This window comes from Crotalus tigris, unplaced genomic scaffold (assembly GCF_016545835.1).
Source record: "Crotalus tigris isolate CLP2741 ecotype Arizona unplaced genomic scaffold, ASM1654583v1 scf7180000020795.235405, whole genome shotgun sequence".
Lineage (NCBI taxonomy): Eukaryota > Metazoa > Chordata > Lepidosauria > Squamata > Viperidae > Crotalus > Crotalus tigris.
In genome coordinates, this window is record NW_024098185.1 from 1 (window position 1) to 235,405 (window position 235,405).

Genomic DNA, 235,405 nt, shown 5'->3' on the forward strand with positions numbered 1-235,405 from the left:
CTGGGAAACTAAAAATTGGGAAAAAATCAATAACAGGACATTGATTGTTTATAAAGATTGAATGTAAAAGTAATTAAGATATGTATAAGCTAAAAATTTATTGATAAATGTAATAATGATGTTTTTACTTAGTTGATATAATAAGAACTATATTAGCTTAAATACAAGATAGTAAATATTAAGGGGAAAAAGAGAGGAAATGTAACTTGAGATTTGTACTAAAGATTTTTCTATTTTATTTAACTATTGATTTACCCAGCCACTACGCTGCTTTTTAAATACCTAAATGTAAAATTAGAAAATTAATACAATATTATTTTAAAAAAAGAACTTGTTCTGTTCCCTAATTCTGTCTTTCATCCAAATTTGCATTTAAGTCACAACTCACACTGACAAACAGTCTGCCTATTAGTAAAAATGATGGACAACATTGTCCTTTCTCAAACCTACTAAGCACTGAAGCAACACATTGCTTTTAGGAACCACTGGAAATGATTGAAATTAGGCTGTATATTAAAAACAACGTCCAAATATTCCTGAAACCTGCATGGGTTCAGTGGTTAAACAACTCAAGGAAGGAGAATTATGTCTGCCATTTTTAGTAATAGGTAGCCTATTCATATCTAGAGGTTGTTCTGAAATTGGACATTCTTAATCTGGGGACAGCAAGTCTTTGGATTACTGCAACACACTATATACAGGGCTACCCTTGAAAAACATTCAGAAGCTTCAGCTGGTATAGAATGCAGGAGCATCAGTAGTAAATGGTGCCAGCAGTTTGACATCCATAACATCAGTGCTTTGGGGGCTTCATTGGTTGCCAATGTGTTCCAGGTGCAATTCAAGTTGCTTGTTGTCACCTTTAAAGCCCTTCATGACTTGGGACCTTTCTATTTGTCCAATCTAGTCTGGCAATATGGGCATGCTTTGGGTCCCATGAGCCAAGGAATGGAGACCAAGAGATGTTCCTTTTCTGCCATGATGCCCTCAGGGACAACCTATCTCCTGATAAGACCCTGCTGGTCTTTTGAAGGCCTTGAAGACCTGGCTATATTCCCAGCCTGAGGTCTCAGCTGCATCAAGGGGCCACATTTCCTGGTGATATTGATACCTATATAATTATAATAGCCTTGGCTACTATTTGTACTTCATTTTTCTTTTTAATTTATTAATATTGTGTTTTAACTGGTTAACTTTTTTGTTATTGTTCACCATCCAGAATCACTGGTTTGAGATGGATAGATGTTCAAAATGAAGAAGAAGAAGAAGAAGAAGAAGAAGAAGAAGAAGAAGAAGACGAAGAAGAAGAAGAAGAAGAAGAAGAAGAAGAAGAAGAAGAAGAAGAAGAAGAAGAAGAAGAAGAAGAAGTTGGAAGGTACCTTGGAGATCATCTAGTCCAACCCCCTGCTCAGGAAGGATACCCTATACCATTTCAGACAAATCACTGTCCAGTCTCTTCTTAAAAACTTCCAGTGTTGGAGCATTCACCGCTTCTGGAGGCAGGTTGTTCCACTGGTTAATTGTTCTAATTATCAGGAAGTTTCTCCTTAGTTCTAGGTTGCTTCTCTCCTTGATTAGTTTCCATCCGTTGCTTCTTGTCCTGCCTTCAGGCACCTTGGAAAATAGCTTGACTCCCTCTTCTTTGTGGCAGCCTCTGAGATATTGGAAAACTGCTATCATGTCCCCCCTCGTCCTTCTCTTCATTAAACTAGACATACCCAATTCCAGCAGCCTTTCTTTATATGTTTTAGCTCCAGTCCCCTAATCATCTTTGTTGCTCTTCTCTGTACTCTTTCTAGAGTCTCAACATCTTTTTTACATCGTGGTGACCAAAACTGGACGCAGTATTCCAAGTGTGGCCTTACCAAGGCATTGAAGAGTGGTATTAATACTTCACGTGATCTTGATTCTATCCCTCTGTTAATGCAGCCTAGCACTGTGTTGGCCTTTTTGGCAGCTGCAGCACACTGCTGGCTCATATTTAAGTGATTGTCCACTAGGACTCCGAGGTCCCTCTCACAGTTACTACTGTTGAGCAAGGTACCCCCTATACTATACCTGTACATTTGGTTTTTCTTGCCTAAATGTAGAATGAATGAATGAATGAATGAATGAATGAATGAATATGAAACAAGGGTAATATTTTTTTAAATATATTTTATTGGTTTTTTAATTTTAACAAAAAGTACTTAAAACACACCGTGGTGTTTGGGTAAACAAGCATTCCAAAATACAAGCATAGACAAACAGCTCAACTTAGTACATTCACTGTCATCTCTCTATCTCCTTCAAATAACATAATACATTTAATATATTCCATTTCTAAATTAAATTTCTATTACTACTAAACCTGTTTTACAACTTTGTCAGTTTAGAATTACCATGATCAGCTATAGTTTTACATCAACAAATTGTCACTTCGAATATCTCTTCCAGATACATTCAAACTCTTAATCAACTTAGTTTAAAAAAAAGTGTTAAACCTTAATTATCAATTCATTATACATACTTCAACCTCCATCCAATTAATTATCATACCTTATCAAATCTATACTAATATAGAAGAAAAACAACTAATTAATTTAAAGACTTCAAAGTCCCATGCTAAAAAAAAACTCAACATTTTTTCAATTCCAATACTTGATTTCCATCAAAGTCAATCTATTATTCCCAAAAATGCATTCTTAGTCTAATTAAACATATATGTCAGTTTAAAATTACCATACTCAAGTATAGTTTTACATCAACAAATTGTCACTTCGAATATCTCTTCCAGATATATTCAAACTCTTAATCAACTTAGTTAGAAAAAAAACATGTTAAACCTTAATTATCAATTCATTACACGAACTTCAACTTCCATCTTATCAAGTCTATACTAATATACAAAAAAATCATCTAATTAATTTAAACATTTCAAAATCCCACTCTAAAAAACTCAACATTTTTTTCAATTCCAGTACATGATTTCCATCAAAGTCAATCTATTATTCCAAAAAATATATTCTTAATCTAATTATATATATATATATATATATATATATATATATATATATATATATATATATATGTGTGTGTGTAGGTCTTTGGTTGTTCGGGTTTTCTCCCGCGTAAAATTGGAAGTGTCTTGGCGACGTTTCGACGAAGTCCCATTCGTCATCTTCAGGCTGGTGTTTTCAGCTTCGTGCTTCGAGCAGCAATGTGTGGTCTTAGCTGTTTCTTCCTTTTAACTGCCAGTGGGGGTATGAACTGATTGGGTGGGAGCTTGGCTGTGTTCTGATTGGGTGGAGGTGTGTTCTGATTGGTTAGGGGCGTGGCTGTGCTCTGATTGGCTGGGGGTTGGCTGTGCTCTGATTGGCTGGGGGGTTGGCTGTGCTCTGATTGGCTGGGGGAGTGTTCTGTTTGGTTGTGCTCAGGTTAGTCTGAGTTGCAGGGAGGTTTAAGATTTTGGGCTGCCTTGCTATTTTTTGGCTTCGCGTTTGTGATCGTGCCTCATCTTCATGGAGGGTGTCAGTTTGCTTCATGTATGGATTGGAAGGGTTTAAAGTGGCTAATGATGCAGCTGTAGTCTGGCTTCTGGTTTGTGGTCGTGCCTCATCATCAGTGTGGCTTTGGGTTTGCTTTTTGCGTGGATATGTGGTGGTGACATCCTGTGTGGTTTTTGTGAGTGTGGATCTGGTATCATTTTTTGTGTTAGGGAGTCGTTTGTCAATAAGGGCGGGTTTCCAAATGGCTGGTAGGCAGGAGGTATCATCTTGCTTGTTCATGCTGTGTGGGCGTTTTTCTATCTTGATGGCTTCTCTGATTATTCTGTTATTAAAATGTTCACTTTTGGCAATGGTTCTGGTATTTTTAAAGTCAATTTTATGTCCTGTGGCTTTAAGGTGTTGGACCAGGGAAGATGTTGGTTCCTCTTTTTTGACTGAGTTCTTATGTTCTTCAATGCGTGCACGCTTTTTTTCTATGCCAAACAGGTTTCCATAAAGATGCTTCCCTTTCAGCCAGTGGATCCATTTTTATTGCTTGCAATAGCCTTTGAGAAAGTATAAATCCTTTCCTCTGCAATAGAGATCTTTTTCTCTTCTCCTTGCAGCATCGTTGCTTTGTAGTTTGAAATCTTAGTTTTTGCTTCTTCTGTTTCTCTAAATTACAGAAGCGAGGATTGTCAGGTGAAATAAGTTCCTCTTTTATCTCTGTAGATTCCACTTCTGGTATGTTTTGATTTATACCATAAAGTCAAATGTAACCTGGACTTTCATTTGAACATATGTAGTAGAATCTCTGAATCTTAACTCTAAAGTAGAGTTTTTAATTATGGCACATATTTCTGCAGTGACCTCATAAATCTTTTCCAGTATGAGCGCATAGTTTAATTGTAGCTGAGGTTTCTCCATTTTGATACTAATAGTTAAAGCAAGGTCTCTTTTTCTTTTTGTGGAGGCTATTTTTGATGTAAACAATATCCACCCCCACATTTCCCACAACTGCACAACTTATCTTTCCCCCTCCAAGGTCTTTTGAAGTTCAGTGTTCCATCTTTTAAAGAAAATAGGCAGAAGCTGCAGTATTAAATTTTTGCCACTAGATGCCCTCAGTCAAAAAAAGTCTTTTCCAAAGATAAATTCCTTTTTTCTATTTTTGATGTATAATATAAAAAAAAGAAATAATCTTCCCATATAGAATGATAGTACAGTTCTTTTTTCCTTTTTTGTATCCAAAAGAAAAATAACTATAGAAGTGAAATATAGTCTTTTTATATATTTGTAAAACACCTTTCTTCCCCAAAAAAGTAGAAGCTGCCTTTCCAAGCCAGGTAAATAGTTCCAAAAAGGTCTTGTACCAAATAGGTACCAAAAAAAAAGTAGAATAGAGAGTATTACAAAAGAAAGTTCTCACCCGGGTTCACCACAGGGGCACTCATAGCTTAGGTGTTCTCTGACTTGCGGTCTGAAGCGGCAGGGCGATTGGCCATTTTACTGGCCGATCTTCTTCTTCGTCGGACCTCGGACATCGTCCTGACAGCTGGAGGAGCTCCCGCTCCTCCACAGCCAAACAGCAGCCTCCTCGATGGAAATTGCACCCTCCAGGGCGACTTTGGACCCATATAAGGGTCCACCGACGGAGGGAAATCTAGCCGGAGAGGAGAGACGTCTCCCTGCACGACTAGCGATGCCGCAAACTGGAACCGGAAGTCGAAACAAGGGTAATATTTGATCTGGCGTATGATTCCAGAGGACAGTTCTTTTTTTTCATCCATGCTGTTATTTTAATTAAAAAAAAACCCAATTCCCATTAAAATTGTTATTTCCTTTAAGGGATAAAGCATGCAGGCATTATGTTAGCCAGAGGATAACATGATAAATATTTAAAGTTAGTCTCTTAACAAGGTCTTGCTAAGCTTTAACGGGCAGAAATTTGAGCCCAATGTTAGATTTCATAAGAAAATTTGCAAATGAATCGCCATGATTATGAGTGAACCAACCTGGAAGTAGGACACTGAATGATGCCACTAAAAATAGAAGCCACTAATAAAAGAAAATAATAATTACTGAAAAGATGTATCATTTTTTTCCTCACTTTGATTCTGGGTTTCTGCTTTCATACCTTCTAAGAGATATGCTAAGCTTCATATTCTAGCTGAAAATTGTATATTAGGACTCCCAGCACATCATTTCATTGCTATCATATCCTAAGAAGAACAGAAGCTAACAACAGATACAGATACAGATACAACCATATCTTGGTTGATTTTGTAGGAAGTTGATTTTCAACTGTCTGTAACTCTGCTTCTTTTGAGAAACAACTAATGTACTACTTTCAAGCAGCATATTTTGTTTTACCGGTCCAATTATTTTAATATGGAAAAAGTATATTTCCATATTTCATATTGAAAAAGTGTGTGTACATATTTAGTACAGAAAAGTATACATTTATATCCTGAAATACTGTACATCATGTTAACCATTAATATACTATAGTTATTAAATTAGGATAACTTAGGTTTTAATAACTGAGAATCAATATTAAGTAGCAGTTTCTGGTTTAACCTTGGTTGTTCTTGCCTTTGTCTTTAATGGGTGTTATAATTTACTGATATAATTTACTAATTTATATAAACATATATATGACAATCAGTACATTAGACAGAGGACTAATCCTGAATATATGTTGGTATATTATATATAGGTCTGAACTGATAGAATGTGGCCTTCTACATTCATAGCTTTCACAGTTTAGCATGAATATGCTTGAGATAAAACTGGTTCGCAAATTAGTCATAGCTGCATGGTATGCTCCAGTGACTGTTTATATAGAAAGAACTGTGCCCCACCCTCCCTGTTTCTGAGGTCTATATATCTGAGAATATGTTATCAGCATATATTATTCCATTCTTTATGGAAATCTCTTCTAAACAAATGGCTCCAAAGTGAAGCTATATCACAGCCAAATAATTTTACAAGCCAATATTTCTTTCACCCAAAACGTTCTTTTAAAATCAATCAGATTGAAAACGTTCTCACTAAAATTATGCTTCAAATTTGGAATGGGAATCCCAGAACATCTCTTTGTCCTCATGAGAAATGTATATACAGGTTAGGAAACCATAGGAAAACACAACATGGCAAAAGAGACTGGCTCCAGATTCACGGTTCTAAAACTGAAGGAAGAATATGAATAACCTGAGCTTTACTAATGACACAACTTCAATAGTTGAAAATGTAAAGGCTCTGCAAAATCTAGTAATAAAAGTCAAGGACCATACTGAAAACAGGACTAAAATTATATACAGTATATATAAAAAGATCAAAATAATGAAAACAGGGACGACAGTCAGCTTTAGAATTTACAATGAAATTGCAGTGTAGATAGCTTCTGCCTCTTAGGATTAACCATCAGCAGTAAAGAGACACCATGATCAAACACCATGATGTGTCTGTATTGTACCTACAAAGATCAGAATAATGAAGGCAGTAGTATTCCTTATGAAAGTGAATGGAAGCAAAAGTGGACAGTGAAAAAGCAGGTTATTGAAGAAATGGGAGCACTGCTGCTTTTGGAATGTGGTGTTGAAGGAGACTCCTGAGAGTACCATGGAAAACAAACAAATGAACGATCAAACAAATTAACCCATAGTTCTCATTCAAGGCACAAATGACCAGGCTCAAGCTATCACATTTTTGGACCCATTATGTGAAATCAGTGGTGGGATTCAAATATGTGAACAACAGGTTCTCTGTGTGGATGCCGCTTCCGGAAGTCCATTCTGGGCCTGGGCAACAAAAAATTAGTTACAGGTTCTGCCGAAGTGGTGCAAACCAACTGAATCCCACCACTGGGTGAAACCCAGCTCCTTGAGAACTCATAATGCTGAGAATATTTACAATAAAGAGAAGAGGACAATCAGCAGCAGAGTGCATAGATTTGATTATAGTAGTGATGGGTACACAACTGAAAGGCCTGAAAGATCAGATGGGGATACCATCACTGTGAAGTAGTCTATGTATGTGGTCCCTAAGAATCAACATCAAATGTCAATTACAATTAAATCGGGTGAGTTATGGACCATTTTTTCTGTTTGTATTAAGAAATCCCTCAATATTTTAACCTGCTCATTTTCAATTACTTTTCAACTATATGTTCCCACCAATTTTGGGTTATTGGCACATGATGACTTTTACAGATGTTCCAGTGAATCAACAGTTCATAATGAACTTTCTTATCAACAGTTGTTAGGTCTGGAGTAGCATTACACCTATTAAATTATATTTATTGAATTATTTTCTTATAAGAAATGTTTGGTGGTTGATGAACAATCTGAAATTTATAAAGGGGTCAATGAGCTGAAGTGTTTTCAATCTGCCTCCCAGATTGGAAACAGGACAGCTTGCAGCCACAAAAATAATAATCCATCCTTGCGTTATAAACCTGATTATTACTTTTGCAAGCCTCCATTCTTCAGAATTATTATTACTATAAGAACCCTCTGGGATATTCACTTCTCCTTTGTTGGTAAAATATCCAATTCCTTACCTACACATTAAAATGTTCCTTTTTATTCTGGGATTCCCTTTCCACTTAACTATCACTGGGGGATTAGGGCAGGAGGGAATAATTTGTTATAATACTATGAATTGAATAGGTCAGTTAAGCTCCAGATGGGTTAAATTTAATCCCAAACAGATCCAGTCGTGGGCAGGGTTAAACTAACTTCAGTTCATTCCATCTTTTGTGAGAATATCTATACAGAGATATCAATTCACTTTGCCTCTTTAATCTTCCAAGAAATAGCTGGAAAAAAATTGCCCCAAAAAGCAAGACTCTGCAATACATTTTTCATTGTTGCTAAGGTCAGACAGCACAGAAACACTTCTCAGTCACTGATTGGCTGCACTGTCAAGACCTAACCACTTTTATCTGCCTGACCAATAGGAAAGAATTGAATGAGGAAGCTTTGCCAGGACTTCAGTGATGCATGGATTCATCTGACGCTAGACATTCCCTGGATGAAGTTTTATTCTATATTCCCCAAATGATTGCTTTTGACTCCATTATGATGCTTGTATGTTTTTGTTCTCTTCTGCTACCTCCAGGTACTGTAACATTCATTGTCCAGATTTTTTTTTGTCTTATCAACAGCTGTTAAGTCTGGGGTATTATTATAATGGTCTCCAACCTGTCCAGGTTGGTGGCCTGGCACGGCACAGCATGAGGGCAAGAGGTGTGTGAATGGCAGGCGCACACATGTGTATGCTGCTCCATTTGTGTGAGCAGCACACATCCTCTCTTTGCATGAATGAAGCTTCGTGCACGAGTGGAGGGTGCTTGAACTTGTGCACAAAGCTCCACTTGTGCAAGCGGCAGGCACTAGTGCTCATGCACAAAGCTCCCCTCGTGCAAGCAGAGGGCGCTTGAGTAGAGGGCATTTGTGCTTGCACACGAAGCTTTACTTGTGGAGGAGCTTCATGGTACACACTCGCCCATTTCTTTCACAGCCCGGTTTCTAACAGTGGGCTGTGACCTAGGGTTGAGGACCCCTGTATTATTATTATATACAGTACACAGAAATGTGAAATCACAGCTGCCAGTTCTTTAGCTAGTATTGGACTTCATATGCATTCAGTTCTTCCCAAGAATCTAGGATGTTGTAGCATATTGACATAGTATATAGAGATCCAAGCAGCGTGGACTTTTGTAATTGTCAGATAGAAATTTTGTCAATGTCCATATTTTCTAAGTATCATCCAATATTTTTTTTGGTATGGCATCTAGCGTGCTGATAACAACTGGGATCACCATGGCCAGTGTATGACCTAATGAATCACAACTGGCTATGGTTATCTAACATACTATACTACGAATGTTGATAAAAAACAATCAGTGAGGTCATAGATGATATGCCAAAATGAAACAAACCAAATTATGGCGTGCTGTGAATGAATTTGACTGGTTGGACTGCATCTCCTATATTAGATTCAGTGGTGGGATTCAAATATGTAAACAACCGGTTCTCTGTGTGGATGCAGGTTCCTGAAGTCCATTCTGGGCCCAGGCAACAAAAAATTAGCTACCGGTTCTGCTGAACTGGTGCAAACTGGCTGAATCCCACTACTGGTTAGATTCCAAACTTTTCTCACTAAAGATGATTACACTTTATCAGTTTTTCAAGACTGTATTTCCATCCATCCTACAAATTCTCAATCAAGGTAAAAATCAAACTCTTTACCCTTCTGCTTGAGGAGACAAAAATTGGAAAATAAAGTTAACTCACAGCTGAATCTTTGAATTTGTGATGAAATGTGCATAAATGCAAAAGGTCATTTTTGTATTTAATGCATTGATGGAACATGTCAGAACTTTAGAAGCTGTCATTGCTAAGTAGTGCCAGCTTTATTGCAGTGCTAGATTGTGTGATTTAAAAAAATCATTTAAATTCTAGACATGCTGTTAGGAAAATGGAGAATCTCATAGCCATATACTGTATGCTATAACTCCCAACAGTAAAACTCTTTTATGAAACTGTTCTTTTCAGAATATCCTTGGTTCAGAGCAGCATCCTTTTTAACATCTACAGGCTGCAGGTGATCAATTGTCCATAAAGAGCCATTCAGAAATGATTAAAATAGCTTGATGTGAAGAGCCTACTTCTGTTCTAGTCTAGGATGGGGTTTGTTCCTTCCTTTCTTTATATATTGTTGCTACAGCAACTGTGCACCAAGAAGAACAAGGATGACAGAAAGTTATTAAATTTTGTAGGAATTTAATTTACTTTGGAAGGGTCTCTTTTGCCTCCTAGAGGTGACTTCTACTCAAATAATAACATTACAGATTTTATGAGGAAAATATAAGACATGACTTCTTTATGTTAAGCTTTCTTTCCTTAAAAATAAGCAGGATCAAACACATCAAACACATTTCTGAACTTTTCCTCATACCTAGTTTCAAATATCTTGAGAATTCTAACTCTGATCACATGTTACCAAAGCTAGAGCATTCCTACAAGTGGAGAAGCCCTATGCCTCACCAACATTGTATTAGCATCAGTACTGCTTTATAAAACCCTAGTAAGACTCCACTTGGAATACTGCAACCAATTTTGGTCACCATGTCACAAAAAAGATGTTGAGAGTCTAGAAAAAATTCAGAGAAGAGCAACTAAGATGATCAAAGGCCTGGAGACTAAAACATATGAAGAATGGTTGCAGGACTTGGGTTTGGCTAGACTAAAGAAAAGAAGAAATAGGGGCGACATTATAGCAGTATTCCAGTATTTGAAAGGCTGCCACAAAGAAGAGGGGTCAAATTATTCTCCAAAGCACCAAAGGGCAGGACAAGAAATAATGGTTGGAAACTGACCAAAGAGAGAAGCAACCTGGAATTAAGGAGAAACTTCCTAACAGTGAGGACAATTAACCACTGGAACAGTTTGCCCCCAGAAATCATGGGCATTCCATCACTGGAGATTTTTAAGAGAGATTAGACAGTCACTTGTCTGAAATGATATAGGTTCTCCTGCTCGAGCAAGGGGCTGGACTATAAGACCTCCAAGGTCCCTTCCAGCTCCTATTCTATTCTATTCTATTTTATTCTATTCTATTCTATTCTACTCTACTCTACTCTACTCTACTCTACTCTACTCTACTCTACTCTACTCTACTCTACTCTACTCTACTCTATTGTTCCAGTCATGGCTACCAGGAAAAAAAACCTCCATTATGAGGTACTGGTTCACATGAAAGCTGATGCTTTACTTGCAAAGGTTTTCTTCTTCTGTCATTTGCAGTGAATGCATTCATATCTTCAGGAAAAAGACATATTTTGAATAATGTCATCAAGAGAAAGGGTTTTTCATAGCACTTGCACAATGAATGCTCCAATTTTGAGAAAGTCTGAATGGGGATTGTTGTAAATTCTTATGCCTCTACAATCTAATTTTTAGTCAAGATTTGTATTTAGTGCAGGAAAACAGACTTAGAACAAATTACATTTCCGTGCACTTTAGTTTGTTCTAATGGAACCATAATGCAACAGAATGACTGCTATAAAAGACAAATGTATGGATTTATACTATAGGGAAAAGCAAACCTCTTCTTAGCATAGTGGGATGTGCAAATCCTGTTCAAATTATCAGGGCTAAGTAGAATTTCAGATTCAAAGGGGAAAAGATACTAAGTATGTGTCAGCAACCCTTTTAAAGCAGCCATGTTATCTTATTATGAAATTGTGTACTTCCTTTCAGACCTGGCATGCATGCTCAGGAAAAAAAATACATTTGGTTTATGAAGCTGTTAACAGATGCTATCTAAACATAAACTACCAAGCATCTTTTTCCTTTTGAATTTGAAGAGCTACTCAAAAGTACAAATTATAACCTTAGTTATAAAATCTGCTCCGTGTCTGCAAAATGAATTATTTGCATTTCAAGCTTCTTGTGAAGTAAATTATAAAGTGCATTAAAAATTAAAGGTGTGATATCCTTATAATCAATTCTGTTAAATATTTGCATTTTAGGAGAAAGTGTAAAATATTATAGAGAGAAAGGCAAGGTGACACTATTCTCAGCTGTAAAAATCACAGAAATACTCATGGCAACTTTTGGGACAAGTGTGGCAGAATGGCAGAAATGTGACAAAATGGAAAACCAGATTAAGTAAGTAAACACTGTACACAAATCTGAATTCATAGGACAAGATGGATCCAGAGTTTGCTTGAGTATGTATAGTTGGTTTAAGATGTTCTTGACAAGTATCACATGCACACCACAGCATGTTCCAAATCACATTTTTCCTTCAAATCCAGATATATGCACCTCTCTAATGCCAAATCTCTGTCCCTCTTGGGCGTTGAAAAAAATGAATGTTAAGAATAACCAGATAATCAGTGGAAGTGGATAATCAGTTTTAATTAGTGGAACAAGTTGCCTCCTTAATCAGTGGAACAACCTGCCTCCAGAAGTTGTGAATGCTCCAGCACTGAATTTTTTTAAAGAGATTGAACAACCATTTGTCTGAAATGGTACAGGGCTCCCTGCCTGTGGAGTAGGTTGGACTAGAAGACCTCCAAGGTCCCTTCCAAGTCTGTCATTCTGTTATTCTGTAATCTTATCTTTATAACCATGTTTCCCTATAGGCTTAGGAACAAAGAAGTAAAATAAAACAGCTAAGAAAAATTTGGAATAAGAAAACTCTTTATTTATTTATTTATTTATTTACAAATATTTATATGCCGCCCAATCCCAAAGGACTCAGGGCGGCGTGCAAAGTTAAAAACAGTCATAAAACAATAAAATAAAATAATCCAGTCATACCGCGAGTTCGATCATATCCCGGCCCGCCGAGGACATCAGCCCCAGGCCTGCCGGAACAGGAGAGTTTTAATGGCTTTCTTAAAGGCCGGCAGGGTGGGAGTAGTTCGAACCTCGGGGGAAAGTTGATTCCACCAGGTTGGAGCCACCACAGAAAAGGCCCTTCCCCGAGGGCCCGCCAGCCGACATTGTCTGGCCGACGGGACCTGAAGGAGGCCCAATCTATGGGACCTCACCGGTCTCTGGGAGCTGTGCGGCAGAATGCGGTCCTGTAAGTAACCTGGCCCTATGCCATGAAGGGCTTTGAAGGTGATAACCGACACCTTGAATTGCGTCCGGAGACCCACAGGAAGCCGGTGCAGCTCGCGGAGGATAGGTGACACGTGGGCATACCTTGGCGCGCCCACAATCGCTCTCGCGGCTGCATTCTGAACCAACTGCAGCCTCCGAACGCCCTTCAAGGGTAGCCCCATGTAGAGCGCATTACAGTAATCCAGTCTTGAGGTGAACAAGGGCATGAGTGACTGTGAGTAAAGCCTCCCGGTCCAAATAAGGCCGCAACTGGTGCACTAGGCAAACCTGTGCAAAGGTCCCCCTGGCCACAGCCGATAGATGTTGTTCCAAATTTAGCTGTGAGTCCAGGAGGACACCCAAGTTGCATGCCTGCACTGAGGGAGGTAAATTTGCCCCCCCCAGGACTAAAGATGGACCATCCAGTTGGCCTTTGGGAGGCAAGACCCAGAGCCACTTGGTCTTGTCAGGGTTGAGTCTAAGCCTGTTCCCCCCCATCCAGACCCTCACATCTTCCAGGCACCGGCACATCACGTCGACTGCTTCACTGAAAGGACACGGGGTGGAGATATACAATTGGGTATCATCAGCGTACTGATGATACCTCACCCCGTGTTGCCGAATGATCTCACCCAGCGGTTTCATATAGATGTTAAAAAGGAGGGGGGACAGGACCGAGCCCTGAGGCACCCCATAATCGAGGCGCCTAGGGGTCGATCTCTGTCCACCCGCCAACACCGACTGTGACCTGTCAGAGAGGTAGGAGGAGAACCACCGCAGTACGGTGCCGCCCACCCCCACCTCTCCGAGACGACGCAGAAGGATACCATGGTCGATGATATTGAAAGCCGCTGAGAGGTCAAGAAGCACCAGGATAGAGGAATAACCCCTATCCCGGGCTCGCCAGAGGTCATCGGTCAGTGCGACCAAAGCAGTCTCAGTGCTGTAGCCGGGCCTGAAACCAGATTGAAAAGGGTCCAGATAATTGGTTTCATCCCAGGATCGCAAGAGTTGAGACGCCACCACCTTCTCTACAACCTTCCCCACAAAGGGGAGGTTGGAGACGGGACGAAAGTTCTTCAAAACAGCTGGGTCCAGGGAAAGCTTCTTGAGGAGGGGCCTCACCACCAGTTCCTTTAAAGGTTGCGGGAAAGACCCCTCCATCAAGGAGGCGTTGATTATCGCCTGGAGCCAGCCTCGTGTCACCTCCCTACTGGCAGAAACCAGCCAGGAGGGGCACGGGTCCAATAAACAGGTGGCGGCATTCATTGCCCTCACGGCCTTGTCCACTTCATCAGGGGTCACAGGCTCAAACTCGCTCCAGATAACATGACTAAGACCAGCCTCTTAAGATTCAAGATTAATTTGAAAGATTATTAGCAATTAACAACCTTGCTGCATCATAAAAATATGCAAGTCTAAGGCTGTGTAGCTTTGACAAACTGCATATTACTATTTCCTCTAATACAGTAAAATTATTTGTTAGACTTTTCAAGTTCCAATAGACCTTTTTTCTTTCTTGCTAATGCTAGTAGATCAGGGGGTCCTTGATGCTCTCTAAGTTTGCTTCCTTCGTTGCAGACATTTTATTACCAAACTTGGTAACGACATCACTGATGTTATCTACTGCAGTTTGGTAAGGAAACTTCTGCAAGATAACAATCAAGGTCAGAGGGCCCCAAAAAACCCTCATTTCAAACCTGAACTACAAATATTGTCCTCTAACAATTCAGTTCCTGTCTGGGAACCATTATACACAAATATAAATATAAAAGTGTGCTTAATGATGAAGGTAGTCTATACAGTAGTTTTTTTTTCTCCTGGCATTGGCATTTTTTAAATTAAACAATAGCTTTAAATTACCCTTCACAGGCCAGCAATATAAGTTTATGGGTATTTATATAAGAAATTAATTTCCGCCACACATCAGTTGATTACGATCTTTAATGAAATCAGTGTTGCATATTTTTTTTTTAGGTCAGATCTCAAAAGATCTGTGCTTAATGCTTATAATTCCAAAATCTTTGCATTGCAACTACAGATTCCAATAGCCACATAAATAGCCATTATTTCCCAAACTTGTTACTTAGAAAGTCTAAACACTTTGGGCAATTTTATACCAATTTACCAGGGAATTCATTTGAGCTTTTTTTTAAAAAAAATATGCATCCATAGAACTGGAATGTCTGTGTGGTTTCAAAGCTCTTTGCTCTGTAATTGCCCAGAATTATTCCTCCAGATGTGTACATGCTAACAATGGCCACATGTGTGACTGTAAACTCCACCAAGAGAAGTCTGGTTTTGTTTTCATGATCAAATAATGTTTGATTAATGATGAAATATGCCTTCCAAAGACCTGCAACAAAAGCCAGCTGCTTTGGAGAGAGAGTTGCATCTGAAACACTAGGAAGATCTCTCTTCTTTGTCCAGTAGTAAGTCCCTCCCATCCACTCCCTCATTGCCTTCATTATTAGGCATCCAGGGGGAAAAAGAGAGAGTGGGAAGGCAGCAGCCTGGGAAACTGTGACTTCACTGTTTTTCTTGTACAAAGCTCCATTGTTAGGGGCTTCAGTCATTTATTTTAGTAGGCCACGGTGTACCCTTTGCTCGTTGCTGCCAATCGGCTGCATACAAATCAAAAGGAAGCCATAGGCAGGGGTCTTCTGTTACAGTGACAGCAATTGAAAGTGGAAAAGGGGGCCGAATGGGGGACATGGTTTTCAAAGGGAATTGAGCCCTCTCGTTAGGTCTGAATCAAACTGGCAAACAGCCACCTTCCCTTAACAAAACCTTTCATGCTGCTACCCGGTCCTTCCCAACTTCATTGTAAACCCAGGCATGGCGTGTCATTCCCTAAAATATAAGAGGGCAAGTTTTTATTGCTCTTAGCAAAACATGCCTGTTTAGGGACAGAGAAGAGAAATAGGTACAGTTTTGACACTTCTTTTTTTCCAGTATAGCTAGGACATCTACTGTATATTTTACTTCAACTGGAAGAGAGAAGTGGAGCTTTTGCCAAAGACCCCAGGGACATCTGCTTAGAAATCTTTGAGAAATCCACGTTACTTCATTCCTCGCCACTTTGACGATTATAATATGTCAGCCCAAAGTAGTTTGCTTCCCTGCCAACCTCTTTTCTGTGTTCCCAAATCCCCAAATATACATTAGTAGTTGGGGTGCTTTACATATTTACTAGCCCTCCATGAGATGGGGAATTTACTAACTCCTATGTGGATTTTTACACATGCAAACACACGGGGCCCATTCTCACTGATGCAATGCACAAAAATGTTGGGAAGAGTGGTTGGGCAATATGGCAACATGCCAACAATTAGCCACTGACACAAATCCATTTAGTGTTGGAAAATTGAATACTCCTATCAAATAAGTAGGAGAGGAGCAAAAGCAGTCACCAGGAGTGTTCATAGAGTATGGTCAAAAAAAATCAAGATGGTGGCCACACTAGTACAATTGAAGCGTCATTTGTTTTTATGTGCATCACATTAAAAATCAGGGAGAGCTTTGATCATACTATTGCAACCACCATTTTGACTTGGAAAGAATTTCTTCAAGCTAGTTCTGGTTATCATTACCAAGAAATTGAAACCCACAATTATTTCATGAGAGGTCATATGAATTAATGTACTGTATGGTTTTAGTTTGAAAATCATGTTTGAAAACCCTGGGATTAAAACTAAACATTGCTTGAACTCAGCCAGCTCTAATTTATTCAGTAAACCATGGAAAAGCTAATGGTGGCTTGGTATAGTAGCTCTTTTTGAAAGAGCCTTCCACCAGTATCAATTTCCAGCTGAGGAAAAAGGAGAATTTGTGGGGAACACTTTCACTCTTCTACCCCAAAAGTGCTTCAAAGATCCAGCATCCTTTGTTGTATTTCCTCAGTTATTATAAATAAAAAATACATTTGAGGAAGAGGGGAAAAAGAAATACACAAGAAGTAGTCCACATGAACAGTAGCTACTTTCCATAATCCTCTCAGAAAAATCTCATTTTTCTTGTACATGTACATTGCAGATAGTCCGATACTTACAACCACAGTTGGGATCAGAATTTATTGCTGAACAAAATGGTTGAGTTGTGCCCTCTTTTGCCATAATTAGTAAATGAATCACTGTAACTGTTAAGTGAATCCTACAGTTGTTAAGCAAATCAGACTTTCCCCATTGACTTTGCTTATCAAAAGCAATCTGGGAAGATCAGATATGGTGATAATGTGACCTTGGGATGTTGCAACTGTCATAAATACATGCCAGTTGCCAAGTGCCTGAATTTTATTTATTTATTTATTTATGAGACTTATATACCGCTTTAAGTGCAAGCACTCTCTAAGCGGTGTACACCAGTAAGCAATGTATATATATATTTACATTGCCCCCAACAATCTGGGTCCTCATTTTACCTACCCCGGAAGGATGGAAGGCTGAGTCAACCATGAGCCGGTGAGATTTGAACCGCTGACCTGCTGAACACAGTCAGCTAAAGTGGCCTGCAGTACTGCACTCTAACTGCTGCGCCACCTCGGCTCATTTTTTGGTCATGTGATCATCAGGATGCTGCAACAGTCGTGTAAAGCCCAGTTGTAAGTTATTTTTTTCATTGCCATTGTAACTTTGAATAGTCACTAAATGAATGGTTGTAAATCCAGGACTATCTGTACATGTTTCAGAAAGAGCATATTTTAATTGAGAGTCAGATGCTGACCTACTTGCCAGAATAAAAGCAGCCATGGTTTTAGGCACAGTTAGGAATTAGTCAGAGGAGAGGAGAAAAGAAATGCTGAATGGGGAGGAAGGAAGAAAAGATGTGATGTTGATGAGAAGCAAGGTAGAGGCAGGCCTTGGCCTCTCTAAGGTCTATGGCCTGTAGGAAATCTGTTCTGCTGAAACATCAAAGGTGCAGTGCAAGTTTTGCTAACCAGTTCCCGCAAAGATTTGCATTTAATAAAAAGCGCACACTGTCACTGAAAGAACAGGAAGTTGCTTTAGTCTTAGTTAGATCATGGCATCTGTGCCTCCCTTCCCCATCATTTTCTTTAATGAAGAAAAGCCATTTTAGTTTTGGAAATTTACTACATTACTGATGTTGTTATTACATCAGGAGCTTCTGCTGCCTTTCTACAGCTCATGGAGATGATCTGTTTTCCATCAGAGAGATTTCTCACCATGCCTAACTCCTAGATTCAGTTCAGCCATGTAATTTCTGTCTGATGCAGCAGCTGCAATTCATCTCTTCCCCTCATCCTTTCCTTCTAAATTTTACTATCTTGTTCATGAGACTACCATATCCTGATGATCCTATGCAGTTCTATAGCTGATCTCCCTTTATTTTCTCTTGCGTGGATGTGTCCCTATATCCTTATTTTTAAAAAATGGAAATACAGCCATGTCACTTAAAAGCATTGCTATAAGCCAATGCTTCTCAACCTCAACAGCTTTAAGAGGGTGTAGCCTTCAATTCCCAGTGTGGGAAGTCAGCCCACCCCCACAGAAGGAAATATTTAAAAGGCAGAATATTGTATTTCCTCAAAGGATCTTAAAAGGCAGAAAAGCATGCCCAGTTTTTCTTAATAGCCCCAAGTCTCCCTCCCCCAAGTAGAAACCAGGCAGAGGCCAGCTCTATAGAAATGCAGATTTGGTGATTCATTCAGAAAGACTTGAGCCAGGAAGCTTGGAGCTGATGAGATTAGAAAGACAAAGACCCCTAAAATCTACATTCCCCCACCCAAACTTTAAAAACATGACTATTAGGACACAATAGGATTAACCCACCAATATCAAAAAGGAACACACTGAGCCTCAGGTCAAAGTTCATGCCACAGGAACAGGAAACAACCTCAAGAAGGTATAAAAACCCACCACTCCCAGCTACATGTGGTCAGCTTTCCCAGAGCCCTCTGTCTAGCTCTATTCTTCAATAAACTACAACCTTCTTTCTAAAGCAGTCTCCATTTTGTTTATTCCTGGCTTGGACTGGACGCTGATGAAGATTTTTCTTTCTACACCAGAATTCTCCATAATGGCTGGAGAATTCTGGGAGTTGAAGTCCGTTTCTCTTAAAGCTGTTGAGGTTGAAAAACACTGCTATAGACACTTGGGATTTCTGCTTGTAGATTTATTTTCCCATCTCTCCATCAACAGATTCTCAAAACAAACATATGAAGACATGCTACCAAGTTATTTTTTATGTAGTAAATGAAGTGATGTGTTTGTTGTGGTGGTGATTGTTCTTGATGTTCAAGAGGTAAAACATTTGGGTGTTGGCCAATTGGGAGATAGGAAGACTATGTGCTAATCAGTTGATGTTCTTTGCAAACTGTACCTGTAGAATATAGACATATCCACAATTATAACACTGTGAATCTTGATATAGATCTAAAAATGGTAAAGGCAACTTGGAAATATTCTTTTTCCATTTAAAGAGGGATTGTGAACAGAAAGGCTAGAGACCTCAAAACGTTTGAACAAAGTGTTTCTAAGTAAGCATGTAGAGATTATATTCTACATCTTGGAGTGCTGCATGATTAATGGAACTGTATTTTCAGCCCCTCGATAGCCAATCAAAGCAGTATTTTCAGCTCTGGAGAAATTTATATTTTAATGGTACATAAAACAAAGTATATGCTTGAAGTGGAAAAAAGAAAAGTCAATTATTGTATCTATATCATGATTCTGGGAGAAAATGCCATCATATTTTGGAATTTTAAAAGACAGTGATTCCCATCAGACTGGTGATATTGCTGTTAAATTATTTAAAAAGATGTGCATGCAAACAATGCAACAAGAAATCTGGTATGTATGTTTAATGGGCTAAGATTGTCAATAGCATCAAAATGAAAGATAATGAACCAGCTGCAACTTACGATGGTTTAAAAAAAGACCTGGCAGATCATAGAAATGGTAAAGTAATTATGTTAGAATAAGAAATGACAGGAATATAAATTTCCTTAAATTGGATAATGCCTACTTAGTACTAAGATAATAGAATGATTTGTACAAATTTTCTTTTTTTTAATAGCATCATATGATTTCTGATGGGGCATTGTAACAATGTTCAAACATGTATTTCTTAATGTTGTATTTTTTTTAAAAAAAAAGCTTTTATTCCTTAATGAAAATAATGGAGAATAGTTTTAATTAGCCCAGAAATTAGCAGAAAGAAAAATAATATTAACATAAATACTATAAAAAATATGCTACTGCATCTTCATACAGCATATACTGTATGTAAGTAAGATATCCTATTAGATGTCCAAACCATTGGTCTTTTCTGTTTTGGTATATGGTTACTCAGGGGGCTGGACTAGAAGACCTCCAAGGTCCCTTCCAACTCTACTCTACTCTACTCTACTCTACTCTACTCCAGTATTCTGATGGAAAAACAAACCAACAGCAACAATCCTAACAGTTTCTGAGAAGAAATGACAGAATAACATCAATTGTATTTAGAAAGGAAAAAAAATAAACATTTAAAACAATTAAAATATAACCATCTGTCTCAGTCATCCAGGTCATGGTTGTCCCAAAGGTGCTTTCTCAAAAGGCAATTAGACTTTCTTTGTTTTTGCTTGAAGATGTTTTTCTTCTTATCCAAGAAGCTTCTTCACTTCTGAACTGAACTTGAGAACTGAAGAAGCTTCTTGGATGAGAAGTGAAACGTCCATTTGCCTTTTGAAAAAACACCTTCGGGACAATTAAGATAACCACAGACATCAGGGCTGAAAGTAGAGTATGTTAGAACTATCGAGATTTAACCTGTTTGCAAATGCAGGTACAGTTGGTGCCATTCATACCTCTGGAGAAAGGGTCTTCTACCAAATAGAAGGCAAGTCTTCTTTCAGAAAGGCTAGTTAACACCAAACCAATGAGTTGTCTTGCTTCTTTGGGGGTCTCTCTATGTTGTCTTCATTATTCAAAAACAGCATTTAATTTCTTTCCCAGACACAGGTTCTATGTGAGATTTGCTACTTCCTATATTCCAATAGCATCTTCTTTTCTTGGTTATGAGATTATGTGTCATTCATTAATGCAGATCTATTATGATGTCACTATCTCCTTTTGCCTCCAATTCCCATTTAAAAAAGGGTGGAAAATGGATGCATTTCAGGTCCCGCCTTTTTAATTTCTGCCCTGACAAAATCTAGGCCTCACTCCCCCAAAATTAGTTAACAGACCTGTTTCAGTTCCCTTTAGGCAGGCATCCTATCAACACTCGTGAGGTCCCTGAGCCCTGGCCCACAAGAGTAAAGAGAAAAGATGGATAATCAGCTATGATTCAACAGAAATGGTTGTTTTTTTTTTTTCAAAAGTCTTTTATCCACTGTCACTCTGGGAAAACTAATGGCTTCTCTATTGAACAAATTAAGGTTTTAAAACCCTAAGCCTTTCAATCTTCAGCAATCTGGAAAGAACAAATAAAGGCCATTTCAGCCAGGCCCACAGATTTTTCAAACGTCATTTTGCGTTATACAACAGTAATGCCAGTAATTATGCAGCCACCACAATATTAAAAAAAAGGTTTTCAAAGCATGCATATTTGTACTCACCATGAGTCAAGTCTTCTAGAAGTACAATACTCCAGTACAAATTTGTAAGGATCTTGTTGACAGTTTCAGGTATATTTCTAACTTTTTATTGTATCTGGTGACTGGACTAATTACAAATGGAGGTTTGTATGCAGACCTGCCGTCTCAGATTCTGACTTAATGTTTACTCATAACTCTTTGGCTTTCCTGATCTTACAGGATAATTATACATTAATATATACAGAGGCATAATTTTGGAATTAACATTTTAGGAGATATATGTTTAATGTTTGACCTCTCTCAGCCTTAGACCATATTGAGGCTACAATATGATCTCCAATATGTATTTCCTTTTATAGAATGGGCCTGAGTGGAAGACAGCAGTTCCCTATACTAATTATTTAATTGACTGGGAGAAAAGCTCTGGATTCAAAGGTTTGCTCTATAAGGAAAATTCTGTAATGCTTCTGTGCTGAAATCTTTAGTCTCTTGCCCAGAAATAGTGACCGTTTCACATGTTTTTGAGTTGCTCTTTTCATTCATTCATTCATTCATTCCATTTCTATAGCCACCTGTCTCAATCAATGACTCTGGGTGGCTTACAATTCAAAAAATATATTACAGTTATAAATTCTAAAAATATTTTAAAACAATAAAAATATTCAGATTAAATATACGTAGGAGCATGATACTTTGGGCCAGTTAGCAATACAGCCAGGCAATGGGGCTCTTAATGCATTCAGATATTAGACAGGAGGAAATCTAATAACACTAGCCCCCCTTTAACCAAAAGCCATGGTTGATCAGAAGAAGGGAATGCTGTCCTCTGTTAAGTTGATTTTTTTTTCTTCCATTTAATCAGGTCAAATTCTAAAACCACACCCACCCCATTGCTGGCAATAGAAAAAAGTTGCACTACGTCATGACATGTCACGTGATGTTGCAAGTTTAACACCCTGGACTACCTAGACAGGTTTCTGCAGTTTTCTTGGCCAGGTTTTTCAGAAATGATTTGCTATTGCAGGTAGTCCTTGACATACAACCATTAGTTTAGTGACTGTTCAAAGTTATGACGACACTAGATAAAGTGATTTATGACTGTTTTTCATGCTTACGACTGCTGCAGCATCCCCAAGGCCGTGATCAAAATTTGGATGCTTGGCCACTAGCATGTATTTATGATGATTGCAGTGTCCCAGGGTCATGTGATCATCTTTTGTGACTTTCTGATCAGCAAAGTCAGTGGGGAAGCCAGGTTCATTTATCAACCATGTTGCTATTTTAACAACTGCACTGATTCACTTAACATATGTAGCAAGAAATATCATAAAATGGGGCAAACTCACCTAACAATTGTCTTGCTTAGCAATAAAAAATTTGGGCTGAAGTGTGGTTGTAAGTCTGTACCATCTGTACCTCCTTCCTAAGGCTGGGAGAGAGTGACTGGCCGAATGTCAACCAGCTGGCTTTATGCCCAAGGCAGGATTAGACTTCACAAACTCGCACTTTCTAATCTGATGCCTTCACCAGTACACCAAACTGATACATCTCCTCTAATTACTAGAAAGATGAAAGCAAAATTTTGTTCAATGATCAGTTATTTGTCATTTGTTATTGTAGTTATTTTGATATAACTACAGGTTTTCGTGGGTGTTTGTATGTAGGTCTTTGATTGTTCGGGTTTTCTCCCGCATAAAATTGGACATGTCTTGGCGACGTTTTGACGAAGTCCCATTCGTCATTCTCAGCTGGTGTTTTCAGCTTCATGCTTTGAGGAGCAATGTGTGGTCTTAGCTGTTTCTTCCTTTTAACTGCCAGTGGGGGTATGAACTGATTGGGTGGGAGCTTGGCTGTGTTCTGTTTGTTTTCTGAGGTTTTCGCAAGTGTTTGTATGTAGGTCTTTGGTTATTCGGGTTTTCTCCCACGTAAAATTGGAAGTGTCTTCTTTTATATATATATAAAAGAAGATAATCAAACACCAGGATAAAATACAAACAAAATTGTTTTAATACCCTTAGCTTTCGTCAGCTAACTCCCAACGTTGTCAGAGTAAAATGCAGGTGTTTTGGGGAGCTTGCTTATAAAGCCGGCCATTTTTGCACTCTGCTCATGATCCCTGAGTTTAAGAACACACAGACTGATGTGGGACAGTTAGAAACAATACAGCCAATTGGGGCAGGCAGACCGGTAACTCACTCCACGAGCAGAGCACAAAAATGGCCAGCTTTATACGCAAGATCCCCAAAACATCGGCATTTTACTCTGACGACGGCAGTTAGCCAACGAAAGCTAAGTATATTAAAAACAGCTTTGTTTATATTTTATCCTGGTGTTCAATTATCTTCTTGAATATGAGTATACCCGGGATTTGTATTTTTAACGTAATTAAGGAATACACACACACACACACATATACATACATACAGTTGCATTTTTTCATTCAGTTTTTATCATTATGTATATGTGTAACTGTTCTTGGTCTTTTACTGCAAATAAAAATAATGATTCAATGAAACAAGACTTGTTGAATAGAAATGGGTCAGCCTATATGTTATCCACGGTGTCTGCCTAATTTGTAACTCAAGGAATGGAACTGGTTACTGAAGAAAGAATAGAATTATAGGGAGACTTAGCTGGAAAATCTATTGAAAACCACTTAAGGCTACTAAATGAAATGTTGTGACAGCAACACAAATTCAATAGATGCCCATAAGAGAATAACAGTAATAAAACATTCCACAGATTCTAGGTAGATTTGTAAAAGCATTATTTATGCCAAAGTGATTAAGAATACAAAAGGAAAAGCCTTGCTGAATATAAGTCAATATGGTTCCTTCTGAAATGATCAGTCTTACCTCACAAACCTTTTAGAATTATTTGAGAGTACAATATTATTAAGCATAGGAGTGATTTGACAGACATAGATTCCTTAGGGTTTTTAAAGGTTTTGGTTTCCTCATGAAAACATCTGAATGATTTGACAGACATAGATTCCTTAGGGTTTTTAAAGGTTTTGGGTTCCTCTTGAAAACATTTGAAGAAACCTAACAGCCATAAGGTAAAAGGGGTGATAGAAGCTTAGGGTTGGAAGAGGCTGGTTTATCAAGTCAAATCCTTACTCTGCAGGAATCCAGATTAAAGCATTCCTAACAGATGGGCAGTTAATATCTCCTTGAACGTGACCAGTGAAGGATGGCCTACCCCATCTCTGGGTAATTGGTTCCACTGTCAGATTGTTCCCACTGTTAGGAAGCTTTTGTCTGATTTCCTAAAGGCACTCATTAAGGACAGAAAATGAAGTCCCACAGTGATGGATAAAACTATGGACCCACAATGATGTTGGTTGGCTGTGCCAAACATTGCCCCTTTATTGCTACCATTATTCTCAGATACAGTTGGTCACTCTCAAGGTAAGCTGGGTTAGAAGGAAATGAGGGGATGGGGGAGAGCTGGAACAATGACAATATTAGCAATTTGTTAAATTGGGGGTGTAACTAGACAAATATAACAGGCATTTTGTAAACAAGTCATTGCCCTCCCCATAGCACCTATTTTGGGAGAGCATTCAACATGTACTCAAAATTCCCCATGTGTCCAGAAGCCCCAGAATATTACCTAAACATTTCCTGTGGCAGCACTCCAAATAATAGCTGTGCTAGCTTTCCACACAGGGCAGCTTCAGCAGCTTCTGATGAATTATGAGAGAAGTCCAAGTACAGATTGTTCAAGAATTGCTTGTAGCAAGCAAGTCAGTGAAAGAGAGTAAGACATCTGAAATCAGCTGGTTTGGATAACCAGCATAAAATATATGGCAATAGAAAATCAGGATAATACATCATATTTCCACCATTAGAAACTAAAAATAGTCAACTGTGATTGAATTAGATATGGCAATATTACAGTCCTTCTTAGCTTCACAGCTAAGAGTCAGCTATAAAAACTGAAATAGTCAAATTGTTTATTAGCATCCATGCTGTAGATTGGAATGTGATAAGTTTTTTTTTCTCCAAACAAAATACTCTGCCAGGACTCTAGTGTTGAGATGCACTCAGGAATTCTTGGTTTCTGCACTCAATTTACTAGATATCGCTCCACTGCATCCCTCCCCCAACTCAGTCAAATGTGAAATAGAATTGTAATTATGGCATTCTATCTGGGGCCATTGACAGTCTTTCTCAAATTAATAATGCAAGACTAGATGTGAATTAGTCATCAAACGTCAAATGAAAACAAGTCTTGCTTTGGGGTCAAATATGCTTACTTTCTCCAAGCACCTTGGCCTTCTGAGAACCATCATTTTGGAAATAGAAAAAATATAGGAACTATTTTCTGTTTGTAATTTTATTCATACCCATTATGACAGATGTCATTCATTTGGTTGTTGTATTCATGTTACATTAGTTTTCTTTAAGCTTTAAATAATTATATATTCATCTTCCTACCCCTAGGAGCTCCAACACTGAGGCCATCAGAGCTCATTTTAGGGAATCTCTTTTACTTTCTTCCAGGGACCTATAATATTCTAGAAAAAAGGGGGCCCTCAATAGAATGTTAAGCATAAGAAATCAGGAGCCAGAGCAGTTCAAATGAATACAGGTTTATTGCATGCTAACACTCTCTTCAATAATCTGAACTACTAAAGATCAAGGCAAATTGGCAGTAAATGAGAGTCAACAGAATTTAAGGTGGGTTGGACTTAGATCTCTTGTGGGCACGAAGAGACTCAAGACTGATGATGCATTTGATCCCTCCCTCAGGTTCAGCCTGGTCATTTCCTATGGTACATCAAGACTGCCATTGGGAAAAACTAAGTCCCTCACTGCCAATGTGAAAAAAAGGAAACCAAGCCACTCATATGCCACTGCTCCACTTTTGAAAAGTGTCTCTGCTGTTCACTTTGTTTTTTCATCCACACAGGTGCTAGGAAACAAAGGAGCTGGGATGAATTGGCCTTCTCTCACCCCACATGCAATAGCTCCAATTCCAATGTGGCCACAATGGGCTTTTTTGTTGTTCCCTAAAACAAAGAAAGTAGTAAAACAAGAAATGCAAGCTAGAACAAAGGCTGCTATAATATTTGATCCCTGCAACAGAAGTTCTGCATCTCTAGCTAAATTACTATGGTGATTTTGTTTGTTTGCATTTCTGTTTAAATTCTAATTGGATGCATTGTGTTTTGTTTCAAAGACAGTGTCTAGGCCAAGGCTTTGAATCTTACTCCCATTGGAGTCACAATTTCCTCCTCTTCTGTGGACTTTTGCCAAGTTTGTTTATACATCATTTATTAGATAAATATAGGCTTCCAATCAACATATGATAGGCAATGTGCAGATTTAAAAACTACATATTGTAAATATAAATATATATGAAATATAATAAGACTTTTGCACCAGCAGTGACTTCAAACAAACCAAAACAACCAAAAACAATCAAGGTGGACATTATATTTCTATTTCTCAGTCCACCCCCTGGGAGAAAAACCAGGCCTTTAAAGCCTTTTGAAAGGCAGGCAAGATTAGGGCTATCATGTAGCTTTGTGGTACCATAACCATTGAGCAGTAAACAGAAAGAGCCACAAAAACAGCTGACACCACCCAGTACACTTCTGCTGCTGCCGAAGAGGCATTCAGCACCACCACAACCAGCACCAAGAACCCTATTGCCTAACAGCTGTTCAAAAGGGCCTCCATCAAAGGTTGCAAACAAGCAAGCACCACCACATGCAGGATGTTGCTGCAGTTGCTGTCCCTACACTCCGGGCCTGTCCAAAAATTCCATCTCCAGCATCTATCTCCTCAAACCCTGGACAATTTCTGATGCTTTCAACAGCATTCAGGGATCTGATAACTTCATACAGGGAAGCCATACAATGCTAAGTTCTTCGTTTGTTCATTCCAGTCACCACTGTTACCATTACTAAGGCTCATAAACTCTGCCAACAGTTTCACCAGCATTAAAAACCTTTCAGAACATCCACAGTTTTAACCTTTGCCTTTAAGCCTTTCTGACATACTAAAGCTCCCAAATTCTAAAGCCCATCACAAAACCTGAAGGTTTTTTTTTAAAGTGTTTCTTAAAAGCTGGAAATGAGAGAATAATATGTGCTATACTGGCAGTAAAAAGAAATTCTACAAAATCTCTGCTAAGTTATTATTATTGTTATTATTGTTGTTTTTGTTCATATCTAAATCGCTAAAATATTACAAAACCTTAATTTTATGACAGATTATTCCTAAATAGTTTGATTAACAGATTTATTTAGTGACCTAAAATTACCTCCAAACTAGACTTTTTATAAGAAATCTGAATATATATATATTGGCGACGTTTCGACGAAGTCCCATTCGTCATCTTCAGGCTGGTGTTTTCAGCTTTGTGCTTCTAGACTTCTTTAAATTATATAGAGGTTAATACAAAGGTTAATACAGCTGCATAACATGCACACAGCCCAGGTTCGAATCTCAGAAGGGTAAGTCTGGCTGAAGAGAGTTAAGAAACTCGAAATAGCTATCCTAGTTCTCCCTTTAAATTTAAAGAAGTCCTTCAGGGCAGTGATCCCAAAATTTCCCTATGAAATAAATGCAAAGCAACAACCCAATTACAATGCAGCTATCATTAAAACCTCACAGAGTAGACTCAATCACATATTAAAACCCATAAAGTGCTGAACTAAGCAATGATGTTCCCAGACTATATCCCTTGAGAAGTAATTTCACAGCCATAAGAAGGCCCTGTCCTACATTTCAATCAATCTAATTAATCATGATAATATAGCAAGTCCTTCAGACAAGAAGATAAATGGGGGCTTCCAGATCTGCATTGCAAAAATCCAAATAACAAATAAATGTCAAACTATGGGGGGGTTGTATCTCCTTGCTGCCACCTTGTGGTCATCCAGAGTTTTGCAGCCCAGATTTACTAGTTCTGTGTGGCAACAGGTTCATAAATAAAACTGCAGTCTAAAAGTATTTTTAAAAGTATTCAAAATATTTCAAGCCTGAAAAGACAGCATATGTTATTCTGATTATATAGAAATGTCCCATTGCTGTTATATCATTTCAGAAATGTTGTGAGATTAAAAGATATGATTTCAAGATCAAAACATTTTAAACTTGAAAAATGTTGTACACCAATATTATTTAAAGAATTACAGATGACTAAATCAATATATTTTGTTGGATCTAGAAACAAACTGAAACCAATGCAATTTTATTTTTTGATTTGATATAATTTGATCTCTAAAGCTGTCCATATCAACTAGTGACTTGATGGAAAACTAGTGTAATAGAGTCAATAAATCAGCAGAAAGTAATTTGATTTGAGACAGCTTTCAAAACTTCTTCAAAAACAGACACTTTGTACAAATCACAACAATTTCAATAGGAAACAAAGTATGGGTTACTTTGACAAATATAATAGAGAATAAGGAAGACCTGGGATTGATCCTAAATTAAAAGTCTGGTATCAATTATGACAGCTACATTAGAGTTTTAAATAAGGGGGTAATCATCTGTTTGGCTGCAAGCATAATGTACCACTTGTCCTTAACTGTATTTTTCTTTTTCCTAGTGTGGGAAGTCAGCTCCTCAGAGAAGGAAATATTAAAAGGGCAGAAAAATATATTTCCTCAAAGGATCTTAAAGAGGCAGAAAAGCATGCCCAGTTTTTTTAATAGCCCCAAGTCTCCCTCTCCCAAGCAGAAACCAGCTCTCTAGAAATGCAGATGTAAATAATCCAGGAAGGTTGGAGGCCCCCAGCTAGAAGCTTAGGAAGATAAAGATACTTAAAATCTACATACCCCCACCCAAACTCTAAGACAGGAGATAATAGGATTAACCCACAGATGCCAAAGGGCACACTCAGACTCAGGTCAAAATACATGACATAGGAAATACAAAGCCTTAAACAGGAACAGGAAAGAGTCCCAGAGGGTATAAAAATCCACTCCCTACATGTGCTCTTCTCTTTTCTTCCAGAGCCATCTTTCTGTCTGGCTCTCCTCTTCAATAAACTGCAACCTTGTTTCTAAACAGTCGCCATGTTGTTTATTCCTGGCTTGGACTGAACCATGATCTATGTTTCCTTCATATATTTCACTGTCTATTATATGATATACACCACTTTATTCCAGCAACTCAGACTAATCTTCTATCTAAATACTACTTAAACTCCTCATTGTGTCTGTTTGTCTTTTTTATACCCTTAAATGCTGCATTATCCAGCAACAATTTTTTGACTGAGCTATCTAAGTTCCACAAACATAAAGAATGCGTAAAATATCTGGGACCCATTATTCCTGTGGAACTGAAATTTCCATGATTTTCAGACCAGTTTTATTCACAAAGTTCTGGCCATTTCAGCATCCCTGAAGTCACATGATCATGATTCTGATAATGTGATTAATGGTCCTTACAGAGGAGGAGGTGATGTGATGGATTACAGTGAAGTGGCAGTTTCCCAGGAAGGAGGGAACATATTCTGAAGAGAGGGGCAAGACAAGAAAACACAGCCTAGAGTTGGGCTGAAGACAGAGGAAGAGACTTAGAATAGCCACTCCCTAGAATCTGCCGGGGTATATCCATTAGGGTGAGAATAATAAAAGCTTAGTCTGGTAAGATTCTGTCTATTTCAGCTGTTCTCAACCTATGGGTCGATCGACCATTTCATGGGGGTCGCCAAGCAAGGCTATCCGCCATTTTTCCCCCCCTTTTCTGGAGGGTGCCTTACCTCCCTTGGGCTGGGCCAGCTGGTGGCCCAGCTGGTGGTCGGCCTGCTCCATCTCTGCCGCTTGCCAGCTACGTCTCGGCTGGCACAGGAGGCGACACCACACATGCGCGGCACTCCCGGGCAGAGAAAGTCCTTGACTTACGACCGGTTGGGTAGTCCTCGACTTATGATCGGTTTAGTCCTCGACTTACGACCGGTTTAGTCCTCGACTTACGACTGGTTGGGAGTCACAGCATTAAAAAGGTTGAGAACCACTGGTCTATTTGGTGTGAACAAAAACAACTAAACTTGGGCTGGGCTGGACCTGCCATATGCTCCCTGCCAGCTGCTCACAAGCAAAGTCAATGGGACAGTTGGCAGAAAGTTGGAGGCCCCTCCCCTCCTGTTGCTTTTTTGCTAACCCATGGTTATTCTGTTGTTTTTCTGTTTCAGTAAGTAAATATTGACTTATTGCTGAAGTTTGTTTGTCACTACAGTTATTTTTTTATTTATGATATATACTCTTTTTAGATGGTACTGTCTAGCATTATATATATATATATTCTGGTCATATCACATTGCACTACCCTTCTCTCAAATGATAACCCAATGGATCACAAGATTGTCTACTAAGTCCTATTTCTTCATTCCTGTCTTTATTCCTAATTCTTTATAGCAACCCTCGATTGATCTAAAAAAAAAGAGGAAACCCTGCACTTTCAGAAAAATATTAAGAAGAAGAAGACGAAACTTTATTTGCAAAAGCAAGGATGGAACTGCAGTTCTACAGTTAATCATCTTAGTTATAAAGAGTAAATATGAATGGAACTGGGGCAGTCACTGACATCTTTTGGATGGTATAATATCTACCAGTACCGTTAATTCCTATTGGCTGTAGAAAACGACACCTGAAATTAGACTTTTAGAACACATATTTATACATGAGAAATGAGTGTCTCATTTTGCATTAAGGGAAACCAAGAAATGTTCAAGATATAAATGAATCCATTTTCCTCCCAGACTTTCAGAATTTATCTCTAATTTCTAAGAAGAAAATAAATACAATGAATGCTCCCTTTCCTAAAGATATATCATTCTGAAGGTTCATGAAACATCTAAATTGATGTAACATGCAAAAAAACAAAAAAGTATATCAGTGCTGTTGAGTTGAGTCACAGTTAGTCCATCATATTTATAATATCCATTAAAATCCAAAGGTTCCAGGCAAGGAACCAAAGATCTGAAAGAAGAGGAAGAGTTAAAGGATTTCATTAAAAATAATTGTTTAGTTCTATAAAACTTTAAAAAGTATTTTAAAATAGTTTTGGCAGATGTGTTAAATGTATAAATTAAACTTAATATAGACTAATTAAATTTTAATAATTTCTAACCTAAGTAAACATGTGAGTCAATTACAGATTTACAGCAGAATTAATGTTTATATGGAAATTTTCCATACTCAAGAGTCTCTTGGTGTAGCACAGTATGATCCAACATCATGACCATTTTATGATCTTCCTGGTAATTTTTTTTTTTTTATTGAAAATTTTTAGAAGTTTTTACAAAAAACAAAAAAGACAACAACAACAACAAAAAGAACAAAACAACCCTCACCCAACCCCTCCCAAACCACCCCCTCCATCCCCCCTGAGCTTCCCAGAGCTGAATATAGGCTTAATTAAAATTTTAAAAATCCTAAAAAAAAAGTTAAACAACTTATAAAATAATTAACAATAAGATATATATAACAAAAAAAAACATAAGCATTAAAAAGAAAAAGTGCTTAAAAAAGAAGAAAAAAGAAAGAAGAAAAGAGATAAAAAAAGAAAAAGAGAAAAAATACAATCTATAAAATATCAAAGTTTATATACAAGTTATAAAAAGGCTAAATGGTATTTTTTTATATCCAATTTGTATTGTGTGAAATTTATCCATTTTTCTCATACAGCAAAAAATTTCTCTTGCGATTGCTCCTTTAAGAAAGCCGAAATCTTTGCCATTTCCGCCAGATAGGAAACTTTAAAAAGCCACTCTTGCAAGGTAGGCAAAGATTCCTTCTTCCAATATTGCCCTACTAACAGCCTTGCGGCTGTAATCAAGTTAAACATCAATATAACCTCCTTAGCATCACAATCAGTAACAATACCTAACAAAAACAATTGTGGAGTAAATTTTACCCTCTTTCTAAAAATTCTTTGGATATTCCACCATATCTTAATCCAAAAAGCTTTTATATTTTTACACGACCACCAAATATGATAATAAGTGGCGTCCAGGCAACCACATCTCCAACATTTAGGCTGTAAGTCAGGATACATAAGAGACATTTTTTGTGGATCAAGGTGCCATCTATAAAACATTTTATAAAAATTCTCCCTTAAGTTCTGGGCTTGTGTAAATTTGACATTCCTCACCCAGATAGTTTCCCAGGTATCCAGTAGAACTGGTTCACCAAAATTTTGTGCCCATTTAATCATACAGTCTTTAATTAGTTCTGATTCTGAATCCAGTTCCACTAGAACCCCGTAAATTCTCTTAATGTGAGTTCGTCTTTGATCCTTTACTTGTTTAAAAAGATTTTCATCTTCTCTAAGCAAGCCCATATTACGATCCATCTTCCATCTATCCACTATTTGTCTATATTGAAACCATGAATAGGTAATATTTTCATGTAGTAAATCTTCCAAAGATTTTAACTGCCAATTTTGGCCATCCCATCTAAGTAGTTGTGTATAAGAAACCCTATCCATTTTAACTCCTCTCCTTATCCCCTCTATCGCATGCCAAGGTATAGCCCATAATGGTATTTTAAAATCACTTTTATAATATTTCCTCCAAACCCGAAGTAGAGAAATCCTTATAATATGAGATTTAAAAACCCGATCCACTTTTTTATTAAAAATTAAATAGGCATGCCATCCAAAAAGTAAATCCCAACCCTCCAGATGGAGTATTTCTACATTTGTTAAATTTACCCAATCACTAATTAATGTTAAAACCACAGCATCATAATATAATTTCAAATTCGGTACCTTGAGTCCACCTCTCTCACGGAAATCTTGCATAATTTTAAGCTTTACCCTTGGTTTTTTCCCTGCCCAAATAAATTTATTAATGCCTTTCTGCCATTCATTTAAATTAACCTCATTCTTTAAAATAGGTAACATTTGAAACAGAAAGAGAAATTTTGGTAAGACATTCATTTTAATCACTGCAATTCTTCCCATAAGAGATAACTGTAACTTCTCCCAATTCTTCAAGTCTTTCTGTACCCTGACCCACAGCCTTTCATAATTATTCTTATACAATTTTACATTAGAAACAGATAAATTAACCCCCAAATATTTTATCTTATCAACAACTTCAAAATCAGTCAAGTTAACCAAAATCTGCTTATCCCGATTAGTCATGTTTTTAGATAATATTTTAGTCTTATTATTATTAATTTTAAAACCCGAGACCCATCCATATTGGTAAATCAGTTGTAGTAACTTTACTACAGAATAGGTAGGTTGAGACAAAGTAACCACCAAGTCATCTGCAAAAGCTCTTAACTTATATTCTTTTTTGTTAACTTCTATTCCTTTTATTTCCTGCGACTCTCGAATTTTAATCAACAAAATTTCCAATGTTAAAACAAACAGTAACGGTGACAATGGACATCCCTGTCTTGTACCTTTTTCTATTGTAAAAACCTCTGACAAACCCCCATTAACAATAAGTTGTGCCGTTTGTTTTTGATATATAGCATCAAAAGCTTGTAATATTTTTTCTCCAAAATTCATCTCCTCAACTACTCTTAACATAAACTGCCAATTCAATTGATCAAAAGCTTTTTCAGCATCTAAAAATATCAGCCCTGCAGAGATTTGGTTATTCTTATCTAAATATTCTAATAAGTTAATAATTTGTCTAGCATTATTTTTCTTATACCTACCAGTTATAAAACCCGATTGATCCTTATGTATAAGCTGATGCATAACCCTCATAAGCCTATTAGCTAAAATTTTTGCAAAGATCTTATAATCTACATTTAAGAGAGATATAGGCCTATAATTCTTTGGTAAAGTAAGATCTTGATCCTCTTTTGGAATCAAGGATATAAAAGCACTGCGCCATGACGGAGGAATCTCTGAGCCCTGTAATATATTATTAAAAAGCTCACATAAAGGCTGAATCATCTCTTCTACTAAAGTTTTATAATAAATGGATGTCAAACCATCCGTACCCGGCGCTTTACCTAATTTTAATTGCTTAATAACTGTCACAATTTCCTCATTGGTAATTAAACCATTAATTTCTTGTTTCTGATCTTCTGTTAGTTTAGGAAAATTAGCCTCACTTAGATAATTATTTATATCTAAAATTTGTACATTGGTACTCTTATATAATTTTTGATAATAATCTAAAAAAGATTTCTTAATCAACTCCTTCTGATAAACTAATTTACCATTATAATTTATTTTATCTATAATTCTCTGTCTTTGTTTCTTTCTTAATTGATAGGCCAACCATCTCCCTGGTTTATTAGCATTACAAAATGTATTTTGTTTCATAAACAATAAGTTAGTTGCGGTTTGATCAGCCATCAACATATTAAATTGTGTTTTTAGCAGCTTTATAGATTCTTTAACCTTTTCATCTGAAGGATTTAGAATCAAAGACTTTTCTTTTAATTTAATCTCATCTTCCAGTTCCTTACGTTTCTGGATCTGCTTTTGTCTATGGACATTATTCATTTTTATCAGAATCCCACGCATGAAAGCTTTACCTGCGTCCCATACCATTGATATTGATGTTCTCTTATGCATATTTAAAGCAAAATAATCCTTTAAGCACTCCTTTAATTTTTGAACATTCCTTTCTTGTCTAAATAAGTTCTCATTCACCCTCCAGGATCTCCTCTCCTCTTTTTCATCAGCCATTTCCATCCAAACTGGACTATGATCCGTCAATGACCTAGGAAATTTTTTTACATTCTTTACCCTATTATATAAGTCAGTTGTAATCAAAAAAAAAGTCAATTCTTGAAAAAGATTGATGTCTATCTGAGAAAAAGGTAAAGTCTCTCTCCTCTTGATTATGTTCACGCCAATAATCCCTCAGCTCCCAGTCCTCTTTCAGATCAAAAAAGGCTTTAGGTAATTTGGCCTGTTTAAAAAAGGTAGAAGAACCTTTTTTGTCCCTTTGTGTATCTAAGACACCATTCCAGTCTCCCATTAATATCACAGATCTATAGTCCAGCGAAGTTATTTTCTGATGTAACAATCTATAAAATTGTTCCTGTTGCTGGTTTGATGCGTACAGTCCCACTATAAGTATTTTCTTACCATATAAACCAAGTTCAATCATAACATATCTTCCTTGAGGATCTGATTCTACCAGACAAACTGTTAGACTTTGCTTAATGTAAATAACCACACCCCCTTTTTTCCAAGGGGCAGGAGATACAAAATGAGATCCCAGATGAGCATTAGCTAAATATTTTTGATCTTTGAGTAGAATATGAGTTTCCTGCAAACAAATAATATCATTATTATGTTGCTTTAGGTAATAAAAAATTTTCTTTCTTTTCTGAGGGGAGTTAAGGCCGTTAACATTCCAGGTCAGGAACTTTGCCATCTCCCTTGACCAGGAGCCTGGAGAAGACTGCCTGAAGATCTGCCATTGAAGAATGTGTTGCAGAACTCTTGGGTCTTGCTCCTCCCACCGGCAACGAGACACTTTCATGAGAAGATTCTTTAACTTCTTTCTTCTGTTGTTCCTTTTCCTTACGTCTATGTGCTGCACAAGTCATTCTCTGCTCTTTGACCTCTGCTTGACGCGACCATTCCACCTGTAATTTTCCAGCAGCCATCAGACCTAATCCTTCAGACTGCTGTTCCACCTCTTTGCCGCCCGGAGCTTTCTGAATCATAGATAAAGATGAGCCTGCTCCCAGGACCGTATTATAAAACTCTTTGGCTTTAACAACCGTATTAAGTCTGTAACGTGTCCCCGCATGGCTCAAAACAATACCCATCGGAATCTCCCATCTGAATGGCATCAGTCTTATTTTAAGTTCATTAGCAAGAAAGGCAAAGTCTTTTCTATTTCTTAAAATTTTGGATGGGATTTCCTTTAAAATAATGGCATCTTGGGCAGCAATCTGGAATCTCTTATTATAAAAAGCTTGTATGATTTTGTTACGCAGAGATCTCTTTGCAAAGTAGATCATCGCATCTCTTGGCAGATTCTTTTGTTTCGCAATCCAGGAATTAACTCTGTAAATTTTTTCCACTTCTCTACGTAGTCCATCTTTGTCCCTATTCAGAACAACAGCTAGATCATTAAGCACCATCTCTGTCAAATCTTGATTCATATCTTCTTTCAGACCCCTAATTCTCAAAGCATACTCCATTTCCCTATACTGAGACATTAGAATATCCTCTTGTGAGGTTTCCATCTTTTTTTCCATATCTTGGAATTTATCTTCAAGGAGGTCTACTTTATCTGCAACCTCTTCCACTCTGGAGTCCAGCTTCTTGACCACAGAAGCCAGGCCTGATAAAGCTGTTACTATGTCTTGCCTCAAGATAGTATTATTCTCCTCTAAAAGCTCCTTCATTTCCTCTTTACTTTCAGATTTATTCTGTTTAAGAAGGTCTTTCATTTCCTCTTTACTTTCAGACTTGTTCTGTTCAAGAAGTTGCTTCATTTCCTCTCTGATTTGGGATACAGCATTACCCATTATATCTTTAATGTCTTGTGCAGATAAGCCTGGCAAAGGAGGAGAAAGTGGAGGTGTAACTTTAGGTTGCAGTACTGGTGGTGTAGCTTTGAGTTGTTGTTGTACTGTTAGAATTGCAGGAGAGGAGACCACCTTAGAAACTATAGAAGCTGGTTGCCTCTTTGAAGCCATTTTTCAAAATCTTATTCTCTCCTTCTTTCTTCTTAAAAAAAGAAAAAGAAAATACTAAAATCCTTAAGGTTTAAAAGAAAAAACCAGGGAGAGTGCAAGAAAAGAAATTCAAAACCTCCAAAACTCTTTCAAAAGAAAAGAAGAGCTTAAAAGCAGTCCATACGTTTAATTTAAGTCCGTTCTTTCTTTCGGGAAAAAAAAAAAAGCAAAGCACTTTCAAAACGCCATCTTACTTTCACTCTCCAGACCAGTAAAAAACAAACAAACAAAAAAGAAATCAACATGAACTAAAAGAGAAATAAAACACTACACTCCAAATAAAATCCTTTAGACAGCTCTGTCCGCTTTAGAAGTCACTCACCAGAACACTTTAAGCGCAGAGATGGTAGCGGCGTTTCACTTTGTTTCCAAAGAAACAAAAACAGCTGGGAGGCGGAGAAAGCACAAACTCCGAGGGAGCACTCTTTCTACCCCCCCCCAAAATCCAGGGGGGGTTAAGAGGTTCTACCTCTATTCGTGTAGTCTCTACCCCTTCCCTTCGCCCGGGAAGGGGATTTCGAGCCGTGGGCCAGCTGATGTCCGCTGTGCTCCGCAGATCTAACGCCGTCCCAGGAGGACGGCTACGAAGTAACCGCCATCATCGTCGCTGACCACCGGAAGCTCCCCCTGGTAATTATTATGTGAATTATTGGTGTTGTTAAGCAAATCTGACTTCCTCCATTGACTTTGTTTGTTGGAAGCCAGCTGGGAAGGTTGGTGATCACAGGACACTGCAGCTTCCATGCTAGTTTCCAAGTGCCTGAATTTCGATGCTGTGACAATTTAAGTGTGAGGATTGGTCATAAGTCACTTTTTTCAGTGCTGTTGCAACTTTAAATAGTTGCTCAATAAATGGTTGTAAGTCAAAGACTACCTATACATATGTATGTGAATGCTACATCTTGCAAATTTCTCTGTGTCTTTACTGTAAAATTCTGGTTTTTCTTTCTTGAGTAAACTGCATCATTTCTTGAAAACATCTCCATTTAGTCTCCCACTCTATGAATTCCTATCCTTTATCATCTTTCTCTGATTCATCTAAACGTGCTACTCTCTGAACTTGCCTTTCTCTCAAGGAATTAAACAATGGCCAAAATCCTCACAGATTATTAACTGCTTCTTATCTGATTACCTCAAATATTATTTTTTTGTTCAGTTCTCCATATATTGATAACTGCTTATTACTGGATTGTCCCAAAAAAGAAAGAAAGAAAGAAAGAAAGAAAGAAAGAAAGAAAGAAAGAAAGAAAGAAAGAAAGAAAGAAAGAAGAAAGATTATAGATGAGAGAGAGAGAATTGATTGATTAGTCTTATGATTGTACCAAAGAAAATACAATAAAGGTAAAAATATGTCTAACTCCAGCATAGCAGTAGCTATAACACTTAGACTTATATACCACTTCACAGTGCTTTACAACACTCTCTAAGCCAATGATAGTGAACCTTTTAGAGACCGAGTGCCCAAAAACCGCACCACTCCCTGCCCGCTCCTGCTCTGCTCCCCGCCTACCCCCACACGCCCGCAGGGCCACCCACCACTTCCATGACCCACCACAGCAGATCACCCAGGCAGCCCTGTAGTGCCATGGCAGCCACGCTCTTCACCTATGACCTGCAGCATTATCTGTGCGCGATGGGGCACAAGGGTGGAGTCATGTCCCTGCTGCCCGGCTGCCATGTCCTTGGCTGCGCTGTTCCACATGGGCCGTGCCCAGGAGCAACTCTCCTCTGGGGAGGCTGCTGGTGAGGAGGGGCCATAGGGTGAGGTGGGACTGGGGCAATGGCATGCGTGCCCACAGAGAGGGCTCTGAGTGCCACCTGTGGCACATGTGCCATAGGTTCGCCACCACTGCTCTAAGTAGTTTACAGAGTCAGCATGTTGCCCCCAACAATCTGGGTCCTCATTTTACTGACCTCAGAAGGATGGAGGACTGAGTCAATCTTGAACCAGTAAGACTTGAACTGCTGGCAGCCGGCAGTCAGCAGAAGTAGCCTGCAGTACCACATTCTAACCACTGCGCCATCATGGCTCCATCCTTGCACAATAACAACCTATAATAGAGGGAACTCAGATATTACTACTCTACCAGAAACTACTAGGTGGTATGAGTTGTTAGAGAATTGTTCAATCTAGGTCAAGAATTATCTGTACAGGTTAGCAGCAGTTTTCTTGTGATTCAGATGGATGACCTTGACAATATTATTTGGGAGTTTTCAGGGTGACCTTTTCGGACAAAATCTGTTGTTGACAAATTCAATTATGTGACATTGTAATAAGTTAATATCTGCTAGCGTACAGATATTGTTAGTGACATATTTAAACCAAATATGGGGAATCTGTAGCCTACCAGATGCAGCTGATCTAAAATTCCCCACCAACTATTTCCATTGTCCATGTTGCCTGAGGCTCCCGAGGGTTGTAATAAAAGCAACATCTAAGATCAGAGCTTCCTCCCATTCATCTAAGACCAACAAACCCTCATTTCATATTTTGACTTTTTCAAAGATCCTTCTGGTTTTCCAAAGGCAGAGCATTTTCAGCTGACATCTAAAAGTTTGAAGGTCCTCTGCAGAGGATGTTCTTTTAACATCTACTTAGACAATACTTGAGAAAAACTAAAATATTCATTTATAATATATCCTAGTTATTTTGTTATGTTCTTGCTACATAGTGTCTATGGATTTCAGTGTGTGTGTTGTTTGTTTTATTTAGATAGTTTTCAATTGTAGTTAAGTATTTTTTTAAAAAATCTTCTTAATATCGGTGTGTGAAAGGCACTAGATTGTCAAGCTTGCAAATAATTTATCTTAAATTAAAACTGCTAGTTCTTTTTTTCATCCCTCACAGCTCCCTCACAAAAAAGGATTCCAAAGGGCACATAAGTGTGTTTGGGACCATCTGGCTTCTGTGAGGTTATTTTGTACGTCTGCTTGAGCATAAAACCTGCAGTAAATTATCCAGATGTTACACACACTTATATGTCTTCTTGGCCATTATCTCAGTGAAAAATTGCAAGTGCTTTGTAAGAGAATTGCTGCAACTGGAAAATTAAAATTACGGTATAAATACTAGTGTTTCCATAATCAGAATCTTATGTGCTGAAAAACAATAGCATATTTTAAGGTATACAATTCTGAAAAATAAAGACAAATATTTTTCTCTGGAAAATTTCTCAGGCTCAGAAAAAAAACAAAAGGGAAATCTTGTTCTCAAAGAAAAAGCTTTAGTAGTCATACAGTCTTACTAGTAACTATGCATAGAAGAAAACAACGAAAGAAAATGGAAGCAAATAGACTACGAAAAAATTCCTTAACAGCTCAGAAAGCTTTCCAGCAAGGCATTTCAGGCATCTTCCATTTGCTCCAAAAATTCTGATGATAGATTTGGTGAGCTGTTCATTATTTTCCCTCCCTTCTCCTAAAGAAACTGAATGATTAGTTCATTCCCCTTGGATGTTGTTGCCTCAGGCAACTAAAGTCTTCAACTTATAGTTATCATATACAGTACTACTAAAAGATAAGGAGAAGGGATAATTTTGTTATAAGGGGAAAGGAGCAGGACATGGGAGGGAGGGAGGGAGGGAGGGAGGGAGAGAGGGGGGGAGATCTCCAGGTGGCATAATTGCCAGTGGAATATTTACTAAGTCCTGGTGTTGCAAGCTAGGAGTTGGATTAAAATCATATCTGTGTGTGTTCTCAGCTACAATGCTTGACTCTAAATCTTATTTCTCATCCCAGATGCCTCTGTAAACCAGGCTATAGGAATGTTGCACCTCTTTCTGAAATGTTGAGGGAGCTACATTTCCATCTGTCAATTACAAAAGGCCATATTGCTTGGATCTACACATATACTATGCCAATACATTACATCATCCTAGGTTCTTGTGAAGAATTCAATGATTATGATGGCCAACACCAGCTAAAGAACTGGCACTGTGACTTCACATTGTTCTGAACAGATAATTATAATAAATACACTGTTTACCAACTCTGTGTGTGTGTGTGTTCATTTAAATATAGAGGATATGTTAGTGTATCCAATGGAAATTTACTACCTTGATTTGAAAACCAAAAGAGTTTTGGCAGAGAGATAAAAGATTAAGTACTGTAATTAAGCTATCACATACGGATTATGTCCCATTCTAAATATCATGCAAGTGCTTGTCTCCTCATCCCAATGACAGGATGTGAGTTGTTAAGGATTTTAGCTTTCAAGAGGATTTGCTCCCTACTAAACTTTGTAAATCTGCATAAAATATATAAATACTATTCATGCAAACTATTTTAAGTATTGTTTAGCTGATTAATTTTAAATATATACCTCTCAGATTAGAAAAAAGTATATAAGTATCTCTACCTGAGATACAAATATTTTCTATTTTGCATATTCTTTTTTTTAAAAAAAGTTAAATCATTTGTTAACAAATGATGTATCAGCTTTGCTAATTTCATGAATTCCATAAGCCTTCTGCCAACATTTAAATTGCTCAAGATTAAATCTGAAAAAAAAAATGTGTTTTGTCTTCCTTTTATTGCTTGTACAAAAGCAAACACTTCAATGTACATTTTTAATCCCGGTTACTTAGTTTGTATTCAATGCACATTCCTTCAATAGCCATCCATTCTTAACTGTGCCTCTTCTTAGTGTACCACACATACTTCATTACTTCATTCTCACTGCATTAAACTTGCTGTTATAATTCTTCTGACACATAAAATTCTCACCTCTGTATTACAAAGTGGAGAGAAGCACATCCTCACAAACAGCCATTGTTGGTCTTTTCCACAAATATTCATATCTCACAACAGACCACATAATGCCTACTATCTTTCTATTAGTATTTACATTTTCTCTATTCATTTTTAGTAAATATTTATCAAGATACGTTCATTTACTTGGTTTGTTTTCAGTTATGTTAAATTTGCAAATGTTTACTCTTTGAGCGCAATTACTTGGGCATTCAATATATAAATTTTTACATCTATAGTTCTTGTTGCATCATACATCATACATGCATGCCTATCCAGGACTTGTTTTGTCATAGAACACCCAGAACGGAGTTCCGGCACTTTTTTTGGATGGAACCTTGTAGGGTAGGCAAGGAGGGTTGTATGACATGTATGAGTTCCGGTACCTTTTTTTTTTTTTTACAAAAAAGTACTGTGCATATCTAATATTCACTGCAAATCATCCAGGTTCTCAACCAATAATGCAGCAGCATCTGCCTACAACAATATATATACATTCACATTCCATAATTGAGGCCTAGTCAACTTTAGCATACCATTCCCCAAATCAGGGATGTCAAACTGCCAGCCTGCGGACCGGATGCATCATAGCGAAACTGTGCCCACCCCATTGCCGGCAATGGAAAAAAAGGTGTGATACATCATGACATGTCACGTGACATTGCAAGTTTGACACCCCTGCCCAAAATCAATAAACAATAAACTGTCTTACATCATACAGGTAGTCATCAACTTACAACAGTTTGTTTAATGACTGTTTGAAGTTACATGCCTGGTCACATGGCCAAACAAAATCCATTGATTTTTGCAGCGGGCACTGACCATTTGTTTTTGTTTTCCTGGAGCTGTGTGGAAGATCTGCTACTTGCTGGGCTTGAGGACTACAGTACTATAGAGAGCTAGAGTTACTTCTGTAAGTATTTTAATATTTTAAATATTCTTTTTTGTTACTGTATATTGTTACTGTATTGTTTGTAATCACTTTGGGAACTGCTCTGCTTTTTATTGTGTTTGTAAGTACAATACTTTGCAAGATTGTTTGTTTGCATTTGCCTGAAACTTATAGCATGTGGTTGCTGCTGCCTCCTCTTCCTAGCATAGACCCACCAGAGATTCTGCTGACACTTACTGGAAGGAAATCCCCACCCCATTTTGGATTTTGCCTGGAGAGGCTTGTGTTGATCAGGGGCAGTGGTTTTTTTAAAAAAAAAATTAAAACGTTGTGGGTGTTCCCTCACTGGAGGCTTTTAAGAAGAGACTGGATAGGCGTTTATCAGAAATACAGTACAGTACTGTACTCTCTTGTGAGAGCAGTGGGTTAGACTAGGTCAATGGTGGTGAACCTATGGCACGAGTGCCAGAGGCGGCACTCGGAGCCCTCTCTGTGGGCACACACACCATCACCCCAGCCCTGCCTCCCCCCGCAGCCCAGTCCTCACCAGCAGCCCCCCAGGAGGAGAGTCACCCCCGGGTGTGGCCCACATGAAGCAGCGCTGCCAAGCACATGGCAGCTGGGCAGCACATGATGTTGCGGGGCACGGGCGGAGGGTGTAGCCACCATGGCGCTGCAGGGCTGCCTGGGCGATCTGTGGCAGGCCGTGGATGGCCCTGAGGGTGGGCGGAGCAGGGCGGGGGTGGGCAGGTGGAGCGGGGGCAAGGTGGGGAAGCTTTGGGGCACTCTGTCTCTAAAAGGTTCCCCATCACTGGACTAGGTGACCTCAAAGTCCGTTCCATCTCAGTTACTGTTGCAAGCTGACAGTTCTGTAAACTCCATCCCCATCTCCCTCTGCATGCATGCCTGGAGATGCTTAAAGCTAAAGCTATTTACTTTAGTGGCAACTGCAATTTGGAGAGTTCTCTACCTCCCTCTGAAGAAGCTTCAGCTGCCTAGCAACAAATGGGTTTAAAAAAAAAAAAAGCCGGCTGCCTGCTTGAGAGGCAATTTACAATACTGTAGTTCCTGAAACCTGAAACAGCTGATTTGCGGCTGGAAACAGCCTGCAGCAGCGGCAGAAAAAGTCTCTCAGTTTAGACAGCCATCGGAGGAAATAATAAGTCAAACCTTAATTCATTTAACAACCCATTTGATTCAATTAATGAGTTTGATTTTAAAATGTTGTAATATTGAGTCTGATTTATTTGACAATTACATGCCTAATGGGCAGGCTCTATTAGGCTCATACCTCGGGGACCACCTGTATTTAGCTACTTGCACTGAACATGCTTTTGAACTGCAAGGTGGGCAGAAGCCGAGGCAAGTGATGGGAGCTCACCCCGACACACAATGCTAGGACTCGAACTGCTGGAGCAAAGACAATCTCCAGCATCCTTAAACCACTCAGCCAACATGCCTCTTCAGGCACAGATGCAATCTTCAGATAACATAAAAGAGATTTCACAGCCACTCTGTTAGAAAATTGCACCCATATTTTAATATTTCTCTATCTAAACCTGCATCCCTAAAATTTTTCAATAACTTCATGCAATTTTATCTGTCTTTTCAGGTGTACTTTTTTCTGGGAAACCAATATTTAAAGCATTAAAATATTCCTCTCTTCAATATCCCCCTGCCAGAATTGCCTCCTAAACCTACAATAATTGTCTTTCAGGAGCTTTCTCATGGGAAGTCAACAGATAATTGTGAAAGTGATAAGGGAGATGGCAACCATATGGTAAACTTTGCAAGTTGTCTCCCATTCCCAGAAGCGAGAGGCTATATCTCACCTCCACAATACACATATACAAGCATACTGTACATCCATACTGTACATCCATATCTCCCAAGGTTTAAATCATGACCTTCTTTTGTAAACTTTTTGTAGTCTGTTTCTCATGCTGGTTGATTGTTTGCACTTGTGTTGACAAAACATACTGGTTGGCAGGCATTAATCTCCAGGAGAATATTATTCCTATATTGTAAGACTTGTATTTCTTGCCAGTATGTTTCTGGATGCAATTCAACATTTTGGTTTTGACCTAAAAATCTCTATGTGGACTGGTACCTAGTATATCCAGTCCACTATCTTCAGCCAAAGTCAATTTGTCCAATGATGCTTGTTCCTCATTTTTGCGAAGTGTGAGGGGCCGAGTCCAGACATATGGAACAGCTAATTAGCCCACCCTTATACAGTATGTTCAAAAGTTATTTATACAGAGCTTCTCTGGAAAGTTTTTAATAGTTATCATGTCAGCATTAGCTATTACTTATTATTGAATTATTATTAATTTCCAGTGTATTTTTATTTAGAATTATGATTGTTTCATTACATTAATATTTGTATTATGTTAACAGCTTTAGACATTTTAATTGTGATTGAATTGTATAATCTATTGCAGCAAATGGCCAAGAGTCCTCGCTAGATTTCTCAGTTTACAAACTGAATGAATGAATAGATAAATGAGTTCTTTCTATTCCTGGTGCTTTGTGGTCTATGTTGCCACTTTCAATACTCATAACTGTTAAGGTGCTGAAGTAGAAATTAGGAAACCATGAGTTTAAGTCCCTCCTCTAGGCATAAAAACTAGCTGCACGGTTTTGGACCAGTCGCTCTCTCTCAGCTTAATCCACCTCCCAGAGTTGTTAGTTATGGAGAAAATAGTTATGCTACCTTGAGTCAAACAAAATAAAGGGAGGAAATAAATCTAATAATCAAATAAATTGCTGACATTTGCATGCAGATTTTTAGACACTTCTTCCATTGTTCATTCACTTCAGTTACATCTCAAATCATTCCATTTTAAATTTTATTTTATTTTATTTTAAATCCCTTTTCTTCTACTGAAGAATCTTTAGTTCGTCCTTTTTACCCACTTCCAAAACAATGTTTATTTCTATCAAAATCACTGTGCATTTGTCTGCCTCTCTTAATTACAACTTTTCCCTGCTTTACTCCATAGTCAATAAATATATTGCAACTTTTTTCTTTTTTTAAAAAATATATTTTATTGGTTTTATATTTTTAACAAAAAGTGTTTAAGACACACCGTGGTGTTTGGGTAAACAAAGATTCCAACATAAAATCACACAATAACAGCTCAATTTAATATATTCACTATCATCTCTCTATTTTCCTCAAGTAACATAGTAAATTTAATATATTTCATTTCTATCCTAAATTTCTATTACTACTAAACCTGCTTATTAAAACTTTAAAACAATTTCAATTACCATAATCAGATAGTGTTTTACATCCATATTATCACTTCAAATACCTCTTACAAATATATTCAAGTTCTTAATCCCTCTCATCTCTTTTTTATCACCAATCTTATTTACTTCTTCTTCCAATAATAACTAGTTTAGTTAAAAAAACAATATTATCATATCTTATCAAATTGTATTATTATACACAAACATCTCTTAAATAATTAAACATTACACATGTACATAGTTATAGTTTTCTTACTTCTAAATCTAAATCATTATCCTTAACCTTTCAGCCAATAAGTCCATTTTTGTTACTTATAGTAGTCTTTGACTTAGTTCATTTCCGTTCATTAAAGAAACAAAATTCCATCCAATTAATTATCATACCATATCAAAACGTATTATTATACACAAAAATCTCCTAATTAATTAAGCATTTCAAAATTCCAGCCTAAATCAATCTATTATTCCAAGGAATGGATTCTTAATCTCTATAAAGCCAAGTTTCTTTTTTCATTCCACATTTAACTTTCATATTTCCATATCAAACAAATTTCCATAAAACAAAAAAGTCACCAAACTAAATTAAACACACATAAATATAATTGTAGATTTCTTACTTCTAAATCTAAATCATTATCCTTAAAACAATCCATAGAACCAACATTGCCTTTTAATCCATTGAACAGTTTTTACTAATTTAAACACACATATATATAATTGCATTTTTCCATTCTAGATCAATATCCTTAAAACAATCCATGAAGTCAACATTGCCTTTTACTCCATTAAAGATTTTTAAATTTGTTTTTCAGTCTAATTCTGGGTTTCTTTCTATGCCACACAGGCTTCCATAAAAACACTTCCCTTTCAACCAATAAATCCGTTCTCAATGCTTGCAATAATCTTTGAGCAACTTTTTTCTTAGTATACACTGCAATAGGCAATTCTCATTTGCTACAGTAATCATTCTCTTATATTTTTTTCTCAGCCTCTGCCTCTGTTAATTATTCTACCAATCACCATTTTTCAATTTCCCATTAGTGAGATTCTATGAGCCTCCATATTATTTTATAATTATTTTCAGTATTCCAAGCAGTGCTCATGTTCTTTTAGAGACACACACACACACACACACACACACACACAGAGAGAGAGAGAGAGAGAGAGAGAGAGAGAGAGGTGTCACAACGCTATTCCTTCCCTTTTCTCCTCCTTTTTTTTTCTTTGTTCATTTTTTCCAAGTACCTCTTTGAAACCATCAAAAATGGTCTGTTCAACATTCAGACCCTAACATCACCTCCAATTATCTAAACCTGAATCATAAACAATCAAATCAGATTTATATTTATTCCTTTGACATATACTGAATGTATAAAATAAATTTGAACCAATAGACTTTTTTCTCCAGATAACTGCCTAGACAAGTCCCTGCATTTTTTTTGGAAAGATTTCAGAAGTGGTTGCTTCCTAGGACTAAAAATGAAAGATTGGCCCACGGTCACCTAGCTAGCTTTATGTCTAAGGAACAATCAATGGTCTCCCAGTTTTAAACAAAGTCCAGTTTTATCCCACATGAGAGTAAAAAGCAGAATATGTAACTTAGTTACAGCCTTGCAAGCCAACTTAGGGTTGTCTGCATCTCACCAAGCAGAAAAAAATATAAAATATAATGAAGATATCATGCCTGTTCCTTTATCTGACTCTACTCTTGTGGAATATTAGCTCAGCACTAATGCAATTGTTCCCATATGCAGAGTAGCTCTTCTGATTAATCCACAGGACTGTTTCTAAGTTCATATATCTATCCTTAGTCTGAGCTCCAAGACTTGCTTCTACCATGCCAATGGGTAACAGCATTAACTGGGTCCTCCAGTAGAAGTCTACTTCATTTGATCTTGCCAAAGGTTTGAAAGAACAGACAAATCAGACATTTTTAGGTTTAGAATGCTTACAGAGCTGATCTGATTTACTCTGGGAATCAGAGTAAATCTGCATGGAAGTGGAAGAGGGGTTCTGCCATTCCTCTATTACTCTGCCAAGTAATTAATATTGTTTAAGGCATCAAGTTAACTATGGGGCTAAATTTTGAGGAGAAAAAAAAACAAATTGAAAATTTGGGCAGGAAAATGTTGATTACACAGTTTGCCTTGGAGTCCAGTTGCTGCCAACTGGTCTAGGGCAATCACTGACTTATTACAGGATCTCTTAATGCAAAGCCCGCCAAGATGAAAGAGAAGATAAGCAGGCTAAAAGTTGACTTCTATTTCAAAATTGGTAACAAGACACCACACCAGAGGGCAGCAGCTTACCTTAAGCTCCAACAGCTGTTGAGACTCAGAAGGATCAACCATGAGGGCTCCTCCTTAAATGTCACATTTTGCTCTTGGGCACCTCTGTTATTCTGCTAAAACGATTCCTAATCTTACCAGTCAGAACAGTGCTTATGACCCCCAGGACAGACTTGTTGGAATACAAATCTACTAGTACTCCTTGATTAAATAGAATAATCATCTTTTATAAATCCAGTTTGAAAAGGCAGTTTCCCCTCTGTATAAAGTCACTTACCACCCCTTTATTTTTGTCTGAAAAAGTGCTTTCTTTCAGCCACAACTGAAAATGGTTGTATAGTTATGCCTCTTTATTATTATGCAGGATTATCAAATATAATTCTGGCAAGCTCTTAAATTAAGAATCAGAACTTTTCCTGGAGTGTTTTAATAGGCTTTGAGAGCTGCTCTTATGATCTGCCAATCTCATTTTATCTTCCATCAGCATCCATAATGCACTTATCCCAGTCATTTTTCTGCACTATATATAGGCAATTTTCACCAAAGGTGTATATGTTTGATTACTTAGCAAAGTGTATAGTCACATAAATAATAATAGAACTGTTTATTAGCAGACAGTGAATTCAGAATCTGCCTGAATATAGAAGTGTTAATTCAGCCAGTCTGTTTTCACATTGAAGATACCACTGTAAATTGAAAAGAATTCTCCAGAAAAATATTGTATACTAGGGCCATCTGCATGCTATGCTGAATTATATGCCTGGTCTAATAATGATTGCACCATGTGCACCTCCTGACTCCAAATGTGATTGGGAATAAATAGTTAATCAACCTATGGATTAATCAGACTTGATACCCATATCTGGAGCTGTGTTTTCATCTGTTTGGGAGAAGCCAGAGACTAAAGCCATCTGCATATCTACATGAAGTAATGGCTTTGTTCTCTTGTTTTACCCTGGCAAATAAAGCCAGAATATCTTATTTTGATATATCACAGACTTTGTTGGTTAGCTGGCTAATTTCTTGCATATAGTCACATATGTCCGTGGGGTGACATGGTGGCATTCACTGCTAAAGAAGGTTAAGCCTTAGATGAGACACATGGATGTTATTGATGAATCATACAAATGCATTATTCATAATGTAATTTCCTATTTGCATGGGAGGCCACCTTCCTTTATTGAAAAATAATTACAATGGACTTTAACAGCTGCTGTGCTCTTTGGTTTTCTGCAAGCCTGGATTTAAAAACTGTGGAAACACTATGCAGACTTTGTTACATGGACAGTCTTGGAGCATATTTGTCCTATTCCTCTACTGGAAGATGTACCTCCAAAAAATAACATGATTCAAGTGAAGTCTGCAAGTAATAGCCGATAGGCTGGACAGCCTACTCAGCTGATGGGGTCATTAGCTCACTGGGGATTGCCAGTTTGAATTACCACATTCTCTCAAACATCCTCAGCCTAATGTATTGGGGGATATTAAAACTGGGTGGCTTCTTAGATGACAAGAAGCCCATCACTTAGGGCAGGGGTTCCCAACCCCTGGTCTGTGGATCAGCACTGGGTTGCAGCATGCCAGCAACCGGGCCATGCAAACAAGCGAAGCCCCATCCACGGGATGCAGGCAGCACACAAAACCATGCCTCTTCTGGTCTGTGGAAAAATCTTTCTCTATAGAACCAGTTCCTGGTGCTCAAAAGGTTGGGGGCCTCTGGCTTAGGGAGTGAGCAAGGCCAACCAGCAAGGGCAGGCAAAGCACCAACATACAAGGAGACTTACCCCAGACTGGTTGCCATGGGAACCCACACATCTGACACTGAGACTGCAAGTGTATTTAACATATTTGTAAATTATACCCTTCATTCATGAAATGAAGCTGGTTGCACCACTGTAATTTCAAATGATATGACTTTCTACTTTTTCCTTTTTTACAATCAGGCATCTTTGTAATAGTCCAGGTGATACAGCACTGTTGCCAAGTTTACTTTGTTAGCATAATCACTTATCTTCCAACATGCAGTCTCAGCAAAATCATTACCCTATGTTCCCCAAACTTAGCAACTTAAGGAGAAAGTAAAAGCATAATTACCTATATATGCACTGCTTAATAGAAAAGAACTATCTTTCTCTCTCCATCTAAACATCTTTCCCTAGGCAGTATTAATTAGCAACAGACATTTGTAATGTTACAATTCATGACTATGACTAATCAGCTCTAGTGATTTCAACAGGTACTTTAAAAGTAAAGGTCTGAGCCACCTGCACAAGAGCAATAGGTGTTTATTTCCCAGGATCCATAAAGATACCTCAGGAAGAGGTAGAAAGAGGAAAAGCTAAGATTTTTCTATTAATAAAGGGAGGGAGGGGAAAATAGCAATAGCACTTAACAATTAGAGTTATATACCACTTCATAGCCCTCTCAAAGCGATTCACAGAGTCACCATATTCCCCCCCCCCCCCAACAATCTGGGTCCTCATTTTTCTGAACTCAGAAGGATGGAAAGCCAAGTCAACCTTGAGCTGATGAGAACTGAACTTCTGGCAGTCGGCAGAATTAGCCTGCAATACCGCATTCTAATTACTGTGCCACCTTGGCTCGTACCTCATACAGATGTCAATGGGCTTGCCAGTGAAGCCAAAAGATTTCTGGCATCATCAGCCCCCAAAACTGCATTGGCAGTAAAATAGAGGGAAGTGAGAGAGAGCCCACTTTCCCACACAGAGCCTGTCACCTGTTTTTCAGGTTACTATTAAACTTTGAAAAGACCACTAAATCCATGTTTAGGAAATATCTCCCCAGATAGCTGACAATAAAGGCTTGTTTGCTTAGTGCTGTGTGAGGAGTCCTTCCCACTGTACCTTCCAAATACTTGCCCCCTGGCCTGTCATCTCTTTTTAGAGCTATTTTTTTTTTTTTTTGAACAGAGGGTTGGCTCTCTTCTGAAACTATTTAAAAATAGCTCTAAACCCAACTGGCAGTGATGGTAGCCATTCAATAATATGGAAAAACATTTTTCCACTTCGCTCCTCAACTGCTGTTGTCCACACATACCTTTCTCCTCTTTTAGAGATATTTGAGAACAATCTCTTTCTCTCTGTCTTCTAGAAAGGTGCAACCCAGCCAAGAAGAAATCCTCTTCAGAAGCAACTGCAGGTGTTTTGTTGCAACTGAGAGAAGTTGCAGCTAAGATTTTCCATCCTTCTTTTTTACTTTTGGCAAACAGTTTTGAGCAGCAGCTGGAATCCAACTTCCTGCACCTGTCTGTTGTCCCCCCTCTGATTATTGACAATGTCCAGTGTTCAAGACAAGTGTAATTTGGATTTAACCCTCACAAAGGTAATTAGATGTGAAGTAGGGAATAAGAAGTTTGTTAACCATTTAAAAAAATGATAGCCTAAGAGTGATCTAGCATTTTTTCTTCCTATTAAAGCAAGAGAAAAAGTATTAATGAACACTGGGTAAAATTTACTTGGTGACCTTCTGTTGCTGGCATCTATGGCATAATCAGAATTTTCAGAGTAACACCCACAAAGAAGAATAGATCAAAGGATTAAATCTGGAGAGTAACAGAGATGGAAAAGAGAGATGACATCACATATTTTGCTTAATTCTGCTTTGAATCTCAGGCTTGTCCCCTAATATACCCCTCCAAAGGAACTCTTTACTTTTGGCAAAGCAGGAATGGCAATAAATCTGTTTTCCCAAACAGATAGCTGTCTCACCACTACATGCTTTAATTGCAAGCTGTCTAATTGAAAAACTGTCTGCTGACTTCTGACTTCTTGAATTAAAAAATATGGCCATTCAAACAGTATTGAAAACCATTTCCTTGAACTTAATTTAAGTTTTCCTTACCATCTTGTTCCAAAAACTGCTTGCGTTTTCTATATACATTTGCTCTTCCATCATTTGGAATGGTAAGCCTGAACAATGTTTTTTTTTTTCCCCCCATTGAAGTAGCATATATCTCAAAATTATATCAGTGTACTTTTGTGGCCAAAGCCTGGCTTACCTAAAGCCACCAAATCACATTTATTAGTATGCAAACAATAAAACAGTAAATATTGCACCCTTTGCAAATCATTAGCAGTTTGCTGATGAGCAAAGGCAGAACCATAGCTTATAAATACCATTACAATACCCATATCTTATATACAGTACTTACAGTGTGATCAGGGTTAGAATTGCCAATAAAGGAGTGAAAAGCTAACTTCAACTATTTAAAACAACAATAGGAAAGGAAAATTACATTTTAGACATTGTGTCTTTCTACATACACATCGGTATGGAATAGGCGCCAGTCATGAATGTATTTAAATATTAGTAATTCGCTCTCATTAATGCAGCTGTCTATGCAGAACTCCTATTTCTAAATTTTATAGAAGGATTAATGGATGTACTGAGGCAATTATGTTGATCCAGAAAGAATGCCTTTTAATTTAAAAGTAGCTCATGATGAGGATAAAAAGGCAGCTCAAAAGTTGAAAACAATGACTGTATTGGGTACTTTTGCCCAAACCTATCTGTTTAATTTTCAGAGAACCAGAAGTGCTTCATCAGAAACAATAACCAAAAAGACAAATCCTAAGATATCATGTGAACCCAATGACCTTTTTATTTTTTATTTTGGTCTCTTATCTATTTAGACAGAATGCAAAAATGCATTGAATAATACTACAGCTATAGATTATTTTGGGCCCAGCAGAATATAGGTAGTCCTTGACCTACAAACACAACTGAGGCCAGAATTTTTGTGGCTAAGCAAAACATTTGTTAAGTGAGTTTTGTCATGTGATCCCCTTTTGCGACCTTCTGACAAGCAAAGTCAATGGGGAAGCCAAATTCACTTAACAACCATGTTGCCATCTTAACAACGGCAGTGATTCACTTAACAATTATGGCAAGAAAGGTCATAAAATGGGCCAAAACACACTTAACAAATGTTTTGCTCCATTTTACGACCTTTCTTGCCACAGTTGTTAAGTGAATCACTGCAGTTGTTAAATTAGTAACACAGCTGTTAAGTGAAACTGGCTTCCCCATTGACTTTGCTTGTCAGAAAGTCGCAAAAGGTAATCACGTGACCCCAGGATCCTGCAATTGTCATAAATCTGAACTAGTTGCCAAGCTGAATTTCAATCATCTGACCATTGGGATGCTGAGAAAAATGGTCACAAGTCACTTTGTTCAGTGCCATTGTAACTTTGAACAATCACTAAACCAATGGTTGTAAGTCAAGCACCACCTGTAATGCAAATTAGAGGAGGTTTTGTGAGGGAACCTTAACCCCAACAATGTCTGTTCAGACTGATCACAGCACTGTAGCACCAACAACCATCCTTCCTCCAACTCTTTTTCAAATTCAGTGTTTGCCACTGTCCCTCAGTGGCAAACAAACAGCACAAGCTACTAGCTATTTTTTTGCTCTCTCTCTCTCTCTCTCTCTCTCTCTCTCTCTCTCTCTCTCTCTCTCTCTCTCTCAGAAGCTTCTGGAAAACCTTGTCATTCCTGGCTCCTGTTTTCCAACACATCTCTGTTTTGTCAAGTAAAAGCTAGATGCTTGTCTAGGCCTTGAGAGAGAAGTGGAAGAGGAAACAATGGAAAGCTGCAGTGCTTCTTCCTGCTGGCCTGACTTGCTTTTAAAAGCACTTTTGTGATGCAGATCACAGCACAGCAGTTGCTCAAGTATAGCAGTGATGAATTCAAGGAAGTGATTTTTCAAGCATAGGGTGGTGTGAGGGGTGGGTGAAGCAACCATATTATTGTAAAAAAACCAAAAGATTTTTCTTTCCCCCCCTTTCCCCGTTTTACTTTGCTTTGAAATTAGTGGGAGTTTTGCCATTGCTTCCATGTGCAGCTAGGTTCCCCCTGCTGAAGGAAAAGTCTTCATCATGGTTCAGTCCAAGCCGGGAATAAACAACATGACAACTGCTTTAGAAAGAAGATTGCAGTTTATTGAAGAGGAGAGCCAGACAGAAAGATGGCTCTGGAAAAAAAGAGACAGAGCACATGTAGGGAGTGGGTTTTTATACTCTCTGGGGCTCTTGAGGTTGTTTCTTGTTCCTTATGAGGCTTTGTATTTCCTGTGTCATGTATTTTGACCTGAGTCTGAGTGTGTCCTTTGGCATCTGTGGGTTAATCCGATTATGTCCTGTTTTAGAGTTTGGGTGGGGTATGTAGATTTTAGGTGTCTTTGTCTTGCTAAGCTTCTACCTGGGGACCTCCAACCTTCCTGGATTATTTACATCTGCATTTCTAGAGAGCTGGTTTCTGCTTGGGGGAGGGAGACTTGGGGCTATTAAGAAAAAACTGGGCATACTTTTCTGCCTCTTTTAAGATTCTTTGAGGAAACATAATATTCTCCCTTTTAATATTTCCTTCTCTGGGGGACTGACTTCCCACACCCCATACACTCCAAAATGGATGTTGAGTGAATGTTACAAAAAGCTATTTGACAGGGCCAAGAAAATAGGGGAGAAAAAGAGGGTGGGGGAGAGGCAGCCTGCCTGTATCATACCCAAAGCCAAACAAGCTCTTTCCTACAGGCTGTCTGGCCATGTCACTGTCCTTCCAACTCCTCTGCACTCATTCGTTTTTCCTATCCAGTGAGCGTGAACAATTATATACTGCATCCCATCTGCATTTTATTCCTTGAATCCATCAGCAGCTTCTTCACAAAGAAAAAGCTCCTGTAAATGGATTTTTAAAATGAGTTTTCTTGCCAAACACTACAGAGATGGTTATTCCTATTTGGAGGCCATACAGGCTTTAGCATTGTCACAGAAAGAAAGAAAAAAACAAGTTGTATATAATTATTCTCCATCACCACCCATCTTGTAAACATTTTCTCTCTGTCATAATTGACGGTGACTGATTTTATATGTCACATTGTCATGGTGAAGCTGGTTTGGTTTGGGGTTAATATGTGATTTGAATCCAGCCAATTGTGATTTAGACAACAAATCATAGTTAAAAGAAACCAGGGCACAGCAGAGATTGCAGATCAGCTTTTATCTTGGTATTACATAAGTCACATAAGTGAAATGGGCAGCTATATAAACTGAAATAAACAAAATTATTTCTGCTTCTTGATATCTTTGTTGCAGGTGCTCTGGCTCTTCATATTTGGCCTGACTTCGGGTTTTTTCTTGGCATTGGACTCCATCTGCTCTTCCCTTATCTGTCTAATTCATGCTGAAGTCCAGCATTGCCAGTTGATGCTGCTATACAGTAAATTATTCAGTACTCTAGATAGCCTGGCAATCCACACCTTCAAATTAATGCTGATCTCATTTTTCTCTAAAATGTACAAAAATGGTCCCCAACCTTTTCAGCTCTGTGGGTTGGCGATGGCGATGGCGGCAGGTGCAGGGGGGGAGGGGATGGTTTCAGGCATGTGTCCACCACATGTACAAATGGAGCTTGCACACTCACCCGCTGTTTGCACAGCCTGGTTCCCAACAGGCGCAGACAGGTGGACCAGGGTTGGGGAACACTGCTGTACAGGAAGCATATAGATCAGCGGTTCTCAACCTGTGGGTCATGACCCCATTTGGGGTCGAACAACCATTTCACGGGGGTCGCCAAACAACGTAGTCCGCCATTTTTTTCCCCCTTTCCTTAGTGGTGCTACTCCCTCTTATTCTATTGCCATTTGAAAGCCAATAGAATAGACTCTATTCAAGAGACTATATTCTATTGGCGTTTGAAAGCCAATAGAATCTATTGGCTTTCGAAAGCCAATAGAATAGACTCTCTTGAATAGAGTCTAATTCTATTGGCTTTCAAAAGCCAATAGGAATTGTCCAGGCTGTCTCTGCCCTGCTGAGCCCACCAAAAGTCTCAGTCTGCAAACAGTGCTGCAAGTTGTCTGCAGCTAAGGCGAGCTTTCTGGATGTTTCCACCCCTCTCTGTTGAGCAACTACTAAATGTAAGTAAAAGAGGGCCAGGGGTGGTAGGTGGGAGGCCGGCGGGCGCAGGGAGGGTTGCTGGTGCATGTGGGGACCGGCGGGTGGCTTACCTCCCTTAGGCTGGGCCAGCTGGTGGCCCAGCCTGTGGTCGGCCTGCACCATCGCTGCCGCTTGTCAGTTACACCTCGGCCGGCGCAGGGGGCGGCACCACGCATGCGCAGCACTCCAGGGCTGAGGCAGTTGCTGGGCGACGGCCCGCGTGCAGCCATAGGAAAGGAGGCGGAGCGTGCGAGCCTCCTCCTGCCCCACCCGCAGGGAAATACAGGTAGTCCTCGACTTACGACCACATGGTTGGGGTCGCGGCATTAGGAAGGTTGAGAACCACTGATATAGATCCTCTATCCAGGGAGGGAGGAGAAGGGAGAAATTTAAATCTTAAATCTCTCAGTCATGTACCTACAAATATTTATCTTTCCCATACAGCAATTTGGGGATAAATGAAAGAGGGGAGATTTTCATTGGTGCCAATAATCTTTCCTTTTTTCACAAAAAATGTCTTGGGAGGTGGAAAGTAACTGGACGCATTAATATTTCCCCCTATTTTAGGCTTTCATGTGACAGTATATGAAATGTATGTTTACCTTTGGGAGAGGGAGGGAGGGAGGAAGGAGGGGAGGAAGGAAAGGCCTTCTATATGCTATATATTTAAAACAGTAAGTAGTTTGAATCTCATTTAATGTCACTTGGTTTTAGAATTCATTCTTATGGTATCTTTTGTGCCATGGAGTCTGATACTTATCTAAGTATCTGAAGATTTCTATTCATTCATTTATTCGTTCATTCATAAGGTGACCAACCGTCCTCCTTTAGGGAGGACAGTCCTCCTTTTGTGAGTTCTGTCCTCCCTCAAAAAGTGTCCTCCCACATGTCCTCCTTTTCCATATTTGAAGACTAAACTGCAGGGCTTTTTTTTCTCATAGAACACTCAGAATGGCGTTCTGGCACCTTTTTTCGATGGTTTTTTTTCAACTTTTGCATGAGCTGTGCTACTCCCCCATTGGCTTTTGAAAGCCAATAGGAATTGCTGCTGAGCACACCAAAACCTCCGGCCAGCAAACTTTGCACATGTAAGTTGTCTACAACGAAGGTGAATTGGCAATAACTTTACACCCCTCCCTGCTATCCAACTACACCATCTCCTAGTTAGTCCTGAAGATACCTGGAGGAGACTGGAGCGGTGACGCCACGGTAACTTTCTCTTGATCTTCGACCCTGCTAGGGCAATAATGGCTGCGGGCGCAAGAGGCAGGGGCAGCAAGGCTGCTGCGGGCGGGGCTGTGAGGGGCGGTGGTGGCCGACTGCCCCCCGTGCTGTGGGAGCTGCAGGGCCTGCTCTACATGGGACTGCGCAGGGTGGGCAGTGGTGCTGGTGGGCCGGCTGCAGGCCGGGTGTGTTGACAGCGGGCTGCCCCCTGGGGCCGGGACCGGCGCAGCTGGTGCTTTGGGAGCTGCAGGGCCTGCTCTACACGGTGGGGCAGCAGTGCTGGCGGGGCGGCTGCGGGCGGGGACACGGCATGTAAGCATAATTACAATATAAAATGTTATTGTTATAAATGGTTTTTATTATGCATTTATCATATTATAGTGTATTCTGTATTATTGTTGCAATGGATAAAATGTTTCTTTTATTTACGATATTTTTTTCTTCAATTTATTTCTGTCCTCCTTTTCATTGTAAAAAAAGTTGGTCACCTTATCATTCATTCATTCTTTCATTCATTCATTCATAGTTTTTTTAAAAAAAACCTGTTCACTTTATAGTTGTTTTATAGTACCTGTTTCTCTTTGTATTGCTACATTACACTACTAATTTCTTTTTATTGTAATGTAATGACAGGCTACCTAAGGCTCCTGGTGGATGGATTCCGCAGCTCCTGTTCTCCTCTATGGTATTGGCAAGAAGGATGGGAGTAGAGAAGAAACCTGCTCTCTTTTCACTCCCCACCTCCTTTCTCTGCTACTATGAGACATCAGTGGAAAAGCCCTGACTTTCCTTCTGCCAAAGATTCAAAATTGCTCATAAAATGAGTGACTCGGGGCTGTGCCAAAGCAGCCCTTTAGTGCCAGTGCCACCCATATATGTACTGTATGCCCTCTGCTATTCCCCCAATAGCTTCTGGGGAGGAAGGCCATATCCTAGTATCACATCCACAGTGTTTAACACACACACCCTCCCAAATAAGTTATCCAGGCCTAATCCACATATTAAAGGTCTGCAAACACAAACAGAATTAATTAAATTATGTCTCCCAGAGGAACTGTATGTTCCCAAGAATAAACATACTTATACATGCACTCCTCAAATGTCACCCTAGAATCAGCGCATAGACACCTCAAGTTCCCCTTATAAAAATGGTGATATAGCTAATAGCAGTATTAGATTGTACAAGTTTCTTCACTACTGCAAGCTAACAATCTAGGAATGGAATGTAAGATTAGATGACTATAAACTATCCCTTTTCCTGCTTTGCTTGACTCTCTGGCATTCATGTTGGCTGTCTATCAGCTTTTTGGTATGCCATTGTCTGCCATCAAGTTGATAGCCACCATAGTCCTTTTCCAAGATAACCTGTCTCCAGCCTGGTCTTTCAAGTCTCCCAACAATGGACCCATCACTACAGGAATCAAGTTAATCTCCCTTTCTGCTGATCACCCTCTTCTCTTTCCTTCCATCCTTCCCAGCTTCATAGACTTCTCAGGAGAGCTGGGTCTTTGCATATGTCGCAAATATGATAATTTGAACCCAGACATGTATGCCTTCAGTGAGAAATCTATATTGGTTGGTTCTATGATCTCTTTGTTTTCTTGGTTGTCCGTTGTACTATCAGGAGTCTTTTCCAATACCAAGTTGAAAAAGTCAATATTGTTTCTATCTTGCTTCTACAAAGTACAACTTTCACTTCCTCTGATGTCACAGAGAAAACCATTGCCTGTGTGATTCTGATATCAGTAAATTTACTGTAGACACATCATGAAAACTGAATATCTTTTGTAAAGCCTTCATACTACTGTTGAATGGCTGGGAGGTCCTGTCCTGTCCTTGGAGCTGGGTAAGGGAATGTAAATACTTAATCCTATCAGCTGTGGGGGCTGAAGGCATTTTGCTTATGAATACTGTGCCCCAGTCTTTCTGAATAGATTACCAAATCTGCATTTATAAATATTAGCCTCTGCTTAAGACAGGAAGACTAGGGGCTGTTTTTTGTCTTTGTTAAGGTTTTTCTTTATTTCTCCTTTAGGGGAAATATTCTATCTTGCCTTTTTCATTCTCGGAGAGGGTGTGCTGACTCCCTACATTACCCTTCCAAATGCTAGTCTGTATTATATTTCTTGATTGTATTTTCTTTACTGCAGACAGTTAATCCAAATGATCTACAACTTCAATATCTTGTGCTTCTTGATTTTTCTAGAGCTTCCATATTATCTGCATTTCCAGCTATCAGAGCAGGTCTTCAGCAGAGTGCAAAGTGATGTTTCTTCCTGCAATTTTAAAATTACATCCATCTTCTTCCTATTCAATTTCCCTGCATATATGTTCCACACATTTTTTTTTTTCTTGCTAGGAAATATTTCAGTCTTTAACATTAAATCAGGAAAACTCACATGGAATATTGTAGTGCTCAGACTCCATAACTTTCCAGACTCTTCTTTTTTAAAAAAAAAATAGAAATTGAATGGAAATCATAAAGCTGAAACTGTATCCCTGTTTCTAATCTTCAGGGAGTTATTAAAGATAACAAAATATTTGTACTGTTATTGTTACTGTACAATTATGCATAATTGCCAAATCAAAAAAAAATTAAAGACACCACTCTTGTTCACAGAAAGTATATACTTTTTCAAGTTGCATATTGGAAAAGCAGAGCAAATTCTACCACTAAATTATACATATTTCTTAGAATTTATAAACAAGTCTTATTTGTTTATAGCTGTTTTTATGAATGCTTAAAGTTGTTCACACAGGGGCACCATTCACAAATAAAAATTGAGTCTGCCATATACTGTTGCATGAAAGTATCAAAACATTTAAGGAACAGTTGCCATAATTGGATAATTGCCATTTTTCCCTAATTGCTTCATCGGAAGCCTGTGTATGTTTCTCTTGCTCTTCCCCCCAAATTTCAGGGTCTACATATTTTTAGAAACCTAAATACAGTTTTAAAATATACAGAGTATGAATAGAACTCAAAATGATGGGCTGAATATTAAAAAAAAAGAATTATCTGGACATATGTTTATGATTGTTATTCCAGTAAGAAATCTGTACCGACAAGCTTTCTTTCGCAAATGGATATCTTTTGTCATATAGTTGTCAGAGTCTTTTTAAAACAAATACAACTTTCAAATTAAAAAAAATACACATATTTTCACCCACATTTTGTTGGTTGTTCTGTTTTTATTAGAATGGGTAACTAAACAGAAGAACATTAATAAATGATTTCTTCCCTATAACTTTTCAGATGACAACTAAATAAAGACCAATCAGAGTCTCAAATAAATGCAAATAACATAATAGATTAAATGGAAAAGACAAATGCTCCAGAACAGAGCTTTCAACCAGTGGTATGGGTACCACCTGTGGTACATTGGCACCTGGCAGGTGGTACGCGACTATCCTAGAAAAGTGGTAGCGGTGGAGGGGAATGAGCTGAACTGGTGGCAGCACCACACAAGCCTGAGTGAGAGATGGCTGGAGCTGCAGAGCTGTCAGGGCTCCAGCTGGAAAGCAGCACTGATCCTGGTGCTTCTGCTGAGGCCAGAAGAAGTGCCAATCAGCTGGAATGTTACAGCATCTCCAAGGTCTTGTGATTTACATTCAGATGCTTGGCAACTGATTCATATTTATGACGGTCACAGTGTCCCAGGGTCATGTGAAGTGACCAAAACCTGCTGCAACCACCCAGCAGACAAGGAGAATAAAAACCAAACACCCCCCACCCCACCCCCACTGCCAATCCTCAACAAAAATGCTCACAACAATGAAAACCTTGGACAGGAGGAAGAGCGCTGCCGGGCACTGTCTTGCTCGGCTATAGCTTGGGGGCACTTTTTCAGTGCCATTGTAACTTTGAACACTCACTAAGCGAACTGTTGTAAGTCAAGGACTACCTGTACTTTATCACTTTTTTCCTTTTTTGGGGGGGGGGTCATCAAGTTTTTGACACCTTGCTAGGCAACTGGTGGTACTCGAATGTTGCCATATCCTAAAAGTGGTATAATGGGCAAAAAGGTTGAAAAGCCCTGCTCCAGAACATTTGAACAGAGAAAAATATTTACTTTTACTTTAAGCTGACTGCTGCTTTTTCTGTCTGGCATAAATACAAAACTTGTACATTTGAAAACATTTTTTAAGAAGAGACTGGACAACCACTTGTCTGAAATGGTATAAGGTTTCCTGCCTGAACAGGGGGTTGGACTAAAAGACCTTCAAGGTCCCTTCCAATTCTATTATTGCTGTTGTTGTTGTTGTTGTTATTTCCCCTTTGGGAAATTCAAGAAGAAATATAAAGCTGAAAGAACATATACTGTATGTTATAAAGATCATTTTATCTTGCATCTTTTGTTATATGGAATATAATCTCATTTGTGTTGGAAAATTGTGCGCACCTTTTAGTTTGGTTTGCATTCTCACATTAATCCCTGTATCCAGAGTAAGCTCATCCACACCACACAGTGCAGCTAGCAAAAAAAAAAAGCTTGATGGTTTTTTTTATTAAATATCAACAAACATCAAAGATAAGTGGGATGAAAAGCAGGATTAGAAACAATGATGTAGGGCAGTGGTTCTCAACTTTTCTAATGCCGCGACCCCATAATATAGTTCCCCATGTTGTGGTGACCCCCAACCACTTATACATCAATGGGTGCCAGGGGCATGGCCAAAGAAAAGGGGGAAAAATGGTGGACAGCCTTGTTTGGCAATCCCCGTGAAATGGTCGTTCGACCCCAAATGGGGTCCCGACCCACAGGTTGAGAACCACTGGTATAGGGTTTCCTGCCTGAGTAGCGGGTTGGACTCGATGACCTTCAAGGTCCCTTCTAACATTATTATTATTATTATTATTATTATTATTATTATTATTATTATTATTCCCATATCAAAAAGGACATGATTTTCCTGAGCCACTAGAAACAATACTAGGAGTAATTAACATAGACCAATGTTCCTCAGCCCTGTCAGCTTTAAGATGTGTGGCTAACTTGGTGGAGGATTCTGGGAATTGAAGTCCACACATCTGGAAGTTGCCAAGATTCAGAAAGACTGCATTCCAAGGAGAATGTCCTTTGATTAAAACATAGAACATAGCTTTAACTTTTTTACAGACACAACTGCAGCAGAACTGACATGGAAATTAGGACACCAGGTGATCCCTCTTCTGTTCTGTCCCAGGAAGAAAATAATTTGATGAATGGGTATTATGTATCCAACAACTTATAAATAAAATTAAACTAGGAATGCTGGTGAATCCTGGCTTGAGGAGAAAAACCTGTGTGCAGTTTCATTAAGTCCTCTTGCTCTCTCATAAATTCTCTACCAGCACAAACAACCCCAAACTGCTTTTGTTTCGCCCGACATCTAAATGTAGAATCCTGGCTTTGTTCTGCTACACGCTACAGTCTGTCCATCAGCAACAATCTTGGGTTTAAAGGAAGCTGACTGTTCCTGTGATGATTCCAGGGCTGTGATTGGCGAGGTGGGGGAGACAATAAAGAAGAAATGCAAGGAGGAAAAAAACACTCTCCAACACAGCTGAAATATGAGTTTCTGGCTCCCTCCTTTAACATTTGCTTCTGCCTCCCAGTATCAAGAAGCAATCATAATAATGCTCCAAACTGTAGAGTGGGGGGGAAAGTGTTTTATTCCTTAAATGCAGTAGTTCTCATCTTCAAACAAGAAACAATCTCAGTGTGTTGCCTCTATTTCTGCTTCAGAGGTCAGAAAATATTCTCAAGCTGTGATTAGCCTAATTGTGATGCAGCCTGGAGGTTCTTAGGGAAAGTGGATGTCTGATTAGGCCCTGATTGGACTTCCTTCCCCTGTGTTCAATTGCACAGCAGAGCTCAGCACTATAAATCTGTGATTCATGCCAAGGCTCAAACACTGAGCTAGGAAATCAATGCACAGCCAGGGGAAAAAAAATAGGGATGGAAATTTGACAAGAAAAAGGAGAAAGCAATGAGATTGATTCTCTGCTTTTAGATATTGTGAAATCAATATGACTATGTAAATTGATTAGAACAGCTGATATACTAGTCTGGTAGTTCCAAGCTATCTTGAACCATGAAAGTGCTCTTTACTTCGGAATTGGCCCTTCAAAATGGTCTTGGTGCACTTCCCCACATTACTAAGAGACAACCAAGGAACAGCACCTAGACAACTTTAGATGATCTAACCTAGTACTTGGAAGGAAGAGAATCAGGAAACCCTAAGATTGTGGACTAGATTGGGACATTGACAAACACTGAAGTAGACCAGGAAGCAAACCACTCACAACTATTGCCAAGAGAACAACCTGGACATAACCAGAGGTGTGATCACCCTGTGTTAAGATTAATTGAGGGAGATTGTAACTTGAAGGGATCATACTAATCCATGTCATAAACTGCTTTGCAAACTTGGGAAGAGTAATTGGCAATTAAATGCTCTCCTATAAAGTTCAGAGTTCCAGTTTCAATTGCACTATCAGGGTGTCACCTTGCCTTTTATTTGCCATGCCTATGGACACTCTTGCATGGGCCTGTCCACAATCAGAAGTATAGTTATAGAAGATAGATGTATCTAAAAGCAAAAAATCTCATATCACTTACAGAATGAGTCAAACATCCATGTTTTTAGATTGGAGGTTGAGACTATTCCTATTTGGGATATCAAAATGAACAAGTATGAAGCCAGGGATGTGTTGTTGGGTGATCAAATCCTTCTGAAAAAGAGACCCTAAGGCACTTCACAGTACTAGTGACTTATGATCCGAGCTGACAAATGGGTTAGTTGAAGCAGCTCTGTTCTTAATAACACAATAGATGTATGGATAAATGTGTTCCCCCAAGAGTAGATGAAAAGAACAGAAGAACTATTCATATTATAACATCATAGTATATGATGTTATAACATAGTATATCTAACTGCTTCAAATGGAAAATTGTACAAGAACAATTATGAACCACTATGGGCAAAAGTCCAAAAGGATTTAATAGATTGGAAAAAATTGCAATTGTCATTGTTGGGGAGAATTTCAGCTGTAAAAATGAATGTTCTACCAAAGTTTCTTTTTTTGTTTCAGATGATACCTATTCTTAAAAAAGAGGCAAATTTGGAGGAATGGCAAAAGGGTATCAATAATTTTATATGGGCCGGGAAGAAACCAAGGGTTAAATTTAAGATATTACAGGATGCTCGAGAAAGAGGGGGACTTAAGGCACCTAATTTGAAATTATATTATGATGCAGCCGCCCTAACTTGGTTAAGTGATTGGCTTAATTTAACAAATATGGATATTCTTTTTTTGGAAGGTTGGGATTTAATATATGGTTGGCATGCATATTTAATTTTTAATAAGAAAGTTGATCGGACTTTTAAATCACATATTTTGAGGAATGCCTTACTTCGTGTTTGGAAGAAGTATTATTATAGATTAAATTATAAAATACCTATCTGGGGGATTCCCAGACATGCAATTGAGGGAACCTCTAAGGGGACAAATTTTGATAAAATTTCATATAAAGAATTGTTAATTTGTTCTGGTTCGAATTGGCATTTGAAATCCCTAGATGTATTAAGGCAGCAAAATATTCTACAGTCATGGTTTCAATATTTACAAATAATGGATAGATGGACTGTAGACAAGAAAGAGGGAATAACACTAGAAGATAGACAATTGGTTATTCAGATTAAAAACCAAGGTCCGGCTCATATAAAAAGAATATATAATGTTTTATTAGAGTTAGATTCGGAAACAGAATTGGTTAAAGATTGTATGATTAAATGGGCTCAGAATATACAGGAGCCGATCTCATTGGATTTATGGGAGATAATTTGGATAAGAAATGTTAAATTTACACAAGCTCAAAATTTGAGAGAAAATTTTTATAAAATGTTTTATAGATGGCATTTAGATCCTAAAAAATTATCTTGTATGTATTCCAACATACAGCCCAAATGTTGGAGATGTGGCAATAATGATGCGACATACTTTCATATTTGGTGGAATTGTAAAAAAGTAAAGGCTTTTTGGATTATGATTTGGTGGAACATTCAAAAGATTTTTAGAAAGAAGATAAAGTTTACTCCTCAACTATTTTTACTTGGTATTTTTGTTGACTTAAATGAAAAAGAAACTACTTTGATGTTGAATTTATTAACTGCAGCAAGGTTACTAGTAGGTCTATATTGGAAGAAAGATTCTTTGCCTACTTTAGAAGAATGGATATTTAAAGTATCTAGTTTTGCAGAAATGGCAAAAATTTCTGCTTATTTAAAGGATCATACACAAGAAAGATATATTACTGTATGGGGAAGGTGGATAGATTATATTCAGAAAAAATATGGAATTAAAAAGTTTTATTTATTTTATGAATGAATATCAAATATTATAGAGAATTGTTTTATAAGTTATGGAGTTAAAGGTTAATTATGATATTTTTTTTTCTTTCTCTTTTTTTTTCTTTTTTTAAATTATTATAATTTTCTTTTTCTTTTTTTTTCTTAACCCTGTATTCTGCTCTGGGAAGTGAAGGGAGGGGGGGTGGGGGTGGGAGGGAGGGTAAGGGGGGGGTTCTCTATTTTAAAATTTTATTGTATTTTTATAAATGATTGTATGTTTTAAAAAATAAAAATTTTCAATAAAAAAAAATAACATCAATGTTTGAATTCATTTTGTGCAAAATTTGTAATCGGATAGCCAACCTTTCATATGGCATGGCTTTTCAATCACTGCACCATTTCTCTTGGTTCCGCATCAATTATTTTCAGCCTAAACTATTCACTTGCTTATTTATTTACAGATTTCCCAACCAATGTTCTAAACAGTAGCTACTCAAGGATTTGTGAAACATGTCTAGAGGAAGAGACAGAATTACATAGATAAAAGCAATTCTTCATATACTCTGATTCCACGTCTTGAATATAAAGATGGATGAGATATTTGTGGTGAAATTCATGGGCTAAGGAGTGAAGATAACCATACCTTGTCACATCATCTTTCTCTTCCCGCAAAATGCTTTCTAACAATTAGTTTTCAGTCACCTACCAAACTCATGGATTAATCAAATAGATATTGGGGATAATGGAAAACTAGCAGTGCATTAAGGGTTAAATTCAGGTCTCTTGTTCATTTTCTTTAATCATCAACATTGTCATACCCCAAACACACCCTTCATCCTTAGATGCAATCTCATAAGGTTCCCAAATCCTCCTCATATAATGCCAGCCCTCCTTTCTATTTTTGCTTCATCTCAATTGCTTTGGAGGCAATTTTTCAAAGGCAGGGCCAGCGGAGAAACAGTGGAATGGTGCTAGAGAGGATCTGCAGCTGCTGAGAGGGAAGAAAAAGTAGAATTCAGGAAATGGAACGAAGGCAGAAGTTTCCCCACCGAGGAAGCTACTTGCCAATAAGCCTCAAGGATAAGAAATACTGACTGTATCAGCATGGGAATTAAAGGGGGGGGGGAAGGATTTGACGAACATAACTGAGGAATATAGGGTGAGTCTAAGCTGCAGAACATAATTCTGTTTAATTAAGACTAAGTGCTAGGCCAAAAGTACATAAAGATAACAGATTGACTGCAGATAAGTTAAGAAGTTCAATTGGGTCAAATAAACATACGCCCTCTTTGGACAACAGGTTGATATAGAATAAAATATCTTTGTTGTCATTGTGTAACTCACAACAAAATTAAGTAACCATAGTACCATAGAGAACTAAAATATCTTGTGAAATAGAAAGCCTAGCACAGTGGTTCTCAACCTTTCTAATGCCGTGACCCCATAATACAGTTCCCCATGGTGTGGTGACCCCCAACCACTTATATATCAGTGGGTGCCAGGGGCGTGGCCAAAGAAAAGGGGGAAAAAATGGCGGACAGCCTTGTTTGGCAACCCCCGTGAAATGGTCGTTCGACCCCAAATGGGGTCCTGACCCACAGGTTGAGAACCACTGGCCTAGCAGGATTTTTTCTTCTTTTAGGTACTATTGTGCCCAGGTCATTTGAAACATACAGTGCCATGGCTTAAGTAATGCTGTCTTTATTTCATACGTTAAGATGAAAACTCAACATATATTTTTTCCATTACCACTTTAAAATAAGGAGTAAGAACAATAGATGTTCCCGGTCTATCCCACAAGAATCAAAATAAGGTCCTAAATGTTGGTAATAGTGGGAATAGTTTAGGATGAAAGAACATGTTATGTCCTGAGCCTGTGAGAGCAGGCTCGGGGCATTGCAACGGTCCTGGGCAGGTGCAAGCTGCCCGGGACCAGACTGGCTGTCGCCAGCACTCGCGCGCATGCGCAGGTACGAGTGCGCCAAATGTTACAGTTTGGCCTGGGAATCGCCTATAAAAGGAGCAGGGAGATTTGGGCATTGTCAGCGTCTTGTAACCAGTATGCTGAACAGAAATACAGAGTTCCTGAGAACTACAACTGCTTCTCGTGTCATTGCCATTTCGCGAAGGACTTAACACTGGCGACGAAGGTGGGATTGCCTTACATCGACTGAAGACAGGTGTAAGCTTACCCTAGAGTCCTGAGCAGTAGGAACGTCGTTGACTCGGCAGCTGCCCGCCAATCCAGCAAGCATCGGGGGTAGGCTGGCTGATAGACCCTTCCTTTTCTACAAAATGGCAAAAGTTGGAAGACTTTCAGAATTCGACGTCTTGCATCCGGAAAGATGGGAGTCCTACGTAGCCAGGGTGGAAGACTATCTTAAAGTCAACCAAGTAAGAGAAGATAGTTTAAAAGCCACCACCCTGCTGTGCGTTTGCGGTCAAGATGCATTCAAAATCACTGAAAACATAGCAGCACCTGTACCTCTAGAATCTGTTAACTACACAGATCTCCAAAAACTACTAAAGGAACACTTCCAGCCAAGGTTGTCCGTCATCGCGTGGCGCCACACCTTCGAACAGAGGGATCAGCGACCCGGAGAATCAGCCAAAGAATACATTGCTGCGCTAAGAAAAACCGCTAAACACTGCGAGTTCAAGGATCTAGAAGAACGGCTGAGAGACAGATTTGTATGCGGACTGAGGCATAGAGAATTGCAGCAGAGACTTTTCGCTAAAGAAGACTTATCATTTCAAGATGCCTTGAGAGAGGTTACCGCAGAAGAGGCAGCGGGCGGCGCCATCAAGAACATGAGGCCGATCAGAAGCACTCCAGAAGCTGTGTCCGTGCACCAGGAAGGAGTCCAAAGGAACCCAGAGGAGGATCCTGACGATGAAGTAGACCGTCTCTACCCCACGAAGGAAGGAAAACAGAAGGAAAGCTCTTCAGCTCTCCCCAAGTGCCTCGGTTGTGGAGGTCGCCACAAGAGGACCGACTGTAGATTCCGCTCCGCTATCTGCAGGGCATGCGGAAAACAGGGACATATTGCAGCTGTGTGTCTGGGCCGTCAGAAGGTACAACCTCAAGAAGAATTGCGCCTGAAAGGTGCCAAGGTCCCCAGCCAAAACATGGTGGGTTTCTATGCTTCGCGAAGAAGCATTTATAGGACAGGCACACACAAGCCCATCAAGAAAAAGCTGTCACTTAAGGTGAAGGTACAAGGGGTTCCATTGGCTATGGAACTGGATATGGGGTCTGCACTTTCAATCATTTCCATGCACACGTTTAGGAAGATTTGTTCTAGCAGCGGATTTCAGGCCAAGCTGAGGCCTTCCGACATTGTGTTAACAGACTTTCAAAGCTCCAGAGTGTGTGTTAAGGGGGAGGCCATCCTTAATGTACAGTATAAGGATTTTGAAGGTCCACTAGATGTAATAGTAGTAGGGGGTGAATGAACGAATCTCATAGGACTCGATTGGTTTGAGGCCTTGGGAATACATGTTACAGGGCTCAATAGCTTGCAAACAATAGACCTACAAGAAGTCTGCAAAGAATTTGCAGATGTTTTCAGCCCACAGCTGGGCACGTACAAAGGACCCCCTGTGTCACTGAAGTTAGACCCCACTGTCACCCCTATCAGGATTAAAGCAAGAAGGGTCCCTTTTGCTTTGAAAGGTAAAATTGACACCGAATTGGACAAATTGATTCAGCAAGGAGTTTTAGAACCTGTCGACTCTAGTCCGTGGGAGACCCCCATTGTCACGCCTCTTAAGGCAAATGGGGACATTCGCATCTGTGCAGATTACAAATGCACTCTGAATAAGGCATTGCAGCAACATGCCTATCCTGTTCCCGTGGTCAGTCATATTCTGGCCTCCCTCAAGGGGGGGGCGTGTTTTTGCAAAGCTTGACCTAGCTCAGGCGTATCAACAGCTGCCTGTTGATGATGATGCTGCTGTAGCTCAAACCATTGTGACCCACAGGGGGGCATTCAAGGTAAAGAGGTTACAATTTGGAGTAAATGTCGCTCCCGGAATTTTCCAAAGCATAATAGAAAACACATTACGGGGTATACCAGGGGTTTGCCCCTATTTTGATGATGTCTTAATTGCTGGAGACTCTACACACAACTTAGCTAAGAGATTAAGGGCTGTTCTGCTGAGGTTCAGGAAAACGGGCCTCAAACTTAAGAAGGACAAATGTAAAATTGGGGTGCCTTCTACAGATTTTCTGGGATTCAAAATTGATGCTACCGGGATTCACCCTGCTGAATCCAAATTGAAAGCTATTATGCATGCTCCTAGGCCAAAGTCCAAGGCCGAACTGCAGGCCTTTCTGGGCCTTCTGAACTTTTACAACTCCTTCCTTCCAAACAAGGCTAGTGTAGTCGAGCCTCTTCATAGGCTCCTGGACCAACAGGCAGTGTGGCAGTGGTCACAAAAACACGAAGCAAGTTTCAATGAAGTCAAGGCCTTACTCACTTCTAACAGTGTGCTTGCACATTTCAATGAATCCCTTCCTGTGTGCATCGCTTGTGATGCTTCTCCGTATGGGGTGGGAGCCGTTCTAAGCCACCTCAGACCAGATGGAACTCAGGTTCCTGTTGCATATTACTCCAGAACCTTGTCTTCAGCAGAGCGAAATTATGCTCAAATTGACAGGGAGGCTTTAGCTGTTGTTGCTGGAATCAAAAAGTTCCATGATTTCCTATATGGCAGGCATTTTACGGTCTTCACTGACCATAAGCCTTTGTTGGGGTTGTTTACCACACATAAACAAACTCCCCAAATCATCTCCCCCAGAATGCTGAGATGGTCTATCTTCCTGTCTGCCTATGATTTTTCCTTATTTCACAAACCTGGGAAAGAAATGGGCCATGCTGACGGCCTCAGTAGATTACCCCTGCCAGAAATAGAGGCTGACCCTGGCTTGAGGTTGTACCTGTCTCTTCCACCACCACTGCAAAGACTATTCAAGTACTGAGGGGGATTTTTGCTGCACACGGGCTTCCTGATGTCCTCGTATCTGACAATGGCCTTCAATTCACTTCTTCCGAATTCCAAGCTTTCTTACAGGCCAACATGATTCGTCGCGCCACCTCTGCGCCTTTCCACCCGTCCACCAACGGTATGGCTGAACGCATGGTTCGCATCACCAAGGACGCTTTGAAGAAAATTATCTATGGAGACTGGCATCACAGGTTGGCTGACTTCCTTCTTTCTTATCGCACTACACCTTCCACTTCTACCGGGAGGAGCCCAGCTGAACTTCGTTGGGGGCGCAAATTGACCACCAAGCTTGACCGGTTGCACCCAGACAGACTACCTTCCACGATCACATACCCCAGGGCACCTAGACAACTGCTTGTGGGTGCCCCGGTTTGGACTCGTAACTACGGGCCTGGTCATTCATGGGTCCCTGCCACTGTGTCTAGGGTCACAGGTCCTTTGTCCTATGAGGTTTCCCTGGACGACGGTCATGTCCTGCAATGACACATCGACCAGCTCCGCACTAGACGGGACCTTCCCACTGAGACTCCTGGGTCTTTTCCAGGGGGGGAGGAGGACCCCTTTGGGCAAGGGGAAGAGTGCGGGCTGCCGCCTATCATTAACGAAGGAGCTACAGACAACTCATTCCGAGATTCCGCGAGTGTTCCAAACAGGAATTCATGGAGCCCAACTAGAACTCAGGCACCAGTGCCTACTCCAGCCAGGGAGCCACCACGGGGGCATAATCACTATTCACCCACATCACTCAGTACTCCAGTCAGGGAGGATATCCGGGAGCGTCCATACAACCCACACCCTGCAAGAGAGCTGGCACACATTCCGTCTAGTTGGCCCAACACTACCCCTGTCTCTAGAAGGGGGCAAGCACACAGGAAGGTGGTCGAGGAACCGAATCCCGACTACAACACCTCTGGCATCACTCAGGGGACAACTGAGTTTTGGGACAGTACTGAAACTCCAGCAAGCCCAGGTACAGAACGGGAACACGGGGGAAGACAACCTCTTGACAGGTCTAGGACAGACCTGGGAGGTTCTACAGAATGGCCCAACAGTGACAGTCACTTAAGAGGGCCAAAGAGCCTGCAGCCAGGCAGGACAACCAGGTCAAACAGAGAAAGAAGCCCTGGCCTGACGAGCCTGGTGGGCAAGCAAGCAGGCCAGGCATTGGAGCACAGTCCTTGGGAATCACCAGGGCCTAGCAAGGGGGACAAGCATACATCACCCCTCAGTCAAGGGGTACTTGGAAGGTACCCAGAAGTCAGGAGGTCACAGAGAGCTAAAAGATCTCCTAAGTATTTAGAAGATTTTGTAACTCTACTGGCAAAACAGAGTTAACAGAGAGTATTCCTGTACACATAGGAAATAAAACACTGGGAAACAATAGAAGCAAAGGATAACTGGTACAAAGCTAGTATGGGTACAACACTCACATTGGGTTGTATATTATTATTTGTATGATCATAGTCTTAGCCGGGGGGGAAGGGGTGTTATGTCCTGAGCCTGTGAGAGCAGGCTCGGGGCATTGCAATGGTCCTGGGCAGGTGCAAGCTGCCCGGGACCAGACTGGCTGTCGCCAGCACTCGCGCGCATGTGCTGGTACGAGCGTGCCAAATGTTGCAGTTTGGCCCGGGAATCACCTATAAAAGGAGCAGGGAGATTTGGGCATTGTCGGCGTCTTGTAACTAGTATGCTGAACAGAAATAAAGAGTTCCTGAGAACTACAACTGCTTCTCGTGTCATTGCCATTTCGCGAAGGACTTAACAGAACATTTGGGATAAATAATGATTTTCAGACTAAGTAGGGTTAAAAAATATTGATCCAACTTGAATACTTGATAATTCTGATTGAAATCTACATACATACAAGCATTCAACTATACTGTTTGTCAGAAATATACATTTGTACTAAATCTTCTTTTATGAAATAAATCCTTAAAATATCATTTTTACTCAGCCTTCTTGCCTTGGAGGAGGGTAGTGAACATGCAAAGTCTTAGCCTGAATTTTACATTTGGCTAGTTCTGTTTGCAGGACAATATATAAGAAGAGCTATATAAACATCTTCTTACAAAGGACCTGCACTGCTCTTGGCATAGCATATATAAGCCCTGTATGGAACTGTTTATTTTTCCCATAAATCAAGTAAAAATCCCAAATTGTATTAGCCAGGATCACTTATTATTCTGTATACCTAAATCAAATAAACTAATTTATGTTTTATCATAATGCCTGAATTCAATATGAAACTATGCATAAACACATAATTCTACTTCACTTAAAGCAATTTGAAGTGGTTGTGCTAATTAATAATTATGGCCCACAAGTGTGAGATGAGGTCTGGCAAGATCAGAAGGAAACTATATGAAATTAGACTACTGTGTGACATTACAATAGCAAGAGACATTTCTCAATTCTCAATTCCAAGCTATGGTGATACTAAAGTTTACCTCATGGCACAAGTTCCATCTTGGAACTGGAATGTTGCACCCTTACAAGAGCATAAGGAGGAACATTTATATTATTATATCCCACAACACATTTCATTATTTCCAACTGCTGTCCCAAACCAAGAAGTTCTCAGCTTGGAACATAGCATGGATCAGAGAGGGAGGCACAAAAATGGACTCTTTCTTCTATTGTAAATATGCCTAAGCCTGCATTTCGTTCTCAGCACTTGCCAGCTTCTTCTTAAATGGATTTTTGTTAGTTCCTGGAATAAACAGTGCTTATCAATGTGTTTGTCCTTGGATTACTACTCGTGAGATTTCAAGTTCCAATATAAACTGAGTGAAGCCTGACAACTAGGTGAGGAAGGATGGTCCAGATCAATCAAGAGATACACAGAGGCTACTATGGGAAAGCTTTCAAAGAGCTTAATCTACCTTCATAGCAACTGATCATGTTTCCAGAATTTGAGCCATTTCACACTCCACTGTTTTCTATAATTTTTTTTTTTAAATGGAAGTGGAAATAAAAAGAAAGTTCATTCTCTAATTATATGGGGCAAAGAGTAACTTGTGAAAACCTTTAAATGGTTCCATTTGTCACTGAAAAAAGTCAAAATACACAAGCTGATCAATGCCAGCAAACTCAGAGATGGACCCTTTTTAAAATCGGACTTTTTGGCACCAGATAGTTCTGTGTAGATGTGTGCAGATGCTTCACACTTCACACTCCATAGGAAACTTTTGATCTGGGATCCTTGCTATGTAAGAAATGTTGATTTCTTAACCCATCAAGTTTGCCAGACAGAAATCATATCAGGGCACTCAAGTGTTGAAACATAAAACATTTGGTGGGGGAAAAGCCTTTAAAATAATGAGATCTGATTCATGGAAGTTGGATACATATTTCTAATTATTCAAGACAGGACTTACAAAACACAGATTTTTTTTAAAGAAATAGCTCTAGCAGTAATCTGTTGTCATGGAAACAATCCCTCACCTTAAGGTGCTTGATATTTGTCTTTCTGTTTAATGACACAGCTTGTGTGGTTCACAGTTTTCATTCCCATTTGTTCTTTAATAGAGATTCTTTAAATTGCTTTCCAATTTTCGTATTTTATTTCTTAATGATGGCCTTCCTTTCTGTCAACCATCAAACACTTCATTTTTTATACTGTTTCACAATAGCAATTTTTTTTATGCTGAGCTAAGAATAATTCAAAATTCTCAAGTGCCAATTTCCCAAAATAAGGCAAGACAAGCTGAGTTTCTCACTTAAAAGATTTACAGAGATTCATTAATCAAAGCTGCCCCATCACAAAAAAGTGGGCCGATTGAAGCAGAATATCTGACAAGTACCATTGTACTATGGTATAGCAGCCTTCCTGAACTTGATATTATCCCCATTAGTAGTGGGATTCAAATATGTGAACAACTGGTTTTCTGTATGGATGGTGTTTCCGGAAGTCCATTCTGGACCTGGGCAACAAAAAATGGTGGCTGAATCCCACCACTGATCCCCACCCCTCCCAGGTGTGTCCATACAATTTCCATAATCCTGTGAGCTATTCTGGCTGAGAATTATGAACTAGAAATCCCTGTAGTAAAGCCCAATGGGAAATTACGCTATGTGAAGTCAAATTGCAGCAGTCTATAGCAGTGGTTCTTAACCTGGGTGATATTACCCCCCAGGGGGCGATTTCATTTTTCAGGGGGGCAATGGAACGAAAAGGGGCAACACGGGGGCAAAGGAATGAAAAGGGGGCGATATGGGGGTGATGGAGTGAGAAGTTTTGGGGACACTTTTGAGACTTTTTCATACAGTGAATGGCTGTATATCTGTCGTACAAAAACATCAGTTTGCCCGCTATTAGTGGATTGAATTGTGTTTTCAAATGTTTACCCAGCTAGCTTCGGTACAGAACACTGTACGTATGAGAATATGCATCGCTTATCTTCATGCGCATTGCGCAGCAGCCTCTACCCATACAGTGGCACGCCATTGACCAGAATATGGGAGATATGGGGAAAAGACTGGAAATAAATTATTTGCATCGATATGTCCTGATGACAATTTTAAAGAAAACAAAAAATGTGTTTGCATAAATTGAAGAATTATTTCCTATGTTGTGATTGAGAGGTTATTTTGGGGGAGGGGGGCGATGACAACTTCCTCATTGGCTCAAGGGGCGATTTGTTCAAAAAGGTTAAGAACCACTGGTCTATAGCATTACTGATACAACATGTTACTGATCTTCTTCTAGCAAAATTGGTATTTTGTTGTAAATGTCAAGACCCTCATCCATGGCCCACAGAGATAGGTGTCACACAAACTGTTTGATTAACAATGCCCACAAACGATCTGAAAACCACTGCATTAGAGAATAATTTTCATTAATATTTGCCTTTAGATAGTTCCTCCTGACCCAACATAGATATTTGCACTATTTTGAAGCCAGAACATGCAGCACTTTCTCTATACCAATATTTCTCAAACTTGGCAACTTTAAGATGTACATAGCTGGGGAATCTGGGAGTTGAAGTCCACCCATCTGAAAGTTGCCATATTTGAGAAATATACTCTATACTCACTTAATGTTAGCAGTAAGACATTTCTAGGCTCAAAAACCTTTACATTTAAAGGTTTTTAACGAGCCAGTGAGACAATAATATTTCAGAAGATCATGGAAGGAGAAGTATTAAACAGATTAAATTAAACATTGTCCAGCCTTTGAGTTCAACTCCTGCTGACTGAATGGACATAGCTATAGAGTTTTCTTAGCCACAGTACAGTATTTGTCACTGCTTTCTTCCAAGTCTTTCCAGTATAACTTCCATCCCTGAAATTACAGCTAGTCCTCATTTAGTGACTGTTCAAAGTTACAACACTGAAAAAGTGACTTATGACCAGTTTTCGCACTTACGACTGTTGCAGCATCCTCATGGTCATGTCATTCAAATTCAGATGCTTAGCAAGTGGCATGCATTTATGATGTTTGCAGTGTCCTAGGGTCATCTGATCATTTTTTTCTGATCTTCTGACAAGCAAAGTCAATGGGGAAGCCAGATTCACTTAACTGTGTTACTAACTTAATAAGTACAGTCATTCACTTAACAACTGAGGCAAGCAAGATCATAAAACTGATAACTGTCTCGCTTAACAACAGACATTTTGGGTTCCGTTGTGGTTGTAAGTCAAGGGCTATCTGTATCTGATGATCTCCCAGTTAAATGCTAATCTAGACCAAGCCTGCTTGGTTCTAAGCTTAGAGAAGTACTGCTTTTCTGCTGAGCCATTACATAGGTAAGAACTGCAATATGAGTCCATTGGCAGTGATGAGCAATGGCTTTAATCCCAAGCTTTGGTTTTAACTTTAAAATTATACAAGATAAGGTTAGTGGAAGTTGATACAAAATCTGCATTCAATATGGAACACAAGTTAAAAGACCAAATGCTATTAAATTTGGCAATCCTACCAGGCTGCTTGCACTAAAGTGTAATTAGAAACAGATTATCTACTTGTGCCGGAGGTTTTCTTTTTTGCAGTTTTTGTTATTTACGATATTGATCCAAAGGAAAGGACACAACAGGAGATGGTGATATCTTGCAGAGGTGAAGGAAATTCATATTCTGCTTCAGGCAGCAAAATATTATAGGACTAATATAGATGATCATGCAAAGTTAATTTCTAGAAAAAGAATGTGAAACAAGCTATTTTGGTGGGAAAATCTCTCTCATGCTCCAAATACCTTTAAGGCTGAAATCTTCGTAGAGGACCCAAATTATTGTCATTTATCTCAACAAAATGTCACAGAATCATATTTTCATAATACTGGAGGACTACCAAATCTGACCCCAAGGTCGATTTGTCCTGCTTATTTTATAGGTAACCTTTCCAGTACTATTCCTCAGATGAAATTGCATATATCCCTGCTTTGAGCACACTGCCTGGGAAAACTGCAGTTTTCTTAACAAGGTTTTACAGAAGTGGTTTGCCATTGCTTCCTTCCTTGGGAAGAGAGAAAGTGACTGATCCAAGGTGACCCAGCTGAATTTGTGCCTAAGGCAGGACTAGAATGTATGGTCTCCTAGTGTGATGACTTCCCCAGATACCTCTCCAGGAAGATGAACCAGGCAGATCTGGAGGGGAGTTGGTCAATGGCTCCAAGCAGCCATCTGAAAGGGATTTGGCTGAAGCACAGCTGCAGCAGGACAGCCTTGAGGCTTCAGGTAGAGAAAGCATGCAGCTGCAGCCAGTCAGTAATGAGGAAGAGGAACTGCCTTCTGCATCTGATCCAAGAACACGTAGGACAGAGAAAAGGCAGGAGTAGAGGAGGCAGCCTCACCCTTGATGGGCTGCACCAGAAGCTGGTTATTTAGCACAGCAGACAGATGGAGACGATGCTGGGAACAACCTATTTATTTACTAGCTGTGTGTTTTCAAGTTGTTGTGATTCTTGCCTTGCTTTGCATTGACAGCGTGCCTTGACTTGGATCGTGCCTTGTGAACTAGTGAACCTTCTTGTATTGTTGATTTAATTTTGCCCGGTGGGTTTCTTTTGATTGGGAAACTTTCAAGTGCCTCATTGGCCATTGCTCTGTGGACTAGCATTGGTCTGCTTGTGGCTGGACAGTTAATTGGGACAGTTCTCTGAGTTATGGGTGAAGGGAGTTGCTAATTAAAAAATCCAGTAAAATATGTGAAATATAATGACAGTGAAGAACTTAGAGCAGTGGTGGCAAACCTATGGCACGGGTGCCAGAGGTGGCACTCAGAGCCCTCTCTATGGGCACATGTGCCATTGCCCCAGCCTTGCCTCCCCCCGTGACCCCTCCTCTCCAGCAGCCCCCCTGAAGGAGAGTCACCCTCGAGCGTGATCCACATGGAGCAGCGCAGCCAAGGACATGGCAGCCAGGCAGTCAAAACTCTGCCCTCACACCCCATCATGCAGTTGATGCTGCAGGGCATGAGCAGAGGGTGTGGCTGTCACACCACGCTGGGCGGCCTGGGCGATCTGCGACGGGCCCTGGAGGTGATGGTGGTCTTGTGGACAAGCGGGGCAGGGGATGGGGGGCAGAGCGGGGGTGGAGCGGGGGTGGGGCCAGTTTTGGGGCACTCAGTCTCTAACTGAGTTAGAGCAACTTTTTTGATCAAAACAAAAGAAGAGTACCAAAGCATTTCATGTGAACATATGCATTATTCATGTTTAATGAGTTGAAAACAGATTATTTATAATCACAGTTACTTATGTTTGCAATGAAAGGTTCATGTGGTAAATTCATGTAATGATTAGCATATAACCTATCACAGTCACACTTTCCTACAGAAATATATGTCACAGAGCAATTGCCAGTCAGAGGAAACCTGCCTTGCAGAGGCCATTATAGCAATAGCACTTAGACAAATATATCTCTTCATAATGCTTTACAACCCTCTAACTGGTTTACAGAGTCAGCATATTGCCCCCAACAATATGGGTCCTCATTTTACTGAACTCGGAAGGATGGAAGACTAAGTCAACCTTGAGCTGGTCAGGATCAAACTGCTGGCAGTCAGCAGAGTTAGTCTGCAATATTGTATTCTAACCACAGTGCCATCATGGCTCCTATTATCAATACTAATTCGATGAGGTATTTCAAAGTATTGGTGTATCTCTAGGTAATTGCCTTAATAAAATGTTTATCTGATCAAGTTCTTGCTATTAATACTGAAGTTTGGCTGATGAGTATTCTGTATTCAAGAAGGCACCATATATAAAAGAAAAAATGATACCAAGATTTCTTTCATTCTCTATCATTTTATTTTTTCAATTTTTTCCACTTAGGTTTCCTTATTGAAAAAATAAACTCTGTTTGGAAGAAAGATGAAAAAAATTACAGAAAATAATAAAGGCTGATGTAACAGGATCATTGAAAGGACAAATAATGAAGGGGAAAAAAGAAACCTAATCTGGAAGTGTAGGTTCATTCAGATGAATTAAACGAATCAGATTCAAATTGTACAGTGTGTATGCTTCTAAACCAGTGTTTCTCAACCTTGACAATTTTAAGTCCACATGCCTTAAAATTGTCAAGGTTGAGAAACACTATTCTAAACTGTACCGGGGAAACTTATATGGTGACTGGAAGAAGGAGGAGAAGGTGGAAGAGAAGAAAGCAGACAAATTAGGGGGAATTGGAAAAGGGATAATTAATTAAAAAAAACAAAGAAAATGAAATATTTATAGTACAATCTCCTCTTCCCAACAAAATACACAAACTGTCCTGCAGCATGGCTGGTATTGAACAACCCTGAACAGGAGTACTTCACACTATAAGTTATGTTTGTTATCTTAAATTCACAAACTGACTGCATACTGTAGATCTATACAATACTGTAACGTAGTCCAAAGAAAGTCTTCAATTCAACTTTGAGAAGTCGAAACTTCTGGAATTGCAACTGCGGTTTTCATTGAGTTTATCACTGGTATACAATATGTCCATGCAAGACTGCCCTCTAGTGAGCCATTCAAAGTTATCCACAAAATAAACACCACCACATTGAAATAGAATAGACTGTGTTTCTCAACCTTGAGAGCTCGAAGATATGTGGACTTCAATTCCCAGAATTCCCCAGCCAGCTTGGCTGGCTGGGGAATTCTGGGTGTTGAAGTCTACACATCTTCAAGTTCTCAAGGTTGAGAAACACTGGAATAGAGTATCAAATTGAAATAGTTGTCAGTCCTCATTAAGAGGTTCAAGGCCATTTCAGATTTAGAACCAAATTGCAAATAATTCTATAGCAATTTCACATATTTTTAACAAAAGCGAGTAAAAGCATGAAAGCCAGCATGATGTGATGATTAGAGCACCAGGCTAAAAACCAGGAGACAGTGAGTTCTATTTTTATCTTAGGCATCGAAGGCAGATGGGTGACTGTGGGTCAGTCACTCTCTTTCAGCCCTAGGAAAGCAGCAATAGCAAACCATGTCTCAAAATCCTGCCAGGGAAACTGCAGGGACTGGTCCAGGTAGTCATCAAGATTCAATACTAACTTAAAACCAAAAATAATAGAAACTTAGATTTTCTTTGGATCCGAACACAGTGAACCTACATTGAGCTGTGGTGGCGCAGTGGTTAGAATGCAAGCTAGCTCTCCTCACAGTCAGGAATTCAATCCTGACTGGCTCAAGGTTGACTCAGCCTTCCATCATTCTGAGGTTGGTAAAATGAGGACTCAGATTATTAGAGGCAATATGCTGACATTGCAAAAATGTGTTGTAAAGAGTGTTGTAAAACACTATGGAGCAGTATACAAATCTAAGTGCTATTGCTATTGCTATTCTGCTAATTGTGATGTATGTTCAGATTGTAATTCTCCTCACATTGGTGCAACCCTTTTCATCGAGACTGCAAAAAAAATGTAATAGGGCAACTCTAGTTACCTATTTTTTGAGTTGACCAAAAGGACTGAGTAAATGGCTAAAACCAAAGTCAGATAGACAAAATTGTACCAAAGTCCATGGCTGGCTTCACTCCAAACACAAAGTTGTAAGTTGTTCAGTTGAGTCACTCTGGCTCGAGTAGTTCTAAGACATTATTTATAGCAGGCATGTCAAATTCGCGACATCACGTGACATCACATGACATATCACGCCTTTTTCCCCATTGCCCACAATGGGCTGAGCGCAGTTTTGGCGAGACATATCTGGCCCAGGGACTGGTAGTTTGACATGCCTGGCTTATAGTATTATTCTGACCCAGCCACTGTATCTTGTTCACACAAACCATAGTTAAAACAATCAATGGTATGGCAAGTATGAGAAAACAACCAGAATTAAATTCTTGCAAGAAAAAAATATAAACTAATGCAGGGGGTTAAACAGCCAAAACATTATTGAAGGAACATGACATATGTGCATCAACCACAACTACTGTAGAAGGGATCCTTCTAAACCCTTTTTAGAAGATTAAAAGTTGCTTTTGTGAAAACTAATTCCCGGCTCTCACTCTTGCCTCTCTTTCTCATCCCAGAAAAGCCTATTGTCTCTCATGGACCTTGACATTCTCTCTTCGTCACAATATTTTAAAAATTATCCACTTCATATTAAGTTTCTTTTTGTAGAGGAGTAGGGAGATAGCCTTGAAGAACATATCAGCAGCCATTAGGAAAAAAGTGAATTTAGCCCAGAGAGGCAAGGGTGAGGGAGAAATTTAAGATTTATTACCAGATACAAACATGGACATCCAAAATTAACAACCCAAATCTGGAGGTACCATTATTGAAGAGCAGTGGGGTTCATCAATACTCAAACTGCCAAATCTTTCCCAGAAATGAGTTATTTTCTAATACCCTGTAGATCAGACCTGGGCATTTTATGGTTCATGGGCCACATCCAGCCTTTCGGCTGTCTCTGTCCAACCTGCAGTATTGGGAGGAAGGGAGGGATATCAATGCGGGGGGATGGTGGCCCTCCATAACATGTGGTGCCTTGGAAAAATTAATTGCCCATTCCTGCTGTGGATAAAAAAGCTACTTTAGTAAAATGCACCAGGAGAGATTCAGTAAACAATACATTTTAAAACCTAGTGTTACAATGAAATAATCTGCTTGTATATTTAATTAGAATACATTGCTGAATTCTTTCTCATTCTATGCATACAAAATTGACTCATCCACTGGATAGGCAACTGGCTCAATAGCAGATTTATAGAGGTTCCATTTAAGGTGTCATTAGTCATTTTACTGTCCTCCTTAATAGTCCCCAAAGGAATCTCATGTACTCCTCTCCCTCTCCAGGTAGATATAACTACAATGTAAACTTCAGTCTTAAGCCAATAGATCTGTGCATAAAGTAGAATTCATCATCATTTTAGCCATTGTCTATCCACTCCAGGATGAAGGCCTCTTCTGCATTTTTCCAACCTATTCAGTTAGAACATGTAGACAAGTAGAATTATAGACAATTTAAACAAGCAAAAAAAGAAACTAACTTTATACAGACACTCAAATTTTATCTAGTGCCTCAGTGTTATTTTAAAATTGCTGAAGTTGAGAAACACCTCAGCAACTTGAAGAGAACACTGGCTTAAAGTGGCTTTCCTGTTTGTGGTTCAGTGTATTATGTAAATCCAGCTCTTAGATGGCAGCAAAGAGCTATGAAATCCACTTGTTTTATTTGCTGCCACCTACCATCATCCCGATTCTTTCAACTTAGAACTCTAAGCCTGGACCATTTCACCTAACCATGCTTCCATTTAAGAAAACTCAGTGATATTACACTTAACACTAGTTAAATAGCCTAAAATGCAGGTATACAAATTTTGGCTTTGCAGGGACAACACCAGATTGTGTGTCCCCACTTGAAGGCCATTTGCCAACGTTGAGGTCTTTTTTTAAAGAGGATCTCTGGAATTCTACGGGCTAAGATAATGTTGAAAGAAAAATCTTCATCAGGGCCAGGCCAAGCTGGGGATAAACAAAATGGAGACTGCTTTAGAAGGAAGGTTGTAGTTTATTGAAGAGCAGAACCACAAGACATGAGGTTCTGAAGCAGCTGACCACATATTGCTGGGAGTGGTGGGTTTTTATACCTTCTTGGGCTTTTGTGTTTGGAGTTGTTCTTCCTGTTCCTGTGGCATGAACTTTGACCTGAGCTTTTGAGCATGTCCTTTTGATATTTTGATGGTGGTGAGTTAATCCTATTAGGTCCTAAAGGTCATGCCCTGCTTCACTGAGGCTGGGACTGCTGGCTTACTTCCTGTGTTGGATTTCTTGGGTGAGGGGTTGCTGGTTCTAATTCTATCACTCTGCTATTGTTAGCTATCAGTTTTGCTGCAAGAGATTTCAAAATATCTTGTCTTGAATGGGCTTTTGCCTAATAGTATTTGCTCATGAATGGGGCCTGAGTCCTTCTGAATGGAATTATCAAATTTGCATTTCTACAGACCTGGCCTCTGCCTGGGGCTATTAAGAAAAACTGGGCCTGCCTTTCTGCAATAATAATAATAATGATGATGATGAGGATGATGAAGTTGGAAAGGACCTTGGAGGTAATCAAGTCCAACCCCCTGCTCAGGCAGGTAACCCTATACAATTTTGGACAAATGGCTGTCCAGTTTCTTCTTAAAAACTTCCAGTGTTGGAGCATTCACCGCTTCTGGAGGCAGGTTATTCCACTGGTTAATTGTTCTAACTGTCAGGAAGTTTCTCCTTAGTTCTAGGTTGCTTCTCTCCTTGATTAGTTTCCATCCGTTGCTTCTTGTCCTGCCTTCAGGCGCTTTGGAAAATAGCTTGACTCCCTCGTCTTTGTGGGGAAATATCATATTCTGCCTTTTTAATATCCCAAAATATTTCTTTCTCTGGGGAGGATGCTGTCCTCCTACAATAGAATTGGTAATAGAATTGTTCCTTAAATCGCTCCAAAATGGGAGGAGATCCAAATATTGATTCTGCCCACTTGGGGGAAGGGGGGGTGAATGCCAGAAATGATCCTGGCAGGCATTTTGTAACCTCCATACAGGATTTCTATAACTCAGGTCTAAAGAACTGTTTTGGGAAAATATGAAGCACAGGATGCAAAGAAGAGACAGACATGAAAGATGGTAAACAGAATGGAGTGGAGGAGAAAACAGAAGTTGACATAGAAATTTGAGGCTGAAAGTTGACCTGTTAGTTTGCTAAAACTTAAGAATTTCCAGTGCACTAGACCTTTATTTTTTCTTTTTATTCAATAAGGGGCAGCGGCTGGGGACTGTTTAGTGTCTCTATAGAAAACGGTGGCAGAACAGAACCAAGTAACATTAGATGTATTATTTATTCAGTCATGCATCCCATCCTTACTCTGTTGTTGATTCTTGAAAGTTCTGTTAGGATCCCTTCTTTGAGTTACTGAAATAAAAAAAACTTCATCAGGGTCCAGCCAAGCTGTGAATAAACAAAATGGAGACTGCTTTAGAAAGAAGTTTGGAGTTTATTGAAGGGCAGAGCCAGACCGAAGCATGGCTCTGGGAAAGCTGACCACAAGTTGCTGTGAGTGATGGGTTTTTATACCTTCTTGGGCTTTTGAGGTTGTTTCCTGTTCCTGTTTGAGGCTTTGTATTTTCTGTGTCATGTACTTTGACCTAAGTCTGAACATGCCCTTTTGGTACTGGTGGGTTAATCTTATTATGTTTCCTGTCCTTAGAGTTTGGGTGAGGGTATGTAGATTTTAGGCGTCTTTGTCTTCCTAATTTCATCAGTTTCTTCTAGCTTCCTGGCTCCAACCTTCCTGACTGGATTGCTACATCTGCATTTCTAAAAACTGGTTTCTGCTGAGTTTCTGCTTGGGGCTATTAAGAAAAACTGGGATTGCTTTTCTGCCTTTAAGATTCTTTGGGGAAATATATTCTGCCTTTTTAATATTTCCCAAAATATTTCTTTCTCTGGATTCTTCCCACAGAGTTTCCTCCTCTCCCTGGCAATCTTTCTCAGGTTCCAGCTTGGCCTAATCAAGTTTCACATTTTACTCCCTTCTTTTACTGCACACTTTCATTTCTGCACATGCACACAGCTATTGCATGAGGCCTAAACACAAAAGAGCTGCCTTCTGCTGCATAACAAAAACATTTTAATTTTCCACTAAGTTTCCTTGCTAAGGGCCAGCGCCCTAATAAAAAAAAAATAGCCCGGATGCTGATGCCGTTGCAACCTAGGGAAAGAGCCCAAGTCTTCCTTTCGCTCTGCAGCAAGGAATCAAGGCGCCATATGCCCCGCCCTTCTGAAATCCTCGCGCTGGGATGCTATGGCAACACAGGCGGGGAGACGTGGAATCCAGTCTTCGAGTGGAAGGAACCGCACGCTAAGCGGCGCTCTCTCCGCCAGTCAACGTCCGCTCGTCTCGTGGACTCTTTCGTCAGGAAGCCTCCGCGCACCGCCCCTCTCCTTTTTCCGGAAGAGAGGTTGGGGATTCCTCGTGCAGAGGCGCTAGGAGGGAAGGCGGCGCTGTGAAAGCCAAGGCGCTTCGCGCAGGCCTCGGCTCCGCCCGGCGTAGCTGCGATTCATTCTTCCCGCTCCGTCTCAGATTCTCGCTTTACAGGGGACGAGGGCAGCAGGCAGACTGGGCGAGAAGGGAGAGCCTTTTCCGAAGCTACCCACTTTTAGTGTGGGTGTTCTTTAAATTTGGCTGAAAAATCCAAAGCAGCCCGGTCATCATACCGAGGTACGTGCCAATCACGGTATATTGCCCGTTGGGGGTAAGCACTTTTATTCAAAGTCCAGAATAGGGATAAGAAATAAGGATAGCTAAGAAAGTGAATATGAGAGATCAGCATCTTTCATCCTTGTGTCTCCCTGCCCTTGCAGACTGATCTTGTTTCACTTTTTGTTAAAATGTCTCTCTGAGGATTTTGTTAGTTTCCTCCATCCGGACTTTCTTGATCTTTCATCTGTACCAATCCATTTTTTCTTCATATGCCTGTTTTGCAGTTGCATCTTCATTGTTTTCTCTGCATAGTATGACAGAAGCACAGAAGCTTCTTTTGTACAGTCAAGTGCTTTTATACTTAGTCCATATTTGCATTCCACTCTGTCCTAATTTTTTTTTAGAACATAAAGTAATCCATTCCCATTACATCCAGATTTTTATCTTTATTCTGAAATTAAAAAAAAAAAAGAATGTGGGCAAGGGCACACTTTTATATATAGGTATTTTTGCTTCTTCCAACAAGAATTTATTCCTTACAACAGACTTCATGACACCTAATACCCTGTTTTTTAATACATAAATTTTCAGATCCATAGTTCTCATTGTATTATACAATTTAACATTTACTGGAAATCAGTTTATTTCTCAACAGCCATAACTTTGGGTATGGTCACAAGTCCATTTTTTTTCAGCACCATCTAATTTCAGTCATTGAATGAATGGTCATAATTTGAAGACTCCCTATACTTAGCAGCATCAGCTCCATAAAATTAGCACCTTTTTTCTCTTCACAGAAATATGTTTTTCATTTCATTTATTAATTTATGTTCATCATTTATTCTTCTCACATTCCATGTTTCAGTTTTTCATCTGCTAGGTCAAGATATTTATTTTATTTATTAAATTTTTAAAACCAATATCCAAAGCACTCTGTGTGATTTATAATAAAACACACTAAAAATACAATCTGAATAAAAATATATACACAAAATCAAGTAAAATAGAAATAGTCCTCATTTAACAACCACAATTGGAACTGACAGCTCCGACATCAAGTGACAATGTCACTTTTCGTTGCAGTCATTAAGCATTTCTCCATGATTGTTAAGCATGACCACGACTTGCCAACTTCTGCATTGACTTTGCTTGTTGGACGCCAGCTACAAAGCCTACAAATGATGATTGTGTGACTGTGGGACACTGCAACAGTTGTAAATACTTGCTGATTGCAAAGTTCCTAAATCTCAATCACATGACTGTAGAGACATTGTGTTTGCCTTAAATGGAAAGACTGGTTGTAAAGTTATTTTTTCAGCACTATTGTAACTTGGAATGGTCACTAAACAGAATCATTAAGTGAGGACTACCTGTACAAAGTAAAAGCATCATGTAAACTATGTAGAAACAAAGTGGTCTTTCAAAAATTAAAACAGTATGAATTAAGATATACAGTTAAAAGCCTAACAGCAAAATGATGCTAATGTGGACTCTTCTCTGGGAATGGAATTCCATACTGGAGTGCCACCACAGAAGAAACTCTCCCCCTTGTGAACGTTCACCTCACCACCTAGATATGCTATGTGTTAATAAGCACATTATTTTACACAGGTAAAAATATAAGAACTTCTATTGCTTTGGGTTCTACTCCTGTTTCAAAGACTGTAACAATTATTTTAATTGTTATTTTATATTTCCTTATTTATTTGTATTTTCTTTATGGTAGGTCTATAAAAACTACCAGACTGCCAGAATGTCTGAAGTTGCAAAGGCTGCTGATGTGTTATCTGAAGTGAACCTCAGTGACGCAAGTACACCATTAGATGAGGATAGTGAAGGCCTAAAGAATCCTAAAGATGTTGTGATCACTATTGGAGCTACTATACCAACTGGATTTGAGCTGACTGCTGCGGATGAAGTACAAGAAAAATTAGGATCAAAATCTAGAATTAGCAAGGGCCGTGGGAAGATCTACTTTGAAATTCCGGTTATAAATCTTCCAAAGGTTTGAAAATTTTATTATTTTGCAATTTGCTATTTGAATATTGGTCTGAGGCTGCAATATTCCTTGAGGTTACCCAGATGTACATATTCCTGATGGCTACAAATTTCAGATTTATAGCCTAATATTCATTCCAGCTTCTGGCAAGATATTCTATAATATTTCACTGGACAATCTTGAATTCACATGCTGGGACTTGATTCATACTCTTTACTAAAATCATATGTTGTTTTATCATAGTTTGTTGTAAAAACTAGATTGGATAGCTGCAAATCACAATGAGTGGATTAAGAACAGACTATAAACACAAGATGGATCGGACCACCAATCCATATACAGTAGGGGCCAAAATTGTGGAAACCTTTTGGGAAAAGTATGCAGTAGAAATGCCACCTTTGGTTAAGTTTCCACCAATTTTTCTTCTAATTTCTTATAACTGTAGCCTTGTTCACTTAATAATACTATTTTACATCGCTTTCTGGACAACCAGTCAACTCTTTGCACTATTACTTTAATTTTATTACATTTTACAAGCACACTAAATGAAAGAACACAAAAAAACCCCAACCAACTTGATAGCGATCACATAACACACTGATAAATGTCCTCCTCTCAGCTTCAATACATGACATCAATAACCGAATCCTACTGTGATCTGATTGGCTCATTGCCAAAACAAGATGACACCTGATTGGCTCTCTAAACACTCATGCTCATTGGCTACAATCAGATGAAGGAAAGCTACCAGATATCAACCTAAGCAAGTTGTGCTTCCCTTTTCTGGTTATTTGGCTATAATGTTTCATAGAATACAATATAGATAATTGAATAAACTTTGTTGCATTACATTCTTGATTAAATTATCTTTCTGTTGATATATAATTTTATGGTACTACTCCACAAAAAAGTGGTGTTATTAGTCATCAAACATCAAAAATATACTTTTCCCAAAAGGTTTCCACAATTTTGGCCACTACTGTAGTTCAGCAGTCTGTCCTTACAGCAGCCAACCAACTGCAACTATTAATTTCTCAGCCAATAGCCTTCAGAGGCAGTCAAAGCTAATCTACACTGATCCCCATGACTTCCCTGAACTGATCCAAACATTTTTGAAGCCAGGCAAGCTGGTATTGATAGAGTATAGCAAATTATACCAAATTTTATAAGGTTGCAATGCATATATCCCAGCTAATATTTTTAAATATATTTAGTAGATTTACGTTCTACTTTTTAAATAGAACTTTTCATTAAAAAAAATAGTACGGAATGCAGCAGTTTTAGCTTGTATACTTTTGAAACTGTAAAAACTAAAATTGTACTGTGTACTATACATATATGTCATGTGAAATAAGAATTTGTAATTTCATAACAGGTTCACCAGCTAAGATCAGTTGATAATTTATTTGTCGTTGTTCAAGAATTCAAAGACTATCAGTTTAAAGAAACTAAGGTAAGTTATTTTTTGTTCCATAATTCTAAGCAAATTCAAATTTTAAATTACAAAAATAGTTCAATAATTATTGGGGTTTGAGAATATTTATTTATTGTATTATTGTATTATTTATTATTGATACTTTACCATTCTCCAAAGCTTCTGAAATTTATGAAATCTCATCTCTATTTCTCAACCTTCAGTCCAATAAATACTGTGCAAGTAGAGAGGGAAGAGCAAAATGAACAACTTAGGCAGTTATTTTTTCAAGACTATGTTGATTTTTATAAAAATGAAGACTCAGAGGGCATTGATTTGAACTGCAGGAATAGAGCCTCTTCTTTGAAATACAGCTCACCATTCTCTAAGAGAAAAATCAATGATGCTTAGTGCACAATATCAAAACAATATAGAAACAAAAAGCATAAATAGCTAAAAATAGAGAGAATAACCATCTGTAACTAAAAAAAGACATTAAAAGATAAAAGAGACTCCAAAACAATGCCATTTAACTCACATTTTAAGAATCATTTGAAACTACTTAACATGTGGTCTTCAGAGAGGCAGTCTGTATTCTTTGCGCCCAGTTAAAAAGACCCTGTCCCTAATAGGTAACAGCTAAACATTTATTTGGAGAACATTCCTGAAGCCAGCTGTAATCAGAAGTGACAAAACATACAGGTATCAGCAGACCATCCACTGCTTTCCAAAAATGAATTCATTTTCTGAACTATAAAAAATATGCAACTGTATACAATGAGTTTGTCTCAGAACTGTTATTAAATTCCTATAGGAAGAAGCTTTAAAGGATTTAGAAGATTTGGTTAAGGATCTCCCTTGGACCAACTCTTTGGAAGTATGGAAGTTAAATTCAAGCCTTAAGAAAAGAAAAACTAGACGAAATAAGGGCAACCATCAGGGTCATGCAAAGAAGGAGAAGCTAGATAAGAACAAGAACCAAGAAGGAAATGAAGAATTGCAAACACTTGCACAAAATGATTTCAAATCTGCTGAAGTCCCAGACCCAGAAAATGCTGATGAAATAGTACCATCGGATGCTGACAAGCAGTCTGAACCCAGAGAAGAATTAACATCCAATGGTGACAACAAAAATGAATCAGGTGATGGTAAGAAACAGGAAATGGAAGCTGAAACACTGAAGTTCCGCGTAACTTGCAATAGAGCTGGTGATAATCACAACTTTAAATCAGATGAAGCAGCAAGAGATTTTGGAGGAGCTGTACAGGACTTCTTTCAGTGGAAAGCAGATATGACTAATTTCGATATAGAGGTAACATTCGTTCTTTAAAAGTCTCCTCTTGTATGTTCAGTGGGAAGAACAGTTTAAAACACAATACGTATAGTCCTCAACCTACAATCGGTTGCTCAGTGACTGTTCGAAGTTACAATGGATTTTCCCAGATTTGAGGTTGTGACAGCCTCCCTGTCACATAATTGCATTTTGGTTGCCAAACAACTGGTCTTCATGTATAGCCATTTGCAGCACCCTGCAGTCACATGACCATAATTTACTTTGTTTTTTCCTTGAAACTAGCATTTACTTTTCCCAGCAATGGATTCACTTAACCATGGTGTTCACTTAACAATATCTGCAGAAAAGGTCTGGCAATCAGGCAGTCATATGGTGACCTTAACTGCTGGCATGAATTTCAACTGTAATTCCAGGGTCAATTACAGTCATAAGTCAAGGACTATAAGATCTACCTTTATGGACTATAAACTTTATGGACTATAATATCTGAGCAATGGGCATCTATAAACTAAATACTATAAACCATGATTTACCGTTATGGGAGTGAATTTCATTAAGCCTTCAGCCTATGGCCTCCCACTTCTCTCTGATGCAATGTTGATTTCTAACATAATGCTGCACTATGCTTTATCTTATATTTTATTGGATAATTTTGATTATTTCAGATAGACTAATTGCAAACAATTAGGTATGAAACAGCTATATTTCAAGTAACATATTTTTTTAGTAATCGTAGTTATTTTGATTTAGATCAGGCATGTCCAACCTTTTGACTTATCGTGCCACGTTGAGTGAAGAGGAATTGTCTTGGGCCACATATAAAAATATAATAATGTTAAAATGTTTACAACCTTGTAGGGTCGTATTACTAGCTGTCCAGGACTGCATGGTTGGACATGCCTGATGTAGATCATAATAATCACACAAATACATTTTAATCTGAAACAGAAATGAAACTTTCCGTTTCTTCACAATAGGAGAGAATAGAGAAAACTATATGAATTAGAGGTTCATTGCTTCAATCCCAATCAATAACTTCTGAATATGGTCTGAAGATTAGACAATTACCAGAAGAAAGGTATTAATTCAGAATTGGATTAGCCATAATCCTTGACTTTTTTTCTAGTTCTCAGTTCCATTGTCCATTACAGCAGAAACAAACAGCACAATATCCTACCATTAATCCCCAGAACTCAGCTCTGTTTACATGTGTAATACATCCCATAGAATAAAGGAGAATATTTGTAATTCAGGGTGGAAATGAGGGATCCTTGGTGCTCTCTGAGCTTGGTTGTTTTCTTGCAGATGTTTCATTATCCAAACTAGGTAACATTATCTAGTAAGAAGTAGAGTTTGCTCTCAGTTTATATTCTAGTGGCTTGCCCTATCAGTGTTGGTGGGAGTGAATTAATAATAATTATTATTAACACCTAACCAATATTAATCTGCTTTATTCAAGGTTCTTCTCAATATCCACAATAATGAAGTGATAGTAGGGATTGCATTAACAGAGGAGAGTCTTCATAGAAGAAATATTACACATTTTGGGCCCACAACTCTTCGTTCTACTCTTGCGTATGGAATGCTGAGGTATGTGTGAAAAAATTGTTTCAAATTTTGACCAAAATCATATGGTCAATCAATCGATCGGTCAATTAAAAACCATATCTGTATTACCCTAAACTGCAGTATGCCATGCATTCTAATCTGGCATGTATATATTTTACTATTCTATGCATCATGATATTTAAAACTATTCCACAAGATGTTTACTGTAGTTCTCTTTTGTCATTGTTTTTGCTTCATTCAAAAAGTAATCTTCATGAAAAAAAGCTTATTGCATTTTTGTATGAAGAATTACAGCCCATTGGTACTGTAATGTAAAAACATCTATTTCTTTTTTTTTTGTTATTGAAAATTTTTATAAATTTTTACAAAAAAACGAAAAACAACATATACAAAAAAGCTAAACATGACATAACAAATCTCCCCTTCCCCGACCCCCCCCCAAAACACCCACCCCCTTCCCCCCCCCTGAGCTTCCCAGAGCAGAATATAGGCTTAATTAAAAAAGAATTTAAAAAGTTATATATATATAAAAAAAGAAAATATAACACTGAGATATATGTATATATATATAAAAATAAAAGTTATGAAAAAGCTATGTGATATTTTTTTATATCCAATTTAAATTGTATAAATTTTATCCATTTATCCCAAACAGCAAGAAATTTCTCTTGCGTTTGTTCCTTTAAAAAAGCCGAAATCTTTGCCGTTTCTGCCAAATAAGACACTTTAAGGAACCATTCCTGCATTGTAGGCAAAGATTCCTTCTTCCAGTATTGTCCTACTAACAGCCTTGCGGCTGTAATCAAATTTAACATCAATATAACCTCCTTTGTATCACAATCAGTAACTATGCCTAGCAAAAATAATTGTGGAGTAAATTTTACCCTCCTTCTAAAAATTCTCTGAATATTCCACCATATCTTAATCCAGAAGGCTTTTATCTCTCTGCACGACCACCAAATGTGATAATAGGTAGCATCCAAACAACCACATCTCCAACATTTAGGCTGTAAGTCAGGGTACATGAAAGACATTTTTTGTGGATCAAGGTGCCATCTATAAAACATTTTATAAAAATTCTCCCTTAAATTCTGTGCTTGTGTAAATTTGACATTTCTCACCCAAATGGTTTCCCAGGTATCCAATGGAACTGGTTCACTAAAGTTCTGCGCCCATCTAATCATACAATCTTTAATTAATTCCGTTTGAGTCCAATTCAACTAGAACCCCATAAATTCTCTTAATATGAGTTTGTCTTTGATCCTTCACTTGCTTAATAAAATTTTCATCTTCTCTAAGAAAACCCACCTTACAATCCACCTTCCATCTGTCTACTAATTGCCTGTATTGAAACCAAGAATAAATAATATTTTCTTGTGCTAACTCTTCCCGTGATTTTAACTGCCAATTTTGTCCATCCCATCTGAGTAGCTGTCTGTAAGACACCATGTCCATTTTAACACCTCTTTTTATTCCTTCTATCGCATGCCAAGGTATAGCCCATAATGGTACTTTAAAATCACCTTTATAATATTTTCTCCAAATCCTAAGTAAGGAAATTCTTATAATGTGAGATTTGAAAGCCCAATCCACTTTTTTATTGAATATTAAATAGGCATGCCACCCAAAAAGTAAATCCCATCCCTCTAGATGGAGTATCTCAAGATTTGTCAAATTTACCCAGTCACTAATTAGTGTTAAAACCACCGCATCATAGTATAATTTCAAATTCGGTACCTTGAGTCCACCTCTCTCACGGAAGTCTTGCATGATTTTAAACTTAACCCTTGGCTTTTTCCCTGCCCAAATGAATTTATTGACGCCTTTCTGCCATTCACTTAAATTAATCTCATTCTTCAAAATCGGTAACATTTGGAACAAAAAAAGAAACTTGGGTAGAATATTCATTTTTATCACTGCAATTCTTCCCATGAGAGATAATTGCAACTTCTCCCAATTCTTCAAGTCCTTCTGTACACTAGCCCACAACCTTTCATAGTTATTTTTAAATAATTTTGCATTAGAAACAGATAACATCACCCCAAGTATTTTACCTTATTAACAATCTCAAAACCCGTCAAGTTAGCCAGAGTCTGCTTCTCCTGAATAGTCATATTTTTAGGTAGGATTTTAGTCTTATTAACATTAATCTTAAAACCCGAAACCAAACCATAATAATGGATCAACTGTAATAACTTTACTGCAGAATGGGTAGGTTGCGACAAAGTAACCACCAAGTCGTCCGCAAAAGCTCTTAACTTGTATTCTTTTTTGTTAACTTCTATTCCTTTAATTTCCTGCGACTCTCGAATTTTGATCAACAGTATTTCCAGTGTTAGAACAAACAACAACGGTGATAATGGACATCCCTGCCTAGTACCTTTCTCTATTGTAAAAACCTCTGACAAACCTCCATTGACAATAAGTTGTGCCGTTTGTTTTTGATATATTACCGTAAGAGCTTGTAATATCTTTTCACCAAAGTTCATCTCTTCAATTACTCTTAACATAAAATGCCAATTCAGTTGATCAAAGGCTTTTTCAGCATCTAAAAATATCAGCCCTGCGGGGACTTGGTTGTTCTTGTCTAAATATTCTAATAAATTAATGATTTGTCTAACATTGTTTTTCATATACCTACCAGTTATAAACCCAGATTGGTCTTTATGCACAAGATGATGCACAACCCTCATAAGCCTATTTACTAGGATTTTAACAAATATCTTATAGTCAACATTTAAAAGAGATATAGGTCTATAATTCTTTGGTAAAGTAAGATCTTGATCCTCCTTTGGAATCAAAGATATGAAAGCACTACGCCATGAAGGAGGAATCTCTGAGCCCTGTAAGATATCATTAAAAAGATCACCTAATGGTTGGATCATCTCCTCCATTAAAGCTTTATAATAAACAGCTGTCAGCCCATCCGTACCCGGTGCTTTCCCTGATTTCAATTGTTTAATTGCTATCACAATTTCCTCTTTAGTAATTAAGCCATTAATTTCATGTTTCTGATCCTCTGTCAATTTGGGAAAACTAGCCTCGCTTAAGTATTTGTTTATATCTAAGATTTGCACATTAGTAGATTTGTATAGTTTTTGATAATAGTCTAAAAAGGATTTCTTGATCAATTCCTTCTGAAAAACTAATTTACCCTTATAATTTATTTTATCTATTATTCTCTGCTCTGTTTCTTTCTTAATTGATAGGCCAACCATCTCCCTGGTTTATTGGCATTACAAAATGTATTTTGTTTCATAAACAATAAGTTAGTTGCAGCTTGATCCGCCAGCAACATATTAAATTGTGTTCTTAACAACTTTATAGATTCTTTAATGCTTTCATCTGAAGGATTTAAAATCAAAGACTTTTCTTTTAATTTAATTTCATCTTCCAATTCTTTACGTTTCTGAGTCTGCTTTTGCTTATGAAAATTATTCATTTTTATCAAGATCCCACGCATAAATGCTTTACCTGCATCCCATACCATTGACATTGAAGTCCCCTTATACATATTTAAAGCAAAATAATCCTTTAAACACTCCTTTAACTTTTGAACATTCTTTTCTTGTCTGAATAAGTTTTCATTCACCCTCCAGGATCTTCTCTCCTCTTTTTCTTGAATCAGCTCCATCCAAACTGGACTATGATCCGTCAACGATCTAGGAAAAATCTTTACATTCTTTACTCTATTGTATAAGTCCGTTGTAATCAAAAAGAAGTCAATTCTTGAAAAGGATTGGTGTCTATCTGAAAAAAAGGTAAAGTCTCTCTCCTCTTGATTACATTCCCGCCAGTAATCCCTTAATTCCCAATCCTCCTTCATGTCAAAAAAAGCTTTAGGTAATTTTGCCTGTTTAAAAAGAGGAGAAGAACCTTTCTTATCCCTTTGTATATCTAAGACACCATTCCAATCACCCATTAGTACCACGGATCTATAGTCCAGCAAAGTTATTTTTTGATGTAACAATCTATAAAATTGTTCCTGTTGCTGATTTGGTGCATATAGTCCCACTATAAGTATTTTCTTACCATATAAACCAAGTTCAATCATCACATATCTTCCTTGGGGATCTGATTCTACCAGACAAGCTGGTAAATTTTGCTTCACATAGATAACCACTCCCCCCTTTTTTCCAGGAGCAGAAGATACAAAATGAGATCCCAGACGGGCGTTAACTAAATACTTCTGATCTTTAAGTAAAATATGAGTTTCCTGTAAGCAAATAACATCATTGTTATGTTGCTTTAAATAGTAAAAAATTTTCCTTCTTTTCTGTGGGGAATTCAAACCGTTAACATTCCAGGTCAGGAACTTTGCCATCTCCCTTAGACAGGAGCCTGGAGAAGACTCCCTGGAGATCTGCCATTGCTGCATGTGTTGCAGAACTCTTAGGTCTTGCTCCTCCCACCGGCAATGAAACACTTTCGGAAGAAGATTCTTTAGTCTCTCTCTTGCGTTGCTCCTTCTCCTTATGTCTATATGCTGCACGGGTCATCCTCTGCTCTTTAACCTCTGTTTGACGTTGCCATTCAGCTTGCAGCATCCCAGCAGAGACCAGACCTAATGCTTCAGATTGCTGTTCCAACTCTTTGCCACTCAAGGGTTTCTGAACAGATGAAGCTGAGCCTGCACCCAGGACCGTATTGTAGAACTCTTTAGCTTTATCAACCGTATTCAGCCTGTAACGCATCCCCGCATGGCTCAGAACAATACCCGTCGGGATCTCCCATCTAAATGGCATCAATCTGGCTTTAAGCTCGTTAACTAGGAAAGCAAAATCTTTCCTGTTTCTTAAAATTTTTAATGGGATTTCCTTTAAAATGATGATATCTTGGGCAGCAATCTGGAATCTCTTATTATAAAAAGCTTGTATAATTTCGTTGCGCAGAGACTTCTTTGTAAAATAAATCACAACATCTCTAGGCAAATTCTTCTGCTTCGCAATCCAGGAGTTAACTCTGTAAATTTTTTCAACTTCACTGCGTAATTCTCCTTTATCCATATTCGTAGCAACAGCTAAATCAGTAAGCACCATCTCCATCAGGTCTTGATTCATGTCTTCCTTAAGACCCCTGATCCTCAGGGCATACTCCATTTCTCTGTACTGAGACATAAGGATATCTTCTTGTGAAATCTCCATCTTCCTTTCCATATCTTGGAATTTATCCTCAAAAGAGTCAACTTTGTCTGCCACTTCCTCCACTCTCGAGTCCAGCTTCTCCACCACCGTAGCCAAGCCTGATACAGCTGCAACTATATCTTGCCGCAAGATGGTATTATTGTCTTCTAATGAGACCTTCATCCCACTTAACTCTTCTTTAATTTCAGATTTAATCTGTGTAACAAGTTGCTTCATTTCATCTCTGATTTGGGATACAGCATCTCCCATTATACCTTTAATCTCATGTGCTGACAGGCCTGGCAAAGGAGGGGAGGGTGGTGACTGGGTCGGTGGTACATGTTTGGGTTGTTGTTGTGGTTGTTGTGCAATTAGAGTTGTGGGAGAGGAAACCACCTTAGATGTTATAGAAGGCGGCTGTCTCTTTGAAGCCATTTTATGAAATACAGTTCTCTCTTCCCTTCTCCCCCCAAAAAAGGGGAGGAGGGAAACAGAATTTAAAAAAAGGCAAAAATACTATAATCCTTAAAAGTCCAAAAAAATAAAAAGGAAAAAAAATCAAAAGAAAAATCCAAAACCAGGAACAAAGAGATCAGGAACAGTCATTTAAGTCCAGTACTTTAAGAACAAAGAGACAAAGAAAAAAAAAAAAAACTCCGACACTTTCAAAACGCCATCTTATTTTCTCTCTCCATGCCAGCAAGAAAGAACAAAGGAAAGATAGCCAAAACTAACTAAAAAAAAGAAATAAAACACTAGAGTAAAAAAAGAATCCTTTAAACCGCTCTGTCCGCTTCAAAAGTTACTCACCAATACACTGTAATCGCGGGGATAGAGGCGGCGGTTTCTTTTGCTTCCAAAGAAGCAAAAACAGCTGGGAGGCGGAGATCAGCAGGAGCTCCGAGGGAACACTCCTTCCACCCCGTCTAGGAATAAATCCAGAGGGGGTTCAGGGGTTCTACCTCTACTCCTGCATTCTCTACCCCTTCCCTTTGCCCGGGAAGGGGATTCCGAACCGCGGGCCAGCTGATACGCGCTGCGCTCCGCGGTTCTGACACCTTCCCAGCTGGACGGCTAGTAAGTAGCCGCCATCGCCGTCGCCCCGTACCGGAAGCTCATCTATTTCTAATAGATCGGGTCTAAGTATTTTTCTGCTGATAGGAGTATTCCAATCAGGGAATTGCTCTTGCTGGTGGGATGATGTAAAGATGGGAGATCTTTACTAATTCTCTTTCTCTGGAGCACATGGAGACTTTCTCACAATTCCAGGAAACTCTCTTTAGAGTACATCTTTATAGAGGGGAGGACCTACATATCCAAAGAGTATAATAGCAATATTGCCTTGTCACTTGTTCTCTAACAGAAATGCTTTCCTAGATCATCATTTCCATGGTGAAAGGTATTCTCCCTTTTAAGTTGTCTTGGCATGCAGGAAGCTATGTTTCTACTAATGGAAATATGTTTGGGTTTTTTTAAAAAAAAATCATATACATCTTAAAATATAAGAATAGTCTTGCCAGATCAAGGCAAATTCTATCTTAGTCCAGCTTTTTGCTTCTTAAGAGACCAACCAGATGTCTGTATGGCTAAAAGCAGGAGGTGAATAATACCCTTCTGCCATTGTTCTCCTTCAAATGGAATCTCTGCCCATGTCCAGTGATAATACTTGGCTGTCAAGACTAATAACCCCTGATAGATGTGTTCTCCATAACTGTATTCAGTTAAAGCCATCCAAACCTCCAGGTTATTACCATATCTTCTGAGAGTGAATTCCACAGTTTAATCATGTTGTATGAGAAGAGCTGCTTTTTATTGCCTTTTCTAAATTTACTTCCAATCAGGTCCATTATACGATTAGTAGTCATAGTGTTTTGAGAGCGGGAGAACTCCACTTTCTCCATACCATGCATGATTTTATATACTGTACATTAGTAGCAACAGCAATAGCACTTGGACTTACATTTGCTTCACAGTGCTTTACAGCCCTTTCTAAATAGTTTACAGAGTCAGCATATTGCCCCCAACAATCTGAGTCTTCATTTTACCAATGTCAGAAGGATGGAAACCTGAGTCAACCTTGAGCTGGTCAGGATTGGACTGCTGGCAGTAGGAAAAGTTAGCCTGCAATACTGCATTCTAACCACTGTGCCACCATGGCTCCTTAATCATGTAATAACTTTTTTCCAAGATGGAGAATTCCAGATATTGTAATCTTTTCACTAATATGGGTGGATCATTTTGGTTGCCATACAGTACAGCATATATGAATGAAATAAGGAGGTTTTGATTCAGTATACATTATTTTAAAGTTCCTTAAATCAATTTGCAAGATATCCTTCTGGCATGTTTCATTGTAATTTTTAGTTTTTGCTGATATGTTAATATTTTTTATAGGAATACACAGTGAGCTGTCCAAATTTTCAAATTGTTATGGATGTGAAGCTATTCAGATGTGAAGTGGAAAAGACACTTCAGAAAGTGAAAGCACGCTGCTGCCCCTGTTGATTCCTCCTTTAAGCAGCTATACATTTTCCTTAACTCACACAGTAACTGAATAGTTCTAGAAAATATATATTTGAGTTACGGAGGTACCAACATAGTGCAACAAGATGATTGCAACCTTATCCACTTCTAAGAAATTATTTTCATGATGCTGCACCTTTTCTACTTTGGATCTGAATGTGGGTAGTCCTCAACATGACCACAATTGGGACCAGAATTACAGTTACTAAGTAAAATGGTTGTTAAGTGAGGTGCTCAAGTGGCCACTTTGCTCAATGACCACAATCCTGACTCTCCAAGTTGCAGATGTTAATTGATTGTATTGGTCTTTATCTGGAGCGCAGAGTGCCTTGGAGTGCAGAAGCACTGGGAGGCCTAGCCCCCAATAGCAAATGAAAACCTGTCACAGACCGGGAGGCCCAAGCCCTCTTTCTGCCCCACCATGCCTAGGTTCACTTATCTTTGTGTTGTTCTGAAGATGCTGACAAGTGTGCTCAGCCAATGAGAGGCATGGCCTTCCCAACGAAGCCACCGCACACCATCCAACAAGTGGGCTCCATTCTTGTGATCATTCAGGATGTGTTTTCTTCAAATCATATGATTTGGAAGTCTTCTGAATGATCATGAGACTGATTGCACTGGCTAAGTTAAAAGGCTAGGAAGCTATTGAATGCAATTGGTCTTAGGATCATTTGGAAGGCCTTTTCTTCAAATTGCACACTTGCAGGATGGCACTGTATGTAAATGTTCTTGATGGTGTCCACCATTGATGTGGTGGAAGAGGGGAATGAAAAAAACTAATAATATTACATTTGTATGTATGCCAGCTTTTTGCTTTCGGTTTTTGTTTGCTTGTTTTGTTATTTTGCTCTTCACACACTCCATGATGTGGTCAGTTAGAATTTCCTTTGTGTCTTAATACTATACTCTGCTTCTTTTTATCCTGGTTTTGTTTAGATTGTGTGATCCACAGCCAGCCGATGTAATAATTGATCCTATGTGCGGGACCGGTGCTATACCAATAGAGGTACTGCTCTCTCCTTGCTTCCCTGTCCTCAAGCATATTGGGCCTTCTTTATTTCTGAGTAAATATGAATATCTATTGGCAACTTCAGTTTCTGGCCTTGAAGTTGAGATTAGTACATCATATTAATCTTATCAGCATGCAGAGTGACTCTAGTATGTTGTCATAGCAGTAAGTCTTCTGAAATATGGCTTATTATAAAATGGGGGGAGGGTGTATATAACCATTTTAAACTTACTGATAGGGGGGAGATCTGCACATCTTAGATTTTGTCTGAGCTTTGGATATATAAGTTAAATCACTACTGTACTACATGTACAAGAAATGGTGCATGTTTCTTTGGTGTCTTATTAGAATCCTTACAGAATTGTTGCAGAGTTGTCGAGCCTATGGCTTGCCTAAACTCTTCAGTAACTGCAGTACTTCAATAGCACTCTGTAGTTGAATTTGGAAAAGTTTTTGTACTGCTTGACTGAGGGGAGGCAGCAGATAGAGGATGGAAGACCAAAAGAACAGGTTGCTCTGAGCTGATTATATTACTGATAGTCATTAGAAATTGTGCTACCCCTGAACAAATGGTAGTTTAACCATCTCTGAAATTATAGTTGTTGCAGCTCTCCCACAGTCATGTAATCAAAAAATCCAGGCACTTGGCAGACTGCCCATCCTTACAGCCACATTAGTGCTTCAAGTCCCCTCGCCTGTCTACCTCCCTGCCCCATCTCTACCCTTTTGGCCGCCCTGCATTCTGCTGGCTCAGCCAGCCTGCTGACTCTGCAAGGCTTTCTAGGGTTCTGAAACCTTGCAAGAAGGCTGCAGGCAATTTGGGCGAGGAGTGAGTGCAGCCTCGGGAAGGAGGCCTGGCGCAGCCAGCAGCTGCCTCACAAAAGGCCAGGCAGGGCACACCTCATCAGCCAGCACAGGAAAAAGATGGCAAAGGTTCAGCTGGGGATGGCAAGGCTGGCAGGGCTAGCAAGCACAAGATAACAGGGCCACCAGGAACAGCAGGATGGCAAAAGGCGCCAGGTGCAAGGCAGTCAATAGGGAAGAAATGGAGAGACAAGGCCAGTGTGGGGAGTTGAAGAGAAGGCAATCTGTTATCTTACCCAGGATCAGGGATTGGAGGGACCAAGCCAAGGGTAGTTTGGATTGAAGTGGGTCCTTGACTAACACCAGTGGGATTCAGTTAACAATGGCAACTAGGATTTCCAGGATTGCCATAGCTAAGCAATGTGGTCACATGACATCACGCTTTACAAGTGTATCACTTAGCAGTGGAAATTCCAGCCCAAATTGCCATCCTTACTTAAGGATGATACTGTATAGCCAAAAAGTCAGGAATATACAGAAGAAACTCTAGATCTCAAAAATGCAAGAAATCTAACCAGTTAGGTTTATATTAAATATATATTATTGAATTATGGGCAGATTTCATGTACACAGCAAGGAAATGCTTCTGGCAATTTAGAGTAGGCAGAGAAGCAGTTTGCTCAACGATCGGCTGTCTGTTAGAAACCCTGCCTCCCAACAGTACAAATGAATTGTTGCTAGCAAATCCCTTCCTTTCCAGGGCATCTCTGAAGTGAGTGCTCTAGATAGTAGTGAACTAAACATTAGTCTCAATTTTTGTTATGAAAATATATTATATATATTGGTTTTTCAAAAATAGTTTTCAGATGTTTCTCATTCACAGGGGGTTACTGTGTGGCCAAATTGTTATCATATTGCTGGGGATAACCATTTACAGGCTGTGAAGAAAACAGCAAATAATATCTCCTCATTATTGAAGCAAATTCAAAGTAAAGAAAGGTAAGAATTAATAAAAAAGTAGTATAATCTCATATTTGTTTTTTCAAACATCCAAATAATAGAAAGTATCAGTTCATAATTGTGGATGTGTGGATCTGAGCAATTCTTTATCCTTGAAATAATTTACTGCTGATGGGAATTTCTAATTTATAACAGCACTTCTACAGGAATACCCATAGATAGCATCCAATGGGATAGCTGCAATCTCCCCCTGAGGTCCAGCTCTGTGGATGTCATTGTAACAGATCTGCCATTTGGAAAAAGGTAAAGATCCATATATTTGGATGATTCTCTTCTTTCTTCAGGGTTGTGGTAATTACTGACGAATGAATTACTGTCCAAATATAAGAGATACATGTTTCTTTAATTTCTTCCACTGCCCTACTGATAAGAAATATGTTGATTCTGACCAATATTGTAAGATGCAAAAATAGCCTTTGGAGCAAAAAATTACTGTCTATTGTATGGACTTGTGTATCAGAAATACTTCAGAATGTCATCTACTAATTAGGTAATACAGTGATTAGGCAAAGTACATGCAATTTATAGAAATTATTATATTTATCTAGTTTATATCATGTTCTCCTTTGAGCTAAGAAACGACTATCATTATTATTAATAATTGGCGATAAAAAAAAGACAAAAAGTCTGGATAATAGGCTTTGAGTATGTGGAGACAGCAGAAGAGAAGAGAAAGAACTGGAGAAGATAAGAAAATGCAAAGACCTGCAAATAGAAATAGAATAACTATAGCAAAAGAAAGCAAAGATAGCACCAATAGGCATCTTGGGTGCAATCCCAAAACAATTGCAGCACCCCTCAAACACCATCAGCATTGACAAATTCACCATCAGTCAATTGCAACAGCTATTGACAGGTTACTCAGAACAGCTTACAAAATACCTTTGACATTATTAAACCTCATCACCTGCCTGTTCCAGGTCTTTGGGAGGACATAATACGTGGATAAAAATTGCCAAATCCAGTCTGAATATCTGGTAGACTGTATGACGAACCTTAAAAAATTTATAAGAAATAATTTTGAAAGAAAGTTAAAACTATTAAACTGCACCTTTTTCATCTTTATCTTCTTTGTCTTTCACTCATTCACTCTTCCTTCATATATTTGTTTGATAATGCATGTTTAAAGTACAGGTAGTCCTCAGTGTACACTCCTTCAGCAACCATCAAAGTTACTACAATACTGAATTAGGGGTATTTATGACAGGTCTCCTAGTTCCAGCTATTTGCAGTATCCCATTGTCAAGTGATTGTAATTCGAGTATGGTACATGGTTTGTTTGGTTTTTTTTGCCAAAAAACGAAAGTAAACATCAGCAAAAAACATTGAAAATTTCAGTCTCTTGTCTGTGTGATGCTACAATTGAGCCTGTTGCCATGCACCCACAGTGCGATCATATGACTGGGGGGGAGGATTGCTTCTTCAAAATCTGGTCCTAAGTAACTTTTGAGGGAGTCTATTGGAACTTCAGTCATTAAACAACCAGCCATAAGTCAAGGACTACTTGTACTCATTGTTTAAAATACTAATTAAAAATAGTTTAATGTTTATTTAAGTTTTTTATTTTCTTCTAACTTGAGACTGGCTGTACATGATTAAAAATCATTGGAAGTTTAGCCCATTACTTTAGAAATATGTTATAGCATGAAAGTGATTGTTTATATCATAATTAGTTTAAGTGAATAAAAACTGGAGAAATAGTACAACTTCCTGGCTTCTTATAGTTTCTCATTCTAATTTAAATTGTTACAAGTTTTGTGATATATCACTGTTGGACAACTATTAATATGGAGAAAAAATTAAGGATGTGAACACTTCTAAAGTTACTCACTTTCTATTGATAATCAATTTCACTGTAGGATGGGGTCCAAGAAGAAGAACTGGAATCTCTACCCATCTAGCCTTATGGAGATGGCCCGAATTTGTAGGCCAAGGACTGGGAGAGCTGTACTGTTGACTGAAGATAGGAAATGCTTTGCCAAGGTAGGCATAGATTGCTAACCTATGGTAATAGTATGTTATCTTCAAAGCAATCTTTACATAGGATATATTAGAGCATACATAGGGCATAGGTTAGTCCTGGTAGTGCAGTGATTAAATGCAGTATTGCAGGCAAATTCTGCCCATAGTCTGGAGTTCGATCCTGATGGGATTCAGGATTGACTCACCTTCCATCCTTCCAAAGTTGGTAAAATGAAGATCCAAATTGTTGAGAGCAATATGCAAATAGTGTTTATATTGTAAACCTCCCAGAGAGTGCTAGGGAAGTATATAAACTTAAATGCTATTGTTATATTGCAATAATTTTTGGTGTCTTGTCTATCAACATTCTGGGAACAAGGCAAATTCTACATTAGTAAAGGTAAATAAGAGGTCATATTTATCTTGCCCAGGATAAATTGCAGTTTGTATGCGAGGAACTGTAAGTTGGATAATTTTTTCAAGGGGAACTTAAAAAACACCTCCAATTATATTTCTTTAATTATAATTCTTCCCATTTCTTTTTTCAGTATGCATTACCCAAGTTAAGATATCTCCCTGTAATAGCTGTAAATCTTGTGTTACTAATTTAGTCAAAAAAAGGACACTGGTGGGCTCTAGAGATGAAAAGAATAACACAATTTTATGCAGGTTATCCACTAATGAATGTCTTTGTATACCTATTAAAAGGCATCTTCAAAGAATGCCAATATTACATTCCTTTTCCATTCCCCCCTCCTTTTTTCCTTAGAAAATTATAATCTGTATAATTCTGGATTTTGAAAATGTGCCTCAAAATTAGATTCCTAAAAGAAACAGAAGCAGGCTTTTTAACTTCTTAACTACTTTCCTGTTATATATCTATTTAGCGAAAATAATGGAAATTTCAGCTCAGAATTGCAATAAGACTTTGCCTTTAGGCATTTATTTACCAAATGAAGTTGATTTGCTAACCTTTGCTAAATTTTGAATTGTTTTGTATTTCAGGCGTTGTCAAAAATGGGGCACCTGTGGGAAAAGTCTCATACAATATGGGTGAATGTTGGAGGCCTCTGTGCTGCTGTATATCTCTTGAAACGCACTTCAGAAATAATTGAGCAGAGAAGATCATATTGGTAACATTTTAGGCAGGCCTAGCACTCTTCCATAATCCAATAGCTTTACTTGAGATTCCAAATTGGTGGGTGCTTCAGAATTAAGTGGGTTCAGCAAAATGAACTACTGAGTAAACATACTGTGCCAAATCCAACTTGAAGCTCTTGAAGGCACTTAAATAGGAAATTGTAGTAAGTTGATAAACCTTGCAGTTTTACTGTCAGCCTGAAAATGACAGTTACTGTGTCAATTTAAGTGCAAATCCTTTCATATTCATAAGGGAAGCTACCAATTTGGTGAAAAGGCTAATAGTTTCAGAAGAGATATTTCAAAATATAGTGTTAGAAGATTGTTTTAATATTGTTCAGTTTAGAGTATCTTTAGGTAAGAAGGTGTATAATATTTTGCCACTGGACAATTGGTTCCATTTTATTTTGTTTGGCATCTAAAATAGAGGCAATAAAGTTAGTAGTTTTACAAACTTTATTGCCCAAAATAGGAACAATAAAGTTCACTGTGATTTCATTAGTGTTGTTTCCTTATCTGCTGTCTCAGTGTAAGAATTAAATTGTTTGTTTTCTGTCATATGCTTGTTATAGCTCTAGCTGAGAAGATGTTGTATGAATCTTTATACTTTTCTTTTGTCATTGTTCAAATTTCAGGCTAAAAAAATGCAGTAATAAACTTTATATGTATTGTTGATTGGAACTTGCAGGATACATGAGAATATTTATCAGTTAATTTTAACCTGAAAATAATAACTAAAGAATGTACTTAGTAGCTGAATGACAGTAACTTGTAAGGATTCTCAAACATGGTCCAAATTAACAAGATCTATACAATAAATATACATCTTACCATCAGTTTGTTATTCCATACTCTTGCAAAGCTTTCTTTGCATCTCATATTAGATGTTGATATTTTTTTCCTGTATATAATAAAGTTTTTACAAGGATTACTTGTCCTTTCTTTTCCATACATATCAAATCAACAAGCAGCTTCTTGTAAGGCAGTTTATTTAGGTTTACTTGTTCATATTTTAGATTTACTTATTCATAATTAACACCATAATTCAGAGAAAATCAGAAACCTGTTATTCATATTTACAATTACATTAATTTCTTTTAGTTTATAACAGAGTTTAAAGCCTGTATATTCAGTCTCTTAAATATTAAATAAATTCTTGAACAATAAATATATTCTAATGAAGCTTTCTTGAGAAAAGGAGACGTAGAATCAATTTTGATTCTTGCTCTGCTCTATTGTAATCAACCTTTTATAAATGAAGAACTTACCTAATTAAATATCTTTTGCAAGTGAAGAATTTTGAAACCAGATATGATTGGGCACTTCTTAATTAGTGATATCTCAATAGCTTAATACGTGTAACTTTAAACCTAATCCTTCTTCTTAGTTTTGAATACTATAAAGAGTATTCCTGGCATTTCCTATAGAAAGTACAGCTACGGTAGTATAAATTTTGAACTATCTTGTTCCTTCTAAAAAGATTAAGGTAAGGAGCATGTCTTTTAAGCAGTATTGAGGCACCACTTTATTAGAGGTAGGTAGCAAAGAAAATACTTTTAGGATCTAAAATTAACTGAAAACATAAGAGCTAAACCCTAACTGCTAATGTGCTTATAGCATGAGTTTTGCTGTACATTTAGATACTTATTATTATATTTATTGTATAATAATAAATATTATTTATTATTTTCTTTTGCCCCCTGAAGAAAAACCTTAAGAGATAGCCTGGACTGGCAGTCAGTGGCATCTGGAGCTTCTCCACTGCACTCAGGGAGCTTCCGTAACTAAAAGTGGGTTGAATCTGGGATTCCAATGTCACAGGCACATGCTAAAAGGTTGCCTTGAGTGCATGTTCATATAGTATTATGCTTCATACTCAACAAGGTGGCTCTTAATATTATACAGCCTTCAGTGTTGTAAAAAGGGGCTCCTGTTTACGTAAGCAAGGTAAAGAATTTCCTTGTAAATGGTTATCTCAACACTGTAAAAGGAATGAGGTTTTTTGATGTGAGCTTAAGTTAAACGTTTCTGAAAGTAAACTCATCCAATTCACTTCCTTGATGTTAAATTTTCAGTTAAGAATTTTCTTGAATTATAAAATGTTTCAAGAATACACAGCTTGAGAATAAAAAACCTTGAAAAGTTCCTTATTTTGTTCAGCTTTCCTCAGCCCCATGATAAATTTTCTCTGGAAAGACATAAGCTTTTTTTTTTTTAAAGAAATGGACTTATATCCTACGGTACCTTTCCTCCGGGAGCTCAAGGCAGGAGAAATGGCTCTCCCTCCTCCATCATAATTTAACGCTGCATATTCCAGTTGCTATCAACTTTTAACCATTATTAAAACACTATATCGTTGTTGGGCAAGTTCACATTGTCATAACTTTATATTACACAATCCATGCAATATTAAATGTTTATTCTTAACCATTAGCAAGGACAATAACAGTGCATGGCGTAAAACAGGTGTCAAACTGGCGGCCCCTGGGCCAAATGTGTCATGTGCAGCCCACGCCCACCCCAGCTCAAAGGCAAAAAAGTCACGATATGTCATACATTATGTGATACATTCGAGTTTTACACTTGGGCCATAAAAGAAGGAAAAGATGGTTAAAGCGAAAGAAGTGACATCAGAAGTTGTTACTGACTGGCCCTCTTCTGCAATTACATGAAAAAGCTCATTTTGTACTGAAAGCTATTTTTTATATTTATAACAATTTTTTATTAGTTTTCCATTTTACACCAAGGCTTGAGAACCAACGTGGAGATATGGTGATCCATTAAAAACAATAACATTGTAAATATATACACAATATTTCTTAAAATTTCCCTCTCTATCTATATAGGATATTATAATCAAATTAATACATTTCTCAAATAAATTCATTAATGTATCTAAACGTAAGTTCCATTAATCAATAAAAAAAATTAACAGCCCAATATCTATTCTATACAAACCTATAATTTTTCACATAAACTTAAACTAAAACTCTCCATTTATTTAAGATATTATAATCAGATTAATGTATTTCTAAAATCAATTCATTAATATATCGCTACATCTAAAACGCTTAAATATAAACGCTCTCTAAATTATTAAAATCTCATTGATACTACTTCAAAACAAATTTTCATTAAATATATTGCTGCATGTAAATTTCATTAATAAAAGTTTACAAAAATTCATTATCTATCCCAAAGATCCTGTTTTACGCTTTATTTTTTCAAATATTTAATCTTAAACTAGCATATTTATTTACTATTCAGGTGCCCCAAATATTCTCTTATTTTAAAATATTAATTCCAAAGCTAAATTCTTATATTTCTCACTTATATTCTTTTCTTTTTCAATAATTCTCTAATTATTAATTCCATCTCTTCCAGTATTTCAATCTTTTTCTCATTATATCATCTCTAATATTAAGAACATGTAAAAAAAGAAAAGGAAAAAGAAAAAGCAAAGAAGAAAAGAAAAAAAAATTATACCAAAGAGAAAAAGACATGGATAAACCAAGAGAAAAAAATAATCTATCATTCTTAAAAAAAAAAAAAGGAAAAAAAGAAGAACTTATTCTTGCTGAATTTCAATATTAAGTTCTAAATCATTTCATAATGGTCTCCCTTTTGACAAATTCCAAATCCAAACCAATCCGAGTCACTATAAAACCTTTACCACTCATAATTATAATCTCAAATTTTATATTTATATCTTATTCTGTGTTTCTTTCTATTGTAAATAGGTTTCCATAGTCGAGCCTCTATTTCCACAAATAGCTCTCCCATTATCGCCTGCCACATTGTACACACCAAAAGGGAGATTCCCATTGTACATTTTATTAGGTTAATATAAGGGTTGGAGCTATTCTAAATAGCTTGTGGCAGAACATCATTTCCCATCTTTTTAAAGATTGCATAAGGTTTAGTTGAAATCATTTTTTTAGTATCTTCCTCTTTAGTCAGGTTTTGCTTTTCTTCCAACAGTTTTTTCTCTATCAGAGAATCAAATGGTGTCTGCAAGTCAGCTTGTCCTTCTGAGGTAAAATCTTCAATTCTTTATTATAAGTCATTTGTTCATTAATATCAAGTCTTTTTTCCAATATCAATTAATAGTCTGACTGTGAATTTGCTTCCTCCATCTCAGTGAACTGAGAATAAGTCTCTTGAACATAAACTGCTGTTTCATTTAATCCTTGTGCTTTACCTTGTCGATGTAAAGAAATCTCCTTTGTGCAAGCAATTATCTTCTTCGTATTTTCCAGAATTTTGTCCAAAATATACTTATACGTAAGTTCTAAACAGGTTTCCTCCTTTGTACTAAATGAAAGCCAAAGACAAATTCCAAGCGAAGAAAGTAACAAGTATAATAAGTAGTTTCACCTGAAAATATCCCCCAGAAAATAATCAAAGTTAATCAAATATTCAGTTTTCCTGGACACCATAAAAAATAAAAGAAAACAATATTCTCCAAGTATGTAACATGTTAAATCTCTATAAAAAACTTTCTTGAGGCTCCCCGATCTCCAAAAATAAAATCAACCATTAAAACAAAAATCAATTTTAAGCTTCTCTTCCCCCATTTAAAACGCCGCTTCTTCAAAAAGGGAAATAATTCCAAAGAAAAAGGCTTTTCACAGGAAAAAGAAAGAAAATAGAGGTAAAAAAAAGTGGTGGGTCTGTTTGCTTAGGTGATCTTGTGGCTTACGGTCGGCACAGCTAAATGATTGACCATTTTACTGGCCGATCTTTACTCTGTCGGCCCAAAGAAGATATTCGGAGTACAGAGGACAACGACACCCCTCTGCAACCATCTGAGAAGCCTCCTCAACGGTGGTCGCTCCTCCAGAGCGACTTTTCGACCCTCTCTACCGACAGAGGAAACTCAGCTGGCAAAGGGACGACTCCCTTCGCTCGACTGCACTGCCACGACCCAGAACCGGAAGCCCTGAAAGCTACTTTTGACGCTCCTCACTTCAGTTACTTATATTATAGCTTTGGCTTTATTTGAAAAAGAAGGGAAAATACCAATTTTACTCTGCCATACAACCTAGACCAGGGGTAGGCAACCTTAGTTCTTTTATGACTCGTGGACATCAACTCCCAGAATTCCTGAGCCAGCATTTCTCATTTTTTAATATTGGGATTACGCACCATTTGGCAGAGTCATTAACTCTGTATCTGGCATCAAGATTAATATTTTTATTTTATTATGAGTTGTTAAACATGTTTTATGCACTTTTGTAACTCACCTGGAAAACACAAAATAATAATGAAATTATTTTCATCAGAGTAGACTATAGTAATAAGTAAATAGTAATTTTCAGAGCACTTTAAAAATGTGAATTAAAATACTTTTTGGAACTAACCAGATAGTTTATAACAAGTGCTGGAATTTTTTTTTTAATTCTCTATTATTTCATCATTGCTTCCCACAATTTATTAATCCAAATCTCAGCTAAATGATATTCCCTTACTAATAACCATTTTACTATAGGATTATAATGTATCTTTCAAGTAATTGTTGCAAAGCAGCTATACCAGGTTAGGCAACCTTGGCTCTTTTATGACTGGTGGATTTCAACTCCCAGAATTCCATATTGGCTCAGGAATTCTGGGAGTAGAAGTCCACGAGTCAAATGAGCCAAGGTTGCCTACCCCTGAGCTATACGCTGGTCATATGTGGGGTTTTTTTTCCCTAAAAAGAACACCACCGTACAACATAACCCTCCAGAATAACCGAACTGCGCAAGCGTTTACGGGGCCTTCGCGTCTAAGGCACGCGATTTCCGCAAAACAATGGCTGCCGAGAGTGCGCATGCGTGGAGTGGCGGGGGTTGTTTCTCCACAAAATAATGGCTGCTTACGTGCCCGGGCATCTGCGCGCATAAGTCTTCCCCGATTTAGGTGGCGGGAGGTCCCCCTCGATCGGACCCGAGGCGCTCAGGATGCCGCAGAGACCTGGGGAGGAGGAGGAGGAGGAGCGAGAACGGAAGGACGCTGCTCGGCGTCTGTGCTCGGTAAACACGCGGGAGCCTTGCCAAGTTATTTTCTGCAACCGCACCCCCCGCTTGGTGAGCCCCGTCTGGCTGGACTTCGACGGGAAACCGCGCCCCTATCCCACCCTGAAACCGGGTACCGGCCGCCGGATGTACAGCTACCTGGGTGGGTAGTTTGCGAAGGGCGCGCTGCGGGTTTAAACGCTTTGCGGTGGGTTTAACGGACGTGGCGCGACGTGCGGATCGACGCCTTTCAGCTGTCGGGCTGTAATACCTTGCAAAGGGTTAACGTTGCAAAATGTTTATTGGGGAAGTCTTTCACTTCCCCGGAGCCGCTGGGGGAAGACGGAGATGCCCGATTCTCTGCCTGAGGCAACGGGCTGCACAAAGCCGTGGGGTGATGCCGAGGTGATGAGGTCTGCAGGGTTAGCCTTTAAACAGGAAGGTCTTGTTAAACAAGCTGGCCTTTCGGTTGATTTCAGACTGCACATAAAAGCGCCGGGCGAGGAAATGTGTTTCTCTCTGCTGAAAAGCTTAGAAAAAGTAGCCTTCAGCTTTTTCAATGATACTGAACATGGTGGCTATAGCCCTGACCTGGTCGATTTCCCTTTTTTAAAAAAATCTTTCCCACCTGTGTTGTGAAGAAAATGCTACTTCCCGCCCCCCCAGTCTATTTTTGAGTAGATGTTTCTCCTTTTAGGAGAAGCTGGCAGAGCTCTAGGCAATTTCAGCTTTTTTTTAAAAAAAAAAAGTCAGGAAAACAATACAAATGCAAAGTTTCATTTGTAGTTGCCAGGGCAAATTGACAGGACAAATTGACAATGCCAGGGCACATTTCTGAGCCCAAGAAACAGTGGCTATTCCTGCACTAGGGTAAGCAGGAAAGCCTTATGAATGCATTTTCAATGGACTGATTCTGGAAAATATTTTCATTATAAAGGTGTGCTCATATGTATCTTCTTGTATTTCAGTATAAATATAAAAATTGGCAGGACTACTTGCAGCATCAAAACCAGCAAAAATAATAACCAACACGGCATAAAAACAAAAATAGCATGCAGTATTTTATCAAAAATGGAAAGATAGCAATAGCAATTAGACTTATATAGCACTTCACAGTGCTTTATAGCCTTCTTTAAGCGGTTTATAGAGTCAGCATGTTGCCCTCAACAATCTGGATCCCCATTTTACTGACCTCAGAAGGACGGAAGGCCTAGTCAACTTTGAACCAGTGAGACTCAAACTGCCAAATTGCTGGCAGTGGCAGTCAGCAGAAGTAACCTGCAGTACTGCATTCTAACCACTGTGCCACCAGGGCTCTTGAATCTAGGAAATTAAAGAAATAAACCCTGGGGTAATAATGGATAATAGTCAAATTAGCTGCCAAACAAAACACAGCCGTATAAAGAAGGCGGGGCAAGCCACTTCTGAAAATGCTGCCAAGAAAACTACAGGGATTTGTCTAGGTAGTCACCAGGAGTCAAGGTGACTCAAAAGAACACAATCACAAATATCAACTGTATCTGCATAGTTACTTGTGTGTCACTCTGGTTCTGACAATCCTCTTATATTGGTAATTGTCTCCCATTCCATAAAAGTCTTAATCTTTGTGGATTTTACTAAATCCAATAAATTACAGACATTCCCTTCCAGCAATCTTTGTATCTACAAAAATATGTGACTTTTCAATATTTGTATACAACTTGCTCGCAAACTTTATTTTTTTTTTCTAGAACATCTTTGGTTGTTCAGAGATGCCAGGTCAGGTGATAGTCTCCTTGTCAACCAGATGGAGCTGTTCGTAGCTACTCGCAATACAAATGGACAACCCATATTTGCAAATGTTACATTGCCAGGTAAAGTTACCAGTGAATATCTCAAATAAGATTACAGTATACCGGTAGTTTTATTCTATTGTATGATAAAAAAAATACAATTGCTAAATAGCAATTTGGTTCTCTTCTTTTTGTCTGAAATAAGCAACTCCTGAAATTCTCTGAATTTCTGATGTCTCTCATTTTGAGATTCACATCAACTGCACCAAATTTTTTTAGTCTTCCTTTTCCCCTCATCTCTTTCCTTCTTCCTTCATGTATTTCTTGTTCAGTCCTTCTTTATTCTCTCTATATGACAAAATCACCCCAGTGTGCTACTTTGGATTCAATAAACATTCAGCATTCATTTTCACTCCATCTTTTCTTGTTTTACAAGAATATAGTTACAGTTCTTAAGCATCTCATTCCCACTTCATTCAAATTTTATGTTTCTCCTGACATACTCAGCTTTCACTTCCATATAACAAAGTGGTCAGAACTATCCTTTTACACATAGCTTTTTCATTTTTTTCAACAAATATCCATTATTTCAAGATACCACATACTGCCCATTACCTACCTGTCAGCACTTAGACGCCTTAAAATTTGTCCATCTATGTTTCCTGCTTTAATAAAACATTTTACTGACACAAATTCATCAAGTTGCTCAAATTATTCACATTCATATATAACTAGCAATTATTCAGTCTGTTTTCTCTCTCAGTCACAACTGTCTTGATTTTCAATAAATTATCTTCAGAACTAAAGAGAATCTTTACCTTTTTTTACAATCTTGAAAATTCACTGCAAATCTATCAAGTTCTCAGCAAAAAGCAAAGCAGTGTCTGCTTGCAAAAGCACATATATGCTTACTTTTTTTTACAGGTTTCACATTTTTACAACATATACATTTCTGCATAAGAACAAACTGTTATGACTCAGGTGGTCAAGGCAAGGCAAGCCTCTAGAAAATCCTTTTGGCTCAGTCCAATATTCTTAAGGCAATGGTCCCCAACCTTTCCAGCTCCGCAGACCAGCACAGCGGTGGCAGCAGTGGGAGGGGGGAAGAGGATGGTTTTGCACATGCACCTGCCACTTGCGTGAATGGAGCTTCGTGCACTCACCTGCTGCTTGCGTAGCCCAGTTCCTAGTGGGCCACGGACCAGGTCCAAGCCGCAGACTCAGATTGGGGATCCCTGCCTTAGAATATTTGATTCATTAATAATCTGTTTCAATTCAGATGCTATTTCTTGTCACAGAGCTATTAGATAAAAATCTGAGAGTGAGAATCTGAAATTGGTAGAAGTCCAACATTTCTTCTAACAAATCTTTCTTTCGTTTATTTTGGTAAAAAAAAATTTATTGAAAAGTTTTACAAAAATTACAAAATATACCCCAAACCCACCTCCCTACCCCACTTCCCAGAGCTGAATACAGGGTAACCAATATAATAATCATAATCTAACTAACATTAACCAACTATGTAGATAAACAAATATAATGCACTTTAACTCTCTTTTAACACAGAATGAACAATTTACAAATAAACTTTATCATATAATCAAATTATTTTGGTGAATTGTTATATCACAAGCAAATCTTCAATCCTGTGAGCAGCTAAATACAATATTATTTAAAGTGCTTTATTATAGTTACGGTAGGAGAGCCAGTTTAGTTTTTAGGGTACCAGGCTAGAAACCAAGAGGCTGTGTTTTCTAGTCCCATCTTAAGCACAAAGCCAGCTAGGATTATTTTGGGGCAGTCACTCATTCTCAACCCTAGGAAGAAAGCAAAGGCAAACCAGTTCTGAAATTTAGCCAAGAAAATTGCATGGATATGTCCAGGCAGATACCAGGAGTCAGTGCTGACTCAAAGGCACTGAAAAATAATAACGTGGGGAAAATACCTGTAAGGTGTTTCTGTAACATTATAATGCTCTATAAATAATTGCCTCACTATCTGATATGCCATATGTTTTGGGTGTTTCCTACAATATTTACGTTTAAAATTATATACCTGAATAAAGAGAATGAAATTGAGGAAGTAGATAAATAGTTTCTTAAGCAGTATCTATAATTGTTGCTGTTTCCCTTTTTTTAGACTAATTTATCATGGAGGGTCATGACTTTTGTTTTGATAACTAATATGTATATTTGATATTTAAGCTTGTTTCACATTAATTTTGAATATCTTCAGCCAAGCATTAAAAGTCCATTCTTCTCTCCATAGTATTCACTCTAAAGGAAAGATGTCTGCAAGTTATCCGCACATTAGTGCAACCAGGAAACTACAGGGAGTTAGACATTGTTCGTTCATTATATGAAGATCTAGAAGATTATCCAGACATTAGGAAGGATCTTCAGCGGCTTTCTGTGGAAAGGCATAACCGATTGAGGAATGGAATCTCTGATCGACGTGAGGAGTCTTAAATGAGAAAGCTACCTGGGCTAATAAAGTGCTATGTACAAGAGGTATTAACTATATTTTATGAATGGAAAAGATGACATCAACTTTCCATTGTGTTACTTAACTCTTGTTTGGTTTAGCCTATGTAGGTTATATGTTGACAGCTGTAGAAATGGACAGTGAGTCAAAATGCCACCAGGTCATATCTAAAAACACTTTAATAAAATACAAAAAATTAGGCAAGGTATGGAACTTTGCTTAGATATCATACAGGAAAAGATGAAGTGTTGCCAAAGCTGTTTTTTGGTGGCTCTTCACATATTTCAACTGCTGTTTTATTTTTATTATGTTTATTGTAAAAACTGAACTGTGAACAAAATAATCTTCATATTTAAGAATAAATTACTATTAAATGTTCCACCCCTCTATATTTATCTTACAGATAGATTTTGAGGGACAAGAACATTAGGTTGTCTTTTATTATTCTTACGTTTCCTATAGATCATTGTTATTGCTGCAGATATCTGACATAAGTAGAAAAAGATGGGAATTCCATGAATGAACGTAATGAAGTAATGAATGTTAACTTCCACTAAAGCAGGGAGTAAGTATTTTTTTAGCTAGTATTCTTCCCATTGCACTAACCCCAAAATTTGACAGCTATATGGCAAAGACATAATTTTGTGATAAATTTAACCCTAATTATGATAAATTTAGCCCTAATTCAAGTGTTACTGTAGTAATAAAAATGAATGAAATAAATATTAAAATAATAACTTCTACTTCTTTGATGTTCCAGCCAAGAGATCATGACCAAGTGTTCCCTAAACAATAGGAAGAAAACTTCCTGAATTTCCTATGCTTCTCAGTTCATTACCTTACAGGTTGCCCTTGACTTAGAACTGTCATTTAATGACAGTCCAGAATTACAATGACCTTGGAAAGGGTGCTTTGCAGCCCATAAAGCACTTCTGGCCTTTGCATACATTGCACCACCACCACCATAGTCATGTGATCCTGATCTGGGTGCTTGACAAACTGTTCATATTTATGACCAGGTTATTGCCAAGTGCCTTGCGATTATATGATGGACATTTGCAATTTTCTCTGCCAGCTTTTCTAGAAGGTCAATGGGGAAGCCAGCAGGGAAGGTTTGCAAGCTGCTGCCACTTGCCAAGAGGATTCCCTCTCATCTCTGGGAGAGGTCTAAAAGAGCTGCCTCCCAAGGGAAGCTGAACCCCTTCAGCAGATGCAGAAATGGAGCTAAAATCCTGAAGATTTCGGCTCCATTCTTCTACCTTGTTGAAAGATTTCCCTTTCATGTGCAGAGGGGAGCTGAACTCCTTTCAGCCAGCCTCCAGAGACGAGAGGGAGCTGAAATCCAAGCAGAGAATGAAGAGTCAAATTAGTAAGGAAAGAAGTGTGGGATGCCATAGGTGGATGGGGGAAACCCAGTGCTGTGCATGAGTGTCTCATGCAAATCTTGCTTGGATTTTGGCAAGGAGGATTTTCAGCTTCTGACTGGAGCCTTTCTGGGTCTCTTCCTTCCTCCTGAGGCACCTGGTGCTCCTTACCTGGGACTCCGCTTAACAACCTGCACAATTACTTAATGACTACAGTCAGGATTATAGTCATTGAGCAAAACATCTTGTTTAATTACCACTGCTCAATTTATTCCTATCCAAATTGTGGTCGTAAGTCAAGACTACTATATATCACATATTTCCAAAACTCTCCATTTTAATAACTTTCTACAGCAGAGGTCCCCAACCTTTTGGGCACCAGGGACCGGTTCCATGGAGAAAGCGTTTTCCACAGACTGGAGAGTGCGTGGTTTTGTGTGCTGCCTGCATCCCACGGATGGGGCTTTGCTTGTTCGTGTGGACCGGTTGCTGGCCTGCTGCGGCCCGGTACCGATCCACAGACCGGGGGCTGGGGACCCCTGTTCTACAGCATGCTGAGGTAGTATTCAGCTGTTTTATAAAATATTTTTGCTTGAGGTTTAGCAGGTGATACATGGAAACACTGTTGTCCAATTTTCCAGAGTCTCTTCAATAAAGCTACTAAAAACTAGAATTATTTTTGTTATTTGGTATCAGCAAAGAGTGCTTTCACTATTCAATTGTAGACTGACAAAGTGGAATGATTGAGGTGAGACCTAATGTTTAGATATCATTTTTCAAATAAAGCATGTTTGCTAAATGATTTCATGTCCAAAACAGTTTCTAATTTGTATAATTTGTGTACATATGAATGTTGGGGGCTGGAATTTTGTGTAAATAAAATTCTTCTCCTGTTTTAAATCAGACAGCAAAAATAGCATCTTTATGAAAATGAAGTCTATAATAGCTCAATTTTAGTAACTTAAATATTTAGTTCTGTAACTGAGTTCTTAGAAGAAAACATGTTGTTAATGTGAAATTGGGCACATCATTACTTTTGTGTAATTCTATGTTTATTTGATATAGAGTGGTAATAGTTGTCCAGGCTGGCCTATTTGACTTCTATTTCTGAATTGTTAAGAATTGCTTTTAATGTATATTTGACTATTTCTCGGCATTCCATATAATGCAATTTATCTTTTTCTTAAAAAAAAGAACTTTGAAGGTATTAAAGCAGCTTGTTAATTGGATCTCTGTTTTTCTTTTCTCTCCTGCCCCTTCAGTTTGTATAAAAAAGTAATGTATAGACTATGTTAATGCATATTAAGCCATTGTTTACAAAACTCATTAGCTGGATATGCATCATATGGTAAGCCACAAAGTCATATTTTGTCTTGCCATGTTTTATGAAACCAAGCATAATGTTACTTTGGCTAGTTTCCTGCTAAATTCTTAAGCAACGCAAGAAAGCAATTGTAGGGAAAAATGCCCCCACACTAGGAAGCACAATGAACTAATTGGCAGTATTTTCCTTTTAATTCCTGCAGGTGTCTCAGGGAAATGCTGTAGCTTTACTTTTCTTGACAAAAATACATTTCTTAGCAGTATTTGATTATGGACCTGATATACATAACACATTTCTCTATTTTTAAAATGGGATTAGCTTCTCCTTTTTAAACTCTTTTTTTTTTTTTTTGGAGCAATGCAGATGAATAAACCACGATGTCATAACTGTTAACTCTAAGCAGCACTATTTACATGACATAAATAACTTTTCAGATATATATTTTACATTAAGGATGGGCAATACGTGATGAAGCTGAAGCAACCATATTTTGCTTTGGTGCCCAGCACCTGTCTTAGTTTGAAAGAGTGGCTACAAAAGGCCCCTCAGAGTTCATGGCTGCCAGTGGATGTTATCATCTTAAAGATCCCGTCATTGTGCACCTAGTTCTCAAAAGCACTTTGTTTTAGAACATGGATGTTCAACTGTTAAGACTTGTGGACTTCAACTCTCAGAATTCCCCAGCCAGCCATGAAGTCCTCAGGTCTTAAGAAATTGCCAAGGTTGGACACCCCTGCTTTTAGGTCCTGCATTTATCAGATATCAAAGTTAAACTATTACCGTATATTCCGGCGTATAGGGCAACCCGGCGTATAAGACGACCCCCTAGTTCGACGCCGGGTCGCAAGACAACGCTGAGTCGCAAGACCATCGACGTCGAGTCGCATGCCTAAAAAGTCGTCTTATATGTCGGAAACTACCTGTATTTCCGGCGTATAAGACGATCGACGCTGAGTCACCTAGAAAGTCGTCTTATACGCCAGAAACTACCTTATTTCTGGCATATAAGACGACTCGGCGTATAAGACGACCCCCAAGTTCGGAGGCTGTTTCAACGCTCTCAAAAGTCGTCTTATACGCTGGAATATACAGTATGTTAGAGGTTTCCAGGATTTTGGGGGGGGGGGCAGTGCACATCTTTAGAACTTTGAGAGCATGTTATGGGCACCCTCCTAAAATGCTCATGACCAACATGGCTAGTAAAATAAACCATCCAATTATCAGAATCCGAAAGAAAATCATATTCCTTCCCATGCTCCCTAGTTGCTTTCTCTCCACTTTGTCATTAAAGGAATGCTAAAAAGCAAAAATCAAGGGAAGCAGGGAGTTTGATATAACAGGCATGGGGGGTACATTAGTACCCATCCTTTGTAATGACATAACCACAGGCATGCATCTAAAATAATCACACTGGCTTCCATAGTGTCTTTTCGCCTAGTACATGGATTGGAACTGTAATTTTATTGATTTTAAGTATGAAAATGAAAGGCAGAAGCAAATGTGTAGAGGTTTATGAATTGTTTTAAAGTTTTAAAATGTTTAATGCTATTAATAAATAATGTGTAATCTTATATGAGTTTCACAAAAGAGAACAAGATTATATTCCAATGGACATGGTTTTGGGTTTTGTTTTTGTTTTTGCTTTTTATGTACATGCTTGTTTTTACCATTCCTACAAATGAGCTTTGGACACTGCACTTGGGAAATCGTTACAATAATAAACTTTTTCCCAAGAGTTTGTTACAAATTCTTGCTGAGTGGGTGAGGGAGGCTTGGGAGGGGGCGGGGATGGAGATAGACATTCTGCTATATTAGTGAATAACATAAAAAAAAGAACAATTCAGTTAGCGGATAAATTTCCTAAGGCTGTTCCCTCCCCTGGATGGCTCTACAGCTGGTATAAAAGGTATGATGGATTCTTTCTTTTCCATATAACTGTTGTTGGAACCAAATACTATTTTTGATGTTCTATGTTTCAGGGTGCATGCAGAAATTTTGGCATTCTCTAAAGCAGGGGTGTCAAACTGCCGGCCCACGGGCCAGATGCATCACACAGAAGCCGTGCCCACCCCATTGCCGGCAATGGCAAAACGGTCCTGATATGTTGCGTGATGTCACATGATGTCCCGAATTTGACATGTCTGCTCTAAAGAATTCAAGATCCTAGGTATCCCAGGGTTTCCACCCAATCTGCTTGTTGGGTTTCAAAACATTTTGAATTACCAATTCAGGCTTCCCTATTTCCTCGTGACTTGATAATTGAGAACAATTGTGGGGTGTGTAGTCTGATATTTCTTGCAAATGTTGCTCATGAGCATGAACACTGATTTCTGTTGGCCCTACCTCCTCTATTGCCAAGCATTTAAAATAAAATATCAGTTCTAAACTCTGAAATGGTGGCCATCAATCACCATTGGCTTTCCAGAAGAACTTGGTTTTCAAGAATTTCTGGAAAGCCAAAACATTTTTTGCAATGCAGTATGGAATATGCAAAATGGGTGCTATTCTGTGAAAACTCCTTGCAAGAACTGTCTTAAAATAAAATTTTGGAATTTGTCAACAGGTCATTGCTTTTATTTTTAGGGTGGAGTGGGAATGGAGATGTGTTTTGTGTCCTTCTAAGAGGCAAAGATACACACCACCAGATGTTTCAACTGACTGCAATGAAACATATGCCATTGGTTCCTCTAATACAGGGGTGTCAAACTGCCGGCTCACCACGCCTACCCTATTGCCAGCAATGGCAAAAAAGTCACGATATGTCACGACATGTCACATGATGTTGCAAGTTTGACACCGCTGCTCTAATAGAAGCCCAACAAGCAAAGGCTGCCAGCAATTCCTGGGGCTGAAAAATACTTTTAAATATGTACAGCTGGAAGATTTTGCATTGAGTTCTCCTTATCTTTAAAGTGCTGGTACTTCACCTGGCATTGTCACTGACCATAACTTTTAGGGTGGCTTCTCATTGTGCTCCTCCAACAGCTTGCAGAATACAATCTACTCTGTAGTTTTCATGCTATCTTCTGTTACAAGCAACTGAGGAAAGGCAAGTGCTGGTGATCAACATCTCTGTCTTCTTAAATGCTAAAACCAGGTTTAGTACGATGTCCAATTTATCCTGATTCACCTCAACAAAGGTAGCTTTCTTGAATGTGAGCAGAATGAGAGATTATGGGCAGAAAGTCATTCCATGTCAGAAATCAAGGCTCATTGATAACTCATTTACCAGAGAACAGGACAATCCCTGCAACCAGAGGCACAGCAACACTCAACAAGAAGGAAATACATTTAAACTGTCCAGGAAGAATTTCTTCTCTGCCCTAAAAAAAGCCACTGTCCCCACTCCTGCACAGTGCAATTTCAGTTGACTCTGCTGATTTTTGTAGCTGGATTTCTTGCTACTATCACACAAAGATCATTGTCAATAATCCTGCCATTTAAAAAAATGGGCAGAATATCAAGAGTCACCAGAGTCATTTGTTGAAATGGGCAGTTATAGAAATCAAATACAATTTTGAATAGTAATTGGTGGGTGTTTTTATGGGCAGGAGCAAAATCTTAAGCCAGGAAAGTCACCAGTTGCTGCCTATGGAATGCTAAAGGAGGGAGTAGTATTGTATGAAAAAACAACAGGCTTAATCCAGTTCCAGATGCGGAGTAAGGACACTGCATGAGGGCAGCAGAATTTAGGTTGATACAACTTCCTCTTAGAGGGAAGAACAGTTTTTGTTCCCTTTTTTGCCCACCACCAGCATTAAAATCTTACATCTGAAATTGTTTTCCCTGCCACAGACAGAATTGGATGTTGCAATATCTTTGTTAAGAGCATGGCAGGGCTACATAAATTTGCATAGATAGTTGTCAACCATCAATGGATAAACTTAACCCCAATCCATGGAATGGGGGAGAAAGCATGAGATATAATAAGCAGATGTGGTTGATCGATGTGCAAAACTCACTGGGGACAAAAATGTATAAGAGCCAAACCCTCATTAAAATACCCCCTGGGTGAGCTCTAAATCTGTCCGCGATGTTTTTCCATCTGTTAGAAGAAAATTCTTGGTCTGTTCTGAGCTGGGTCAACAAGCACAGAATGCCTGCTTGAAGTGGAAGTATAATTTATTCCACAGCAATGCAAATGCTCAGTGGTTGAAGGTGACATTTCGAAAAGCAAAGTTTGAAAATATTTATAGACAAGTTTAGGCTTTGTTAGTACAGCATGCTAATGTAATTTGCTTGGAGGGAGGACTGAGCCAAGTCTGGTGAGAAGAAAGTGCCATTTCCTTACCCTATGGCAGTGGTGGCGAACCTATGGCACGGGTGCCAGAGGCGGCACTCAGAGCCCTTTCTGTGGGCACGTGCACCGTCACCCCAGCCCTAGGCCTTCAGCTGGGTTTTATAAAACCTTTTCGCTTTAGGCCTCCGCCATGTGCAAAAAAAAAAGGTTCAATCAGTCAATTTCAACTTCTTGCGGGGAAAAAAAAGATCTTGCAAAGTTGGAATTGATTGAACTTTTTAGTCCCACCCAGTCTGCCGTTACCACTGCAGCCACACCCAGCCAATGGGCCACACCCAGCCAATGGGCCACATCCACCGAGCACTTGACGATGCATAAGTGGGTTTTGGGTTGCAGTTTGGGCACTCAGTCTCTAAAAAGTTCGTCATCACTGCCCTATGGAGTGAGATAATCTTACATATCTCTTTTGTGTGATAGCTGTGGGCCCCAATTTGGGGGATCATTTAGTGTTTATATATAAAGGATTTTGGTATCTTAAGGGGCTTTTGATTTTTCACTTGTTGATATCAGCTTGTGTAAGAGGCTCTTAATAAATTTCAGCCTAAGTATCAATATGGTCTGAAAAGCTTAAGGAGTCTTTTTGTTTTATTGTTTTAAGTTTCACTGATAGCGCCAGGGGTAGCTAGGGGTTAATGTGGGTCTAGCTAGCAGTGGTATTGTGGAGGCTTTCACTTTTTCATATATCTATTTGCATAATTCAAAGAATTAGATATTTTTATAAGAAACTTGCAGTCTGATTCAGCCTTATTGTCCTCATTTTAGTTTCTCCTTTAACAAAGTGGAATGTAAGTGATGTTCAGGGTATAGAGAATTTTATTTAGAAATATTAGGTGCTAGCCTTTTCCCTGGGGCAAACATAGCTTTTTGTTCACGTCTACTAAAAAATATTGTATGACCCTTTCCTGTTAGTCAGGGGTGTCAAACTGCCAGCCCACAGGCCGGATGCGTCACACTAAAACCGCACCCACCCCATTGCCGGCAATGGGAAAAAGTCACAATACATCACAATACGTCACCTGACGTTGCAAGTTTGACACCCCTGCTGTAAGGAAAGCATCCTCCCCCAGTGTTTATGGAGATTCTGTCATCCAGATCATAATTATCCCAAAGATGCTTTTTCACAAGGCAACTAAACTTTCTTGCTTTTCTTTTTCTTTCATCCAAAAAGCTTCTTCAGTTCTGACTGGATGATAGGAAAATGGAAGGATTTATACTTCTTGCAGACAGCTGGTCATTTGCATTCTTTTAGAGAGTCATTGATGCCACCAGATTTATCTGTCATTAGGGTCACCTGAGTAGTGCAAATGGATGTGGAGCCTTCTTGGAACTGTTGAAAGGACTGTGTTGTAGACTGGGGATAGATGATGTCAGATCCCTCCCTCTGTGTTGAGAGAGGACTGTTCAGTTTTGACATAAGCTATCTTCTTTGACCCCTCTTTCAAACCAGCGGTCCTCTCTGTCCAAAATATGGTCTTTGCTGTCTTCGAAACAATGGCTTTTGTTTTTTAAATGCAGATGGACTGCTGACTTTTGCCCTGATGGATTTGTTCTCCTATGTTGTGCCATCCTCCCCCAAATTCTAGTCGCACGAAAGTGTTTACCGCTGCCTGCCTGCTGCCACCTTTCCTTTCAGGGCCTCGCTTCCTTTTCCCCTATAAGTGACCTAGAAACGGCGCAATCAAAACTTCCCCTGAGGTGTTGAAATGCCCCCCTTTGCTAAAAGCCAAAGGCTCTCGCGGCTTCTGCCTCTTCCGATTTGCGTCACGTGTAGAAACTGACGTCAGGCGAGGCTGAATCCGGGGAGCTTGGGGGTGGAGCCGACTCTCTTCCAGGCAGCTGGTCTGGAAGCCGCTGTCCGCGCGTAGAGAAGAGCCGAAATCGCGCCTCGTTCTGGGACTGAGCTGTCAGGGTGCGGAAAGTAGGGGAAAGCGGTTTCGATTTTCTTCATCTGCGGCCGGCGCTGCTGCGGGGCCTCGCTCTCCGGGAAGAAAGTGCCAAGCTCACTTCCCCTTCTAATTTGAACATCTGGACGGGCAGCTCTTGTGCATGGCTAAAGGTAAAGCGACGGGAATTCCCAGACCTGTGACGCAAGCGGAGAGCGAAATGGCTCAGCCGCCGCCGCCGTCCTGTTCCTTGTCCTGTCCGGAGGGGTCCAGCCCCCCGTCTCCTTACCTCCACAGCTTGCCCTCCTGGGTGCTGGAGGACTTTTGCCAGAAGATGGACTGCCTCAACGAGTACGACTGGATGCGCTTTGGTGAGCAAACCGGGTGGGTGGGGGAGAGGGGAGAGAATGTTGCTCTTGAGTTTTCTCTTTTCAGCAGCTATACAGAACGAAGGTGAATGAATACACGTAAGACACAAACACACACACACACATCCACATCCGCTTTAAAACTTCACAAAAGTATATTATTGATTATATATCCACTATACTGTATATATTTGCGCCAATTAACTAAAATATTAGGTCTCGCAAATTCTGGTAGTGTGGCACCATGCCAGAAAGAATTTAATCTCTCTTGGTAAAATGATAGAATCTCTTAAAAGATTTAGAAATCTACTAAAATAAATGATATGGCATGTATGAAAGATCAGAATCATTTTGGAGCTGTGTTTCTTATTTCTGCTTCTGTTTTGTTTTGTAATGAAAGAACTTTCTCTTTTTTTAAATGAAGATGAGGAAATGATAATGAAAATTAATCACATCTGTCAGTGAAAATGCCATAACAGTAAAACGATGAATGATTCCTTTAAGAGGCTTCAGTAGTTTTGGCAAAAGGCATTTCCGTTGAAAATTACTCACTATGATCTGTCCTTATTGTTTAACCCTACTGATAAAAGGCTTCTTGTTAGAGGTGTACCAATTCCATCTCTTGAAATAAAAAAGAGCTTAATGAAAGAGTGATCTCTGGGTCTCCACCTGTATGTTTTCATTATAGTGATCCTCAGAAAATCTTTGGGTATAAATTGTTCTTTTAATTTTCCCACGTGGTTTTTCATTAATGGGAGTTTTTCAAGAGATACGTCATACATCAGAAAGCCTGTCTTATCACTGGCTTTCTAGTTCACTCGCAAACAATTATGAGTCATGGTTTATGAATTGCTGGAGTGCATTCCTGAAGAATGAGGGATTAATAGTCTGCTCTGGAGTGATTTCCCATCAATACAGCAGTTCAAATAAATGAGGAAGACGGCAGCTCTTCTGTGCATGGTATTGCCTAGTCACTACGGAAAGATACCTCTGTGGACTCCTAGGTACACGCACTCCCTTCCCGCACTTTTGCATGTCGAATCCCAGTGTGTAAGCAGTTACATTCCTGATCATTTATGGGAAGAATCACCTCCAGATGAGCAGCAGAATTTGAAAGTTACTTGAATAATAGGAATAAAATTTACCCATTTCTTCCAATACCTACTGGTGAGGCAAGACATATGGATAGATAGCTGGTCATTTGATGTACCACTAATGTTCATAAATGATAGAAAAAATGAAACATAGAATACTTCCCAACCTTTTTGCAAAGCTGTTGTGATCACAAAATGCCACTATAAAAAATGAATACAATGCTGCATTTGCGGCCCATCCCTTAAACAGCTTTTCTCTGTTCCAAGTCCTATGGCATCAGCAATTTATAGCTTCTTCGTGGAGCAGTAAAATAAGGTGTTATATGGGCAGTGAAGAAACTTGCAGAGAACTTTGGCTAAACACTGTTTTCTTATACTTACCAGTCATCTGCTAAAAAGACAAGGAACTGTGGTGAGACCTCCATAGTCATTATTACCTATAAACCTTCTGTTACATTATATAGATTAATGTTAAGCAGAGGTAGGGTAACATATACCACGAGTGTCAAAATTGCCACGTCACACGATGTATCGTGACTTTTTTTGCATTGCCGGAGCTGGGGTGGGCGCGGCCTCCTCATGATGCAACCAGCCCATGGACTGGCAGTTTGACACCTCTGACATATACCTTTCCAGATTATATGATCCTCCAGTTCCCACCAATTTTGGCCACCGTATCACAAAAAAGATGTTGAGAGTTTGAAAAAAATTCAAAGAAGAGCAACTAAGATGATCAAAGGCCTGGAGACTAAAACATATGAAGAATGGCTGCAGGACTTGGGTTTGGCTAGTCTAAAGAAAAGAAGAAATAGGGGAGACATGATAGCAGTATTCCAGTATTTGAGGGCTTGCCACAAGGAAAAGGGGGTTATGTTATTCACCAAAGCACCAGAGGGAAGGACGTGAAACAATGGTTGGAAACTGATCAAAGAGAGAAGCAATCTGGAATTAAGGAGAAACTTCTTGACAGTGAGGACAATTAACCAGTGGAACAGTTTGTCTCCAGAAATTCTGGGTGCTCTATCACTGGAGGTTTTTAAGAAGAGACTAGACCAGACATCTCAAACTCGTGACATCACGTGACATTGCACAACGTATCGGAGCTTTTTTGCCATTGCCGGCAATGGGGTGGGCATGATTTCCTAATGACGCATCCAGCCCGCGGGCCGGCAGTTTAACACCCCTGGACTAGACAGTCACTTGTCTGAGATGGTATAGGTTCTCCTGCTTGAGTAGGGGGGTGGACTAGAAGATCTCCAAGGTCCCTTCCAGTTCTATTCTATTCTTATTCTTGATCATGGTGAGGAATTTGATACATGTCAGATGTTGCCAAACTACAGATCCCAGATTTCCTCATAATTGAACAGCCTGGTCTTAATTGAGATTTGTATTATAGCAACATTTGAAGTAGGTTCCTCACTCACCATTCAACCCTCTGGATTAAATTCTGAGGTAAAACTGTGGGAGTTTTCATGTTTTTCAGATTCAACAAGTTCAACCAGATGATAGGAAAATGAGCTGTTAATCAAAATAGTCTTGTTTTGCTTTCAGCATCTCATGTGATAACTGACCAGACTGAGCTGAGAAAAATCAAATGCATGGAAAAAGCAGGAATTAGTATAACAAGAGAACTAATGTGGTGGTGGGGAGTGCGGCTTGCAACGGTCCAACAATTGTTGGAACTTCTGCAGGAATTGGAGTTCTACAGGGCAGCACAAGTGATTGCAGATTGTAAGTACCTTCTTTCTTTTCTTGAGCTAGGTAAGTGAAAATATGCAAAGAGCAGAAAATTCATAAGAAGTACTAAACTAAATAAAGACATCAGATGAGGGAATGGGAATGCTACTGAACCTAGTTTATACTAACATGTTTCTGGTTGCTTCTGCTTCATCCATATACCTTGATACATTACCTTTTGTTCTTTAACCTTCTCACCTCTCCACTGCATTATTGTCTGGCAGATTCCACACATTCTCAGTGGTGTGAAATTTCATTCTACTGCATTGTTTTCAACAAAAGTAAACAGGAACCCGGAAGAAAAGATGTGAATTTCCTGAAATATAACAGCATCTGCAGCATTTTGGAATGTTTCCGTGAGGTTACTGAATTCTTGATTTGCTTCAGAGAATTCAGATATTTATCTCAATACAGCTTATCTCATTGTAGAATGTGGCCGTTTGTTTGCACCCAATGTCCCACCAAGAAACAAATGAAATATAACTGAACATTTTAAAATATTGTTACAGAGAAGGAATTTATTTTGAAATTGTTACAGAGAAGGAATTTATTTTGAAATCTACATATTGTTATAGATTGTTCTTCATCAAGGCCTATCTGTACAAGAATAAGTGCAAGTATTTTGAGCAGAAAACCCAGCTGAATTGGATTTGCAAGTCTCAATATTCTATCACTCTGGCTCTACACATGTACAATTAGGAATACTCTACCAATATATTTTATCTTTACAGGGAAGTCACACAATCATGATTCTACCAGGCCTCTTTTGAAGCCCCCTGAACAGGAGAAGGAATTGCCACATCCAAGTGGGAAGGAAAATAAAGAGAAAATAGGAAATGGGATGAAAGCATCACCATCATTGCCAAACTTGACACAGATGCATAGAAGACAGAATGGTATGGTACAAAAAAGCATTTAGAATTTTTTTTAAAAAATCGTTAAGTTTTGTTTCATTAACAAAGGGAAGAAGTTGGCAGCCACTGCTAATTGTGTATATGCAACATCTTATTTCTTAAATATGCTATCAAATGTAATACTTTGTTTTCTTGATTCAATCAAAATAAATTAATCTCTTTTCCACACTAGAGGTTGATAGTTGTTGGACTTATCTTGCACAATCATTATCATACAAATTCATCTGTTTCCTGTGGTGCAGGAGAGTGATTAGACTCATGCATCATGCATAATACTAAGCAATAAATCAAACTTAGGGCAATTTTCCTCATATTATATATGCCCAATATAATCAATTTTAATTACCATAAATTCTAGCATGACATACTGTCTATGGATGTATTTATTTATTAAATTTGTTTGCTGTCCATCCCGCCACAAGACGAGTCTACGCGGCTTGCACCATTAAATGGATAATTGAAATTTGAACTCCAGACATCTGGAAAGCTCCAGGATGAGTGGATCTGCTTTCTGGCACAATGAAGTAAAGTCTCCATTGAGTTGAACTCAACCTCTGATGACTATGTAAACAGAGTCACATAGTTTTATTTACAATAGTCAAAAAATGAATTTGCTATTTCTTTCTTCCTGGATGCTTCATCAAGTTCCCAGTGTAGCCTACAGGCCAGAATTCCTTAGTAGCCTCCTGTCTAAATAGTAACTAGATGCAGTCTTACATAGCTTTGTCAAGATCAGCCACAATTGACTAGGGTCTGCAACCCAATTTTAAAATGCTAGAAGATTTATAATTGTTTTAATTTTCACTGAGTACAGATATTTGGAATGAAATAAATCTAACTCTTATGTGACTAAAACTGCAGAAGTAGCCTCTAATGTATTTTATTTCTGTTACTTTCAGATCCTTTTTTAAAAGTAGATTCACACATACCTCTTTTATCTCTACCGCCAACTTCTGTGGATCTCCCACATTCTTTACATTCAAATTTCTCAGATTTCTCAAATGGAAAGGTAAAGACCAGGAAAACTTACATTATTTTAAACTGTTTGCATTTAGCTAAAATATTCTGCAGTCAGTAAAATATATTGCTTAAGCATACAGATAGTAAAACATATTAATAACATTAATTCAAAATATACAGTAAATGCTATTATCAGTATTATCGGCTACAGTTTTATCAATAAAAATAATTCTGTGCATAGCAATTAGCAATGATCTCTGTTAAATATTTTGTTCAACTAAGAGAAATGTTTCATTAGAGATCAATTGTTTGATAGGGTTATTATGCAAGAGGCAAAGTAAAGCATAACAGTTAAGATGCTGGAATTTAAAGCAGCAATCAAATCAAAATCCTGGATGCCAGTCTAATGGTATGAAAAACCATCCATATATTCAGGACTGAATATGTTTATCCCATTCCAGGAAATAGTATCTAAATATGTGGCATTCTGAAGATATACAACTTTAGAGTTACAAAACAAAGCCTATTAGTAGCTGCAGCTGAAATAGAAAAAAGACCCAAGAGAATAATAAAGGAAAAATATAAATAAGAAGGTATTATATTAGTTTTTAGTAACATTTCATGTCATATCTTCAAACTTCTAAGGTTTTATAATATATCACAAAAAACCACCACCAACTTTTAAATAAGGTAGCAACAAAGAATTGAGGCCTTTGAACTATGGTGCTGGAGAAGACTCCTGCGAGTCCCTTGGACTGCAAGGTGTTCAAACCGGTCAGTCCTAGAGGAGATCAACCCCGACTGCTCTTTAAAACGCCAGATCCTGAAGTTGAAACTCAAGTACTTTGGCCACCTAATGAGAAGGAAGGACTCACTGGAGAAGGGCCTAATGCTGGGAAAGATTGAGGGCAATAGGAGAAGGGAGCAACAGAGAATGAGGTGGCTGGATGGAGTCACTGAAGCAGTAGGCATGAACTTAAAAGGACTCCAGATGGCAGAGGACAGGAAGGCTTGGAGGAACGTTGTCCATGGGGTCACGATGGGTCGGACACGACTTCGCAATTAACAACAAGCAACATAGCTGAGCATATTCTGTCAAAATAAAAATTATGCTTCTGCAATATTTCTTACTTAAGTGGTTAAGGTGGCCATAACGCCTCCTCCCCCAAACCACCTGAAAGACATTGTGAATGTACAGGATTATAGCAAAGAACCGATTCTACTGTTTCCCTAGCATATTTGATATCGCTAATCAAATCAAACTGAAATGTACATTTTTTGATAGGCAATTCTAGTTCTAGTAACCAGAACTAGGTGTAGTTGTATTGGAATGAAAGCCTGTGGTGTGACTTGGGATTGAAAGTACTTTTTCTGGTGTTTACCAAAATATCAGTCATGTCTTTTCTCTTAAATATATAGCTTTATAGTTCATCCATTCCTCAGGAGAAAGCTTCTCCTAATCATGACACTGCAAGCCTTTTGTGGATGCCAAAGGAAGTGGAAATTGCCACTAGCGGCTTCAGTGAAAAAAACCAAATTAGTGAAAGCGTCTTTGCTACTACTTACAGAGCTCAGAGAGATAATGCTCACTATGTTGTTAAAAAACTAAAAGAGGTAAGTGTCTGTCTTCATTTATCTCATGAATTGAACAAAATGAGAAAGGCATGTGCAAAGCTGGTTAACAATAGGAGGGCATCTATATAGCCATACTGGATTCTTGTCACTGCCATTCCCATCCCTAGCATTGTGTTTTTGGAAGAAGATTCTTGACAGACATCTCTCATACTTTAGAAAAGGTCTGCAATAATTTCACAGAGCATCTTTTGTTTATCTTGTCTTGAACCCAGACTGGCTAAGTCAGAGCCAAGTTTAGCAAGAGAGGACAAGTTCAAAAATCTGGATCCTCAGTTATTGTTAGGAGTTGAGATAAGTAGGCTTGGATTATTATAAGGGGGTTAATTTTATTGAACTGGAACCAAATAGCATTAAATGTTGAACCTATTTATGGTGATGAGAGAAAGATATGAAGGTCTTGTTGTCACTTTCTAACCATTTTTTCTACAAAGCGATATAAATTGCTTATACAAATTTAATACAATATAAATATAGATCTCAATTAGCTTCCCAATTAAATCAGTTTGGTTTAAAATAGAATTAAAAATACAGAAGCAAAAAAGAACTTCTCTTTTAAAATTAGAATAGAATAGAATAGAATAGAATAGAATAGAATAGAATAGAATAGAATAGAATAGAATAGAATAGAATAGAATAGAATAGAATAGAATAGAATAGAGCTGGAAGGGACCTTGGAAGTCTTCTAGTCCATGACAACCTATACCATCTCAAACAAGTGATTGTCTAGTCTCTTCTTAAAAATCTCCAGTGATGGAGCGCCCACGATTTTTGGGAGTAAGCTGTTCCACTGGTTGATTGTCCTCACTGTCAGGAAGTTTCTCCTTAATTCCAGGTTGCTTCTCTCCTTGATCAGTTTCCAACCATTGTTACAGTATATTGTTGAAAATGCAGATGTAATAATATAATGTGATTTCATTCTGTACAGATAATGTTAGTGAAATGCAATGTGTTAGCATGTTAGCAGAGAGTTCTTGGAGCTTGAACTACTGATGCAATTGGGTAGAGCAGAATAAACACACTAGCCTCTGCTTCTGCAATTCCGATTGTCATTTTGAGTTTAATAGATTCAAATAGGTTTAAGAAAATGGCTAGTATATACCGTAGATACCAGTGGTGGCAAACCTATGGCACAGGTGCCAGAGGCGGCACTCGGAGCCCTCTCTGTGGGCACACGTGCCGTTCCCCAGCTTGCCTCCCCCTATGACCCCCTCCTCACCAGCAGCCCTCCTGGAGAAGAGTTGCTCCTGAGCGTGGCCCAGGCAGAGCACTGCAGCCAAGGACATGGCAGCCAGGCAGCATAGGACTCTGCCCTCATGTCCCATCGCACACAGTTGATGCTGCAGGGTGTGGGCAGAGGGCATGGCTGCCATGGCACTGCTAGATCTGCAGTGGGCCCTGGAGGTGGTAAGTAGCCCTGTGGGCAGGCAGGGTGGGGGCGGGGCAGGGGGTGGAGCAGGGGCGTGGCCAGTTTTGGGGCACTCGGTCTCTAAAAGGTTCTCCATCACTGGTATATACTAATATGTGTAAATATGAACTTGCTGTTCAGAAAAATAATAGGATTCTCTTTATTTCAGAATGAGGGACAAGTATTTTTTCGTACAGAATTGCAAATCTGCTTTCGGTAAGTAGTTGAACAACTCTTTTAGTGGGGATTAGATTAGATCTCTATGAAAACTGTGCATATCTATATAATTAATTCAGTTATTGAATTTATCAATAAAGAGGTAAATAAGTATTAGAAAAGAGCTGCTTTATTTTGCTTTTACATCTTCCTTCAGTGGCTGTTGGAGACTTTACAAACAAGGAAAGCTTATTCCCCCCCCCCAATTGTAAACATTAAATGCCTTCAACTATTTCAGATACTATTTCATTAGTATCTTATTGCTAAAACTACAGTATATACTATTTTAAGTATTATCTACAGGCTTTTACTTTACACCATATTGTTTAAAATTTAGTTCATGTCTTTGAATCAGTTTTATATCTGTAATATATTTATTGCTGACCTCTATATATCTTTTGTCTTATATATATGTATTGCTACTCTTTATAGACCGATACTCTTTTTGTATAGAGTTCGATCTCTCTTTTATATTTTTTGATTGTTTCAGTTTTCTATTCTTGTTCTATCAAGATCTTTGCTTATTCTTTGCTTTTTCTGCCTGTTTGTTCCTAGCTAGGCTTCGTAGCTCTTCTTCTCTTTTGACCCTCAGCTCCATCTGAAGGAAAGGGCTGGAAGAACCTTTCCCTCAACCAGGTCTTTTTGGATTTTTGAGTTTTATGTTTCTTAGATCTCATTGTATTGTGTATGTTATAATGTTTGAATTCTTGGGAAATTGTTGAGTGTCCTGTGGGATTGTGATGGGATATAATTGTAATAAATGAATAAATACAATTTCTTCAAATGCCTTTTAGATGTTGCCATCCTAATATTCTACCGTTGTTGGGTTTATGTGTGGAAAGTGGACTTCACTCCTTGATTTACCCCTACATGGAAAATGGATCGTTACTGGACAGGCTACAGTGTCAGGTAAGTAACAAGCATGCATTTTTGCATACCGCATCTATCAAAAGGAAGTACTTCTATCAGCTCAAGCAGCATGAGAGGGATTATGGGAGTTACATGCCAACTAACAACATTTGGAAAACCTGAGATTGCTCACTGAGGTTGATGTGAGGTTGCAGAGATAGGGGAAAAGGTGCCATGGCTGTATCACTAGCAGGAAGGCAAAGAGCTAATGAGGAATCAGTCACTCCCAAGTCAGAAGCATCAATTTGACTCTATCTATTGTTTAGCCTCAAAATTTGTTTCCCTAACCCTTTCAAAAAGATTTTGGTTGCAGTGATAGAGTGAGGGGAAAAATTATTTGATCCCCTGCTGATTTTGTACATTTGCCCATTCACAAAAAATAATCAGTCTATAATTGTAATGATAAGTTTATTTTAACAGTGAGAGATAGAATAACAACAAATTCCAGAAAAAAAGCATTTCAAAAAAGTTATAAATTGATTTGCATTTTAATGAATGAAATAAGTATTTGTTCCCCTATTAATCAGCAAGATTTCTGGCTCCCAGGTGTCTTATACACAGGTAACAAGCTGAGGAGCATTCTCTTAAAGGGAGCGTTTTTAATCTCTGCTCATTACCTGTATAAAAGACAACTGTCCACAGAAGCAATCAATCAGATTCCAAACTCTCCACCAAGTCCAAGGTCAAAGAGCTGTCCAAGGATGTCAAGGACAAGATTGTAGTCCTACACAAGGCTGGAATGGACTACAAGACTATCGCCAAGCAGCTTGGTGAGAAGGTGATAACAGTTGGTGTGATTATTCAAAAATGGAAGAAACACAAAATAACTGTCAATCTCCCTTGACCTGGGGCTCCATGTAAGATCTCATCTCATGGACTTTCAATGATCATGAGAATGGTGAGGAATCAGCCCAGAACTACATGAGATCTTGTCAATGATCTCAAGGCACCTGGGACTATAGTCATCAAGAAAATAATTGGTAACCCAGTACGCTGTGAAGGACTGAAATCCTGCAGTGACCGTAAGGTTCCCCCTGCTCAAAAAAGCACATGTACAGACCTGTTTGAAGTTTGCCAATGAACATCTGAATGATTCAGAGGAGAATTGGGTGAAAGTGTTGTGGTCAGGTGAGACCAAAATCAAGCTCTTTGACATCAACTCAACTTGCTGTGTTTAGAGGAGGAGGAATGCTGCCTATGACCCCAAGAACACCATCCCCATCATCAAACATGGAGGTGGAACATTATGCTTTGGGGATGTTTTTCTGCTAAGGGGACAGGACAACTTCACTGCATCAAAGGGACAGTGGATGGGACCATATACTGTCAAATTTTGGGTGAGAACCTCTTTCCCTTAGCCAGGGCATTGAAAATGGGTCATGGATGGGTATTCCAGCATGACAATCACCCACAACACATGGCCAAGGTAACAAAGGAGGGGCTCAAGAAGAAGCACATTAAGGTCCTGGAGTGGCCTAGCCAGTCTCCAGACCTTAATCCCATAGGAAATCTGTGGAGGGAGCTGAAGGTTCGAGTTGCCAAACGTCAGCTTCGAAACCTTAATGACTTGGAGAGGATCTGCAAAGAGGAGTTGGGACAAAATCCCTCATGAGATGTGTGCAAAGCTGGTGGCCAACTACAAGAAACATCTGACCTCTGTGATTGCCAACAAGAGTTTTGCCGTCAATTACTAAGTCATGTTTTGTGACTTATTTCACTCATTAAAATGCAAATAAATTTATAACTTTTTTGAAATGTGTTTTTCTGGATTTTTTGTTGTTATTCTGCCTCTCATTGTTAAAATAAACCTACCATAAAAATTATAGACTGATCATTTTTTTGTCAGTGGGCAAATGTACAAAATCAGCAGGAGATCAAATAAATTTTTTCCCTCACTGTAACCCAGTGGATACTGCAGCACTGAAAATCTGGTTGTGTTTAGACAGTAGGCTGTGCTTGATCATAAATTTAATTTAATTTAATGTGATAATTTAATTTAATTTATTATGAAACTTATTTGCCAGCCATTTTGTTTCAAAACAACTCTGGGCAGCATACAATAAAAACATTAAAATCATCAAATATAAACATACCCAATAAAATCACAATACAAGCACAATAAAATCATTGACACAAGATAGAGAAGGAGGCAGCCCAATTCATGGAGAATGAGATGAGTTTAGTTCTTACTTAATCAACCAGCTCCAGTTTCAAACAATGGATCATATGAAAATGGTATAGTTGAAGAAAGTATAGATGCTTTTCCAGAGCCTGGTATCCCCCAAATAGATTGAACTACAATTTCTTTCCCCAATCCTCATGGAGATGATGGTACTGGTAGTTACAATCCAATACAATATCAGGCTCAAAAAGGCTGAAAAGTATGTGGCAGCAGAGCAGTACAGGAGAGTGTTTTGTCATTCATTGCTCAACAGTCATCTTTTTAAAAAACACATTTTTCCTTCTATTGCAGGATAATTCTGAAGCATTAACTTGGGAGAAACGCACCAGGATATCTCTGGGATTAATTAAAGCCATTCAGCATTTACATCAGTTTGGAATTATTCATGGAAATATAAAAAGGTGGGAATCCTATTATATGCATCCTACTGTATTATATATTATTTAGTGAACTACTTAAACTTCTATCTGATTAAAAATGTTGTGTTTTCATAAAAAAGGAGTATAGCTAAACAATATCAGCACAGTGCTGGCAATTAGCTGTGCTTTCATTCATGATCCTTCCTAGCAATTTTATCTTCAATAAATATTAACACAGGATGTAACTGACTCATAAAGTACTTCCTCCTACATAGATGCTGGCTGTTACACACACACACACAAACACACAGCTGGCTTGGCTTTTATGACTAAAAAAAGGGGGAAGCAAAACCTACCTTCAATACTTCAAGGCAAATTTAAGTTTAGAAGTAATCCCGTGTGTCAGACAAATCCTCAAGAGTACGAAATTGTTAGTAAAAAATGTACTGAATCATTTCTTACCTGCTGAATCTACAGTGCACATTTGCAGCTGCCCTTCAACTGGCTTTGGTTTTCTTTCCCTTGTCATAAGTAGGATTAACTAGGGCAGAATAACCAGAAGAGAGCACTTGAAGGAAAAATTGGAATGCACCCTCTGTTCTTTTATTCATTTATTCTGCTCAATACACAATCTCCAGATGTATAGAGTTGCTTTTGGTGAGATGGGCAGCATACAAGTTTGATAAATAAAAAATAAATATGAATACATATTTTCTTAAAGTCTTGTTTGCCCTAATTAAGAAATTGTCATGTAAATAAAATATTGGTAGCTGACATTATTGGCATAATTTATATTTTACGGTACCTTCGTCACATTATGCTTTGTTAGAATTCAAATGTATGTACAGTATTAAAGATCTGAATTAACTGCCATTTCTATTAGCTTTCAAATCAGATATTGGTCACACGTTTGTTTATCAGTTAACATTGCTGTTTTGATTTGTTTAAGGTTATAATTCACATTCAAAGATAAATGTTGTAACTGATCTTTTGTTTGTATTTTTGTCTCCTGTACAGTTCCAATGTTTTGCTAGATGCAAACTTTGTACCACAACTTGGACATTCTGGTCTTAGGCTGCATCCTGTGGAAAAGAAATCAGAATATACTGTGATAAAAACCAAGGTCTTGCAAGCTTCACTAGCTTATTTCCCAGAAGATTTTGTCAGACATGGGCAGTTAACTGAAAAAGTGGACATATTTGCTTGTGGAATTGTAAGTTGTGGTTCTTCATGAATAATCTTACATAATTCTCATGCCAGGAATTGGACATGTTTTCCTTTAATTAAGCTTGCTATCTTACTTCCAGTGCTTTGACTAGTAAAATGTCAAAATGTTATTTCATGAAATTATGCTTGGAGATAAGAAATGTATGAATAAACTCATTTTTCCACGCCAGAGCACATTATTTGCATGGTAGACATCATTTGTGCTATGTTGTGTCTTGGTGTTTTAAGGAAAAAAGAATTTTGGATTATAAGGCTAGGGAAGACTTCTGCCTAAGATTGAAGAGAGAAGTTGCCTGTCAGCATAGGCAATATTGATCTCTATAGAATTGGTTAAGAGCTGGCTTGTATCTGATAGAAAGATTTTCTTCTATGATAGGATTGGATTGCATCTAGGTAGTGCCAGATGAACTGCATAAATAGTCTGAAGATCAGGATTCTCAGCTGTCTTTATAATTTTTTAAAAAATTAATTATAATCATTTTTCTAGATTTTAGCAGAAATACTGACTGGCATGAAAGCAGTGGAGGAAAGAAGAAATCCTATTTTTCTGGTATGTAAAAAATATATTTTAGAAGATTTAAATCTTTGAAGACCCTGAGAGTGAGCATTCCTCAGACTGGAGAATGTAGTTTTTGAATCGTTATTATTTTATGCAGTTCACTGGTTCCACATTCACATCTACATGAGAAGGATGCTTGAGGGTTCCTTCCTTCCTGTTACGATTTCCCTTCCTTTCTCTTCCCTTCCCCCACATAAGCAGATGTTGCTGGGGGAAAGAGAGAACACAGGATTGCAAGAATGGCTGGGCAACTGTCACGGAATGTTCAAAAATGACCACAGCAGCAGCCTGGCAACAGCAGTCACAGCTTCCCAAAATTTCATTTCCTCAAGAGTCATGGATTCTGAATTTGGGGCATATTCTGCAATTTAGCTCCTTTGAGGTACCGTATATGCCAGCGTACAAGGCGACCTGGCGTATAAGACGACCCCCGTCTTTATCGCCGAGCCGCATTCCTAGAACATCGTCTTATACGCCGGAAACTACCAGTATTTCCGGCCTATGACTCGGCGTATGACCCCCGTCTTTGGCGCCGATTTCAGCGCTCGCGGAAGTCGCCTTATACGCCGGCATATACGGTACCTTTCCTCAAAAACTGTTGCCCTATGATACACCATTTTGGCCTGTTAAAATTTCAGGAACTATTTAGTAATATACTATAAGTAGAAAACGTGACAATTACTTTCAGCTTCTTTATGTAAGTGAACCAAAAAATTAATAATTCTTTAAAGGACAGAGAAATATCATCATCTGCATTCTTCCAACCTTTTCTTCAACAGAAGGATGCTTTGCTTGAAGAACTCAGAATCGCAAAAGAATTGTCTTGTACTAAGGAGAAAAACTTTGAAAATCTTGCTGCCATACAAATATGTCATAAATACCAAGATAAGCAAACTGTTTGTTTGACAGAAACAGTCTCTTTATGCTTGGCCACGTCTGCCTGCATTTGCCTGCGGAAAAAGAAAGCAAACACAATAGAGGTAAACTTAATCAGCTTACTAATGGTGATGCCCTTGCTATATAGTCCTTTTATTTTCTTTATTTTATTAATATAAGAGTAAGTAAGAAAACATGGAAATAAGGAAATTGTTTTATTTAATGAAGAAAGTAGAAATCTATTTAACATTCTTGTCAAAAACAGGTGAGTGAAATGATAGAAATTGCAGATCGTCAAACAAGATCTCAGAACATGTCAGAAAGAAGCAGAAATCTTGGACTCTTCATCAATATTCCAGAAGAAACCAATGATGAACCAGCTAGTCCCTTCAATGTTGATTTCTATGGTCATAGCCACGAGGGCTCTGCCAATTCTGGATCTTTAAACTGTGCCACGACATTACCACCTTGTATAAAAGTTTTGCCTCCTGAAACATACTCTGAGCAGAATTTACGGATACCGTGTGAATCTGATGAATCCTGTAACTTTTCATGGGAACCTGTAGAACACGCTTCTTGCTGTACACCAACCAAACACAGTCTGGAGTTAGAAAATGTTTCTTGCACTAAGCCTCTGATGTTCACAGCAAAAAGTACAGACTCCAACAGAACAAATCAAGAGCAGGGAACAAATGATGGCACTGCTTGTTCCTCACAAGGTAAAAGGTAATCTTTAAATATTCTTTGAAGTTGGTAGAAATTAAGATACTGTGGAAAGTTTGATATAGCATCATAGAAATAACAATGACATACCAACAGTTTCTCCTCAGGTTCAATTGAGGAGAGTCTGAAACAATGCCTGAAATCAGCAGTAAATCAAAAAGGGTAAATAAGGTGAAGTAAATGGAAGTCAGTACTGTTTACTGGGAAAATATTCACTCCAATATATATTTATTCTTGTGCTGATAGGATAGAACTCGTATTTAAAAACCTACATGGTGCTGGATGCTCATATGCCAGATACAATAATGTATTTTACCACTTTGGCTAGTTGCATTATTTAATGATGATGCTTGCACTGATGACCTCTAGATTAAATTTTGGAAGTGGTTTGAAATATTGGAGTATGCCTGACAGAATCTTGATCAGAGCTGTCCATACAGAACATATACTGCTAATTCTATAACTGTTTGACTAATTGGTTGGTTTCTAGGTCTGTTCATTGGGATTATATTCTCTTTCCTATAAATTGAGAGATTTTGACTCATTTTAGCTCTGCAATAGTAACCTTACATGTCAGGTTAAGTTAAGAGAAAAGGACTGAAGTAAAGTCACTCAAGTCAATTTCTATAGCTTAATGTAGACTTTAACTTAGGTCTCACCAGTCCCTACTTCAGTACCTTATCATTATACCATGCAGATTTAAACTATTAAATCTGATTTTACTATTTTAAATGTTGTGACTCCCAAATGCTCTGGATTTGCACCTACACAAACCATAAGATTTCTGCGGAATCCTTGATCTGGAGTTTTTTTTCCCTGGTGGTGCTCAAACACTGGAATTTTTCACATAGGGGTTTCCCTTTACTTTTGCAGGATTTGGCTTTCAAAAGCAAACTAAGGCCACTCTTTTTCTGATGAATTGTTAATCTGTTAGAAGTTGTGTTGAAAAGCATTCCATAAAAGTTCTCAATGAAATGGGAGATGAAGCTTGTATATTAATTATTTAGGCCAGTGATATTACTTTGTCTTTTATTTCAGCTTTAATGAAAGAAATAAACATCAATGATAAAAAGAAGCAGCTAATGGAAAAAATAGCATTATATGATGAAAATAAGATAAACAGTTATGACCTCTTTGAATCTTCAATATAAATACATTTCTATCAGTTATGACTTCAGAAGATGGAGCATTTCTTCACCAGCAAAATGGATTTTTATAGTACTGTTATACTTGTTATATATACAAGAAAGCTACATTGATGTTACATAATGAGAAAACATTTTTCAAATCCATTTGTATATGGATTTCTCTTATTTTCCTGTTCTGGTTGAAATTATTTTGTTGATCTAGCCAAAATACTTCCTTAAGCAAAAGAAAAAACATATAAAGGAGCAGCATCCATCAGTTGCAACTTGGTATACAGTTGGTATATTCTCTGAAAACAAATGTATTTTTCTTATTTTGTAGATGGTATTTAATTAGATAATCACTAAGTCTCCTTACAATTTTTCTATGATTTTTAAAATACTGACTCATGCTATTTAAGGACTTACTGCTTGAGAAAAACCATTATGAGCAGATTCCAGTAAAAAATATTAAGTGAAGGAACAATGATAAGTTTTATCTGGTTGTCCTTAATATATGAGTTCATTAGATAGTGCTCAATGTACTGATAAGCACTGTAGAACATTTAATCATAATAAAAGGAATTTTACAATTGGAAGGTAATATACATCTGTATACCAGATGAGGGTAAAATTATATGGTTTTTTTCCTGCTATGTGGATGATTCAGTCAGCTTAGAAAATTCTCCTGCTGTTGAAATACTTCCCAAAGTCAGGATAGGCCATTTTCCCCCTTCCATGTAGATTCTCTTGTAGGCATAGACGGCCTTCATAAAATCCCTGACAAAAATTCTAGAAATTTTCCCATTTTCTGAGTAATAGAAACAACTTTTTTTGTCCCATTACAAAATTCTTTTCTAAGTGAAAATATATAATTTAGAACAATCAAGCACAACACCACTAAGGTTTCATATAATCTAGCTTTGGTAATTTCAGAATTCAGCTCCTATTATTCTGTACCCTGGTTAATATCTTAGACTTAGTGCATATTGAAAATTAAACAGGCCTTAATTTGACCTTAAGCAGACCAATTTTGTTGCAGACAAAACTGGATGGCTATTTAATAGGTTTTCTATTACTTTTGAGGTTTTTGCAGAATATAAAATACTACAACTTCACTTCCATATTTGGAGAATTTGGGGATGACTGAGTAGTAAGATGGACTCTCCTGACACTGGCTTGAATAGTTTTTGTCATGAATAAATTCACAAATTCTATGAATATTGGAGCTCTTTGGTGGTGTTCTGTCCTTATTATGCTCACAAGGAGAAACCCCTTTCCAAGAAATAGGCAGGAACCGCAAGAAAAAACCAACCCCTTTTATTCTCACAGACCTGAGTCAATGTCCAAGGCAAACAAACACAGTCCACAGAAACTATTTCCTCAACACGAACGGTTGCCTTCGGCAACCAGCACCTCCCACACCTTCCCTTTTATAATTCAGCCAAGGCGTGGCTTCCTAATGCCTTCTCCTTTGCCTTTGGAGCCTCCCCATTGCATTCCTCCGTCCTACTCGGTTCTCTTGCCTGCACGTCCGTGCATCCTGGATTTGTCCCAACTGTTCTTCATCACTGTCCAACTGAAGCTCCCAGTACAATTGTGTCTCAGCCTGAGCATGAGTAGAGGGGCTAGGCTCTTCATCCAACTGTAAGTCTTGGAGCTCCTCAGAGCTTTCCTCTGACTCTAATGTCACTCCAGGCCCCTCCTCCCCATCTGATTCCTCAGACTCCGCTGCCGGATCCACTGGCTGGCGAGGAATCACAACAATATAGTAGACTTTCATCCATTTAAGTAATGAAGACTGAAAATACTTTTCTGAATGCAATTATAAAGATCGGCACAAGGTATCTTCAGGATGGTCTATTCCAGCTAGAGTTGACAGTAGAGGTCCTTAAAGGATAAGGTCCCACTGTTTTGTGAGGCAAAGGAAGGTGAAAGCAGAACAGATTTCTGTTACAGCACTGATACTCTGAAACAGGCTGATCCTACCTTGTGGAGGAAATAGGTGATAGTCTAATGCTAACCCTTCTGTAGGATTGTGGTGTGTAATATAATCTAGAACTGGTATTTACTTAGGATTATTTATTGTATCTCTTATTTTTATTTAAGAAATTTTATTATAAGAGTTGCTTCACAGTGAGATAGGCAGTATATAAATTTAACAAATATAACATAATTTATTAAATTGATGTAATAATAATTCAGAGGTTTTTAAAACTAGTTGCAGAAGCATCAAAAACATATTACTAATCTACTATTACTTATTCTTCTGTATCAGAGTTTCTTAAAGTATGGTCTGAGGACCCTAGGGAATTCTCCTAACACCCTCTCTGGAGTCCAGGAACTCAAAATTTGCCAGATATTAAAAATATTTGGAAAAAATGTAATGTCATGTTTTACTTATTTTTGTCATGTTTTACTTATTTTTGTTAAAAATATTTTGCTAAAAATATTTGTTACTATCCAATGCATTAATATAATTTTTAGATGATTTAATAAATATTGTATAAATTTGTCCAGTTTTAATTTTTAATATAGTAAATAGTGATGAATATGTATGACCCATTTAAGCAAAAGCTTTTTTTGGAGTCCTCCATAATTTTTAAAAATGGGGAGAGGTTTTGAGAGCAAAATGTCTCAAAAACTGTTCTATATGGCTTCCACTTACCCTAAATGATTACATTCAAATATATAGCACAATGATATTTGTAGCTGTTTCTTGCAAAGTAACCTGTCATTGCTTCTTCTGTTCCCTTTATCAGAGACCTGAAATAAATACTGTGGAAATTCCTCTTATCTCAGTGCCAGCTGGAGTCATCTTTAGTCCTAATTCATTGAGGAAGGCAGAAGAGCTTTCAGTAGAGAAGGACATTACAGAAATAGAGAAATAGTATTTGGAAGAAGAGAAAGAAGAGAATTTCTCCTTTTTCTCCAAATTTGGAGTGCAGTGTTGTTCTTTCCTTCAGCCTACTGGAGGAGTGTCCATACTGGGCATCTATACCATCTGTGTACTGTGAATTGAAATCCACAAGTCTTAAAAGTTCCAAAAGTTGGATATCCCTGAGCTACATTTAGTGGTATTGAGGACATAGAGGCAACACCAGGATGAAGGAAGAATGCACATAGAAACATAGAAAATTGATGATAGAAAAACAGCCAGTGATCCATTGGGCTTATCCATTGAGTTTTTTTGTTTGTTTTTAATTTATTATTTTTATTTAATTTTTTGTTGGATGATAGACACGTTTGTCCCAAGCATTTTTAAACTCAGTTTCTGAAGATTGACCCACTACCTCTGCTGGAAGTTGGTTTCAAGCTTCCATGACTCTTTTTGTGAGATAATGCTTTCTAACATTACTTTTAACCTTCCTGTCAGTTTGAAGTTATTCCCCGTGCTCCTGATTTTTGCTTAATATTGAAAATATGCCTTCTAGGACCTTATTCACACCTTAATATATTTAAAGATTTTAATCATGCCCTCCCCTTACCTTCTGTCCTCCAGATTGCACATATTCAGTTCACTTCAATATTTCTTGTTATGTTGTCCCTCAGACCTTGTACCATTTTTGTTGCCCATGTGTGGATTCGCTCTATCTTATCAATATTTTTTTTTAAAGTGAGATCTCCAGAACTGGACACAGTATTCCAAATGGGGTCTGACTAAAGCCTTATATAGCGGGATTAGGACCTCCTTTTTCCTGCTGGTCATCCCTCTAGTGATGCATCTCAGACCTTCAGTTGCCTGGCCACATTGTTTACTCATTTGCAATCATCTGCTATGAGCACACCTAAATCTTTTTCTTCTGTTGTTCTAACACTGTAGCCCCGATACTGTACTCTGCACAATACTGTACTGTGATGTCATATTATTATTACATGGACATTCTTAAAGGAGAAAGAGGACCCCTGTTATTTATTATCTGTACTCGCAGCAAATGCAAGTTAGCTAGAGCAAAGAAGTTTGCTGGACAGGACATTTATGAAGAAGGAAGATGGGTCTAAATAGTTCCTTTTTCGTGTGAAACATCCTGAACAAAAGTAGAAACGCTAAGTACTATACTGAACATACATTCCTTATGATTTTTTGAGGGCTGGGTTCCTACTGATTTTATCTTAGCACATTGTGCAAATACAGCCTTTCTCATAGCAAGTTAACCTTATTTTAAACCCACTCGTTGGTCCCCTTAAGTCACGCACGGTTCCTTGAAGGGAGAACAGCAAAAGCACCCGGCACCCTGACCTCTCAAAGTGACGCCAGCAGAAAGCTTCACGCCCATTCCTCTTTTTAAAACTACTGGTTACTTTCACTTTCCAAGAAGCCATTTCCGGAAAGGCCGTTTCGCGGCTTCCGACTCCCCTTCGCTCAGTCTCCTCTTTCCTTCCCCCCGACATTTTTGGGGAGGCGCTTCCCCAGATGTTGCGCGAGAACGGGGGGGGGCAGGGATAGCGCGCGGGGCGGGCGGAGGGCGCGAGAAGGTATCCAGGCGGGCGAGTCGCCAAAGGGGGCTGGCTGGCTGGCAGCGGAGGCGGCTGGAATCCACCAATGAGCGGCACAGCTTAACGGCGGGGGAGGCCGTCCCGAAGGCCTGCAAGAAGGTTCTGTGACCCGCCTCTTTTCCTTTCGGACTCGTTGCGAAGTACCCTTTCGGGCTTCCCCGGGCAGAGCGGGTAGGGGTGTTTGGCCCTCAGCCTGTCTACCTTCCCGGGCGTTGCTGTTTTCGCCGGAGGAGGCTGGAGGGTGGGTGCGCCTGGTGCCCTGGGAGATGGGGCCGGGGGAGGGCCGTCGCGTGCGGCTGAGCAGATCCTCGTCCCTTTTCCCACATTTTGGCTTTAAAGATGGCTTTTGTTGGCGGTCGTTTCTCTGAGCGCGCCTGTATAAAGGTGGGGAGAACCTTGGCGAAGTATTCTCCAACGTTCCTTTATTTGCCTTTTCGGCTCATGCGAGCCTGTTTTTAAATAAAACGGCTGCACCAGCCAAGCGGAAATGCATTAAAACTTGCTTTTTTTCCCCCTTCCCTCCCTTCCCTTGTCTAGATAATGTTAGCCCCGATGCAGCCGAGCAGGAGACGCAAAATCGAATGGGACGGCTTAGCTGGGAGCTCACCTGCGAAATTCTGCAAGAGCACCGAAGCGCCGGCCCGGCCTGCTCGCTCGAGTCCCGGCTGCAGCGGGGCGGCTGCCTTGGGGAAGCCTCGAGTCTTCGCCTCGGCGTCTTCGTGCAGAGAATTCTCCCGCACTTCATTCGCTGCCGAGGCTTCTTCCTCTGATGAATTTGAAGTGGATGATGACATCAGCGGTGGGCAAGACGCTCCTGTCTTCAGCTTTCTTACAAAGCCGGCTGCTTCCAAGATGCCTACGAAAAATGTGGCATTTTCCTCTCAGGAATCTGTGAAACTGAAGGTATGTAAGTAGCAGCCAAAACTGCTGAGTAAAAGGGAATTAGAATATAGATTGCTGTTGAGTCTTAGATGTTTTTATTACTTTGCAGTTGTTTGTCATACAGTGTTGCTTTGTAAGGGTTTAATGATGAATGGCCTCCAAATCCTGTATTTGACTTAAAATATATTATGCTGTATTCTGATAACCTTCATTTCCTTTGGAGAATAATTCAATTTTTTAATCCAGTCATTAGTTTTTTGTTTTGTAAATTTATGAAGTATTTGTAATTAATATCAGTTATGGTGCCCTCTCTCATTTAGCCTTCAAAAATATTTTTTTAATTATATAACCTGGATATTTTTTTTGTTTTCCTACAGTCTTTAATAAATATCAAATTATTTTTTTATGAGTTCACACTTCTAGTAATTTTGTTCCAACCAGCAGAAACATTTAACTTAACTAAAGTATGATAGCTTATGTTATCATCTAAATGATTTTGTTCTGGTTACAGCCCTTGTAGTAAGTAATTATAAACATAAGAACAAACGTTGACCTGCAGTTTTGGTTTTAAGAGTATATTGCCAGGAGCCCTGATGACACTGCAAGTTTCAAATTCTGGCAGGATTAGTCCTGATGGTGTAAGGAGCCAAGTAAGAGGAAAAAGCATTTTTGTTTCACCATATAATTTATGGCCTGTAATCAAGAATTCCTTCAAATCTTCATATTGCTGATGAACATGACTATTGCTACTTAACCTAGTGTGGGCTGAATAGTTTTGTGAGTGGGCTTTTACTTACAATTTATTAAGCTTACCTTACTCTTTACTATTTAGATCAAGCAAGAAGATTGCAGTGATACAAGAATAAACATTGCAGCAGTCCCTGAAAGAAAAAGTGCTTTAAAAGAAAAGCGGGCTGAATGTGGCCGGAAAAGAATAAAAGGCCAAGATCAGAATGAGGGATCTCGATTAATATATCATAAAGCTCTGCTGAGTATATTTGGGGGACAATTGCAAGCCCGAAGAAAATTTTCATCTCTAAATGGAAATCATAAGGAAAGCCCTTCTAAAAAAGAGGAACTTGGATCAATTAACAACCTGAGACAATTTTCAGTAGTATCAGAAATTAGAGAGCAGCAGACTGGAAACAAATCACGTTGTTTGAAAATTGTACCAAAGGAACGTATTAATATTTCTGTTAAGCAAGGCAATAAAGAATCATGTTGGTCAGATGGCAGTTCAAGACATGTATCTGTAATGTCAAGTTCAGAAGAAAAAGAACAAGAATCCAACATTCAGAAGGTTTCTTCGAAATCAGAAAACTCTGCAGAATTGCCATTTGGAAAAAAATCAGAACTTCAACAGGATTCCAACTTCAAAAAAGCTACTACAAAAAAAGAAAATAAAACTTTGAAGTACAGTACAAAAGAGATTTCTAAACCAGCTGGTTTAACACTAATTTCTATAGTATCAAGACCAGAACGTGAAACAGATTTTCAGAAGGATCCCAACACTGAGAAAACTGTTACAAAAACAAATAATAAAACTGTGTATAGTGTTAAAGAAGTTTCCAAACCAAGACATGGTTCAAAACATAGACATAAACAATCAAAATGTGAATATGAATTGGAATTTCAACAGGTTTCCAGCTTTAAAAAGGCTGTTAAAGAAACAGAAGACAAAAATTCTAAGTATAGCATAAGAGAACCTTCCAAACGGTTGGTTAGATCAAAGCAAAGTCATCGACTGTCAAGACTTGAGGATGAACTTGATGTGCAAGAAGATTCCAGTGTTGAAAAAGCTTCTACAAAAAAAGAAAATAAAACTAAGGGTAATACAAGAGAATTTTCCAAACCAATGGTTACTTCCAAATATGTTCACATAGAATCAAGTTATGAAGATGAAGTAGAACTTTATCAGGGATCAGAGGACTCACAGGTTTCAGTAAAAGAAAAAATAGATGTTGGGCAGAGTAAAACTTGGAAAGAAAATTGCCACTCAGAGCACAAATTTAAAAGCATGTCTAGCTGTTCACAAATTGGAGAACAAAAAGATAGGCAAGTCTCTTCTAAACAGCTAAGTAAAACCTCTGATGGGAATATTTTTGCCAGCCAAAGTAAAAAAAAATATTGGAAATCAGAAACCCATTTGAGAAGCATATCTGAAAATTCAAAATATGAAGCTGAAGAGACCAAGCAGAATAGCAACAATCAGAAAGCTCTTATAAAAGGCGCTAGTACTTCTGCAAAACAAAAAAACATAGCAAAAGACAAATTCATTTCCTCCACTTCATCTAATACACAAAGTGATGCCACAGAGAAGTTTGTGAATTTCCAGACGACTGTTACTGTTGAATCCTCTCAATCAGTGTTTATGGATGATTCGGAAACAGATCAAAAGGTGAAATATTAACCTATTAGAATGTTATTTCTAAAAAAAACATAATTATTAAATAGTATTGTCACTATTTTGATCAAACCTAAGAAACCTAAACTGAATATAAACACATTTACAACTTAGTCTGGAAATGTGCTAAAATATCTTCAGATTTTCATTATTGCATAGGTAGGGCAAGAATAATAGACTTAAGTATCAAGAGAGCCGCTTTAATTGACAAAATATTTAGGGATTTTAATTATGTTAGAAATGGCACCATTGTGGGAGATTTAAGTGGTAGACGGAAATATGATTCCAGATACCCAGAAGATCTATATTTTTTACTGAAATGTTATTTCTATATTTGACAAACATTCACAAATTAGCTTCATTTTGAGACTATATTAACTTTTCTGTGGGGTATTCAAATTGCATGATTTTTAAGAATTTCTGATAACAAGTTATTAAGAATACATATATTTTATTACAGCCGCTAGGTTGTTAATAGGACAATATTGGAAGAAGGAATCTTTGCCTACTTTACAAGAATGGTTTCATAAAGTTTCGTATTTGGCAGAAATGGCAAAGATTTCGGCTTTCTTAAAGGAGCAATCTCAAGAAAAATTTTTTGCGGTATGGGAAAAATGGATAAATTTTATACAACATAATTTGGATATGGAAAAATATTATTTAGCCTTTTTATAATTTGTAATGATTGTTTTTTCTTTCTTTCTTTCTTCTTTTTCTTTTTTATATATATACATTTTTTACGTATTATTATTCATATATATTTTTTTTTTTATATATATATGCTTTATTCTTCGTCTACTTTCTTCTTTCTTCTTTCTCTCTCTCTCTTCTTTTCTTATTTCTTTTTTTTCTTTTTTAGTATATATTATTTATTTTAAAGTTTATGTTATGTATATTATTATTATATATATTATTACTGTGATTTTTATTATTATTATTAATTATTTTATAAATTGCAAATGTTATTTTTAAAATATTTGTTAAATAATCCTATATTCAGTTCTGGGAAGTCGGGGGGGGGTGGGGTGGTTGGGGAGGGGGGGGTGGATTCTTATTTGTAAAACTTTTGAAAAATTTCAATTAAAAAAAAAAAGAATACATATATTTTAGTCAGATGTCCTTAGGAGACCTAAATTACTCAGAATGAATTACACTCAATGAATCATATTACTTCTAATTATTTGCTGAATGACATAAATCATCTGGCTTTAGATGTGATTTTTTTTATTTCTTTACTACAGCAGTTTTAACTCCTTTTTTTACTATGATAATAGTCATATCTTCCTTATAGAACTGTGGCATGCCTAATAGAGTAGTGTTCAAAATAAACTGCTTGGAACAGCTGGTTGTAGATGCTTAGTGTATATCAGCAGTTCAGGTGAGAGAGGGAAGGGAGGGCAATGGGAAGATTGTATTGGCCTGCTGGTAGTTTGTGTTGCACTGGGACATGTTGGAAATGTTAGGGACAGTCTGGTCAATTGGATATACTGCACTAGAAGTGGCATCGCTGTCATTTTAAATATTGTTATAGAAAAAAATGGACTTCTGAATAAATATCATTTTTATGCTCATGTTAAATTGATTCTCCGCCCCCCCCTTTTTTTTTTCAGTGTATGGAGCCCAAGAAAGAACTGTCAGCTGAAAATAATTTGTCTGACACAGAAGATGGAGGACCACTGGTTACTTTTTCACAAGAAGATTCCATCCCTAACCACAATCTTTCAGAACCAATGGAAATGTCATTGTCAACAACGGAATTTGTGATGTATCCTCCTCATTTATACAGTCAGAAAATGAATGATTATGCAAAATACTGGACAAGCAGTCCAAAGCCAACACATTCTTTTTCAAGTCCCACTGAAAACACTTCGTATTCCAATAATCTCTGTGATATTTCTTTAGAAAGCCCAATAAATACATCAAAGGATAAAAAACCTTCAGTGCAAAGTATGCAAGAGAGAGAGTGGTCACATGGTTCGTTATTGGACTATAAAGAGAAAAAAAGGCACCAGAGTATGAAAATAGGAACATATATTCCTATCTTCTCTTCATCACGCAAGTCAGATTCTTTTATTAATAATTGTGTAAACCAGGATTTGCCAAGGAGATTGCCCAGATATTTAGAAGAAGGGTTTATTGACACACACTGCCATTTGGACATGTTATATTCAAAAACAGGTTTTGGAGGCACTTTTTCTGAATTTAGGAAAATGCATAGTAGCACTTTTCCTAAAGAATTTCAGGGCTGTATAGCTGACTTTTGTGACCCTCGTACTTTAAAAAACAACTTATGGGAAGATTTATTAGAAGAAGACATGGTTTGGGGGGCATTTGGCTGCCATCCACACTTCGCTCGTTATTACACAGAAGTTCATGAAAGAAATCTTTTGCAGGCAATGAGACACCCCAAAGCGATTGCCTTTGGCGAAATAGGACTGGATTACTCTCATAAATGTAATACAGAAATTTCAAAGCAGCATAAGGTAAGTTTTTATATTAAAATTTGTGTTAAAATATTTTATAATTCTATAGTACTAAACAGTAATTGCGTTGATTAACTGGCTTTAGGTAAAATATGTCGTCAGACCATTAAAGATGATGGTTTTGATAAACGAGTGGTGGATTCCAGAAGTGTCTGAAAAGTTTTGAACTCAAATGCCAAATTTTGAAATCAAGTTGCTCTTCTTCGAATTCAAAGCAACTGTTTTGGTCTTGCTGGAAGTATCCAACAATATTCAGAACTTAAATGACCCCAGTTACAGCTCAAAGAACCGCAGAGCAAAAGAGCTTCTGAATTTGTAATGTTCTGACTTTACATTTGAATGTCAGAACATTACAAATTCAGAATCTTTTTTACTCAGGGGTAGATTGTTGAATCCTTGTGACAAATTCAGAATCTTTTTTTAAACTCCAGAATGGATTGTTGAACCATTGTGAAGTGCTGTTTCCAAAGGAATATATGCAATGCTGTCCTAAAACGGTAAAAGTGATAAATAACTGAAAACAGTCCAGTATTTCTTGTATTTGAGTATTCATAATGTGCTTTGGTTTGGTTACATTATAAAAAGCTGTGCTTAATGCTAGCATATTTCCCCCATGTCTTACTTTTGTTCTCAGGGCAGTTGTAATGGCCTTTGAAGGTGTGCTGCTTTTTACTTGCTTCAGGTTTTTGAGAGGCAACTGAATCTAGCTGTTTCCTTAAAGAAGCCATTGGTCATACACTGCAGAGATGCTGATGCTGATCTGTTAGAAATCATGAAAAAATGTGTGCCAAAAGACTACAAAATACACAGGTAATTGTACTGTGTTCTTAAGTTGCACCGTTCCTTTTATTTAAAAAAACAGTAATTGAATCTTGAAGAGATCAATAGTCTGCCTGATTAGAATATTATCATGAAATGTAGATAATGACACCTTGGAAAAAATTCTAGAACCTTAAAAGATTTCAGTTGCTAAGACCTTAGATTTATGAACAGCTACGCAATATAATTTTTTCCTATGGACTCTTCTAACTCACAAATCAAAGCTGAAAATGAAACCATAATCAGAATGAAAGAATTCAATTTCATTGAAGTAAGATTCCATAAATAATTGTTTCCATTCAAGATAATTTTGACATAAGGTTTTGTGGGAAAACAGAACTGAAAAGACATGCTAGCCTGTGAAGCAAATACATTGTATATATTTTAAACTTATGAGCCTAGCTTGAAGCTTGAGAATTGTATCTAAGAAGGTCTCTGCTATCCTGAAAACTGGTCCTAACCAGAATCTACTGATACGATAGCAACTTTAGAGACAACCCCTAGGAACTAACAACCATAAAAGGTAATTTGTAAATAAGAGAAGGGGGCGATAAAATTTGAGTAGTGGGAGATGTAATCAGGGGCGGAGATAATGTATTCCCTTTAGGAGCTTTGGATAGGTTGTGACAACATGATTACAGTATGATTACTAAGCCAATAAAGGTGGGAGGTAAATTTGTAATGGCAATGGAGAATATAAAGAATGAATATTGTAGATTTGGTGTGTGTCCACTGTGTGTTTGCATGCACAAGGAGCACCCCTTTGCAAAGGAGTACAAATAAATTATCATTGTTTTCTCTTGGAAGTTTTGGCTTGTAAATGTTATTGCAACTAGACAACGAATCCCACAACTTGGGGGCTCTCCCGGGATTCTCCAGACAGCGGCAGGAATCACTGAGCAAACACCAATTGGGAAGACATGTCCCATTGAGTTCAGTGGTCCTTGTTGTGGATGATTGGTGAGTCCTGTGTGCCTGTGGAACCCGGAACGGAAGTTAAGAGAAAGCAATCATAAGGGGGAGGTCCTGGGGGATTATACAGTGGGCACTGAAGCGCTGCAACCGGACACCTCTGTGCACAGACCAAGGTAAGAAAATTTGGACTTAAGTATTACCTTGGCGGTTGGGATATATAAGAAGTGCCATGGAGGGGAGGTGGGATCTCCTCTGAACATTCTGCCAGATAGTCCATGGGGTGCAGTGTTGTAAAACCAGGACTAAAACCAAAGAATGATTCAATATTTTTGTTTTGAGTGGCCAAGAAATCCTATTAAAGGCACTAGTGTATTTTGGCCAAAATATGGAAGTTTTGAAAATTGGCTATGTCAAGCACTAAAAATATATGCTTGTTGGATCCCAGGCAATACATTTGTAGTTAAGGAAAAGAAAAATAGTTTATTTTTGTTAGAGGAGTGTGGAGATAGTGTGTGTGTGTGTGTGTGTGTGTGTGTGTGTGCAGGTTTTTTTTTAAAAATTCTGCCTTCTCTGTTGCCAGCTGTTATTTTTTTTTCTCTCTCTCTGCTTTGGAAGAGCAAGAGAGGCAGAAAAGGAGGGGCACTGTTTCTTTCTGATTCTTTCAACATTTTTTTTCTCTGCTTACTTTCTACTGAGCTCTGGTCTGAGAGACAGAGAAAGGGGGATGATGTGAAATCTAACCTTTGTAGCTTTTGCTTGCATTCTTTTAGGTGGTAGAGATAATTGTATTGTTAAATACTGGAAAAATTTGATGCATAGTTTCAGCCTTTGCAATGGCTAGTGGCTTATTTGCATAACCACATATATTTTAGTAACTCAGAATACCTCATTAAGCTTGTTTGTTTTGTGAAGTTGCTTTTTTTTTGCTTTATTTTTTTAAGTCTTTATGTATGTGTGCAGGACACACTGATTTATTGATTAGTGAAAAAAGTAGAAGAATAACACCTGAGAAAATTGAAGGAATAGCTTTGGGGGCTTTGACCCAGAAGTGGGGAGGAAAGAGGCAGCCAGTGGCATTTTTGTCAAAAATGTTAGATCCTGTCTGCTGAGGATGGCCAGATTGTGTTCAAGTGGTGGCGGTCACAGCAGTGTTAGTAAAGAAGAGCAGAAAACTGACGTTTGGGGGAGTTTGGTGGTTAGTACCCCCCCCCCCATCAAGTGAGGGCAATTTTGAACCAGAAAGCCAGCCGATGGCTGACAAGATTCGAGGATTTTAAAATATGAGAGTATGCTTATGGAACAAAATGATCTATATTGACTACTGATGTTAGTTTGAATCTACTCAATTTTTAAGTTAGAAGAAGGAACTGATATTGAACATTATTGTATTGAAGTAATTGAATTACAGACAAGATTTAGACCTGACTTAACAGATGTTGCTCTAGGAGAAAGTGCTAATTTGTTTATAGATGGGTCCTCCAGAGTGGTAGAAGGGAAGAGAAGAAATGGATATGCAATAGTAGAAGGAAGAGAAGAAATTTTGATAGAAGTAGGAAAGTTGCCTTTAAGTTGGTCTGCACAGACTTGTGAATTGTATGCATAAAATCAAGCTTTAAAATTGTTGGAAAAACAGAGAGGGACTGTATACACTGTTTCAAAGTATGCTTTTGGAATAGTGCACACTTTTGGAAAGATTTGGGAAGAACGAGGGTTGATTAATAGCAAAGGGAAGGATTTAGTTCATGGAGAACTGATTACACAGATGTTGGACAATTTGATGTTGCCTGAAGAGATTGCGATAGTACATGTAGAAGGGCATCAGAAAGGAAATTCTTTTGAAGCCTGTGGCAATAATTTAGCTGAAATCAAGGTGGCAGCTGCAGAAGGAACTGAACGTTTAATGTTAAGTTTAACTCCTACAGTGGAAAAACCAGTATTCACTATAGGTGAGGAGACAGAGTTAGAGAAAGTAGGGCCAGTGAAAAGAAAAAGGAGGGATTGTGGGGAAAAAGAATTCATTGTTTTTACAGACTGTGAGAAGACATGCTAGCCTGTGAAGCAAATACATTATATATATTTTAAACTCATGAGCCTAGCTTGAAGCTTGAGAATTGTATCTAGGAAGGTCTCTGCTACGCTGAAAACTAGTCTTAACCAGAATCTACTGATACGATAGCAACTTTAGAGACAACCCCTAGGACAGGGGTAGGCAACCTTGGCTCCTTTATGACTCGTGGACTTCAACTCCCAGAATTCCTGAGCCAGCTGGCTCAGGAATTCTGGGAGTTGAAGCCCACGAGTCATAAAAGAGGCACGGTTGCCTATCCCTGCCCTAGGAACTAACAACCGTAAAAGGTAATTTGTAAATAAGAGAAGGGGGCGATAAAATTTGAGTAGTGTATTCCCTTTAGGAGCTTTTTATAGGTTGTGACAACATGATTACAGTATGATTACTAAGCCAATGAAGAAGAGGTGAGAGGTGAATTTGTAATGGCAATGGAGAATATAAAGAATGAATATTGTAGATTTGGTGTGTGTCCACTGTGTCCTTGCATGCACAAGGAGCACCCCCTTTGCAAGGAGTACAAATAAATTACCATTGTTTTCTCTTGGAAGTTTTGGCTTGTGAATTTTATTTCAGCTAGACAACGAATCCCACAGTTTTCATACAAAAAAAGAATTACTGAAATAGCAATTACCATGCTACATAACTGTTTTGTCAAGTCTTTAATATGACCTTCCTTAATGTTTTCTTGTTACTGGTTATTCATCTGAACTGGGATGACCATTATTTTTGATCCCTTCATAGACATTGTTTCACCGGCAGATATAGTGTCATTGAACCACTTTTAGACTACTTTCCAAATCTGACTGTTGGATTCACTGCGTTGCTGTCTTACCCATCAGCAAATGAGGCTAGAGAATCTGTTCGAAAAATCCCATTAAGTAGAATAGTGGTAGAAACAGATGCACCTTATTTCCTTCCTCGGCAGGTAAGATTGTTTTTAGAAAATATATCCATTATCTTTCACTGTTTATACTGAGTTAACATAGGAAATGAGATTTTAAAATGTGTAAAAGCTGACATTTTTCCTCTTGATTTGTAATAAAATACTTGGAAAACCGTAACAAAATATTGATAACAAAGATATTACAATATTACAGGCGCAAAAATATTCCATTAGTTCAAAGCTTTCCATATCCAGTAAAAACTGCTGAGGAGTGATGCTGTGCAGGGCAGAGATGGGGGGAAATAGGCAAATGGGAGAAGTGCTCCTGTGGTTGTAAGTCTGAGCAGGCTGCCTAGCACCCAGATTTTGACTATGTAGTCATGGAAGCTCTGCAACAACCATAACTTTAGGGGACCAGTCAAGTTACATTGGTTCATCTTCATTGTATGAATGGTTGTTAACTGAGGACTGCTGCAAATGTTTCCTAAAATTAATGAATCTTGAAGAACGAAAGTAGATTAGCAATAGCATTTATACTTATATACTACCCCATAGTGTTTTACAGCACTGAGCAATTTACAAATAACCCAACAATCCGGGTCCTCATTTACTGACCTCAGAAGGATGAGTGAACTTTGAGCCAGTCAGGATCAAACTCCTGACAGTGGGCAGAGTAAGCCTGCACTACTGCATTCTAACCATTATGCCACCACGGCTCCTGTAAAATAACATCTGTCAAAGACAGCCATAGAATATATACCATACCATATGAAGCAATATTGCATCTCTTAACAATTTTTCTCCCAAAAGATACATAGATATAAAATTATAAATATAACAATATTTTAGTAACAATATAACAATATATTAGTAATAATATAGTCATATGACACAGTAAAAGATATCAAAATTTTTAATTCCTTATTCCATGTTTCTATATGCAATATATTGTTAAATATTTAATGTGTTCTAAACCCTTAGAACTGTTACATGAAGACGTTATTGTAGACTTTTTTTTAGTAGAAACAGGTTAAATTCTCCTACTGCTAGAAGGGATTCCAAAGCATGTTTCTGGACATCAAAACTACTTTAACTTAATACATTGGCACTGACTTATTAGTACATTGTGCCTATACTGCAGCTCCTCAAATAGCATGCTGTATTAATTACAGTTGGAATAAGGTGAGGTTAATATCTTGGAAATAGTAGTGGTAATATGGGATGAGAAGAAGTTGTTTTGTGGTCTTAGTGGTAGTGATTGTTTTAGCCATACTGTGCTGCATATAGGATAGAAATTGAGAAATTTTGTAGGCCGAGAACTTGAGGGTAACCGAATACTGCATGGGTCGGCAACCCGTGGCTCCAGAGCTGCGTGTGACTCTTTGAGCCTTCTCCTGCAGCTCCCAGCCTCTTCCGCCATTTGCAGAGAGAGGCGCTTGCACTTCTCTCTCTCTCTCTCTTATTGGGCGAGGCTCCTGCCTTTGCTGCATCTCAGCAGAAAGCAGCATCTCTCTCTCTCTCTCTCTCTCTCTCTCTCTCTCTCTCTCTCTCTCTCTCTCTCACACACACACACACACACACACACACACACAGAGGGGGGGGGGAGGACTGGCAGAGGAGAGAGCCAGCCCAATAAGAACGTGTGTCAGTGTGTCAGCTTGTCGGAGAACAGTGTGAAGCCAGCTTGCCAGGTGAGCAGAAGATCGGAGGGGGGGGGGGAGAGAGAGAGGGAGACAAAGAGAGGGAGAGAGAGAGAGAGAGAACACTTATGCACAGCAGCCTCTATTTCTTTTTAATTAAACTCTTCAATCAAGCTCCCCCCCTTGTGCGCGCGCATGCGCGCAAACATATTTTGCAGCTCCCAGTGTTTTATTTTCTCTGGGAAACGGGTCCAAGTGGCTCTTTGAGTGTTTAAGGTTGCCGACCCCTGGAATACTGTAAGAGAGACTTCCCCAACCTTTGTGGACCAGCAGATGGAGGGAGAGGGAATGGTTCCACTCAGACAAGTGTGTGCATGCGCACAGCTCCATTTGCATGAGTGGGGAGCATGCACACTCACCATTTGTGGAAGTGGAGGACATCTGCATGTGCTTACTCGCTGCTCACACAAGTGGGGATGCGTGCTCACTCGCCCGCCATTTTGGGCAGCCTGGTCCTGAACAGTTCTCGGCCCAGTAGTGGGCCGCAGCCCAGAGGTAGGGGGACCCCCTGCTGTCAGAGAAATGAAACCCGAGGCTGAAATTGCTATCAATTGGACATTCATATATTGATAACATAACATTTTTGGAGAAATAAAGAAAGGTAGATGTCAATATTTCTGCCAGTAAAAGGAGATATGTAGATCTGTTAGCAATTGCATGATTTTTTTTACATGTTGCTTTACACATTGTTACTCAAAACAACTGCTTGTTTGCAGGAGTAGAAAGACATACCTTATCAATAGGGCTACATGTAGAACAAGATATAATCATTTTTTTTACTTGTTAAACCTATTTTCTGGTTGGTGCTTGGGTATAGAGTCGAAACCTGTTCTTTGTCTAATGCTCCTTTTTTTCCTAGGTGCCAAAAAGTGTAAGCCGGTTTTCTCATCCTGGAGTAGCTCTGCACACAGTGAAAGAAATTGCCTATCTCAAAGAGGTGTCATTACCTGTCATGTTAGCTGTTCTAAGGCGAAACACCAACAAAATATATAACTTGTAAGAAGGTGCATATAGAAGAGGGAAGAACTGAAGAGGAAATGCTTTTGTAAAGTTAATTTGATCCTTTTAAATTTATTTTGTAATGTAAGTATAGATCTGGATTTGGAATACCCTTTAATATCTTTTTTTAATTCCTCCAATTCTGTTATTTGTTCCTGCTGTTTAATGTGCCTCAGATGTTGATTTTAACTCTAAGAGCTTTGTTTTTTTAATCCTTGGGGGCACAAACTCAGTATTTTAATTTTTCAAAAAGAAAACAGAAACAAACCTAAAGTGCTCTTAAAATTATCAAGCTAAATCTCAGTATTTCTTCTGAGCAGCAAAATCATTCAACTGCTGCAATTAAACATTACCCATTTATCTAACATATATGTAGAAATAACCTCAAAGAAGTAATGAAATGTATTTCCTGTTTCTGATCAGTTTTTTCCAACATACTAACACATTCGCTCTTTTCACAGGATAAAAGTAAATGAGGAATCATTTTTTAAAGAGACACAAATATTGTTTACGAACATTTACTGAAAGCCACAGAAATTCCCTAGCTGCATTATGCTGAAGTGAAAAATACCTGCATGCATACAGGTTAATGAAACAAAGTTAAGGGAGTAAAATAGGGTATCAAGATTATTCATGAAAGACTAATTGACTTTTAATTTCTATTTGAATTTGTTTATTTTTAATCTCCTCAGAGAGTTCTTAATTAGGGAAGTGATTATATGTTTTTATAGTTTTATGTATTACTTTGACTTTAAACAATTTATTTGTCAATAAATTATTTTTGTATCAGTATTAATCATCTCGGCAAAGCAGAAATTAATCTTGTAGTCAGTAACACTGAAAAGAAACATTCCTTTGTCTTCAAAACAACTGTGTTTTATCTTTAAAATTTATTTCTGTAGATACTTTTGGTCATGTTATTAAATGTTTCCCAATGTTTGTGAAAGTAGATTTTTAAATAGTTTTTCCTCCCCCCCCCCTTTTTGCATATATGTTCAAGGTTTGTGCTTTAAGAAGGAATGACAGTATTATACTATCATCTTAAAACAGTGGTTCTCAACCTGTGGGTCGGGACCCCATTTGGGGTCGAACGACCATTTCACGGGAGTCGCCAAACAATGCAGTCCGCCATTTCCCCCCCCCCCCTTTTCCTTAGCTGTGCTATTCCCTTTTATTCTATTGGCTTTTGAAAGCCAATAGAATAGACTCTCTTGAATAGAGTCTAATTCTATTGGCTTTCAAAAGCCAATAGGAATTGTCCAGGCTGTCTCTGCCCTGCTGAGCTCGCCAAAAGTCCCATTCTGCAAACGGTGCTGCACCAGTTGAGTAGTCCTCGACTTACGACCGGTTGGGGGTTGCGGCATTAAAAAGGTTGAGAACCACTGTCTTAAAGGAATGCAGCAAGATTAGGAACAAAATTGTCTTTTCCTTCAAGGTCCTACTTATCCCTTTGATTTTGGGATTTTGTAATAAACTAATATGCTTTCTTCTTTTGGCTCCAAAGCATAAGGCAGGTAGTATTTAGATAAATTCATTTTATAATCTTGTTTAAGAGCTATTTAGGGGGTTATTTCTTTTCTTTTCTGTCATTCTCCTCCTTCAGGATTTGCTTTTTATTTTTGGGTTTCAACAGCTTAGGGCATGGGTGTTTTTATACTAAACCTTAGTTACCAAATCTATAGTTACACATTCTGGAATCAGAAGGTTTATTGGATATTAAATAGCATAGTGCAATATTTAGAACAATTTAGTTAAAGAATGCCAATTTATTTTACTCAGAATCTTGTGCTCCACAATTCAGAACAACAGAATTGGAAGGAACCTTGGAGATCTTCTAGTCCAACCCCCTGCTCAGGGAGGAGACCCTATATCATTCAGACAAATGGGTACTGTTGTACTCTCATGGAGGAGCTGTTATATCAATATGTTGCTTCTAAAGGCCACTAAAAGATCTGCCAAATATCCATTAATTCACAATTTTTAGGACACAGAAGCCTAGAGTAGATACTTTACAGCAGAGGTATGTTTGATTACTTTGCACTGCTTTGCTGAAGGCTTTGTTCTTAATCTAGCTTGAATTGGGTCTGGACTCTTTGTTGAGAGCCAAATTAAGGGTTCATCATGTGGAGAAATGTATTGTTCATCCCTGGTATGAAGCCTCATAAATGGGAGAAAGAAAAATAAATAAATTACATGTTCTGGTTAGAGCGTTAGGGATCAGACCTTGAAATAGGTTTGAAGCAAAGAAAAAAAAAGAGCAAAAAATGATGATAATTATACAGATAGGCCTTGACTTACAGCCACAATTGGGACTGGAATCCTGGTTGTAAATCATCGTGATCACAAGTTGAGGCATCACCTTTACTAGTTTTTATGGCAGCGAAGTGAATCCATTCTCTCAAAGGGGCATTTTTTTTTTTTTTTTTTTGCCATTACTACCAACAACTGATCATAACTCAAGGTCTACCTGTATTAGCAGTAAACATTGATCAAACTGTTGTTGGACAGTAATTCAAGCACTTTTACAGTGATAAGGTGATTAACCCACATAGTGTAATTAAAAATAAAAGCTCAATTAAAGCCACAAAATTAAATTTGTGATGTATTCTTGGTTATCCCATTGATAATGATGGATAATTTTTAAGACTATTTTTTCTGTAACAGGCAAACATGGCTGCTTTTTAGGAAATTACTCCCATTTTTCATGTGTCTCAGAACTGTAGAAAATGGACATGTAGTATATAAAGCGCATTTGAAAAATACATACCAGAAGATTTCTTATATTTTTGATGCAAGTTTTGAAACAATGGAATCATAAGGCTACTAAAATGACTTTTATCCAGAAATAGTGGCATGTTTGTATTGTTACCGATTTGTTTTATTATATTTAGAAGCAACCCAACTTGAGGCAACTCTGGACAGCTTACATTATTAAATAGTAAAAACAGAATGAAAAATTGGACTTCATGGATGAGGCATGGTGAACTGAATGTTCCTGAAGGAGCAGGGACATCAGTGTAGCAGAGATCGGCAGCCAGATGGCAACTTCTGGCTGGCAAAGTCTGTCCAGAAAAAGGAGAGATTGTGATTTTGCCCACAACTACTTTGGATAGCTGCTCCATGTGAGTAGACTAGGATCTGCATTTTTTGTGGTCTAATTGTGAGTTGAGCAGCTGGGACTCAAGAAATTTCAACCAAGCTCACAGCTATAATGTCTATATAGACATAAGGTTTGCTGAGCCTCATTTCATAAGTTACTTAACTACATTTCAACTATTAGGAATCTTTGGATCAAAAAGTTTTATAGCATTCAGTGAGTGAAGGAACTAAAGATTGCAATAAAAGGAGAAGAGTACTTAAATTTGATTTACTAATACAGAATTAAAACAAAATACTTCAACATTGGCCATATTATTTATTTATTACATTTGTATGCCACCCACTCCCTACCAAGTGATTCTGGCAGCTAGATATAGAAGAATATGTATGAATAATGGATTCAGAAGTTAGGTTTAAGAGTGTGCCATTATAGATGGTATTTAAAAGGTGTTATGGAAGAGAAACATATTTTACTGGACAAGACAAAGATTGATTTGAAAGATTTTAAAGTGACAGGCAACAAGAATGATATGGAAAAAGATGCTGTACTGGATCCACAAATGAAAATTGCTGATTTCTTAACAATTAAAAGGGATATACTAATAAAAACCAAAGAAGTGACTTGGGTAACTTTCCTATATTGGATTTACAAAAGGGACCTGTTAAGGTTTTGAAGGATTTTGTGAAAAGAGACTGAAGAAAAAATGAAAAACCAATATGTAGGACATGACCTTGGGCCAGTCATATTCTATCAGCATAACTCACCTTGTAGGGAAAAAGGAGGAGGAAGGTGTATTGGATATATCCACCTCCTTGAGTTATTTGTTATTACACATATTCAAAGAAAGATTTAAAATATGTTGTTATCTCTGGTAATCTTTAATGGAGTTTCACTGACCAGGAGTAAGCAAAGCTTTAAGGATTTGTTTATAGATAAGAGATATGGAAGGAAGATATAATTAGTTGTATTTTAAGAGAAAGTGATTAAGTTACTAAAATTGTTTATATTTGTGATGAAGTCTTTTTACTTTTCTATTGTTCTATTTTTAAATTTATTTTAGTATTTATCTTTTTAACTTTTATGTTTAATAAAATTATTTTTAAAAAACCGAAAAATCATGAAAACTCCTAAGCATCTGGAAGGACAAACCCAGAAAGAAAAACTGTTAGGGCTTCAGCAGCCACTGCACTCCCAAACAAAGCCACATTTTCACGATTTTCAGAACATCATGGAGAGATTGCCTGAGGAATGTGCTTTCCACGCAAAGAGTCATCTGATGTTGGCCTGCAGACCAACAGTAGACCAAAAGTAACACAGAAATAGGACTATTTAAATCAAATTCTAATCAAATCATGAAAACTCTGGACAAAAATTACCAAATCTGGCCATTTTGAGGCTATGTTAATAAACATAAAAGTCAATTCAAGCAGTGTAGCATATCCTTTTTATAATTTTTTTGAGTTAGAATTTGTTTTGGACACAAATAGTATTATTTTGTAGATTCATGACAAAGTAAGTGGTGAACTGCACAATCTCTTAGGTGTGGGTGTTAGGAATTCTTGCTTCTTGCCTGAATCTCATGTTAAAAGCTAGAAAGAGTTCTCCCATGTAGAAAACTTTGTATCCAAGCTTCAGTAGAAAAGGCACAATACCACAAATATGGTATTTGCAAATATGTGAAATTGCAAAGAGAAAAGTATTCCTGTCATGCTGTGGCTGGCCTTTGCTTGATTTCCCCATTCCTGTCTGTCAGTGAGAAGTGTTCTAAAGTTGCAACTGAGAATGAACGTCTCTTAATGAAAATCTAATTGAACAGGTTATACTACAGAAATTAGAATTTTTTTTCTTTGAGAAACTTCTACCAAAATATGTTAAAATGGGAAAACATTCACTATTCCTGGCAAACAAAACAAACAAAAAAAGACCATGACTTTTATTTTATACAAATTATTGTGGTTATGTCCATTCATTTATTCTCTAACAATTTTCACCTGATGAGATGTTTTTGTCATTCTGTTTTGAATCTGTGGTATTTCCCACCTATTAATTTTCCTTTCCTATTGTATTTGTATATTATTATCAAACATTTTGGATATTTAGTGCTTTACATATAGGATATACATTTATAAAAATTAAACATAGGAAACAGATACACGCTTTATAAAAAGCTTTAGAAAACCCATAATCACTCACTCATCGTATAGTGAGGGAAAAAATATTTGATCCCCTGCTGATTTTGTACATTTGCCCACTGAAAAAGAAATGATCAGTCTATAATTTTAATGATAGGTTTATTTCAACAGTGAGAGATAGAATAACAACAAAAAAATATCCAGAAAAACGCATTTCAAAACAGTTATAAATTGATTTGCATTTTAAAGAGTGAAATAAATATTTGATCCCCTATCAATCAGCCAGATTTCTGGCTTCCAGATGTCTTTTATACAGGTATTGAGCTGAGATTAGGAGCACTCTTAAAGGAAATGCTCCTAATCGCCAAGCAGGTTGGTGAGAAGGTGATAACAATTGGTGTGATTATTCGCAAATGGAAGAAACACAAAATAACTGTCAAGCTTCCTCGTTCTGGGGCTCCATGCAAGATCTCACTTTGTGGAGTTTCAGTGATCGTGAGAACAGTAAGGAATGGGCCCAGAACTACATGGGAGAATCTTGTCAATGATTTCAAGGCAGTTGGGACCATAGTTACCAAGAAAACAATTGGTAACATGCTACGCTATGGACTGAAATTCTACAGCACCTGCACAGGCCCATCTAAAGTTTGCCAATGAACATCTGAATGATTCAGAGAACTGGGTGAAAGTGGTCAGATAAGACCAAATCGAGCTCTTTGGCATCAACTTGCTGTTTTTGGAGGAGGAATGGTGCCTATGACCCCAAGAACACCATCCCCATTGTCAAACACGGAGGTGGAAACATTATGCTTTGGGGGTGTTTTTCTGCTAAGGGGACAGGACTTCACCACATCAAAGGGACAATGGACGGGTCCATATACTGTCAAATCTTGGGTGAGAACCTCCTTCCCTCAGCCAGGGCATTGAAATGGGTCATGGGTATTCCAGCATGGCAATGACTCAAAACACATGGCCAAGGCAATAAAGGAGTGACTCAAGAAGCACATTAAGGTTCTGGAGTGGCCTAGCCAGTCTCCAGACCTTAATCCCATAGGAAATCTGTGGAGGGAGCTGAAAGTTCAAGTTGCCTAACATCAGCCTCGAAACCTTGATGTGGAGAGGATCTGCAAAGAGGAGTGGGAGAAAATTCCTCCTAAGATGTGTGCAAACCTGTTGGCCAACTACAAGAAACAGCTGACTTCTGTGATTGATAACAAGGGTTTTGCCAAGTACTAAATCATGTTTTACAAAGGGGTCAAATACCTATTTCACTCATTAAAATGCAAATCAATTTATAACTTTAAAATGCAATTTTCTGGATTTTTTTTGTTATTCTATTTCTCACTGTTAAAATAAACCAACTATTAAAATTATAGACTGATAATTTCTTTTGTCAGTGAGCAAAGGTACAAAATCAGCAGGGGATCAAATACTTTTTTCCCCTCACTAGCTTATGCTTACTTAAAACTGCAGTCCTACACTTCCCAGGGAATAACTCTTAGTGAGTAAAGTGGGATTTCTGTATCAATTTATGCAGATTTGCTTTGTTCTCATAGCTCTTGATAATTGCTAAAATACTAGTTCTGAAATTTGTAAGTTTAAACATCTCACTGATTGTGTTTCTTCATACTGAAGATGTTTGTGTAAATAATAAGGAAGATGGCCTTGATAGAGAAATGCAAGCTGCATTACCAAAGCAACAAATAATAAAATACAGTACCTCAAGTCCACAACAGCAGATAGTGTTCATAAATGGCTTGTAAGGATTTGTTTTTTAGTCCATCTTAAGTTAAATATTTTAGCCTTCCTGTGAAATTGATTTCTCAGTATAGTCTACCTAACAACCATGCAAGTCTCATTGTGCAGCACATCCTCTCCTACTTATAGTTCAGTGAATTAGGGAGATAATTCTGAGCTGCTATGAACACTAATTTAATTTTTATATAAATAAAAATGATATAACATCTGTTCACATAATTAGCATAAGAAAAACAATGTTTTGCACTCTTCTTTATTCTCGCACTACTTAAAAGCTGTGTCATTCCTCCTTACACTTATTGTTTCTATTTAATTATGTTGTATTATAAACCAAGAGCAAGCAAATCATGCATTATAAACAAAGCAGATCAATAATTTCTTCTTATTCTATGTTAAGACAGGAGTGAAATAATCCTATGAGTCCAACTTAAGTTATTAAAAAGTAATTAATAAAACATCTATTCTGAGAAACTCTTAGATTCTTTCAGTGGAGAAATACTGAAAGGATGCCAAAATTTTCAAGCAAAATGATGAACACTTACTGTTTTAAAAAAAACTCACTAAAAGGAACAGTATTTTTTCATGTTGATGTTGCCTTGAAATTTAAAAGCGTAATTAAAGCAAATTATTACAGAAGCTTTCCCTGATATCTTTTAAATGTTTTAGTTCATCTTCCTCATAATTCCCAGACAGCACTGTAAGGAATTAGGGACGTTACAGTCCAACAAACTATTGAATACCAGATTGGTGAAAGCATTCCACAAGTTTATTGTTTTATCAAGAGAATATTCATAACAAATTAAATTTTACATAACCCATATTCAATAAACTTGGTTTACTAAGAAAAGTAGAAAAAAACTTTTTTTTAAACTGAAAATCTTCATCATGTATGTCACTGTTCGTTCTGTTGTCCTTCTGTAATGGCAGACACTGCTCCTTGGCCCTTATTCACATCACTAATGCATGCCCATTGTCCATCTACTGATTCTTTCCATAGAGTTACCTAGAAAAGACCACAAGAATGTTTATTTTAGAACTCAGTTTAGAAACAACATGAACCTTGCTCTGAATAATTTTCTTCATTTAGGGTTTTAAATTTGGTAGCTATCTATCAATATGTTTTTGCTTTTAAATTTAATTAGATATTGCTTGATCAAGACAAGCAATTCTTGTTAACAGAACACAGACGAGGCATCCTGCAGCTTCTTCTCCCTTACTACCCAGCACTCTTAAACTCTCCTTTGGAGTTTCTGAAATTAGTACAATCCATTTTGAGAGAATAATGCAGGAAGGAAGAAATGTTGTTGCTAGACTGCTAAATATATGTTTAAAAATGTTGGATTTGTTCACACACATAGACACACAGTCCTCAACTTACAGCCAACCACAATTGAGCCCAAAATAATTTCCGTTGTTAAGTGAAACGTTTAAGTAGGTTAGTGGATAAAGTTAGTAACATGGTTAAGTGAATCTGGCTTCCCCACTGACTTTGCTTGTCAAAAGATTACAAAAGGTGATCACATGACCTTGGGACACAGCAACGTTCATAAGTGTGAACCAGTTGCCAAGCGTCTGAATTTTGATCACATGATCAAGGGGCTGCTACAAAGGTCATAAACGTGAAAAACGGTCATAAGTCACTTTTTTTCAGTTACATAACTGAATAATCACTAAAGGACCACATGCATGTATGTATACATATGTGTATGTGTGTACACACGCACAGAGATGACTAAAAGACATGTAACAAAAGTTATGAAATGTATGAGTGATATGGAAAGAGTGGGTAACAATCTCTCTATTAAAGGAAGATAATGAGTTGTTAGATTTAATTATCCCAGTGTAATAAACCAGGCACATATTTTAAACAAGCTTCCAGTTTCTCACACCCTCTTCAGAAACTTCCACAGAAATTGATTTACTTCAAATATAAACAAGCTGCAACTGAGCTCTTGCTTCAGTTAAAGCCTTTGGAACTCATAAGTGAATCTAGGAAACAAGCAATAATAGCAAAAGGCCACTTGGACTGATGAAAGGGTTTAGATACAAGCTGCTTTAATACTTACTTTATTATCTCCTCCAGACACAGCTAGAATATTTGCAGTGATGGACCAGCTAACATGCCAGACTACATCACTGAACTTATGGAGTAATTTTGGTGACCATGAGTTTCCAGAGGCATCATCACACATCCAGATAAACACTCTGCCATCCTAGAAGGCAAACAAAGCTGTCAACATTCAGCATCTCCTATGGCAGAATGATACTCACGTTTTAACAAGGAAATCCTCTCACTAGAGCCACAGGGTCTACAACCCCATGACACATGGAATTGATTCAAACTGCTTCAAGTTGGCAACTGCCAATCTGTAAACATATCACACTTTTCTAATGCTAGTACTTAAAACACCATGGTGCAGGTCTCAACTGGATATACTGCTTCAGATTACAAATAGGAGGAACTGGAATTCTAAATGACTCTATCCACTTAAATAAATGGTTCCACTCAGCTCATTTTACTAAAAGCTGACTAAAAACAACCTTGCTAAAAACCAATATGCCAGAAAAGCTTAAGTTCAAAATTGCTTTTTATGTTACAATATTATTTATTTATTAAACCTATATGCCACCCATCTTATAGAAGGCAATAACACATATCTTTATCTTCATTGGCTAAACATTAAAGTAAAATTACCTGTGAACAGCTGGCAATAGTATTTGTTGGCAGACCTATGGAAGGAGCCCAGGCTACATCTCTAACCCAATCACTATGAGCTTCCAATTTTTGTTCTTCTTTCCATTGGCCATCTTCTTCTCTGGAAATATTTGGGGGGGGGGGGAGAGATAAAGGTTCAAAAAAAGTGGCAAAAGCCAAGATAAATATATTGCGATAAAAGAAATGGCTATCTTAACAAAAATCATATTAGTACACATAAGTGTTGCAGTTAAGTTGGCCTGCTTACTTTCTGATCAAAGTATGAAATAAAGAAGAATTTCAAACAGCTGTTTCAAAAACTAACAGATAAGTTTTGCACCCTTTGCAAGGTAGTTATTATTTTATGTCTGCTTTGAATAACAATTAACAGATTCTTAATAGTTACAAGATATCCTTTAGGCAATTAACTTTAATTTCCAGCAAAGTATGGGAATCAAACAGAAATTCCCCCATCAAGCCTGTGTCTGAACATATCCAGGAAAAGCAAACTTACCACCATTCTGGATAACTGACCCTACTATTTCAAAATTTGTACTATTGGAAGCTTTTCTAAAATTCAATTGGAATCTGCCTCCCTGTGTCACACTTTCAGATATTTGAAAACAACCATCATATCACACTTCATTCTTCTTTTCTGAAGCCCAAAAAATCCAATTCAGTTTGGAGCTACTTGTGACTATCAAGGGAGTTTTTGCTAAGTATCCTTCAAAAAAGATCCAGAAGACCTGGTATCTGAATCACCAAAGGAAAATCAGTTCTGCTTCATAAGCATAGTTTTTTTTTTTTCATTTTGGCACTGAATCATAGCCACCCTAGCTCAACAAATGAATGCAGAAAAACTAGGCAAAAATGTAAAATAACTGTTGGAGACAAACTAGGAAAGGTTTTAAACTGTTTAATCATTTGGCAGATGGAAGAAGCAAAGAAGGTAGCTTTGTAGCAAGGACAAGCAAAAAAAAATCAAAAACTATTAGATATTTTTTGAGGCTAACTTACCTCCAAATTTTGATAAGATTATCACAGCCACCTGATGCAAATCGTTTGATGTAGTTTGGTTTTTGGTTTGAAGGCTGATCTATGAGGCTTCCTGGTACAACAGCAGGTGCCCAGCTAACAGCATTGCAACCAATCTATGCAAAAATAAATCTATGTAGTTTCATCTAATTTATAGCAAAAGTAAAGACAAATTTTAACAACTATTTGTTTCATTTCTAAACACTTCCCAAGAAATCATTTTAAAGTAATCCCTCCATTATTATGTCTTGAACGATAAACACATTCCCTCTGTTTAATAGTGCATGGATGTTTATCCAATTAAGGAAAGATTGCCTTTCCTTCCTTACCCATATAAAGTTTATTTTGACTCAGGTTATTTGAACTTGAGATTCTATTAAAAAAATAAAAAGACTTTACATGCTTTAAATCTTCCTACTCGTTTGCCACATAAAATGTTCAATAAAATGACTCTATACTCACTGTATGTGCATTGCTGATTTTTTTCACTTCCCATTGTCCATCACCAGTATAGCTCAATAAAGAAATAGCCCCATCAGAGCTTCCACAAGCCAGGATCAATCCATAGTCTTGTGGTGCCCAACATACAGAATTAACTGTTAGAAAATGTAGAAACAGATTATATTATTATATGAATCACTCAACTATAAGAGGAAAATATAGAAATCTTGACTTTTCAGTCTTCATTACTTAAATGGATGAAAGTCTACTATGCTGTTGTGATTCCTCACCAGCCAGTGGATCCGGCAGCTGAGTCTGAGGAATTAGACGAGGAGGAGGGGCCTGGAGTGACATTAGAGTCAGAGGAAAGCTCTGAGGAGCTCCAAGACTTACAGTCAGATGAGGAGCCTGGCCCCTCTACTCACGCTCAGGCTGAGACATAGCTGTGCTGGGAGCCTGAGTTGGACAGTGATGAAGAACAGTTGGGACAAATCCAGGATGCATGGACGCGCAGGCAAGAGAAGCGAGTAGGACAGAGGAATGCAATGGGGCGGCTCCAAAGGCAAGGAGAAGCCATTAGGAAGCCACGCCTTGGCTGAATTATAAAAGAAAAGGTGTGGGAGGTGCTGGTTGTGAAAGGCAACCATTCGTGTTGAGGATCGAGTTTCTGTGGACTGTTTGTTTGCCTTGGACATTGACTCAGGTCTGTGAGAATAAAAGGTTGTTTTTTTCTTGCAGTTCCTGTCTGTTTCTTGGAAGAGAGGTTTCTCTTTGTGAGCATAACAAGGACTCATGTAGGCTGGGACAGAACATATGCTATGGCAACAGCCTTTTAAAAAAATAAATAAATAAATCTGCAGTTAAGTATTAAAAAAATCATAATGGCAAGAACAGCACAAATGCCTCCAAGCTGGTATTTTAGTTTACAGATAGCTGTGCTGCTTTAACTCACAAGCAATAATATAATATTACTATATAGTGTTACATTTGCAGATACTGGTGATAGAAACAAAACTAACAGGGATGCACTTAAAAGTTAGAAGTGCCTGCACCCAAAAAAAAAGATGAGAAAGCAAGAAACGAACATAATCAAAATTCCTACCGAAAAATGAAAGCAATCTGTTCCTATACCCAAATAGTTTGGAGAAGAATAGCCCTACCTGAGGAATCATGTCCTGTGTATTCATATGTCTTCTCCCATGTACCATTCTCTTCTTTCCAGATAATAACCTTTCTGTCATAGGAACAGGAAGCTAGGATGTTTCCATACATGGGGTGAGCCCAGGCAACCTGCCACACTGGGCCTTCATGCCTATCGGAAAAAAGAAATAATTACTGCATCCGGTAATTGCTTTTAGTTATGATGTATGGAGAGCATTTTGAAACCACTTTAAAATCATGCATTGTGTCAAGTGGTTTATATCCTGAGAAACTATTCTGTTCTTTATTCACACATATCATCCTTCTTTATCAAAAGCTTCAAAGCAGGCGTCAGTGTATTTTTTTATTTAAAGGAAAAAGTTGTAACATTTCCATTAGTAAAGAGGATTTACTTCTAAAGTTTAACACATCCTATCTGGAGAGTCTTTCTAAAGAACAACAGGATATAAATCAAATAAATTATTGCCTAATTGTACAGAACTCAAGGTTTACTTCTTAGTGTTTGTGAGTCCAATCAATGATGTTGTAGTTAAATCACTTTTTAAATGAGATGAAGCCTAAGAAATTGGGATATACGGTATATAGAATATAGGATAGGCCAGATAAAAGTTGATTCACAAAAGCTGTCCAGTCGAATATCAGATATGCAAAAAATATATTCCAGCCAAAAGCCAGCAATTTTGTCTACAACCACAACAGAAAAATGGATCATGAAACAAAGAATTATCTTGCTTTCGGCTCACCCTCTTAAGTCAGCTATGAGAATTTGTCCTCCATTCCGGACATCAAATATTTTCACAGATCTGTCTGAAGAGCAGGTTGCCAATCGAGTGCCATAATAATCCATTTGAGCATCATGCTAGGAAGTAATATAATAAGCCTTTAATAGCCCCACAATTCTATTTCTATAACGATTTTTAAATCTTTGAAAATGTAGTATTTGTTTTATTCATTATTCATTGTAATTTGTATAGCCACTTATCTCAGAAGTGACTAGCAGCAGCAAAAAATCTTAAAATAAATTAAAAACAAATTCCCATCCAATACAAAAATATAAAACACACAGCAGAAGATGATGTCATAATCAATGGTTGTTAGCACAATCAGGAAATATATATTAGCTATTTGGCATCAATGAGTGGTAAAATGCACATTTATAAAGTATTTCACTGGAAAAAAATTATAATCAACACTTCATCTTAGCAGCTAAAATTATAAGTAGGGAACTAGAAAAACATGCTAGACACCCAAGAAGCAACCATACTGTCACAGCTCCATCTGCTAATTTTTCACTGAGAAAGCATTTTATTTCCCCTAGGTACCTGGCTAGTATCACAACTGCCATCACATTTTTCAAAATATAATATTCCTATAAAAATGTTACAAGAAATGATTTTTGAAAAATCATTTTGCTTCAGTGTAAATTCCCAGATACCTATTTAATTTACAATGCCCCCCCAAACTCATAATTTATGACTATAGACAGCATACCTCAATTTTGGAAAAATTAAAAATATGAAAAACTAATAACAAGGCACAATCATGGATATAGCTGAGTCCGGGCTGAGACAAGTATTTACTCTCATAGCAGAATGTGCTCAATTATCACTATATATCCTTACCATTTTATTAAGACTGGCACCTACTATTTCTAGGCATATTTCACAGTAGCAAAAGTTATACACTGTTATACTCAGAAAATATAACAGATAATGTGTCACTTGCTCCACTCACCCCTACATCTCTATATGGTATACTGTATATGCTATAATATGGTAGATTAACATGTAAATGTATTTAAAAGGAACAGCTTCCTTACTTGGAGTATGTTCATCATCTAATGCCACATTTTCTGGATTCAACCACTGTATCCCATTCTATCTCTCCAAAGAAAGGGAAGAATTCTTAGCTTTACCATAATTTTCTTTTTCTTTCCAAGTAAAAAGTGGTTTTAGCATATAGGTGTTCCTTTGAAGTTTTCTATAGTACATCAGAAAAATATTCATTCCTTGCATTATCTTACTAAAATGAATGTTGCTGTACTTATTTTGGTACTGAAATATATTCTAAAAAAAGAAAGAGACAAAATACTTACTATCATATCCTCATGGGAAGTGTCCACTGTATTAATTACAGACACCTAATAGGAAAATACAAAGAAGCTGTAATATTTATTGATCCTGACTTTATATTCATAATCAAGAATTAAAATATGTAGGACTTGGCCATACTGTTTACAGTAGTTTACCTACATTAACATGATTAATCTTCAGATAATTTTATAGCATCCCATATGCATTTTGACTTCTTTGTTCTCAGTTAACCTGTAGAACATCTATAACATATTGAAACTGATCCTGGTATAAGGTAACACACAAAGCTAATATTTGTGCCTGCTTTAGCTGACAGGACAGGAAAAAAAAGTGGTGGCAAAACATCTAGTTTTGAAAACTTGATTCTCATTCTCATACTGACTACCCTGGCCACAAAACTATGGCTAAACTAGGATGTAAAAATATCTTAGACCCAGGGCAAAGCTGTTTGTGAACAGGTAGGTCTAATTTCAATAGTTTTATGGATTGTTTAAGCATATCTACTACTACTACTACAATCTGTCCTGGTTTCCAGCAAGGTCAATAAGGTTAAATGTCCAGAAAGCTGTTACAGGTAGTCCTCAACTTATGATCATTAATTTAGTGACCTTTCAAAGTTATAACAGCACTGAAAAAAGTGACCTATGACCAGTTTCACACTTCTGACCATTGCAGCATCCTTATGGTTAGGTGATCAAAGTTTGAATGCTTTGGCAACTGGCATATATTTATGACAATTGTGCTGTCCTAAGATTGTGTGAGCACCATTTGTAACCTTCCCAGCCAGTTTCCAGCAAGCAAATTCAATGGGAGAAGCCAGGTTCGCTTAACAACCTTATGATACACATAACAACCTCCCTGATTTGTTTAACAAATGTTTTACAAAAAAAATATATTGTAAAATGGGGCAATTGTCTTGCTTAGCAATAGAAATTTTGGGCCCAACTGTAGTAGTAAGTCAAGGACTACTTGTCCAGCATTCAGCATAAATATGCCCTGATGGGAAGAAAAAAAATTGCCTTGTTCCTGGATGCTACCCAGCTTCCCAACTGTCCTCTACAATATCAAATTAGGTTTGTCACCAAATCCTAGTAACTGGTCTGAATCAGAACCATTTAAGATCGGTGAATCTTTGATGTAGTCTTTTGAGAAATACCTCTTCTGTTTTCAGTTCAATGCAAGACAATCCCTCCGCATTAAACACAAAATGAATGAAAAACAAGCGCTTGGATGAATGGGTTTCACACATCTCTTGCAAAGCGTCCGGCAATACAGGACGGCGCTTTCAGGGTCCCAAAGTAATGGTTTGGAACAACTGAAGGAGTCTTAGACATGGCCGGGATTAGCGAATTGTTGGAGTCGGGGAATGCGCCTCGACCCTTGACCCTCGCCTCGCTCGACCTTTGCAGTTTCCCGGGAGAAGCTCGGTGACCAGCTCAGCCCTTCAGGAACAGGCAAAACAACCACCACCAGTAGCAGCAGTTACCACCGCACTCCTCATACTCAGAAGACCGAAAGGAGTACGCCTGAATGCCCACAGCGAAGGGAGTCAAACTTGAGTGCCAACCCCGGTCCTCACCCCTCTCAATCTCACCATTGTCACGACACGAGAGAGGAATCTCCACGGGACCAGCCCGGCTCCGCGATACGAACACCCGACCTGCAGCTCTCAGACGTGGCAAACAACCCGCAGCCCGGTTGTGCGTACGACAAGCAAAACCTTCCGGCTGGAAAAAAAAACCCTCTTCCTGAGAGGCGTACAAAAGTTCCTCCTCCTGCTGCTGCTGCTGATGATCCTTTCTTCTTCCTTTCCTTTTCCCAGGCGAGAGGCGCTACGTATTTCGGGATTTCTCCCTCCGTTTTGTAACCTTTGCTGGCTGCTTTGGGAATGGAGGCCGACTGATTTTTCTTACGAATTTGGATTGAGCTGAGCGGGTGCAAATCGTGGTTTATGCGTGATGTGAACAAATATTCAGCAAGCTAAGGCTTGGTGCAGTTTGTAATCCCAGCCAGAAAACAAATCAGATTTGTTTTCCTGCCATCGGTATCAAAGTTCTCAAATTTGATGCCATGATACTGTATTGGATCATCTTGCTCCACTGATCGGGATCATCAGTTGTTCCACTGACTGGGAATGGTGAGATTATAGTCTGACACATTTAGAGGTTGCAAGATGGATAAAGATGCACTTTTGCATAGTATTATGGAAAAATTAATAATTTCACAGGGCTGTTGAAAGGCTGAGCAGGCTAAATCATGTTTTCACTGCGAGTAAAATGCTTTCTACCCCCAACGTTAAAAATGATTATGCATTTGTAGTAAAATATGTTGCGGTTATAATATGTTATAATGTTGATATGTATTGACTATTAGTTTTCTTCAATGCTGTCAACTTTTAGATAAGAATTTAGCAACGGGACAAAAGCTGAAAAATAATTTCATTCTGTGAGTTGTACAGCATAAACATGCCTGGAGTGGATAAGGATTTTAATACAATCATAGATCCAATTCTCATATTGATGCTTTCTTTTTCTTTGCTTCAGCTTGGTAGAATGAGTATTGAAATTTGAATTTGTAAATACTTATTTTAAAAAAATAAAATGATTAACTCATGAAAGAATCAAGTTATAGATGAGTAATCTATGTTGCATTCAATGTGTTGATGTTGTCAATCATTAAAAATTTACTATTTGATAACTGTAAATTGCACTGGGACAAAATATTCTGAAAGTGCTGCAAAAGAACATTCTTGTACAGGAATTATATACAGTACCTGACATCAGTAAAGAAAAATCTAGATGTATCTAAAGTTGATGTTAGAGTGCTGTGTATATCATTCCTAAAAACAACCAAACTGAGTGCAGTTTTGTGTCATTATCTAACAGTAATTTTAAACAGAACTCAAGCAAACTTACTTTTCAGTAGATATGCAATGACTTGTCCTGTAGTGCTGCATCTGCCCTAGACTCATTCTTGCATTCATATGACACATGGATACATAAACCACATTTCAATCTAGTATATTGCATGAATCCAGCCTGGATAGTTCAATGTATTGTACAAGTAGCTCAGTTAACCAGGGAATAAATGTCACACAATTATTATGCAGCAGTAGGAGATCTACTAACCCTGTTACTTGGAAATAATGGAAAGTTACAAATAAAAGTCAACTGATCTACAGTAACTGTAGTTACCATTCAGTAGCCAGAACAAATTTACGGTATCAGTTCAAGTTCCTGAGAGTGAAAAGCTATAGCTTTTGTAATGAGCCATTTTTTTTTCAAAAATGAATGTATGCTTTATCCAGCATCTATTTTAGATTTATGGTGCTGCATAGACCTCAAATTAATTTGTATGTCATTGTTCAGAATTAAAAAGTACTTTGTGAAGTAGGAACAGCTGCTCTTATATTGGAAAGGTGGATTGATGAATTTAGAGCACTTCCTACTTAAGGCAAACTGATTGACCAGCTCAGACACTGTGTCATGTCAACGTCAGCTGTTCCTGGCCAGATACAGGTGATTCATTGCTGGCCTCTCTTTCGTTTCAGGATGATTTGCCACTTGATTGTAGTGTATCAGCAAACAACTGCAGTTCTGCTGCAGCACTGGCCAAATAGCCATTGAAATGGGGTGAGGAGAAAAGCAGCTGCTGCTGCCTTTCCTCCACTTTTCTCTCCTGGAGAACTTGAGAGGCTGCAGATGTCTGCCAGGAGGGGGTGCCATTAGCTCAGCTACAGCTCCAACTACAGGCTATATATATACTATGATAACAGTCCAGGGGCTTAGCTTTTCCAGTGACTTCTAACCAAGGGGGGGGGGGGAAGAGAGGAAAAACACTACTCTGGTCTCACTGTGCCCCTTCTGTCGCCATATTCTCCATGCAGATTTCAAGTCGGCAGGGCCCCCTGATTAGGGCAGCAATAAACTTGAACTCTTGCTTGAAATCTCTACATTAAAGCAAGCTGTGTAGAAGAGATCGTCTTCTAGGACCAGCTGTTCAGGATGACCAACATATCCTATCATATCTCCAACCTCCTGGAGAAGATGACATCCACGGATAAAGATTTCAGGTAGGATTTAGGGTTTCTTGGAGGAGGGGGTGGGTGGGCTGTGTGTGTGTGTGTGTGTGTGTGTGTGTGTGTGTGTGTACAAGAGCTGCAGTGCTCTGGAGGTGTGTGTAGTTTTTGTGACCTGTTTGGTGAATTGCCCATATGTGTCTGTATTTGCAAAGGAGAGGTGGGAGGGAGGTAGTTGTGGAGGAAGGGGTGATATTTTTAATAACAGCAGCTAAAAAAGAAAACCTTTATCATCAAAAAGATACTGAAGCTTAGCTAGAATTGATAGCGTACAAGAGGCAGGGCAATGGTGTGGGTTGTCTTTATAGATAAGGCAGATAGGAAATTTACTGAAGGTTTTCTCACAGGGAGGAAGAGAAAGATTGCGTTCTCCAATTTCTCATGCAGCTAATATTATGGTAACCTTTTATATCCTTCCTCCCAGATGGAGTGGAAACACACTTCATCAGCTATTACTGGCTGGTTATCTTCACTAGTTGGTTTCAAGAAAAAAGTAATCTTGGCTAATAAACTGGAAAGATAGAGAGAGTATTGGTCACTAGGCACTGTTTTGCTGCATTGCTGAAAGAATTTCTGTTGGAGTTTAATCCCTATAATTGGAAATGTTTATTCCTAAATAAGTAACAGTATGCTAAAGAGTAGATGTACACATTTGGAAGGTTTTGAAATAAAAGGTGATAAAATAAAAAGTAAAATAGTGCTATCAAATAGTGCTATTAAAGTGGGCAAACTCAGAACAATTGAATATTCCTCAACCTACTATTTTCCAGATGTTGGGGAGAGAGGAGTGTAAATCCCAGAATTGGCAATCAGGAATTCTGGGAATTGCAGTCCCATCTGGACAGCAGCAAGCAAAGAAGGTTGAATTAAATCATAGTACAGAAACTGATAGTTCATTGTTTCAAGATGTTAAAAGAAATTCCTTTTTGATTTCACAGCATAAAGGTGGCTTACGCTAACTTAAATATAAGCACATTTGTTTCACTCTGCTTGTAGACTGAAATGTAACAAGATCACTGACTTGAAAGGAACAAATGGAGAGGAGGAAGGTTGTCCCTTATTTTGAAATATGGATATGTCACTGGAAAGATAGTCAAATTCTTTTTCTTTTTTTGCAAATTTTTAATTAAGTTTATCAGGTTATAAAATTCAAAAGAAAATGAAAATAGTAGAAAAACGGGGAAAAGGGAAGCGGGGGAAAGAAAAGCATTGACTTCCAACTCTTTTTAACACAATAGGATAATAAAATTACAACCTTAACTTTTTTTAAACTTTACACACCAGTGTATATAGCAATTTCTGTAACAACAAATCTTATGTAATCAGCAAAAACCAAAGTCAAAGTTTCCCCATCTCTAGCACAAAACCCAGAAGCAGAAAAACAAATTCTTATCAGAGAATATAAAAGCTCACTGGAATCAAAAGATTATGAGATCAGGCAGATATTACTGATTTAGTTAAAATATGTGTCCCATATTTCTTATGTTTGTAGAACTCAGAACTTTTTTTGTACTCTAAATCAGAAATGATTGCTTTGAATAGGCAGCAAATGCAATTGAAGTAAGTTATTATCTGTGATGATCTAATATACTGTATATTGTCTGTGACAAAAAGTCAGGAACATCTATTTTTATTTTTCTAGAAATGTTTCATATTTTTAAAATCATGTTCTTATTTTATAGATCAATCTTTATAAAAACTTGTCCCTAGTCACATGCTTAGTAACTACTCCATATTTTCTGAATATTGTTTTAATTATATGCTATAAGAGAAGGCAAATAGAAAAAGAAACCAAGTAATATGTAATTTATAGCAAGAAAGGATTTTAACCATATTTTATTGATGAACCCATAAAAGTAAGATAAAGTAAACGTTCATTAAGGTATGCTTATAGACCATACTAAACTGAAAGTAAAGAAACCTCATTACAGTTTGGTATTATATAGGGATCAGCATGAATCATAATGGCAAAGACCAAATATTAGGAATAAACAAGCCAGATGTATCTTACGATTATTAGTCTGAGAATGATCCACTTCATTGTAAGTTGTTAATTATTGTCTGACTTCATAGCTAATGCTATGCTATGTTTTTAACCATAGATTACCGAAGAAGTCATAGTTACCTCATTCACACATATAATTTATATTAAGCTATAAATCATGATTTACAAATCATAATGCAGTGATGGCGAACCTTTTAGAGATCAAGTGCCCAAAACCTGTCCCGCCCTGATCCACCCCCACCCTGCCCCCTGATCCACCCCCCAGCTGCCCGCAGGGCCACCACCGCCTCCATGGCCCGCCACAGATCACCCAGGTGGCCCAGCAGCGCCATGGTGGCCATGTCCTCCGCCCACGCCCTGCAGCATCATCTGCGCACGACGGGGTATGAAGGCAGAGTCTTGTTAAAGTCTGCCTGGCTTCTATGTTCTTGGCTGCGCTGCTCTGCGCAAGCCGCACCTGGGGATGACTCTCCTCCTGGGGGCTGCTGGTGAGGAGTGGGGGAGGTGGGGCTGAGGCAATGGCACGCATGCCCACAGAGAGGGCTCTGAGTGCCACCTCTGGCACACGTGCCATAGGTTTGCCACCTACGGCACGCATCATAATGTCATAATGGATGATTTCACATAATGGATGTGAAATAATGGATGATTTCACATATCACTGAGTTAAAGCATTACGGCATAGGGGTATGTTGACCCCAGGAAATGTAGCAGGCAAAGATACAGTTATAAAAGTTGAGTGTGCTTATCCCTTCTCCTATACATCCTACAGTAATTCCTTTTTTGTAATGCAAACTCTTACTTTTCCCCATTTCATACATGTAGAGAATCTTGTCCAAGTGCTCAAGGCTGATCCCTGACATCTTCATGTTTTCCAAGTATTAATAGGTAGCTTTGTCCCAACTTTATCCCAGTGAGATCTAAAACAAGATAGAGCTGCATTCAAATTTTCCTTTTATGTGCATGACAATATGGTAACAGTTTTGGAGTAGCAACTGTGGAATATTGAAATCTGCAGCCTCTGCAATTGTGTTTGAATTGTGTTTGTAGGAAAATAATATTTTGGATTCAGCAGGGCTAAGTCTTGGGTAGTCGTCCCCACCCTTCCAGAATTGTTGAATTATAGTTTCTTTTGTGCTTAGTTAATATAGTTAATAACCAAGCAGGCTGGAAAAGTTTGAGAGTTTGGGTCCAATTTATCTGTAAAGGCAGCAAGCTGGAATATGATCATTTAAAAGGATGTCAATTTTAAATTCTGGGAATGTATTTAAGCGAGTTTCTGCTTTGATGTTACGCTCAGAAGATAGGCTTAGAAACAGAATAATAAAAATATTCTGTGCATGGATGCCGTAACCTGAGAATGTCAGTTTTCCATTGATTTTTGCTGTTCTAAGTGGTTAAGACAAAAATATGGCATGCCAAAGATGGTTATGAAAATCTACTGAGCAAAATTTGGGGGATGTGGGCCATACCTGCTTAGCATGATGAGAACTTTCCTCATCCCCAGCTATATAAAGCATAAAGTACTTGTTAACAATTCCTGGCGAAGTATTGCCGAGAGTGAAATATATTCTTCAGTTTCAAATCGGAGGATTTGCAGAGCCTTTCACAATAACAAGCAGGTCCTGGAGTAAGCAAAAATTGAGTGACTCTTTGGATATTTTAATATTTCTGTATTGTATTGCTTTTGAGAAGGGTCTTATTCCACATTTAACTGCCAAATTATTAATTCGTTATTCCTAATGAAGAATTCATTTTACTTGCCTTTTGGATCAATAGATGTTGATCTTTCTTTTTATCATGGAACATGGAATTATTGCTCCCTATTGGGCAACCTATTACTGATATTCTTTCTTCCAGATTTATGGCTACCAATGATTTGATGATGGAACTGCAGAAAGATTCCATAAAGCTAGATGAAGATAGTGAGAAAAAAGTTGTGAAAATGCTCCTGAAGTTGCTTGAGGATAAAAATGGAGAAGTGCAAAACCTGGCTGTCAAATGGTAAGATTTTTTTTTTTACATTAGCTATAAGAAAACACTACATTGCTCTGGTTGGACCCCAACTGACATACTCTGTCAAGTTCTGGACAGTTCAAAAAAAGATAGTGACAAATCTCTACCCTGGCCCCTACTCTTTGAAATAACGTCCCCTCAGAGATACAGATAACACCCTTTCTCTGAAAGGCTTTCAGATCAGGCTTTAGTTCCAGGCCTGTGGTGAATGTATTTGTGGGGCCTCTGCTCTAATTTATTATTGTTACAATTGTTTTGGTCTAAGCTCTCTGTGGTGGTGTATGTTTTTGTATTTGTAAGCCATCCATAGCTTACTGCAGTGGGGATGGCTGTAATAAAGTTTGAATAATAATAATTTATTTGGAGTAAGTCCAGAGGAGGAGTACGAAGATGATCAAGGGTTTGGAATCCAAGCTTTGTGAGGAACAATTATTTTGGAAAAAGCAGTAGATCCAGCAGACATATCTTACTGTAGCTCTACTAGTTTGTTCAGTATTTTGGTGGACTTACACAGGGGTGGAATTTTGAAAGAGTACAAAGCCTATGCTTTCCTGGCTTGTTTCAAACTTGGCACCTCCCTAAGAGCGATAGACCTGCAGAATTCAGCAGACTTGCAGAATTGAGGCGAAGACCTGCTCTCTTCTGCTTTGCTGCACATTGTAAAGAGGAAAGATGAGTTGAGCCATTGGGCAAACCTACCGTCTTCCCAGTGCCTTTCGCTCCCCATCCTTGTGTCACTTTCACAATTGGCAAATGGTTTGCTGCAGTTAGGTGGCATTTGGAAAGGGGAGGAAGGCAAAGCCAGAGTGACTGATCAGTCACTTGGTATAACACAAACTTGCACATGAAAAATCCAGATGGCCCACCATTTAGGAGCAAAGCAAAACTCAATGCTAGATGCAGAAACATTGAATGTGAGTGCTTAACCTTTAAAACTGAATAATGGGGAAAGGTCATTAGTAAAATGTTGATCTAAGCCAGGGATAGGCAACCTTGGCTCTTTTATGACTTGTGGACTTCAACTCCCAGAATTCCTGAGCCAGCTCAGGAATTCTGGGAGTTGAAGTCCACGAGTCATAAAAGAGCCAAGGTTGCCTACCCCTGATCTAAGCTGTTGGATAAAGATTGGGGGCCCAGGATTAGGATCTGAGAAAGGCTAAGATACGAAGTTGTTTGGAAAGGACTTCTAAAAATGGTGTCTTCTATCTCCTTACATAAGAACTTCAATTTCATACTACGCAGGTTTAGTTTCTGTTCTATAACTTTGCTGCTGATTAGCCAACAGACTTATATCGGGGAAGAAAGAAGCCAGGTTATTGGAGAAATACTGTTCTTCATGATTGGCATGGCAGGGTATCTTTCATCTTGACTCAAAAGGCAGCAGAGACCCACTTAAAGCGCCAAGAGAGAAGGATATATTTTCAATAGATCTACTTTGATGATAAAACCATTCCAGGATTGTGGGCTTCCATTGCAAAGGATAGGGACAAGGTTCTGTTCTCCTGTCCCTTGATCATTACTCGTATTGTGAAAGATATCTGTTGGTTGAGAGACATTTGTGCAAGACAGGAAGGGGCAGGTTGGTTTGTATTTCGTTACAGCTCCTACTTTCTCTTAAGGAAGGCCTTTTTATGTGGTTTTCTTTCTCTCTCCCCAGTTTGGGTCCTTTGGTGAGCAAAGTGAAAGAATATCAGGTGGAGACTATTGTTGATACATTATGTACAAACATGCTGTCGGATAAGGAACAGCTTCGGGATATTTCTAGCATTGGGTTGAAGACCGTCATTTCTGAATTGCCTCCCCCATCTACAGGTAAAAGCCTTGACCCTCTGTTCAGACAACGAGGCTGACTCTTCCTTTGCAGTCAGTCTGTGTACAAGGGAATGAATCAGCCTGCCAGCCTCCACATGTGATTGGGAAGCTATGCTGGGCGGAGCTTGTTTTGTGGGATTTATTTTCTAAATGCTGTTGATTATTAAAGAGAAAAGCGCCCATATCTAAACTATAGACTTTTTTTAAAAAAAAATCAATAATAAAATAAGTTAAAGGGCATGACAAATGAGTTGAGTGTCATGGTAAGAATGACACTGAATCTCATTAGAAACTTAAGAGAGGAAGCCGGGTAAATTAAATTTCACATTTTGCAAATAAGTAATGACCTTGTTCTGAACAGAATGATTTATTAAAGATGCAAGTAATGTTCTAGTGATTTATCTAAGCAGATGCAGGTGTAGATTTAATGAGATGCTCATTGTCTGGGTGAAAGTCTCTTTCGTCAGGACAATGCCCTGTCAATATAGACATGCTAGCAGTGGTCTTGACAATATGAATAATCTGCTGTTTGACATTGTGAGTGAAGGAATACCACATGAACATCCCTGATAGAAGGCCTCCCCTTTCTCATCATAGGCACAGAAGTGGTTTTACTACAGCGGTGATGGGAACATTCTGGAAAATCATCTATTTTCTAAGCCAGGGGTAAGCAACCTTGGCTCTTTTATGACTCGTGGACTTCAACTCCCAGAATTCCTGAGGCAGCCATGCTGGCTCAGGAATTCTGGGAGTTGAAGTCCACGAGTTATAAAACAGCCAAGGTTGCCTACCCCGTTCTAAGCAAACAAGCAAACATGTCTGTTTCAATGCCTCCTTCACTTAGTCATTTTTAGGTAGTTCTTCCACAGATGTACTTCATGCTGAGTTAGCTTTTCACTTGGTGAATAATGGAACCAAATTCTACCAAATTCATCAGGTCAGGTCATCATATCAGAAGTTTTTCTTTAATTTACTAGTATTTATTTGAGGATATTTTATTTTTACTATTATTGTTGCTTAAATTTGACATGAATAATATTAAGAAAGTCACTCACTCTGGTAATCATGAGTAAGTAATCTAAATTCACAAAGATAATTTATTTGTCTGAAGTGGCAAAAAGGTCTGCATAAATAGTCTGACCAACTCTAAGTGGCATATAGTTAACAGTACAAGCAATGTACTATAAGAGCAATTACAGCTTAGTGTAACATGTTAAATGTCAACCTCCAATATAGCTGCTTATTATCTCATTTGGGCAGTAATTAATGCAACTAGTTTTCGACGGCCTTCTGAAATAACCAGCTATTGACAGATATTTTGGAAGATAATGAGGAAAAGGGTCACCCTTGTCTCAAGGAGAAATTGTTCCATAGGAGAGGAGCACCCTATAGACTAGTGGTTCTCAACCTTTTTAATGCCGCGACCCCCAACCGGTCGTAAGTCGAGGACTACTCAATCGGTCGTAAGTCGAGGACTACTCAACTGGTGCAGCACCGTTTGCAGAATGGGACTTTTGGCGGGCTCAGCAGGGCAGAGACAGCCTGGACAATTCCTATTGGCTTTTGAAAGAGAGTCTATTCTATTGGCTTTCAAAAGCCAATAGAATAAAAGGGAGTAGCACAGCTAAGGAAAAGGGGAAAAAAATGGCGGACTGCGTTGTTTGGCGACTGCCGTGAAATGGTCGTTCGACCCCAAATGGGGTCCCAACCCACAGGTTGAGAACCACTGCTATAGACAATGCCAATTTTCAGGCATCTCCAGCTGGATTTCCCAGTAGGAGGAAACCTCATTAAGATGCCTTCTGTTTGGGTAGGTGCACTTTACCTAAAATAGGTAGTTTCAAAGTTATTCAGATTCCCATTCATATAGGGCTCTGTATATGTTATCAAGGACCTTGAATTGGTTTGGAAACAAACCAGTAACAAAGCAGTGCCTAAAACAGAGTTATAATATATGGTAGCAATAATGGCTCTGACCTGTTATGACAGCTGCAGTCTGAACCAGTTAAAGTTTCCAATTCATCTTTAAGGGTAGCCCTCACATAAAGTGAATTATAATAATCTACTTAACAGGTGACAAAGGCATGAGAGGCTATACTGCAGTGCCCCCGTTCTCAGAAAGTTTGCAACGGGTATACCAGCTACACTTGGGCATAGACCTTCATGGTCATGACCACGATCTGTTCTTTGAGCTGGAGTCATGAATCCAATAAGATTTCAAGATTGTGAACTTCTTGCTCTTTCAAGGGAACAACAACACAGAGTTAAAACTGGTACAGAGCTGGAATTAGCTATATTCTTGGATTGATCCTGAGTCTATTTTTTTTTTAACCCAGAGCCTGAATGGCTCCAAATATTGAGCCAGGATTTCAGCTGCATTTCCAACTCAGCTCCTGGTAGAGATATATGGCTAGACATCACTATGCCAACAGATTATCTCCCCCAGTGGTGTTATGTAGATATCAGCAAAAATTGGGGAGAGAACTGAACCCTAGATTGGATTGCCTGATGGTTCAATCTCTTTTCTGCTACAGCTAATAACTAGAACTCCCCATTCAGAAAGTACTACAGTAGCATAGTGCTCCCTCAAATCTTGTAGGTGACCCAGATTGCTATGATTGATGATATTAGAGGTTGCTGAACAATCCAAGTGAAAGATATATCACATTTCCCTTATCCAAGTTCCATCATAAGTCAGCGGTGATCGTGACCAATGTCCTTTCTGTCCATATTCACACCCAAATCCTGATTGCTAAGGGTCCATATAATCTATTTTTTCAGGTTTTTTTTTAAATTCTTGTCCTACCATTTTCCCCAGAACTGAAAGGTTGGAGATAAGGTGACAGTTTTCAAAATTTGCTGGCTGTATTACTTTATTAGACCAATTAAAATAATGTTTATAATATAATGTCACAGCAGGTAACAGGTCCTAGCTAACCTTGGGTGATCTCAAAAAAAACAAACCCTAAGTAAGTAGTTCTTTACTATTTCCATGATAGCGAGATGGATGTTTCCTAAAACACGTTATCAAGCTGAAATCTAAGGAATCTTCATTTTAAATATTACATAACTCATAAAAGGGACACAATGGCAGAAAGTTTAGATAGGGTTATGGTTGCGGAGAACAAGAAGGATCAGAGCGTGGGTCCCCAATATGGCACCCTGAGTGCCATTGTGCCTACAGACACTGTGTCATTGCACCTGGCTTTCTATGTGTTCAGAAAACAGGAAGCTGTCTTGCTGCAAAGATATGCCTTGGCCTCTGATAGCATCATCAGTTCGAAATAATTCCTTGTGATGGAATATGGATGATTGGCTGCAGTTCAGGACTGTTTAGAACTTTGTCCACCTGTCCTGAGCAGAGGGAGCAGGAATAGAAAAAAGTTTCCTGGGTGGGAAGTGGAATTGTTTGAAGCATGAAGCAGTAGTAGGTAGCATAGTAACATTACATCCGTCTACATTTTGTAACTGGTCATGTATCAGTGATATCTGTTTTGTGGGTAAGAATTCTCAAAGCAGATACCACTGGGATATAAGCAGATATTTTTTTGAGAATACTGGCCGAATGTATTCAAAGCTCCAAATATGCTCATCAGCCCTAACATGTTGGTGGCCCTGCAGTAAGATCTATGCAATATACACTAATAGTAATGTTTGGATCACTGAAATCTTGTGCAAATGTTTCTCTGTAATTGGAAAGAATAAAATTATAATAATTGCATGTTATGCTGCCTTCTTCAATCCAACCCCTACGTACTTTAGAATTGAACTTCCACAGTTCTTAAATAGCATAGTTTTTGATTATATTTACTGAGGAATTTGGGAATGTAATCCTAGCCCACCTGGAGAGTGTCATTTTGCAGAAGATGTATATAACATGATGATCCCCATTGCCTGTGAACAATTTATGACTTGAACCCTTGCTAGTTAAATTTGTTTGATCTTACATAAAAGCATTGCAAAACAGGAACAGTTTTGTTAAAACCATCAATCACTCTTTTTCTCTTCAAATTCCCACCTTCACAGGTTCTACTGTGACAGCCAATGTTTGCAAAAAAATCACAGCTCAGTTGACTGGAGCTATTGGAAAGCAAGAAGATGTGTCGGTACAACTGGAGGCCCTTGACATTTTGTCAGACATTTTGAGCAGGTACATTTAAAAAAGTTGTTTTTTCAACAATGTGGTTTCAAAAAGCTTTAAAATGTTCTTTGCTGGTAGCATTTTACAGCCAGAAATCTCCGAAGTCAGCAGTTCTGAGAATTGAAGTCCACACATCTTAGGTGCTAAGGTTCAGAAATGTAGCTTTAGATCAGGGGTAGGCAACCTTGGCTCTTTTATGACTCGTGGACTTCAACTCCCAGAATTCTTGAGCCAGCCATGCTGAGGGGAAAGGGAGAACTTCCAAGCTGAGCCATGCTGGCTCAGGAATTCTAGGAGTTGAAGTCCACAAGTCATAAAAGAGCCAAGATTGCCTACCCCTGCTTTAGATAAAATGGGCTCTAACAGCAAGGCAAACTACCAAAGATCCCTGGGAATGCAGCACACACAAATGATGAATTATCCCTTTTGCTTCTAAGTCAAAAAGCCCAAAAGAGCCAAGCAGCTAAATCTTTGAACCAAGGTAGCTTTCCCTATCATTGGTCCTTTGAGATTAAATAGCCAGGAGTTTATTGGAGCTTCTGTTCTTAGATTGGTCCTGAGAGAGCACCATCTTAACAGGGAGGGGAGAATTTAAGCTGCTCTGCCTTATCAAGTGGATCCTTCCAGGATTTAGGAAGTAAAATTTAAGAAACAAAAAGTAAGCAGAGAAAGTATGCTAGAGATTTTAATTTTATTTTAGATACGCACACAATCTTGCTCCTTTCTTTAAACTGAGCGTTTGGTTTCCATTTTTGATGAGCTCATCTATCGGGCCTTTACTTTGCGCTTGCTCTTAAATTGTAATTCCTTTTTCTGTAAGCTCTTCTTTTTTCCCTAAGCTTGATATCTATTCATGGCTGTCTTTGCTGCTTCATGTCTGTAATAAACTAAATATTCTTTTAAACAGGCACCTGGTTGCCAGTTTATTGTTTTTGGGAGTCTGTGAGCTGGTAACATACCTCAAAAGATGTAGGCCTGTAAATATTAATTTTCAGAACGGTGAATGTATTTTCTTGGAAAAAATAAAGGACAAACCTGAAAAGGGGACAAATCTGAAAGAGGTTCACAAGGATAAAAAAAATGTTTATGTTTATGACTTTGTTTTATATAGGAAAATCCAGAAGCAAAACCAAGCAAATAAAAAAAATAAATCTAAAGGGCCGTTTTCTGAAATAAAGGACTCTCTTTTATAAGAAAGGACATAATGGACACTGCAGCTACCAGTTAGAGATCTTAAATGACCCTGGGGCCCTTTCAGTGAAGAGGAAAGGAAACATGTCTTCCTTCTTATAGTCTTGCTTACATCCCTGAAAGGAGAGATGAAAGAAAGGAAGAAAGGAAAAGAAAGACAGTGAATGCCACTTACAGGCAATAATTGCTGAATGCCACTAAGCTAGTCTGGTTGAGTAGGACTGGCCTTGTCCGTGTGGCCAAAAACCATAATCGCTAAAAGGAAAGTGCAACACATCTGGAAATTGTTAAGTTGGGGAAGATTGCATTAATGAAGTCTTGACAATTTGGGGTTCAGCTTCTAAAAAATGAGCTTTACTCCTGTCCATATTGAAACATTAGATTATAATTGAACATGTTGATTGACAGCATAGTGCTAAATGTGCAATTAGAAACAAATGCCTTGATATTTGGTGTATAAATATTCTGAAATTATTTCCTTAAAAAATTGTTTAGATTTGCAGGGGAAGCTTTCCTTGCACTGAATAGAGAAGTGCATATTGAGGGAAAGTCATACTTCAGATTTCTCTTTTTTGCATTTACAAAATGTAATGACTTCTCATTGTCGCCTTTTAGCTGGATATATCAGATAGCGGAATTCATATGCACTAAGTCCTGAGCCCTTAAAGCAGTGGTTCTCAACCTTTTTAATGCCGCGACCCCCAACCGGTCGTAAGTCGAGGACTACTCAACCGGTCATAAATCGAGGGCTACTCAACTGGTGCAGCACCGTTTGCAGAATGGGACTTTTGGCGGGCTCAGCAGGGCAGAGACAGCCTGGACAATTCCTATTGGCTTTTGAAAGCCAATAGAATTAGACTCTATTCAAGAGAGTCTATTCTATTGGCTTTCAAAAGCCAATAGAATAAAAGGGAGTAGCACAGGTAAGGAAAAGGGGGGAAAAATGGTGGACTGCGTTGTTTGGCGACCCCCGTGAAATGGTCGTTTGACCCCAAATGGGGTCCCGACCCACAGGTTGAGAACCACTGCCTTAAAGGGACTGTTGGGAAAAGAGCATTAGTATAAACTGTTGCTTTTGTTAACTTGGATTATACTTTGCTGTGCAAATATATTATTTCTTGCAGCATCTGCTCTCTCATATACATCCTTCACAGTCTGCAAGGCTTATTCTTGCAAATAACAAAACATGTTTTCATTATTTATTTATAAAATTTGCTGGCCGCCCATCTTACCATAGGGTAACTCTGGGTGGCTTACAGTCACCTCTAATCTAAAACATAAACCATGGAAGAGAAGTGAAAAAAATGTACTGAAATGTCTTTTCTTCAGGAAATGTAACAGTTAAGTCCATCTCTGTTTGGAGAACATTTGGTTGAAGTGAGTTTTGTCTGTGGTTTCAGGCTAGGGGGAACTCTTTACTCCTTCCATTCCTCCATCCTGAACTGCCTCCTTCCTCAGCTCATCAGTCCCAGGTTGGCTGTTCGGAAGAGAGCCATCATTGCCCTAGGTCACCTGGTCTTGACATGTAATGGGAACATCTTTGCGGAGCTCATGGAACATCTCTTGTCAGAACTGAAGAGAAATAATTCCACGTCTACTACAAGAACATATATCCAGTGTATTGCTGGTATTAGCAAGCAGGCTGGACACCGCATAGGTAAGTCTTGCGATTTGGATTTTTATCTTGTTTTTGACCTGTGATGGCTGTTTCCACCACTGTTGTTTTATGCCCATTGCTTATCCCAAGAAACTCCATCCAGTCCTACCTTTCATTTTTAATGAGATGTTCACCTTATTCCCTCTTTAATGCTTATTTTGCTCTGAATATCAACTGTTGTAGAAAATGTTTGGAGTTCCTTAGAGGGTAAGCTTAGTTTGGAATTGTGGCCTAAATAATTCTCCATAGATGGACCTCCTACATAATTAATATGATGCTTATTCTAATAGGCCACAAGCTAAGAATAGAAGCAAAGAAGGTATTCCCTACCAAAGGCATCTCCAGAATGGATGCATCCAAATGGCTCGAGGCTTTGAACCCAACCAGGGCTGATAGGGAAAATCTTCATTTGGAAAATGGTAGGGTTTAAGAACTTAATGGGTGATTTCACAATGTAGTGTTTGTTTTTTTCGTCTATTGACACTATTTTGTTGGGTGCCTCGAGTCTTGTGTTTTTTTCTGTCCAAGATACAAATTCTGACTGCACACTTGCATATGGATATGGGCTTTCATACCAGAGAAATTAAATCATATTTTTGATATGCCAGATGTTCCTTCCAGTGCTGTTTTGTAAAGGAATAGAAAAACACTGTGGTGGATTTGCTATGCCACGACTTCCACATTTTGATTGAAATATAAATATATTGAGTTCATCAAGCAGCTCTAAATGAGAAGGACATTTCATTAACAAAACAGAACCAGAACAGACATTCTTTTCTTCTGTGATACTCCTTGCAATATCTTTCCTGTGAGATAGTCGGGCCCAGGCCCACCTTGCTTCAAAAGGCTATGTTCTCAATGGATCCCGGTTGTTCAGTGGATCTGGGGAAGTATTTTGTGGATGACTTACTCTGTCTCTGCCTTCTAGGGGACTACCTAGAGAAGATGATCCCATTGATAATTCAGTACTGCAATGTAGAGGATGATGAGCTGAGGGAATACTGCTTCCAGGCCTTTGAGTCTTTTGTAAGAAGGTCTGTACCTTTTACTTAAGTGTTGTATGTAGCTGACTTGGCTTCCATGTTCTTTTGTTCTAACTTTTAGAAGGAAACCTATTTTTTGGGGGGGGGTCACCTGTTGTTTGCAACAGATATCAGAGTTGTCTGCTCCAACTATCTGTTCTTGATTAGTTACCAGAAAAGTGTAGTTTTATCTGTAGATGTCATGGTTTCCATGGGTGATAGACCTGTAGAAGAATGACCTATCTCTAAGCAAGGGCCTTATAGGGCAAGTCTGTAGCATCACTTACCACTTTCTTGAATCAACAATAACTTCTCATAGAGTCACATGGGATCAATTGCACATAGCCATGAAGATCTATGGAGTTTATGGAGTATCCCAGCATGCTCCATATCTCTGTTTCCTTCCAAATCTGAATTGCTGTACATTCCTGATAAAGAAGTCTTAATCAGTGATTCTGGAGAATTGAAACCATCATTTTCTGCAATTGGGATTTTTGAGATTGTTACTTTTTAAAATAAGATTTTAACTTTTTTTAAAAGGCTGATAATAAGCCAAGTGGATATCACCGTTAGGATGAATAAGTATAAACTGGGTAATGAGGGATGAAACATGGCTGTTGCAAGTAAGAGCAATATGATTAGATTAGCTTCTTGTGGGCTCTTGTCCTAAATCTTCCCTGGATTATGATTTTATGGGAGCCCTAGGCTTCAGATATATTTCAGTGGAATTATCCAGGTTGCCTGCATAGTTTTTAAAATAAACTTTGATAAGAAGCTTAAACAAAAATAAGTGAAAGATTACATGGCAAAGGTTATATGTGTATGGCTCCATACTTGTAAATACTACAACACAAAGTGTTGGGAAGTATGCTGATTCTTAAAAATGATGTATTGCTGTGTGCTGAACCTGGGGATTAGAGAGGAAATGTCAGTTAACTATGAAAAACATGATCAACAGAATTAAACATTATATTCTATGCTAACCTACAATGATCTTGCTGTTTCTAAAGGTGTCCAAAAGAAATTGGCCCTCACCTTCCTAGTGTGACAGGATTGTGCCTCAAGTACCTAACATATGATCCAAATTACAACTATGATAATGAAGAGGAGGATGAAGATGAAATGATGGAAACTGAAAATGGAGAGGATGAGGAGCAAGGTGCTGCACAATTAGGATTATGATGTCATTGATAACGATGGATTGCCTTTGCCACAGTTCAGGCAATTCTTTCAAACTATCCTGTTTCCTTCCTGAATCAATATTTCACGGCTCACAAGAGTCTGAAAATTATAAAGCCATCCCTGCTCTAAGTCAATTAGGGAAAAGTCTCAAAAATATATCCAGATAGAACTCTGGTGCATCTAAAGGAAGGGTTTAAATGAGTAGGTAAGGGAGATGAGAAAACTTTTGTGATCTCAGGTTTCTATATGTTGATAAAGGTTTCTGAAGGTGCTTGTTCGTTTATGGCTGTCATAATATCATTCTTCGCTATGAATCTTCCTTAAATTGGAAAAGCATAGTGACTTGACTAGGATCATTGCTACCCACCCATTCCCCTCTCCCTGACCTGAAGTTGTCATGGCTCTTGTTACTTGCATGTGAAAAAAGAAAAAAACAAGAAGTCCTGCCCTGGTATAGACCAGCTATCAGTTATCCTTGTCCCTTCTCTAGCTGATGTTACTAACAATTGGTCTGTGCAACATAAGGGAAATTTCTTCTTCCCAGTCTAAATTTGTAAAATGAAATAACTCAGCATCGCTCTTTGTTCTTGGCATTGTAAAGTGAAAATGCAGCTCTCACATGAGCCAAGGGTTGCATTTGACGTTGGACTCTACATGCTGGGAATAGATTTGAGCTACGCTTCCACAATTAAAAGAATTCAGGAAACAAAATCAAGTTGGGTTTAATTTACCGTTTAATTGAAACCATCGTGGTAGCTCCCCTCTCTGAGATCTTTCCCACCAGAAGTACTACAGTCCTCACCTTGTTCAATGTTTCAGAAACACAGTATTTCTATTTCTATATGAATTTTGGCTGGCTATGAAGTACCTATCTTGAGTTTGTTTTTGCTTTCAATAGTTATTTACTGGGATGTGACTTCATTTAATGCTGTCTGGAGTCCTCCATAATCTGGGCAAGTTATGAATTCATAGATCATATTAATATGTCTTTACATCGTACTCAAAGCTCTGAAGGTGAGCTGCATGAGGTACATGGTGGTTTATATGAGAATTTGACCACATAGTCAACTTGTAAAATAGCCCCTGTTGAGTTTTCTTTTGAAACAAACAAAAAAATGAGTTCTATCTACAAGATCTGTCCAGAACAGCTCTCTTTTCCTTCCTTCCTCCTCAGAAAGTGATGATGAGTATAGTGATGATGATGACATCAGCTGGAAAGTTCGTCGGTCTGCTGCAAAGTGCCTTGAGGCCATCGTCAGCACCAGACATGACCTGCAGGATTTCTACAAAACACTCTCTCCGGCCTTAATAAACAGATTCAAGGAAAGGGAAGAGAATGTTAAGGCTGACATTTTCTCAGCGTATATATCTTTACTGAAGCAAACTCTGCCTATTCAGAGTTGGCTGCAAGCTTCAGATGAAGCAGGCAAAGAGGACATACCTCTTACCATGCTTCAGAACCAGGTGAGTTGAGCTTAACAGCAACTGCTGTTTCAAAATGTCATTTCAGCTGTTCAGAACTGAGCTATCTGTGGGATACCTCTCATGATACCTTGTGAGGTTTTTATCATTTTAACTCTTCTTTGATGGACTCAATATTATGCAGTTACTTGAAAAGGTTACTGCCTCTTGTCCTATTTGGTATTCTGAAGGATAAACATAGTTTTAGCCTTTCTGTGGAATTGGTTTTCTGGTCTGGTCCACCTAGTAAAGCTGACAGCAGCAGCCTGACAGATATCAGTGGCAATATTTGTAGGCCTTGTCGCCTGTTCAGAATTGTTGTTGCTTATTGTGACTTTTACAGTGATACTCTTGCTGAAAGACTTTCTGTACCAGTGCTAAATATGTAGCCATCCAGCAACATTAGGAAGGATGTAAGCTTATGTAAATAAGCTCAGCTATTTAGTAGTGATCTATTCAGTGATTTGATCACTCTATCCTGATTTTGGAGAGCACGGTGACTTGTTTGCCCATTAAAAATAATGATTGTTTAAATCAGTGATGGCGAACCTTTTAGAGACCGAGTGCCCAAACCGCAACCCAAAACCCACTTATGTATTGTTGAGTGCTGGGTGGGTGTGGCCAATTGGGTGGGTGTGGCCCATATGGTGGGCGTAGCTGTGGTTGTAACGGCAGACTGGGTGGGACTAAAAGTTCCAACTTTGCAAGATCTTTTTTTCTCTGCAAGAAGTTAAATTTGATTGATTGATTGAACCTTTTTTTTTTTGCACATGGCAGTGGAGGCCTAAAGTGAAAAGGTTTTATAAAATCCAGCTGAAGGCCTAGGACTGGGGCGACGGCGCATGTGCACACAGAGAGGGCTCTGCGTGCCACCTGTGGCACGTGTGCCATAGGTTTGCCATCACGGGCTTAAGTAAAGGTTCAGCTAATTGTTAGAAATAACTATAGAGATCACTGGAGTTGAGGTGGATGTAATAGTAGTAAAGTTGGAAGGGACCTTGGAGGTCATCTAGTCCAACCCCCTGCTCGGGCAGGAAACCCTACACCATTTCGGACAAATGGCTGTCCAGTCTCTTCTGGGGCAATATATTTAAATAAATAAAATAATGGGCTATTGAAGATTATATTTTTGCCTAAAGGGAAAAATATGGTAATTATTTCTCCACTTTAAATAAAATTTCATGATTTTGTGCACCTATAATTCTTCATTTACAACTGAAAGCATTTTCCACATGGATCAAGTTTCCTTTTTGTACCAGATAATTAATACTCGCTTGGATTTCGAATTCTTTTGGCTTTGAATCAGATTACTAATGAGCTTCTTTCTAATTGTATAGGTTCCAAATATTATCAAAGCTTTGCACAAGCAACTTAAAGAGAAGAGCGTGAGGTCAAGACAAGGATGCTTCACTCTTCTGACGGAACTGGCGAATGTCCTCCCCGGTTGCCTTGCGGATCACATACCTGCATTAGTGCCTGGTAAAGCTTGTCTGTTGACTAAACAATCACAGAGCAGTTTTGAGCAAAGGTCACTTTTCATTCTACAAAGCCAAGCAGTAAATAATAAGGCAATTTCTCTTCTACTTATATTCTTTATATTCAAGACGGTCTTCCTGTTCCTCTTATAGTCAAGACTGTCTTCCTGCATCAGAGGATGTTATGCCCTTTGCTTAGCTGACGCCAGTGACTGCAGATACGGGGTCATCTTTTTCTTCTTTAAAAAAAATCCATGTGAGCAGCCAAAGACTGGCTGAATTGTACATCTACTTAATTTTCACATATCATGATGTGGAGAATTCTGAAAGATCTTTCTTGCTTCTGTTTTTTTTTTTTTTGGCCAGTATTCTACAGCAGGGGTCCCCAACCTATGGGCTGTGGGCGCTTAGCCAGCGGGTCACACAAATGGCTGGCCAGGGCATACACACGTGGGCACGCATTTCCCCCCCATTCACGCTAGCGCCCATGGCCCTGTTTGCGCAAGTGCGAACAGGAATGCTAGCGCGGGGGCGTGCACACCCCGTTTGCGCATGCGCAAAAGGGCTGTTAGTGTGTGTGAGTGCAGCCCGTTAGCGCGTGCACGAACAGGCTAGCCACCACGGGGGTCATAACTGTTCGCGCATGCGCACAGCACTAGCACATGCCACATGCGTGGACGCTGCCGCTAGTACTGCGCAAGTGGGCATGGCCCCGTTTGCATGCATGCATGTGCGCACGCAGTAATTTGGAAGCTGCTCTCCCCTCTGGACTGTGAACCCGGAAAATTGGAGAACTCTCTTCTACAGAATTCTGTTAATGGAGGTTCACTATTTTTATGTGGGAAATACTGAAATATGTAACTTTTACTGCGAAATATCATCTGTTATTAATTGATGGTCTCATATTGGCCTCTGTTGAAATGAATGAGGAAGTGGCTATCGGGGGTTTATTCTGTCATCTGAATTTTCTCAAAATATAACAAAAAATTATATTAGTATTTTAAATCTGTATAATTTCTGGTTATTTGTGGTTTTTCTTTTGTTTTAATTCTCTATTCCTGGGTACGTGATATAAAATAATTGTAAAATACTGCAGCAGTTCTCTGCCAAACTGGTTTTATCTTAACTTAGGAGTAAACTCTATATGCAAATGTACAACGCAAACTATTTGATAATATCTTTTCCAAATAGATCTTATAGTTAATAATCACTTTCTGAAGTCAGTGAAGTCTTTTGAATCCTAGCAGCCATGTGTAAAGTTTCTTAAAATAAATCTGAACCACTCAATAATCAATTTGAAGATGCTGTGAATTGTATCCAGTGGTATCTGCCTAGCAGTAATACCAGCAAAGAAATATATCCCTATTTGCAGTGTAACCTCATGCATGTACTCTAATCTTGTTTTTATTTATTAGATTTTTTTTAAAAAAAAAAACAAGGTGACCACAAAGGTTTTTTGACAGCCTGCCATGCTGCAGAAGTTTGGGGAATCCTCTGCAACAGATCTGAGGGACACATGGGATGTGCAGAGTGTGGAGATAGGAAACTATCTATTGTAAAAAAAAAAAATCTGTTTTGATGGGGTTGGATAAGGTGCAACTATAAAGCAAGCTGACCAATGTTTTCTTGGTACAGGTATTGTCTTCTCCTTGATGGATAAATCCAGCTCCTCCAATATGAAGATAGATACTCTGTCTTTCCTTTATGTTGTTCTCTGCAACCACTCCGGAGAAGTGTTCCATCCCTATGTTAAAGCACTGCTGCCACCAGTTGTAATTTGCATCGGGGATCCTTTTTATAAGATAACTTCAGAAGCTTTGCTAGTGACTCTACAGCTTGTGAAAGTAATTCGTCCCTTGGATGTGCCTTGTACATTTGATGCCAAACCTTATGTGACAGACTTGTTTTCTGCAACATTGAAGAGGCTGAAAGCAGCTGACATTGACCAGGAGGTCAAGGAGCGGGCTATCTCTTGTATGGGGCAGATTGTTTCCAATCTGGGGGACTACTTAAGCAGCGAACTCCAGCCAACCCTGAAGATTTTCCTCGAGAGACTGAAAAATGAAATAACGAGACTGACCACGGTCAAAGCACTTACTCTGATTGCAAATTCTCCACTCAAAATAGACTTGAGGCCCATTCTAGCAGAAGGCTTCCCCATTTTGGCTTCCTTCCTGCGTAAGAATCAGCGTGCCTTGAAACTGAGTACTTTGACAGCTCTGGATGTCTTGATCAAAAACTATAGTGATAGCCTCAAGCCAGCCATGATTGAATGTGTTCTAATGGAGCTTCCGGATTTAATTAGCGAGAATGATATGCACGTTTCTCAGGTGGCCATTGTGTTCCTTACTACTTTAGCTAAGGTTTATCCCTCATCCTTGTCCAAGATCAGTGGTACAGTTTTGTCAGAGCTTTTCCAACTTGTTTACTCGCCTTTGATGCAAGGAGGGGCCCTGAATGCCATTGTAGACTTCTTCCAAGCCCTGGTTGTGATCAAGGTGGTCAACATGAGCTATGCTGACCTGATGAAGCAACTAACTAGTCCTATATACTCCTCAACCTCTAGTGGAGTCTCCACTACTTTGCATAAGCAGGCTTTTCACTCTGTTGCCAAATGTGTGGTGGCCCTTTCTTCCGTGTGTCCAAAAGAAATCCCTGGCCTAGTAAACCTGTTCATTCAGGATGTGAAGAATCCAAAGTCTACCACCGCTGTCAAAATGTTGGCTTTCCTCTCGCTCGCAGAAATAGGTCGCACCACCAACCTGAGTGCTCAGAAGGAACTCAAAGCCGTGATCCTGGACGCGTTTGCATCGCCCAGCGAAGAGGTGAAATCAGCGGCTTCCTACGCTTTGGGCAACATCAGTGTGGGCAACCTGAAAGAATACCTTCCCTTTATGCTGAAGGAGATCGGTGGCCAGCCTAAGCGGCAGTACTTACTGCTTCATTCCCTGAAAGAAGTCATCAGCTCTTCCCCAGCAGAGAGTCTGAAACCTTATGGGGAGGATATATGGGCCCTACTTTTCAAGCACTGTGAATACACAGAGGAAGGAACCCGCAATGTTGTTGCTGAATGCTTGGGGAAATTGACTTTAGTAAACCCTTCTCAGTTGCTGCCCAGGCTGAAAAAACAACTGTTCTCAGGTAAGGGAAGGGAAAGGATAGTACTGAGGAATTGCTTAGCTGAATGGAGGGTTGTACTCCTCTCTTTGAATCAGTGTTGTAGACCTGTGGAATCTTGGAGCGCATGTTTACCTTCCGGTGTCCATCCTTAACAAGCTGCTTTTGAGAGATGGTTTGTATTCTGCCCGGGCTCCTTTGAGAAGAGCTGTCCTGTTCATGTTTGAGGTACCGTTTTAAGGCACTTCCTGGTCAAAAGGATTAGTCCAGAGGTTCTCAACCTATGGGTTGCGACCCCATTTGGGGTCGATCGACCATTTCACGGGTCGCCAAGCAAGGCTGTCCGCCATTTTTTTCCCCTTTTCTGGCGGGTGCATTATCTCCCTTGGGCTGGGCCAGCTGGTGGCCCAGCCGGTGATTGGCCTGCTCCATCTCTGCCGCTTGCCAGCTACGCCTCGGCCAGCGCAGGGAGCGGCACCATGCATGCGCGGCGCTCCCGGGCAGGGAAAGTCCTTAACTTACGACCGGTTGAGTAGTCCTCGACTTACAACTGGTTTAGTCCTCAGTTTACGACCGGTTGGGGGTCGCGGCATTAAAAAGGTTGAGAACCACTGGATTAGCCGGTGATATTACTGTTGCCCAGGGGATGCCCATGGAGACGCCTTTCATGTCTCTGTCAAAGAGCTGAGCGAATGATGGGAGCTCACCCTGCCACGCAGCAGCACTCGGGTCTCGAGTCAGGATCCTGACTTGAATGTTCGTTGTGTTGCTTTAGCTGTGTTTAATTCTGCTGCTCTAATCCGAGATCAGCTCAGTACTGTCCTACCCCACCTATACAATGAAACCAAAAGTAGAAGGGAACTCATACAAGAGGTATGGACCATATTCTGTTTCCACATTAACCCCTTCTGAGGTTGGGTCAGGTGTGGGCAGTTATGGCCCCTTTACGACCTGTGAATGTCCGGCTTTCTACCCTCCAACCTAACATCCTAAACACGTGAGTGATTGTGCTCCTTCAAGCAGATGAGCATTATAAAAAGAGAGTTCAGAATAATTTTCACACAGTGCATGCTGGGGTTGTTTGTGCTTCTTCATTATTATCTGATGAAGAAAAGCAATCTTAGGGGGAGAAAAGATTGTAGAAATGATCTGTGTTCTTTTAAGATGAATAACTTTTTCCACTTCTCATTGTAGGCTCCCCCTATGCTCGGAGTACAGTGGTGACTGCAATAAAATTCACCATCTCGGATCACCCACAACCTATTGATCCCCTTCTTAAAGGATGCATAGGTAATTTTGAGTTTTTATAAAAAGACTGTATTTGGAAGTCAGAATAGTAGGCCTTGATAAATTAAAAAAAAAAACCCACATAGTGGAATTAATGAAAAAGAGAAGTGACCCAAAGAATTAATTGCTGTAAGAGCATCATCTTTAACTTTACCTGAAAGTGCTTTGCTTTGCTTTCATTGTTGCACCTATGTCCACCCAACCCTTTTCTGACTGAATCTGAGAAGTTGTTCAAACTCTAAATGTTATCTGATGTCAAAATGAATTGGGTGGGAGGCAAAGAAGTTGAAGTTGAATCCAAAGAAGATGTGCTTCTGACCAGTTAAAACAGGAAATAGGTATCCAGTATATAACGGAGGATGTTATTCTTTTTTTTTAATCAAGAAACAAAATCCAAGCAAATCTTTAACTGATTCCATTCTCATTAAGCATATTGATATGGCATTTCCATAATGAACTGAATACACAATTGCTGTCTAAAATAGAGAATAATTTTGTTAAATATGCATAGATCATCCGAATTGTTTCTACATTGCTATCTTTAAACTACCTGATCCTACGACTGAGTCTAGATCAGTGGTTCTCAACCTTTTTAATGCCACGACCCCCAACCAGTCGTAAGTCGAGGACTACTCAACTGGTGCAGCACCGTTTGCAGAATGGGACTTTTGGTGGGCTCAGCAGGGCAGAGACAGTCTGGACAATGCCTATTGGCTAATTTATTCTAGAGTCTAATTTATTCTATTGGCTTTCAGAAGCCAATAGAATAAAAGGGAGTAGCACAGCTAAGGAAAAGGGGAAAAAAATGGCGGACTGCGTTGTTTGGCGACCCCCATGAAATGGTCATTCGACCCCAAATGGGGTCCCGACCCACAGGTTGAGAACCACTGGTCTAGATGTTAATGCAACTTAAATATTGATGCAGATACTAGGGAATAAATGACAGAATAGGCTGTCCATTTGATCTCTCCTGCCTTGTTTGAAAATACAAGTTTTTTTACCCTCCTTCTGCTTTTTGAATATTATGTGTATCCCAGAATGTATTTAGAGCTAGTTTTAATGCATTTTAAACTCTTGTTATGCTATAATCCTGCAGGTGACTTCTTGAAAACACTTCAGGATCCTGACTTGAATGTTCGTCGTATTGCTTTAGCTATGTTTAATTCTGCTGCTCACAACAAACCTTCCTTAATCCGAGATCAGCTCAGTACTGTCCTACCCCACCTATACAATGAAACCAAAATTAGAAGGGAACTCATAAGAGAGGTATGGACCATATTCTGTTTCTACATTAACCCCTTCTGAGGTAGGGTCAGGTGTGGGCAGCTATGGCCCCTTTACGACCTGTGAATGTCAACTCCCATGCTGGCTCAGGAATTCTGGGAGTTGATGTCTGTACGTCATAAAGGGGCCATAGCTGCGGATCCCTGAGTTGGGTGGTTCCCCCAGTACTCCTAACCTACTGTTGTTGTTTTGAATGATGGCAAGAGATAGTGCTGCCTGACCAGATCAAATGGGAATGATAGATGTGTGTGTGTGTGTGTGTGTGTGTGTGTGTGTGTGTGTGTGTGTGTGTGTGTGAATATAATTAACCCAATGTTCTTGAGACCTGGAAGTAAACTAATCCCATAAATGTATGGATATTATTACTGAACCTGTAATTTAAAGCTTTAGATTGGAATACATTCAGCTGAACTTTAGTTGGAAATGAACCAAGCAATTCTGTGGCTCCAGGCTGGGCCAGATAAAGTTGGCATATGAAAGTTTTCCTTTTTTAGAACTTCCAGCTACTTTGAATTTCCCCTTTTAGGTAGAAATGGGGCCATTCAAACACACAGTAGATGATGGGCTCGATGTGAGGAAAGCTGCCTTTGAATGCATGTACACACTTTTGGAAAGCTGCCTTGATAGACTGGACATCTATGAATACTTAAATCATGTGGAAGATGGCTTGAAAGATCATTATGATATCAGGGTAAGATTTAAAAAAAATTAATTAATTTTGGAGCTTCTAATTTCATTATTTTATTGAATTGTAGGGCTGTTTTGGATGAATCAATTTATCCCCACACAGTGAATTCAGACTTTTCTTCCACAAAGACAATGCCCAAACTGGGGGGGGAGAGGAAGGGGAGGGGAAGGGTCCTATGAGAGCTAAATGACCCACTTCTATGTTAGTTTCTTCTGCCTTGTAACCTAGAAGAAAGAGCCAGTAGGAGGAAAATTTGTTGCAGTGTTGTAAAGCAGCAACCCCCAATCTTTTGGGCACCAGGAACCAGTTCTGTGGAGAGAGCGTTTTTCCATGGACTGGAGGGGGTGTAGTTTCACATGCTGACTGCATCCCGCAGATGAGGCTTCACTTATTTGCGCGGCCTGGTTTCTGGCATGCCGCAGCCCGGTGCCAGTCCACAAACCAGGAGTAGGGGACCCCTGTTGTAAAGGGTCTGTTTTAAAGCTGAAAGTTGTTACGATGAAAGTGACCACGAGTTGGTGGAAATTATCACTTAATTAATGCTTGAGAAAAATGATGTTAAGGTAAGCTTTTTCCTTTCTTCATTATGAAGATGCTGACTTTCATTATGTTGGCTCGCCTGTCAACACTCTGCCCTAATGCTGTCCTGCAAAGATTAGAGAGGCTTGTTGAACCACTGCGAGCAACGTGTTCAACTAAGGTAATGTCCTGAGAAGCTTGAATGTATTTATGCTTTGAATGTCCTACTTCTCTTTCTTTTCTGAGGTAACTAATTTTTCATGTCCTAAGAGAGGAGGGATTACTGTGGCAGTGCAGTAACAGTTGCAATCCTTCATTTAATGACCATTCAAAGTTATAGCACTTACAACTATTTCTCACGCTTACAACCATTGCAGCATCCTGTGGTCACATGATTGCCATTTATGACCCTCTCAGTCACCTTCTGACAATCAAATTTAATGGTGGAAGCCAAATTCACTCAATGACCCCACAATTCATTCAACAACTGCAGTGATTTGCTTAACAGCCGTTAAAATGTCACAAAATCAGGCATGATGTACTTAGCAACTGCCTTGTTTACCAATGGAAATTCTGGTCCCAATTATAGTTGTGAAAGTGACTGAAGCTATCTTATCTGATTGTCTGGGATGAATTTCACCTGATTGGTCCAGAGGAAGTGTACAGAGTCCTCAAAACTGTGAACTCTGCTGTCTGTGTTTTCAAATAATGTCTCCTCCTCTGGTTAATCAGGATCAGCTGGTTTGTGGCGTGTAATCTGGCTCAAGTAGTAAGGAACAGTTTTTTGAGAGCAGGGTTGGTCCATGTGTTTTGAAGCAGTCGGTCCATCCCTCCTTAAGAAGCCATACTTTGAACCAATAGTGTTGGGGACAATTTTGCCTCGTCTTCAACCTTCCCTTTTAAAGAGAGGATTGTTCAGAAAGTGGTAGGTGTGTGTGGCTTCAGGGCTTTTTGAAGTTTTTTTAAGCCATTTTCAGGCTGGGTTGAAGTACCAAGACGGTATTGATCAGGAGTGTGGTGCTCTTTGGAGACCTCAAAGTGGAGGTGGTATACCCATCCTTGCTCTCCTCGATCTCTCAGCAGGTTTCAGTACCATTGACCACAGTATCCTTGTTGACCATCTTTGGGGACACGGGAGTGGGGGGCTTTGTTTTGCCTTCCCCCAAGGCTGATTCCAGTAGTTGTTGGATATAGAAGGAACAACTCCAAACGTGGACCTCTCATATGTGGGACATCTTAAGGCTTAATTATCTCTCTATTCCTATTTAAAAAATTTAAATGACCTCACTTAGCAGTTTTATCAGCACTGGGTGATAAAATATGGTGGTGATACTATACATCAGGGGTAGTCAACCTTGGCTCTTTTATGACTCATGGACTTCAACTCCCAGAATTCCTGAGCCCGCATAGCTGGCTCAGGAATTCTGGGAGTTGAAGTCCATGAGTCATAAAAGAGCAACCCCTGCTATACATCTTCATCCCTAGCTGTACTTACCCAGGCCTGGCAACTGTGAGGGATGGGGAAGAACCGATTGTGACTCAACCTTGACAAGATTATGTGACTCTGGACTTTTTGCCCCCTTGGATGTAATCTACATCCATTTCATCTACAATTCTTGATGGGATTGCATTTTCCCAGTGTTGGGCTTGATCTCAGCTCCTGCCTGGAGAGCAGGTGGTATCATGGCTAGGAATGATCTTTGTAGATTGGTCTTGAGCACTACTTATGGACCAGGAGTCTCTGCTATCACTCTTGCCTTTATTGGATTTCTGTAACTGGATTCCTACAATGTGCTGTACATTGGGCTATTCTTGAAGAATTTGGAGGTTTCAGCTGCTCTAGAATATGCAGAGATTAATGCATGTGGCTATTACATTTTAGACTTATTTAACATCTCCTAAGTGTTCTACACATGGGCAGGTATGTAAATTTCCTTTTCTTGCCAATACAGATGTATCAATGTGATTAAGACTGGTAATATTTTAATTTTGCCCAAGGATCTTTTAAAAATATTCTAATCATAATCATTTTTTCCTAGGTAAAGGCTGGTTCTGTAAAGCAGGAATTTGAGAAGCAAGATGAATTGAAACGTTCAGCCATGAGGGCAGTAGCTGCTCTACTGACCATCCCAGATGCAGATAAAAGCCCTGTAATGGCTGAATTTTCTTCCCAAATCAGAGCCAACCCAGAAATGTCTTCCCTCTTTGAAAGCATACAGAAGGATCCCACTTCATTATCAACAACAGAATCAATGGATCTGAATTAGAACTCTTGGACTGTTTTGTCTGCTTCTTACAATCCACTGTTTCCAGCGCAGAAGCTAGAAATTATTTTAAACAGGTGTCATTTTAAAAATGACAATTATTTCTATCGGAACCAGTTAAGACTTCAGATATGAGAAGCAGAAACCTTGTTTTTCAGTTACCACTTATTCCTTAGTTCTGAAATGCAATCATGCCAAGAGTCAACCTAATTACACCATTGACAAGTGTTAATTTACCGCCCCTTCTATTATTATTATTAAAGTGAAAAACCATGATGTATTCTTAGAAATGATGAGACTGTCATGCTGTATCCCCAAATGAATCAACAAATAAGATGTGGCAAGTACATCAGTTAAATACTGGTGTTCGCGTTTGCTGATATTACAATTAAGTGATTTTTCATGGCGTTACAAGATTTTATAGCTATTGCCCTGCTTTCTTCCTCTGAAATTAATATTAAACTACAGAAGTATCTCAACTGTCTTCCAAGTTTGAATGCCTTATGCTGCATGAATGTGGTTTGTCTGCCACTGTGTAATTTTTTTCTTGTATGGACCCTCTTGCTAGAATTCTTTTTTAAAAGGAGCTAATACCAAAGCATTGATTATTTCAAAGTATATAAAATTAGCATGTTGTTATCAAGAAATATTCATCTGGTATAAAGTATGTAATGAATTGGCACCATTCATGTATCAAAATGGAAATACATCTGTAGTCTTCTCAATTTTTTTCACTCAGCAAGGAACATATTGCTGTCTTGCAGCTTCTGATTACATTTCATTGGGTGGGGGAGAGTCATATGCCACAATATGTGAATCACTTAAGTGCTCTATTTATAAAACAGGGTGTCCACCTTTTGCTGTACATGCACCAGAAGAAAATAAAGTCAAATATATAAATGGAATTTGGTTAATTATTGGTTTTCTATCCAATTAACTTTTGTATGGACGTTTACGAAAAATAACAATTTTGAAAACGCTAGATGTTCATTGTTATGATACAGACAAGGAAAATGTTAACATACTGGAGCCAAAGAATCAGAATGAAGCCTAATTGTTTCCAACACTGAAACTGAATCAAGTATACAAGTTACAGCGAAATCTAAGTGGCACAATTCACAATAGCTTCAGGTATAGGAACATTCTATATGCTTTGTATGAATTTGAACTTACCACTCTATACAAGGTAATTTTAAAATCTGGGATTTTAAGCACGCTTAAATGTTAATGAAACAAAATAGGGAAGCTATTTTGAGAGGACAGAATCTTAATCAGTAGATGACATTTAAGTAATTCAGTTTAATGTATAGCGCCATCTTCACAAGTACCATTGCCAAGCCAGGTATCCTCTACGCTACCCTGTATATGCATTTCAGTTTTGTTCCCTAAATTAAGAATTTTTCATCCATATATATTCATTTTATTTATTTACTAAAATTCACAGGCCAATTATCTAAAGCAGAGGTACCCAATATTTTGGGCCCCAGGGACCGGTTCCGTGGAGGTTTTTCCACGGACCGGAGGGGGCATGGTTTTGTGTGCTGCCTGCATCCCCTGAATGGAGCTTTGCCTGTTTGTGCAGCCCAGTTGCTGGCATGCCACTACCAGTACTGGTCCATGGACAGGGTTGGGGACCCCTGACCTAAAGTATAAAGAACTTGTTAAATTATATTTTCTGCCTTCTAGGGTTTCAGCTATACTCCAATCTGTCACTTGCAAATTGAATCAAAATTTCTTTCAAACCTTTATCCATATAAGTACAATGTTGAACAGAGGATCCAGATCTGAACCCTATAGCACTTCTCTCAATAATGCTACACTGCTCACAGTAAAGTTTTCAAGCCAGCTATGTGGTACATCCATTTAACTGTAATTAAATTCAGCCCACATTGAATTAGCTTGATAATCAAAATGTAATATGTCATTATATCTGGAAATCAATTATGTTCTACAGCATTCCCACAATCTTTTGGAACTTGTTCAATGAATAATGTAGGTGGTTAGTCTGGGTGAATTTTCTGTTGACAGATTCATTCTGACATCTGGCAATCACCGATTTCCAACTGCATGCTTGACAATACATTCTTTTGCAATAAAACAAATTATCCTATTTGTGCAAATGTTTACGAGCAATCTCACTAATTTTAGAGCTGCCTTGTTTCAGAAATGAGGATTTCTTTCATGGGTGCCCCATCTGATTCAATTCATGCGAAGAACACACATTTTCCAAATGTTATATTTTTATTAAATATAGCTGTTCAAGATCAACTATTCATTTTCTTCGCTGCGCAGTCTGGCATTTGGATTGGTAACTTTGATAGCAAGCTGAGCTGCTCTCTCCACAATTATCTTCCGATTCTTGGATGAAACATTATGAGCAATTTCTGCGCAAAATGACCTAAAAGCAACCACAAAACGATGTTAAAACAAGCTCATAGTGAATGTTTCTAAGAAAGTTTTCCTCAAAATGATTTTTATGAAGTGCCAGACAGCGGAAAAACTATCTACCCTGAGCAGAACATAACATACACAACACACCTTCCTCCCCCTATTTTCCCCACAATCACCACCCTGTGAGATGAGTTGGGCAGAGTGAGTAACTGGTCCAAAGCCATCCAGCTAGCTTTCATGACAACCTCTGGGCTTTCTAGCGTGGTGCCTTTAACCACTAGGCCAAAACTGCCTCTCGTTATTGCCCTGCCTCTGTTACGGGGGGGGGGGAGAGAGAGAGAAGCAGCAGTGGGCACAGCTTTGGCACTATAGTTTATGTTCTCCAGGCATGGCTGCAAACTCTGAGGAAGCTCACTTTTCAGCTTTTCTTTCTCCTTAGTTTTACTGGGTGAATAGATGTGCAAAACGAGTCAATTGCCCAGATTCAGTACAGATAATCCTCAACTTACAACAGTTCATCATTTAATGAATGTCCGAAGTTACAACACTGAAAAAGTGACTTATGACCATTTTTCATACTTATGATGGCTGCAGCATCCCCATGGTTATGGGATCAAAAGCCAAGACACTTGGCAACTGACTCATATTTACGATGGTTGCAGTGTCCCAGAATTGTGTGATCAGCTTTTGCGACTTTCTGTCAAGTAAAATCAATGGAGAAGCCAGATTCACTTAATAAACAAATTACTAATTTAACAACTGCAGTGATTCACTTAACTGTGGCAAGAAATGTCGTAAAAATACATCTTGGGCTCAATTATGGTCATATGCCCACAACACAACTGACTGCTGGAGTCAATCCTATACTATGTCTCATTGGATTTGTTTGGGATAAATATGTCCTCCGCTGCCTTGGGATTAGTGTTCAAGATGATATGGTATACAGTTGCAAGAAAAAGTATGTGAACCCCTTGGGATAACGCGGAGATTTCCATGAATTGGTCATAAAATGTGCTCTGAACGTCATCTAAGTCACAACAATAGAAAAACAGTCTGCTGAAAATAATAATACACAAACATTACATGTTGCCATAGTTTAATTGAACATAACATGTAGACATTCACAGTGCAGGGAGGAAAAAGTATGTGAACCGTTGGACTTAATAACTGGTTGACCCTCCTTTGGCAGCAATAACCTCAACCAAACGTTTCCTGTAGTTGCAGATCAGACCTGCACAACGATCTGGAGTAATTTTGGACCACTCCTCTTCACAAAACTGTTTCAGTGTAGCAATATTCTCGGGATGTCTAGTGTGAATCGCTCTCTTAAGGTCATGCCACAACATTTCAATCGGGTTGAGGTCAGGACTCTGACTGGGCCACTCCAGAAGGCGTATTCTGTGCTGTTGCAGCCATTGTTTTGTTGAATTACTTGTATGCTTTGGGTCATTGTCCTGTTGCATCACCCATCCGCTGCGGAGCTTCAGTTGGCAGACAGATGGTCGTACGTTTTCCTGCAAAATGTCTTGATAAACTCTGGAATTCATTTTCCCATCAATGACAACAATCCGTCCAGGCCCTGAGGCAGCAAAGCAGCCCCAAATCATGATGCTCCCTCCGCCATGTTTTACAGTGGGAATGAGGTTCTGATGTTGGTGTGCTGTGCCTTTTTTTCTCCACACATAGTGTTGTGTGTTTTTCCCAAACAACTCAATTTTGGTTTCATCTGTCCAGTGTATTTTGCCAGTAGTGCTGTGGAACATCCAGGTGCTCTTTTGCAAACTTCAAACGTGCTGCAATATTTTTTTGGGACAGCAATGGCTTCCTCCGTGGTGTCCTCCCATGTACTCCAGTCTTGTTTAATGTTTTCCTTACTGTAGATGTGTCAACAAAAATGTTAGCATGTGCCAGAGATTTCTGTAGGTCTTTAGCTGACACTCTAGGAATCTTCTTTACCTCAAGAAGCATTCTGCTGTGCTCTTGCAGTCATTTTTACAGGACGACCACGCCTAGGGAGAGTAGCAACAGTGCTAAACTTTCTCCATTTGTAGACAGTCTGTCTTATCGTGGACACATGAACATCAAGGCTTTTGGAGATACTTTTGTAACCCTTTCCAGCTTCATGCAAGTCAACAATTCTTGATCGTAGGTCTTCTGAGAGCTCTTTTCTACGAGGCATGGTTCACATCAGACAGTGCTTCTTGAAACCAGTAAACCCATAACAGATGTGTGTTTTTAAAGGGCAGGACAGCTGTCAGCAACACATCCAATATCATCACACTGATTGGAGTCAAGATTGGCTCACTCCTGGCTCCAATTAGCTCTTGGAGACGTCATTAGGCTAGGGGCTCACATACTTTTTCCTCCCTGCACTGTGAATGTTTACATGTTATGTTCAATTAAACCATGGCAACATGTAATGTTTGTGTATTATTTTCAGCAGACTGTGTTTTTCTATTGTTGTGACTTAGGTGACGTTCAGAGCACATTTTATGACCAATTCATGCAAATCTCTGCGTTATCCCAAGGGGTTCACATACTTTTTCCTGCAACTGTATATTATATAATGGGGGCTGAAGAAAAAAAAATGAGAATAAAATGCAATCACAGCCCAGGATTTGTAGTCCTCATTGGTATTTTTCCAATCTTTTAAATACTTTCTCTCAATAATGACAATATAAAAATTGTTTTCATTTTTCTCAGCCATCTACTTTTACGGTATAATCTTTCAGCAACACTAAAGGATTTTGTAAAGGTGGTGAAGTAACAGAAAAGGACTCGTCTTAGGCAGGAAGAAGAAAACATTCTGAGGAAGAGAATAACAAAAAAAGATACCTAGAAAAGGCTGGTTTAATGGATTTCTTTTTCAATTCAGAATGACTTAATTTTACCATATAGCAACGCAACATGGCGGATCGTAAAGAATAATTACAAAACATTTTTTTCCAACTTACTTGTTGCTCATCATTAATACCTCCAGCTCTTTGACATTATGAACAAGAAACTTCCGGAATCCTGAGGGCAGCATGTGTTTTGTTTTCTTATTGCTCCCATAGCCAATGTTGGGCATCAAGATCTGGCCCTTAAACCTTCTGCGAACTCTGTTATCAATACCTCTTGGCTTGCGCCAGTTACGCTACAAGAATTCAAAAGCAATGGAAGAACTTTAACATGTTTTCAGAGACTGTCATTTTAATGTCTTGAAGAACCACAATAAACCACCAACCAGAGTATTTTAACCGAGGATTTACATTCACAAAAAGTACACCTACCTTGATTTTGACATAGCGATCAGATTGATGACGGATGAACTTCTTGGTCCTCTTTTTGACAATATTAGGTTTGATGAGAGGCCTCAGAGCTGGCATTGTAACTACAGAAAAAATACAGAAGGAATTATGGCCTGTAGGCTATAAATGAAGTATAAACATGTTGCAGAGTATCTTCCGTTTGTTAACATGTTTCAGAGCCAGAAACGGAATGGGTGTTTTCTGCAACTTATATCCCTCCTGTGTCCAAAGCTGGAAGAGTACAAAAACTCTCCAGATGCGATCCTGGGAGGTTATTGGTTTAAAATGTGAGTTCCTGATCTCTCGTTTCCCCATATTTCTTTAGTATACTGCTTTCTTTAAAATGATAAATTATATATTACTTAAAGCAATTAACAGCAAAACCAATGGGTCATCTATTACAAATGGACTCCTGGAAAGTGGAAGCTTTGTCGGAAATCATATTAACTTTTCCCAGTTGTTATTGAGATTTTTTATTTCTAAGTACTGAACAGACTGCAAGGTAAATTACCAAGACAATCTTCATATGCCATTCTAAAAATACATCACAGCATGATGGATGAGTAAGATGGTAGTTGCCTTTCTGTGCCCAGCCATTGTTCTTCCAATTGTCTTACAACTCTAAAATTTCATCTGAAAAAGACCCAAGTTGGACTTGCTCTTGGGAATTGTGAGGCTTTCAACTGTGAGGCACAAAACATATATCCCTGTAGTTCATTTTCACATCATGCCAAGTATGCAGACATTGGGAAGATTAGCAAATCAAACCTCTACATTCTTTCATTGCTAACTGAAAGGCTGGAATAGAAAAACAACCTTTATACATAGTTCACGCATATATAAAAGGACCAAACCCTATAAAGTTAGTATTTCATAGAAAGGACCAAATGGCTTTTATAAGCTAAGGCTATGCATAAAACTATTGCTATTCCTATGAAACAACACCAGAATATCAAAAACGCGTCATCGTCAATGAAGTTTTATCAGATTAAAGAGCAGGCGTATGTATCATTCCCACAACACCCACAGTTGGATAAATGAGGCGGATCGGTGCTGGATGGTAGCTGTCAACTGACTCAGGTCAAGTAAAAAAACAATGGTCTCCGGTATTGTTTCTCAACCTTAGCAACTTTTAAGAAGGGTGGACTTCAACTTCCATAATTCCCAACCAGCGTGCAGCCCAATGCAGCCTCAAACTCTCCTGCCGCCTCTTGAAACAGCAGATCCAAAATATCGCCGCCTCAGCAAGGAAGGATCCGGGCCGGCCAGCTTTTGCGCTTGTCTGCCTGCTGCACTTCCATCTCAGCAGAAGAAACCGAACCCCGCAACCGAACTCCCCCCCCCCCATTACAACATGCAAGAAAACCCGCCGTTTATCCCCGCCTCGGAAAAGATTGGCGGGAGTCGACGGAAACCATCTCCGAGCAGCCCCGAGTAGGAAGAAAAAGTTGCTGCAATTTCTCTTCTGCCAGGATGGCAACGGATTCCCGACTTACCGACTATCTAAGTGCCGCAGTAAGGAAACCTGGAGACATCAAAAGAAAGAGAGACGGCGGAAGCCGCAAGGGTTGATGGGACGCTCGGGGAAGGTCCTGGAAGGTCGGGTAGAGATGCTTTCGAGGTGGAGGGAGAGCTATCGGAGAGCTCTGCCTCCTATCCAGTCAAGCTCATTAAGGGACGGTCAAATGAAATGCCTTCGTTTAAATTCTAGTTAAATAAAATTCACATTTAACTCAATAACGGCATGGGATGTCGTCGGGCCATTAACAAGGACCTTTATGCATCACTTCCGCCTATAGGGGCAAAATGTAGACGGGGGAGGTAAGAAAGGATAGAGGGAGCCACACTTGCTGTTCTAGTGGATCTAATTGAGAACCCTTTATATAGGATTAAACAGACGTCCCCGGATTGTGTGACAAGGAGCCGCAAAGTCGTCTACAAATAAAGCGTCGCGGCCAAACTCTTGTAATTCGCAATTTCTTAATGCTTTTTACAGAGTTTTGCGTTTAGATTAATTACATTTTAATTCAATTTATTAATTGAAAAAACGTATCTACCGTCTGACCGTGGGGCGTTAATATCCATGGGGCAGGAAGAAAACCAATGATGTTAATATGAATTCCACCATAGAAAAAGTTTTTCCTGATACAGGCAGTCCTGAACTTACGACCACAACTGATCCCAAAATTTCTGTTGTTAAATGAGTTATTTGTAAAGTGAGTTTTGCCACATTGTACAACCTTTCTTGCTAAAGTTGTTAAGTGAACCGTTAGCAACCGTTTGTTAAGTGAATCTGACTTCCCCATTGACTTTGCTTGTCAGAAGGTCACAAAAGGGGATCACATAACCTGGGACACAGCAACAATCATAAATATGAACTAGTTGCCCAAGCATCTGAATTTTGATTACATGATCTTGGGGATGCTGCAAAGGCTGTTACTGTGAAAAACGGTCATAACTCACATTTTTCAGTGCCGTTGTAACTTTGAACCATCGCTAAATGAACTGTTCAGATATTGGGTAACCCTAGATACCAACCAATTGAGATTTGTAAATAACTTCTTTAGCTGAAAGTAGAAAAGATTTAGGAAATCACATTATGAAACTAAAAAAAAATATTAAGTTAAAATCTGGTTTAAGATTAAATATCAAGAAGACAAAACTTGTCAGACTGCATGCTAAGTGCCTTTACAGTTGGCAGCAAACAAGGCTTGAAGGAGGATGAAGGCAATAGATGAGGTCGGTGGATAGGCCTTCCAAGAGATTATTGGAATGTTCATAGAAGAAATACAAATTATTACTTGTGAATGGTCACAAGAGGCTTGCCTTTCCGGTTCCGGCAGCCAAGAATGATTTAAATTCTGCATTCTGTCTCCCCACTTTTCAAAGGACATCTCCAGTTTCTAATGGAAAAAGGAAAAAACTATAGCAGTTAAAGAGTGTGGCTCCATCTACAAATTAACTCTGTCTAGCTGTGCACCAGATTGAAGAATTTGAGTGAGTCTGCTGGTAAATTTCAGAGTGAAAGCCCCACATCTCTATTTCATACCTGCTGTGCAAAGGCAGTTTCATGTGGACACTTGAGTTGGTTATGCTTCTTAACATGAACCTTTATGACTAGGGACGTAAAAATCCGTCAAATATACACAGCCTAAAATACACGTAAGAGTATTTTAGAGTATGACCAAGAATTCATTAACTCTTATTTTGCTATGTGATATAAAACAATTCTGAAAAAGTTGAGATTCAAATCTAAGAACCTGGTTTCCATTTAATGGTTATGTCTTATGAATATCACAATAGCAATACTTAGTGACTCTATCTGATCTGGAAGAAGGTAAGCACCGTCAGACTTGAATAATAATTGAATGAAATATCATCAGGAAACCCAGAAATTCCACTGGAAAGTTGAAAAAAATCACAGGGAAGAAAACCAAGATTTTTGTATTGTCACCAAGAAAACTACAAGGATATATCTATATAGTTAGCAGAAGCTGAACTTTATTCCAGGGAGGAAGAATTAAGAAAAAAGATTTTGTGTATACTTATTCAACTAATGCAAAGAGAAACACATTATTTACAAACCACATTCCTAAGAAGCTGATGACAATTGGGCTCACACATTGCACAAAAGACTAATTCATTTTCACTTAGTATATTAATCTAATAATTGTGTTTTTAAAGTATGATGTATCGCCTGTGCCTGTATTAGTGTAAAGCCTAATGGTTCATTAAATAAACTGCAACCATTTGTAGTTTATTTAATGAACCGGTTAGTCAAACTAGGGCCTATATAAAATAAAGATAGCATTTCCCGTGCTAGTTGCAGATCCAAAACTTGAATAACATAAAATGTAGAATATCATAACCGTAATATAATTCAGCTATATACATGCATCCATTTGAAGTATGAAAATGTGACTCTTGCTAATGACCAATTCATGAACACTCATAGGTTTGACTTGCAAACTAATTTATGAAGGTCCAATAGGGTTAAATAGCTAAATGAAATCCTTGAAAGCAGATTCAGTTCTTCCATTCAAAGGGTGTCTATGCTTCTGTTGTGTAAAAAAGCCAAAGTAACAACTAACGTTAGCTACATCTTATAGTTCTGCTTTTTTCCAAATTTTATTTTGCTCTTTAATGCCTCCACTGACAACTTCAATTCAAATTAATATACTATCATAGTCTGGATATTAATATTCTACTTGCTACATAAATTTATGTTTGATTCCAAACACCCTGTTGTGAGATTTTGCAAACATATAACAGTATCTTTTTACAGAAATGTCAGCATCACCCTTATTCTGATTGCTCCTTCCCCCCCAAATTAGGAAGTTGTCACCTGGCAGCTTCAAGCAATCTACTGGACAAGTCATTTAACAAGCTCCCGGCATTTTCACCTCAAACCAACATTTTCAGCAGGGCTTGACAGAAGACTCACATCAAGTCCCAACTACAGTAATTACGGTAAGATGTTTATTGCAGACAACACTGAAGCCACACAAAGAAATCAATATCTCTCGGCAATGCATTTTTTTTCTATTTTCCCAAAGGTTTTATCCTTCTGTTCTTCTTTATTAACAGATGCTTGGCAACCTTGAAGTTAGGTATTGGCAATACATTTATGCAATGGTCATCTCTAGCCTGGGAACTCCTGTTCCCATCTCCTTAACCTTTGTATCAGCTCTCCCATTTTACGACACAGCTCCCTTAGCCTTATGATCATCTGTTTAGCAGGCTTGTTTTGAAATTGGTTGAGCACTTTGAACATTATAGTAGCTGTCGAAAGCAAGTTGCTGGATTTTGAGCTGTTTCTCCTGCTTCATTGGGCACCTCGCTCAGCCTCATTAGCTGTTTGAGGCTGGTTTTGAGAACTGGTTTAGTACTCTTTCAAATCCCCACCCCAATGCAGTGTATTGTAGGGAGCTGTTACGGTAGGTAGTGGCACCAGCAGCTGTGCCTAGATCTTTTCATCTGTAAGGGGGGGGGGGAGGAATTTGTGGCAGAAGACACTGCCAGAGCTTGTTCATACCACAGTTAATGTAAGTGACCCTAATATTGCATAGGGTTGGACTGTAAGAAAATCAAAATCCAATCATTTCACTTTACCTGTCTTCCAAGAAAAAAAGCTATAGGAGAAGAGTGGCTGAAAAGCCCTTCTATTAAATTAAATCTTTTCAAAGTTGGCTGTAGCAGTCAAGTCAGACTTATTGAAGTTTACCTGTCCAGCAAGAATGGGGCCATTGAAGTAATAAAGCCTTGCTAGTGGTCTCCTAGTATAAAGGCTCAATGAATATCAGACACAACCTAAATGGAATTTTGTAATTCTCCAAATAGTAGCTTTTAATCAGTGTGAAATTGTGTGCAGCTACAATCACCTGTAAAATTTGACTAGATTTGTATTTTATTTCATTAAGGGTGCTGTGATAACGGGCTCACCATCAATATTAACAGGGAACACAACTGATCTCTTTAATGAAATGAAATATCTAATGATATTAATGAAATATCTAAAGTTAGATATTGATCTTATGTCTGAATTGTTCAGGAATGATCCTGGCAGTGCAAAATTGCTCTTTATCCTAATTGAGTACAAAGTTGTGCCTTAAATTTTGTATATAACAATATGAAGAAGGTCCAACAATATGCATTTGGATCAAGAAAGCCCTTTACACTGTACAGGATTTCCATTTCTACAGTATAGTATATTGCATGCAGATACTACAGGATAAGACAAAAACTGACCATCTTCCATCTCCATCAGGAAAAGTTATGATGGGAGATGACAAATGAAAAAATAAAGGCAGGACACTATATGATATAGGTTAATAAAACTATCTGCAGTATAGGAAGATTATAAACAAGGGAAATTCCTATCTTCTTGTAAAGGGAGAGCCCACGGCAGCTTAGGGGTTTTCCAGATGCACTTTGCTGGTCACACTGGAAACGGAATGCTTATCTAGAGTCTTGTTGCTTGATGGAGGGTAGCCCTTTTGCCTGAAAATGCGAGGACACAAAAATGGGACATTCTGCAAACAAAATATGTCTTCTTCCACACAGCCCTTGCCCTCAGCCTTCTCAGCAGTATCATTATTGTAATAATATCGATGCATCTCCTGAAATAACAGAGGGGAATGTGCAACCAAATTTGAAGAGTCGTTTGACTGTCAAAGCTAATGGTAACCGTAATACCATTTTAGAAGACTACCAATTTCCCACCCATTGAAAAATTTGCTGCTTTGTGATTCGTTTCTACTGTATGTTTCTAAGGAGGGAATGGAAGAAAAGCTGTTTCTCTAATTAAACAAACCTTTCATTGAAAATCTGTAGCATGGTAATTCATGCAACATGCTTAAAATACATACAAATTGATTGTCTGAAAGCCCCTTTCACCAAGTCATAATGTATAAATGGGACAATGACCCTCTGTTAGTCCGATGCAGCAGATTTCTTGGTCATGTTCTTCAAAAATGCCATCAAATGTAATAGTTATGTTTGCGAGATTCTGGATCCCCTTAGGTCGTGTATCCCTTGTTGCTGACTGGCCAGTTGCGGTGAGGAACGTGAATACCAGGATTGACTGGGTGTGTGTGAGAAACATGGCTGAACAGAACTTCACTTCTATCCTGTCTTGATTCAGGTAGACACAAGCACAGCTTATCAAGGAGATGCCCAGGCCAGAAATTATTAGGGTTGGTCAAGGGATTCAGATAGTTATACATTCTCCTCAGTTCTCTGCAAGCAAATAATATGATCATGAAACAATATACAGAAAAAACGAGGTGGAGATTTAATAAACTGAAGTTTTGTCATTTTGCAAAAAAAAGGAAGAAAAAATTAGGGTTTGACCCTAAGCTGCAATGTGGCTTACTTGATTCCAAATTTGCCAGATTGCTACTATGCCAGGGGTTCTCAACCAGGGGTGCTCGCGCCTCCTGGGGGTGTGAGATGATATTCCAGGGGGTGCGAAAACTTGGATTTAGAAGTTTCAAAATTATAGTGTACGTGCATAATTCATTGCCATTATTTTGAACTTTTTTAAGGGGTGAGAGAATATATCAGAAGCACTTTAGGGGTCCAGAATATAGAAAAGTTTGGGAACCAGTGCAGTATGCAGTGCAAGCCATGGTTTAGGTTTAATATGTTGTTTTGATGCATTTTAATATGAAATTCGTATATGTACATAAATAAAAAAATAAAGGGGAACTGAAATTTTATTGTTGTCACCTTAATGAGAATAAACCCTAAGTCAAAATTAAAATAAAGTACTGTAACCTAAATCTGAAGTGCAAACTAAAAGGCTTGGGTCAAGTTGATCTGCAACACTGCCTCCTACTGGAGCTCACTTGCATCTAAGTTTATTATGTATCCTGAAAAAATTGATTTCTAAATTTCTAAAAATTTGATTTCTAAACTGCTTGAAACTGACTTGAAAAAATAAGTACCTTTAAAAGCCAGCTACATTATAATAAAAAATATAAACTATCAAAACTAACAAAACTATTTCCCTTTTATGAACTGTAAGTAACAATAGGCAATTCTTTGCCTGTATGGATTGGTTAGGATAGAGACTCAACTTCTAGTAAAATAAATAGATTTATATTTTCTTTTGCTATCGTACTTCTATTTGGATGCTACATTTGAATTTTTTTAAAATTATTTTTGATGTCTGTGATTCTTAATAGTTAGATTTAAATAAACTTTCCCAAATCTGGGTGTTATCTAGAGGTATACAAATCATTTTCCAGAATTCTCCTGCTCACATGAGAAAATTGCTGAAAATTGTGGGAATTCAAAGACATCTAGGTTGAGAAAATGTAGGTTAAATACATCAGATTTAATTGCTGCCTATATGCCGTTAAAATACATTGAAAAAAATCTTTTACCTCTTTCTCTATTTCTCTCTCTCTCTTCTCTCTTTTCTCTCTCTCTTCTCTCTCTCTATCTATCTATCTATCTATATATATATATATATATATATATATATATATAGAGAGAGAGAGAGAGATAGATAGATAGATAGATATAGATAGATAGATAGATAGATAGATAAATAGATAGATAGATAGATCTTTAATGCCAAGTTCAACAAAAGAAATGTAATCTCATACCTTTCCATGTATTTTTTTGCAAGCACATCTGGATTCTCAGGCAAATTCTCATCAAGAAATTCCACATTCCAAATCTCCAGTGGAGGAAGTATTCTTTTGGAGTGTGGACTGTAAAGTGTAAAGAATTTCAATTTAGAATCAAGTGGTATTTAAAAAGAAGTTGGACAGCTGGATGGCAAAAAAAAAAAAGAAATCCATACAGTAGAGTGTATATTGGTAAATGGAAATAACAGGCTAGCCCAGTGTCCTTTATTAACTTCAGCAACTTTAAGATGTGAAGTCCAATATTAAAGTTGCTGTGGTTAAGGAACACTGGGCTAGAATCATAGCCTCTACTTTCAACATAAAGTCTCTGTTAAGCTACCATTATGGTCAATTATTTGTTGTCCTCCCTAAATCCAGTTTTAGAGTTGAATATCCCAACAGCAAAAACTACCCCTAATTTTCTCTCCATCTGTAAGAGAAGAGATGCACCTTTGTATGGCCAACTGTCAAGGTAGGACAGCATCAAAATAAGACTCCCTCTAGCTTCTTCTACTGTTTTCCTTCTTTTACTGTTAACAGCCATGATCACAAATGCTGAAATAATCCAAATTTCCTTTGTAAATTAAAGTTAGAGAAAATAAGAGAGATCTGCACATTTATATTCACATTCATTCACAGATTTCTAATTTTGTTTTATTTGGGTGTTTGATTTATGTGTGGCCTTTGGCTGTAATAATAAATAAATTTAATTGAATTCTTTAGATACACCTCAAAGAATCAGTTATGATATCTTTGCTATGATACCTTTGCATATTTTGCAAATAAATTGCATAAATGCATTTTATTGTTTTCAGCCTCATACCACAGATCCCTCAATTTGAGATTATTAATCCTACCTAGATTTCAAATAAAATTCTATAGGATTTTTTTTTTAAATTCCCAGTACAGTATAATATTCCTAAAAGTTTGCCAGAATTGCAACTTTCTGAGCAAACTACCCAGCTCCATTAGCATAGAACCTCTGGAAACTGAAAACAAAATTTTAGGATAATTCTGTAATATCAAAATAAATGTCTAACTCTGTGTCTTGCCCACTAAAAAAATACTCAGTTCAATCCTGCTGCAGAAAATTTGCTGATCTCGTGGCACCGAAATATTCCATAAGAAGATGTATACCTCTATTATTCCTATGGCAAAATGCTTTTACCAACAATATGCAGGATTATGAAGAATAGTGATTTACCACAAAAATCAATGTTATGTGGCAAGTAAGCAGAAGTCCAAGAAAAAAAAATGTTTTTACGAACAGAACATAAAAATCAAAATGGCTTTTTTAAGCCATTTGCAGAATGGCTAAGTCAAATTGAATATGGATAATCCTTGATTTGCGACTGTAACTGAGCCAAGAATTATAGTTGTTAAATTGTTGCAGTTGTAAATCTAGGCATTGTATGAACAGATTTGTAGTTACAAACACTTTTACCACACTTGTTAAGTGAACCCAGTGGGTTGTTAAGCAAATCCATTTTCCCCAAAGGGTGTTTTTTGTTGGAAACTAGAGTATTGGAAACTGGCAAAAAAAAAAATTAATGTTGTGAATTATGTTCATGTGACTATGGGACACTGCAAACAGCCATAATGGTGAGTCAGTTGCTGCATGCCCAAAATGTGATTATGTGTTGTGTATGTAGCCATTGTAACTCCAAAAATAGGTTGTAGAGATTTGTAGAGAAGATTTCTTGTCATTTCAAATGGTCATTAAGTGAACAGTAGTAAATGGTGGCCTACCTGAATGGAAGAGAAATGACAGCTTGTGGATACTGAAGCTCCATTATTCCAAGAGCTTTTTAGATAATACTCCATCCTCCTGAATACATACCTCATCAGTTTCTTAAATTCCTTAAATGACACCCAGCGGCAGGTCCGAGGCTGCTTTTTGACTCGTTTCTTAATTGGTTTTGGCTTTCTAGAAGTAAACAAAAAAGGTGAACAGAAATTTAGCCCATAAGATCAGACCAGTCCTCCCCAAGCTGATTTTTTTTTTAAAAAATGTTACTATAACTCCAGAATTTTTAGATATTAATGGGGAAGAAGGTATCATAGTATGTTCAGGAAAACTGAGGTGGGGATCACTTATTTGTGTGTCTTTAACATTTGTACTAAAGTAAACTAGATAAGAAAAAGCAAAAAGCTGTACATATGAAAGCACAACCCTTTTAAAAAAATAGCAACAGTACAGAATATTCCGCATTATGAAAATTTATCACCAGATATAAGGAAACAAAATCTGTAAAGGTGAATGCTCTGCATGTTCTCTTAAGCAGATCTAGTCCCGCATTATGTTTCTATAGTGGCCAGCCAAATGTCTCTAGGGCAGGGTTTCTCAACCTTGACAATTTTAAGGCATGTGGACTTCAACTCCCAGAATTCCACAGCCAGCAAGGTTGAGAAACACTGCTCTAGGGAAACATACATACAAGACCTAACGTGTAGCAGCCAGTTCTGATTTGTTCTCACTGTATTGTTTTCAGAAGAACTCTGCCTTTGAACATTGTGGTTTATTCGATTATCATTATTATTACTACTTTCATCTATAAAAGTTTTCTCACGTCACAGCTAGAACACTGAGAGGATGTGAACCTAACTGGATCAAAAGTTGATTAACAGAAGTTGAGGAAACAATTAAGCATTAATGTGTTGGCAGCTTGGAGTTGGCATTAATGTATTAGCAGGACTACTTTGTCTACCCCACGGGTATCAAACTTGCCGCATCACGTGACGTGTCACTACTTTTTTTGCTGGGGTGGGCTCTGTATGATGCAACCGACCCACGGGCTGGCAGTTTGACACCCATGGACTACACAGAACTGTATGCACCCAATTCAGGCATCCTGGAAGAAACTACTTAAGGTCCCTACAATTGCCATGTGGGGAGGACCAAGAGTTGCAGATGCTGGATTTTCTGGTGACTGTGCCTAGATGGCAGAAGTGCTTTCCAACTGACATCAAATTGGACTTCTGAAAACTACAAAGTGATCAATTGTTTCAGAGGGCCTATGGTGACAGATTATGCCAATGTGAGGTTGGAGGTCCTTAGTGTTATTTTATAGTGGTGTTGGTTTACCATCTATTTTTACAGTGGATTTTTCGTGGTATTAATATGTTTGCTATGAATTGTCTACAGTTCAGCAAATACTGATGGGCACATAAATAAATTAGTATCCCTTCTCAGTTTTTATTAATTGCAGTGGCAGAAAAGAGCAGCAATTATTTTACACAGGTGAGGTGCTGAAGACAAGATGTTGCTGGACTATAATCCCCAACATCTTTTATATCCAAAGGGGGAAAGTTACTGGGAATTGTAGTTAAAACCAGGAGAGAACCTGTTCTCTCTGCCGATGAGAGTACATATCTTTTCTGAGGGACGAGGGCTGCATTTGGTTTTTAAAAAGTGTATATTCTCCTTCTGTCCTATTGAAGTTATAACTTCATGACAAATTCTGGCTTCTGAGGATCATATTCAAACTTTCTAGGGAGCCTATTCAAAGCTTTGGAGGAGCCACATAACACCTCAGGTTCTGTGTACACCTCAGGTTCGATGAAACTTAAATAAATGAGGATTTGGAGCTTTAAAAATAAAAAGTATTAACATGAAGAAGAAAATCTAAAGAGAAAAATTGCTATTGATTTACTGTTATAGAGTAAGTTGTACAACTAAATAAAAGCACACCCCATCATTCTGCCAGCTCTGTATCCTATGAGTTTATGTCAATGTTCTCAGTGGTAACATGTATATCAAAAAATCTGTGATACCTTAGTTTTAGATTATTCAAAAATTAGCTACTGACTATTCCACAAATGTTTGCCTATGTACATGTACCCAACTGGAAGATAATTACTGTAATAGGAGAATAATCCAGGGTATATTTCTGCTCTTCAAAATAGCAGATGAAAAAAAACCTCTGGCTTTAAAAGTGATATGCTAGACCAGAGGTCTCCAGCCTTTTTGTTTTGGCAGCCCGGAAAGGGAGGCAGGCACCGCTACGTGCACATGTGCAAACGGGCCGCACATGCACACAAATAGGCCATGCACATGTGCAAATGGGCCACACATGCGCACACGCAAACAGCCGCACATGAGCACATGCGCATGCGCAAACGGGGTTGCGTGGGCACGAGCACTGCAAATGGGGCAGCATTAGTGCTGGCGGAACGCTATGTGTGGCACTAGTGCCAGTGGGATGCTCCAGGAGCAGGGTGGCGCTAGCGCCAGTGGGGAACTTGGGGGGTGGGATGGCGCTAGCACTGGCAGGATGCTCGGGGCAGTGCTAGCGCTGGTTGGGACGCTCAGGGTGCGGTGGCACTAGCGATGGCAGGATGCTCAGGGTGGTGCTAGCGCGAGAGTGGGGTTAAGCAGCTGCGTCCGACAGGTTGGGGACCCCTGTGGTAGACTAAGAATGTGTGTGCATGATACATTAAACAAACCTTTCCTCAACCTTGGAAGAGCTTTCCCCATCAGATGATTCCCCCAGGTAAACAGAATTGTCAATATATCCTCCTGGCTGCCTCAACTTCCGGGAGTATTTTCCAAGTGTCAGGAGCCTGTCTCCTGGGTAGAGCAGACCTACGGTACACATTGTGTTGTTTTTTTTAAAAAAAGAATAACTGTAACATACTACACAGTCTATTCAATTCAATCTTTTATTACCGCCACAGACCAGAATTAAAAATTAAAACATTGAAATAAAATAAAACAGAACAAGATATAATACTATATTATAGTTAGTGGTGAGATCATTGATGGGCGGCCAAAGTCTGCCTAATTTTATAGAAAGGGTAGCAGAATTTAGCTATGTTCAAGGTGACTGTATCATACTGATCCAATAATAACACCTGTATGTAAGAGAGATCAGAATTTCCCAGTATTTTATCAGGTAGGGAGTTATGAGTCTGTGAATCCTTATAGAGGATACAACACAACAGGGCATGAGCTGTCATTTCAATGGCTCCTTGTCCCTAGCGGCACCATCTCAGTTCAAATGGGATAAGCTCTGGATTGTGCATCTGAATAATTTTCCTATATTGGATTTACAAAAGAGAGTTCTTAAAGCTTTGAAGAATGTTATGAGAAGGGTGAAAGAAAAAAAGAAAGAAATCAAGTTTTAGGACATTATTTTGAGTGACTAAAGATTGAGGTTGTTAGCAGTAAAAGGAAGGAATATAAAGTTAGTTTACTGATCAAGCTTAAAACGGATATGTCATTATCTCTGATAACCCTTAATAGACTTTTGCTGACATCAGAGGACTGGAATGAAAAGGCTTTAATTAAAGGCTTTCTTTATAAATAAGAGATGGGATATGGGAAGAAGAGATAATTTGTTGCTTTTTAAGAGAAGGGGATAAGTTACTAAAATTATTTATTTGTGATGAAAGGAAGTTTTCTTTTTTAAAATTTGTATTAGTTTTATTGCTTTAATTGTAATGTTTCATAACATTACTACAAAAAAGGATTAAATTTTATTCTCTCACTATGTTGCATAACTTGTTACAGCTGCACTAGAACTTTAAGTGACTGAGTTGTTTTTTAAGAGGAGCAATCATTGTTTCTGAACAACAGACCAATAGCTGGATTTACAATGGCCCAGGAAAATCACCTGTGCAGACCAAAGAGTCATTCTAAACTTTACAGACAGCATCAATTGCAAACCGTAAATTTTATCCATGATTTTATCAGTTGGCACATTTTAAGGCAGGTAGATTCTTTAAAAATGATGGAGCAGAATAATGTCTGTATGTAATTGACAATCTGCAGTGTGGATCACACATTTATTCTTTTTTATATGAAAGTTGGAAGCTGGCTAACTTATTGGGCCTCACTAAGGAAATGAGCCTGGGACAGCAGCTTTATTTAGGGTTTGAGACAAGATCACAAAACAAACTGTGATACAGTGTTATATCCAAGCCAAGGTTGAGCTACAGAAACCTAAAGAAATGCAGAAACTATCTGAAGGAGCCCAACATATGCTATATTATTTTCTTATCAGTGTCCCTTGAATTAACAAGACTTTCCCTCTATTTAGACGGATGGTGATTATGTAACTGTATAGGAGAATAACATTTCAGTTTTTCTCAGATATTAGATTACTAGACACTGCCCATGTTCTGGAACCTGCCTTTGAAATCATAAGGGTTAAAATATATTTTTATTTTAATTCACAGTCCTCCATGGAGCTATTCAACATAATCTTTAGCATCCTTATTTAGAAACATCATGACATTTAGTGGGTAAGTTGATTTCTAAGCACTATCACAACACTACTAGACCCATTTTTCTGAATTTAGAAATGCAAAATACCTTCCCCTTAACATTTTTGTTTGTTAGTGGCTTCCATCCTGAATCTATAAAGCTGAAACACAAAGTTGAATTTGGATTGGGCTGCTTGATATAAGGCACTCTTTCTGTGTTTTTTTTTTTTTCATACCTCTTTTTAGTGCTCTTTCTGAAATTGGAATTCCATATTTTTTGCAAAGCTTCACACACTGAAAGTAGACATAGTGGCATGCCAGGCGATGGTGGTCCACCAATTCTCCCATTTCACCCTCTAGGCAGCTTGGCAAGCAGTGACTATCGACAATCGGGTCTCCAGACCTCACCAGTCTACACTGTTCTGCAAAGTCTAATGGATTAGTTTTCCTCTGTAAAAATAAAACAGTGTCTCTGTTATAAAACAATACTGTTGTACAATAAATGTTCTTATGCTGCTAAAATTGTAACATAGTGAGACGTTAATTAAAAGGACAAAGACATTTTTTGTCCTACTGCAAAAAAGAAGTCAGATCTCTGTGCAGACCTTTACTGAAAATGGATTAAAAAGTGTTGCGTAGATGTGAACTGGGGACACTTGCTGTATAGCAATAACAACTTCGCAGCAACTGCTCTAAGCAATCAATTCTCAATGTCAAAGTCAAATTGCAGTTTATAAAATCTCTGCTTTACTGCTGAAGAAAACTATAGAGGGCATACCCACTGTCACAAAACAGTATTTTAGTTCAGGGGAAATCAGTACTCCGTGGGGGTCTTCCCATTTGCATTTCTGCCATTTCTGCATTTTATACTGAACAGGTGTCTAGTGTTAAAGTTGTGTTCTTACCATTTTCCCAGGGGAGGGGGAGGAGGAAGGTGTGTTAAGTACATTCGCTGCCTTGAGTTATTTGTAAAAAATGATAAATAAAAATAAATAAATATCACCCATTATTTGAGAGGTAAGTCAGGGTGACTGTTAGCATCGGGAAACAGTGGCAATAGACAGTATAGAGACTGGCAACAGGAGAGCAGGTTCATAAGTGTATAGATTTTAATCAGCTCAACCAGCTTTAACTCAGCAATGGGGAAACCCATTACATTATCTAACCTGATTGAAAATAGGAAAACTGCTGTTCAAGATCCAAGGAAGGTGCTACTCCTCTAATAGAAAGATGATAGGATTAGCCAGCAATTATACATGCTGGGCTCTTCCACAGAGGTAGAGCTACTTCTGCTGCCCGCATTTAAGTGAACGTTGATAGGGAATTACTTTGGCAGGCTTCTTTGTGAATGCCGTCCTCATTGGGCTTTTTCCTTTTTCACCATTCTCTGGTGCTGTTTCTTTCCCCTAGATTTCAGGAGCCCTGGTGTCGCAATGGTTAGAATGCAGTATTGCAGTGGCTCTGCCAACAGCAAGGAGTTCAATCCTGACTGGCTCAAGGTTGACTCAGCCTTCCATCCTTTCGAGTTTGGTAAAATGAAGACCCAGATTGTTGGGGGCAACAGGCTAACTCTGTAATGTGCTTAGAGAGGGCTGTAAATCTCTGTGAAGCAGTATATAAGTCTAAGTGGTAGGGCTATTTGTTGAGACATTTAGTGCAGTGGTTCTCAATCTTTTTAATGCCCGACCCCCAACCGGTCGTAAGTCGAGGACTACTCAATCGGTCGTAAGTCGAGGACTACTAAACTGGTGCAGCATCATTTGCAGAATGGGATTTTTGGTGGGCTCAGCAGGGCAGAGACAGCCTGGACAATTCCTATTGGCTTTTGAAAGCCAATAGAATTAGACTCTATTCAAGAGAGCCTATTCTATTGGCTTTCAAAAGCCAATAGAATAAAAGGGAGTAGCACAGTTAAGGAAAAGGGGGAAAAAATGGCGGACTGCGTTGTTTGGCGACCCCCGTGAAATGGTCGTTCGACCCCAAATGGGGTCCTGACCCACAGGTTGAGAACCACTGATTTAGTGATTTATCAGTACTATAAAATGAAATGGCCTTCTGCCTAGAATTTATCCTTACTTAATGCAACCAGCTAGTAGTCAATTCCCATGATCCAAATGATTCGAGTCAGGCCACAAAAATATAGTACCTTTAGCCGTCGTCTGGTTTCCTTGTATCTCTTCCCAACTATTTCCATTTGGTTATAAGTTAAGTGCCTGCGATCTGTTTCAGTGTTGATGGGAGGAACTTGCAAATGGTTTGACTTAGGTTGACAAGCTACCTGAGAAGATATACTGGACTTGGCATGAGGGATTAAATCTCCTTTTGCAGTGATGGATGCAGTTTTTGCCACAGGCAATGGCTCTTTAGCATGATTATTAAAACAAAGGGAAAAAAAACAGAAACCAGATTATAAGGCCATCAACTATTGAGCTGTTTTATCATGCTGGCTTCTACTTAGTTGAGGAAATACTTTCTCAGAAATTAGAAAAATGTCCTGTCTTACCTTGATTTTCAACAGTTGGTATTCACAATAATTACAAATCTGCAGTTTTAAACATCTATTAAAATAACCAAAATAACGAATACATATGACTATATATGACTGTTTCTTATTTCTTTACATATACTGTATTAAATTGCCAAACTGCAGCCAACCTATAGCCAACACCAATATAGTATTATGTCACTGACTAGAATGTTATTTTTTCTTAAGTTATTTATGTACTCCCCAACTTGCTATTCTTCAAATATGTTGGGATTACAGTCTAGAATTTCCAAATACCTTCAAAAACCTTAGATATTTGTTTATGATGCCATTAACAGCTAAATCTGTAAATCAGAACTACAGGATCAAACTTATCAGGGACTGAAAACTATTCAATCACCTGTATTGATTTAGTTCCCTTGTTACCTTGCTTTGGCTGTTTCCAGTTCTCCCTTAAACTATCCATCCATAATCTTTGACATTCAGCCAGGTCAGCACCAGTTATAGTATGTCCTTTCTTTGAAATGGTGAGAAAGACAATGATTTCTTCTAAGTCAGTTTTACTGATAGGCACTTTGGTCTGGAAACAAAAATTGTAGTTAGGTCTGGGATTTGACATGATAAAAAAAAATCCAAGGGGAAACATCTATTTCAAAGAGAGCAATTTCTTACATTATAGCTAGATACGAACACACTATGGTTCAGTTTATTACTATCTGCAGTCATTGATTGAATGAGCAAACAGAATGTGCAGTCTTCTGTGAGAAATCATGTAGCTCAATGATTGCAATACAAGCAATGTGCACTTTGAACATCAGCAAATTGCAAACTGGTGATGCTCATGTGATTCTCTTAACTAAAAAGTGCTGTGAAGAAGTTGAATTTTTTTCTTTTTACTAAGACTCCTGTGATATATTTGCACACACAGATACTCTCATTCAGGTTGGGATATGTGAATGGAAACTACTTTCATATGGCACGCTTCTAAAGAATTAGGATATATAAATATTTCTTTAAATGTAATGTAAGTTAACCATAGATGACAAGAACTTAAAATGTTATATCAAAAGTCCGGTTAACGGTTATAGTCCCAAGTATTAAGATTTCAACTTCAGTTTTTTTCATCAGACTTCACTGTCCTCATGTATTTATTTTTGCTCTTAATCTATCAGACTGCAGGGAGCCAACTCAGGAACAAACTTTACAAGATTAATAATTAAATTAATAAAATCTTCTAGTTATAGAAAATGACTCTTTACTTATCTAATACCAGTCTAAGCAAACTTTTTAGAACATTTTAGGTTTTCCATATATATAAAATCAATTGTTCTATTTATAAACTATGAATTTTGGTGTAGTGATTAAAATGCTGGCCTAGAAATCAGGAGACTGAGTTTTTCTCTTGCCTTAGGCATGAAAGCTGATTGGGTGACTTTGGGCCGGTCACTCTCTCTCAGCCCAACCCACCTGGCAAAGGCGTGGGGAAAGAGAAAAATGTGTTTGTTTGCCACCCTGAGTTATTTACGAGGGCCATTCAGAAATAAATCTCCATTTGGTTATCAATGACAGACACTCACAGATACAGAACTTTTATTATACACATTAGAAAACTACATTACTGTCAGAATCCAATCATATTTCATCTTTAATTATCAAATATAGAAACTCCCAATTCTGCCTTCTTTGGATTCTGCCATAAGAGGGAGAGAAGGGGGAGAACAAAGGGGCTTTATGGCCCTCACTTCCTTCAGTACACTTCAAAGAGCTGAATGCTGAATGTGTGTTTATTGTAACATCAAAGCGTTAGCACTAGAGAACCTTATCATAACAAAGCAGGATACTTGCCTTTCATGTAGTTACCTGAAGTCTCCATTCAGACGGAAGAAAGAAGAAAGGGGGTGGAATTGTGATACTTGAAACTATCACTGGAAGGGGGGTTGATTGGGTGGGACTACTGGGGAACCCCTTAAAACCTTGAATGGAAGAGCTTGAACCCCAAGTCCTGTCTAGCATGCCTGCAACCATTTTCTCTTAATAAAGGATTCCTGTTGGAAGAATTATTCCAAGAGTTCTGTCTTCTTAAGATGCAAAGTGGGGTGGGTCCTTACATTAGACAGGACTTGCAAAATTAATCCACCTGGAAGGAAGACCCTTGCCGGGGGATTTTGCAAAAATTTACCATGTCAGACAATGGAGCAAGAGAGGGGGAAAACTCCCTGGAAAGAGAGCCGCTGACCCAGTTGGAACCTTGCCAGATGTTGGGATCCGAGAGGCCAGATTCCTCAGGAGAAGAAGTGGTGGAGACACAGGACCACAAGCCTCGCTGGTCGATGGGCGTTGGAAAGAAAAGTGAGTGGGGAAAGGAATCAAGAAAGGTGACCCTGAGACGGGGGACCAAGCAACCAGAATGGAAGCAGGAGATGGAGAAATCCCTGCACGCAAGTGAAGAGGGAGGAAGCTGGGCACCGTACTCAGACTGGATCCTAGAGAAAGCTATTGACCTGATGAAGAGAACTCTCAGCTCCCTAGGAGAGGAGAATACTGAGCCCTACGGCCGCCCCAGTTCCTGGAGCCGCAAAGGGAGAGATACCGAGGGGGACATGGAACCTGCAACCCCAGGGACATCTACTGATCCAGGAGCTCCCACCCCCTACCGGACCACAGATGGCAATCTGGACGGAAGGCACTACCACCCACAACAGAGGCACCGATCCATTCCAAGACGTCCACCGTTGGAAGTGAAATTCCAAGGGGAGCCAACACGCTTGGGGGTTTTTCCTAACCCAAGTCCTCAGCTACATGGAGGAATATGGGCAGGATATTCCCAGCGACAAAGCCCGCATCCGGATCGTGCAATCTGCCCTGGATGGACCAGCTGCGGATTGGGTAGTGAACTTGCATGACTCCAATGCCCCAGAACTCAGTAACTTCAACCGTTTCATGTCCTCTTTGAGAAGACGATTTGAAGACCCCCTGGCTGATCGCAAAGCCCGTGAAAGAATAACAACGATGAGGCAGGGCAAACGCCCCAGTGGCTGAGTATACACAAGAATTCCGGGCCATTGCCAGCAAACTGAATTGGCCAGAAGACATCCTCCTTGGCCATTTCAAAGACGGACTAAACTATGATCTATATGATGCTTGCCTGCCCCGAGGGGTCCCACATCGACTTGAGGAATGGTACGTCTTGGCAGAGGAAGCAGAGATCGACATATTGAAGAGGCACCGCCGAGGAAAACAATGGAGCCGCCCCCCGCCTGATCTGACACACCAACCGGTGAAATCATCGGATACAGCCAAGAAGCAAATGAGATGTTTCAAGTGCGGAAGAGAAGGGCATCGAGCTGTAGAATGCCGCTCAAAGGCCCCCCAGCACAACCCAGACAGATCCCCAATCAACAAACCCGGAAAGTATTCAGCCAAGCCAAAAGAAACGGCATGAGAATGATGGAAATTGCAGAAACCCCCACCTCTGCTCACCAAGGGGAAAGGACTCCAGCCTACACCACAGGGCCGGTGGATGCCTCAGATGACAGCTCGGAGGGCGAACCCCTGGTAAGTGGATGCATCACACCCATCTTCAAAACAGTGACTATATTAATCCCCCCCCTGCCCGAAGCTGTGAAGGTGAAAGCCTTAATAGACTCTGGCTGTACCCGCTGCCTCATTAGCCCAACACTAGGGGGGAATCTGGGCATCCCATCCAGGAGACTGGAACAACCAATCTCATTTGGCCAGCTAGATGGATCCATAGCAGGGGGGGTGCCAGCTACCCTAGCCACTTTGCCAATACATCTCTCCCTGGGCAACCATGAAGAGGACTTAACGTTTGTGGTGACCCCAGGTAGGGAATGCCCAATGATTCTAGGGATGGAATGGTTGAAAAAATGGAACCCCTGGGTAAATTGGAGGACGACAGAAATCAAATTCCCGAAGGGGGACCCTATGGACTTAAAACCCCAAGGGAGGCTACCAGAATCAAGAATAGAAAAAGCATCATAGGAGAGGAAAAAAGATTAACAGAAATACCAGAGGAATATAGAGACCTTGCTGAAGTCTTCAGTTAGGAGAGGGCGAATGAGCTCCCCCCCAATGACCCACAGACTGTACCATTGAATTCAAGCCTGGGGCAAAACTCCCGAAGCCCAGATTATACTCCATGAGCCCACAGGAGAAGGAGGAAATGGAAAGATTTATAAAAAAAAACCTGGAGAGAGGGTTCATTGAGCCAGCCAAGCCTAAAGTGGCTGCCCCGGTCCTTTTTAGAGAGAAGAAGGATTGCTCTTTACGTTTATGCGTGGATTATAGGGCCCTGAATACAATCAGTGAAAGCAACCTATACCCTCTACCCCTCATGAAAGACATGCTGTCATACCTATCGAAAGGGAAAAATTTTTCTAAACTAGACCTAAGGGAAGCTTACTATCGTGTGAGAATTAAGGAAGGGGACGAATGGAAGACTGCATTTAACTGCCCCATGGGGTGCTATCAATTCAAAGTCTTGCCATTTTGATTACAAGGGGGCCCTGCAGTCTTTATGCAACTAATCAATGACGTTCTAAGGGAGCACCTGTTTAAGGGGGTCCTTGTTTACTTGGACGACATTCTTATCTTTACCGAAACAAAAGAAGAACACGTCAAACTTGTCAGAGCGGTTTTAAAGAAGCTGCGAGCCGCTCACCTATATGCCAAACTCTCAAATGCGAATTCCACAAGGAAGGATAGACTACCTAGGCTCGCATATCCCCACAGGCATTGAAATGGACCCAGAAAAGGTCCAAGCAGTACAACTTGGGCACCAACCCCGTCACAAGAAAGCAACTACAAAAGTTCCTGTGCCTTTGCAACTTTACCGCCAATTCTCCCCTCATTTGCCCAGATAGCCTTGCCCCTCACTAACTTACTAAAAACGAAGGGAGCATCCTCAGTAAAACCTAGCCAGCCACTAACATGGACAATGGAGTGCCAAGCAGCGTTTGAGAGACTAAAGAGACTTTTTCTGCCGAACCAATACTAAGGCACCCAGACATGGACAAGCCCTTCGTAATACAGGCAGATGCAAGTGATGTGGCAGTGGGGGCTGTGCTATTACACGAAAATGATGATGCAGTATTGCAACCCTGTGCATATACATCTAAGAAACTCACGGAAACAGAACAGCGCTGGCCCGTATGGGAGAAGGAGGCTTATGGGATACGTTGGGCATTACTCACGTGGCGACAGTTCCTGGAAGGCAACAAAATCCCCTTCCAGGTATGGACTGATCACAAAATTTTAGAAGCCCTGAAACTTCCAGGAAACTCAATCCCAAACAAGCCCGCTGGTCCCAGCATTTTCACCATTCCCATTTAAGTCTCAAACATTTACCGGCAGAAAGAACTGCCTGGCAGATGCTCTATCTCGCATGCCTCAATATAACAGCGCACGAACCACAGACTCTAGACCAATAATGGCAGAGTCACACCTGGCAGCACCAGTAACCACAAGAACCCACGCCAAAATAAAACCACAACTGGACAGCCAAACTGGGATTGAATTCAGAAAAAGCTTGGAAACAGATGAATGGTTCCAGAAAAACAAAAATGTGTGCACAATGAGAGCCGGGTTGCCTTGGGTAGGGGAAAAGTTATATATACCAACAACTCAAAGAGTAACTTTCATGCACCTTTGCCCTGACACAAAATCAGCAGGGCATTTTGGATTTGTAAAAACTTTACATTTAATTAAACGGCAATTTTGGTGGCCATCCATGAAAAAGGACATTGAAAGTTATATAGCCAGTTGTCCAAAATGTGCCACGGCAATGAGGTTGCAAGGGAAAGTGCCAGGACTATTGCAAACAGTGGCAAGTCCCTCAGCCCCCTGGAGAGAAATAGCCATGGATTTTATAGTGGAATTGCCAGAAAGCAATGGGAATACTGTGGTCTGGACGGTCACGGACTTGTTTTCCAAACAGGTGCACTTTATCCCTTGCCAAAAGATTCCCACTGCAAAAGCCTTATCAAAACTTTTCATCCAACACATTTACAGATTGCATGGGGCACCCCAACGCATCATCTCTGACGGGGGTGCAATTTACGTCTGCATTTTGGAAGGACTTTTTATCCCTCTTAGGAACCACTCAGGGACTGACATCTAGCCACCACCCTCAAGGAAATGGGGGGGCTGAAAAAATGAACTCCGTACTTAAGCAATATTTAAGATTTTTTCTTAGTTTCCAGCAGACCGAGTGGGCGGACTTACTCCCTTTTGCAGAAGTTGCCTACAATAATGCAGTCCACTCCAGCACAGGTTACACTCCTTTTCAAAGAGCCACCGGTCAAAGTTTCAACCCCATGCCAGAATTAACCCCAAACGAACCAACGATCCCCTCGCTGAAAGAATGGATGGAGAAATTACAAAACACCTGGCCAATAATCAGAAAAGCACTAGATGAAGCTAGGCAGGCATATAAAACACAAGCCGATAAAAAAAGGGTTGAGCCTACACCATTCATTATAGGAGAAATGGTGTACTTATCTACAAAATACCTAAAGTCCCTACAGCCCTGTAAAAAACTTGGACCAAAATACATAGGACCTTTTCCAATTAAAAGAATCATAAATCCAGTAACAGTAGAATTAGAGTTACCCAAAAATCTCAGGCAAATACACCTAATTTTTCATTGCAGCTTGCTGAAAAGAGAGCATCAGTCACCTCTACGGCCAAAAATCCCCCCCCACCACCTCCAATCATGGTGGAGGGTGAACAACACTTCGAAATAAAGGAAGTCCTTGACTCTAGGAGATATCATGGAGCAACTCAGTACCTAGTTGCCTGGAAACAACTCCCTCCCTCACAAAATGAGTGGGTCCATAAACGTCATGTCAGAGCCCCGAAGCTATTGAAGAAGTTTCACACAGAGTATCCTAACAAGCCTAACTAAATTTTATACTTGTGTTTTCTTTCAGGTGGATCTCTCTTATTTTTTAAGAGGGGCCGGATGTCAGAATCCAATCATATTTCATCTTTAATTATCAAATATAGAAACTCCCAATTCTGCCTTCTTTGGATTCTGCCATAAGAGGGAGAGAAGGGGGAGAACAAAGGGGCTTTATGGCCCTCACTTCCTTCAGTAACACTTCAAAGAGCTGAATGCTGAATGTGTGTTTATTGTAACATCAAAGCGTTAGCACTAGAGAACCTTATCATAACAAAGCAGGATACTTGCCTTTCATGTAGTTACCTGAAGTCTCCATTCAGACGGAAGAAAGAAGAAAGGGGGTGGAATTGTGATACTTGAAACTATCACTGGAAGGGGGGTTGATTGGGTGGGACTACTGGGGAACCCCTTCAAACCTTGAATGGAAGAGCTTGAACCCCAAGTCCTGTCTAGCATGCCTGCAACCATTTTCTCTTAATAAAGGATTCCTGTTGGAAGAATTATTCCAAGAGTTCTGTCTTCTTAGGTTACATTATTTTTTGACATAATCACCATTTAAATTGAGGCACTTGTCATAACGTCTTATAAGGTTTGAAATTCTTTAGTAGTAATCACTTGGCATCAAATCTGGGCTATGGGTGGGGGGTGATCAAAAACATCCCAACGGAACTGCTTCAAAAGTTCTTGGGTGTGTCTAGTGGTGTGTGGGTGAACATTATCATGAACCAACACCACACTGGAAGTGGTGCCATAGAAAATCCCGCCAAATGTGAAGATGCCAAAGGAGTACTGCTAGTGAAGTTCATGGAGTGTGATTCAACCATCAATTCAGAAGTCTACTGTGAAACATTAAGAAAACTCAGAGAAGCCATTCATAACAAGTATCGGGGCATGCTGGTTCACGATAATACTCATCCGCACACCGCTAGACGCACCCAAGAACTTTTGAAGCGGTTCCATTGAGACGCTTTTGATCACCCTTCCCATAGTGCCGAGCGACTAAGGAATTTCAAACCTTGTAAGACGTTATGACAAGTGCCTCAATTTGAATGGCAATTATGTCGAAAAGTAATGTAATGTTGCAGTTTGCTAATGTGCAAAATAAAAGTTCTGTATCTGTGAGTGTCTGTCATTGATAACCAAACAGAGGTTTATTTCCGAATGGCCCTCGTAAATAACTCAGGGCGGCAAACAAACACATTACCCTTACATAAAGTAAAAAGACAGGATAAAAATTAATAAATAATTTTGAGTCATTATGCAAACCAAACTAATTGTGATTTATTCAGTTAACTGTAGTTCACTGAGGACAACTGAGCAATCACATTTTAAAATGTTTACATTGTTTTCTGAAAGCCAGTTTTAAGTCTTGATATACTCATTACATTAATCCTAAAGGAAATCAATCCTGATTTGGGATTGATTTGGAAGGACACATACTGAAGCTGAAGCTCAAATACTTTGGCCACCTAATGAGAACAGAGGAGTTGTTGGAAAAGACCCTGAGGTTGGGAAAGATTGAAGGCAAAAGAAGTAAAGAATAGCAGAAGATGAGATGGTTAGTCTTATTGATGCAATAAACAGAATTTGGGCAAACTCCAGGAGACAATGGAAGACAAGGGAGCTTGTCGTGCTGTGGTCCATGGGGTCATGAAGAGTCGGACATGACTTAGTGACTGAACAACAACAATACTCATTATGAAACTTTTAAACCTCTGAAATGGCCAAAAAAAGAGAGAATCATATAACTGAATATTGATGGCTTTACTGTTGTATTTAGGCAATATCATGTGGAATTGCATTCAGAACTGCAAAATAAGGGCTGGGAATTCCATGTTTC

General features: G+C 38.7%; 8 protein-coding genes and 1 long non-coding RNA gene across 18 annotated transcripts; 5 read left to right on the top strand and 4 right to left on the bottom strand.

Annotated features, from left to right (window-relative positions):
• Window positions 1–85,316: 85,316 nt before the first annotated feature.
• THUMPD3 (THUMP domain containing 3) lies at window positions 85,317–108,981 on the top strand. Its single transcript, XM_039368450.1, has 10 exons — window positions 85,317–85,618; window positions 87,327–87,605; window positions 88,975–89,052; window positions 89,828–90,325; window positions 91,767–91,897; window positions 100,459–100,528; window positions 102,219–102,334; window positions 102,491–102,598; window positions 104,215–104,338; window positions 105,323–108,981. The coding sequence occupies exons 2-10, from the start codon at window positions 87,354–87,356 to the stop codon at window positions 105,452–105,454; spliced, it is 1,509 nt and encodes a 502-aa protein (XP_039224384.1). The 5' UTR covers window positions 85,317–85,618; window positions 87,327–87,353; the 3' UTR covers window positions 105,455–108,981.
• On the bottom strand, window positions 108,156–112,611 carry LOC120319519. Its single transcript, XR_005559782.1, has 3 exons — window positions 111,613–112,611; window positions 111,319–111,412; window positions 108,156–109,834 (listed from the first exon to the last, which is right to left on the bottom strand). It is a non-coding gene; the product is annotated as an uncharacterized LOC120319519 (long non-coding RNA).
• Window positions 109,848–118,302, top strand: VHL (von Hippel-Lindau tumor suppressor). 2 transcript variants are annotated; one of them, XM_039368451.1, is made up of 3 exons: window positions 109,848–111,471; window positions 113,184–113,306; window positions 115,494–118,302. In XM_039368451.1, the coding sequence occupies exons 1-3, from the start codon at window positions 111,018–111,020 to the stop codon at window positions 115,691–115,693; spliced, it is 777 nt and encodes a 258-aa protein (XP_039224385.1). In that variant the 5' UTR covers window positions 109,848–111,017; the 3' UTR covers window positions 115,694–118,302. The 2 variants fall into 2 exon arrangements, with proteins under 2 accessions (XP_039224385.1, XP_039224387.1); XM_039368453.1 differs by having other exon boundaries at window positions 111,364–111,616.
• A 6,200-nt stretch (window positions 118,303–124,502) lies between these two features.
• On the top strand, window positions 124,503–143,382 carry IRAK2 (interleukin 1 receptor associated kinase 2). Of its 2 annotated transcripts, none has more exons than XM_039368466.1 (13): window positions 124,503–124,951; window positions 127,594–127,773; window positions 128,511–128,675; window positions 129,593–129,702; window positions 131,073–131,267; window positions 132,863–132,909; window positions 133,704–133,818; window positions 136,292–136,401; window positions 137,377–137,572; window positions 138,074–138,136; window positions 138,925–139,125; window positions 139,287–139,747; window positions 140,783–143,382. In XM_039368466.1, exons 1-13 carry the CDS (start codon window positions 124,744–124,746, stop codon window positions 140,808–140,810), a joined length of 2,079 nt encoding a protein of 692 aa, XP_039224400.1. In that variant the 5' UTR covers window positions 124,503–124,743; the 3' UTR covers window positions 140,811–143,382. The 2 variants fall into 2 exon arrangements, with proteins under 2 accessions (XP_039224400.1, XP_039224399.1); XM_039368465.1 differs by having other exon boundaries at window positions 139,287–139,740.
• A 1,935-nt stretch (window positions 143,383–145,317) lies between these two features.
• Window positions 145,318–159,464, top strand: LOC120319524. 7 transcript variants are annotated; one of them, XR_005559783.1, is made up of 8 exons: window positions 145,607–145,749; window positions 145,903–146,268; window positions 147,080–148,645; window positions 150,262–151,134; window positions 151,817–151,944; window positions 155,678–155,861; window positions 158,379–158,602; window positions 158,980–159,464. XR_005559783.1 is itself a non-coding variant. In XM_039368463.1 (7 exons), exons 2-7 carry the CDS (start codon window positions 145,906–145,908, stop codon window positions 158,517–158,519), a joined length of 3,255 nt encoding a protein of 1,084 aa, XP_039224397.1. In that variant the 5' UTR covers window positions 145,318–145,464; window positions 145,903–145,905; the 3' UTR covers window positions 158,520–159,464. The 7 variants fall into 7 exon arrangements, 5 of the variants coding, with proteins under 5 accessions (XP_039224397.1, XP_039224396.1, XP_039224395.1 ...); XM_039368463.1 differs by lacking the exon at window positions 145,607–145,749 and adding an exon at window positions 145,318–145,464 and having other exon boundaries at window positions 158,379–159,464; XM_039368462.1 differs by lacking the exon at window positions 145,607–145,749 and adding an exon at window positions 145,377–145,536 and having other exon boundaries at window positions 158,379–159,464.
• Window positions 159,465–166,252: 6,788 nt separating this feature from the next.
• SEC13 (SEC13 homolog, nuclear pore and COPII coat complex component) lies at window positions 166,253–174,667 on the bottom strand. The gene is made up of 9 exons (XM_039368456.1): window positions 174,528–174,667; window positions 172,936–172,980; window positions 171,584–171,699; window positions 170,840–170,991; window positions 169,701–169,834; window positions 169,221–169,354; window positions 168,204–168,324; window positions 167,575–167,721; window positions 166,253–166,511 (listed from the first exon to the last, which is right to left on the bottom strand). Exons 1-9 carry the CDS (start codon window positions 174,528–174,530, stop codon window positions 166,401–166,403), a joined length of 963 nt encoding a protein of 320 aa, XP_039224390.1. The 5' UTR covers window positions 174,531–174,667; the 3' UTR covers window positions 166,253–166,400.
• Window positions 174,668–174,765: 98 nt separating this feature from the next.
• LOC120319520 (cullin-associated NEDD8-dissociated protein 1-like) lies at window positions 174,766–205,037 on the top strand. Of its 2 annotated transcripts, XM_039368455.1 has the most exons (17): window positions 174,766–175,070; window positions 176,820–177,005; window positions 180,877–181,020; window positions 182,690–182,844; window positions 186,871–186,994; window positions 189,577–189,833; window positions 190,762–190,867; window positions 191,866–192,014; window positions 193,212–193,501; window positions 194,836–194,977; window positions 196,609–198,114; window positions 199,285–199,380; window positions 200,474–200,643; window positions 201,188–201,352; window positions 201,942–202,049; window positions 203,908–203,948; window positions 204,027–205,037. In XM_039368455.1, the coding sequence occupies exons 2-17, from the start codon at window positions 176,938–176,940 to the stop codon at window positions 204,133–204,135; spliced, it is 3,630 nt and encodes a 1,209-aa protein (XP_039224389.1). In that variant the 5' UTR covers window positions 174,766–175,070; window positions 176,820–176,937; the 3' UTR covers window positions 204,136–205,037. The 2 variants fall into 2 exon arrangements, with proteins under 2 accessions (XP_039224389.1, XP_039224388.1); XM_039368454.1 differs by having other exon boundaries at window positions 174,768–175,070; window positions 203,908–205,037.
• A 1,317-nt stretch (window positions 205,038–206,354) lies between these two features.
• Window positions 206,355–211,456, bottom strand: RPL32 (ribosomal protein L32). The gene is made up of 4 exons (XM_039368457.1): window positions 211,310–211,456; window positions 209,796–209,896; window positions 209,478–209,659; window positions 206,355–206,530 (listed from the first exon to the last, which is right to left on the bottom strand). The coding sequence occupies exons 2-4, from the start codon at window positions 209,889–209,891 to the stop codon at window positions 206,401–206,403; spliced, it is 408 nt and encodes a 135-aa protein (XP_039224391.1). The 5' UTR covers window positions 209,892–209,896; window positions 211,310–211,456; the 3' UTR covers window positions 206,355–206,400.
• A 4,789-nt stretch (window positions 211,457–216,245) lies between these two features.
• Window positions 216,246–227,369, bottom strand: EFCAB12 (EF-hand calcium binding domain 12). Its single transcript, XM_039368458.1, has 8 exons — window positions 227,316–227,369; window positions 227,070–227,223; window positions 226,305–226,519; window positions 224,395–224,608; window positions 222,398–222,536; window positions 219,792–219,878; window positions 217,928–218,035; window positions 216,246–216,551 (listed from the first exon to the last, which is right to left on the bottom strand). The coding sequence occupies exons 1-8, from the start codon at window positions 227,367–227,369 to the stop codon at window positions 216,332–216,334; spliced, it is 1,191 nt and encodes a 396-aa protein (XP_039224392.1). The 3' UTR covers window positions 216,246–216,331.
• Window positions 227,370–235,405: the final 8,036 nt, after the last annotated feature.

Bases quoted from the DNA above. Each gene is read 5' to 3' on its own strand.
- THUMPD3 (XM_039368450.1), top strand. From the start codon at position 87,354: ATGTCTGAAGTTGCAAAGGCTGCTGATGTGTTATCTGAAGTGAACCTC. The intron at 90,326-91,766 runs GTAACATTCGTT...GCTTTATTCAAG, and splicing joins TGACTAATTTCGATATAGAG to GTTCTTCTCAATATCCACAA. The intron at 102,599-104,214 runs GTAAAGATCCAT...ATTTCACTGTAG, and splicing joins GATCTGCCATTTGGAAAAAG to GATGGGGTCCAAGAAGAAGA.
- VHL (XM_039368451.1), top strand. From the start codon at position 111,018: ATGACTGGTGGATTTCAACTCCCAGAATTCCATATTGGCTCAGGAATT. The intron at 111,472-113,183 runs GTAAACACGCGG...TTTTTTTTCTAG, and splicing joins CTGCTCGGCGTCTGTGCTCG to AACATCTTTGGTTGTTCAGA. The intron at 113,307-115,493 runs GTAAAGTTACCA...TTCTCTCCATAG, and splicing joins TGCAAATGTTACATTGCCAG to TATTCACTCTAAAGGAAAGA.
- IRAK2 (XM_039368465.1), top strand. From the start codon at position 124,744: ATGGCTAAAGGTAAAGCGACGGGAATTCCCAGACCTGTGACGCAAGCG. The intron at 136,402-137,376 runs GTGGGAATCCTA...TCTCCTGTACAG, and splicing joins ATTCATGGAAATATAAAAAG to TTCCAATGTTTTGCTAGATG. The intron at 137,573-138,073 runs GTAAGTTGTGGT...TCATTTTTCTAG, and splicing joins ACATATTTGCTTGTGGAATT to ATTTTAGCAGAAATACTGAC.
- LOC120319524 (XM_039368460.1), top strand. From the start codon at position 145,705: ATGGCTTTTGTTGGCGGTCGTTTCTCTGAGCGCGCCTGTATAAAG. The intron at 146,269-147,079 runs GTATGTAAGTAG...TTTACTATTTAG, and splicing joins AGGAATCTGTGAAACTGAAG to ATCAAGCAAGAAGATTGCAG. The intron at 151,945-155,677 runs GTAATTGTACTG...ATCCCTTCATAG, and splicing joins AAAGACTACAAAATACACAG to ACATTGTTTCACCGGCAGAT.
- SEC13 (XM_039368456.1), bottom strand. The intron at 169,835-170,839 runs GTAGGGCTATTC...ATTTTCTAACAG, and splicing joins CACAGGACATGATTCCTCAG to TTAATTCTGTATGTTGGGCA. The intron at 169,355-169,700 runs GTGAGTATAGAG...ATTTTTGCATAG, and splicing joins AAATCAGCAATGCACATACA to ATTGGTTGCAATGCTGTTAG.
- LOC120319520 (XM_039368454.1), top strand. From the start codon at position 176,938: ATGACCAACATATCCTATCATATCTCCAACCTCCTGGAGAAGATGACA. The intron at 177,006-180,876 runs GTAGGATTTAGG...TCTTTCTTCCAG, and splicing joins TCCACGGATAAAGATTTCAG to ATTTATGGCTACCAATGATT. The intron at 201,353-201,941 runs GTAAGATTTAAA...TTCATTATGAAG, and splicing joins AAGATCATTATGATATCAGG to ATGCTGACTTTCATTATGTT.
- RPL32 (XM_039368457.1), bottom strand. From the start codon at position 209,891: ATGCCAGCTCTGAGGCCTCTCATCAAACCTAATATTGTCAAAAAGAGG. The intron at 209,660-209,795 runs GTAGGTGTACTT...GAATTCTTGTAG, and splicing joins ATCGCTATGTCAAAATCAAG to CGTAACTGGCGCAAGCCAAG. The intron at 206,531-209,477 runs GTAAGTTGGAAA...GGTTGCTTTTAG, and splicing joins GTATTAATGATGAGCAACAA to GTCATTTTGCGCAGAAATTG.
- EFCAB12 (XM_039368458.1), bottom strand. From the start codon at position 227,369: ATGACTGCAGATAGTAATAAACTGAACCATAGTGTGTTCGTATCTAGC. The intron at 218,036-219,791 runs GTATGTATTCAG...TACACTTTACAG, and splicing joins GAATTTAAGAAACTGATGAG to TCCACACTCCAAAAGAATAC. The intron at 216,552-217,927 runs GTATGAGATTAC...ATTTGCTTGCAG, and splicing joins GCAAAAAAATACATGGAAAG to AGAACTGAGGAGAATGTATA.